The following is a 288,358-nucleotide window of genomic DNA, read 5'->3' on the forward strand; positions in this document are numbered from 1 at the left end:
TTTATGTTCTATCTTGGGAACAGATAAAATCTGCTTTTTTTCTAGACATTAATGTTCGCTATAAAGTGTAATGAGAAAGTTAGCTGGATGTAACAGAGGACGTGTCCTCATGCTTATTAAAAAAAAAAAATGTTCTGAGCAGCAGACTAGCTTCCTGGTTAAAGAGCTGCTGGGCAGATAATGCCACAGCAACTGAGGGGAAGCAAGTGCATGGAAACTGAGCCTCAGGATCCAGTGAGGGAAAGAAGCAATCCCTTTGCTACATAAAGCCTTGAGTTGTGCAGCATTCCTGGGGATACCATCTCTGCCTGTGGTGCTGCTCACCAATGCCAGGAGTGCACAAGGGCAAACACAGAGCACGTGGGAAGCGAGGGGCCACTTACCAAGAGCAAACATGGCATATCATGCCAGGGTGCTGCCTCTGCCTGGTCTAAGTGCCTGGTAAAGCTGCATCAGGCACACAAGCTGTAGCTGCGAAGTGAGTCTGAGGAAAGGAGTAGGTGGGAACTAGGTGAATGGAGAACCGGAAAAGAAATTAAGAAGGTATTTGTGCCACCTGAATTCTGTGATCTGAATGGATTTCAGATAGTGCCCTGTCCATCCTTTGACTCCAGAGGTAACATCCACTGCTAACCGTAACTGCACCAAACTGTACTTCAGTTAGCTGTCTAAAGCTAATACTGTAAACACCTTCTTCATCTCACTCCTACCCCAAGTGGCCTAAATTATGCTGCTACAACAGACAACTGCAATGCAATCACATCCTCACTCCTCAGAGTTCTGCAGATCTATGCCTTTGCTCTTCACCAACTAATTCCTGCCCTTGTTCAGCCAACAAGTTCTTTTTTCCACTCAGGAAAAGTTTACAACATCCATGTCTTAGTCACCTGAACTGAGTTACTTTGGACAGCTAATAGGACAACTGGGAAAGTCCAAGCTCCATGCCATGAAATATATTCCATCTGTTTCAGGGAAGACAGCCCATTCATTGGATCTTGGTCTCAGTGATTTTATTAGTCAGACTCTGGGGGGCACTAGGATCTCATGATGAAAGACACAGGATAGAATCACTGCTGTTTCTCACACTCATATTTGCAGCTCTTTGGATTTTGAATGTAAAATCAGGGCCAACGGTGATTAGGTTTCAGATGAGCCTCATCATACTTCAGAATTCCCCTACTTCCACTTTCACAAACTCTCTCTGGACCTCTTCAGCTAGGAAACTAGCACAGACATCTCAGGAGAAAATGCTTGTCTTCAGTTCTGAAACTGAATATGCAACATGAAACTGCAATACTTAAAAAGTCCTACACCCTCGGCTGGCTGCACAGGAGTATGGGCTGATGTACTGAATCTCAGAGTGGCTCCCTCTGTACTGCTTTCCCCTTCCCTTTTCAGAATATTAGTTCAGCTCTTGATCCCAAATAAACCTAGAGAACACTGGGACATGAGCAGGTTGCTGTTTTTTTCCCCCATGGCTTCTGCTCATCAGTGACTTGGCTTTTCTCAGAAGCACAGGGTGGAGTTCATATTATATTATAATCATTGCCTTGCTCTTCTCTGTAATCATCTCAGCTTACGAGGACAAACCAAGTTCCAAAACAATTAACTGCAATAAGAAAATTGCTCCTAAAGAGAAGTTAAGATGATAATGGCAGGAAAAGTATGATTTGAATTAGTGCAGGGAAGCCTTCTAGGATGTCAGTTGCCTGGAACACCCACATAGTCATTCAACCTGTTCATAACAGTAACTAGGGACCACTGCCATAAAAATAGCGATAACAAATAATTACAAAATTCATATTTCAGCCTGCTACTTATATGAATTATATGGTATCATCTCCTCTCCCTGACCATCTAATATGGTTAGCCAAAATGACAAGAATGGTAAATATTACCATCAAACATGTGACTTGCAATTTAAGCAATAAAACCATCTCCATGTAACTCCCTATCATGTAAGAGAAAATATCACAGAATTTGTGGAATCTGTCTATACACCGAATATTTCAAATGACAGTTGCCTGCTAGCAGTCTCAAGACCAAACAATTATGCTGAAATATGTTTAAATGAACCATACTTCTGCTTAAATGTACGTATTTTCAAAGAACACTGAAAACTAGGAAAATATCTTTAAATTAATCACTGCGAATTATTCAGTCAGTTACAATTCTAGTCATCCATGCTTCGGAGAATAAAAAGCATGCAATTTATTTGTCTGACTCTCACAAAATGTCCACCCATTCCTTTAAATTCTATTTTCACCATGCTTTATGGGGACTGTTAGACAGCTCTGCAAAAGCATATTAACAACAAACTGAGCTTCCCAAAGTACACTAAGCAGGAATCAGAACTTCTAGGTGAAATCCCCAAGAGGGAATATTTTTTTGCGTCTTTGATAATTGCAGTCCCTACTGTCTTTAATTTTTAGATTAAAAACAGAAGGAGGTGGGGAAAGAAAATCCTTTATCACAGATTGATATTGTCATCTGAGGATATTATCTAACTATAATTTATGCTTTAAAGTACTTCAAAAGGAACTGATATTTTTATAGATGCCTGAACTCACAATCTGTAAAGCTGCCAGCTGTGCATATAGAATGGTTTGGGTTGGAAGGGACCTTAAAGATCATCTACTTATAACCCCCTGTAATACTCAGAAATAGAGATTGTTATTTAAGACCACAAAGAAACAAAACCAAAAATCAAACACACAAAGCATACAAAGAGAATTTTAATTCGATCTTCGTCAGAAACTGTTTGCCTGAAAACGTGGTAATCGCAAGATTCAATTCAATCCCATTCAGAGGCTGAGAAAGATGATGTGTATCTGAACCTAAGCTAAGTACAGACAAACCCAGTGTACAAACACCTACCTTCACATACCTTATAATAACCTTTAGTTCAGAAAAAGAATCAATAGCCTGTACTTCTATCACAACAGTGCGAATGAACCAGCTGGAGCATATGTATGCTCATGCACATCTATACACGCACTGTCACCATGAAAGGCTTCAATGCACATTATCCAATCTTTGCTTTTTATACACAAGAAGCTGTCACTCTTACTATCAATTTTGCAGGGCCCTCTCTAGAGCTGTTTTGATGGACCTTGAAGTAAATAATGTTAGAAGGTCCATCAAGAGCCAGATTTTGCTGCCCTTTGCTTTCCTGGATAGTACTGCTTGCCTCAAGTTATCATGCAAACAAAAGGGGTTTCTTAGGGTGTAATGTATTAGTCCATATGGGAAAGAATGACAGAGCATTGTCTACAGAGGGAATCCAACACAGCACCTTGCAGCTGTCACTGTAAGAAGAAAGAAGGCTTTATCAAGCACTATCAGGTGTCCAGATGCAACTGGCTTTTTCAAGACACTGTCTTAAAATTTATCCCATTGCTGTCATCCTTTTCGTGAGAGCAGCCTAAACTCAGCTGGTCTTGAAGGATCTACCCACTAAAGGAACAAGAGCAAGTGAGCTCCTCCACCCGCAGGCCACTTCACAACTATTCCTTACCTGGTCCACATTTTTTTGAGCCTTCCTGTTTCTTTCCCCAAGGATGACAGCAAGGTTCAAGTACCATACCTGTCTTGAAACCCCTCAGCTTGATACCTCTTTTCTTTCAAGGATATTAGAAAAAAAAAAATATTTCTTACACCCAAACAATACCACTCTTTAGTAAGTCCAAGCAGTAACTGGAGAGAAACAACATTCTCACAGCAACTGCCCTTCCCTGTACTACACCCACAGTTCAGGCATCCAGTGCCAATCAATTCAGCAAGAAACCTGACTGAAACAAAGTGCTCCTGCTTTCCATGTCCAAGCACCTGCCATCCAAAAGCACCTCACCTGAGGGGCTGTTCCACTCAGCTCGCCTACTCCTCCTCAGAGTAAGTAGTGGGAACAGTGAATCCAGAAGCCTTGATCTGATTTCCCAGGTTACCCTCTGCTTCCCACTACAAGAGTATCAATTTCCTCATGGACATGATATTTTAGAGGTAATCTGCACATGAGCAAACAGCGAGTAGGTCCTGGGCACAAAGCATTGGAGGGCCCTGTCAGATAAACTTCTCCCCACCTTCCCCTGCTGCAGCTGCTGAGAAACAGCAGTCACAGAACTCCAGTTTTAATCATAGTTTTGTTCACTCTCCACAGAGCAGTAATAAAAGGTTCAACCTGGGGGGGTAGAAATACCGCAACTAGTCATTCCCACCAGCTATACATCTGGCCCTTAATTACCCTATGGTATTTATATAATAAAAAAAATATTCAACTTGTATGACTGATCGTGTTGAAGTAGTGGAACGCATTAGCAAATAAATAGGAAAACACACAAATTTGTCAACAGATGGATTACAACCCAATGTAATTAAATGCAAAATAGTTCTGCTTTTAAAGCAATTGCTCATAAATTAGCCTGTCAGCAAATGTATGCAACTAATTGCATGAAAAAAATCAGGCCATAAGACAATATTATCTGCACATAGTCTTTCCAAACAATGTAGAAATGATTGGGTACATTATTAATTGAAAAGAAGTCAAACTGCATTAGTTTAATTGCTCTTTTTTGTGCAAACCTATTAAAATAATTTATACCATATTTACTCCTTTCTACATTTGATGATAGGTATTTAACTCTTGTTTGGAGACTAACAATAATAATTTCACCTTTTTCTCAGCTTAATAAATGCAATAACAATGCTATGTTTGTCCATGGCAATGCTGAACTAAGACTGTGTCCCAAGAGGGTTTAAGCAGAATGACAACTGAAGCTGTCCTTGGACATACGCTCTTCTCTAAACAAACCAGAGGCTGTTGTGGAAATCAAAGGTTGCAAGAAAAGCTTGCTTACAGAAAGGAAAGACTAAACAACTGTAAAACATGTTCTTAAAAAAGTATATCCACAGTGACACTGACAGCCCTGACCAAAGCCAATTCAGAGCTGTCAGCTTTCACATCCAGATCCTGGCTCTGAGACACCCAATTAAAGGTTTAATCCTGTGATTTTCAGCCCAGGATCTACCAAGGCTCTATGGGCTATTGATCAAGAAGCTATGAAAGAACATGCAGAAAAGCAAGCCTGTTCCATCATACCTGCTGTGCAGGATTTGGCATTTTTTTGGGGGTTTGTAAATCCCTGCTATTTTCTTGAAATGGCTTTTCAGCCACTCATGTTCATGACTGTCAGCCTTGGGCCACAAAGATTGCACTGATTTCAGGAAACTCCGCCTAAGTTCTGTAATCAAAAGAGATATATATTGAGCTTAATTCAGGTCTACCACTGGTATAAATAGGGAGAGCCTCTGCTGATGTCAGAGAAACTACCCTGAAACAAAAATCACAGCTGTGATGCATTTATTGTACCTAATCAAAGCATCTGCAATTTGAGTATGGATAATGAACTGCTCACAGACAATTGGTGAACTAGGAACCACCCATGTAAATTATTCAGTGACTAATTTTGACTAATGAATACATTTGAGAAAAAATGAAAGCTATTTACTTTATATATCTTAAGCTTCCCCCCCACCTGCCGCCCCCTTTCTCTACATGAATTAAAACTAACAGGGAAGTAAGAAGAAACAGAATTGCATGTAGAAATTATCAGTTTGGTGGCAGAAACACACATCCTCCAAAAAGCTCACAAGTGAGCAAAAACGGTCACTGAACCAAAATTAAAATACTGATGATCCAACAGCGGTTCCCACCTGCCTGTGTTGGACATTTTTCCCAAAGCAGTAGACACAAGGGGCTCCTGAAGCAGAGCCTTGCCCATCAGCAGGCAGCCTGGCAGTCACAGAACTGCCTGGGGACGTGGAGGTTCTGAATTCAATTTCATCACCTTGTTCTGTATTGAGAAAGAAGCCTTAATCATTGGGCCACAGAATATTCACAGTAGAGTTCATAATCTCTTATTGATGGTATTTCCTCTCATATGGAGTAACTGTAAGTGTGTTGGATGAGAAAAGAAGAGAAAGTGAGAGTGGTTCTGTTGTAACCTTGCGTTCAGTCACCTGGGACATGCACGCTGCAGTCTCCAGACCAGTGGATATTTAATAACAGTACATGAAGTAGAATAGCTTCTTTGCATCAGCCTGAGAGCTCCTCCAGCCTGAGCCCCTGGCCCACAGCGTGGGTTTTAGCTCCCGAGGGCAGTGCGTTGTTACTTAAAAAGGCAGGATGACACCCTTTATCATAATATCTCACTCTGAAAAATAAATATAAAATACCTTCTTTGGTCAGTATTTGCAGGTAGCTTCAGAGCACAGCAAGCCACATTCTGGATGCAGGGTTGAATCTTCCCAAACTCCATAGAATAAGGTTTGGTTATTGATTGAGTGTTTTAGGAGATGATCCAACTAAGTTGGTAATGAAGAAGTTCCTCTATCGTATATTGAAAAGCTGACATCTATGATAAAATAATCACAGGGGCAAGAGGCTTCTCATTCTTTGTGTTTCTGGTCTGGGACTCTTCTTTGAGATCTGTTTTTGCCTTCAAGAAAGGAGATTACACAAGAAATGAGGAAGCTTACTGGTGTCTCCACTATAGGGTTTGGTACATGAGCACAAAAGTATTTGAGCTTATGTGCAAATGAGCAACAGCATGGCTTGTGAAATGTGTGGAAGAGGACATGCCATTTCATCCATAATAAGGTGAACGTCCTGTTTTTAAAATTGGAAGTCATTTATCATCAGAGAATGAAGTTGCACCAATCTCTACATCTAGGGCTCGCAACTCTCTTGTACATGGATCTGAAGCTGTATATCTTTACCACTAATGGCACCGCTAAGATGGGGAAAAAAATAAAATGCACTAGAGAAAAGCTTCTGTGACCACTTATACATAACAGGATATGGCCTAAGCAAAAACTTTGTAAATGTTGTGAAGTATTAAGGGTTCCTAATGTCCTGAAGGAGGCACTGGGGACCTTTCCAGAAATCTCCCAATACCCACCCAGGTGCTGCTGAGCAAAGGAGCCACCCTCATTGAACCTGAGCCTTCTGAAAGCCTTTGCAGGGAGTTTTCCCAAAACAGAAAGAGGATTTTTTTTTTCCTTTTCACATTAGATCCAACAAAATGGTCAGACATAAACACAGACTTGCTTCCCAGCTGGCAACTTTTCAATTAAGCTAGCAAGATCTTAGGATGCCTGTTGATTAGGGAAAGCAAGGAGCAGAACAGCAGAGACCCCAACAGCCTTGGTAAACGCCTGCATCTGACATAGAGGACTTTCACAACATAAGGTATCTGCTGAGGCAAAGTTAGGCCCTACTTGAAGAATTCTAATGTATTCAGCTCGTCAAAAAGAAATGAACACTCAACATAGGACAGTGTTGTATTATTCCTGGATTGATAATCAACTCGGCTTTCTTCCCCAATTGCAAGATTTGCTTTACAAGGCTTGCTAAACTTTTACAGGAAATGCCAAAGCTGACAAATATTTACAGATGATGGTGAGAAGAACTGCTAGTAATTATTTGTATTCCTGTAGGGCCCAGGAGCCATGGTGATAGACCAGGAACACAGAGCCACACCCTGCACAGACAGAGCAGAGACAACCTCTCCCCCCATGTTCTTACAGGCCAACAGAACACCAGTGCCTGAAGGCAAAAAGGCATCCAAGGAAGCAAGGAGATAACACAGCGGTGGTCTTAACAGAAGTCAGAAATTCCATAAAAATTTTAGCAAAAGAAGGTTTAAGTAGGGATGGCAGAAAGGAGAATGGCACAGCCTGTGGGAAGGTCCTTTCTACAGTGTTAACAGCATAAGAGATGTGATGAAGGGGACATGAAGAGATCAAGCAGGGCCTTTAAAGTAATGGCAAACAGTTAATGCTGGTGGTTTTAAAAAAACAAGGAACCAGAAAAGGACACAGAGAGGTTACGCAGCTGAACTGGCTGGCAAATTATGCTGGAGGAAGCACTTTAGCTAGCTGCAAGTAGGAATTCAGTTGGTGAAGCCCGTATGAGAGCCAGAGGTATAGTGGAAAGATGCTCTACTTCAGGCTGGGGTATCATGAATCATCTGTAGCATGGACATTGAGATTTAGAGAAGAGACGGTCAGAGACAGTGCCCAAATTATGGAACTAAGTGTCAGGGAGAACACTGGGACTTTCCACATTGCTAAAGGACAGACAGGAGAGTTCTTGTGTTATTCTTAGCATGACACTTCCTTCCTGTGCCTCAAGACAAGTAATCTGGATGTATGCACTCAAAAAAAACAAAAAAAAACCCAAAACAAAACAAAAAATCAAGATTTGCCAATGTGGGCAGATAAACCTGACATTATTAAAATGAATCCATTAACTAAGATGCTTTATAAACTCCAGATGATCTCTCTCCTATTATCCTGTAAGGAGATTAAAATTTTTCATTGTTGCTTTTATGCAATTTCTTTGTAAAGGGAAATCGCTCAAGGTTAAATTGAAAAGCCTTTTACATCCAATAAAGAGGCCATATTAATTCTCCTTCATCTTAGAGAAAATATATGGCCTTGTGAGATATAAAGGCTGTAAGTGTGCTTCTTTCTAGGCTCCTTGCTGATCTGTTTAATAATGGAACAGTGCCTCGGCCAGCCATCTGCTTTACTGCACTGCTCTGGCAGGGAGCAAGACTGCCCACGTCACTTCCAATCAGTTAAGTTCATTTCAAACAGGATAAAAGTTTGCAAAATACATTTTAAATCCTGGGAACCAGCAGTTAAGCCCTCTCTTGCAAATTAGGTGTTCAGTGACTCTGATCTTTCTTTTAATTTACTGCCTCCAATAAAGGAAATAGAAAATAAGAACAAAGTTTCATTCCTGGCACCAGTTTACAGTAAGAACATGGGGATTTAGGGCCACATAGTACATTTAGCAACCATTCCAGAAAGTTAAATTTTGTTCTGTTGTGCACAAACTCTGCATTGGATTTAAGCAAATATACGTTACTTACACATTTGCATATATACACACACCCATATATAACTTCTCACCTGATGTTACAGCTGCAATAGAAATCCTTACAAGTTCCTCTGTATTAGCTAACTGGTATGGCTCTACACTGGCCTGGACAGATAAACTCCAGGGCTTCCCAGATTCTTTAATTAACATTTCCCTTTGGCCTTCCCAAGAGTTGATTTAAGACCAGCTTTTTTCCTGGTGCACACTGCTACACTCCGTTACTATCATTTATGTGCCTCGCAACTTCCTCTGCTGCCCACTGGCTCAGCTCCGTGCCTGCCCAGCTCATGCCCTCTCTTCAAAGGGTATGGGCACCTCCACTACCCTGGCTAATGCTTGGTGCTACAAGACTCTTCCACAAGAGAACTGATCAGTATCGAATGATCTGTATGATCAGAGTACTGATTTTCATATCAGAAATGTAGCCGAAAATCAGCTTGGAGAACATGCAGTAGGCTTTTTGAGTGAAGCAGCCATGGTGCCGGCAGAGACCAGCTGTACAGCACAAGCACAGTCAAAGAGACTCACCCCAGAGGTACTGCATCTCCCATCTTTCCATGGAAAGATGGAGTCTTGGAAAATCTGTATGCATGGCAGCCCTCAGCATTGGTGAGCTCAGCAGCTAAGGTATTACCTGGTCGCCAGCCCTTTGCACTGAACTCTACTGGCACATTTCAGTATGATTTGTTATACGGATGAAAGCAAATACCCCAGGAGCAGGCATGGCCTCCAAGGTAATTTGTCTGTTTTAACTTATTGATGGGCTTACCTGTCTCCGTAGGTAAGAGCACACTGCTCCAGCCCCACGGTACTATTCGTGCTGCACTGCTCTTGATAGCTTTGAAGTGCATGAACAGAAGGGGAGAGTACCTCCACTGTGCAAAGTGCATTAATGGTCCATGGCTGTCACCAGGGACAAATCTTTTCTGCTGCTTTCAGTGGGATGATTAGAGTTGATGTTGGAATGCAAGTTTCCATTAACGGCCAAGGTAAGTGAACGTCAGCAAATTATACGAAGCATCAGCTTCATGAGCTGAGAGATTTGTTACTTCCACCCACACAACTAAAGGCATTATTTTAAGGAAGTGTTTAAATTCTTTTTAAGCCTTATTCTTGATACATCAAAAGAAAGAATCCACTAGAAACTCTCCCCTCCCCCCAGTTCTAGTATCAACTCAACTCCCTGGGGTGCTTTGTAGAGGTTTTTGATGGATAGCTTAGCTCCGAATTATCTGTTCAAAGCCTCTGCTGTTTCTATTTACTCTATCAGAGCTGTAGCCAGGCACGGCGCTGTCTGGGGTAAAGGCCTGTCCCCAGGACTCTCAGGATACCAAGTCTCTAGGCCAGGCAGACAGAGCAGTCAACCATCAGCCCAGACCTGGCACCTCCCACCTGCCCACCACCACTCCCAGGACCTCGGCTCCAGCTCCTGCCATCACGCTCCACCTGAAGGGAGCAGAAACAGTCCAAGAGAGTTGCTCATGTTTTACAGGGGATGGTCACTTCTGATAGAGGGTATGGAGGAACTGACCAGGCAGAATATGAGGGCAAAAAGGAAGAGAAACACAGCCCTTCCCAATCTTCCTCTTTCACTAGCACCTGAGAACTCTCCATCCTTCCCTGTGCCTCTATCACTCATATTGGTTTAGATCAGGTTTGCTATTTATCCACACCACCACAAAGAGTCCATACTTGCTCTGCTCAGTTACAAAAATGTATTTTAATTTAAAAAACACAAAATCCCAAAACAAAACTTCTAAGGTCACGAAGTGAAATAACAGTTACATATCAAATGTTTTATAAACATCAGACTCTGAAAACCAAAACTGGTTAAAAAGATTCTGATGCTTTCCATGACTCTCTGCTGAAGGGCAGAGTTATTTTACTGAACTATTTTTGGAAGTATTTGATCTGAAGATGTACTGATTTGGGCAACATGAAAGAGTAAACTTGCCATCTGAACTAGTGGGAAAAGCATTAGAGAAAAACTAAGCCGAAAGCCTTTGCATGAATTGCCAAATGTCACAGAATTATTCTTTTTCACCTACAGAACAAATAGATATGGGAATCTTCTGCCTAAAGATGTCTTCCAAGACTCCTATCTCTTCAACACAGGAGCTGCCTACTCAGAAGATTCAGAGTCCAACTCCTCCTGCCTATGAATCAAACAACTTCTCTGAAATTAGCAGGAATTATTTGCCACTTGGCTCTACTTCTTGGTGGGGATCACTAGCATGCTTCTGATTTCCGTGTGCATTGGTCTTGCACATATATTGTCAACCAGAAGTTGGTCTAGAAGGATCTAGTATGACACACGACTTCTCTAGGCAGATACTTGCTGGTTTTCGATTTTCACAGAATATCACCTCTGAGTGCTGTTCCTCCTTACTGTCCATCAGTGAAAAGGGAGTAGGTAACTCTCTGTGACAGAGGGATCTGTTTTTAAAAAAGCTGAGAAGGTCTAAAAAAAATGTCCCTTGACTTGAATCTCTTATTCATTCAAAGGTGCTCATATAAACTGACCAACTATTTACACAAATAATGGTAAATTGTTTAAATAATTCCTAACCAATGTCTATTGATTTAGAAGCCATTTCTCCATGATCTCACAGAGCTGTGGAGCAAACCTTCATAAACAAGTAAGGTAAGAACATACTGCACCTAATTTAAGGATTAAAACTTCACCCCAAATAAAACCTAAGTCTGACTTGAATCTTTGGGATTTGAAAGAGCTTGGATAGTCCCCTTCACCTCCTGTATCTCACCTGCATGCATCTCCAGATCTCAGGGTTTCAAAATACAAATGCAGCAAAAAGCTGGTGTGTTGGAAAAGAAGGAACTTTGTCAATCTAGAAAAAGAACCTAATTCTGCAACATAGGCAACACGTCCTTTCCTCTCAGTAAAGTTTCAGTAAGTATTCAAATGTCTGGTGTTTTTTTGAATCCTATCTTTTGATATAGCATTCTGCAATTTCTTCCTCTTGGGTCCAAGGGAGGGGAAGGAAGCTGCGCCTGGCCCAGCAGCCTGCCTGAGCACACAAAGTTGCAGAAGCAGGGGGTTGATGTTTGTCTGCCACAAGTGAAATTAAGTCTTCAATCTTTTTTCGCAATTCGAAACTGAAAGACCCAATCAATAATGCTCACAGTCTTCCTTGAGCTACAACCAAAGAGCACTGGCCAAAAACTCTGTTACTTGTTTTTTTTAAATCTTCCCCATAGCAATTCTTCTAAAAATTCAATCTAGCAGTTCAAGCTTAATTGCTCACTTTGAGACAAGCCAAACCTCTAGGAGCCCTGTCTGACTGAAGGCTTTGAAGTAACTCTGTTCTTTTTGTAGCATCAGTGCTCAGAGGCACGTTTTCAAAAATTTATCCAGACTCTGTCTCTTCATATGCAAACAACTGGACATTAATAATCAGTATTTAATAATAATAATAATAATAAGCAGTAAAATATAAGACATTTGCATAGTTTGGAAAATAAATAAGCCTCCTACTATTTAAGATACCTGTTCCTATATGTTATTGGACTCCAAGGATCCATACATAAAAATCAATCTTAGTTGTCCAGAACCGACTATCAGTTGGATTTAGGAATGCATCATTCTAATTTATTGCAAGTAACAGACACACAGCAAGTGAGAAATACCCCTACCAAAAGCACATATTATGTTCTGCTCCCAAGCTGTTGTTTTTCTAGGTTCAGACACATTCTTTTAATGAGATACTCTGCACATGGGTTATCAGAATGTCTGCCTGACCCTAACTCAGCAAAGGACTTACTATCAGCCCAATTAATGTCTGTGCTTAAGAGCAACCTTGAACCTGGAGAAGATACAGAAGTCCCACTGATTTCAACAGACAGGAAAGCCATAGTGTGCAGAAGTATCTCAGAGCTCACAAAGCCTAGTAAGGGAAGCACGGCTCTGCATTAACCTATCTCAGATGCCTCTAGTGTGGACCCATATGCACAGTGGTTTGTTCAAAGGTGCTATAGCTGCCCTTGTCCCCCTAGGACAGCAACTCCCCAACTTCCTTCCTGGCTGTCCACTTTTGGGCTTACAGTTCCCTTTCTAAGTCCAATTTCTGCAGTGAATATTTGACACCACTTCCTAGCGCCATGACCCCGTTCAGGCTCACAGTCCTTGCCGGTGGGAACCGCTGCCCAGATCCACAAGAGGACAAAAGTGACCAAGCCTCATGTGCTGGTAAATGTTCAAGCCAGAACCACAGCCTTTAAAAAACACTACCAAGCTGCAGCTGACTCCTGAGCTAACAACATCACTATCTCCTAAATACCAGCAGTGCAGACATGTCTCTGGATGATGTAGCAAGGCAATTAGGAGTGCCCTGTAGGTCTAGAGCTACTTTTATTTCACCTGATGTGTTCAGACCACTGATCTGGGATAGAGAGGAAGTTCCAGTGCTATCACCAGACATATATAAAAGAAAGCACTGACCTATTTTTTCGCCACTCTAGTTTCATAAGTAAGTCCATAAGGAATTAATTCCAGGAAAAGTCACAAGTCTGTAACTTTTTGTGCAGAAGAAGATGCCTCAGTTCCTGGAAAAAAAAAAAGGCAATTACTCAACATTTTCTACAATTGGCTTTATCAACTCCTCCTTTGTTTCTGTGGTACCTGTGCCTTCACTGTCTAGAGACCCTAAAGTCAGGACTGGGGATTCCTCTGTGGCAGCAAGGGTCCTTAAGGCAGATCATATAATACTAATCACCGGCTTATATCTTTTGTATATTTAGCCCAAAGTGTTTTCACAAGCAGAAAAGAATCTTAAACATATACTGAAAACCAAGCACAGGCTTCAGTGTGTTACAAATAGAGCTATTTAAGTTTGAAGTAACACATTTTGTAAAGCTCTAATCCACAAAACATGCTTCAAGGTCTTGCGCACAAACAGTGCACAGATCACCAGTAGCTCTAACATTTCCCATATGCTCCTGTGCACGTTTCATTAATTTCCTCTGCTATTGGTCATTTATATGGTGGCACTTCCACCTTGCAAAATCATGTGCAGAGGTTTTCATCAGCCCCCGTTCTTGGCTTTAGACAGTGGGCTCAGAGAGTTGAACCAGTGGATAATGAAAGGCTTCAGGATTTTAATTTTTTTTAAAATGGCTGAAGCTCCAAAACCTATGAAAAGAGATTTCCCCTTTGGAAAACATAAGCACAGGTGGTTGCTTTTACCCTGACACATCAACACCTTGTAGAGGACTACTTCTTGTTGTAAATGGTACAATCTCAGATAATTTATACTTCTACTTGCTCCTGAAAAGACCTTATGTATCTGTCTGAATACTGTTTCCTAGAAATACATGCGACCTCACAAAACCCTGCTTTGATGCAGAGATTAATTGTATCAGCTTTCTTAGAAGAGTGGTCAGGTTGATTTTTGAACATTTCTGATGAAAACTGCTTTTTTCCCTCTGCTTTTTTCATAGTTCATTAATTAAAAAAAATTTTTTTTTAAAAGTCTGATCCAAGGCTTTGCTGAAATGAACAGGAGCAACAGTATTTGAGATTGCAGACATGGTTAATGCCAGCATCAGCTTATGCTTAACTTCTTTTCATTTTTAACAGTCCTTGCCCTGCAGGTATAAAAAGGGAATTAAAGCCATAAGGCACTGCATCAGATTTGTTCTCTTAATTAGCTCCTGCCATGGTGGATTAATTCCATCTGCAATGTGTTGCCATCTCTGCAGAAGTTTATTGTAGTGGAATGGGGGATTAATGAGGAGAGTGGATGCCTAGACATCCCAGCTGTCTGTAAGCTGGTTGTAATGGGATCAGTGCAGATGGTACCAATGCTCTCCTTAAGCATCACTGTAGGTGCGGAATTCTTTTTTCTATAAACCTGCCACATGCAATTACTCATCCACTGCAGAAAATAAAGTGTCAGATCTGCAGATCTGACTTAAAAATGGTAGGGAGAGGATCTGATCATCTCAAAAAACTCTCTTTCCTGAAGAAATAGTGGGTTTATTAGCTTTAGCATTTTAAGATGAATGAGAGAATCTAACTGTATTTTCTTCTCTTGTATTTTGACTACAGCAAATAAATGTAAATACATTTAAAAACTGGAGGTTTTATTTCTTTTAAAGCTGGGAAAGCTGCTGCTGGGAACCAGGCAATCCAGCAGTAAACTCTGCACTGGGGTCTTATTCGCAAAAGAATGAGTCTCTGGGATGAACTGTTAGGGCAACATGCTTCTTTCCCTTAGTGTAGTTTAAAACTGAAGCAACTCCCGTCAGGCCAGAGTACACCAGAGGCATGAAAGTGGTAAAAGGACGATTGAGGCCCTTCTTATTTTAGTTGTATGTTATACTTTTTTACCTGTTTTAAAAGTCTTAATTTGCTTCTTAATGGTCTGTTCCGATGGAAATAAAATGGCAACATCCCCATGAAGTAATATCAGAACATACTACCTTTCTGTCTCAATACCTTCATTTTACATCTTGATTATTAACAGAGTTAAACTGTTTCCAAGAAAGCAGCAGTTACTCTGTTTTAAAAACACTAGCCTGGGACTCTAGAGATAGGAGTTCAAAGACTATGACTATTATAGACTTTGTATAACCATAGAAGTCTTATTTTATCCTGTGGCCTTACCTATAAATGGAGATAATAGGACTTCCAGTGCCTGTTTTGTCTATTTTAGACAGTCAGTTACTTGGGGCAGGTGCTGCCATTCCCCATGTTAATTTAGTGCCTCACATAATAGAGTTCCAATCTCTGTTGATGCTTCTGTGTGTTATTAAAATACAAAGGATGTCAAACACAAAAAGACATATAAGTGCTCAAGTGCCAGAGTAACAATACAGGTATGCAGGCATTTTTCTGCATTGTTATAAACCTGCTGCTAAATATAAGAAGGTGGCTGTAGCTGTTCTGCTACTGATACATAAAGCAGAGGCACATCAGACGAAGTTACGATACCAGTGAATGCATGCTGGGTGCCTTCCAGAAGAGCTATCATGAAATGACAGCAGTAAGCCTAACTTCTGGTTACTAAAGGACAATAGTGATTTGAAACATTACTATTTTCTTATATAGCATCTAATATGTTTTTTTGGTACACAATGAAGTTCTGTTCCACTCCTATGGATTCATTGTTTCTTATCCCCTACCAATGTCTCTTTTTTGAGCCTCAGAATCTACAAGGTTGTGTAAAACTCTCTCCTTTAGTACCACAACTGAAATGAGGGAGAGAGGAATCCAGGGATGCTGGAATTTTAGATGAAAACACTTCAAAAGAAAACTCTGAGGTCCTATTACTCAACTGCTTTGTGAAAAAGAGCTGGAGAGACAAAGTGGAGGTGACAGCTAATAATTTCAAGGAAAGTAACCTAAGCCAAGGGGATGTAAGATGAGCACAAGGAGGACAAACAGCACCAGGTCATATTCAAGACTGCAGAAATAATGGGAGGAAGGTTTTCCAGCAAAGGAGACATGGCTACAGATAAATCCTTTTTGCCGCACGATCTTCTGCAGGAGGGGAGGACAGAAGGAGGAACCCAGAAAGAGCCCATAGGAAACAGCAGCTGAAGGCTGTTCTGGCTTTTTGGAAAGCTGTCAGGTCTCCATCCTGTATTGAATTTCCATCCTCTATTGGACATGGAGGGGAACATTGCCACTGAGGATGAGGAAAAGGCTGAGGTACTGAATGCCTTCTTTGCCTCAGTCTTTAACTGTCAGACCAGTTATCCCCAGGGTATTCGTATGAGCTGGAAGGCAGGGATAGGGAGCAGAATAAACACCCCATAATCCAGGAGGAAGCAGTTTATGACCTGCTGAGCCACCAGGACACTCACAAGTCTATGGGGCTGGATGGGATGCACCTGAGAGTACTGAGGGAGCTGGCAGAGGAGTTTGCCAAGCCACTCTCCATCATCTATCAGCAGTCCTGGTTAACAGGGGAGGTCCCAGATGACTGGAGGCTTGCCAATGCGATGCCCATCTACAAGAAGGGCCAGAAGGAGGATCCATGGAACTACAGGTCTGTCAGCCTGACCTCACTACCAGGAAAGGTTAGGGAGCGGTTCATCTTGAGTGAGCTCACCAAGCCTGTGCTGGACAACCAGGGGATCAGGCCCAGTCAGCATGGCTTCATGAGAGGCAGGTCCTGCTTGACCAACCTGATCTCCTTCTATGACCAGGTGACCCTCCTAGTGGATAAAGGAAAGGCTGTGGATGTTGTCTACTTGGACTTTAGTAAGGCCTTTGACACTGTCTCCCACAGTATTCTCCTAGAGAAGCTGACTGCTCATGACTTGGACAGGTGTACTCTTCGCTGGGTAAAAAAAAATGGCTGGATGGTTGAGCCCAGAGAGTTGTGGTGAATGGAGCTAAGTCCAATTAGCAGCCAGTCACAAGTGGGGTTCCCCAGAGTTAAGTGGTGGGGTCAGTCTTGTTTAATATCTTTACCAACGATCTGAATGAGTGGATCGAGTGCACCATCAGTAAGTTTGCAGATGACACCAAGTTGGGTGGGAGTGTTGATCTGCTTGAGGGTAGGAAGGTTCTACAGAGGGACCTGGACACACTGGATCAATGGGCCAAGGTCAAGGTCAAGGTCAAGGTATGAGGTTTAACAAGTCCAAGTGCTGGGTCCTGCACTTGGGTCACAATAACCCTATGTAACACTCCAGGCCTGGGGAAGAGTGGCTGGAAAGCTGCCTGGCAGAGAAGGATTTGAGAGTGTTGGTTGGCAGCCAGCTGAACATGAGCCAGCAGTGTGCCCAGGTGGCCAAGAAGGCCAACAGCATCCTGGCTTGTATCAGGAATAGTGTGGCCAGCAGGAGTAGGGAGGTGATTGTGCCCCTGTACTGGGCACTGGCGAGGCCGCACCTTGAATATTGCGTGCAGTTTTGTGCCCCTCAGTACAAGAAGGACATTGAAGTGCCGAAGGGTGTGCAGAGAAGGGCAGCAAAGCTGATGAAGGGTCTGGAGCACAAGTCTTATGAGGAGCATCTGAGGGAACTGAGGTTGTTTAGTCTGGAGAAGAGGAGGCTGAGGGGAGACCTTATCGCTCTCTACAACTATCTGAAAGGAGTTTGTAGTGAGGTGGGTGTTGGTCTCTTCTACTAAGTTACTAGCAATAGAACGAGAGGAAACGGCTTCAAGCTGCATCAGGTGAGGTTTAGATTGGATATTAGGAGAAATTTCTTTACTGAAAGAGTGGTCAGGCATTGGAACAGGCTGCCCAGAGAGGTGGTGGTGTCGCCATCCCTGGAGGTATTTAAAAGACACGTAGATGCAGCACTTCAGGGCATGGTTTAGGAGACATGGTAGTGATGGGTTGACAGTTGGACTTGATCCTAGAGGTCTTTTCCAGCCTTAATGATTCTGTGATTCCCTGGTTACTTGTGGAACTGCAGGCAGCAACTGTGGCCCAACACAACTCCCTCATGTCATAGATTGTCACTACACTGTCACAGCCTCTCCCCTGCTTGAGGACACCAGGAGGTCCCAGCAAAGCGCTCTGGCACATAAGCCCTGGAATATGTCTGGGGCTTTACGGGCTGCTAGGGCAGCCATGAAAGCCTGTATCTTAAGGAGTTGAACAGCAAAGGACCATACATAAGATGCAACCTCCCACCACTTGCTCCATGTCTCACAAACCAGAGTGGCACAGAATAGGTTAAAGAAACTCTGTGGCACTCTGCATGTTTGCGCACTCAAACCACAACAGGTAGTTGTGTTTTGTGTGATGCAAGGTTTTGGTATACTGCTCTGGGGTCTGTTTAGGGCAGAACAACAGTAGATGGTCACATTTTCTTTAAAATATAGGTAGCTGAAGAAGCCTCTCCAGGCTATGGTTATGTCTTGTTTGGTGATATCACAAAAAATGTCATCTCTGTTCCAGGCTTCACTGTGAGATGCTCAGACAGCTGGGGATACTGTGCTGCTGTCTGTGGGGCCACGTAGGTACAAGGTATGTTCCAGTATATACAGATGTACCTTCACACCTGGGACCGGGCCCTGGAGGGGTGAGGCATGAGGGAAGTGCTGAGCTGCTTTCACATGGCATTTTCCTCCATGCTTCGTCTGTGACAAAGGAGCCAAACTGCTGCAGAGGGGCATGTTCATGAGTCAGGCTGCAGCTGCCTGTTCCCAGGGAGCCAGGGGTGACAAGGACTTGGTGTCTGGGACGGCCACCTGCCCTCTGCACAGCCCCTCCCTGAGCCACCCACTGTCCACGTTACACCTCTGCTGTGCATCACTGCAAGGGGGTAAGGACACAGTAGGGTTTTTTCCCATGGTACAGAGAATGTCTAAAGTTATTTATCACAACACCCTTTTAAGTCAAACTTGCTCTTTAACTTCCTGAATTTTTTCTCATTTCCAACATAAAAGGCAACAGTTAAACAAGACAGTGGTATTCAACAAGTCTGAGACAAGGAAGATTTTAAGAAAGGGTGTCATTGTTTAGCCCCAGTCATAACCAAGCACCACACAGCTGCTTGCTCACTCCCCCACCCTGGTGGGATGGGGGAGAGAACTGGAAGAATAAAAGTGAGACAATTCATAAATTGAGATAAGAACAGTTTAGTAATTGAAATAAAATAATAATAATAACAACAACAACAAAAGAGAGAGAGAAACAAAACCCAGGAGAAACAAGTGATGCAACCACTCATCATCTGCCAACTGATGCCCAGACAGTCCCTGAGCTGCAATCGGTGCCCCCTGGCCAACTCCTCCCAGCTTCATATGCTGAGCATGACATCACGTGGTATGGAATATCTCTTTGGCCAGTTTGGATCAGCTGTCTTGGCTGTATCCCCTCTCCTCCCGGCTTCTTGTGCCCCTGGCAGAGCATGGGCAGCTGGAAAAGTCCTTGACTAGTATAAGCATTACTTAGCAACAACTAAAACATCAGTGTGTTATCAATATTATTCTCATACTAAATGCAAAATGCATCACTATACCAGCTACTAGGAGGAAAATTAACTCTATCCCAGCCAAAACCAGGACAAAGGGTTATAGCCATAGTAGTGATGAAGTCCAATTCTGTCAGCCTTTTACTTTTTACTGTGACTTACTTTGCCAACATTCCCTTTTCTTCATTGAATAAAGGCAGTAAAATCTGGCCCTTGAGAACTTGCTCCTTCAGGGCTTAAACCCAAAGGGGGAAGCTGAGCTGAGCTTCCACAGGAGTACCCCACATTTAAAAAAGGATGCCAGCCCAAAGCTCACTGAAGTCAGAGAAGATAGTTTAGACCCATATTAGTCAAGTCAAGGTAAGCAGACCAAAGCAACAAGGATCCCACCACAGAAGTATTCCTGCCTGAGAAACAGATACCAGATTTTATTCTGTATACTGTGCTGTATGTTTTGTACAGCACAATGTTTTATAATTAAAAAGATAATGTTCACAGCAGAGGAATGTGCACGGCAATAAACATTTTCTCTAGGTGATTAAGTACCAAAGCAAAGTTGAGTTGTTTGAGAACCACCAAGCTGTTTATTGTGCATGTGTCTTCCAATGCCACGAACGTTACTCCTACCTTATGACAAAGAGAGGAAGAAACAATAAACCATAATACAAACAAAAGATTCTATTCATTGCCTCACAAAATCCTCTTTCTGATATTGTGTCATGCCCCAGTAAAGGCAGGATTTTGCAGCATAAATATTTTGAAGAGATCTCTGAATGTACAAAATTTGAGATTTCAATAGCAGCACTCAGCCCAAGAATTGCTGCTTTGCTGAGGGCGGCCTCTGTTTTTCAAAGGGAAAGCTCTCAGGGTGGTGTCAGATTTTTCCTTTTTTTTCTCCCCTTCAAAGAAGACAGCAATAGAAAGGAAGAAGATTAAAATGTGAAAAATTTCAATTGAGTGAAATAAACATGCTAAAATTCTAAAAGATCCCACAGCCAATGTCACTCTAACTTCTCTGTAGGGACAGCCAAATTCAGAGAGCCTTGCCCAACAGTTCACAAGAATGGTAAAAACCATTCCCCAGATGTCTCATTCAGGACATCCAATGAGTTAGTCATAATTTACTGTCATTAAATTATGATGTAGAAGCATTAAGGGTAAAATCCTGCTCTCAGCCTAAAAACTGGGTCCAATTGCACATTGTGTTCAGTACTTCCCGCAGCAAGGTCACAGGAGACTGTAGAAAATATCATGCGCTATAATATAAGAGCGTTCGTGTGCAGCACTGTGGCAACAACTAGCTCTGCAAATGCTAGGGTAAGAGGTCTTTATCCTGCTCCCATTCCTCCCCATCCGTATCTCCGGCTCTTAACTGCTCCCTTTCTTGTGCCAAAGCAACAATTTTGGGGCTCAGAGTAAAGTCCCAGCCTGCACCCATGCTCCACAACTGAGGGACTCCTGAACTAATATCATATGGGGTCAGGAATGAACAACTGGAAGAAATATGTAAACAGCTTTGAGAAAAGGTGAGATGTTGTTCATCCAGCCATACCCTAAGAATTTGAGAGTTATTTAATTTTAGTGAAATTAAGATTTCCATGTCAGTATAGGGACGTTTTGGGATGGCTTCTTTTTAACATTTAATACATACTGTAATAATGTAGGGAATTAAAAGGAATAGTTTAAATCAAGTCCTGTCATTAAGGTGAAGAATAATAGTTTTCAAGTTGAGAGAGGTTAAATTCAATTTGGTCATTTAGAAAACTGACAGAAAAGTTTGATCAAGAGCAGTCTCCTTAATGAGGTGGCTGTAGCTAATTCATTAGAGAAAATGAAGTTGGCAATAAGGATTCTGTGCTTTTCTGACACTTAACTGTTTCCTGTGAGCAGTTCTGTAGCTGACCCTCCTCCATACGGTTTTGAGAATCCAAGACCAATATAAAGGTGCATGTTCTTATATGATTTTATATGCTAGATCTCTTCCTTAATATAACAGGCTGTTTTAAAGATTAGACCAACTATTTATCCACTTCTATAGCAATATATGACTATGGCTTTGGGGAAACCTAAGCCTGCTGCCTTGATTGATAGAGTCCAGAGCTGCTGGTCTGAAGCATGTGTGAGTATCCCACTGCTCTGGGGAAATTCCAAGAGTAGCTTCAGCACTTTATTTACTCTTATTTTATGAAACAAAAGCCAAAACTAAAGAACAAAAAAAACCCAAAAGAAAATCCCCGAGCTACAGAACAATAAATTTGTTTGAATGTTATAATCTCTCTTTCACTCAGTTCTACAAATTACATGACAACAAGCTCTGCAATAACAAATTGTGTGGTTTCCTATTGTACATAAATCTTTGCTAGAAGTAATAAACAAACTTTAAGTCAACAAGAGTGAGTTTAATTAAAAATTTTCCAACTCTGTACTATTTTACTACCCTTTCCTAGATTATACAATGGAGTTTATACAATTTTATGTGAAGCAATTTTATTTTTTCCCCCTTAAATGGCTCATGTGAAGGGTAACTTCCTCGAAGCAATTGTGTTTTCCTGTAGTTATCCATTTGTCAGTGCACTGCTTGAACCATTTTCTACCCCTTAAGGTAAAAAGAAAAGGCTGGATTTGATCAGAGTTGGGAGAGGGAGAAGCAAATAAAAGTATCTGCTTGAGGCATTATTTAAATTGTGTTTAGTTCGGTGGTTCTTAATCTATGGTTTTCAGATCCATGGAGGGCTGTTTCTAATGGTCTTGAACGGACTCAAAGAACAGCTGTGCCAATTGTCAGTGGGCTTAAAACAATTTTTCAAGATCCTAACAGACTAAGGGAATCCTCAAGCCTGAACTGAGGTGTACAAACTGAAATCCAATGAAGGTGTCAGAGACATTAACAGGCTTTGGATCAAGCCATTGCAATAAATGTTGTTCAATGTCAAAGTTGCTCAATGTCATAAAGAAGGATGAGGACAGTGAAGAAGAGACCTGAAACCCAGGGGCAGCCTGTTAAACACAAGCATGAAGTCCTGGAAAAAACAACCACATATCTATGACCAGAATTGGTTTCAAAATATTTATCAGTTCCTCGAGCTCAGAAAGAAGTTGGAAAGGATGTCTCTAGCAAAAGCACATAAAAGCATTTATGTCATATTTACCTCAACTGGTAGTTGATAACCAGAATAGCTAATTTTGGTGCACTTTTCACCTTAGCTCAAGCTGTGCCTTCAGCCCAGTGACTCAATGAATTTAGTTTATTCAAAGTGAGCTCTGCATTTGCTTTTGAAAACCTGCAACACCAGCTGCTCAATAACTAATCAGAAAACAGACAAGTTTAAATTCTACAGAGCATGTGCTGCCTTGGGCAACTGCATTCTTGCACATGGACCCTTCTCACAGTGCAAATCCCCTGGTAGTGAAGCAGACGTACCATTGCGGCCTCCCATAACCTTTCTGACAGGACTGCCTCTGTTCCTTCCTCCTTGTTCTACAGTCCTGCCCATCCCTGATTGTGGCATGTCTTCTGCAACATCCAACTAAAGCCTCTATTTTTCAGGCAACCAAACGAACACATGCCAAGGAAACAGGTTCTTTTTCAGAGCCCCACAGTAGTTCAGGCTTTGGCTGCTGCTATGTGTGGAAACACAGCAGCATGTGAACATGAACGGGCCAGCAGAAAAGGATGCAAATCCAAAATATGACAGTGAGGAACTTCTGATTATTGTGTTTTCTGGCCAGTAGACACCAGAATTTTGACTCTGCTCTTACATAAGTCCTTTGTTCCTGAAGAACTGCTTTTCCTTTTAGGGTAATATAGTATCAAAACAGGCACTGTGATCACTGCTGAGAAAGGACTTTTCTAGAACTGGGGAAATAATTCTACTTGATCAGCATAAAACACAATGGTTTTTTGTTTTGGGCTTGGTTTTACTGACTCAACACAGGGCATAAAAATGAATGAGTAACAGGTTTTACCCATAGAGAAAAAAAGTGCCCACCTTTCGGGTCTGCAAGAGAGTCCCCTTTCAATTGCCCACTTCTTTCCTGTGCTTTCTGTGGGAGAAATCCCTGTTACCTATGGGATGGCTGCATTTACATTTAAATAGGGATTTTTTCAGGTGACTCTTAAGAGACAAACTGTAGCTATTCATGGGTCCTAATAAGAGTGTTAATTTATATAGTTTCTGATGTGCAGCCATGATTACATCTTGGATAAGGAACATCTTTAAAATAACTTGTGAACTTGCGGTCTTCTGGGACTACATTATAAAGCAAGCAACTCTCCCCAGGAGAATCATCCACAGCTGAGTGGCACTTCCTTGGGACGCTGCCAGTAATGGCCTTCTTCCTTACCTTCTTGGAATAGCAAGCATCACACTTATTTATTGTCTTCTCTTCGTCCTCCCCCCCCCCCCTTTTCCCTTGCATAAAGCTAGGAGCTAAAAAATGGATGACAAAGGCAACAAGGTTTATGACATTTTTTCAAACATGAACAAAAAAGTCATCTCCAGAGAAATGCTGGTAATAGTCACACCTGCAGTCTAATAACTGTCACCCTCAAGAGAGAGACATGCTGTAATTGAGTGGCATTGAAATGCCAGTGCTGCTTCATTATTTTTAATATATGTCTCCCTTCTGTAAACTAACATATCAAAATCATAAGCATTAAGAGCAATACTTAATTTCCAAATGAGTTTTCTTTCCACTAAGAGTGCAGAAAGTCATAGTTGTGTCTTTCATGTATTTTTGAAATACAACTGGGCTCAAACCCAGAGTAAGAGTCCAGCTGTGAAGGGCCCTTTTTTGTTTTTTCACTTTAATTTTAAGCTGCTATTGCACTGTATGACTTTGGTTTCCTATCCCTTGCCTGCATCCTCTAAAATTTAACAGCAGCACTTCACTCACTTGCCTAACTGTGCTTCTGAAGCAATAAGCAGTCAGATATGTGCTGCAAACCTTTGGAGAAGTGGTTCCCCCAACTCCCAGACTCCAGACGTACCCCACAGTATGACAGAAGCTTCTCCTGCCTGCCTGGACATTGAGAACTTCCCTTTTCTGTGCTTCAGCCTTGCTTACTTATATGTAACATAACGTGCATATAAAATGTGTCACCAGAAGTCCCCTTAACTTGTTTATTATAATACATGCACAAGATTTCTTCAGGCCCTCAGAACATCTTTGGTGCAGAGGGTAAAGCTGTCTTACAGAAGCTACTGTACAACTTAGGGCCCTCCATTTGGTCACCATCAATGTGAGGTGCAATAAGAAAAATTCACTGAAGTAATTCACATCATCAGATATTCTTGAAAGTTGCTAAAATACACCTCAGTGGTGTTCTCTTTCTCTCTCTTTTCTTCCTCCCTGGCACATAAGCATGATTTGCAGGAAAGTGCCTACTGGACCTTTCCCTGCCCTCCATCCCCATGTGCATTTCCTCACCTGAGTTGCTGAATTAACTCAGTAAGTGTGTAAAGATAAGGCAACAAGCAGGACAGTCCTTTCTAAATTACTGGTGATTTCAAACCCTTCAACTCTCAGGCTGTCCCTGTAAGGCACCAGAGATGAGCACCGTGATGCTCATATGCCAAAAAAGCAAAGACACTGAACACTGACAGCAAAAGTTAAGGTGAAATAAGGAATGCCTGCAGCACACTGCAGTTGCAGACCCCTTTTTGTAAGGTGTTTACTTCTGTCTGTGCAGGGATGATGTTTGCAGAATCAAAACACGTGCCAGTCCTGTAAACACAGGGAGCCCATCAGGTCCACCACCCTCAATACAGATGCACTTTTCTGCCATCACTAGTGGGGAACTGTCAGCTCCTGGACAGTTGACTGTCCTTGAGCAACACATTTGCTTTATCTTGCCAGCCTTATTAAAGCCATCATTTTTTAAATGCTGTGGACATGACAGAACCGGGCCTTTTGACCTCAAGCCTTCACCTGAACTTTGGCTGAATATGCAAACCACAGGGTAATTACAGCCTCCCATGCATTACGCTGTACAACAGATGTCTGGTTTGCAACAAAGAAACTCGATACAGAAGACAGCTATAAGCCTATTTAATAAAACAGCAGAGGCAAATGGGCTTTTATTTCAGACCAGCAAATGGTGTAAATCCAGAATATTAAAAGCACAAATGTGCTATTAAAGAGAATAAGAGGCAAAAGTCACAGGACCACAAAGTTCTGGCAAGATAGCCTGTAAGAACAGAAAAGGAAGTAAAAGCACTTCCTCCTGCATCCTCCAGGCCCATTTGTCATGAGAAGCTATAAAGGTAAGGCCTGTAGGAGAGTCAAGGATCAAAACTCTGATGAGCCTTTCCTTAGGGAAGGTACCTGCATTGAAGCTCCCCTTCCATCACATCTTTCCATCTATGCAACACAAAGACCTGACAGCCTAAACCTAAATGCTCTAAGGAAGTTCCATCCATAAAGTTGTTTTTACAAAAAGATCTTTCCTGCAGAAAAGAGTAAGACCAACGCTGCTTAATGAGCAAGTGATCCCTTTCATTTAGCACTGACATTATGGACGAAGCAAAAGGTCCAATGACAATCAGCTGCAAGCTGTGGTAAGCCTTCCTCACGGGGACAACAGGGTTGCTCAGTCTTGCTTGCCTGCCTCAAGCTTCTGTGTCATTGCCAGTGTGATAGCTAAGACATATCACATCAGTATGTACAGCCAGAACTGGCTGCAATGCATCAAAAGGGAAAATGTTTCTATCATAAAATATAGTTTCGATAGAACCCAACTGTTTTGCAGGAATGTGGCAAGGCTGGTCATGTTTTCAGCAGGGAATTGTTAAAGTATATAGCTCGACTCTCTCTTACTGCTTTAGTAAAATGGAAACATTTTGTTTAGATAAATCAAAATCAAATGAAGTCTTTCTATATTTGTGAGCAGAATTTTGGCTGAATTTTTGCTTTATGGAAAAGGTCCATATTCTGACTCCAAGAAGTCAGAATTCCTCCTGCATGTTGACTGTTATAACAAGAAACGACCAAGAAATCTCCTTAGGTTCCTCTTAAAACATGCACCTCATAACAGGGAAGTAAATACTTTCCTGTCTACTACCTATCTTCAATATTTCATTCTGATAATCATGTGAGGTATTTTTACATCTGCCTTTACCAAAAGAACTATTTAATGAGTGTTCCAACTGCATCAAAGTTAAATATCCTAGTGCCTCCTCCAAAGCCTTTCTTTCCCTAACTGCCATGAACTTACTTACCCAACCTCCATGCCAGCCTGTCTGTCCCATCCCTGTGAGCTAAAATGGAGTACTAACCCACCTGCTGCAAAAGGAAAGGAAGGGAAGGTGGGCATTTAGCTCTGCAGAGGAACTGAAGGGGTACGTCTACATTAGCATTTCATTTGGAATGAGGAGACCACTGTTGAAGCGAACCTCTCAGGATCCCTGTTTACTCTGGTCTGCACCACACAGCTGCCTCAGACTGTACTAAGGGGACCACTTTAGGTGACAGTAAACTCTAAGTTGTGCTCCAGGTGTGCTTTTAATGTGCTGCAACCTCCAGTGAATATTCAGTCCATAAAAACTCTGAGAAAATACACAGAAACTTTCCCCACCCCCAGAAGAAACATGGATGGCTGCTCTCCAGTTCCGGTTTCTTCCTTGTACAGATCCACTCCTCCTGCACTGTACTGCTTGCTGATGCAGAGCCAGTCACAGAAGAGAGGCCAGGGGTCCCTTAGAGCACAAGTATTCCAATTGTGCTTTCTGTCAATAACACCAGTGATGGAGCACCTGAAAGACACAGGAGAAACTTTATGACACAAGAGACAGCAAAATAATTTCTGGGTTCTACACTGTCATCCAGAGAAAGAGCAAAGGAGTTGGTTCTGTCTGTGAGTCTACCAGCCAACACAATGGGTTGACTTCAGGAAGCACAAGGCAAATGGAGCACGCCATTTTAGGAAACAAGAGAGAGCTCTGATGGATTCCCAAGCAGGAATGGGGAAAAAAATAAACAAAACAAACCAACAAACCCAACCCATGGTGTTTGAAGAACAAATGGACAAAAGTGCAGTCAGGAAGAGATTTGGTTTTAGGGGAATTAAAAGGTTCCTTTCAGACTGCACAGTGTTTGCTGAGCAGATGCCTCAGCGTGTGTTGTCAGGAGTCATGTTCTCTCACTTATCCCTTCCATTTAACTTTATCTAGAAATAGAGTTAAATGCTAAGGACTGGTGCTCTTCACTTTGCACTCATTGTCAGAAAACAAAACAAAACAAAACCCCCACCCAAAAAAACCCCAAAACCAAAACAAACATGCTCTATTTTATCTACACTGTATAGCACAGGCAAAAGTTTTCTAAGTCCAAGCTCTCACTGTTACAATCTACAGACTGTTCTATTGGGAGAAGACCAGTGGTCCTTTAAAACCAGATTTTTGCTTTCCCTGTTTAAATACCATTTCAGAACTGGAATATTAAAAACTCCGCTCAGGGCCACACTGCAATATTGAGCTAAGGTAGGATAACACCAGTCTTATGTTGTTTCCAGCTCCTTTTATGAGGGATGTGCACTCCTAGTTCATGGGCGTAGCATGTACTATCTCACAGTCTAGTTTTTTTCAGCAGCATTGTTTATCACACAGAAGTTGAAGAACCTGCATAATCTGAAGCTGTGATGTTGTTTTAGGGAATTAGCTGCCATTTTGTATTACATTAAAATTACTTAAAATGTCAGTTGGCTTCTAAAACCATAAAAAGTAATTTTACTTTTCATTTCCTTATAGAATTGTTTGATTCCTAGAGTCATGGGATATGTCCTAGCCACTGCTACCTGCAGACTCTTCAAGAGACAATCCTGACAAGCTCAAGGCTGTTTCTACCTGGTGGCACAGCAGTATTGTTATTTTAGGATCAGATGGCTTTGAATATTTTATAAGCTCTATTCAGATGGCAAAATTCACATAAAAGAAATCCATTTAACTTGAGACCTACATTAACAGAAATGACAATATGAATAAGTAGTAAATAGTTCTTCAAGGAGAAAGGGGAATAGTGGGCTTATGGTTAGTAACCTGGAAGCCCTGGGACTTATCCATCATGAGACTGGACTCCAGAGTATCAGGGATGGCTATTCAGCTAGCAGTACGTTTACATCTGCCAAAAGCCAGACGTAAAAGAAAAAAACCTCAACTCTTTGTGGATGAGGCCCTGAAAAGAATTGGGGTTCAGTTACTGTCCCCCAATATATTCCTCGTGCCAAGAAAGAGGAATTCCAGGACTCAGGTGAGAACAACTTTTTTGTATTCAAAACTTTTGATGGAAAAGTTGGCTTATAAAGTTTTGACTTTTAAATTAAATAGAATAGTGCTCATAAATACATAACCTTTTGCCATTTTTACTACCAAGAAGGTAGGAAGGGACAGAAGGGAGAACTGATGTTTCACAGTTTGGATTTTCAGTGAAAAACCTAAAAAAACTTTATAGGAGAGACATCAGAAGAAAAAGCACTGTTAAAAATCTATTAACAGCCATTTTGAAGCCAGTTTTGTCAATGGATGCTTAATTACAGAGAGATAAACCATACCAAAGAATCTATCTAGCTGGTTTGTTCAGCCTAGAGAAGATGAGACTGAGGGGAGAGCTCATCATGGTCTGCAGCTTCCTTACAAGGGAAGGAGGAGGAACAGGAGCTGATCTCTTCTCTCTGGTGACCTGGACCCGAGGGAATGGCAGGAAGGTGTGCCAGGGGAGGTTTAGGTTGGATATTAGGAAAAGGTTCTTCACCCAGAGAGTGGTGGAGCACTGGAACAGGCTCCCCAGGGAGGCAGTCATGGCACCAAGCCTGACACTATTCAACAAGCACTTGGACAACACCCTCAGAAACATGGTGTGAATTTGGGGTTGTCTTGTGCAGGGACAGGAGTTGGACTTGATGATCCTTGTGGGTCCCTTCCAACTCAGGACATTCTATGATTCTATGAAACCTATATTAGGAGGAATCCTGCATTAACCCTGAAGAAGGAAGAAAGAAAATGCATAGCTGTGAAGGACTGGTTGCAGATCTACTTCCTTCCAAATTTGCTGCTGAAACTTCAAGACCAAAGAGAGACTTAGTAAAACTAGGGATAAGTCTAATTGGTTTTTAAGCACATGAGCTGCCTAGGCTTTGCCCAGAGGTTGTTAATGAATAAATTGTCCTGCTGAAAGACCAAATGAGAGTTTATTGCTTAACCTTGTTAACCATAGTAAATGTAATTGAGTGGTAGCTTGGGAGAGAGTCCATTAGCAGCATCCTGCTAAGGCAAAGCAGAAACTTAATGTTTAAACAGATGATTAAACTGTCATAACTTTCTTATCTTGCACTCAGAGTGGTAATTTTAAAGAGTACTCAAGACATTTTGCCAACTTGTTTATGTTGATTATTGGCACAGCACAATTGCTATGCACAGCACTGAATGCACTATCGTATTATTTATGCTATGGAAGCACCTTGAGAGTCTAGCCAAGGTAAGACACTACACAAATTCACAGGTCTGACAAATATCCAGTCTGAAAACACCAGAAAAGGTGGAACGAATGACTTTTTAGGCCACACAGAACATCTTGAGTAAGTATCCTACTAACTACATGACACAGCCTGTCTATTTCAAGCATCGTGTTCTGCCCTGTGCTGATGAGTCACTGACAGGCAGGAGGATTCCCATCTTCCCACTTGTGTTATTGTTTTCTTACAAACAAATCTCTATTTAGAACAGAGTAGTCACACTATTAGATAACAAACAGTCCCTGTAGTGTACTTTTGCTTCCTTGCCTTTCTGAAACATTTTGTTTGGTTTCTATGTCTTTTCAGAATTTGCCACAGAGCATTTCTCACCTATATGACGGCTCCTTTTCAGCATAGGTGCTGACTTCCACCTGCCAAATGCAGCTTGTTGCCTGACATGGCACCAGAAATTACCCACCTGTCGTGGTTTAGCCCCAGTCAGCCACCAAGCACCACGCAGCCTCTCACTCACTCCCCCCTGGTGGGACGGGGGAGAGAATCGGAAGAGTAAAAGTGAGGCAACTCATGGGTTGAGATAAAGACAGGTTAATAGGTAAAGCAAAAGCCACATGTGCAAGCAAAGCAAAACAAGGAATTCATTCACTCCTTCCCATGGGAAGGCAGGTCTCCAGGAAAAGCAGGGCTCCATCACGTGCAATGGTTACTTGGGAAGACAAACGCCATCACTCAGAATGTGTGTCCCCGCCCTTTCCTTCTTCTTCCCCCAGCTCTATATACTGAGCATGACGCCATATGGTATGGAATATCCCGTTGGTCAGTTTGGGTCAGCTGTCCCGGCTGTGCCCCCTCCCAGCTTCTTGTGCACCCGTCAGAGCATGGGGAGCTGAAAAAGTCCTTGACCGGTGTAAGCGCTACTTAGAAACAACTAAAACATCTCCACATTATCACCACTGTTTCCAGCAAAAATCCAAAACACAGCCCCATACTAGCTGCTACGAAGAAATTTAACTCTATCCCAGCTGAAACCAGGATACCACCTCACCTCCTGTTAGTGGTCTGGCAGAATCAACTCCCAGATCTTCATCACAACTTGGATCAAACTTAGTGTTAGGGTTCAGAGCCACGGGATGACTCAGCTGTACCTACACAGAACTACCATGCCATGGTTAGACATGTTACTTTCAAGGGCTGGATTGCTGTTTTTATTTTGGGCTTGGTTGCCTTTCCCAAAGTTTTAAACGTGCTGCAGGGTCAATCTAGAAGGACTAACACACACCGGTTGGAACTAGGTCTACAAGAAAGAACTGTTTGGTGTAAATTTAAGGTTAGTGCAGAGTACTAGCTTTTAGGGGTCAGTAGATATCAGATAAGCACTCTCTCAGAATTAGAAGCAAACCCCAGGGTTTTACATATGGCACTTGATGTCCCAGTCCTAAAAGGAAAGAATATAAATTACACACATTTTTGGCCAGACAGACCAGATTCAAGTATGCCTTAGATCCTACTCTACTCAGCATGATTCTTGAAAAATGATGCAGTTAAATAAATTTGTGTCTTCAACAAGGAAAAACAAAGCAAAACCAAACAAAAAACCCACATCACAAAACAGATAACTCATCATGGCTATGTATAAGGACATTTACCCAAGCTAGCAAAGCTGCACAGGTATAAACCAATACAAGACAAAAAAACGGTTTGGCACAGAAACAATTCAAATGTTCTTTGTGATCATCCTTATTAATCAGTATATGCATAAGAGGACTTAAGCTCCCTATCCTACAGCTACACATGTCCAATTCCATGCTTATTCACACTACCGTGCCCTGGAAGTATCCACTGGCATGTTTCATAAAAGCGGAATGTAAGAAAAATAAGAAATTAATTCACTGTGCAACATTTCTGTTAAAGAAAAAAGAAACCAACAAACCAGCTAGTAGATCAGCTAGGGTACAAAAAAGTTAATTTGTAAAAAGAAGGCAGAGAGAAAACAATAAAAGAATAATCCTTTTAAATAATAAAGGTTGTGTAATGCTTAATTTTAATCAATACATGGGACTAGACAAAGATCACCCTCGCAAAGGATAACAAAAAGATTAGTGACTTCCAACCAGCACAAAGCTGCACAGAGACATGTTTATTACTGTTTAGAATTGTTTCTTCTCAAAGTAAGATTTTAAAATTCAAATGAGTTGAATAAAGAGAGGGACAGGTAGAAAAGGGGGTGGATTTTATTTTTTCCACTATTTAAGATGGAAAGTTAAGATGCAAATTAAGAGATTTAATTTAATAATGTGAATCCAGAGCTATAGAAAGGGTAAGATCCCACAAAAGGTACAAAATTGTTTCTTTTTCAATTGTTCAACGTAAATAATGGGATCAGCCTTTATTAAGAAAATTTCAAGTATTTTCCTTTTCCTTTCAGGTTTGAGTCATTAGGGTCCACTTTTCAAGCTTCCAACGAGGCAATGCCAGCTAGACCCTTTAAAATGAAAGCTGAGACTCATGTGATTATATGGTCCTGTGAATGGGGACTGTACGGAAAAAGTAATCAAAAAATGCAACTGAAATGATGATATTGTTCAATATACAGGCTGCATAGCAATGAAGAAGCAACCTATAAGTTTATTGGAGGCAGACAGTAACAAACCAGATGGAGACGCTTTTGAACTTGCTATGACTAGGAAAAATAGGATTTGTTTCTCTTTTTGGATTTAAAATAAATAAAAAACAACTGATTTTGCTCTCAAATCTGCATTGTCATTTTCAAACAAAACCACATTAATTGATTACCTGCTTAAGGATGCCAGCTTGTCATGTCTCTCTAGGACCACTTTCACCAAGTTCTTTTCTTTTCAGATTTCTGTCCCTGGAACTCCTTTATCCAATGCTAATTCCCCTGAGTTAACAGGCATTAATAGGTAACAGCCAATAGCCAAGAGATTATGCTGGACACTGAATCTTTCTGGAGAGAAAGAGGAAAATTCAACAACTTTCAGCAATCTAAAAAACCTTCCAGAGCCCATCTTTCACATATACCTGGAATCAGTGAGCAAGCTAAGAAATCTCAGAAGAGTAAGGTGGACCAAATCCTTGACTTTGAACAGGTGGCTGCTTCTGCACACAGTCAGAGATATTGTCCTGTGACAAGTAGCTTGAAGAAAAGTTAGTCTCCACAGAGATTTCATGTCAAAACAGGAGGTGTCCATAGTTTTTTTTACCTTCTGAGAGACTAAAAGAATAAGCTATTAGCATCAAGAAGTACACAAATAAGCCTCAGCTATTATGTCTAGACTTAATTACAAGAAAGGTGGATTACAATACTTTCCTAACACACCAGCTCTCCCTGTTGCCTTTGGTGGTGATAATGCAGGTTCAGTACATGGGAATAGGCTTATAAGGCATTTGTAGCACTTTGGGTTTTCTGGTGGGGAACCTACCAACACAACACTCGCACAGTTAGCCTGTAATCTGCCCTACTGAGCAAGCCAGAGGGATGAGAGCAATATACTGCAGCAGTAGCGTATCAATATATTGTGTTCATCCATTTTGTGAATTTCAACTTCTGCATACGCACCAGGGCTCAGACTGGATTCCCTTCTTCTCAGGCAGTACCAAAATACTTTCTCCACCCACAGGTCCTCACCTGGACCACACAGATGTGCCCAACTCTGCTAGCCCTCTCCATCATCTATTACCTTCTGTAGCCCTCAGAATGAATCTGTCCTAATACATTTTCCATTCTTTCCCTCTGTGGAAAGTAAAATACTATCCTTACTTATTTCATAATTTTCTCTTTCTTCATGGAAAGCGGCTTCCCCAGCCTCTCGTGTGCTGTAATCACTTCTCTTGTTCCAATATACTGTTGCTGATCTTCCCATCTCCTTACTTCTTTTCAGTATTTTGATCCTCTCCCTTTCTTTCTCATTCTATCTTTCTGCTTCTTAACGTCTTTGTTCCCAAGCTCTACTCCCAGTCTCAAGCAGAAGGGTATAATTTCTCAGTTTCCTGTTCTCCTATTAGTTATGCCACTGGTGAATCATCCTAATTGCAAAGAAGAACATACTCCCCATCATTTGTGAATTTGGTTTACAAATCTGATTGAGTGATAGGAATATATATTACATAAAATGAATATGTAGAAATTAGCTAGCCACTAAGCACAATGCTAGGGCTGTTCATACAGATAGAGAATATCCGGTAGGAAATCATAGGGTTGATATCCCAGTGTACCATTTCATTGCATCAGCCACAGTTTACAGTCAAAATGTAATTTGTTTCTGCAGATAACTATTAAAATTATCTGCTATTTCTACAAATGGAGAGATGAAAATCTTAACAAATCTGTTGGGTATTAACAGAAATGGCAATCATAATAAATAAGACAGAACTGCTGTGTGCAAGTGAGATCCTTTCACAGTCGCAAGTAAGGCTTGGCTAAGAAGGACAGCTTTCTCATATACCTAGTTAGTAAATATGTATCAAAGAAGCAATACATTAGATGATAAATATGGATATCCAATATATATCAATGTGTAAAAGTCCCCAGTAAGTTGAAGATGGTAACACAGGTGATTTAGATTTCAACATTAGAGCCCGGAGTCCCACATCCCACAGGGCAACCTCCATTCACTCACTGGTAAAATGGGGAAAATGCCATTTGCTGTTCCTTCCAGGGATATTGTCAATTAATTAATTCTTAATTAAGTTTGCAAAATACAAATAGCCTTGATTGAAAGACACTGTAAGAGGGAAATTATTGTTAGGAGGATCAGAATTCTTGCCTGGGGAAAACCTTTGGGTGTATTTTCTCATTAATGCTAACGGAAATTAACAGCTTAATGCAAGCCAAGCTGAAAATAAGATACTTTACATTTGCATCTTAAATGCATTTACTTCATCATTTATTTAGGATCACTGGTACATGTAGGAAGGTGAGTCTCAGCACTTTGAGCTATATTTTTTAACTGGTTCTACATGCAGAAATACATTTGAGTGAAAAAAAATATATGCAATGTTACGACAGTACTTTCCTTAGAGCAACACACATGGTAGTATGCAGGAACGTGCCTTTGTAAAAGGACTTGCCAACCCAGCAGAGAACAAGAGAAAATAGTCTGGGAAGGCCAAAGACTACATCCAAGAAAAACAACTGGCGACTGTTAAAAAAAGAAGAAAATAGTCACATGTGGCACCTACATTTAAATCCTGTCCAAAATTGCAATTCTGAGAGCCTTTGTTATACCTGGATATGACTTTTCCCAAACACTATGAATTTTTGCTTTGGTCATGTCCAATTGCCTGTTCTGTCTTGACAGCCGTTTGGCATCTGGCCTATGACCTATCAGGTGCAGAGTTGACACCTCCTGCCTTACATTCCTGTGACACCAGCCCTGGTGGAGAGGGTCTCACTCACACACGGGGACACAGAAAGAAGTTGCACAAACCATGCCAAAGCACAAGCAGAAAAGGAGGGCCAGTTTTTGCAGTCTCACGTGGAGGGAGCTATGTTACCTGATGGGAGCTGCTCAGGAGAGATGTCAAGCCCACTCCTTGCAGGGGATGAGACACGTCACCCTGCAAACGTGCAGGTTCAACCTATCACTTCCCACACCAAGCAGATGAAATGGGGCACGGGGAACCTTCCCACCCCAAATCTCAAGTAAGCTTCCTAATACTAATCTATTGCAGCAGTTTCTGTCTTGGCCTTTCCTACAGCCTGAAGAATATATAATGGCATCATATAGAAAAGCATCAAGACAGAGAAGTGAAATAGCCCCATCGCAGGGCACCACACAGCCCTACGTGCCCCTTTCAACTCCTACCTGACTACATGAGATCATATGGTATGCAGATGTCTACTAGACAGGCAGGTGGGTAACCATATCAACACCTGAAAGTCTGTATTCTTTGTGCCTGTCTGAGCTCTCCATTTACATTTCATACATCAAGTTACTCTTATCTTTGCTAGCTAACTTCCTTTTGCTCCCTGGTCAGGGGCATTTCTAGTTCCTGTACCATGGCAATTAAATACAACTACACCAACTGAAGAGGAGAAATGATCTTTAAACATAAAGATACTTGTTTCCCCTATTCTAAGATGTTGCTTGTGTATGATAAGACCATGACCACTAAGAAAACTATGAAGTTTACATGAGCATTGCACTGAACACTACGAATAAACCACGAGTCTCAAGAGAAGCCTCCAGAGCTTCCCTTCCACAAATCACACTGTCATGGTTTTAGCTGGGATAGAGTTAATTTTCTTCACTGCAGCTGGCACAGTGCTGTGCTTTAGACTTAGTATGAAAACAATGTTGATAAAGCACCGATGTTTTGGTGGTTGCTGGGTAGTGCTTGTGCTAGTCAAGGACTTTTCCAGCTCCCCATGCTCTGCCGGGTGCACAGGAATCCGGGAGGGGAGGGGGCACAGCTAAGAGAGCGGATTCAAACTGACCAAAAGGATATTCCATATCATGTAACGTCATGCCCAGTATGTTACCTGGGAGGAGCTGGCTGGGGGGTAGGAGAGAAGCAATTGTGGCTCGGGGATGGGCAGCGTCAATCAGCGGGTGGTGAGCGGTTGTATCGTTTGTGTTTCTTGGTTTTTTTTCCTACCCCCCTTCCATTTTATTATATTATCATTATTGTTATTATCATAATTGTTATAATTATTATTTTTATTGTAATTATTAAACTGTGCTTATCTCAACCCACAAGCTCTTTTGCTCTTCCGATTCTCTCCGCCATCCCACAGGGGTGGGGGGAAGTGAGTGAGTGGCTGCGTGGTGTTTAGTTGCCAACTGAGGCTGAACCATGACACACACACTTTTAGAGTTAGTAAAAACACTTGAGCAGGATTAGCTCAACCACTGACAGGGACTTTTATTTTCCCTTCTAAAATGCAGTAGTTCACAATATATATTTTTAGTTTAGTTCTCTGTAGTGTATTTTCCATTCTATTTTCATTCCAAAGAATGGAGGGCCAAAATTGTGCATAATAGGAATCAGGGGAATTTAGAATAATTTGTCTCCTCTTTACTTAATACCTTCTGAGGGTATTCAAGGGTTAATGTCTTCTGCATTTTTAATTATGGTAATGATAAAAGCTGCATAAGTCAGAGCAATATGTACGTTTTACTAAGGTATAATTGAAGGAAAGTTATATTTTTGTAAGAGTGATTTACCACACCAACATATGCCTTTCCCCTTAACTAATCTCCAGAAAAAAAATGTCATTAATGTCCAAAAAAAAGATGTTGTTTGTTTTGATGATTATGATAATCACCAGATTTTGCAGGCTAAGATAGACACTGATAATTGCAAAAAAGAATCACTTTTGCAGCCTCACCCAAATGCAGAGCTCTCTCTCCTTTGCCAAGAAAATACATGTGAAACAAGCTATGTACAAAATGGCGGAACAGAGACACTGTCAAGCACAAACTTCTTCCATTAGCAATCCTCTGAAACCCCTGTACACCATGCTGGGTCACAATAGCTGCTGAGGCAGACCCCAGGTGCTGTAGGTTGACATGGATCACTGACCCTAAAGGAACAATGACAATGATTTCTTCTAAAGCATGGCAGAGCTTGGGACAAATCTGGAGGGGACCTCCACAGGACACAGAACAGGCTGAAGCATGGCCTTGCGCAAAGAATTAAGAGCCCATCCCTCCTGGCCTCATCTTTTTTGTGCCTTCCTAAATCTTGGACCAGGTATAAAGACATGGTGTGCAGGACAATACACTTGCTTCTTGCCTCCCCAAAATAAAAAAGCTGGTTGGTAACAGGTAAAGCTGGGGCTCTTCCCCCTCTTGTCAGCTGCTGGGAGGGAGTCCCTGATTACTCCCACTATCAGCCAGCTCTGTATGCCTTGTACCTCTTCCACCATACAGCTACAGTTGCAATAAAGGGCTGCAAGATGTCTCCTCCATCATACAGCCTGGGGATTTTAAACAATGGTAAAGGAGGGAGGAAGATGACTTTTAGCCTGCTTTTGGCTTCCCCACCTCTCCATAAATCCACACTATACTACCTGCAGCTTAGGAGTTCATAAATCTATTGATTCCCCAGGGTTGCAGAGCCAGCAGAAGCATTCCTGCAAGCATCGTTAGGTGCCAGGTGGACAACCCCATAAGTAAGCACTTCTACATGCCATACTGACACAGTCTCTTGATATACCACTACTGGGATTTGTCCTTCCCCACCATCACCCTCCTGCAACAGCAAACAGCTGCAGAACCGAGAGTAAAATATCATCTGTCATCATGCTGACCTTTCAGTGCCTGCCCTCTTTCTTGCATTAAATCATGCTCTGCAATTTTCTACAGATTCTTTTGGGAAGCATTTTTGTTCATAAGCCAGTTCACAAGTTCACTTCCCACACTGGGACAGAGGCTCATATCCTGTGATGACATAGCAGTGAAACAAAGAACAAATTTTCAAGTGAGATTTTTCAAACTCAGTTGTCCATCTATGTGCCCAAACAGGTGGAAAATATAAGCTGGATTGTGCAAATTGACTTCCACGATGTCATACTGACTTCTGTCACTTTAAAATTTGTCTCTCCTTTCTGAGGAGCACAAGAGTTGGCAGTATCCTGGTAAGGCTTCCCCCTCTTAGTTAAATAAGCCAAAAGTCTATTCAGACAGCTATTACTGCTTTCCTGCTTATACCATTCTTCATCAAAAATGTGGTTTTATAAACTGGTGTGGTGCAGGTATAAAAAGGCTACATTCAAAACAAATACTCCCTGCTATACTAAATCTGCACAAGATGCCCTTATCAACTATTATTATTTTTGAATTCTTTGGCACATTAAGCCTAGAATTGGTCTCAAGAAAATATTTGGAGACAAGAAGAAATTTACCATATCAGATTACGGGGGTTAAAAGACTTATAAGTATGAAGCCACTCAGTATCATAAAAACAAACAAACAAACAAAAAAACCCACAAAGAAACAGCCCAAGGAAAGACTACATAAATAGAAGGTTAGCGTTTTATAGGGATGTACTTTGCCAAGCTACAGTTTCATTTTACCTGTAAAAACAACTGTTCCTGCTATATATTAAAAACAAACACACACACACACACACCCCCCCCCCAACAAAAAACAAACCCCAACTCTCCAATGCCAAGGATTAGCTACCTGCCTACAATCACTCTTGAGTCTAAATCACGTGAGCTAATCTGGAGAAATCTCTTTCCTGAAAATCTGCTTAACAATGAAGTCACTTTCCAAAACAGCATCTGGAATTAAGATTGGTGCTTGACTTGTTTCCATGTAATACCAGCCACAAAATGCAGTCCTCTCCACTGAACCTTCCAAGTGGAAAGCTGTTGAGACTGTGGAGAACAGCAGATGAGAAGAAGAAGTAGGCAAAACCCTATGCCCTATAAGAGGTGCACTGCAGAGTTATCAGGACAGAGGATGAAAGCCAGGGACAGATGAAGTCGCCGCTCCACCCACCAGTAGTCCCTCCTCATTGAATATGTATTGCCTGCAGTGAAAAAGAGGCTGCAAAACCCTCTACCTTTCCCTTCCTTCCTATCACCATTATAAGTGCCCCCAGCTAGCGCTGAGCCTCTTCAGGACACACTGGCTGTAGCTCACCTCTCTTTACAACAACCCCCAGGGAAATTGGATGGATTTCTCTCTTGGGTAGAGCCTGGTGCCCAGCCTGGAAAGCACTGCATTGAATCCCAAACTTACAGCTGAGAAACACCAGCCCACACAGACCAGGATCAAGCCAGAGAAACTGGGATTTGAAGCAACGACCAGGCGTTAACAAAGCCAGTCACCTTTATTACAACTGACTGCACACACACTTGCTATCAACCAACTGAGGACGAAGGGAGAAACATCTACTCAAAAGCGAGTGAGGAACAGACTCATGAGTCTCCTCCTGCAGAGCACAGAGCTGAGGTGCTTAAGTAAGAACAGCTAATTGCTTGACAGATGGTGGGACTGTCTGCTGGTGCACATAAGACTGTTTGTTCTACAAGACTGATCCAAAAATATCTCAATCTTTCTCTTTTGGGAAAGAAGGAAATAAATTCAGAACAATTAGGGAGATGAAGTCCGCAACTGGCACGCTTTTTAAAAAGAGAATCACTGAGGATGCAAACAGGAAGAAAAGTCATCCCACACTGCAGAAGAGTCTCAAAATACAACCAAGAAAATACACAGGTAGCCTCTCCATTTCCCAGTATTTTATCACAAAACAAAAAAACCCTCTCAGGATTACGAATATTAAAAAAGAGAGGCTTTTCCTACCTGGAACATCTCCAAGAGCACCATGTGTGGGCTGCTCAGCAAGGGGAGATGAGCTGAAGATGATGACAAGGCAAGTACAGGGCAGTATCCACTGCAGCCCAGGGACCAGTCCCACACCACTGAAGGGAGCAGAGTAGGCCCAGCAGTAGCAGTCAGCCTGCAGGGAGGAGGCAGATCCAAGGTCAAGCTAGGAAGTTAATTTAACAAGACAAAGCTGGGATCAGTAAGGTGTGAGGCTGAGCACAAGCAAGGACCTAGCCTGAGGGCCTGAGCTTAAATGCAGCTCCTGAGCCCCTACCAAGGCATGTCCCAGATCAGTCTGGGCAGTCTGACCCCAGGTTACAGCTGCACTAAACCGGAGCTGGCCTTGATTAGAGGCAGCCAAAGCCCTGTAGGTGGGAAGAGTTTGTGGCTCTGCTAAAACATTAAGACAGCTAAGAAGAGAACATGGGCCTGATGTGCACGCTGCTCAGGAAGACAAAAGAGAACACAGGCTGGTGGAAGTCAGTGAAACCCACATGAAGTGTTTTCATCCTGAAAAGAATGAGAAGCAACCTCCTTCCCTCTTCCTACTCCTTTGGGAGCCAGATTTCTGAGGAGAGATAATGAAAAAGTGAGTTTTATCCATGTAAACCTTTTTGCATATTTTCTTTGTTTGACAGAAAACTGCTAGTAGGAACAGTGGTGGAGAAGCTGCAGTGTGCCCAGACAAGCACTATCGGTCTTCAAGCATGCTGACAGCCCCTCAAAGTGTAAGTTGCAAATATGGTATTTTGGCTAATGAATCAGTGTACCTTACTCTTGTCTCTCTTTCCCCTGCCAGCACTCAAAATCCCCACACTGCTACTGCAAAACAAAAGCCACCCCATCCCCAGTCTTCTTCTAGCAGTAACTCCACTTGGCAGGAACCAGGGGCACGGCAGGCTGCAGCATACAAGAACCAGCAGCAAGTGGCATGTCTATGCCTCACTCAATATTTAGTCTTATTTCATGTGAAGGTTCTGCACAGGGTTTGTAAAGGATTCAGAAAAGGAACAGATGTTTAAAAAATGATCAGTTGTTAAGAGTGACACAGCTTGATCATAACCTCAGCAGGTAACCATCTATAATGCTTTTTGCTGATAATTTTATAACAGTCTATAAAGGTACACTAGTCATGTTATAAAACCATTAGACATTTTTTTCTCATTTATTAACTTCTTATAAATGGAAATCTTGCATAAAAAGGAACTTAGTACTTATTCAAGTCTGCAAGTTTGATTTTTCATTTCGCTTTTTTAACTACCACTTATTTTAATAAAAGGGACATTATCTATTTTGCCTCATTTCTTTTGCGCATTGAGAAATGTTCAGCTATATCCTTCTTCCTTCCTGTGCAGCAGGATATACCACAGCACATTAGGGATGGCACTTGCTGAGTGAATCATTCTTTCTTGATGCTCTTCTTGTGGAGAGAAAACAGCTGGTCCCAGAGGCCTGTCTTGGAAGACAGCTGGAAAAAGCAGGCAGAGGGCTGCAGGCAAGGGTGAGAATCTGCTGAAAAGGTAATAAAATCCAAGGCTGTGCCTTGCAGGCTACAAAACGTCCACTCAGTAGGGATTTGGGGGCAGGTGGTAACAGCTGAAGTAGTAGAGTAGAGGCACAGAGAGCAGCAGACTAGCATTAGTGATCCTGGTTTCTTGTAGATTCTCAGAGTTTCCGTATTTGCTGGAGGATCAATATAGCCTGAAATACTGCTATACCATGAGAACAGAGGACAACTCTGAGTGTCCCTGATGATGTTCCGTGGTGAAATACCCTCCCTCACTCTCTTCACTCAATTTCTACCCTTCTAACCTGCTTAAACACTAATTTTCCTGCTCAACAAAGGTGCCTTCCTTTGCCACTATTAACAGTAAAAGGACTTCTATAACAAAGAGATTCCTCTTCACAGGCCCTAGATCTGACTGCTCCCAAGTGGAATTTTTGGACAATAGTTCTTTCAATCACTTTCATCCCAGCCTTTTCACATTTCCTCACATCTACCTTTTAGAAATCCAATAATTCTGTGCTGCTGCGTTTGAATGTTTCTTCACAAGTACCTCAAAAAAACCCAATGGTATAATGACCATTTTCCCTCAGATGAAGGCTCTATCTTTTGTCACTTAGTCTTCACTTCCAACCACTACAGCTGCTGATCTTATTGATTGTTTAAGAAAAAGCAGCAAGAAAGCAGTCCTGAAATAACCACCAGAAACATTCATCCTTCCCCATTCATTCTGCAATTCTTATTCTAGTCAATAGCAGGGTCGTTAAAACCCTCCCATGATGACTGTGCTAGGCTCTTTATGAACCTGCAAAAACACTGGGTGCTCTGCCCTCACTTTCCATCCTGCAGGTCTATTATAAGCTCCCTTTATCTTTTCCCATCATTTTTATTTTTCTCTTCCAGTTCTCTGTTAGAGCAGCCAAGTCTGCCTAATCTGTTTTTACTGCAGACCTACTCCCGGGCTCATGCATTGCTATCACCCCTCCTTTCCTATTGAACCTTCTCTATTCCACAGGCTCTGGTTTATCGCAGTGGAAGTGCAGGAACACCTACTGTGATAAATGTGACCTCCACGCATGTGAACGTGCGTGTAACGCAATGGAAGTGCGTATTTGCTGGGCTGTTTTCCCTCCAGTTGCAAACATTGAAATTACTGCTGTGACCATAACAAATCCTTTATCACAGTAGGAAAGAAAATATTTTAAATGCTTTAAGAAGTAGTGTACACTGTATAGAAGTCTAATCATGCTCTGAAGAAAGGTCTGCTGCTCTTCCACAGTGTGATTACTCATGCAAAGCATCTAAGGAATATGCTGGGACCTATTCTCATACATGGCCAAAGGGAACTCGGCATGACCTAAATGATTTCAAGTGTATTAAGTCATTTGTATTTGAAGTCTGATACTTTTATACATATCAAGTAGTATCCTTCCAGGAAAAGAAACTCCACTGATATCATGGAGACACTTGAAGAGTAAATTGCTACTTCAAGACAGTAGGGGCATCAAATTTTGGCTCACTGATCAATTTCTGAAAATAAGCATTGCTTTTTCTTTTGTTTAAAATACAAAATAAGAAGAATAGCAAACCTTGAATATTTTTTACTCTTTGTGAGAATGATGCATGTAAACTTATAATTTCAGGTTAATTATTAAGATTCATAATTATTCTCTATCATAGAAATCAGACTTTATTTTCTTATCTATAGAGATGAAATTAAAATTGCTTTAATAATGAAATCCACTTTTCATTTCTATGCTGTTTCTTCTGCACTCATTAACAATTCATAATTTAATAATTGTGAGTGATTAATGGCTGGCTACACCACATAATGCTGTTATGAAACACTGGTGCAATTCAGAAGGTTTAGGGGCTCTCCTCGTTCCACGTTACGCATGTTAACCTGCACTGAAACTAATCCGTTTCATCCAAATTCAGGAGGCAGCAGGATGTGGTCCAAAAACCCCACTGGAAGTTTTTCAAACTTACTAGAGGAAAAGCTCAGCAAATATCATAAAACAAAAATCAAAAAGAAAAGCAGACACAGTGTCAAGATTCAATGGCAAGCTTAAGAATCCAGCCCAGGACCACAGCAAGGAGTAATATGCTGCTGCACTCCTGCCCAGGAAGGATTGGCATCTCCACTGTCATGGCTTTTACCTGCCCCAGAAGGAGGAGCAGCAGCAATTGGTGCCTGCCAAATAGGGAATTCCCCCGTACTTTCAGCTAACCTGTGTGGGCTGAGTGAGATAGTGTAAGAGCTCAAATGCTCATCTCCTGCTTGCCTTGTCTGCCACAGCGCTTTGCTGTCCACTTCTCTGACAAGGAAGCAGTGGACTTGGGGGCTAATCTCTCTTCCCCTGTCACCCTTGTGATAAGGCCACTCCATGTGGATGAGTGTCCCAGGGAAGCAAAGGAATGTCTTCTTTTCCTGATTGTCTGACTCTGCTGACTGGATAACCTATGTTTTTGCTTTCAGTTATGCACCCTTGATGAATAAAGCTTGATGGAAAGCTGGGGTTTCAGTTTCTTAACCTGTATTTTCTCAAAAGGGCAAATTAAAGGGTTCTAATACTGTTCTATCCACTCTGCAAATAGGCCTAATCTGGTGTAAGCTCTCAATATATGGTGTTTAGCATTGTACATGGAAACTCAGCTATTGATTTTCCCCTCTTCCCAGCCCTCACTTCCTAATGGAGGGATGGGATGACAGAAGTGCTTTGTTAATGACATACAGAGCAAACGTACAGCAGCTGCCATATCTGACAGGCAGCACCTAAAGCTTTCGTCGCACGGTTGCCAAGTCTAGTTGAGCTCATGTCTCTTTGCATGGTGTCTTAACAGAGATATAAACTAGAAGAGAGCAAGGAGTGCTGTGAAACACTAAGTACACAGCTGGAGAGCTCCTTATCTCTTAAGCATAACAGTACCCCATACTCAGCACAGCATCCTAGAGCATACAGGAAGGACCCTCTCCCAGCAGAATCCAAGATGTACAGAAGTAGCTACAATAACCTTTCCTGTTCTTCAAGGTTATTTTGATAATGCCTTATCATTTGACCTTGGGATCAAATTATAGCAATTTATAATGCATATTACAGATGCAGACTGTAAAATGGAGCATCAGCACAGTCAAGCCTGTCCTGCTGAGGGTCTTTCTGGGTTCCTCCAACGCTGCAAAAAGTCATGCATATGCTCAGCAGGTAGGGCTCACCCTACCTGCTGCAAAACCAGCCTTAAGCCCAAGCCCACTGAATTTGCAGAAGTGACACCTATGACTCTGAAGACTGAATATAATGATCATTTCTGACAAATCTGTATGACAGACACTGACCACTGAAACCACTGATCAGGGTAAGATTTTGCTGCAGTATTTTATTAAAGCTTGATGGCTTGAAGGAGGGGCCAGGTTATTATATACATATTTATCATGCAACCAAACATACTACAGGTGTTACTAGTTACACTGCACCCAGCTGTGTATAAGCAGTTTGAGATTCTTGTGCTTCTCACTATATACTTTATTTCTACTTGCTGCCATCCTAAAAAAACTACAGATGACTTATCTCTCTTTCCAACACCAGTAGAAGAGTCCTCCCCCCTCCCTAATACCCAGGCTATATATAAACTTTCCATGAGCAAACACCAAGCTCAAGCATTTTCCAGACATCCTTCCTGTTAAAAGCTTGCCCACATGGAGGGTGGAAGAAGGCAGGCCAGAGCTGAATCCAGTGCTGCATAATGCACTGAAGAAGCTAACTTTGATTTGCAAAATAGTGGTGGTGGTAGCTGACAAAAATTAGATATTTACCTTTTTAGGGATTTACATAGCCAAGAAACACAAGCAGATTGGTAACAGCTGACTGCAGGAGGAATATTGCCTCACTGTTTTGGCTCTCCAAACAATAAGCAATGACTAGATCCTTTGCTCAGGAGACATTTGGTTCAGTTTTTGTTAATTTCATTTTCTGACAGTTAAGAAAAGGATAAATTTCTTATTTATTTTTCATTTAGCTCCCATAGGAGTTGTCATTCTACTACTACTTTTACCGCAATAGGGAAGACAACTGTCTTCAGATCTACTGCTATGTACTAAATGGTGGCTTAAAGCGTCCCACATCACCTCCCCCAAAAAATGAAGAGAAATGTTGTGCTGAAGTATTGCTTTAGTGCCTCCTTTAAAGTGCTGCTAGCTAAGAGATGAAACGACAACTTGATTAGCACCCCTGAGATTCTACAAATAGGCACGCAGTACATCAGACACACTGATGAGGATGAGCCAAGTTTGAGTGTCATCACAGTGAGAAGCATCCTATCCTTATAATTCAAGTGGATAAAGGGGATTCATTCAGATGATCAGCTCATTTACTCCTCACTGATAGTGCAGCCAAGAAGGACTGCTGCAATCACTGAGATGTTCTCCTGCGTAACACAGGCCTTATTGTTTGCTCAAGTCTTGTCTGGAGCAGTTCATACCTTGGACTACAACAGTCAGCTTTAGTCTTCAAAATACCAGCAGTGAAGAGTCCAAGAACACTTGTAGAAAGAATTTTCTGGGTATTAACTATCTCTACTGCTAAGTATTTATCAGCCATTTTTAACATGTCCAGCTACATACACTAAATCTTGCATCTTCTCGTACATTTACTAGTTGAAATGAAGTCTCTTACCAAGACCGGATCCTCACACAGCCACTCAAAAAGGGACATCATCCTCCTTTTTCTCATTTCACTCAAAAGCTCCAGTTTACAGAGTCATAATATAATGGCACGATTTTCAGTCCTTTGAGTGATGTTTCAATGCTGCCTCCCCCATCCTACCTTTCCCTGCCAGAACTAAGCCCCGGAAGCAGCAGAGGAGCGACCCCTGCTCATTGCAGCTGCCCCTGTAAAAAAGTGCCTGCAAATGCCATGATGGTGAGCAAGGAGGTGGTGTTGGCCTGAGAGAGGTGTCCAAAGAGAAGTGAGGCATCCAACGCTCCCAAAAATATCACTGTGACTCTGACCCACTCAACATAGTGCCACATCTGGTGTTCCTCCCCAAGAGCTATGTCAGCCCAACAATCCAGATTTACCCCAGTTCATACTCTTCCTCATGCAGGTCCTAAGGGCTGTGCACAGCATGTCCTGCCTACACAGGCCCATAGCCCAGCAGAGGGCTGGCTCTGGAGGCTGTGCCTGCCTGCTCCAGCCAGCCAAGGAAGCTCCTGGGACTTGAACAGGGAAGAAAACTTTCTTAGCATTTCTAAATATTGAGCAATTACGTTTAACTTTTAAACAGGGGTGGGGGGTGGGGAACAAACAGAAAGCCTCTGTCCACCTTCAAAGGCGCATTAGTATGCTGCTTTGTTCCAGGCATAGAAATTTAGTTTGCCATGTTACAATGCGCGTGTCTTTCTCCCTTACACCTGCAACAGCGATCTGGCCTTTTAATTATTTATAACTCCAGAGCTGCCGTGACATCTGCAAGCTTTGCTCAATAACTTCAGTTTGTCTCTCAGGTCACTGAAAAAATATTGCAGGACCTCCCTACGAGCCCTCCAGCATAGTAATGACTTAGCTGCTCTTAGAGTTCAACACCTATAAGCCAGAAATAAAAATTAATAGAAATAAAGGTCATCTTGTATTGTTTCTCAGTCAAAATATTCCAAGGTACTGAGCAAAAGTATGTTACATAAACACTATTAATTCCATCAAATAAGTTTATAATACTATCAAAAATCTAGTCTAACAGGATCCATTTTTCCACAGGCCAATACCAAGCAGCATTAATTAAAGAACTTACATATTTTAACTGTTTATTACATTCATGTATGTGTCCTCCTTTTGTTTTGTCCAAGTCCGATATCAAGTTGAATTTTATCTGAATTTTATTTACATGGATCAATCCATTTCTGCTTTTCAAATTCTGAAACATCAGTTTTGCTATAGTGTCTTGAAACTTTTCCAGAATTGTAGGAGATTTGAAAAACAGAACAGTAACAACAAAAAATAACCAAACAAAATACCCCATAATATCAGTCTTTAGCCAGCTCTTTTACAACTACAGGATGCAAGTTAATCTACATTTGCCAAACGCAAGAACTATAACTTCTGTACCTGAGGTTTAACACACTCTTCATCGTGAGATGAAAACGTCGCATTCTCACATGAAAAGGATATATCATCTTGCCTTTCCTCAACTAGAAGATAGAAACGCCTGCTGAAAATTGCCTCTTCTATGCTTTCACTGGCAGAGTTACCATTTCCTGGGAATGGACTGTTGCAATTGCTACATATTTCTTGTGTTTTAATATACCTTCAGTGCCCGCCCCAGGTCTTCCAATTGTCTTGCTGATGACTTAGATTTCAACTTCTATTACTCCTCTTCTCCCTGAATTTCCAGTTACTGCTTTACAGCCTACCATCTTCCCATATTCTTCCATATGTTATGTGTCAGACACTTAAAAACTTTTTTCCTTTCTAGCTGCCTTACACTCCCCCTAAATCAACCTCCTCGTTTCTCAATGACAGTGACCTTCTTTTTGACTGTGATGTTTTGGGGAGCTCATAAGAGGAACTAAAACAGTGCCAAACCCCTTATGAGCTCTGCAATTTTACTTCCAGCTTCTTACCACTCTGCCTCAAAATTATCTGCAATGCCATGAAACTGGCAATGTTAAACCATGCAGGGAATATCCTCTGGTTTCAGACTTGCAGATAAGAAGCATGATCCAACCACAGTTACTTACACTGAAAATACCTGTTTTACAATTGCCTCATTTTGTGGCTCCCCACTAGATGCCAGACTTTCTGATTTTTTTTTTCTCTCAGTAAGAATAGTCAGAAGTGGCAAAAGCGTCTTAGCACCAGCAGCACGAGCAGCACTCAGACTGATGTCTGCTAGGTGTACAGTCATTTTCACCACCAAAATTACAGATGGCTTCTTGAGAATTCAGCCAACGTGTTTTCTAATGCCAGTGGGTGGGCTGTAGCAGCCATCAAGTAGTACTCTGTCTTATGCTCCCTCTGCCCAGACATTGATTTACCAGCATTCAGGATAATTTCTTTTGAGGTCTTGATGACTCACTAACAGGGAGGGTAATTTCCTTATTGAGCACTGCTCCTCCTTCCCTTTTACCTATTAAGTCCTTTCTAAACAGGAAAAGGGTAGGAGATTCAGCAGCCAAAGTCACCTAGGGGTAATGTGGTTTGTGTAGCAACACACAGGCATTACTGCCTGCATGCCACTCCACAGTCATGAATTCAAGTATATATCAGCTAAGCAATTGTATTAAAGGGAGACTTGAGCAACAGGGAATTTTCAATAAGCCCAAAGGAACCTATTTCAATTACATGGGGTATCTAAGTCACTCAGCCTCTCTTAAAAGTCTCAAACTTATTGCATAGTGAAGGAGCACAGTATCTGTTTCCAGAGGAGTATGTGCAACAGAGAAGGAAAACCCCACTCCAACAGCAGAGCAGGCAGAAACCCTGCACAGCTACGGTTGCTTGCCTCTTAGTGCTAGCATCCTGTAAGCCCCTGATCCATAGCAGGGATTCCTCCTGGTCCCGCTGCATTGACCATGTTCTTTAGGGTACAGGTCAACTCTCTCCTCTGTGAACCTCAGTAATTTTGCAGTCTGGCTAAAGGTGGGACACCCGGATCTGTCTTAGCACCCCTTCCTCCTTTCTGGTGGTAATGTTTCCATGCCACAAATGGGCTGGGCAGATTTACAGAGGGACAGGGAGCACATTGTAACAGGTGTTCCCATAGTGAGCCTGTGCTTCCTCTGCATGTTACAGCAGGGTTTGCTCAGCATGCACACAGAAACAGGAAGATCTGCTCAGCTCTCATGCAAAGACAAGGCTGATGGACAAGGGACAGGTTAGTTGGGCTGTTAACAGTTCTCAGAGGAGAAACTCCATATCCAGTATCCTTCTAAGGGGATTCCCCATCCTATGTTACCTTGCACTTCTTTTGCTGGTTACCTTTGGTTTCATAGCCTGCAGTAAAATCTTTACACCTGTGACCAGAATGACCATGTACAGTCCCTCTGAGCAACAGAAACCTCTGGCCTAACCCCTCCTAAGAGCCACTTCAACCTCTGAGGCAGGGAAGGGTTTAGAGTCACACAGTAACACAGACTGGAAGAACCTCCTGCTTCAAAGCAAGGTCCACAATGAGATCAGATGAGGTTGCTCAGTGCTTTACACAAACTGGGCTTGAGAACCTCCAAAAATGGAAATGGTACACCCTCCTTGGACAACGGGTCCCAATACCTGACTGTCCTTGTGGAGGAAAAAGTTTCTCCTTATATGCAGCCAGACCGCCTCTTATCTCAGTTGATGTCTGTTGTCTCTTGCCTGCCATGCTCAGCTATGAATTGATCTGTGTGTGTGTGTGTGGCTATAAAATGGGGAATGGAGACGGGATGGCAGAACCAGAACACAAGATTCAGGAGACTGCTCAAAGTCTCCATGACAGCAAACCCTCCCCACAGTTAGTCCCCTTCAGTACCCTGTGATTGCACTCAAAGTCTGCAGGGGGTCTGGTATCACTGCACTGCTCTTATGGCAAGGATAAAAGAGAAAGTCACACACAGAGGCACAGCCTTGATAAAGTCTATCTCAGGGGGGAACCATATTCTTATGCTACAAGCAGCCTGTTAAACATATCTGCTTCTTCATTTACTTCACGCATATCGACAAATACATTTTCACAATTCACTTTGAAAAGACATGAATCTTTCTCCACGTAAACGCTAAGCACCATTTTAGAGCCTCTCCCACTGAGCATCATTTTCGTATAAATGCATTAGCTGCTATGGATTGCAGTGAAGCAGCAGAAGCTGACGATATGAAGAAGCGACGGTGAAAGGATAGAAAGGGGGTTGCTACCTCTTCAGAGATGTCCCAGTGTTAGATTTTTCACTTTGACATTGCACTTCATAATCTTCTTCAAAGATTACTATACACGTGTACTCACTTATTTATAACTGCATCCATTAATCACTGCTAACTGCAGCATGCAGCTCACATCCCCAGCACACACAGCACGCTCTGTGCTACCCCAATGGCTGTGAAGCAGCAGGAAGCAGCCTTTCAGTTAAACAAGCGATGGCTGTAAGACGTAACATGACAAAGTGGTGGTAGACAGGCCATTTAAAGTCACATTTAACATTTTAGTTAGCCTTACCCCAGGTGGCAAACGTTCATTTACATTATTCATAGTAATGGTCAAATTTAAAAAAGAATAACAAAACTAGGAAGAAAAATAGGCTTTGTTCTATAAAGCTTTGTGCAAAGACAGCTAAAAGTAGGTTTTTCAGGTGTGCATGTTTCTCCCCTCTTATATAATTGACATCTTGGGGGTACAGCTCTGGTGTGAGGTAACGCCACGGCCTGAGCTAAAGGCAGGGAGCAGCTCAGAGCCAGACCTTCCTGTACTTCTGAATTTCTCACTGATCCACCTCTAGCCTCTGAATATCTTTAAGAGGATGTAAGGGCTCTGGTATCCAACAGGGGCAACCAGAAATGGTGGCTGCTGGTTCTTTAGGAAGCTCAGTTTACTTCACAGGGTCCTCTGCCTCCTGGCCCACCCCAGGCTTCATTGGTGTTCTGTGGTCACCACTCCCATCATGTTTGTGGCATTGCCCAGGAGAACTGGGGACACTGAACATGGTACTTAGCACTACAATCCGCAACACAGTCCCTAGTGGTAATTACTCATCCAACACATATTGGTGGCATTACCAGCACAGCAGTGGCAGAGGCGTGTCACCTGGGGAACACCACTGCCAGAGGATGGCTGGGCAGCATTCAGGGGACCTCACAGCCACAGTGCCCTGTGCAGATTCATAGGCCCTCAGAAGAGAGCCACCGTCTCTCATCAACATGCTTTTTGCAAAATTTTAATCCCAAAGAAAGTCTGAAATTATGGTTTTATAGAGAGCAGCTCAAGGGACTTAAGAAACCTTAGAAAGCCAGCACCCTAGTATTTCTGTTGCTGCCACCAGGATCTGTAATCTCCTCTTTTCAGTCAGCAAAAGAAGAATTTAAAACCTCATGTCCAGCCTGTTCTTAGAAATCTCCATTGACTAAGAGTCCATGGCTTTCTTATGCGATCTATGTTTCAGCACACAGCTCTCCTGCTCGATGCTTTGTCCTAGCTCTCCCCTGCTCTAAGCCTAGGACCTTTTATCCCTAGCACAGTCAATATGCAGGGCAGGTTTTTTAGCTTTTGTATTAAGTATCTTTACATACACGAAGATTAGTAGCTTCCTTCAGTTTTACCTTTCCTGGTTTTTAAAATCCCAAATCTACCCTCATCAGTTTAGAGCATCTTTGCATTGTTCGCTCTATCCAAAATAATTTTTATGGCTACAGGCTGATCTGCAACAGAAAGAAATGTCTACTCCCAAACCATTGTATCATCAAGTTCAGCAGAGGCAAGTGGCATTTTGCCACTTCCTCTTTCTGAGCTGGAGAATATGCAGAGTACTGAAAGAGGTTGCCACATGTAGGTAATGGGAAATTACCCAAAAATTCAATTCCTACTGTGTGCCGCGGCACTTTTTAGACCTGCTGGCTAAGCACCTTATCAGCAGTAAGGATGAAATAGGTCTGGTGACATGATTCATTGACATTATACTGAGTTTTGGATCCAGAAATATATTAATCACATGCCAGTTTATAAGCATAATTCATAATAACAGACCATCTTCATGATGTCTTCCCCTTTCTTAGTTAGGTTCTTCTGTTGTCCCAGAAGTACTGAGCCGAGCCTTCTGTAATTAGTAAGAAGCATGGTACATGTATAGGGTTTACTCTCCTAAACATTACCTAAGCTACGCCATAAATTTTATTACAATGGAACAGCGAACATCAGACATTGCAATGTTTTTAAAAAAGTTATTTTGGAAAAGAGCAAACAAGATCTAAGAGAACAATATTCTGTAGATTATGAAAATGTGTTTGACTGTACAAACCCTGTTGAAAGCTATCAAGCACTGCCAACATACCCAAAGCAATTACTGATAAAACTACTATGAAGTATGGATTAGTAAGAACTTGGAGAGACCATCTTGGCATGAAAGCTCTCCTCATTCTTTCTCTTTCAAAGCTTGCCAAGGAAATGAACTCATGGAGATGTATTTAAAGAAAAAAATCTTCTAGGAAAAAAAACAACCATCCAACCAAACAAGAAGCCATATTTAAATCTGTTTTGTCAAACTTTTTACAAAGTAATTTTTCCCTCTTCTCTTCTCCAGGCCAGTCTCACAGATAAAAAATTGACATTAATGTAGCAATGTCAGCAGTTTTTCAGACTTTTATTTTATTTCAGGTCCAAAAGACAAAAGGGTTCAGAGTTTCTGCACCAAAAGATACTCATTTGCCAATTTGCATCCTTGACAAAGAGCCTCTCTGTAACAATTTCCATGCATTTAAAAGCACAGAAAATATAATTCTGCATTACCAGGTGACAACAGAGAAGACCTTAAAACCTCTTGATATTAGAAATCTAGATGTTCCTTTGGCCAGATATGAGTGTCGTGGTTGTTCTCATAATACCTGCTAAGGATAGACACAAGTATTTTGGAGCATCTGAAACATTAAGACCCTGGACTAACATAAAAGCCTTTCGACCTAGCAATATACGATTTACTAGCTGATAAATTCTTAGGAAAATCATAGTAGGGCAAAAGTTGGAGAGTAATCATAATGTTCTGGTGATCGGATTTTATCTCTTTTTTACAGACAGCTGGAGAAATATCTACAGATTTGTACAAAAATTTCAGGGCTATTGTACTGTATAAGCTGCTGATCCTGAAATATTTCCCCTCTGGGAGAACTACAGTTGGATAGTCAAAATGGATTCATATATAATTCTTTAATCTAGATTTTCTACAAGGGGGGTGAGTAGAAGTTGCTGAGAAATAATTACAGCTCCTCATGCCTTTTATCAAAACATGTATATTATGTATATTACGTATCAAAGGTGATACCCCGCTGAAATTGCATGGCTGAAGATTTCCATTCAGTACCAGACAAGCCCTTTTTTTTTGGTATGTATCAGTATATCAGTGACACAATTCTGTGCAACTGAGTGTCTTGACTAGTGGGACCAAGTTAGTCCGTTTCAAATGGTCCAGAACTGAAGCTTTTCCATTTACTGAGATGGAGAAACTCAATTTAAATTGTCATACTGCATTGAATTTGCCTTGAAATTAGGGAAACATTTTCTCTTTCAGAAGACACAGGAAAAATAGGGTTTCTGGATGGCTGGGGTTGCTGCAAGTTATTCGGTCTGCAACACTTACCTGGAATATTAGACTAAACAGCTAGGAGATGATTAATAAGGGCAGGAGGGAAGAGAGAGGTAGGCAACAAAACCAAAAATGTGGTTTCCATGCCAATAGGACAAGTTGAGAGTGAAAAAGGAGGTCAAGCTAGAAGAAGGACTAATTTGGTACCTGTGATTTTTTTAACTGCTTCTGTTAGAGTATAAAGGCCTAACTGCCTAATCTCTCTTATCTCTGAATACACGATAGTATTAAAAGACATGCTGCAAAGTACAACAAATTACTTAAAACGCTGCCAGCAATCAGGTCAATATGACCTTTGTGGCACTTGCCCCTAGCTTCACAGCAATCCCCAAAAATCAAAAACCTACGGACCCAGCATGGCCAAGCACGCTCTTCTCTGCAAGAATGAGCACTTTGTTCTGTTCAATACAGCTCAGGGACTCCCAGCATCCATGCTCAGGAGCAGCTTTCCCATCCAAACTCACTCAGGTGCAACTTCCATAACATTTTTGCATGCACTGGTATCAGCAACGGGAAGAGAGGCTGGTTCACAGGCACCAGGGAAAGGACAGCTCAGAACCAGGCAGAGACTGGTTCTTTGTAATCAAGGGACATGGTGCTCCATATGACTGCTGGCAGTAAAGTGCTGGCTGTAGGACTGCTGTCCTGTTTTACCTGAAAATGGACTATGTAAGTTTCCTCAGCAGGGGCCATTAGAGCAAGCTTAGTTGGCTATTGAACATCAGTGTTGGATACCTCACCTGCTGTGTGCCTATCGGATAGCAGTCAAAATCTGCTAATTATTACAAACACCTGTCTGCTGAATACTTTATACACAGCATGGTGCCTCTGGAACAGATGCAAATTCTGTCTAGAGCAGGCAAATGCAAATAAAGTGCTGGAGAGGATACCTACGGTGAACAACTGTGCTGCTGCTTGGCTGCCTTCTCCTCCAGCAAAACAGCACACATGCCTTGCTTGCACTCACAAAAGTTAGACCTTTGCTGTAGAACAGTAGGGAGCATCACGCAGAGGTGGCACGCATGGATGTAACTGCAGGCATTACAAGGAGGTGGCAGAGTTAGGAGGCAAGTGACTTTTTCTTTAACAAGTCCACACCCACCTATGGGTTTTTTTCCTCATGTTTGTTCACTAAGGAAACACAAAGGTGAAATGATACTGCGCCATGTCAATCTGCAGGTTGGTGTGTGAGCCCATCTCAAGTATTTTTGGCAGAAAGTGCTCCCCTGATGAACACACTAAACTGTAAATTATGGGTTAGGAGAATAGATGTATTCTGGATCGGGCTAGAGCTTCTCGCTGCAGGCAGCTTAGTTCATATTGTGTCACTGTGATCTGGGAGGTCTCTTCAGGCATGAACTGTCATTCTTTTCTGCATTTACAGTCACAGAATCATTTCCAGAACTCTAAATGAGTACTGATCCTTTAAAAAAACAAGGGGAAAAGCAATTATATTTACCGCCTTCTTACTGTAAACATTTCTTAACTAGAAATGTTTAAAGTTCTACAAAGTGAATGCACAAATGTCATAAGCAAAACTAAATGCAATTGCTTTGTTCTGTTTTTAATACAGTGAACCAGAAAAACATTAATTGCCTGCTCTCATTTCAAAACAGTTTTGTGATATATCAGCATTAGAGTCAAGTAGACCTTTCCCAGTAAAGCACTTATCTAGCTGAAAAAGGTTTCAATGAGTATAAATTTTCCAAAGAAATAAATTTATTTTGATTTTGTGTTGTGCTTTGGATTTGCTATTTAATAAAATTTGGATTTCTGATAAAATTAACTTTTAAAATTCAATTTCAATATTTTGCCTCAAGCTTACATTTAATTTTTAAAATTCTTTTCATTATAAACAAAAAATTGTTAGTAGAAGTGAAATTCAAAATGAATAGATTTTGTTAAAATGTATTAACTCTTGTGACCCTGCTCTTTTAAATTGTCACTGCCTTACAGCCCCCATGAAGACTGAAAATAAAAATTGACATTTCGGCATTTTACACAAAACAGATTCACATGTGGATGCAACCGAGGCGACAGCATTAGACAGATAGCGTTAGCTAAAAGGGGTGGTGCTTTGGTCTTTCTTCAGTGAATACTTCAGACAGCTAATCAAATACTCAAATTTAAGCAAGTGCTTACGTGCTTGGTTGAGGAGAGTGATTTGAGCACATTCTGAAGGTTAATCATGTACTTCACGTGCTTTGCTGAATTTATTCGTGTGGGTCTGATCCAAAGCCCTTGAAGTCAATAGGATTTTTGTTTCTGTGAATTTTTGTATCAAACTTTAGAAGCAGCAGCTAATTTTTCTCTCTTCAAAAATCTTTTCCTCTGTAAAGAATATTTTAAAACAGTCTAGTATGAACTATTAAGATCGTACAAAACATTAGCATAGCAATTATTATGTTTAAAAAGGAATACAATATCATTCCTTCATATTTTTCATGTTAGGCAACAGTTGGCTTTTTTTAATTAAAATTATCTGCACTCAGAATGTCCATAGAGGATAAGGAGCAATAGAGTCAAAATGATAAGTGATGGAACGCAAATTTTAATTAAAAAAATCACTCTGTTCACAAAACCAGAAAAGTAATTATGTAAGAAAATCTATCTGCTATTTAACCAGCCTGTTACGTGTTGGTTCCCTGTAGGCCTCACAACTACACAGAAATCATCACTTCCTCAAAGTAACAAATGGCTATTTCAGCAGGACGGGCAGGTACTCAAAGCAGAGAGAGATGAAGAGTGGCTGGTTCTTGGTGTTAATGGTGCCGACGTTAATGACAATGTACTATGCACGAGAAATGTGGAGGAGCCAGCTTTCAATTTACCAAACAGGTTAGTGTACCCCATTAATCTGCGATGGGGAGCTGGTGACACTAACAGTAGAAGCGTCACCTGGAGAAGAGTAATAGCAGGTATTATGGTAGGGTGAGAGTCATCTTAGTCAGAAAAGGACTCTGATGGTAACATTTTGTGATCTGTGTTCTCGATACCATATCACTACATCTGACAGATGTAACAGATCCTCTTCATTATTAAGCGAGTACAGGCAATTAACCATAAGTACCCGCCTTTTATACAGAAAACGTATCTGGTCAACAGGTATGGCAGTGACATACCTATAGTCATGAGTGCTCATCAAGCTATTGTACCTGGTAAATTCTGGTGCAGAAAGAACATAGGAACCCTACCAGCAGTGAGTGTTTTATACACTTCAAGATGCTATAGGAAAAGCCTTTTTAATGGACTTCCACAGTGTGGAAACTGCAGAGCACGTACTCTTAGTCCACTAATGATGACTGACTGGTATCTTTAATAGCTTAGAAACTTTCACAAATGCGTATGAGCAAGTTTGAGGAATGCTGCCAAGACTACATGATCAATGCAAGGATGTATGAGCAAGCTGCTAGAAGAACAGAGTTTCTGTGCAGTCCTCTTCACTCTGCAGGTGATGCCGTTTTCTCAGGCAGGAAAGTAAAGATGCTCAATTCCTTCCAAAACACATTCAAGCAGGCACCTCAGCATGCTTAGCATTGGTTTGTCTCTGTGCTCCCAAAAGACAGTTGCTGATCTAATTCTGTTCCCATTTAAGTCAACATGGAGAGCTTGGAAAATACGAGGTACAAGGAATAAGCCTCCTGGAAGTCTAGTTCAGGTAACAAATCAATCTAAAATGCAGAATAAAATACCTACAAGTGCAGTAGTTACCGTGATAGTGCAACACAAATTGCCAGGCTTATTTCTGCAGTTGCACTGGGAATGGCAAAACTAAGATAATTCCCTGCTGCAAAAACCAGAACTGAATGCAGATACAGAGAACAAGGCAAGATTTTGTGGCTCAGGAATCCAGGAAGTACCAGGTAATACCATAAGGACACTAAATTGAATAGATTTGAAATCCAAAGAAGGACCTATATGATATCTAACCTGTTCTTCAACAGCATAACTTATAAAGATTTATCTAGTGAGATTTTAACAGTAACAAATGAAATATTCCCACGTTTACACTTTGTACAGATGACCACTCAGAGACTTCTGATTTGATATCCAAGTGTCAAATGGATTTTACAGCAAGTGATCCTTGGTCCCTGGGAGGATACAAACAGGTACAGAAGAGAGGCAGGGCACTGTAGGTGTAACCTGTGTCAATTCTTCAGGGGACAAAAGTAGAAAGGTATTGTTATTGAATGGTACATTAGAAAAATCAAAAGCGCCCCTTCGCCCCCAAACCACTGTCAGTCGCTCTTCACTAGCAATGAGAACAGAATAAATGCAGAACCTTACAGTACGAGGCTCCTTTGAAATGCTTTTGACAGACACAGTCTGGTTTCCCGTAGGAAAGATCAGAATCTTTTTACCTGTGCTTTTTTGGGTGCTCCTGGGCACTTCAGTGCACACACCTGCTTCCTACAGCTTTTTTCCCTACCTGCCTGAGAGTACACAGGGCAAAATACTATAACTCGTCTTCCAACCCGTCCACCACTGCTGTATCTGAGTACTACCCAGCAGCAGCCAGAAAGCAGTGCAAGCTCAAACCATCACTGTATTGTCAAATTTCAAATTCTTTGAAATTTCTTAATAGCCATTTGATAAACATCAGTGGACCTTTAAAGTGCACTATGATAATGATTGCTGGACATGCAACCTAATTACTGCTGCAAAGACCTATATTTCGTGAATATTACCACAAATTTCTAGCCAGTTGCCCTAATGACTGATAGAGGATGCCTAGTTCCTATTTGAATGAACTCATATTTTACCTGAGCTTAAGAAGTCTAAATCAGCCATGTGATAACATTTTTGAATGGTGTCACAGACCTGTCTGTACTGGAAGCTTTTAGAATATATTTCTGATGTTTTTTCCCTACATATACAATATAAATGCACAGGAAAAAACAGAACTTCATAGACACTAAACCACTATCTTGCTGCTTGCTTCTTCTCTCTCCACCACAGCCAAAATTAACACAATAGTAATGAACAATGTAGTAGTATCTCCTTCAAGACTGCATACTCTCATACACAAAAACAGATTTTTAAGAGTATATGCAACATACAGCTGGTGACTTTTGCCAAAGCAGTATCAAATATCCGCTACAATGGGCACAGTGGACAGCTGTAAAATATGGCATTTGCAAAACCTGTAATTTGCTTTTTATTGTGGCATTTCGAGTTGCCTTTAATTTCGAACTGAAATACTACCACACGGAGATTAGAGCCGCCAATACTGTCAACTTACTCTGAGTGGTAAATTATTGTTTTATGCTAGAAAGTGAAAGTTGTTCTTCATTAACTGCTTCCTTCCCCTCCCTTAAAACAATGGTTTTATTTTTTTCAGACATGCATATCATCATTTAATGAACTAAGGGCCACTCAAAGATGAAAGGCAAAAAGGAAGAGGAAATGAAAAATGCCTTTCTTTAATACTTGATAACTCACGTACATCTAAAAGCCCTAATGTGCAACTCTGATCTCTTGACTCCCTGTCTAGCCCATTGCCTCGCAGCTGAGGGATGAGAGGACATGTTCTCAGCTGCCTCTGAAATATCCAATACAGACCAGTGCAAAAGACTCTAAAAGAAAGGACAAGTAGACCATGGGTTTTATTATGTGTTCCTATCTGATTCTGCCTCAAAGGCAGATAAGCTGCAATCATAGCTACGTTCCAGTGAACTTCTTGTGGTGGGAAGGAAAACTTATTTCAGCACCAGAAAATCCAGAACTGCCCCACAGATACTAATTCAAAACCATTGCCAGCCCAGATGAATGCTTAGGAGAAACAAAATTAAGCTCTGAGCTTGCAGATAATCATATTACACATTACCAGAAAGCTGTTGCTTGCTTGGATTTCATTCAGACATACCAGCTTCATTCTCATGATTTATGGAACTGCAGAAATCTCCACAGATTTTTTTCCCCTCTTAGCCCTCTGGTTTAAATACAATGGAGTAAGTTAAGCTGAGAAACTGGGAAGGCAATTTACTTTGCTAATATTAAACCAAAGAAAAAAAAAAAAATCAATATTTTGTACCTTAGAAGGAAAAAGAAAATCAAACTGTTCTTCTGTCTTAAATGCTAACTGAAACCATCCCTTCTAGGTAGAAACTATCAGTAAGACGAGCCTAAGTTTGTAATCTGACTTTGGCAAAACAGGATCATTGTCATTCAGAGGGATCCTGGCAGAAATCACAAAATGCAGAAGCACAAAGATATTCTAGGAAAAGTCTAACATGTCAGACTGTTTAACTGAATAAGTAAAGCCCACAGAAAGAAATCTCAGCCAAGAGAAAAGTACCCAGTTATGGGGAAGAAAACGCAATTAACTCTTTAGGGAAGTTCCTCCTGCCTCACCCATAAGGGGTTTGCCTTACAAGGCACCCTACCACAGTAAGAGTGGAACAAAGGGTTAGTAGAACAAATGCAAGTATTTCATCAGTGCTTACTGTAAATTTCAAAGCAGCACAAGACATCCCAGCATGAAGATACTTACTGAGTCACTACACAACCACAACTTGGAAAGGTCGTTCATTTATCAAAGAATCAAAAACTGGGACCATAAATTACCTCTTGCTTTTTATCTCCTAAGTGAAATTTAGTTGTGACTAGACACAACATTGCATAAACTTCAGATATGCCAAAGTGCCCTAAGGCCCTGGGTACATTACACACTTGCCGTTGCCATGGAAATAATGATTCTGATTTAAGAAGTGATAGGCAGCAACCTGTCATGGTGCCATTCTGGAACATCCCAAGGGAACCTTGGCAATGAATGCTAGGCTGAAACGCCTCATTGAGACTCCGGAGAAATCCTTATCTCCAGGAAGACTTTGCTGGTATTTTAAGGCACCATCACAGAATTCTGATGCAGCTGTGACTCCACTATTATGTTTTCTGGTGTTTTTTGTACTATCATTCTATGCAATTTACTGTTGGATTTACTACTGCTGTTGACTGGAAAACAAAACTTGCATTATATACTTGATAAAACCTGTATCCCTTGGCCTGGAAGGTGCAGCCACAGAACAAACCTACCTAGAATAGAAATGGTTGATCTCCACTTTGAAGTGTAAAACACTGCTCAACAGTGACTGTATGGTTAAGACAAGAAACTCCACAGTTCAAAAAAATTGGAAACAGAGTGACTGTGGTGGGTTTCTTCTGTTGTCCTGTGTTCAGATGCTCATTTTTTCATAGCCCAGACTACTACCTTCCTACATTCAGATGTGAAATTGTGAACATATGGGCTTTGCTATAGTAAAAGAATGCAACTTCACCAGCTGTCAAAGTTTTGTCCAATAGCATAAGAAGTTTTGCTTACTACAAAGGCAGTACAAGTTACATGCAAGCCCTATTTGTGAAAATGTTGTTGTCACTTCTTGAAAATCTTTTCTTTCTCATTTTCCTATTGTTGTCTCCTGTATCCTTGCCAGAATCATTAATTGCTCCCCAGTTATTTCTGCCATAAAACGTTTCACCTCATGCAAGGCTCACTACAGGAAGTGCTGACCACATTATACAGGGAGTCAAAAAACTCCCATTCAGGAGCAACACCATTCATTGACAGTCCAGAATCTGTGCTACAGGGGCTATCCTTCCTTCCCAAGCTTATGGCATGTTACATGTAAAAATTTCAGGCCTCATCAGCAGAAAACACAAGCAAGATTTGTTCCTGTTATACCTCTAATAATGGCCTCATTTCTAACTCCTTGAAAAATACGTAAAGCACTATGAATGGTTATGCTTTATGGCCTGTTTAATTTCTCTTTCACTGGACTCTATTCATGAGTTCTGCTGATGTTATTGTAACTGAAATCGCATCAATGCGTTCCAGGAATACATTAGACTATGACAGGCCAGATTCTCAGCTAACAAAAAAATCTGCCTTCATATTTCTGTTTCATTCTATTTTACAAAAGATTGCTTTAATGATACAGGAAAGAATAGACACATGCATGAACCATTTTTCCAGGCTCCGAACACCAATATGAGCGACACCTCCAGCTTTCACTGAATTCCCCCCGAGAGGCAAAGGTACCCAGCAACTCCTCTTGACCATTTCATCTTGAGCTAAGCAGTTTTCTTTGTACCAGAAACTCTGTTTGACCTTCCTTGAGCCAGCATCTTGTCTGCAACGGGACACCACATTCCATCACCTATGCAACATTTCCTTTACAGCCTTCAGGGTCTTTCAGAAAGAGGTTTGATGTTAAGGTTTCCAATTCAGCATTATGCCAGTTGGTTAGTTCCTCTATCTTTATTCCTGGATGTTTCTTGGAAGAACTCAACTGCTCTAAAACTGTAGAACACCATGGCTTCAATGGAACTTTGCCATTTTGTATCCATTGAAGATCTGACCTCTCTGGAAAAGATAAATTTTTTCCCCTTAAGTTGATTTAAAAGGACAGCACTGGTGAAGTATTTCTCCTTTTATCCAACCTCATACACTCTGGAGGAAAAACCTTTGAGTACTGAATTATAGCACACTGTTAAAATATCTTATCTGACCAGCAATTCAATAGCCTGTAAAATTACCAGGGCTTGTTCAGACAGTGAACAGAAGAAAATACTGAAAGCACAATTCCAACCAGGTTTTCCCACTACTCCAGTCTTTCCAATTAACATCCAATCTGCTGTTTACGTGCATGGAAGACAGAAGTCCATTTCATGTGCTTAACTCAAATAATAGCCTCAATGGCAGGCTACAGTGGTACTTGATTCCAGTGTTTTCATCTTCAGTCGTTCATTGTCCCCTCTGCAAAGAACACAATTTGGCTCAACCCTCTTACTTGGGGAAAAAGAACAACCACCACCTGCTGGTGTATTTTATAGCAAGCACTATTTTCTGTTGATATCAGGGATGTTTAATGTCATGTTTACTTTTTTATTTTTAATAAGAATTGCCTTCATTTTTCATTTAACTTTTCTTTGGTGTATGCATGAAATTGTGATTCACTTTCCTTGCACTCTTGTGGCATCTTTCCAAAACACATATGGTTTAAGAACTTTGCACAGAGCTATTTATTTGCTGCAGAAACCCAGGGAATGGACAATGCAATATTTTTCCAACCTGAGAACAAACAGGGAACTAAACATTGAAGAAAATCTCCACTATTTACCTTCTAATCCACTGCACTTCCCACCCCAGGTAAGGGAATATTCTTGCCCCAGCTCCTTAAGGGCACAGCCTGCTTACCCCAGGACACTGTTCCAGCTGCTCTGGCCTATGCATTAGAGGAGGAAGAACCATGGACATCTCCAGCGGATGCACAAGGATGCACAATGGAACAGCCATTATGTGGCAACAGAAAGGATGAAAGACTGTCATTTTTTCCCCCTTCTACTGCAAATAGGCTCACTAAAATCAATAAGGATAACCACAAACTGAGCTACCAGTTAAGATGAGTAAGAGACAGAATCCAACTTCTTTAATTTTATTGCATGTTTTGTAACCAAAGTGTCATTTTGATGATTGCTACTGTGCACTGCAAGTCACTTATTTCAGCAGAGCATATTCTCTTTGCAAATGGCATGCTGCTCCTTTTTGTGTGACTTGGTACTTTCCCCTTTCTAACCTGTGGCTTTTATTGTATGGTGATGGATAGTTCAGACCAATGGGGCTGAGGGACTTCTGGCCAGATTGTGGTTTTATGCACCATTTCTACAGCAAGCAACCATGATCTGCTCTACTCTTCTCATACCAGCATTACATTTCTTCCCCACAGTGTCAAACACCTCTTTGCTCCGAAGAGGATGTGTCACGCTCTGGTCAGGGATAGTGAACCATAACACTCATAAGGGCAGTAAAGGAGAAAAGAGGTGTCAAACATGCATTAGGGATGCAGGTTGTTGGTCATGTAAACTCCCAGCAGAAGCCTGAGAATCTGTATTGCCAGATTCCAGGAGCAGCTTCCTCAGCAACAGTCATTCCTTTATAAGTAGAATAGGCATCCTTTTCTTATCACAGCAACCTTTGAAATTAATTAAAACCCCAATTATCAGGTCTTAAGAAAATAGTAAATTCCTAATACAAGCTTCTGAGATGAGTTTGATTCCTAAACTAGAACAAGGACACAAGACACACAGCTGTGAGGTAATAGGTGCTCAAATCACTAACTAAAGTCAAAAACTAGTACATTCTTTCCATGAGACTGCAGGCTTTGAAGAAGGCTTTTAAAATCTGTTAACTGTACGTTCAAAAAGATAATAGCACATTCCATTTTAACCCTTCGAAAAGTCAGTGCCCTAAGCTGTTACGCTCCCTAGCGCAGCACATTATTAAGGTGAGATCCACTCCTCTGCACGACATACTGGGCACTGCTTGCAGTAAACTTCCTTTTAATGAGGCTCGCCAGCACTGGAAAGACCAAGCCATGAAACACATTTAGCGTGCCATCTGTACAGTATCACACAATCCCACGTGGAGGCAAAAATTCATAAAGAGCTCTGGGGGGAAAAAAAAGCATTACCTTGAAAATTTGGCAGCTCTACTGCAAGATCCTGGTTTTCTCTGTCTTTTAACCCATCATTGGGCAACGATAAATTTGGGTTTTTTGCTGAATACATTTGATACGAATCTTAAAGTAAGAGAGTTTAAAACAGTATTTAAGATTGGTGTTAAGAGGGGAACAAAATATAATGCCTAAAAGCATAAAAGAATGAAGTACTACTTTTTTAACTAATTTATAATACTTAAGACCATTCTTACTCTTTCTTCAGGGTGAAAAATATTACACGATTAAGAACATTTTGAAAAAGAAGCAAGTTTGTAAATTCTGATTGTAAATTTCTATTTGTGACCCCCCTCATAAATAAATGTAAGATAAACATTTAATTTAGTTTTTATTCATTTGTAGTTATTTAATAATGAAACTTAATGCATTTATTTTGCTTAAATCATCAACCCAGACACTCCAAGTTATAAGAGAAAGACCAAGTAAGAAACTCAGTACTGACAGTATAGTAATTGGATTCTTTCCTGAATGAAAAACATTTGTAGAGTATCTGTCTGAAGATTTCAATTTGTCATGCAAGTGTGAGGATTGTTATATATGATACGCTGTATTTTTTAGCCTTTGGTGTGCATGCTGATGAGATAGTTTAAGAGTGGACATAAAATGTATTTTAGTTCTATGAACTCTGACAGCCTACTGAATTATTAATATGATGTCATTTACTTAGTACATTTGAGTTTGACAATTCCAGATTTAGTATCACGCATAAACCTTCCTTTCTGATACAACACTAACTTCATGGATTTGCTACACTTCTAAGAACTCCAAATGGAATAAATGTGCTTCAGCTTTGGATTTGCTGACTACATGCTGGCTACAGCCCCATGGTATTCCACATCTGGTTAGTTTACTGAAAAGCATACACACATTTAAAAAAAAAAAAAAAAAGATCTTAGTTGATAAAAGTGTGGCACAGATCAGAGCTTGCACTATTTTCTGATCTTCAGGAACATTTCTTTGTTCTGATTTTTTCACACACCTAATACTTATGAGACTCTGGTGTGTCCTGGTCTGTGTTGCAGTTGTTCAGCTGCTGCATCCAGGAGACTTGGGCAAAGTTCCAGCCCTCACCTTTGGCCAACTTAGCAAAAAACCACGCAATCTTCATAATTTCCTTAGTGAGGATAGTCTGATGAAATAGAACTGATATTCCTTGGACACACAGGAGGTGAGAAAAAGACCAACAGAAGGAGTCTAGCCCTGACTTCAAATGTTGATTGCAGTCTCAAACACAACATGCATCTGGGAAAAAGAATACTCATAAACCATTACTTTTAATGCTCAGCCTAACATAGAATTGAAAATAATGTGTTAACACCAGAATGCCAAGCTTGCTGCCTTGAAAAAAAAAAGGGTATCTGCTGCTCCTGTGCTAAAAACTTTCACTATTACAGATGAAGCAGCTCTGTATTTCCAGCATTATTGCAGGCTTAAAAAAACCTCAGACATTCATCGTCTAGCAGGGCTTAATTGGTACCAGCAGACAGACACACAACTTGTAAATTTGGTCTCCAATTCAAAGAAAGCAAACATAGACATGCTGAATTTAGACGTATTTTTAAGTGCAATTCTGGAGTGCCTTTACTCTCATATAACAGTAGGAATAAGGAAGGACATTCCACCAGCGTTGGATCTAAATGACTCTATTAAATGTAAGCACATATATATTACCAAGGTGTCACTCAGCTAGATTTTGTGGATTATCACAAAAGAGGAAAAGGAGCTCCATAAGGGCTCACAAGACACTGAAAATAATATAATTTAATCCTATGAGCGACACAGATGATTTCTCAAATGCAGCCTTAAACACAGAACAGGTTCAAAATCAAAGTTAAATAAGATAATTATTAACCATATTTCTAGCTCAACTTCCTGACACCACTGGCCTCCAATGGTTTTTTCATACAGTCTGTATCGTCTTACTTCTTTTTTCTGGTGAGAGGGCACATGTAACTAACCAACAATAGAGACAATTTCATATGACCTTTTCAGACTGAGTCCATCATTCAAAGAATGTACAATCGCTCACCAATGGAATTCAGAAATACTAAAATAATATGTCTTATACAGGGCTACCACTCTCCATAATTCTGAAGAATTTCATTTTAAGCATTATGTAAATCTTGTAATATCCATTATCCATTTGGTTCATTTATCCACCTAATCTGTTTGTTTTTAGGGAGCGTTTTCACTGTGGAGCTAATTACCACTGGGCTCTGAGAACTTGGATTAGTTTAGTGGTTTAGCCCCAGTCAGCCACCAAGCACCACGCAGCCGCTCGCTCACTCCCCCCTGGTGGGACGGGGAAGAGAATCGGAAGAGTAAAAGTGAGGCAACTCATGGGTTGAGATAAAGACAGGTTAATAGGTAAAGCAAAAGCCACACGTGCAAGCAAAGCAAAACAAGGAATTCATTCACTCCTTCCCATGGGAAGGCAGGTGCTCAGCCGTCTCCAGGAAAGCAGGGCTCCATCACGCGCAATGGTTACTTGGGAAGACAAACGCCATCACTCCAAACGTGTGTGTCCCCCCCTTTCCTTCTTCTTCCCCCAGCTCTATATACTGAGCATGACGCCATATGGTGTGGAATATCCCGTTGGTCAGTTTGGGTCAGCTGTCCCGGCTGTGCCCCCTCCCAGCTTCTTGTGCACCCGTCAGAGCACGGGGAGCTGAAAGAGTCCTTGACCAGTGTAAGCGCTACTTAGCAACAACTAAAACATCTCCACATTATCACCACTGTTTCCAGCAAAACTCCAAAACACAGCCCCATACTAGCTACTACGAAGAAATTTAACTCTATCCCAGATGAAACCAGGACACATATACAGCCACACAGAAAAGCTAGATGAGAGTACCAGTGCTGGAATGAACAGCATATATCCTACCTGCAAAAAGGCTTGAAAGGAGTAACCAAAGTCTAGTGCACACCTGCAGCCTTAACAGCTGTTTTGGACTTAAAGATCAAAATCATTTAAGAAAGTGTTGCTGCATTTATGTATAGACAGGAACAACAACCACTAAAGAGCCTATATTAATTATGCAGAGCAAACACATAGTTCATAAATATCTCAGCTTAAAAACTATATCACATGTAGTTGCATTTCTTGGGTAATAATTAGAACACAATTAAATAGGGTTTCAAAGGAATCTGTAATTTTATTTATGATAGAAACTTGGAGGATTATTTTCCCCAGCTCTGTAAGAGACATTAAGGCTATTTATCATCCTGGTAGCAATATGGTAGTTTTCTACAGGGACATATGGAACTAAACTGAGCTTCCATTTTCTAGATATGACTTTTAAAAATGAATCTATTCAGATTTGTTTTCATTTCTATCAAAAATTTTCAGCCATCAAATCCATCACTTCTTTCTTGAATGAGCTAAAATTCTAAATTCACTCAGAGTTGGAAGTACTATTTAATTCAGAAGAAGCACTAGTGTGTAACAATACAGAGATCTGAAAAGAGTATAAGTACATGAAACCGTCCCTAAATGCAGTCAAGTTTTTACAGCCTGAATTTCTATTAGGCTTTCTTTCTTCTTGCATTTTACTTTTTTAAAAATCAGGCTCTGAATTAGCTCTTTCACTTACCTTTTCTGTTCAGAACAAAGAGATTGAATTTATGTCATAAAGTTCTTTTGAAAACACTTCCCTGGTCTCAGGTTTAGAACATATAGCTCAGTGTATTTACTGGAGTGACCGCAATAATACTTAATATATGCATGGAGCTTATACTTTCAAACCCAAACATTTGGAATAATCTGCTAGAAAACTGTTCTAAATCAACAGAAATATTTTCTCAGCAACAGGGGTTTGGTCTAAAGAACAAACATAAATTAATCAAGTCCAATTTGGAAATGGTGACTAGGGGACAATATGCAGGCATTCTGGTGAATCAGAGACTGACCTTATGTATTATCACAGCTCTTAATCTACCTTTAATTTATGTTTCTCTTCTTTAGTTTCTCTGTTACTATTTCAAAATCAACAATCCATTTTTGGCATAACATATCTTAAAAATTTTATACTTCAGTTAAAACTCTGAGAACTCAAACCAATTCAGATCTGCATGTAGTAGTGAGAGGTTGATGCAGTAAGTGATACCCATAACAGCACTAGCTCTGCTGATCAGCTGCTGTGAAGAAAACCTTTGCCCCATTTTCTAACACTATAGGGGTGGAAAGAGCAGCACTGTTTCACATTTAAGTATGTAGGACACGACAACCAGTCCAAAGTAGTTAAGTTCACACTTCAAAAATGCCCTCACAGAGCTCTCACTACATTTGTTAAGTTATCCTCACTGGTTTTCCCAGTAGTGTGCAGCTGAAAGAAAAAAAATTGTTTTCAAGTCTGAAAGGCTTTAGCCTTGACGCTTCCTGCCTCAAGCAGACGCATCAAGATTTTACCATCTAGGCAGTACAATGCTTAGAGTACCATTGAAGATTCTACAAGATTTAAATGCATAGTTTTGTTAAAACACATGCCATCAACACAACAAAGAAAAAAATAATATGCCATTATGTTGCATTCTTTCCACAATGATTTAATCCTTTGATGGCCATCAATTTTTAACCTGCCAATGGTTACACTCTAAACAAGCAGAATGAAGCTGAAAGACGTGTCAAAAGAAAGGAAACATTATGAACAAAGAAGAAATGTGGATGTGTCTTTGGGGACAGAGATCTCTGTGGTACTACTTACGGTTGGAAAGGGAGTACTGAACCAAAGACCAAAAGGTCATTTGTTAAACAAGATTATGTTTTTCCGCATCTGCATCAAGATGCCTAAGTATGTGGGTGTTTAGCACGAACATTTCTAAAATTTTAGAGTTACTAGGAACAAATAAAAAGGCATATGAAAAGCTGATATATTTCTTGCATCCCACAGACTTGCAAAACACACTGTTAATCTTAGAAACTTAAGTACAGACATATATTTCTTCCTAAAGACTATTTTTAAGCCAAGCTTTTCAGGACATTACACAAATCCTTGAAATCAGAGGTTTATAATGAAAACACCATCAGACTTTCAACTAAAGCACTGTGATTCGTGCAGCTACAAGGAAGAAATTTTATCTATATTCCTCTCAGAATGAAATAACCATCTCAACAAATCCATGTAGAAAAGGTTGTAAAATAAATTCTGTGAAAAATATTCCAAAGGGTGGGATGAAGAATTAAAGATAAAATGAAGGGATTCCTGTAGGAAAGATCAGAGTTTCTAATGGAAAGATCAAAGTGCTGAAGAGCTTACCTCTACCTCTGCAATGAGGTGTATCACTTGTGCTTCCTTGCTTTTGGATCCAACAACACCACCACAGCAAGCAGTTTTATTCTGGATTGTCTGTGAATGAATCAAAAGCAAAGATGCTTTGAAGAAGCTGTGCAGGTTAAAAGATGCTGTATGGGTTATACAAAGCAATGGAATAAGGGACACACGAAGGGCTGGGTCCTGGCTTTCACTGCCTTCCCTCCTAAGTACCTCTGAAGAAAGGCTTAGTGAGGTCTCCCTCCTCCATGTTTCTAGAGATAAAGGCAGCCAGATAAGGTTGAGATCCCTGCTCTAATGTGTAGGATACAGTCACACTCTTTGGCTGACCTAATCTCCTGAAGGACACTACACTCTTCATCCTGCAATCCACATTTCACGGGGCTTCAGGTGAGCAAAGCCAACATGCTGATCAGGCAGCCAAAAAAAACAGTGAATAGCTTCTGCAGGACCAGCAAGGTGAGTTATTCCACGGTGGATTCAACACAGCAGCAGAACTTGTGGCCACAAACACACAAGGAAGAAGGGAGGGTTGGGACTGCCCCCTTAGGCAGCACAAGCCATTTTATCACATTGTATCAAGCTTTGCTGTAGCACCTAAATGTACCAAGAAGGACTTGCAGAAGATGTGAACTGGTGACTAACCACAGAACATGTATACACTGTAGTGAGAAACGGCAGATTTGCTCCTTCGTGCAGAACCACTAACTGAGCTTTGACAGGGACTGTGGCAATGAGATGTATCATCTACAAGTTAGGCCTGCCTTTAAGGCAGCAGGAACCTACAATTAACAGGGAGTTGATTTGTAGACCCAGTCCTGATATTTCAGAGAAATCTTGAGACCTGGAGAAACTGCCTACCAAAGATGGGCAAAATTAGGCTGAACTGTAGAATCAAGCAAGAAAAGGGGGCAACCACACCTTCCAAAATGGACCAGAAAAGCCATCGGGTTCCCTGAAAACATGGGCAGCCCCTCCATGCAGTCTCCATATCATTTTGCTAGCAGCAGAGATTACTAACAGAGCTGGGTTAGTTATGGATGGAACAGGTTGCAGGGAATGAGCGAATGGGAAGAAGCAGCCTGAAAATTTTCTGGTAGGAAGTCAAAAGCCAGGCAAACATGGGTGTAAATCAAGGCAGAACTACAAACTTGGAGAGGCACAACAACATCTCAGATGGGCCTGCTGGTATGTTGTCATTGTTGGTACCCAGAATCTTCCCTTAGACTAGTTTTCAGGTGCAAACTGGCTAACATCAAAGTTGTATTCCAAATTCTTTATTGCTTTCAATATTAACATGTTAATGCCCTGCAGCAGAGTTTGTTCCTCTTTTTCGAGGCTGAGGGTGACGTAGCTTGTTTCTTCATTAAAGAATCTGTAAAAACTGGAGATGTACACAAGGTAAAGCAGGCTCCCTGCCCAGTTTGTCCCTAGCATGTTTCCTTTTCTCTGCTCTGGTATTTATTTTAGCAACATTGTTGAACTCACTACCAGATTTTGCAATCTAATGCTGAGACAGCTGAAAAGGTCAATTAGAAGAACATATCCTAATATCAAAATCCATTCCATAAAATCACTCATTCATAAAACAGTATGAAAGAGGCTGATCATTATTATAAATTGTGCATTCATCTAATTGTAAATTCCCAGTTGTCAGCTACGTTTGTGGCTTTGCCAAAAGATCTGTGTAGGAAGAGCTGAAGAAGTGCCAGAAGGCAACGTACTGCTTGGAACACAAATTCCTTCTTGCCCTTCCTGTTTGGCAGAGAAGTCCTTGTTTGCCATGGCATACAGCTCAAAAAGCCCTGCTCAAAAATCTCTGCTTTGCTGGAACACATAGTCCTGTATGACCCACCTCTAACTGGTGAGACTATCCAGATCAATTGAGTCATAGCAATATCAATTTGAGGACATCTGATTCTTTAGTAGTTTTGAGACAGGATGTTCTTTCAAGTAGTGTAATCACCTACTCCCATTTTAGACATTTTCTTTTTTAAGCACTTATGAAATCCCAGCATCCAAGTCTTCCAAAGACTTGTGGATGGAAGCTAAAGCCAAATCTGGCAATCCTTTAGCCTTTTGTACCTGGTACTTCCTGATAACTAGCCCGAGTTCAATTGTATTTGTATTAAAAAAATAACACCAACATGAGAAGGATAGAGTGTAACACAATTAAAAAAGACCTGGAGATAGAAGAAAAGAGAGTGATCAGAAAGAACTGGGAATTTCAGAGTAACGTGAGAGACTGCCCAAGCCAACTGTGAGGGTCAGTACAAGGCATATAAGTCAAAGACCCAACCACTCTGGAAAGCAGCTTTTGTTAAGTCAGAGCTTCAACAAGCAGAGACAATTTTTTTTTCCTAGATTGATACTTAACTTCTGCACCCAAGGAAAATAAATATGTAGCACAGATGCACACTTTGAAGGGAATATAATTAAGCAGCCCAAGCCAAGCCACTGTTGTCACTGTAAGAAAGGTGAAGGATAAGGCCTCAAGGGGAGCCCTGTCATGTAAAGTGGCCCTTGTGGGAGTAGGTCTGAGCTCTGATAGATCCTTGGGGAAACAGACTCATCAGACAAAAAGAATACACTCTCTACATTAAAAATGGTCTCAAAGTTACACTGGCTTTCATTTAATTGTGGTGTGGGTGTTTTGGGGTTTTTTTATGATAAAATTGATGGATTGTCTTTCTTCCTGAGACAAATTGTTTAGGATATTAATTTAACTGATTAAGTTAACTAAAGATTCATATAATCAGAGAATAAGGTAATTCTGGCTGCATTTGCACTTTATAAATAGTTGGTAATTTGTTAAACTATGAAAATTGTTTAAAATGCTTTCTACATTTCCTTACCTTTTCATTCTCCAATAAACTGGTTACATATTGAAATTACAAAAAGAATGGTACAGTTCAAATAAGATTTATTATACTGCCCTATGAAATATGTCCAAGAAGTTTACAAATATCACTTACCCATACAGAATCTAATCCTGCACACACACTTCCATCTTAAACATGTAACAGATCCAATCCATGTCAACAGATGAGCTTCCATTAAAGAGAAACACGTGGGCAAGTGCTTGTAGGAATGGACCAAATATTTCCCAGGCAAAAAATGCCTTTAAGCTACAACTGGAATGTATGTGATTTATCCTTACTTCCAAGGCAAACTAAGGTACAGGTTTGTTGTCACTGTCCTGAACTTCCGCTGAAGAATAGACAGCAACCCTGCTTACGTTCTGATTTCTATTGCCTATTGTCTGCAGTTACTTTTCCATCTTCCTGTAGACCAGCCAGATATTCCTTTTTTGACCCAAGAACTGCAGACTACAGGCCTCCTCTGCACTCACCTAGTCTAGGGGAGAAAGGACAATAAAGCAGGTGTTATAATCACACATCAAGTTGTGTATGCCAGTCCTGCAGTTTTGTTTTTCAGCAACGACATTGCTTTCTCTGAGGGTGGTTATGTCCTACCTTTGCTCCAGCAGTGGAGGGGGTTTTCTTCTCCCTCTCTGTGCCTGCTCTATCTCCGTTAGCAGGAGGCTGAAGAACCATGACAGTCAGCCTTTGTTGTTTTGGCCACCTGTAGCTTCTTTTATGGCCCAGACCCTGAAGGATCTAGCACAAAGATTTAATGGTTGTACATGGCACAGTGGTAAATATTTTCTCCACCTTACCTGGCCAAGTGCTGAAATAAAGGTGGTCAGAAAAATTATTTTGTCAAGAAAAAACTCAGAAAAATTGGAAGTCTGTTTCATCTCATGTTTTCTGTGGAATCCTTATAGATGGTAAAGCTTAAAAATCTCAGAAATATTCTTCTTTGTCAGCATTTGCACAGGATCTTAAGGATTTTTGTAGTTTGAAAGGCTTAGGGTGTATCCAACTTAGTAACTGAGGTTACTAGACTGTGCAGAAAAAAATAGCTAATTTTTTTTTTTTTTTGGCACAGCTAGAGTTTATCATGATTGCAATTGGGGGACAATAAAGGATGATGTTCATTCAGGCAGTATCAACAGTTAACCTGACACCAAAACTGCTGAACATACTAACAGGAACTGACTCAGAGTCAGCAGGAACAATATTTCTCTCCAAAGACTTCCTCACAGTGCAACTTGAATAGCCATACACACTTATTCAGGTGTGAAATCCATAGTTTCTGGCTTTTAACATGCTTTCCTCCATCCAGTGAGCATAAAAGAAATAAATATTGCTGCAGCAAACTTCAGGGGGAAAAAAGAAATAACACCTTTAAAGAGCGTATGGATGATAAAATGCATGCGTATACACACAAGGGGAATGGAAAGAGGTCTAATGAGTAAGTGTTTACGCTCATCACTGCAAAGCTACAAGAAGTGTTTGTTCGTTCATTTTTTAATAGAAGGATTACATATTACAGAGTATATGTGTAGGACTATTTGAGTACACCACTACATCCTGGGGGGCCTTCTGTTTACTTAGAAAAAACTACATGAATCATTAGCGTTGTACAACACTTGTAGTAGTAAATTTCTTCACTTTATTGGTATAGAGCTCCAGTTTCAGAACTACTGGATGCAGCTATCTCCCTTTCTCTCCGCGCCAGACAATGGTATTTTTTACAGACCAGCTCCCAAAACAGCTGCACAGCTCTCAAGAAACAAAACACTTCATAGATAAGGCTTGATCTTTAGCAAAGATGGGGAAACAAAACATGGTATCAGACAGAGTAATATGTTGACACAGTATAGAAAAACAACATTGCCCTCTATGGCCTACAACATCAATACAGGCATAAACTAAGAGAGTTCTCTTGCAGCTCCAGCAAGAGACCTCAGGTGTGAGTCTGGATGATGTCTAACTCCTGCTGTCTTTCATTAACAACCGTCTGCTTGCAGCTCACTTGGTTGATCCTCACAGATCAGACAAAGCCCCACATCTGTTTGTACAAGTACAGATGAGCTTTTCTGAGCATACATTTTCTGCATGCAGATAGCTCTTGGCATGCTCATATTTTGCATGCATAATTTGAATCCTCTTTCTTAGTGTTTTGTGCACTCAAAAGTCAGATCATAGAGCAAGGACAGAAAGTGAGCCTACCACTGATTGCCACAAGGCAGTCCTCCCACTTGTCAGGGTCAGTTTTTACCCCTAATGAGCCTTGGGCTTTTAACACATCACTCCCTTTACTACTGTTTCCCCATCACAAAGGCCGGTTCTGAGTCTTCCCTCCCTTACCTTTTCACAGACTCCCACCCACTTCAAACCAAAACTGCCTACCAGTCAGAGTGGGAAATGCATTTTCTTTAAGAGTCCCTCTACAGTAAAAAAGCTTAGCTCTTATTTCTCCTGATTTGAGTATAGATTTTTATAGCCACACTTCATGAGACAGCCAGACCTTTCAGAAGTTTGGCTGCCAGATTAATTGTGTACCTGGTAGCTCTTTCCTATTAGATAATGAGGGGAGGTCTGACCCTCAGCAGAACCCTTAAAGCAGGCTTTCATTTCGAAGAAAGGTTGTAAGAAAGCAGAGATGGTCCATACTTAGTGCTGCTAACTTCCCAGATGAAGTGTGGACAGAGACATTACAGCTTCATCACCAGAACAGAAAAGGTCTTTGCTGCAGCTGAGCAAAGAGATGGGGTTTCCCTGTACGTAGCAAAATCATAATGCAAAAAGGGGTGAAGATTAAAATAAGCATTCAGTGCAGCCTAAGAGTTTTTAGTGAGTTTGACTGGAGTAAGTTACTCACAGCAAGCAATTTCCAGAATGTTTCTATATGTTTATATAAAAATAAATGGAAAGCAGAGTAAAACAAATAAAAAGCAGAAGACATCAGAATTTCCAGTTCATTGAATTTACCTTTGAGTAAGTGCTTGCTCTCCAACTTCCTATGGTAGAAAAACTCCTTCAACAACAGGGTTTTTTCCCCCTGTTTCTCTTAACTGCCATCCTTAAATATTTGTGGCTCTAGATATTCTCCCTCTCTTCAGAGGATGTATCAGTTCAGATTCCACACTTTTTCCTCTCTGTTCATGTGTCAGAATATTAAAGCCATTCATGACTTTCCAATAAAAAGTCGCGCACACCAGGAAACAAGAGAGAATTTAGTTGAAAGGGCATCATATTTCACCTCCTGTGCTCCAATAGAAGCTCAGCCATCCTACACCGTCCCTAAACAACGTGCTTAACCTGTCCTTAGTAATATCTGGTGATTCTGAGCCTGCATTATATTCCACTGCTTAAACATATTTACTATTAAAAACCTGCTTTTCTTCCAGTTTTTTAAACTTCTTTCTACATCGAAAGAACACTGAAAACAATTTTTTTAAAAAAAGCCCTATTCATGTTTCTGTTAGGTTTCCCCTTAGCCTTTAACTAGCTGAGTTCATTTATTCTTTTCTCATAGATCCCATTTTCTCACTTAGATTTAGAAATTACTGTCATTCATGAATCAAGTTAACCCTCTACCAAGTACCTTTAAAACCAGCCGCACGCTGGTAGTTCAGAACAGCAAGAAGTTCAGGAGTTCAGATAATTCTATTTTCTTCCAAAACACAAGGGTAACATGACAGCACAAACTGCAATATATACATTGTGCACGTATTAGGGAACATTGGGACATCCAGACTACAAGCTAATGAGTAGGAAAACTTCTCTGTGCTATCCTTCCCTCAGCCTCTGAAATTAAAGTGTTTATATTTCCATCCAAGATCTCTGTTGCTCCAGGATTCAGGCCTGCTCACATTATTCCAGTCTACAGAAAAAACAGCCTCAGGCTATTTAGTACTCTGCTCTGGTATTGAAGTAGAAGCCCTGCAGATCAGTTTACTTTCCTACTCTCAGTAAATTGTAACCTGGAAATGACTAACCATTTATTCTGAGTGCCAAGAAAGTAGCTTCAGTAAAAAAATAGCTCAATTCACTCTGTCAAACTGAATTTGAAATCCAGCTGCCCTGCTGGTGCCTGTTCAGATTCTAGGAGGCTATGCTGTCTGCACATTTTGCGTTTTGTGGCACTTGGCATTCCTTGCCTTTTCCTATTCTGCTTCTTCTGAGTCCACCCCAAGAAAATCCATTGACTCGTGCTAACAGAATGGACACATTTATATAGCCACTGCTTTAATAACAACAGAGCATCTCATGAAAAAGGTGAACAGTTATATCCTTATCTTTACCCTCCACTTCAATTTTTGGAAAAGCCATGAATCTACCTACTCTTTTAGGTGTATAGGGCTTGACTCTTTATAAAAACCTTGCTCTAGAATATGCTGAAAATTGATTCCCTGGATGAATAGGAAGTGCTTGCCAGAAAATGTTTTATTTAATAAATCAGATGTTTGACAGCAGGAAATTCACCAAAAAGCAATTTTAAAAAAATTATTCTCTGGTAAGAGCAACACAAATCTAATAAAAAGTCTACAGTTACACCAACTTATCTACAATAAAAAATTACTGTTGTCATCTGACATGATGTAGTAGTTATAACTATTGTCTTTTCTATAGTGATGGCTGAAGTTAATGTTTGCACTTTGACTCCCAGCTCAACTTCTGTCATATAAAACAGGCAAACTCTTTGGGAACTTCCCTTGCTTGATTATATGAAGCTAGAAATAAACAGTCTAGGAAAAGGTTGAGCTGACAGCATGACTCTGCAACACTAAAATTATGGAGTGAAAAGCAGATGTCTCCTTTCAAAGCAGGAGGGAAAGGTCGACAGATGGAAGCTAAATAGTTGGTATCAACATCAATGGTATTTCTGCTGGTCTTAGAGTGCCTTTTTCTGAACCTAGTGAGAACAATTCTTGCCTCAAGCAGGCAGTCACACCTCTAGTTTTGCTGTGACTGCTTATAATAACAGTAGTTCTACTGCAGTCATTTAAGGGGAGAACACTGCAATTATTAGAGACAGCATTAGTACTGGACCTTTGAAATGACTGATGCTTAAACACAGCTCAGAGAACTACCAGCAATTACAACAGTGGCCATCAACATCTCCAAAGGAAAGAGTACTTAGGGGCAAAGATGGTGTGGTAAAAGGAAAAGTCCAGAGAAAGAGCAGTCTAGGCTACATGGTGTGAATGGAACTCAGTGCTGTCATGCTGTACATGATTCATTCAAGACACTAAATTTTAACTAAAAATTTGACAAATAGACAAAGTTTTTGAAGGCTTCTGGAAAACCACATTCATAACATTTTCAGATGCCTATTCTGGCTACTGAAGACCTGAGAGAGGACTGCACAGCATTTATAGCATTAATACATGACATGAATAATATAACCATCAAATGCACATCAGAGAGATTTATGGAAATGGAATATTTAAGACAAAGATATTTGGCTGAGAAAATGTAAGACTGCTTGGAACAGAGGAATATTTTATTGGAATAGATTGAATTAGCTATTTAAGTTAACGTACAAACAACATTAGCAAGGACTCCCAGTGAATCCAGCAGGTGTTGAGCAAGTTTTGCATTTCAGAAAGGTCACTCTGACATCTAATTCTAGACAAACAGGACAGTCAGAAAAAATCACCATATCAAAATTAAGAAAGAATCCAAGTTCTAGAAGAACTGAATGCACAGCTCCTAAAGCCTCCAGAGTAGGGAACTGCATAGTTTTCACAGAAAATAAACTTCCTGCAGAGGTAGTTTAAACAAGCGAAGAAAGATTAAGAAGAAAGATTTCACCTCACAATACTGGCATCCATCTCTTCATTCTGGAGTCTCTGAGATAGCCAGTCTTCTTCAGTATTTAATGCAAGATCCTATGTCCAGTCTAGGTTCTTTGTAAAATGCCAGTGTGCCTTTGGCACAGTCTTGGGGGATGACAGACCCAAGTCTGTTTTCAAAGACCCCACTCCAAGCCATGAATATATTGGGGTTATATGCAGATACGAGAAATCACAGTGGCTATGCCAGGCAGCTATGGAAAAACAGATCCTCAAGGTGGTCTAAAGACATCAGAGACAGATAAAAGGTCATTATTAGGTAACACAAAAATGGTTTAATATCTTCCTATTTTCCTGATTCCTGATGGTTGAAAGATCCATGTATGCCTTTTAGAAGTGCCTTACATAATCTCACCCGTAATTCTCTGGACAATTTATTACCAGGGTCCTGAACATACAGCCTGACAGGTTAGTACAAAGGAAACTGTACTGAATCCTCCCCAAGCTGGCTATCTTAGCCATCGTTGTAAGCAGTGTGAAATTTGAAATCCATTTGCTTTTCTAGATGGAAAATACCCGCTATTCCTACATTGCTTTTAATACTGAAAACAGTAATCTGCTCTAGTTGATGAAAGCAGACAAATCAGTAATTTTAGGGCCTTGGCAGAAATACTCTGACAAGTGTTTCTGTCAGAACTCAAGTTAGTGTTAGCATATAATCCATATGAATGGCCTTTATGGTAAAGATTAATTGGTGTGGTTTCTTTGGAAAGATGGCACTGTACAAAGTGTATTCAAAATATTCCTTAATGGATTGAAACATAGGTGCCTAGTAACCCATAGTAGCAAGGCAAACCACACAATAAAGAAGGGAAACCCAGAAAACTCAGTTTTGGATAAATAAAGCAGGGCCCATAAAGAGAAAGGATTACAATGCACCAAGTCACACCTCTGCTACATCTGTTTCCCTGGGAATGAATACTCTCCAGTCTGCTTCACACTACTATCAACTTCATTCCTCAGCTGGGAAGTCTGCTGGTGAAATCCCACACACTGACAATTAACAGTTCTCTTCTTTGAGCAGAGGAAATAACTCTAAGCCTCAAAGAGTTAGGTAGATCCATAAACCACCTTTAAAATTTCTGTTGTTCGCGCAAAGAGATTTTTATCCCCCTTAGGCACTTGTGACCACATTCACAGAATCCCACTTCTGTCCTAAGTCACCCCTTGCACAGGGCACTGGACCAGGACGGAGCCAGAGCTCTGCGCCCAGCTCTGCAAGTACTGCTAAAACATCTTAAGCAGGTTGCTGGAATGTCGGTTTCATGTCTCTGCACAATGATGGGATATTCATCTTCCTGGTTAAGTGTTTTAAGAGCTGATGAAAAGTGATGTGTAAGAGCATGGTGTATCTAATGCTTGTGCACAATTAAGAACTAAAACTGGTGAAGAGCAGAACTGCACAGCCTTCTTCCCACCATGAGACTTTCTTCAGCTACACTCTTCACAATACAAAAAAAACCACAACACCCCAAAACAACTAAAAGCACCTCCCATGAGCATCTGTGCAGAGGTAACCACCAACTCTACAGATGAGGTCCCAGCATAACAGAAACCCTAGTCAGTTAATTCTAAAGCCACATACAACATTGAAACAGATTTTCTTTTCTGGTATGTTATTCATTAGTGCTGTAATCCTTCTGAGAAGCATGACTGATTCTTGGAAGTGTACCTAATACTACCTTCCTTAAGATGTTATTGGAGGTATAGTTACTGAGCAGGACTGGGGCTGCCTTAGGATCAATTCCTGAAAGCACACCTATTATTGTAACAGCCTCTGAATGCCTAGCTACTAACAGGCTGGATGTTCTCATGGGAAAGCACATTGATTAATTATCTTAGAAAAGGCAAAACAATGGAAATTTGATTTCACTCTCCCCCATGCTCAGACTGCAACAGGCTATAAGAATTTTCTAAAATGATCCTGCAGTGTGCCATTCTTTAATCTCCCTCCATGCTCCAATTCCATCCATCCTTAGATTATACTTTTTTTCTTTTTTAAGATGGCTGAAAATAATGATGTTAAGAAAATATAACAGACAGTGAAACTGTCCCCACTGCAAACAGTAGTACACCATTTCCCCATTATTTCAATTTGTAGCTTGTTAGGTTGTTATTGTGTTTAGGGATATTTTCCAATATAATATTCTTAATCTTCCAAAACTGGTTAATTCTCCTCATGAAGAAGAGAACTCTTACAGTCTCCTACCCTGAGAAAATGTTGGAAAAAAAGGGTGATGGTAGGGAATAATTTAGTTCTATTCTTTGGCATCATTTTCTCTCCTGAAGTATATAAGAAAATCAGCCCAGCTGCCTAAATACTTTGAAATACATAAATACATATTTAGATGCGTAGCAAAAGTATTACAGAAGGTGTCCAGATGCCAAGCCTTCCAACAAAAGTGTGGTCCCACAGGTACAGATGAAGGAGGATTACACAGGGCTGTATTTTGCTTGATATTGTATCGGTTCAAACACATGGAGATTCTTTCATCGATAGGGCACTGTCATATTGGTCTGAATATATGTCTGGTTCCTATTGCCTACATGATGGCTTTGCACTTTCTCAGTCCTCTACTCTGGCAGACTTATGTTGCACAGAACATCATGGGAGAGGTTAGAGATATCGTCAAATATCTGCATCTTCTGTTCAACCTGTCCTTGAATCTCACAAACTGCTTAATTACCTTTACCAGGCAAAAAAAATAGGAGTTTAATTTAAAGTACCTTATCATCTGCAAAGGGCTATGTTCTGTCAGATGAGACTGTATAGGAATAGCGTTGATGGGTTTTAGCAGACGAATCCATAGCCACAGGAGAATGATATATAGAGCAGTTTCATAAAAATATTAACAAATAAATAGAACTGTCAAAACACAGTAGGAGGATCAGCAGAGAGAAACCATCTAGAGAAGCTATGCCTGGCCTGATATTTTACGTTGTCAAGAAACTCAGAGCTACTATTTTCTGACAGCTCTGTTACAGAAAGGTGCAGAGCAGGTGTAACAAAGGAGCAAAACCATCTTATTGTAACCATCTCTCCATCCACTGAGCTGATGAAAAAGTAAACTGAGTCAATTCTGGGGGTGACAATACAATCAGAGGAATTCCACTTCCAGTAAAAAAAAAAAAAAAAGAAAAAAAGAAAAAGGAAAAATCCCTGCACTGTCTAACTTCATCAACAGTTTCCCACTCAATAATCCCCCTGGGGTATTAGCTCAGCAGCTTTTCTTGGAAATAAGTTTCTCAGTCTTACAGAATGACCTGGTTTAACTCTTGTTTTCAAGAGGATCAGCTGCAATATTTAAAGTGGTGTGAGTGACACACATTGTACCCAAGATAAAAGTGTGATGCATTACTATTACAAAGGCCATGCTCCGTGTGAAGTACTGATCAGCTGGGATCTACTGGCAATCTCTTAGTACAGTGAATCTTCTGTCCTGGCAGAAAATTGTAAGAGTTTCTCATGAAAGGATTCGCACTGCCATTCTCATGACTGATAAGTGCCACGAACCATCCAGTGAGGAGCAAAGAACTTGTTCTCCCATAGAACAAGGAAGGAAGAGAAAGACTGCTTTCCTCCTCTTCCACTGGAAAGGGCTCCCTACCTACTAGCAAGAATGCTGTTTCCAGTAGCAATTCATTACTGGAAAACATGACAATTATGCACTATGTTGGCACAAGTTGACTTACATGTGCTGAACCAATGTGACACACGATGTGGTTTCACCAGGGCTTTATATCATCATGTCACATCACTGATGGGTTTCACAGAGAATGGGAGGGACCTCTCATAGTTGAGATTCTCCACACAAAGTTCTTTAAAAAAATAAATTATGGACGAAGACTCCAAGCCTCAGTTTTACTAAGAAACCTCTAAAGGAATGGGAAATCATTTTCAGACATCCACCTCCCTCCTCGACACCTCCATGTGAAAATATTAAATGCTGAAGTGCTGCTTGAAACCCTGGAAAACAAAAAAGAATTTAGTAATTTGAGGGAGATTTGGCTTTTTTCCCATTAAGAATAAAGGATGTCCTATTTGTACAGAAGGTATCAACCCACAAGGGTACCAAGATCTCTCCAAGATTATAAAGATTTTACAGAATAAATAATTTCTGCATCAAACTGAAAACAGTCTCTGAAATTTAGAACAAATTACTCCCAAATGTAACAGAACACAGGTGTGTCATGCTTCTCCCAAGTAAACCTTACTGAAATTCAGGTATAGTTAAAAATTAATACAGTTTAGAATTACTGCTATTTCTGCTGCAATTATTTAGAAGTGGGCATTACTTCATAGTAGGAACTGATAAAAAGTGTTTTACTGTACAGTATTTCATGTTGAATTTTTCTCTTTTATAATGCAATTTCTTACAGTTTATAATGGTAATGTGGTCACAGCCCTCCTCTGCACTGATAGAAGGAGTGATAGAGTAAAGGAGGAAGGAAGGAAGGAAGGAAGGAAGGCATAAAAAGTATTTTATAACAGTTTGATGGAAGATCACAAGTACTAAGTAACTGGAATTCAAACTTCAGTGGCAGGGAAGTACTGAACTGACTGAGTGTAGGAAATCTGAGTACTCCAACTCTGCATTTAAAAAAATCAGTATGTGTGGATCTTTTAAATTTAGTATTTAAAAGTCCAGCACAAGAATGAGAACTTGGAGGAAAACTGCATCATATCTCCATAAAAAGACACTGAAATGTCACATTATGCACAGTTGTCCTAAGAAGCCGATAAAATCTTTCATATCTTTGAGCCAATGCAGAAACTCCCTACAATTAATATGAAGAACTGACAGTGTCCTTATACTGTGCTGTACTTTGAATTTTTTAGGAGAAAGGTTTAGGGACTTTGAGGCTGCATTGGCAGAATATGTTTCTAAAAATCTCCCCTTGCACTTGTACTGTGGAGTTATTTGAAAGCTGGTACCTTGCCCACACCAGTATGCTTTACACTAATGTAAATGGCAGAGACATTGCTAGTACAACTGGACTGAGTGCACAAAGGTGAAAAATTAGCAGCGCTGCAAGATCCACCCCTGCTCTGAAACAATCCTACTCCTGCAACACTGTATTGTCTGTACTCACAATAGGAAATGTTGAACTTGTGTCAGGTGAAATCCCACAGCAATTCTTTTGTGAAATGTACATACAAATTACTGCTTGTCTGAACACTATTAACGTCCTTCCATACTTGGATCCCTAACCAGAGGCCTGGCTACAGAACCACACAGCAGTGGAGATGCTAAATAGCTGCCAAGGAGGGGAGAAGAAAAAAAAGAGAGTAAGCTGGAATACTTTTGCACTTTATCTCTTTTTCCTGTGGATTCCCAAGAGGTAGTTACGTACCACTATGCTTTCAAAAGCAATTGATGCAACTTGAAGTTTTCTTCTCCCACCAGTCCTTTCCAACAGAGAACTGCAGGAAGGTAGGATACTGCTGTACGTCAAGATAGAAATCAGTGTATCCAAATTAAGGCAGTCCTGTCCTGACTGATGCAAGAATGTAAATCCAGATCCCATGAATGACTGAAACAGACTCATTCCAGGGCACAGCTCTTCATCATTTCTAAATCCTAACTAATACAATATTAATCCTGCTGTGGTATCTTGCAATGTATTGTTTATGTTGTCTGAAATATGGTGAGTAGGATTATCTGACTGTTTTCCTGGGTCTCTCACAAAACTGATGTTTCTCAAGAGGCTCTTTCAAATAATCACTTTTCCAATAACGCACAAAAGATGAAGCTACAAGGTTTTTCCCTCAAATGGTTATCAGGATATCTGTGCTTCTCCATCAGACATCAGTGCAAAGGATGTATGAACAAATGCTGTTTGATCTGATCCCCCTCCTTGCCTCGCTTCAATCAGGAGAAAACAGAGAGAGTTAAATTTGGACTCTGTTCCAAAGTCTTATATCTTTGTGCTTCACAGTGGCACTATTGCTTCCTCAGCAGCATCCTCTTTCCTCCACCTATCCTGCCAGAAAATTCTAGATGTTCCCAGTTAAAGGGACCAGAAGCTCTGCAGGAAACTACTAGAACACTTGGCATTGCCCTGAGTCAGAAGGTGGGAAAGGCAAATTTACAATGGGGTGGCAGCCAAACAAGAAACTACAAATGAAAGCTGAAGAAAATGTCATTTCAAATGAAATGTCATCTGTTGTTAATATCCACCCCCCTCCCGCAAGTACCTCCTCTTAGTACCATAGCTCAAACAGCACAGCCATGAAACAGGTAGGTTACGGTCCAGGCCCCAAAAGCTTTGTCCGTCTGAGGATGGCAACAGCTGCTTTCCAGCTAGTGCTAACCACCAGAAGTAATAACTACACCAAACGGTTTTCTGAAAGTAACTTTGCCAATTACCGTACCTTTCACAAGATGAGAGAAATGTGAGGCAGCAGTGAGGCAGGCTACCTGGTCACATTTAAAGAGTGCCTACAATAGACGACCACCCTATTACTATACACACTGAAAAAGACTCTTTTTCCTACCAGAAACTTGTATCCCTCAGTCACTTCCATATCTTGTTTTACCTTAAAAACTGGGTATTTCCCTATAAGGGGAAACTGGAAAATTAATGAATACAACATGATCAGCTTGTGATCTCTCTAGATTAAAACCAAAGTTATTCCTACTACACTGACTCCTTTTTGCTGGACTCTAATTGCCTGCCATTCCTTCAGTCATACTCATGTCATTTACAAGCATCTTCAACAACTGGGCATAGGTTTGATTTCTCATTCTGCTATACAGCTGATTTACATATTCCTTTCTTCTGTTAAATCCTTACTGCAAAAGAACTTTAGATGGCACGTATAAACACCCTGTGATTATCATGGAGACTCAAATAACAATCTCTGAATTATATTTCAGTGCCTTGAAAAAAAATCCCTACTAATGAGTAACTTCACTGTTTTCTCTAATACAGTTCAAAAAGCGCATGAACATGGTGCAATAAGACACAAAGTCACAGGCAGGTTTCAGTGGTAACTGACACAAACCAAATTCTCCCATCAGCTGCAACCTCTGACTGCAGCTGCAGAGTAAAAAGGATGACTAACATTGCTGAAAGGCTTTAATCTGTGACACAGATTATTAACATTCATTAACATACATGCATAATTATAAATGTTCAAATAGCTGCAACACAAGCAGATACATACAAATGTGACCATAACAAAGCCAAAATGTATATTTCTGTTTATTTGGATTTGGCAAATTTGTATAAGGCATACTGAGTTTGCAGGGTGTTTGTGCAATAGTCCCCTGCAGATTCTACTTCTGATTTCTGAAATTAGTAACAAGCCACTATTGCTAAATTTAGGAGCAGGGACATATTTTGTTAATAACCCAGAGAAGAGAGGTATTTATAGCTATTTCAGGCAAGTTCATAATTTAAACAAAATTGACAAAAACACAGACTAACACTTTATCAACAAAGAACAATGTCATTTTTGAGCAAGGAAGATAGAGACATGTACAAAGAAAGCCATCTTTAGGTATCTGCAGGCACACTGTTCTTCTATCACAAGAAAAGCAGAATCGAAGTATTTGTCCTCAGGACATTTTCTGATGTTATATTCAGGTCCTATTCTACAAGTTATCCAACCTGGTGCTGTTTGGAGGCCTCCCAGAAGTCAATGGCATATTACAAGTGAAAGACTGACAGCAGTGAACACATGCATTGGTTAACTATTCCCCTGCAGAACCTCCGCTGGAAAAAGACATGACTTTCTCCTATTCTGATCAGAAAGCAAAATCGGTTATACAATAGTGTCCTGCATTTGAAGGTTAGAGGAGAACTTATTCAAAGTGTGTGGAAGGTAATTTAGGGAAAAGAGCTGCTGTGTACAAACATCTATCTTCTGTCACTAGCATTTAAAGATGAAGATTTTGGTAGGTACAAAAACCATAAATTGCCTGAGGTCCAAATAATCTGCTTCTGAAGTCTAGTTGTGCATGGCAACAGTTCATCCATAAGCAGCATTTGTGTTCAAGATTTTTTTCTTATTCACAAAATGACATATTGACGCAGGCTGCATTTCAGTTCTGATTGTATCTAATCTGGAAGTATATTAGAAACAATTTTGGGTTGTGCTTCTGAAGTTTCTATTACTTCTGGTAATAAATCTCATTGTCCTTGTCTTTACTACAACGCCCACACATGACAAATGAACACAGATTGTTCAGAGAGATTTGTGAGCCCTGAGTTTCACACCTGCTCACCTCTCAGTTCCCTAATCTGCTGCACATATTGTGAAAAGCTGTTTGGGTTAGGTGAGGATATAGGGGAGAAGGTTGTCAAGCAGGAGCTCTGAACAAGGGAGCAATGATACAGCAAACTCAGATGGTGACTACTTCCACTGCGCCAGCACAGGCAGCTCTCTTATCTCTGGGTAAGAGAGGAGATGTACTGCCCCAACATACTGGTCACCTATCTGGGGGTAATGGCAGTGCTCCAAGCAAAAGAAAAGCTACAGTTCTTACCTTGAAAGCAGACAATGAGGCAACAAAACATCTTTCAATATCATCACCAACACCTCAAAACACGTGCAACCTCATTAATATTGCAGCCTCTGGTTGGGTAACTTTTCTCTTAAGGTACTTGAGACAAGGGACTTGCTTGGCATTTGCTGCTGGTTTGGAAGAGAGGCGGAGGGCCATGAAGACACTCTCTTGAGCCATTCCCATAGCCACCTCTATCTCACCATTAGAGTTGCTGGCACCGACAAGGTCCCATGTCACAGGTACCCAGGCTCTATGTTGCTTTTACTATCCTGCTTTGCACCCACCAAGTCCTCCTTGATTACAATGGCTATTTAGTGTCCATTGCTTTTACGGCTTGGTTCTCTTCAGGATACTGTGTACTGTCAACCTTCAGTGCACAGTGTTCAGCATACTCATAAGTGATTTGAAAACCAAGTGAGTAATGGTAAAATCTGGAAATGATACAAAGCTCTCTGGGATATTAAAGATAAAGACCAAATGTTGCAAAAGGACTTTCCAAGACTGAACAAATATGGAAACATTTAAGAAATTAAATTATATTAATGAAACGGGAAGTCATACACATGGCAGGAAGCAATCCTAACTCTGCATACACGATTAAGAACTCAGAATCACTACCACCTCTTAGTACCTTTAAGTAATCAAAATAATTTAGCAAAAAACCTCAAAACCAAACAAACCAGGCTTCCCTCCTTGAACACTGTCAAGTATGGAATTCCCTCCTACAGGACACTGCAAATGCTGTAAAGCTAACAGGGGTTCAAAGCTACTGGAGTAGAACAGAAAAACAGTACGAACAGAAAAACAATTTAATGTGGATTACAAAAAACAGAAATATAATCCCTGAGGTCCCATCCAACCTGTGATTCTGTGATCTCTGGTTCAGGAAGACCCTGAGCTTCAAACTGTGGAAGACTGGGGGACAGTGAAAGTCTGGATTGTGCATCACTGGCGTGTTCTCACATTATCTTATAGACTTCAACCTCTGGCCATAGCAAGAGATAAAGTGTTGGGTGAGACAGACTTTGGCCCAACCTCCTACAGCCACTTATGTCTTTACCCTGCATAATCCTGCTGAACAAACCTAACACTCTTCCCTCCTGTCTGTCTCCCCTCTACCTTTCTGCAGTTTAAGCCTCACTGTACAAGGCACGTGTCCAACAGGTTCTGGCCAAGGAAGTTTCCAAATGATTTATAAAACCTAACCAATAAAAACCATAAGTATATAAAGCTCTTTCACAGCCACTCCTCTCCTTGCATGAGGTTTTGTAAATGTGTCTGTAAAGCCACCTTTCCTATTTTGCTTAGTTACACAAAGAAGGTATAGCAATCTTTAATTTTCATTTCCCAATTATCTATTTTCTGTGGCCTTTTAAAAACTATAATAAGACACACTCAGTAGAGAACATCTAGTTAATACATGGATGCAAGTTTTAAAACCGGCATTGCTGTAAGTGGGATTTCACAGGCATTGCTCATCCAAGCGGAGGCATACAAAAAGAGCAGGCGTACCCTTTTCTTAACAAAGCAGCTATAGTTTAAAGAAAGTAATTTGAACACTTATTTTTAAGTGTTATTTTTCAAAAGATAACCCTGGGATAGTAAAAGGCAAGTTCCTTAAAGGAGAAGGTGGAGATTTAGCTGTGCATTTCCTGCTGTTACTATCACAAGTCATATGGTTGAATCCCCGAATAATGCTTTGAAAATACAGCCGATAACATGCTTTCTATAGAAAGATGTAATGATGGAAGGGGATCTCATAGCCAGCTGTCACATTTCTCAAAGACTGAAGGAATCGCTTAGTGATCAAACTCCACCCTGAGCTGCAAAAAAAAAAGAAAATTCTGACTCTTATCATAGTAGGTCTAGACCAATTTTTGAGACCAATCTTTCAGTTCTACATTTAACAGCCAAATCAGACTTACAGATTGTGAGACGAGTTTGTCAGACTAATGAAACAGTGTTCATTAGGGCTAAATAATGTCTTTTATGTTCCATTGCTACGGAGAGGTCACTGCAGAGGCAATACATAACTTTGAGGTACACATTCTCTAACTCTGTTTCACTCTGCACAAAGATCATCCCATGGCTCCATGATTTGAATCAAGAGGAGTTACTCTGCTTCATGGCAGCCCGCTTTAGCAGGCCAGTAAGGAACAGCAGGACTGCAATCACTTGTTGTTAGCCCTGTCCTTTGGTGAGGAAGTTAATAAGAAATGGAGAAAAGAGCTTGTGGCAAGCAATGAAAAGGTAATATTTTTGAAGCAACCCTTGAATTTCTCTTGCATCTGCTGCAGGAATAACCAGCCCTGTGACATGAATGGGACATGCCTACTATGCTCCAAGCCATTACTCTGGCATGGAAAGGCACGACAATCCCTTCCAAAGCATAATAATGCAGAACAAGAGTGTAGCAGCCACATTTGACAGAATACTGCTGCCCATTCTCCAATGGTCAGTCACCTTTTAAGTGAAGAGGCAATATAAAGTAACAAATATCATGGAGTAGCTTTGAAACCAGTGTAACTGTGTTTAACAGGATAACCTAAGTTAGTGTACAGTCATTATCTTAATTAATACTACCAGAAATTCAAAACAAACATAAATAAATGTACCTAGTTAAGCTCTGTCCTGCTACAAGCCCAGCAAGCCTAGCGCAGGTATACAAAGGATGCAGCAAACACAAGAACAGGTACTCAGGGTCTGACTATGGATTTATCTGACCTTCACTTTTCAGTGGCAAATTTTTACTTACTCTTTCCTTAAGGAAAACTCCTTATAGGATGATAATTTCCCTGCTATACACTCCAGGAGTCAGCAGCAGACGGATTTCTAGAAGCTGTATCTGGACCCTCAGGCTTCTTGTCACTGATGGAAACTCTCAGCCCTGAACTTGTCAGTTATTTTTCTAAATCCATTTCCAGTCTCCTATAGCCTCTGACAACACTCCACAACTATTACTATGCAATATATGAAGAAATACCTCCTCTTGGTTTGTTTCAAACATATTATTTTATCAGAGGCACTTTCTTGTTTCTGTACTGTAAGAAACAATCTCCCCATTAATCTTCTCCACAGCAGTTGTGACAATGAAGACATCTGTCCTAACTTCATCCTCAAACTTCTTCAGCTGTCACCGTCTATGTAAACTCTCCTAAAACATACCGTGGTCCACGTTGCTGATGAGGCCTTTGCACTACTCTGACCTCTAACTGCACTGTATCCACCCCTCTAATATTCATGTTGTAGAAGGGACTAAGCATTGCAGTTCTTGCATTCAAACACCTCAACTTCTCTAATCTCACAATATCAAACCACCCCTGACAGACAGCTAAGAGGAGAGATCTTACCCGCAAACTGTCCTCCAGAGTAGCACTGACACACATTTTGGGCCACAGTTCATTCCAGAAAGGGGAGTGGAGGAAATCTGTTTCCTGCTTAGCTCCAAATGAGAGAAGGGAAGCTCCCCTAGGAGGGTCATGCCACAGTGCTACAGAACGGTCCGATTTCAGCAGAGCTGTGCTTCAATTGTACAGGCTATCACCAGCAATTGGAGGTCTATACACTTATAAAACATCCAAGGTAGGTAATTTTTTTAGCTCAGCAATTCTCAGAAGATCAGTGTTTTACCTGTGAGAGGTCAGTGACGCCAGGAGGCAACATTGCTCCCACACACATATAAGTTTAGGCTGTATTTGTTTCCCAAGGCTAGACAACGCGTATTAGACAAGATTAGATACCACAATTAGACAAGCTTGTTTTAGTGAATGAGTGAACATTAACCCACCTGAAGGCACCAGCCACCATTCAGATGGCAGACAATGGGAGCAGTTAAGCTGCTGACCACCACTAATATTAAGTGCGATTGCTTCCTGTTATTGGATTAACTGTGTCCTTGGAATGGTGCAGCTCTATTAAAGGCAAACACGCTGCTGGAACAGGGCCAGGTTCAGGTTTTTACTTAGGAAAAGGTATGGTATTTTAAACATGGTATTTAGAAACAACTTTGCTTCTAAGTTTAGCCTGAGTCAGTAGCAGCTCTTTCAAAATTAACATGTAGACTGCTTAAAGGGCTGTACAGTTTCCAGTAATGGAAGTTTTTAAGAGCAGTCTAGAAATTAAGTCCCTGCATTGAAGCAAACACCTCAGCTTCTCTGTCCCTAATCTCCCAGTATCAGATAGAGGCTACTTGAACACAGGCATCTTACAGAGGAAGGGAGAAGATTTCTTCTAGCTCTGTGATTCTGCAACACAGGGAAATTATAGGCAACTATAATGAGGAGTGAACTCATGACAGTTCTGGCACCAGACTTAAAGAGTGTTGTTTGAACAGGATCATGTTTCTTGAACAGTTTGCATCTAACACATTGCAGATGTAAAAAAATTAAACACCAATAATATGCAATCAAGTCAGGTCTGCAAGAAAAACTTGTTATTTGCAGAGTGACTGGAAAGCCAGTATTTTTACCACATCAGTGATTCCTATGCATTATGCAAAAATATAGAAATACAAAATGAAGTAAATAGTATAGTAGTAACGAAGTGGTAAACCAGTGCCTTAATTGTAATGTAAAACCATAAAATGATTTTTCATATTTAATGGTAGAATTTCTTACATCACAATTCATTGAAATAAAAGTGCAGAAAAAAGGAAAAAGAAAAATTTCACCTGGCATCTCAACTCAGCTTGGGTTGTACCACTGATTTAAACAGAAGGCTGTCATGACCAGGTAGAATTTTATGGAAAACTGACCCAGTGTTATTTCTTCAAGAGCAGGACCCTCAAAGAAAATAACTAAAGGCATCATATTCGAGTGTGATAGCCATAAATTCTCTCCCGCAAAAAAGCGCTCAAACAAATATGAACATGAGCTGCATTGTTTCAGATGCATCCATAGTAAGAACATGGTATATGAACTCTGTTTACATAAGTGTACTAAAGACTGCATGCAATTTGCATATAAGGCGTATAATTTTACAAATACAATCCAACTTTAATATTTATCAGTGCAAATAGCTCAACAAAAATTATGTGTATCTGTAAAGCAGCTACTTCACTGAAACAATAATGGGAATTTACATGTTCTTTTCAAATTAAAATATAAACTCACACAGAATAAGTATTACTTCAATGGTTAGCCTAATCTGCATGCACTGGGTTTCTGCTGAAACTTTGATATATTCATGGGCATAAGTACTCAAGCTGAACTACTCTGACAATGACTGGAGGAAAACCACACCTACCATATGCATTCACTGATGGTGATTACTTGGGATCTATTACTGCACCCACATTGGCAGTATTCCTTTAAGCAGTTTATGACAGCAGAAGAGTAATCCAAACCTATCAAGCTCCAAACACCCAAACTCTGTGAAACATAGCAGAGTTTATAGCGACAGTGTCTGAAGACCTTCTTGACTTGGTAACAGGCCTTTCTGCCACGGCAGGTCATTGCAGTTGAAATTAAGTCCCTTCCGTCCCGCCTGTTCACAGAGAATCCGGACGACCTTTTGTTAACAGACATGAACAGACCCCACTTGGAGGCCAAGTATTCTCTATAGCACGAAAAAAATATTTAAATTTAAAGCAAGCAAACTAGCTGAATTGGGCACAGTACATTTTGTGCTTTTAAAAGATGATTTTATAAAATCCAGATTTGGTACTACAGTTACTTCAGTTGTGATTCTGGTCTATTTTATCTGGTTTTGTCTCCAAATTTATTTATTTTTCTATCTATTGAGCAACAGGCAGTTTTCAGAGTATTGGTCTGAATCAAGAAATCCAAAAACATTTTAATCAAGAAGATTATAATCCCAGCTCTGGCCAAGACACTCTCATTAAATGCCAGGACAGAAATGGCTTTATTGTACATGCAAGTTTTTTCTGAAACATCAGCTCTGACCTCTCCCAAAGTCACCCAGCTTCACGTTAATAAAAATTAGTAATTTTATCTTTATCGTCCCCATTTTGTGTAGTCAAGATAGGGAGAGATTTTAAAGCAGCACACGTGGCATGCTGGCAGAGGTCAACAGCTTGTGCCCAACACCGCAATCCTGGACCTCAGCTAGTCAGCTGAGATGGGCACTGTGCTCCACCAAATGGACTGACTAGCAGGATTGATGTTAGCTCAGGGGCCTGGGCATCAAGCTCCACTGCACCCCACGGACATGCCCAGCAGGATTTCGTCCTCTGTTATGCTGACATGACATCTGGAGTGACTTCAGTCCTGGAAGTAGAAGTGCTCTTGAGTTAGCTTGCACCTCTCCCACCAGATTTAGGTCAACATAATTTAAAGAATGGTTGAGGAAATGGCATTGAACTAAGGTGTATTAGGACTGGATTTCCATCTGGCTCCCACACAGACCTCCTAAGTGTTTTTGGGCAACTCATAGAATCTCACAGGGTGGGATCCAAAGTCCATTGAAGTTGGAAGGAGTTCCTCTATTAGCTTGAAGTAAGTTTTATAGGGGACATTTTGGCTTCTGTTCTTTCCCCACGTGCCTACAACTGCACAACAAAGAAAACAATCCAGTAATTTTAAGTTTCTCACACATTGTAAGAGTGAATAAGTCAAAAGACCTAAACAAAACACTATTAAACATTTATTGTACTTTGTTCTGATTCTCTGCCTTTATAAAATGGTGGTTATATCTGCCTGATCGATTAGGCATTTAGCTCCCATAAATGTAGTATTTGAGCATCTCACAAATATCAATGCTTCCCTAAAACTACTTTTTTTTTTTTTTAGGGCTTCTGAAAGTATTAGATTGACAGCATGGACTAGTAACTGTCTTAGTACAGACAGATGCACTGCACATATCTCTTCCAATACACCTCGCATCAGATGCTCCAGGCATGAATTTCTTAAATAAAAAACAGCAACTGCGATGATCTGTCTAAAAAACTTCAGGTGACATTGTGATAAAAAACTGCCCACAACAGCCTAACTGCCAAGCCAGCAATCTCAGCTTGAACTCTAATCATATATAAATTCTTTAACCCACTGAACTTTATAAAGAGGTTTCACAGATCTCTGTTCTTGCCTTCACTTAGGCATGTAATTTGTCTTTACACATTGGTGTTTCCTAATAATCTAGCCTGATATTTTGAAAACCTTCTGAACGTTTGTCATTGGAGACAATAAACCCCACATTCCCTAAGAATGTTTGAAAACTTCTGGTTAAGTTACAAACTTGTCATGATATATAGAACTCTTGATGAGAACTGTTTAATATTTTCTAAAGAAAAAGGTGCCAAAAGTTAAGCCCACGAGAATGCTAAAGAACAGAATCAGATGAGAAAGAGGAATAACATATTAGAAAACAGAAACTAGGACTATCTTTGCAAGGTAGCAGGAGGGAGTCCTTTGTGGGAATGATACAAATTTAGTGTGGAGGAAAGATCAGAAGGAAGTCACAGATGATCATGCTTTCTGTACCTCCCCATTTGTGAAGTGATTTTGGGAGGAAGCACAGACAGAGACTAATAAAAAAGCCCCCAGAAAACTCCTGTTGGCACATCGCAAGCCACAATGATAAAAAAAAATCCCCAGACATGCTTAATTTCAGTTTCAGGAGGAAATCAAAAGATACATCCCTGAGCCAATCGTTAATCCCTACCAGATTTCAATTTCCTGCCTTGAAGAGTCAGAGCATTAGGCCTCTTCAAAGGAAAAGTCACCAGAATTTTAGCAGAGGTGAATGTGTTGTGTCCCAGCTTCGTTCTTGACAACGGCGAAGCTTTTCTGGCTTTGTGCCACAAACCTTACCCCCACCACCACCCCCACCCCCCCAAAAAAACCCAAACCAAACCCAACCAACCAACCAGAAACTGCCCAGCCTTTAGGAAATATCTTACACTCTGAAAATTTCAGTCTCCTGACATTCAAAGTTGCAGATCATGGACAGTAAGACCTTATTATGGGAAGTGTCTGGCAACTTTATTAGGCAATGTTGTCAATTGCCCTAGAGTAAGCCCCAGGCTGAAGTATCAGGATGCATTTTATATGCAGACACACACATGTAACTTATAGTAACTCTAAGCCCTCTGAAAGATCAAGAATAATACTAAGCTCTTTGCATATTGAAAAGACTTATTAAGTATTGTGGCACTGATTAATAGACTCCAATGAGAAAGTATTTCAAAATCTTGAAGTCACTGAGGAGCCTAAATTTTAAACAGAATAAGGCTGTTTGAACATCTACACCTCTATCAGTCAGCCTTTTAGCAAGTTATATTGACAAAGAAGCTGAAAACAAAAAAGAGCTTCTCCTGATTAAAAGAAGGGACTGAAATACTTTTCAGTTTGATCCTTTGAGAATTATTTTAGATACCATTCTCCATGCCTTTTGGTGAAATCCCAGACTTTAAAGGAATGCTATGACAATTCATCACTAAATGACAATGGAATTCTTCTGTAATTGCACATTACATGCATCCACATTAATACAAGATAATTTCATTAGGGCTGTTACTATAATGAATACCAAATACAAAATGTGGGTCCAGAGATCATTTTCCTAATCAGAAGTATCAGACCCCAGGAACTTTCAGAGAATAGGGCTATTAAAATTTAAATAGTTTCTTTGAAATTTAAATTGCTATTTTCAAAAACAGATGTTCTTCTTGATCATTCCCTGCATAGAGTTCCAAAAATTGTACTTGCAATTGCTAACTGAAAATCAGCTGGATATTAGCCTTGGAAACTCTTCCTAATTTACATGAACGGTTTTCATTAGAATACACTGCTACATTTTATCAGCTTGCAAATGGTAACACTACACATTGGTCACTTTTGATGAGGTGGTTTAAAACTAAGAAATAAGAAATCAGATTATAACGCATGCACATGTTTCTCAAGGACCCTAAAACCACATGCTGTGATAGGATAGGAAAACATCTGATATAACCTAAAAGCACTGGACAAATTGGACAGAATACTATGTGTACCACATAGTTTAACACATCTTTCTAAAACCATGGAGGTGAAAGTTGCACAATATCAACATTATTCTTCATTTCTTCAGCAAGATGCTAGAAGTTAGGAAGAAAACTTCCTATTGCCACAAAAGAGAGAAGGTTCAAGTTAAGGTTACTGCGGTTAGCAATAAGGGCTAACAGCAAAAATTGCATCATATATGAATAAGACACATGTAATGCACCTAGCCCATTTATTTAAGCAGGTGTACTTCAGCTGAAGAGGACTGTAGATGGGAAGACTGTGCCACATACTCTGTGTATGAACAGCTGAGGCTAAAAATCCAGTCCAAGGAGCTTTCTTTTTATGAAGGGCCCTGAGACACAAAAATCTGGCACAATAATTTTGTAGGCCACACTAAGACATGATTCTGGCTCCCTGTTGCTTTTAGTCCATTATGTGTGTTACTTAATATCATCTGCAGAGCAATATTTCTTTCAAGTTTTGCTTCTGTTAAGTGCTGCTTTTCCTCAGCATCAGTAATTACAACCTTCTGAGGCACTTCATCAAAAGTGACTTTTTATTGCTTAGCTTCCCCATCAGTGGAAGAACTGAGATCCCAGTGACCTTTGGTCTGATATTTAACATTCCTGCTTCTTACAGCATGGGTACTTCTGCAAATCAGAGTCTTTAACTGTGCCTATACACAATATTTACTTTAAAGGATAAAGGTTTGTTATGGGTCCACAATCACCAGTTTTCTGTGCCCTAAAAATAACTTGAACCCCAGTCCCCATGGTAACAGATACCACCAGTGAACCCCAGCAAGTCTTGGTTATTTTTACTGACAAGACAAACAGAAAACCTCAAGGCTTCTATGAAATCTCTCTACTGCCAGAGTCTTACATTCCTTTAATCCTCAGTTAATGGTGTGCAGTGAAGGGTGCTATGCCTACACACAGACACATTTAAATACCAAAATCCTTTCATATTATAATGTTGAAAATGCTAAGAACAATTATCTTAAATCTTTCATGCCATTAAAAACTGACCAAGGCATGCATCTGACTCTCCTCTGCATACACACTGACTTTACAATGTAGAATAAAGGTCTCTGTAACTTGTTAGACTTGATGGCAACTTGCTCTTCCATGTGTTCCCACTTCATGAGATGCATTCAGTAAAAGAAAAAAGGTAATGTGATGAGTCTTCTCACTTGCATAAGAAACAGTAAGGCTAACCCCCAAAAATGCCCTTCTGATTTTTTTTTAAACTGATATTGACTGTCCCATGGCTGAATCATTCCCCAAATTCATGATTTCCTTAGCACCTTTGCTTATCACAAAAGCAATGTGATTTCAGAGAGGTGAGGTTATGCTCTAACTGCCCTTTAACCAAGTTCATGAACTTCCCAGCCCTCCTTTATTAACACTCCACATTAGGTCTTTTTTCTGACAGGTAGGGCAACAGCTCATCTCTCAGATCAGACGGTGCTTCAGGATGCTAAAGATTAAGTGCTTTCATCCATTCATGGCAATTGTCCAGGGCACCAGATTGTCCTCTGAAGCCTTGCTTTAGCATAAACCATGTTCAGGTCTATTCTGCTACCCCCTTTCCTTGCTTCCCCTCCAGCAATGTCCCTTCACACTGCTGGCTAGTCTTGGAGCCAGCATACTAACTCATGGTCAGAGAGGGATTCCTTCCCCTTCCCCGACCTGGGCTGCAGTTCACAGCAGTTACTTTGTGTCACTAGGCATGAAAGGGAGCAACCCCAGCAAAGGTCATGTTCAGGTCTTAGCTCTCACAACACTCTCCTTTCCTGGAGGAAAAAAGCAGTTATGAGCATGTTTTCCAAATTGTACTGTAGAGCCTTTCTACCACCGCAGCTTTCCACCTGGAAGAGACCTAGCACCAGGTCAGCCTCTCATCAGTCAGAGGAGCTGCAGTACAAGGCACAGTCTGTCCAGATTTCAGGTTATGATTAAGCAAGTTGCTGAGCTGCAGTCCAAACCTTTTACTTAGCCAGACAAAATTCTAACAGAATGCACTAGCAGTTTCCTTTGTTTTCTGGACAAAATCTTGATAGCCTTTAAAAAGGCACATACGTTTTCACTGCTTTGAAAAACCCCAGACTACAAAGAAAAGTTTTAGAAGAATATATGTGCTCATTTGTTTTTAACTGTATATACTATCAGTAGTTGCAGGTTAAAATTTAAACAAAATTGTATTGCTAAGTCTAACATCTCACAATCCTGCTTAATTCCAGCCAAACAGACTAAATGTTAAACAGCCACTATGCACCGTGAAGTCTTGTCCAACTCAGTGGCACCTCAGCAATTTCTCCGGAATCAGTAGATACTGGGAACAGCATTTTGCTTGCCACTGCAGTATTTCCTGCTGTTGTCTAAAGCATATGCCTTTTAGAAAGCAGCATGGATGTGCATCAGGTATTCAGTTACATGTCTCCCAGGCAGGGATCCTTGTAATACTAGTCTTCTTTCAAGACATCTCCCCACAGAACGGCCTGTGGTTATACTGCCAAAGGCAGAGGAAGACATAGGATGAATCTAGAAATATGTTTGCCCTCAGGAAGAAATACAATAATCCAAGCTCTAAGAAGCCATTAATTCCCAATTTCAGAACTCCAGCTCAAGTTTAATAAAAGCTCTCAGACGATGCTACATAATTTATTTGGCATTCACAGGCAGGAGCCCCTGCATAAAGTTCTTTTTGGCTTTAAAGGTACAGGAACAAAACCTAAGGAAATAAACTTTAAATTGAGAGGCACTGGGCATAAAAACTTGGGGGGCCTTTCTGGACTTCCTGAGGCATTGAACTCAAAGATCTTTGAACAGTTGTTTAAGAAAGAAAACTAGGAAAAAACAAAACAAAACACAACAAAAACCACAAACCAAACCCCAAACCCAAAAATCTCAAAACCAAAAAAACCCCTAAAAAACACCCCAAAAAACACCCACCCAAAACCCACCCAAAACCAAACCAAACAACAAAACAAAGCCAAAAAATCAAAAAGAAAACCAACCTTTTCTTTTTTAACTGACTCACTTTTGCATGGAAAGAGGAGCTAAACCAAACGAGAACTCGCAAACCGCATAAAGTGACCTAAAAGATTTAAGCAGACTCTCTTGTCATTTGTCTGTTGCATTCATTTAGACTATAAATTCCAAAAGGTAAATCCCTTCTCCTACCATGCATCTGTGCAGCACTCAACACTGCAGGAGCTCCATCCCACTGGTAGCCAACAGGCTTGGGTGCAGCACAACGGAATAATGGCAGTCTCCAGCTTCTTCTGCCTCTCTTGGACTAAATTAAAAAAAGCACAAGAAAGAGACAATATCTTCAAATTCCCACTCTTGATGAAAAATACAGGACCTGGAATCACTTCTATGAAATTTCTTGCATGTAATGTTACTCACCCTTATAGCTGCACAATTCTATCTCAAAAAAATTAAGAAATCAGAACACAAAAAAAAAAACCCAAACCAAAAAACCAAACTCACCCAGAGCATTTACTGCTATCTTTTGCTTCCATGTCAACCAACAGGTTCTATTGTTTCTTACTGTCTTTGAAAAAGCTTAAAACTCAGCACCAAGTATATAGCAAGAAAGACGCATTGATCAATGTCTTTCAGACTGGCAGCCAGAGGAGAGAAGATAGAGTATACACTGTTTAAATAAATACTTATTAAAAAAACCCTTCTGTTGGTAAATGGAAATGCTTGGGTGAGGGCTGCCATATCTGCTGTAAGTCCATTTCTATGATAAGCAATGCTAGTCTTTCTGATTTGAATTCAGTTAACGATAATCCACAAGGTTTTTAATCTAAGTGCCTCATTCATCATTTCTACGTTACCTGAAGGTGCAGTCAAAATCAGGGAAGAGATGCCATTAAAGCAGATGTGTTCCGTATTGTCCTTTTAATGTACACTCAGCTCATTAACTTTGATTGGTGTCGTAGTGTGGGTCAGCTTCAAAACGATTAATATTGCAACCCTTTTCCTAACACGCACCAGACCCATCATTCACTTTATGCCACTTGTTATAAAATACAGATTTATGTCTTGGCATGTATTGTTTGTTTTTAAAACCCTTCTTTTGCTATGCTCACTTATTATGTGCACAGAAGAATCTGCCAAGGCTTGGCACAGTTAAGCAGAGAGTATCCTCCTGCAGCAACTACAAGAAAGAATGAGTGCTTATTTCACCCATGTTTTAACAGGCAATTTTTTCTGTGACTTTCCAGAAAAATCATAAGAGTGAAACTGCACCAAGAAGTCACCAGCTTGCTGACTTATTGGATGGACTACACTGATCTGCTTGCATAGCTCCAGTGACTGTGAGTCTGGAAAGCCTCCCTCACATACATTTAAACTATCTGGGCTGTCAATTCTGCCATCTTCTAATAACATTGCCCAAAACATTTCAATATAACCTTTCATCTTCATCCAGATAAACATGATTCAATTTGTGCCTGCCTTTCAGGTGAGTACTTCAGCTGAGTTTCTTTGTGATGGGCATTAAACCTAAGTATATAAGTAGTTAAGACCAATGTATAGCAGAATCATACTATTTTCTACTCACTGACTTGGACAACTGGCTGTTTGCTTCTGCTTTTCCTTTTGCCATTGTGCTTCTAGTCTTCATTTCTATGTATTTATCACATTTAGAGCACACATTTTCTCATACTTTGTCTGATGTCAATGAACTCATTTTCAGGGAAACACCTCGGCAGCTTATCTGAAGAGCTTGTATGTGTACAAACAACAGACATATTGCAGAAATGTGAACTTTCAATAATCCAGAATATTGATATGGTCCCAACCCCTTTAGATAATTAAGGGCCCACTGTACTTTCAACCGTATATGTTCAAAAGCGGTTGCATAGAGAGCAGTTCAGAAGCCTGAAATATGAACCTCAGGACTGGTAAGTTGCTTCTGTTGAAGATACTGAAGAACCTTCTGTGAGGCCCAGACAAATCCAGCTAAGGTTTATTAAGCCACAGGACATTCCAGAGTCACCATTTGTACATGTGTGGAAAGCTCCCTCTGCTTCATTAAAGCCACTCTTAAGATGAATCGTGTGCTCCTACTTCCCTGCATATTATTTCTCCAAAGGCTGCAATTTGTACTACTATAGCAGAAGTGTCTCAAAATACACTACCAATTTTTAAAAGCAATTTATTTCATATTCTACCATGTTAAACAATCCTTTCTCATGGCCCAAGCCAAGAATTAGGAACAGTAAACCAAAACATTTTCAGCTCATCCTAAAATCTCCATTTTTTCAGATTAAGTTTTTAAGAATCAGGTGGACATTTAGAGATAATAAGGCACTTCATTGCACCTAGAACCAAAGACACCTAAAGTACTTAGCTTATGCCCAGGGAATTACAGGTTGCAGAAAATTTGCAGATGGTCATGTCTCAGTCTCGCCCTGGCCGCTCCAGTTTTAATTGTGTAAAGCGTCATTACACAATTAGAAACACATAGATGTGGTGTTTCACCTCACCTGACAGGTATATATTTAAGCAAGGGCAAAGCAAGGTCAATAAGGACAGAGATATTGAGAAGAGATAACAGGGAAGGCTAAATTTTTGCTGTAAAGGGTGACATAAGCATCCCAGATTTCTGAGACTGAAAGGACACACACTAGCCACATTCCCTGCCAACTGCGCATAACAACACAGAGAAAACGAGGCCAGGAGTCAGTATACGTGACGACATCATCTTTTAATGCCTCAAAGAAGAAGGCTGGTTTTTTACTTCCCTTTTACAGGAATTGTTGTGCCAGAGACTAACTTTATAATGATAGTGCATTCACATTTTTTTTCTCCTCTCTGACTACACAGAGAAAACTGGCTGTCGATTAGAGCTTTATTCAAGCATCCCTTGGTATCCAACTCATCTGAAGCTTGAGAAGGTAATTTAATTTTCACTCTTCCAGTCCCACAAGCTACACTCTGGGGGAGAATAGGAAAGGAAGCAGCCTGTGGGTCTCAGCTATTCTCCTTATTAGCTTAGCAACACAAAAAATAGAGATGAACTATGAACGAATGCTGCCTTTCCTGAGCCGATTCTCATCAGCTTATGCTTCCTTTACACCCAGAAGACTGCTATATTTCAGTAAGTTATGAGTTTCTTACATTGAATATGTCACCTTATAATGCAAAAGTAGCAGTAGAACACAGCTAATCACTAAAATATCCCAGTCTTTCTTTATCCAACACTTGGTTAAAGGGGTCATAAACCCCCTTGTTTTCACCAAAAAGAAAGTAGCTCATTTGGTGGTGAGGTGGAAGGAAATAACACTGAAAAGAGACCCTATGAAACACTAGATCAAACTCATTTTGCAGTGAGAGAATCTGACACAAGAAGTCCCAGATTCACACAGAAAACTGAGAGCAGATATCTCAATTCACTAAATACCTGGAGGTAATGGTGAAAGAGGTAATGTCCCCCAGCAACAAGGCTACAAAACTTCTGCTTTTACTTATACTTGACAGGGAGTGAAGAACATTTTATCTCTGGAAGTTTTTCAGCAAATCCACTTCATGTAGACACACAAAAGAGAATTGGCTTTGCTGTCAATGGAATAAAAAAGGTGTTTGCTAAAAAAGAAACTCGTGTAGGGCTATGCATTGTGTAAGCCTTTGCCTTTGTGTTAAACAATTCCAGTGTCCATGTTTCCTGCTAAATCATGCTATATTCCAATTCTGCACTTAAACTATTTTTTTTCTGTTCTCAAAAAGATTGAAAGATGTTTGTTCAAACCATGGAGTCAAGCCTCAGACACGGGCATACTGTAGGGAAGAGATCACAATTCTCTTTTTTCTTTTTAAGAGTGTTCTTATAATTTGCCAAAACTCTGTCAGAAAGGCATGTATAAGGTCACTGCTCACTGCTTGATTTATGCAAATTGTGTTAATCTTTTTCTATAAAATTGCTGCAATAACTTCAGAATGGTGCATTATCATCTATGATTACAGAAACTGAACTCTGTTTTGGTGCCTTCTGGGTTTCAAGTACTAACTGACAAGACCATGCAAGTAAATATTAATCAGCAGAAAGCAAATGCTGAGGAAGTTGAAGTGCTCTTGACTTAAGATGTAGATAACAACTGAGGTGACAAATCTGATGCTTACTGGAAATTAGAATTGTGCATGTTTATAAAAGTGTCAGAGACAACTTCATAATTCCACTGGCTTGATATGGAGTTTACATTTGTTTCAGCTTTCAGAATTGAACTTAGGAATGTCAGCATACAAAGCAGAAGTATCAATAAAGAGAATAAACTGAGACCTTCTAAAAGGATCTGCAGGATGAACTCATATAATTGCATTATGATTTTTAAGACAGACCTTCAACTGACAGAATGTTGCCCAAGACTAATGAAATCAATAGTATTATTTTTGGTTCACCTTACCTCAAAATTTGTCCCTCTGTTTTGCAAAAGAAACCTTGACAAATTATTCGATATGCATAGTTATTGAATAATCAGCTAATTAGCATGAAAGCAGTTATCCAGTGATGTATGCCTGTACCTGTATGCTCATTAGGAGTGAGCATTTCCTGATACAAGTGACTGAAAGAAATCCCAACTTGATAAGTAAAATAAAAGCAACTTTCTTCTCCCTTTCAATATACTGAACCTTTTTTCTGAAAAAAAAAAAAAAAAAAAAAAAATTAATTAAAATATCGGCTGTAATTAACCTAAAAGATGCCTGTTCAAAAAGACTAGCTTGAACATGTGATTATGAGGAATTTAATTTCCTGAAATTTATAGGCTCTTGTAAAACTTATAGATACACATCATGGTTCAGATTAACTTTATTTTAAAGTGATTTTGTGCAGAATGAAGGAGTTGTAGCTCTCTACTATCTTTTGGGCTTGGAGCTTAGTGTTAAACAGGTTTTATGGACAGAACAAATAGTCCACTAATCTAATGTCCAGTCACTCACCTCGTCTTTGATGACTGCTTAATACAAAGTGAATTAATAACATTATTAAAAACATCAAATGACAAAGAAGTGGACCCACATGTGTTTTAATTTCCCTTTCTACCTACAAATTATGGCAGTTTCCAAATGACTGGCCCTCCGAAAGCTAACATAATCTATTATTCATACATGCTCCCCCAGAAAACATACTGCTTTAATTTATGTTTAAACTTTGATCAACTCCCCACAAGGTTTGATGTTGTTTGTAAAATACGCAAAGCACAACTTCGAACCGAGACAGTCCCACCTTGCCCAACAACTCACCCCCTTCTCTGCAGTGACCGCTGTTTCAAAATTCTATGAACTGTGACACATTTCTTTTCAAATGTACATTTAAGACATATTTTGTTCCTTTTTTCTTCACTGCTGGATCCTGTCCTGTCACAGCCCTGATGTACTTACTGAGCACTGGATGCAAATCTTAGACAGTGAACACCTGTAAAACCTTAATGACATAACTAAGAACACTTGGCAAAAAACTTGGCAGCTTTTTTAGAGTATGTATCATTTCTGCTTACCCTCTTAAATGGCATTTATTCTTTAAAGGCATGACATGCCATAAAACACCTCAGTTTCCAAGTGTCTGGAATGAAAATTTGAACTCCAGTACTTGGCAATCCTTTAGACTAGGTATGAATTTCTGATAAAATCAGCTGACACTGGCTTCTGATTTCAATGAGATCAATATTTCATTCTACCCCCTCTGGCTAACATGATTTAAAATGTGGGAAGGATTATTACAATGATGTGCTATCATGTGGCTTAACAAGTTATCTTGCTATAAGGTCACCACAGAAATTCCTCAGCTGGAGCTAGATGGATTAAGATTCTCTTTCCCCCTAGGGCAGTTAGGGAGTCCTTTTTTCACCATGTGCTGCTGCTGTTCTGAGCGTGGAGCAGCCTAACAACAGTCAAGAAAGCCTGCAGCCTAAGGCACTGATCACAACTGCACTTATACTCAGGTCACATTCTTTAGTTTTGCTGTGCCCATGAGGACTGGATATTTTTGATAAGGAGGACTAGCGTAAGGTTGATAAAATCAATTGATTCCATTGCCCTGTGATTTATGCAAAGTCCCTCGAAGTCTGTATCTTAATTCCCACACCAGAATGCCTTTTGTGCTTGGCACTGTATATGCAAAAATAATCTAAGCCTTGGGAAGTTTGCAAGCTGGAAAGATGAGACAACGGACAGGAAGAGAAATAACCGCAGAGAGGTAAAGGCATTTGTCAAGGTCACACAATCCCTCAGTGCAGATGTGGAAAGAAAACAAATTACGCCAGGCACTCCCAATACTAATCTTCAGGCTAGGCCAGAAGTCCATGGAAGACATGGTCTCAGTGCTAGGGGAGGCCACTCCTTCTTAAGGAGGGAGTGGTCTTGGACCACTAAGAGTGCTTGAAGACTGTTGAAGAGACCACTTGAAGACACTAACTTCAGGAATTTAGGAAATATTAGCCTTTATACACAAAACCCTGTAAGATAATTCTTCAAGGTTTAAAAAAATCCTCTAAGAGGGAAACGTGTAAAGATCTACCATAGCAGAAAACCTTGCCAGATTAATGAGAAACTGGTCTGTAATACAGTAAGGGATTTCAGCTGAATTACACTGATTGCCAGTAAATGAAATCATCAGCTTGCTCCTCTAGCCTGTATGGCAAGCCTGATAAATATATTCCCACTGAAGAACAAATGACAATATGAGGACAGAATTTAACAGAGTAATTTCCATTGCAAAAACTATTTACTAGCCTATGAAATCACCAACTCTCTACTAAACAGAGCTGATGGCCAAATGGAGTGCGTGCTTGCTTATATTAGGAGTTCCAATCATTTTCACCATCTACAGACATGATATGAAAAGATTTATTTTATCTGAACATGGCAGCAGCACAGAGTGACAATGACAGAGGCATTTTAAGAATTCTTGGAATTACTTTATCCCATTTCCCCCTAATTTTGGCTATTAACCTGGCATGCCTTAGTATACAGCCACAAAGGACTAGGTCCCCTGTTAGTACAGAACAGCAAAGCTCTACTAAGCTCTACTAAAGACACACATGTGACACCTATAGTTTGGCATGGGCCAATATATACACAGAGGATATACCACCAGTTGGAAGGGCCTTAGCAGTGCTGTTCTTTCATCTATTTGCCAGGAGAAAACTGTAGCCGCACATGCCTGCCAGGCACAGACAGGCAGAAAAACGTGTCTCAACAATCTGTTAAGACTTTACCTTTCGAGCATCTCAATTAGAGTTGCATATGATTTATATGTGCCCTTTGGTAAGCTTTCATTCAATAATGAAGAAAATTTACAAAATTGTGTGTAATTATATCAGTTAAACCTGTTTTATTTTAAGTTTATTGGTCATTTCATATTTCCCTACATGTACCGAATATTCAGTGGAATTTTATGAAGAAAAGATTCAACATTTGGACAGAATATGCAATATCTGACATCACAGTAAACTGCACATTCAAGATGCAAGTTTTCTAATAATATTCCTTGCCTTTCTGATCCACACACTTCATAACATTCCCATTCAGCACTTCATATGGCAGTTTGTATTCATGCTAACTGAAGGTACAGTGAAAACATCAGTAAAGACAAATGAGGACAATCTTTTAACTACAGAGCAAATTTTGGTCCAAATTGAGCCTGAGTCAAATGAAGACCACAGAAATTCAGCCTTAAGAACTTTCTTAACAGGCTTAATCAGATGCAACTTGCCTCAGCTTTACCACTAATCTACTTTGGCTCTTGGCAGCTGACAGCAAGTCATGTCAATCTGGATTTTCAGAAGAATTTGATTGTCTGAAAGGAACCTGAGGCAGAGACTTTCATGCTTCATTTATGGTGTAATTCTCAAAAATCACACATAAAGTCCAGAAAAAGTCTATTAACAAAATATTTTGTACCCCAGCTGCCAAATTTTACTTCTGTATCTCTTTAGAGCCACCCAGACTTGACTAGATCCCACAGGACAGATGTATCTCCATGCAATTTCTTGTAGACCCAGTGAACCTCTAATACCAATTAGAGCAGCAGACTTGGCATAAATATTACAGCAGTCAATATTTTTTACTTTAGTAAAATACAAAGGAAAAAGAATATGTGGCTATAGAACTAGGTGTCTCAACCCTTTTTGTATGAACAAAATGTGAGCTAGGGCACTCTTCTACAATTTGGCAGTCACAGATGCTTCCTATGTTTCCAAAGAGCCAGATCACCACGAGTAAAATGTTAACATGAATTCAGGACAACTATGCTAGAAACTGTTCCATTTGGCGTAAAACAGAGATTCTACAGACAAATTGTACACCTGACTGTCCAACCCTTCTGGACTGAAAAACTATCTCACTTAAGCAACCAATAGTCTCCAGAGACAGGGAATGGATTGAGGCCTGGAGCAGCTGAACTGATTAACAGGGGCAGAATCAATCTATCCTTTGATTATTTGTGCTAGTTTATAACGGAAGCTGTAGATTCAAACAAAGTGCATGCTAAACCAGCCTGGAAAAAACCCCAAGACACTCAGGTGAAGAGATCACTAATGCAGCCTGAGTGCTTGCCAGCACTGCTCTGGTACCACTACCAGCTTTGGAGCAGAGCCACAGCCTGTTGCCAACGGCAGCTATTCCATAACTCTCAGCTTTCAGTGGGCTTTCATCAAAACAAACCTGATGTTTGTTGCACTTACCCTCAGGGAAATACTTCAGCCTAGATGCACACGGTGCTTGAGAGAATTCAAAATCTGCCTTGCACAACCAAGAACAGTCTCAGTGTCTAATTTAACTTTGGGTAACTGCTTGTGAGCTGACTGGGAGGTGCAAGTCCTCAGAGACCTGAGCACTGTAGCTCCTGCTATTCTGTCCAACTCCCTCTGTGCCAGTATGACAGAGGGTCAGATATGGAGCAGCAGGGACAGCACATGTGTACTGCCATTTGTACCTAACACAAACAAGAAGGAATTAATCTCCCTGAACTGTAACTAGCAGTGTTCTCCAGGGGTCTATGCTGGATCCAGTCCTGTTCAATATATTCCTCAATGACCTGGATGAAGGGACAGAGCATAATCTCAGCAAGTTTGCTGATGATACCAAGCTGGGAGGAGTGGCTGATACACAGGAAGGCTGTGCTGCCATCCAACAAAACCTGGACAGGCTGGAGAGCTGGGCCGAGGGGAATCGCATGAAATTTAGCAAAAGCAAGTACAAGGTCCTGCCCCTGGGGGGAACAACCCCATGTACCAGTACAGGTGACGTGTTGACCTGCTGGAAAGCAACTCTGTTGAGAAGGACCTGGGAGTGCTGGTGGACAGCAGGCTGACCATGATCCAGCAATGTGCCCTTGTGGCCAAGAAAGCCAACAGTACCCTGGGCTGCGTTAAAAGGAATGTGGCCAGCAGGTCAAGAGAGGTTATCCTCCCCCTCTACTCTGCCCAAGTGAGGCCTCATCTGGAGTGCTGTGTCCAGATCTGGGGCCCCCAGTTCAAGAAAGAAAGGGAACTGCTTGAGAAATTCCAGCGGAGAGCTACAAAGATGATTGGGACTGGAGCATCTCTCTTATGAGGAAAAGCTGAGAGACTTGGCTTTGTTCAGCCTGGACAAGGGAAGACTGAGGGGGGGGATCTCATCAGTGCTTGTAGATATCTGAAGGGTAGGTGTCAGGATGATGGGACTAGACTCTTCAGTGGTGACCAACAACAGGACAAGGGGCAATGGGCACAAGCTGGAACACAGGAAGTTCCACCTGAATATGAGGGAAAACTTCTTTCCTGTGAGGGTGACAGAGCAGTGGAACAGGCTGCCCAGGGAGGCTGTGGAGTCTCCTTCCCTGGAGACATTCAGAACCTGCCTGGATGCGTTCCTGTGCACCCTGCTCTAGGTGTGCCTGCTCAAGAAGGAGGGTTGGATGAGATGATCTCCAGAGCTTCCTTCCAGCCCCTGACATTCTGTGATTCTGTGAACAAGAGATGCTTAGCTTGTGCAGCTATTTAATGGTAATCTGGACTTAGACTACTGGTATTATATATTTTTTTTCTCTTGGAAGGAATATATACACAAGTCTCCAAGACCTATGAATATGATAGAACCTACTTCATCTATTCTGGATGCTCTAAAGTATTTACATGCTCTAGACAAACATTTGATTAGCTCCAGCTGCAGGCTGGATCAGTAAGCCAGTTCACTTGGAGCAATTCGACTAAAAAGTAGGCTACCTTTGCCAACAGGTAACTTTATGATTGTTTATGTAGTATTCCTTTTATTCCATTCATTGCATTAATATTAAATCATTGTTCTTCAGTACAGTAAAAGCTTTAATGGCAGGCAGTGCCGAAAGATTTTGAGAAACAGCAAGGGGTTTTGTTTGCACAGTTTACTATTTCATATTTCAGTCTGACAGTCTGGAGAGATAAGAAAACAGAAAAGAAGGTAAATGTGAACAGAAAGCTCAGAAGAAAGTTAACTTCCATCTTTCTTTCCATGAGACTGACACCCAGCAAGAAGGAAAGTTAAATATCCTTTCTCAGAAGAGGTATTTGTAACTTGCTGCAGGAAAGTAGTCAACATCAATGGGAATGGGATAATTTGCAAGATTAGGGATTGTTTGGCTTTAGGGCTTTCTACGCTTTGTTAGCCTTCTCCTGTGTCAGTCTGCTGTGGCCACAAAACTCATTCTGAGCCCTTGTGACATACTTTTTTTTTTTTTTAATATATATTCTCTTTTCTGTCCACTGTTCACCAAGAGTATCAGCAGTTCAAGCCTAAGTAATGTCACAGACCTTCCATTTCCTATGAAATACATGAGCTATAAGATTTCATACACTGTGTAGTTGGTGGCATTCAGTGTAGCGTGTCATATGTAAACACAAGGAAACATTCCAAATAAAATCAGAAAGTGCACTGTTAATGCAAAGCGAACATAAACATCTTTAAGGACCAATTTGCTATTCATAAAGCTGAGGGGCATCAGAACGGTCAGAATATTCAAGCCAAAACAGCTGCAGTAAAAATTGTGAGGTCTTATTTTGGTCCAACTATTTGGACTGTGAAATTCCTGACTTTAAATGAACGATTGCATGCTGTTATGCTTCTAAAAAATTAAAAATCAATGAAGTGGATCAAATGCTTTTTACCAAAAATAAATATAAAACCCCTTGTGATATTTGGTAACTCATCAGAAAAGGCCAAGTGTTTCATGCAAATCAAACAATTATAAAGAAACCTTCTGCCAGTCCTTAAGCTATTCAAATTTAAAGATAATCCAGCAAGGCAGGTTTTTCCCTTCCTTATCGATGTTCAGTTTTGCTAAAACCTTTGTGTTGTCCTGGTTACTGCAGCTTTAGGCTTCAGTCTGGCTTCTTGCAGCTGTCCCCATTAAAATATAAAACAAAAACCCTGGCTGCTTTGATTTATAGCTTGTTCTAAGCTGAGTGAACTAAACATGTTATCTTTTGTATCAGCTGACAAATTCTAGAGGTCTCATTTTATATTGTCTTTAAGCTGAATGTATAAGCATGGTTTTCTTCTATAGCTGAATTTTCAGCCAGAAAAATCCAAGTACCTACTTTGCAGTCAATATAGCTCAACCTATTCATCTTTGCCGTCTAAAGCCACCTCACTACACACACACAAAATAGCAATGGTTCTCCCCCTATGTACTATCCCACCCCTGCACTTGACATTTGACAGGAGCTCAGTAAGGACAGGGTTAACAGCAACTTCAAGGCATTAGCAGATTCAGTGACTCTTCAGGAAAGACACACTTCCAAAGTGCCCTCACAGCTGAATTACTATAAACTAGGCATACAGCAAGTGTTTCTGTCCATACTACCGAGCCAAACACCAACAACGTCCCAACTAGAAAAATCAAAAGCTGAACATGTTCCGTATGTCATATTCAATGCCGTTCCTATCCAGTAATATGGGAACACCATAATAAATATTCTGCTACACATGACTTCAGGATTGTCTAGGAAGAACACAAGCCTGATTTGTCTGCCAAATGCTGCCAATGTGCTGTCTCAGCAAGCCACAGTGGAAGTGTGGCTCAGCAAGAATGGTGGACTCAAGACAAGTGTGCACCCCAGGCAGAGGTGTCTCTCAGAGATTGCTGAGACACCTGCCCTCTCCCTCCTGCTATGCTTCTGAGCTCATCCAGTACAAACACCTAGCTAGGCCTGTTTGCAAACCTTTTGTATCAAGAGCAAGCTTGTGTTTAAATGTAGGCATTGGCACAGGCTTCAGCCCAGAGCACGCTGAAGCTACAGCAACAACAAGCAGTCAATACCACTTCCAGCCCCTCCACAACCACACATACACCAAGCAAACGGACCTGCAGGAGGTAATGCCTGCCTGGTTGCTCTGGGGTTGAGCATCCATAGGTCCCCCTGGAAACTCATAAAGGAAATTTTGGGTTTGACCTGCAGCAGCAAAAAGGAATTTAATCAGTCTGAATGGAGTCCACTGTACTGGCATTTCCATGTGCCATACGTACAAAAGAATAGCTGTAAAATACGTCAGTGACATTCTCAGAGTTCAGAAGTTTGAGTCACCAGTTATTCCTCCACTCCCTTGTTTATTGCCTCAATAACCCATGAAGGAAAGGTGAAAGGCCAATCAGTGAAAACACTGAATATTAGAAAGATTAAATGTATAGGATTAAAAATGCATTACAGATTTTTAGTTTTGCTGCTGACTACACTGGGGATATAAATGATGCTGTCTTGTTCTCATGACAACAAAGAGAAAGTGGGACAAAGAAACCTGGTCTTGTGGTAAAAACTCTAATGGAAATCAAGTGTTGCAAATTTAACTCTCTCTGTTTTCAATGTGCAGGGTGTACATCTCTTGAGATAAACCAAATGTATAGAATCATAGAATAGAATCATACAATCATTAAGGTTGGAAAAGACCTCTAGGATCATCAAGTCCAACCATCAGCCCAACACTACCATGTCTCCTAAACCATGCCCTGATGTGCTACAGCTACACGTCTTTTAAATACCTCCAGGGATGGCAACCCCACCAACTCTATGGGCAGCCTGTTCCAATGCCTGACCACTCTTTCAGTAAAGATATTTTTCCTAATATCCAATCTAAACCTCCCCTGATGCAGCTTGAAGCCATTTCCTCTCATTCTATCACTAGTGACCTGAGAGAAGAGACCAACACCCACCTCACTACAACCTCCTTTCAGGTAGCTGTAGAAAGTGATAAGGTCTCCCCTCAGCCTCCTCTTCTCCAGACTAAACAACCCCAGTTCCCTCAACCTCTCCTCAGAAGACCTGCTCTCCAGAGCCTTCATCAGCTTTGCTGCCCTTCTTTGGACACACTTTAGCACTTCAATGTCCTTCTTGTACTGAGGGGCACAAAACTGCACGCAATATTCAAGGTATGACCTCACCAGTGTCCAGTACAGGGGCACGATCACCTCCCTGCTCCTGCTGGCCACACTATTCCTGATATAAGCCAGGATGCCATTGGCCTTCTTGGCCACCTGGGCACACTGCTGGCTCATGTTCAGCTGGCTGTCAACCAACACTCTCAAATCCTTCTCTGCCAGGCAGCTTTCCAGCCACTCTTCCCCAAGCCTGTAGCATTGCATGGGGTTGTTGTGACCCAAGTGCTGGACCCAGCACTTGGACTTGTTAAACCTCATAGAACTGATCTTGGCCCATCAATCCAACCTGCCTATGTCCCTCTGTAGGGCCTTCCTTCACTCAAACAGATCAACACTCCCACCCGACTTGGTGTCATCTGCAAACTTACTGAGGGTGCACTTGGTCCCCTTGTCCAGATTGTTGAGAAAAATATTAGACATGACTGGCCCCAAGTCTGAGCCCTGTGGAGCCCCATTCATGGCTGGCTGCCAACTGGATTTAACTCAGTTCACCACAATTCTCTGGGCTTGGCCATCCAGCAAGTTTTTAACCCAGTGAAGAGTACACCCATCCAAGCAATGAGCTGCCAGCTTCTCTAGGAGGATACCGTGGGAGACAGTGTCAAAGGCGTTGCGAAAGTCCAGGTAGACAACATCCACAGCCTTTCCTTTATCCACTAGGAGGGTCACCTGGTCATAGAAGGAGATCAGGTTGGTCAGGCAGGACCTGCCTCTCATGAAGCCATGCTGACTGGGCCTGATCCCCTGGTTGTCCAGCACGTGCTTGGTGAGCTCACTCAAGATGAACCGCTCCCTAACCTTTCCTGGTAGTGAGGTCAGGCTGACAGGCCTGTAGTTCCATGGATCCTCCTTCTGGCCCTTCTTGTACATGGGCGTCGCATCAGCAAGTCTCAGATGCTTGCCTCCGAGCCTATCCTCTTGTAGTCAGCCTGACAGGATTAAATAGCCTTTAGTGACTATTCAGATGACTGATCTTCATATTAATTGCAGTTCTCATATACAATAATATTTAAAATTAAAATTACATATATCTGAAGGCCATATTATCTATTCACGGTGGTTAATAGGCTTGAAAAACAGCCTTTCTGATACAGTGGATAGTGCATTCCAATATGACTGTGGTAATTTTATTTTTGTTTCAAAGGTGGCACAGAACAGTTGTGTAAGGTACAGAGCTCAAAAGGCACTCTAAATCTAAGTGACTCACACCTGATGAGGCACAAAGCCTGCAGGAAGTGCTCCCTAAAAGGACACAGAAAGCTCACGACTGTGGGGTTTTTGCTATTATTAATCACTCACCTAAGAAAGTATATTGAAGTGAATTATCTCAACTACCTCTTAAAAAAAATTACCTTTAGCGATCTTATCTGCCGAGGGCAGAAAAACCAGTTAATTAATATGAGAGTCATGTTGAACATTAAAGTAGACTGAAACAGGCATTGTTAAGTTTTGCAGGAATTCAGGTTAGATCACACCCACTAGTACTTTTTCGTGTCAAAGAAATCAGAAACAAAAAAAAATCCTAACAGGAGCATAAGGTTATTAGTTATGGTTTTACTATCTCCATTTAATTACACATTTAAGATAAAATATTTAATAACTATTTCATTCATATTCTGAGTAGTAACACAATGTACACCTACCAATTTAGCTGAAAACGTTAAAACCCTGTAATCTCAGGTTTTGGTAATGTACTTGAATGCATCTTAACATTCTGACTCTACCAGTCTTATACAATACCAGCGTTAAATGGATTACAGATAATAAAAAGAAATAAAGAATTCATTTTCAGTGACAAATCATATTGAAGTGTGAGAGCTGTAATGACCAACTGATGTTGATCAATGTATTTTATTCCATCCACTGAAAGGTTAGCAGGTGACCGACAAATGAAAAGATGTGAATAAAATTCTGGGTAGTTTTTCAGAGCACTTAGCTTATTTAGTATGATAGGTGCAAATAAAGATACTAATTAAAACAAAACAAAACAAAACAAAACAAATCAAAACAAACAAACAAAAAAGCCAAACAAAGCATTTTAGCCTGAAACTGTATTTTAGCCCTACTTTGTATTTAACATCTCAGGGCATAGAAGGGATTCCATGTACTAGAGAGCTGTAAGTTGATTCTAAAATACAGTCCTAAGAGCGAATAGCAGTTGAACATTATCACCCTTAAATGCTGCTAGAGGACTAGTACAATTATAGATATACAAAACAGCAGCAGAGAGGAACCAACAGATATTTTTAGGCTCATATACAGCAAAGCTGGAACAGCTATCAAAATATTGCATCCAATTCTCATGCCCACATTTTCAAAACAGATTTTTTAAATACATCAAAAAAAGTTCACAGAAAACTTAATTCAAAGGCTGGGTTAAAGTCTTTGGAGAGAAAAGTAATTTTAACAAGATAGGGAGATAGATCAGCTTGGGGGAGAAAAATATCTAGTACTAAAGAAATTTTTAATTTGGTTAAAGGCAGCATAACAAGAAACTGCAGGAGGAAGTTATGCCTGACAAATCCAAACTCTCCTTCAATACTGAGGGTAATTAACTAGTTAAAAAAAATACAGAAAAAATATAGAAAACCACTTGATTCATGTCTTCTCATCAGGATTCTGGAAGCGGGGCAGAGGAGAGACAGATCATACAGTCTTATCATGACTAGAAAATGTATTATACAAAAGAGCCTCTTCTGGTGTTCAACTCTCTAAATTAGAAAATTCATTCAGTGAAAACAGAGGTTATATAAGGGATCCTGTAACTTTATGAACCCCAAAGTAAGCAAGCTAGTCTCTGCTTCCTGACAAGCACAAACCTGCCTTGCCAGGAGGACTGTAAGTCCATCTTTCTGAGGCATCAGTCAAGGATCCAGGTGGAGAAGACTAAGGCTGCTGAGTTTTTTCCTCATCTCTTCTCCAGAGTTCTGCTATGTGGGGCAGCGTTCTGCTAAGTCAGGAGCTGGAGAGACAACCCCACATCAACTTCTTACCTCCCCAACAAAAAAATCAACTACACAATGCGCCAACTCCCGGCACACAGACAGTTCTCATTTTCAACCCAAACTAATGGCAGCAGAAGGTTCAAACTATTTTAGTCAAACATTAGACAAGAGGTGTGAATATCTGGAGCACGTAACCAAGAGAACAAGACCTCTTAACTGTCTACTGATCATAAAACTTCTAAATCTGTAGTAGTTAAAACTGTGACTATTCTTTTGGCTCTTACACAATCCCTCCCCACCATTAAACCAAGGTTACGTTACACAAACCTGTTTTAAAAGGCAAGTCCTATGCTGTGTCTTGAAAAGCAATGGCCAGCAGCTCAGTGGATGTGGGCCACTTATGTGGAGCACCATGGCCGCAGCCCCTGAGGGAAAGGCGTCTCCTCAGGAGAACGGATCCAGACTGCTTACAGACTTACAAAGATACATCAGTACACACCACAGTTTTCAAATGCTGTCATATAATTTTTCATGATGTTTTTAAATGCCTCTAAGAGCCTTGCATGATAACCTTACAGACTTTGTCCCTGGGAGCTGCACAGACTATCGTTCCTCCTTGAACAAAATGGCAGGTACCTCACAAAGCTACCACACCCCAAGCAATATTAAGCTCAAGTTCACATCCAGGATAAGCGAACTTTTCAAGAGCTACCGAGAAGGCTCATTTGCACCAGATTTGACCGAAGTTCCCCCTCCAAACGGGCATATTTTTTATTTATAGCATCAAAGACCACAGCCTTACTGCTGTCTCAGACTGCCTCCTCTCCAAGCTGCTCCAGCCCCTGCTCCTCCCTCTTCATAGAATCATATCATAGAATCATAGAATCGTTAAGGTTGGAAAAGACTCTTAAGATCATTGAGTCCAACTGCTAACCTATCACTGCCAAGTCCACCACTAAACCATATCCTCAAGCACCACATCTACCCTTCTTTTAAATACCTCCAGGGATGGACACTCAACCACCTCTATGGGCAGCCTATTCCAATGTTTGACAACCCTTTTGGTGAAGAAGTTTTTCCTAATATCCAACCTAAACCTCCCCTGGCACAGCTTGAGGCCATTTCCTCTCATCCTATCCCTTGTTACTGGGGAGAAGAGACCGACCCCCACCTTGCTACAACCTCCTTTCAGGTAGTTGTAGAGAGCGATAAGGTCTCACCTCAGCCTCCTCTTCTCCAGACTAGAAAACCACAGCTCCCTCAGCTGCTTCTCATAAGACTTGTGCTCCACACACTTCACCATCTTTGTTGCCCTTCTCTGGACATGCTCCAGCACCTCGATGTCTTTCTTGTAGTGAGGGGCCCAAAACTGCACACAGTACTCGAGGTGCGGCCTCACCAGTGCCCAGTACAGGGGCACCATCACCTCCCTGCTCCTGCTGGCCACACTATTCCTGATACAAGCCAGGATGCCATTGGCCTTCTTGGCCGCCTGAGCACACTGCTGGCTCATGTTCAGCTGGCTGTCAACCAGCACCCCCAGGTCTTTTTCCTCCACACAGCTCTCCAGCCACTCCTCCCCAAGCCTGTAGCTTTGCATGGGGTTGTTGTGACCGAAGTGCAGGACCCGGCACTTAGCGTTGTTGAATCTCATACCGTTGGCTCTGGCCCAATGATCCAACCTGTCCAGGTCCCTCTGTAGAGCCTTCCTGCCCTCCAGCAGATCAACACTTCCACCCAGCTTGGTGTCATCTGCAAACTCACTGAAGGTGCACTCAATCCCCTCATCCAGATCATCAATGAAGATATTGAACAGGACCAGCCCCAACACTGAGCCCTGGGGAACACCACTCGTGACTGGCCGCCAACTGGATTTGACTCCATTCACCACCACTCTCTGGGCTCAGCCGTCCAGCAAGTTTTTAACCCAGCGCAGGGTGCACTTGTCTAAGCCGTGAGCAGCCAGCTTCTCCAGAAGAATGCTGTGGGAGACAGCGTCAAAGGCCTTACTAAAGTCCAAGTAGATGATGCCCACAGCCTTCCCCTCATCAACTAAGCAGGTCACCTTATCATAGAAGGAGACCAGGTTAGTGAGGCAGGACCTCCCTTTCATAAACCCATGATGGCTGAGCCCGATCCCCTGGTTGTCCTGCATGTGCTGCGTAATGGCATTCATGATGGTCTGCTCCATGACCTTTCCTGGCACCGAGGTCAGGCTGACAGGCCTGTAGTTCCCTGGATCCTCCTTCCAACCCTTCTTGTAGAGGGGCATCACATTTGCTAGTTTCCAGTCATCTGGGACCTCCCTGGTTGACCAGGACTGCTGATAAATGATGGACAGTGGCTTGGCGAGCTCCTCTGCCAGCTCCTTCAGTATCCTCGGGTGGATCCCATCTGGTCCCATGGACTTGTGAACATCCAGGTGAAGGAGCAGGTCGGTGACTGCCACTTCTTCAACAACTGGAACTTCATTCTGCATACTAGCTCCATCTCCCAGCACAGGGGCCTGACAACCCCAAGGATGACCAGTCTGACTATTAAAGACTGAGGCAAAGAAAGCATTAAGTACCTCAGCCTTCTCCTCATCTTTCCTGGCAAGGTTACCTTCCGCATCCAACAAAGGAGGGAGATTCTCCCTGGCCCTCCTTTTGTCACTGATGTATTTATAAAAATATTTCTTGTTAACTTTAACAGTGGCAGCCAGTGTAAGTTCCAGCTGGGCCTTTGCCTTCCTAATCTTTTCCCTGCATACCCTCACAACATCCTTGTAGTCTTCCTGAGTCACCTGCCCCTTCTTCCAAAGGCAGTAAGCTCTCCTTTTTTTCTTGAGTTCCAGCCAAAGCTCCCTATTCAGCCAAGCTAGTCTTCTCCCCTGCCTGCTTGACTTACAGCACACAGGGACGGCCTGCTCCTGCGCCTTTGAGACTTCCTTCTTTAATAACATCCAGCCTTCCTGGACTCCTTTGCCCTTCAGGACTGCGTCCCAAGGGACTCTGTTAGCCAGACTCCTTAACAATCCAAAGTCTGCCCTTCTGAAGTTTAGGGTAGCAGTTTTGCTGACCCTCTTCCTTACTTCTCCAAGAATCGGAAACTCTATCATGTCATGGTCGCTGAGCCCAAGACAGCCTGTGACCACCACATCACCCACCAGGCCTTCTCTGTTCGTAAACAGTGGGTCCAGTGGGGCACCTCCCCTGGTTGGCTCACTTACCAGCTGCGTCAGGAAGTTATCTCCCACACACTCCAGGAACCTCCGAGACTGCTTTCTCTCTGCTGTGTTGTACTTCCAGCAGATATCTGGTAAGGTGAAGTCTCCCACGGCAACTAGGGCTAGAGATTGTGAGACTTCAGCCAACTGCTTGTAGAGTACTTCATCTGTCTCCTCATCCTGGTTGGGTGGTCTATAACAGACTCCCACCAGGATGTCTCCCTTATTGGCCTTCCCCCGATCCTTACCCCCAAGCACTCAACCTTATAATTACCATTTTTGAGTTCTAGACAGTCAAAACACACTCTAACATACAAGGCTACCCCATAACCTCTCCTTCTTCGCCTGTCCCTTCTAAAGAGCTTGTAGCCATCCATTGCAGTGCTCCAATTGTGCGAGTCATCCCACCATGTTTCCGTGATGGTGACCACATCACAGTTTCCTGATGTGCGATGGCTTCCAGCTCCTCCTGTTTATTGCCCATGCTGCGTGCATTGGTATAAACGCACTTCAGTTGATCTATTGATCTCTTTTCCAACACAGGCATGCCACCCCCAGGCTCATTCCTAGCAAGCCTGGTTTTATCCCCTTCCCCCTTCGTATCTAGTTTAAAGCCCTCTCAACGAGGCCTGCTAACTCCTGAGCCGGAATCCTTTTCCCCCTTTGCGACAGGTGAACCCCATCTGTCTCCAGCAGGCCTGGGGCCATGCAAACTGCCCCATGATCAAAACACCCCAAATTCCACCGCTGGCACCAGCCTCTGAGCCACGTGTGAATGAGATGGGACTTCCTGTTCCTTTCTGTATGTCTCCCGGCTACCGATGGGATGGAGAAAAACACTACCTGTGCTCCTGATCCTTCAAGCAATTGCCCCAGTTCTCTAAAGCCCTCTTGCCCAGGGCCCCTGCCTCCTTCCCACTGCCACTAACAGTGCACCAGCATGGCCTCCTTACTGGTTGGGCTGCCAAATCTGAGGCCCTGGGCACCACCACGCAACTTCCCAATATACCCAACTGATATACAGGGTACAGGAGATGCCTGCTCTGACTTGAGTATCCACCACTACGTGTGCCAAGCAGATATACAGTGATTTCTTCAGGAGTTTTTCTTCCCCCTTCAAGAAACCAATCATTCAGGCACTGACCCAAAGGTCTTTGCAGCCTCACCACCCCATGGCAAACTAACGTTTCCCAGATGACCTTCCTGCACCAGAGTTGTGGAATAAGGAACCAGGTCCTATAAACAAGACAGACCTTTTCAAAGTCATGAAGGCAACTTACATATTCAACTCTAACATCCTCACTGCAAGTTATTAATGAATCTCATTTTCAAACATAATGCAAGATGCTGATTTTTTTCCTTCAAAGGAAATGACACCAGTATCTAATATTACATAAATTAGAAGTACACAATTGTATCCTGTCACAATACTTCTCTAGCATGCACAAATAATTCTATTGTCATAGTGAATGTATGTTGTGATACTCTGCTTTTTAATCAAACTGGTTTAAAGAGTCCTATTTCTGTTATATGACATTATAGTCACAACCACAAAGCTGAAGCCAGTAATAGTAAAGAATGTAAGACTTTGTTTTTACTGACCAACATGGAGAACTAAACATGTTTCCAGAATCACAGGAATGCAGCAGCTCTTGGCCAAACGACGTCTGCTTCAATGCAAGTAGAGACAAGAACAGGTAATAATGCATTGGCTATGCACACTTAATGCCACTCTTGCATTGCTTTTCAGAAGAGTTGGTTTATTTTGTTTTTTGAATTCCTTTCCATAAATTTTCTTTTACTGCTGTAGAATTGTACCCAAGTCTTGTTTGTAAGCTTGCTTTTTTGCTTGGTTTTTAAGGTGACCGTCACATAAAATGATCTATTTGTGTCCTTTAGCATGGCTGCTGATCTCTCTGTGAATGAGTCCTGGAAATGAACAGCAAGAGCCACTGACAGAAGTGAGAAAGAGACAAAGAGGGGAAAGGTGGCAGGATTAATGGGGAAAGAATATAATGCGTACTTTTCACTGACAGACTGATAAATTTACTTTAGCAGCTCTTCACTACTAAAGTAGTACTTAAAGTACATGCATGGTTACTACCAGAAATCAACAGTTTGAATTATTTTATTCAGTTAGTTTATACTTATTCCTTTCCACATCAGTTTGCTATAGCATAGAAAGTTTCTTTCTCCCCTACATGTAAATCTATGTACGTATGTACACGTTTGAGTCTACTCAACATATCAAGCAGATATATCTACTTAGCCAAGATCCAACACTGCCAACACTAGCATGTGGAGAACTTCACTCACATAGCTACTTTCACAGATTTCAAAAATTTCAGATTTTTTTGAAGAAGGGAAAGTATAGACTTTTTTACTTACTTTAAGTGTATCATGGAACTGGGTTTGAATTGTGAATACTCAAAACAGAAATTGAGACTTGATACTCGCAAGAGCATCTAAACTATACTGTGTCTACAGAGAGTCCGTTTTCTACCTGCAAAAAACCTGAAATGATTTTTTGCTTTTCAATTATAGACTGACCAGCTCAACAGACATGCCATAGAAATGGAGCATTTCCTTCTGCAAGAATATGCTTAGTCATTTTTTCTGTGCGCCTGTATGGCATATTCCCTGATTATAGTTCATAGTAAGAAATTAAGAAGTGTAAAGCTTTAGGCCATTTTCTTAAAGGTATTGAGCCACTTTACACTCAGCACTGAAATTCCCAATTAATTAGACACTTTGAAAGCAGAGATTTAAATTCCCAAACACCTTAGAAATCTTGATATAGGCTCCAAAATCAGTTAAATGTGACTATGTTGAATGGTGCAGTATCTTTAAATATTGATTATATCATTGCCATTTGTGCCAAACTAAGCTGAGTGCTTAACAATAATTTAAGGCTAAGCACACTCTTTTATAGCATATCAACAGAGGGCTGGGAATTTAGGAATATTCCACAAAGCTCTCTCCATGTCTCTTATACTCTACTTTAAAACAAGAAGTACCTCACCATATAAGGCACCCACTAATCACTGGCTGTGACTGACAAAGAAGTCTCTGAGGAGTCTAAACCGGATAACCTAGTGATTCACTGCAAGCTCAGTGTGACACAGGGAGGATCCATATATAGATTTCCAAGACAGAAGCAGACCTACTTTGTTTAGAGGCATGTAGTTGCGTAAAAGGCATTAAATGCTTAAGGCTGATTGGAAAAGCATAGAAATGATGCAGGTTTAAGGAGGCTAAGAAGGAAGCTTTCAAGGGTAAAAATCACAAGATCACAGGTTTTCTTCAATTGTGTCACTGGCACAGCACCTGCTGCTAAACAAGTGCTAGTTTTTGTAACCAATTGTTTGGTATGCTGTACCAGTGATAGGTGAGCACTTATCATCAGCATTTTAAGCTGTTCATTATAGGAACCTGTCCTATTCCATGCTGTACTGTGTTATTTTAATTGGAGGGTCCTGCTGCGTTGTCATGCATATTAAAACACTAGCTATATGTTTTCTCATTTACTCTTCAACCAAAGTTATACTGTGCACATAACACATATACTGTGCATACCCATCTGAATGGATATCCAGATACAATCTACAGTTTGTATGGTGGGAGGGAAGATAGTGTATAGTGGATAGTTCATCTCTGAAGAGATAATTCACAAGTGATGAATAGATATCAAGTCTTTCCTTACCAATGAAGAAACATGTACAAGTTAATGTAGTCCAGCTGTTGGTATAGTTAAGAAAATGTTTTCTTTTATTTTTTTCTTTCCTGTTAATTCTGATTTAGGATTGCAAAGGCTCTACATGAGAGGGGTGGAAAGGATAGAAAACAGTGACTACTGATAAACTCATGCAAGCAATTTTTGTTTGAACATCAAGACTTTCTCCTGCTCGTTTTGGAATTATGTTTCCACAAATCAGCCGAGAGACCATCTGAGAAAACAGTAATAACTATGGGCTGGGGAAGAACTTTCCAAAGCTCAAGATATAAGCTGTGCTTCTATAAACCTTGCCCTTTCTTGCTCAAACATTACCATATTGTCCTGTATTTCTAGTGGCTGGTTGAAATCAAACCAAAAGCAGCTTCTAGATTTTCTTTGTCAACACTATACCCTTGATAATTCAGGCTCTTAGCAGAATATCAGTCTGAAAGTTCCCCTTTCCCAACATACTTCTGTGGCAAAACCAAGAAGTGTTTGCAAGTCTGAAACAGAATACAGCATTTTCTATTCTGACAAATGGCTTCTTAGTGATGTTATTAACTAGAGGTTTGAAAGACCATTATTACAAAATGCTTTACAAGTGTTATTGCTGTCAGACTAGAGGAAAAAGGTGAACTAGAAGGAAATCCCTAAGAGATATTTTACACAGTACTGTCACTGTTAATCTGCAGCTAAATTTCTGAACACAAAATACTTGGGACCCTGGCTTCTTTACCATTGTCTCGTTAAAGTTAGGAATCTAAACCCATGTGGCTTCTTTACAGGCTTTCATCCTTCATAGCACAGTCACCTGATCCATAGCCAACCCTACAAGTAACTGAGCATGCTTAGCCATCTCAAGTGTCATTCTGGACAGCAGTTACCTGGCATGAACGTACCACACGAAGATCGGTGACTGCTGCTCCTTTAGAAGTTTACTTTTAAACTAGCAGGCTGAAGAACAGCTCAGGACTGCCCATCTGGGAAGTTGGTGTGTACCTGCTCCTCCATCACTACACAGCACTGGACACCCATGTTTCCTGTGAGCAGAGAGCAGATTCCATGTTTCTGTGGTGCTTCTTGGCAAAACAGGCACGTTCACACAAAGTCATGGGCTGCCATGGTTCAGCTGCTTTCAGTGCCAATGCCAGGTCATTAAAGTTAACCATAAAAACCAGCAGCTTTGAAGTGTTGAGATACTAACATACTAGATACCTTGCTCTATTTTCAGAATGGAATAAGCTACCCAACACAAAGTCACACTTAGGCATTCTTAAATGTGTCAGTGTATAGACTTAGCATGGAATGAATTCATGTTCTGGCTCACACATTGGGTGCTGGTAAGCAGAGTCATGAGACATGATTGGGATTTCTATTTACCACCTACCTTGTATGAAAAATCAAAGGCAGAGCAAATGATTGAATATGTCATATAAAATAGGGCTTTATTGCATCCTGACCCATAACTTTGCCTAGCACCTTGTAACCCCACTACTGTGGGTTATATCCCCTTCTGTGTTGTCCACTCCCTCATCACAGGTTTTTACAGCTTCTGTGACACTCAGCACAGATGAAAATATTAAATATTGAAAACTGAGCTTATCACATAGATGGAATTTTAAAAACTCACCTGTGTTACCCCATGCAATGCATAGATCTATTGGAACACTGAGGTATACCTATATATAACCCCAAAATCTTTCCCTCCCCTGTGCAGTATATTTGAAAATTTCAACAGAAGAAATATTAAAAGAGCAATGAAGCACCCAGTGCTATGCATATGGTTTAATTTCAGCCAGGAATACCCCTAGACTATCTCCAGCAGCCCATACATGGAAACATCAGCTGCAAAAGCAAGTTCATCACTATCACTCTGAAATCAGACAGCTGCAGCTACTGGAACTCATCTATACAACTAACCAGGGCAAATTTTGTGGAAACATAACTCTACAGGAAATGAAAAATTAAAATAAAAGATTCAGCAGATTACAGCTTTAATTGAAAAATATTTTTGTGATAGTAGTCTAACTGGTAAAGCTCCGGACTAGGCATCAGTAAGGATTTAATTTCCAGTTCTAAAGCTAGTTTGTCTGTGTCTCTTAAATAAAAGTCACCTTAATGTGAAGCTACTGAAGTTTCACACACATATCCTGCAGGGTATGCTACATAAAAACCAAGAAAAAGAATGAATCTAACCTGATAGATTTGTAGCAAAGATTTACATGATAATCCATCAAACAAAGCATGAGAACCACCGTATAGGTCATTATATAGGTTATTAGAAGGTTTTTCTGCACAACATTCAAGAATTTGGACCCCACAGGAGTAAATCTGATACCTAGTGTGTTACAGACTTTTTTACCTCTCAGGTCTTTGCCTGCTGAAAATGTTTGCTCACACAGAACCCAAGGACAGTCTTCCAGATCACTGGCCCCCTTCTTACTGCAACCGGCAGCCAGAGGAAAGCTCTTTGAGCTCTGTTTCTCCTCATTCCTTTCCCTTGCTTTGTCCATTCAAGCTGGAGGATTCTCAAGAAAGGACTGTGCTCTAAAGCAGTTTTTATACTCCCTAACTGCAGTCTTTGGTAAATATGTTCTTTAAATATAACTGATAAATATACTCTATTATCCTTTCACTTTGTACCTTGACTTAGCAGCAAAGCATAACATTTCAGTGTGTATCTTCTGCTAACTTAAATTCTGGTTCACAAGGCAAACTTTCAACTTACTATTTCCTATTTGTACAACTCAAAGACAGACATATTTTAGTGATGTGTAAATTGATGAATGATACAAGCTGTAAGGGCAGTTCACCAGCAGGCCCACTGAAAGATTCACCTCACAGTCAACTTAAAATTGAGAAGAATTAATGTATGCTTGTGAAAGGCCTACAGTTACTACACTTGGAAACCTTCTTTGACAGCAGCTAGAAAGTTGATATCTATGTACCAACAGATTTTACTGTACCCACACTTGTGCTATACTCTGGCACTGGAGATTTTCCCCTTGCTCTTTTTTAGTAAGAGAGGAACACAGGCTGAAAAGAAAACAAAAAAATAAAGAAAGAAATACTATATGTGTTGTACACCTGACATAATGAAAGTTCTTATTTATAATATTCTGGACTGCAAACCAGAGTTGTAGGGCAAAAATGTGCACTGCAGTGAAGGGTACCATATATTTTGCAATGTACGCATGGAACAAATGCTGACTGCCCACTAATGGGTCATGCCACAATCCATGTAAAGCAATGATTTGAAAAGAAAGCTGATTTTCTAAATACAATATTCTGGAGCTGAAGGTTTCAAGTTGAATTTCAGGAAGCCAAGTATATGGCTTGGGTATTAGCTTTCTCCATTTGTATTGTAAATCAATTTCTTACACATTAACTTTACTACATTGTTAAGATGTTGCTAAAAGCAACTGAATGCAATGAATTCTCATAGTCATTGATACTATTACTATGTATGATACAAAAGAGGATTTTAAACTAGCTTAATTAAAAAGCACAAGTCAAGGCTTTGAGTGCATCTCTAACAGGACTAAACTTATGGTAAGGCAAATCAAGACTAGCAAATTAAGAGAGAACCAAATACCAACCACTGGAGTCATAAGCTAGCATTTTTAACATTACAGAACCTAGCTCTTGCAAATCAGAAAAGCTTGAAAACATGAACCAAATGCAATTAGGATGATTTTTACATGGCTTACAGTACTGTGAAACAGCAAATAGTGCTGCATATAGGAGATCCGGCCTCTCCCCATTACAGCAGCAGGGCTACCTGGCACTGTCATGAGGGTTTCCCTGTTCAAAGACAGGGCTTCATACGAGTTGGGTCCACTTCTGCCCTTTGTTTTACACCAGGTTGTTCCTCCAGGGAAGTGAAGTTCCAGTAAGTTTTATCAATTGCAAAGATCCCACCAGTCTTATCCCATACAGGGATGAACAAGCCCATAGCAGATGAGTGTGTCAGGAGAACAGATAGCAGCAAACAAAGATGGAGGCTTTTAATGCCTAAAGTTGACTTCAACAGAACTGGTGCTTTTACATGTCCATGTTTCACTTTGAAAGGCTATTTTTCTGGGTGACAATGATCAACGGAGCTTCAGGTTTGATATTTCTTTCCCAGCAAGTATTTGTGTCTTGCAACAAACACAAGGACTGACAAAAGGCAGATTTGTTTGTTTGTTTGTTTGGATTTGGTTTTGGTTTGTCTTGTGGTTTGGGTTGTGGTTTTTTGTTGGTTTTTTTTTTTTTCTTTAATCTTCTTTACGTGGAAGCAATGAACATCCAGCTGGCTTCTGAAGACTCTGGACGGTGCCTCTAAACCCTTAGCATTTTAAATGCAGTGCCAGGTTCTCCAGGTTGACTGTGCAAATCCCATCATTACTAGCACCAGGTTTGCTTGTGCAAAGAATGAGTACAGAACAAAAGCAGAAGCCATCTCATAGCCTCAAAGGTGAGACTGCGAATCTGAAATATATTATTCTACTGGGAAGAAGGGAGAAGAGAGATTATTGTATGAAAACACTAAATTATAATGACACATTTATTTAGTTATTTGTGCACATACAATAAGAAAAGAAAGGAAGGGAAATAGTGTATACGCTCACAGTAGAAAACCCTCCTATCCCCCAGGGCATCACAGCAAGGGTACCACAGATAACGAGGCACCTGCTGATCAATGTGATGCTCTCAGCCTGCTCATTTATGCATTAATGAAATGTGTGCAGCAGTTCATCCAGCTGATAAAGGTTCCCACAGGGGACTATGTCCAGGGGAAAACAAATGATCAAAATGAACAAAAGTGATTAGAGGAAGAAAAAAGACGAAGTGCAGCTAGGGTAGAACTCAGGCCCAACAGTCAGACTGTACCTTTCATCTCTGTGTGCCACTCGTCCTCTCCACCAACTCACAGGTGATAGCAAAGAAATATTCCAACACACAGACTTCAGTTCTAGCAGTTACTGAAACAATGTCGAAAGCCTGGCTCTAGCTTTAGAAACCACAAGTCCATCGAAGGCATCCTTAGCATTAAGGCCACTTGGGAAGAAGTCAGACAGATCCAGTGGCTAATATCATTATCCATGACCTCTGCTGACAGCATGAGGCCAAACCCCTGCAGCCAGACGCAGTTGCTGTGCAAAGCCCTACACTCAGTCCAGCAATAAGCACACCATCCCCTAAACCTCAGTAACTACAGCTCCCGCACTGGTCCATGTTGAGTGCTGCATGGCTTCAGCCTGCTTTCTATTCTCACCTCCTCAGATAAACCCTCAAACAAACCATCTTACTGCTTCCCCCAGCCTCTGGAGAGAAAAGCAGCCTTCTGTGTGTTCAGAGAAGCAGATGATGTTTCAGTTGGTAGCACATATCCTGACTTCACTATGGCACAAATACCTTTTGTGCAGCATGTGAATCATGTTGCTGCATGTGCTGGCTTTTTAAAAAAATAATTAGGTACTGAGTGAGGAAGATACCATATGCTGTTAAAGATCTCATGGCTTCTCACAAATGAGGTCAAGGTCAGTAATACTGATCACTATCTACATTCCAGCTAGGTTTCTGCTTGGTTAATTTCGTCCTTTAGCTACTTTCTGTGACAATCAGGCAACTGTGCTGCAAAATAACACCATTTTACCAGAAAAACAACTGCTCCAGCGGTAACTGGACTAGCAATATACCAAAATAGTTTGTAAAAAGTACATGGCAATGAAAAGCTCTTTAGAAGCAGATGACCTTATTATAATAGAACTTGATTCTCAATATCAAGGTGTCCTGAGGCTGTGCCCCTAAACAGCAGTGTAAAGTCTCACTGATATACCCACAGCCCCACATAAAACGTATGTGATGCAGAATCATTTTCAGCAGGGCACAGAGATAACTAATCTACATGTGCAGGTTGTCGAAAGCAGTACAATTCATTTCTCAATAAAAAGAAGAGCAATGTTCCCCATCTCTTCCTGACAAAGCATTTTACAGCACTGTAGGTATACACATTATACATGGAACTGTGCGGCTTGTCTTCCCTTTTAGAGAGCTATGCTTAGAAATAAATAAAGTATATTGAATGAAGGGCGATAGAACTGATTTCTGAGTTGTATCATTAATGAGTTTGTGTAGCTTCCCAAATGAGAGAAGCAAATCTAAGGACAGTGGAAACCAGAACGGCTAAAGTTACAAGGAAGGCACTATTGGGACCAGCAAAGGGAGAATTTGCCTGCAGCTTCCCATCACTGAGTCTTTCCCAGCTGACTGAAAGCTAAAGCAGCAGCTCCATTAGTGTTTTATAGAGTTCAAATCAATGTGAATTTCCATATGCTTTGCTGAGACATCAGCACAAATATGTTTGGGGATATTTATGCACCTATATAGAGTGTATGTAAGGATACAGAGAGATAAGGGCCCCTCCACTCCAACCAGATATGCATGAAGTCAAGCTAAATTGATGTGGTATTTGGCAGGGAATGTAGGAGGATTCACAGAGCCATGCCACTGAACTTGTCAGCTAAAATATTTCATTCTGTTATTGGAAATCATTATTCTCACTCTCTAGAAATCTCCTTGTATTTTGAGTGATTTGTGAAGCAAATGAAACTGCACCACTAAAGCCATTCAGAATATAAAGTGTCATGGCAAAAATGTAACATCTCTTGAGAATTGAACATTGGTATTGAGTTCCTTACTAGGTTAATCACTCTTCTGCCACTCTTTCCAGACTCTCCTAACATGTTTTTGTTATCACCTTTCTTCAATGATCAAACATGGAGAACACATTCTGTTTCAGTTGAGGGGAACTCATTCCTTTCAGTATTTAGGAGTAGCTTTTGGTGACCACAGAAAGGGAAATTCTTTTTGCTTCACTCTTCCAATAGTGCCTGCCTTGTACCTTTAGCCATTCTGATTTCCACTCTCTGCTAAGACTGTACACTTTTGTGTATATTTTTGTCTTCTTTTTAAATAAATACTGCCTTAGGATGAGGGAGATACATAAAGGCAGCATGGACAGATAGTGAAATTTACACAGCTGTTTTCTGAGTTTGGGCTGCCTTTACCTACTACACTGAGACACAAGATGAAAACATACCTTTTTGCTTTAAAGAAAGGTCCTCGGTGTTCCAAACCTAGTAGCTATTATAAGGATGCCTACTCAGATGTTTCCCCAAATCTGATAAATAGCACCCATGTGACTTCAAAAGATGGATTCGGTTCCACTTCTGAGGTAGCATTTCCATAAGCAACACACCGATCTATATGGCTGTGCTGCTTCTCGGAGGGGACTGGATACATACAGCAGAACATATCTCCGTCATCACAGGCAGTGACCCAGATCAAGCTGGTTGCTGATAAGCATTCAGCATCTCACTGTAATCATAACACAATAAATCAGAACACCAGGGCTTGGGATGTTGAAAATAACTGCCAAGCAGCAACTTGATCTGGGGTAGCTGGTGCTCCATCTCTCTTAAATTTAGGCCCCCAGTTCAGAATGACCACAGTGCAGCTGGAGCTGTGATTATTTCCATAGCCACCTGATGTGGGCTGGTGTTCTTGCTGAGATACAAGTGCAGCAGGGTTTAGATAAGAACAGAACATGGTAATGACTAGTATTGCCACTTCAGACCACACAACCTTCATTAATTTAATCACTACTGAAAGCAGCATCAGTACATCTAAAAATAAGTCACTTGAACAAGGGGAAAGTTTCCAAATTCTATGTTTCTATTTCTTTTTAATAAAGCTGAAGCTTGCCAACAATATGCTGCAGCACAATGGAAAATTCTCATTTATAAAATAATTTAAAATCTATCTGGTGTGTGGGAAGAAGATAAGGGCTGTGTATCAACAGGAATAAAATGATTGAAATTGGAAATAAGATGCTGGATATCCTTCATTTGCAGACTGCACAGCTGCAATTAGCAACACAAAGAAAGTATTCACCATTTCAAAAACCTTAGTGCACTGATGCATCTTGCTAAAGCTATCTGCAATGAAAGGCTCTGCCTCAGAAAATAATTAATTTTAAACACAGAAAATTTAAAATTCATCTAAAGTATTTGCATTCTAAGTAATATGCATCCATTTAAATGATGTATATATTCTGGATACTTGCACAAAGTATGTATGCGCATACTTCCCTGTGATAAGACTTCTGTCATTTTTATTTTCTATTAAATATCTATAAAATTGACACAGAATTTTTTTAATCTAATTTCATTCAGCATGCATGCTCATTTATAGATCTAGACGCAAACACCATCTGAAGTAAGAATACAAAATAAAGCTTTTTTCCTTAATGAGCAAATTTTAAAACTCTTTCTATAATTTATTTTACAATTCCTTTCTACCACATTGTACTTGCATTTAATATCACTTCAGCTGAAGTACAATGTAAATTTCTCACCAAAAGACTCCATCTTCAGGAGAAATATCTGTGTTTCCAGTCTTTGTGTCTTCTATTTAGCATTTTTCAAATTAAATCTCTCCTAGATGAATCCAGTATATTGCTCAGCAGTTATTGAAATTTATGAACATGTTTAAGCTTTTTCATACCGCTGTTAACCATTATGATTGCCTTCTTTAAATCTTTCCTTTTATAGCTATCACTTCAGCAGACTGTATTGGTGACATTCATTAATTTCTCAGATCGCAACCATGCCAGTACTTAACATCTCAGGGCAGAGTTATGCTTCCAAAACCATTCCTTGGTTGTCTGCTTTAACCTCCTGCTCCACTGAATCCCCAAATGTTCTGTCATCAAATTGGCAGAAGGCTACTGTTTTGGGTAATTACAATCATTGTCTGTGGGTCATACTGTCACCTCTGCTTCCACTGTATAGAAAACCCAGCAGCAGTTGCTCTCAACAACTCCAAATCCCATCAGCCACCACTGATACAACGGTACCAGCTCAGAGTCAAGGGAGAGGCATTTTTGTTGCATGAGGAATGACACCAGGGGAGAGGCACACAGGACCACAGTGAGTGTAACTGTGAAGCAGAAAGCTTCAGTGAACAGATATAATCTTTTCTGAGGGGATATGTAGGTAGGCCTGGCTACTGGCCAGCATCAGTGGTCTAACCCAGCTCACAAAGCTTTTTTACTCTTTCCCCTGTTACAGTATCCTCTCTCTTTCCTTGATCATTTCCTAATACATAGAGCAAAACAGTGAGATCAAGGGTGGTAGACTTTGAGGAAAGCCTGTCTACAGGTACACCTTGTAGCACTGACCACAGTAACAAGCACTATAAAAGCTCTACCAGCAGTCTGACTGACGAGAAGCACCAAAGTTTCCTCTCAGTATCCTGCTCCCGCCAGCCAGCTGGCCTGTCCTGGGATGTCCCTGAGGCAGCTGCTTCGCTAGCTCTGCTACAGCGGTGGCCAGTGTTTCACACGGGAGAGAAGCTGAGTGGCTGCTAGGCTGCACTTCTTGGTGCAAAGCACAGGCCACGCTGATGGGCAGGCACTATCCCTCATGAATAATGTAGTTTATTAATAACATGCACTAACAACAACACACATCTAGCTCAAACCCATGCATTTAAGACTAGGGTCAGCTTACTGCAGCATTACGACAACAGCGCTGGATCTAACCTCAGACAGCTTTAGAGGCTAAGACATGTCTACCCCTCATTTTCTTCTGCTAAGATTTAGAAATCGGTATTTCTTTTTGAAAACAATAAATTTTTATCAGTGTTGTTCACAGTACCAGTGTTTTTCAAACTATGGTCTAAAAATCCCAAAGGACTGGAAAAGGTATGTGAGGAGAGTCAAGTCTGTGATCAGGATACTCACATTCACTTCTCAGACACCTGCATTACTTTCCTGACAAACTTTTGACGACTTGACACATACCCCTCCCCAAACATAACACACATGCATGTATACACACAGAGGCAGATATTGTGGAAAAAATTAGAGAGGACTTGCCTACTAGGTGAAAATGTCTTAATTTCTCTCACTATTAAGTTGGTATTTTTTTTGCAGCTGCAGCAAGTTTTCTCAAACAAGAACAGAAGAAAAGAAACTGAGCTGAGAATAATTCTGCGATCAAGCATGCAAGCAAGCTTGCCCAAACGTCAGGGCTGGAAGAGGAAGGCTGACCTTTCTGAAACACACAAAATCCTAGTTCTATTCTCACTCATGAAACCAAATCCACAGCTGATGAAGACACAAACTATACAATGAACATAAATGCTTCCTTTCCTCCTCCCCACCACCCCATATCTTTTAAACTATATGTCCTCAGGGCAGGGATCACCCCAGCACACAAACATATGCTTTTAGCTAATCCTGCAGTGCAAGCCCTTAGTCAGCATCTCTCCATCTTTAAAATACAGGCACTCTTAGCTCCTGGTAAGAAAAACCAGAAATTCTATGCAAAAACTACAGAGAATTTAGTAGTGACTATTAGTAAATTTTATATTTTTCTAAATACTAAGGACATTCTACACTAGGGATATACCATGTGAATTCACACCCAGCTAAACCAGGTGATGCCGCACTCTGTGGCTGACAGTGCCATATTCTCCAGGAGCTGTGCTTCAAAGCACTTAACCCTTTTGTATTTGTACACACCTGTATGCAGACGCATACTGTACTTTCCTAAAGACTCATTTAAATTCTGAGATGATGCATCTAAACTGGTAATCACACATCTCAGCAGTAACCGACCAGACAAAGAACTCATTACCATGTCACCTGTTTGCTTATAGCATAAATAACTGGAAGTTAAACAGGTGGGGGTAAAGCAAAGCTTACTAGGGAGAGGACAGCAGCGTTTTCAGATGCAGCCTCTGCCTTCTGCTAACCCTTTAGCCGTTGACCGGCTGTTGTGCCGGCAGTGCTGCCCCTCTGCATTAGCAGACCAGCACACGGGCCGGTGCAGGACATGTTCTCTGGCTCTCCAGAGCCCAGTGGTGGAGCTGAGTAGATCTGTTTTTACAGACCGCAGGATCAGTTACACTTCCTTGCAGCTTCAAGAAGGCATGACTTAAATACAGCTTCAATCATACAGAGAAAAGTCAGAACCTCAGAACTTGAATAAACAGCTCATTGCCAGAGAAGACTACTTATTTGCAGGGTAACACAAAAGTCATGCTAGAAATGCCAACAACTCTGAACACACTCCTTTTAGACATGATTCATACATTTCTCCCAGGTTTGCTTCCCAGTATCTTACTAGCCCTTATTTTTCTGTTTTATAAACGGTGGTAAACCAGAAATAAAAGAAAAATTAAGTTTTAAAAAGGTAAATTAACTACTAACATCACTGTCACATTAATTGTTAGAGATATTAGAACTGTACTATTTTTCACAAGAACATTCTCCATTTTTTCATGTTATGCCGCAGATACCTGGTAAAAATATTTGGTAAGTCCTGATGTTTAATTAAAATAAGTTTTAATAAGCTAAACATTTTTTTCCAGGTTTCTTGCTAGCGTGAGTATTATCTACTGTAGCTCATTTAACCACAGTTCAGTGGAAAGCAGTAGCAAGGACCCTGCAGTGAAAGGATGGAGTATAGCTGCTCTGTTCTGCCCAGACTCAGAGTGAAGCTCATTCTGTTGCTCTTCAGAAGCATGAAGATTTAGGGAAATATAAACTGGCATAAGCATTTGTTGAACTAAAAGATTCTCACATTTTTAATAGGTTGGATTTTTTTTTGGTTGGTTTGGTTTTTCTAGGTGCGGCTATTCTCTGAGTGACCATTTCACAAAAGTAAATAATTTAGGAATTTAATACCAGAACCATTTGAGGTTTTACTGGACAGTCACCCTATGCTCTATGCCCAGAGGATCATACAGATGTATAATTACAGGTTTGCATGCACCAGGCACAACATTTGTGTTGTGTAAGCTACACTAAGATTTCCTAACTCACCAACTTGTCCGCTCAGGAAAATATTCTTTACAGTTCTGGGCAATTTTGCCTCAGACATTACCTTCATCACAAGGTGGTGACTGATCATCAACACCCAGAGTATGCTGGGAAAGGACAGCCCCCAGAAATCTCCGTGTGCTGTGGCTGTAGTTAGGTACATGCGAATTCTCATAGTCAGCGTCTGTTGCAAACGTAATCAAACTGACTGGAGAAAGTCTAGAAGGACAGAAAAGGAGGCTGAGGGGCGACCTCACTGCTCTTTACAGCTTCCTGAGGAGGGGACATAGAGAGGGGGGTACCGATCTTTTCTCCCTGGTATCCAGCAAGAGGACAAGCGGGAATGGTTCAAAGCTGTGTCAGGGGAGGTTTAGACTGGACACGAAGAAGCACTTCTTTAGTGAGAGGCTGGTCAAACACTGGAACGGGCTTCCTAGAGAGGTGCTCAGTGCCCCAGGCCTGTCAGTGTTTAGGAAGCATTTGGACAATACTCTTAATAACATGCTTTAACTTGGTCAGCCCTGAATTGGTCAGGCAGTTGGACTAGATGATCATTGTAGGTCCCTTCCAACCGAAATAGTCTATTCCATTCTATTTAAAAAAAAAAAAAAAAAAAGGCAACAAACCCAATGCCACCAAAACAAGATAACCAGTGAGCTATTGCTGACGTAAGGGCTGCTTGCTTTATAGCTACTGTAATGGGAAATCAGAAAGGCAGGAAGACCTGCGTATTGTTCACATTGCAACTTTGAGTTCACTGGAAGTTAAGTTCTAAGAACAAGCAGAGAACTGTCAGACATAATAAGTATTGTTACAGGCTGCATATTTTCGAGGAATCTTTAGTGGTCATTCAGTTCTCAGATGTCCTAAATATAAAAAAAAAATTGTCAGCTAGATAGGTGGCATACTACTTTCTTGAAAGTGAATGCCACACTTCAGCTTCCAGCAACAATCACAATGAAAAAACATGTTATAGAACTTTCTAACAAAATGCTAATACTATATCTAGTACAGGATAGGTTAAACAGCTTTAATTGAAAAGTGCAGATCACTTAACTTTGAGAAAACATCCATTTGGGGTCTTTTCCCACAGAATCTGAAGGCTGATAAACATCATCATTCTGGAAAAATATTGCCTTCTGGTAACCAGTTAAAAGGTTTCCTAAGCTGCGATTTATTATTAAAGATTGTTAAATACGAGTATACCGACAAGCACCTGGGGCCCAAATCTATACTAAATACATATTTAAATTGAGATTTTGCTTAAATAAATTTGTATATCAATGACTAAGGGTAGAGTATACTTACTAGAATAGTCACATTTCTGAATATGAAATCTCTTGTAGAAAACCTCTAGCCTACTTGTTTGTCAATTAGTCAGGAGCTATAATCAACATTTGTAATTCTGCTTCACAAAAACCATATGTTTTGTGAGACTCTGGTCACGTGCATTTCCTAGTCATCAAGTTCATGTACCCAGCACAAGATCACTGATTACAAGATACGCTCTTCCATGATTTTGACAGAAAGCTGCTTTTTGTTGGCAGCCACGGATCACAAGGTAGTTCTACTGTTTATGGGTTCTCCAGCACCATTATTGCAATCAGATTAACATCCTCCTGTATCAAACAATACAGGATATTTCACTGCCTTCAGATGCTTAAACAGAATTACAGTCCCTACACACAGGTAGAGCTAAGGTTCTGATTCAGTCAGGTGCAGCAGTGCTCTCCTATATCTGACATGGGGATTTTAGCAGCTTCAGGGTGCTTCAGCTGGCACTGACAGACCTCCTGAATAAAAACCTTTGACACCCGTGTGACAGAAGGAGGATAATAGTATGAGTGACAAAAACATGCAGTCGCAGAGCTGTGAGCATTACTAGAAGCCAAACATCCCTTATGGACATGAGTAACAGGCTTAACACATCAGTAATCTCACAGCCATCTTCCTGACTATGTCCACTTGTCCAAGCTCACATTTTGTGAAACAGATTCAAATTGACCAAAATAGACATGTCTTGTTTACTAAAAAACAGTGTTGATTCATCAGCCATGTAATGAATTAAATGACTGCAGGAGAATTCTCACATTATAAAAAGTGAAAATGTTTTTTTATTAATAATACTAATAGTAGCACAAAAGTCTAAGTCTTTCCTGTTTAAAATAGCTTGCTTACTCAACATCAGGAAAGAAAAGAGACCTACTTCACCGTGCCAATCACCAACCATAATTTATTACATGCCTGTTTGATTTTCCAAGTTAGCACAATTACACGCTGTTGCTTCTAAATAAAATTTAAGTAAAGGCAGGTATCAAAAAATGCCCACACATTCTGATTCATTGGTATGCCATGCAGCCAAAGACCTGTAGAAGCTGTTAATGATACATGAATTATGTATGCTACAGCTCAATATAACATTTGGTGTGATTTAAACAGCATGAACTTTTAGTGAAAGTCATTTTGATTCTGTGATGTATTACACTTCGAAAAGCCTTAGCAGGAGGTAGGAACTGAGTGATGTTCTCTGAAAGCTTTTATTTGTTAAGCATACACAATGCAGCTGCAACTAGATCCTAAATAATGGCAAGGAGTGAAATAAAAGACCTGATATAAAATTAGGCTGCTGCACAACTCGATTCTGAGTGTGTCAGTGAGGGAATGGGAAGTAACAGACAGAAATAAAACAGACAGAAATCAGCAATTCCCCTTTTCTTCTGTAGCAGCTGAACTTCACGTTACCGTAGTAATATTTCTCATTTTAAACATCACTGTGCAACTGATGATTTCACTCTGCAACACCAAACAGTTGGCTTTCAGTCCTGTGATTAGGCTGCCGTTTCAATAATGAAGTTATGGATCACTTGCAGAAAGAGCCATCCAGTTGCTTATGAAAGGTCAAAAAGGAATTTGCCTAAGTACATAACTCATAAAGTACATAAAGTTAAGTTAAATGCAAGAAGGGGAAGAAAGATTAAAGCACAGGTGGATAATGTGACACTTATTTTTATTTTCTTTTTAAGATGCCCAAATTGTTTGGAAAGAATTTAAATACATCTGAACGTGACACCACCGATTTTCCCTGGTGCCCAGGGAAAGCCTGAAGCAATGACACATTTCCTACTTCATCCTTATCTACAGGAATGATTCAAAGGAAAGTATTATTAAGATTTACAAAATCTGTCCATGGACAAAGATGCTTCTTTACTAGCTCGATTATTGCAAAATGTGGGTTTATTAGCCTTTTCAATGCACAAACAAAATCAGGGACTCATCTTATTAAACACTAAATGTTTGTAAGTACCGGAATTTCTCTCTTTACTGTAATATTTTGGGTTTTTTTCAAGAGCTTTTAGCACTGACCTATCTCCTCTATTAATTATAAAAGAGAAAGCTGCTATTGGCATGGTAGTAGGTACAGGAATAGCCCAACAAACCATACTTCTCAAAACCTTGTCTTGAAACCAGCAGGCAATGGCAGAAAACAAGTATTGCCCCTGTTTTATGGATAGAAAGAGAGGTGGTGTCCCTCACCATCATTTTAAAATCTTGCAATCTAGCAGAGAAATAACCGAGATCGCAAACACTCAGTCCAATGGCTTTGAAAAAATAAGATATTCCACTGCACAGAAGCTTAAACTTACACATAGAATAGGATCATCATATGGAGGTGTTTTTTTTGACTGAATCTATCCCTTCTTCTGAAATTTGAGACAGAAGCATAAATGTTGTGATATTCTTGCCAGATATTTAGAAACTGCCACAAAGCATGATGCCAAAGACTATCAGTTATCTTTTCACACCAGCCCCCAGCAAGGGCAGCCTCTTTTAATCCTGAAGACAAGCTAGCCAGAGAACTACTGAAGTTTTTGTGTGAGGGATAACACTGCTTCAGCATAACCTACTGGGAGTTGGCCACTGAATACCATCTGGCATAAATAACACCTACAATTATCTGTCTACTAGAAATATGGTAAGAGTCCCAAAAGACAGAAGGGCACAGAACCTTTACTCAATAAAATGAAATGAAAAAACATTTCAAATCTAAAGGCCCCAGTCCTAGAAATGTTTGAGATACTCTCTGGAAAGAACAGTTCTCTAATGCTTTAGATACATGCTTCTAGAAAATCTTCCACCATTTTTACCAGACACAGCATCCACTGAAGGATTAAAATGTGCATACTTACTCTACACACAGGAAGAATTTATAATTATAGAGAAGGCTTATAAAATCAAATCAATATGAATACAAGTAGATGTCAAAAAGAATCAGAGTAGTTGCTTGCACTGTTCAAAGAAAATAGAAATTCACTTAAGTGTGCTTATTCTTACAACACACTGTAAAGGTTTCAGGTTTTGTATGGTACAAATGCTTGGGGAATATTTGCAAAAAGTGGTATTTTCAGCAAAGACATGATGACACTTGGTCTAGTAGCAGGTAATGAACAAAATTATTTCCTATAGTAAAGGTTCCGCTTTGCCACAATATCATTATCACAAAACACGGTTTATCCGATACAAAGCTCACATGCTTACAGAATGCAAGAAAAACAACTCCTTTCAGAAGAATTTTCAAGATTTCAAAAATATTCTTGTTCTGTATCCCCTGTGACACTATTTAGGGGCTCTGAATTGAGGAAGCTTCTTCTGTTTCAACGGTGCACATTTTTAACAGAACTCATTAAAAGAAAATAAAAATTAGCATTGCTGATATTTTTGTGCTCTTCAGAAGAAAAACAATTGAATAGTAATCCTCAGTTGCAGTACATCATTATAGACTAGTATACTCTACCTTCTACCCTGAAAGTATATGCTATTTGGACTCCTGGCTTGTTAAATTAATACATTTTTACTCTGACCATGGAGAAACACGAAGTAATATATATTCCAGAGAAAACAAAGATTAGAGTAATACAATTGATTAGCAATAGCATCACACCATTTTCCAGAGTGATTCATGCCATAGATGCAATGTACACATTTATAACTGGAAGTAGTCTTGTATTACCACTGGATCCTGTTGACATTGGTCAATATTTTTCAAAATTGTCGTGGTTCAGCCTCAGTCGGCAACTAAACACCACGCAGCCATTCGCTCACTCCCCCCAGCCCTGTGGGATGGCGGAGAGAATCGGAAGAGCAAAAGCACAAAAAAAACCTTGTGGGTTGAGGTAAGAACAGTTTAATAATTACAATAAAATAATAATAATAATAAATAACAATTAAATAAATAAAATTATAATAATAACAATAATGATAATATAATGAAAAGGAAAAGGGAAAAAGGGTGGAAAAAAACCCCAGAAACACGAACAATACAGCCGCTCGCCAGCTGCAGACTGACACTGCTGGTCCCCAAGCTGCGATTGCTGCCTCCCTCCCCTGGCCAGACCCTCCCAGGTAACATACTGGGCATGACGTTATATGATACGGAATATCCCTTCGGCCAGTTTGAATCCGCTCTCTCAGCTGTGCCCCCTCCCCTCCCGGGTTCTTGTGCGCCCGGCAGGGCATGGGAAGCTGGAAAAGTCCTTGACTAGCACAAGCACTACCCAGCAACCACCAAAACATCGGTGTGTTATCAACATTGTTTTCATACTAAGTCCAAAGCACAGCACTGTGCCAGCTGCAGTGAAGAAAATTAACTCTATCCCAGCTAAAACCATGACAAAAATCTACCCAAGTTTATATTGAAAAACCTGAACTTAGACAGATGTATGTCTCTAGATATATGAAATGACTAAGTTATTCAGGATAGTCCATTAAAATTAGCATGTTGAGTTAGAATCTCATTATCCTGAAAAATATTGGCCCTATATTTAATTTTACAGATTCTGTTGTTCACCATTGTTCTATCAAAACTAAAACAAGATGGCAAATGCAACTATAATAATTATTCTCATGTTTCAGCCACTGAATTAATATAATCTTTGATTTGAAAAGTGTAGAATTCTGCATTTGGGAACTCAAAGGAAAAAGAAAACCAGATATAGATCAGCCTGGGACCCAGGAAAAGAGATACAATAATATACACACATAAACCAAGATTAGACTGTTTGAGGGGGAAATGTAGAAATACAGTACATGTCACAGGCAAAATGCTAGGCAGTACATGGGTCAAGCACCTCACTTAAACTGACAGGGAAAAAGGTGTCTTTATGCAAAACAGTGTCTATTTATGTGCATTATTTTATCCTCCCTCTTTACAGTGATCCTGCATTAAGTGAAGTATTTGATTTTTATGAAAGGTGTCCTAATGCACATTAGAACAGTCCTAAAGCATTTTCTCAGTGTTTGGGGTCTTTCAGGAAAGACCACGTAGCAGAGGCAAAAGATAGCTGGACAGGGCAAGAGAAGGCAGTGGTAATACATGGTGGTCCATCCAGTTTCTACAAGATGCAGACTCCAATCCTGTACCCGGGAAAGCAAAAGTCCAGCACTGTTACCCTAAAAACAGGATGAAAGTGTCCTTCACCCTTGAACTGCACTGCTTGATGTACAAATTCCTGTGAGCATAGTTGCCAATACCAGGGACATGCTTCAAACTAGTGGGTTGAATGTTATCGCCACAGAATACATTCAGACAGCTGCAGTGCCAGCATTATGATTCACTCAATTATTCAAGTTATTTCTGCCCAGTATGCAAGTTAGACTGAATTAGAAATTACTTTTGTTGAAGTGTTGATGCTCTTAGTTCCCTCCAGACTACGACCGTGTTTGTCAAGGTATCCAACACATAAAGAAACTCACAAGAGAGATTAATAATATTGAGTATGGCAACATTCCCCACCGGACTGCATAAAAGGATGGGTTTCTTCTTTGTTTTGATAAGTCACTGTGTTCTATAACAAACACGCTCAGTCACATGACTTGAGATGCAGTAGAGGAAGGTGCCAAAACTGTTAAAAATACATACATCTTATATGCTGCAACATACAAATACAGCTGCTGCCACGCTATGCTGTTTACACGACAGCAGTCACAAATAGGCAAAGAAGAAAAATTTTATTGAATTTTTCTTCTAGAAACATTTTTGCAAAATCACTTCCAAAACTGAAAAGCAAAAGGAATGACATTTCCACTTGTTTATTTAATAACTAACAATTAGAGTTTTGATAGGTTTTCTCCTGCATTTTCTCCTTCCTTGTCTCAGTGCAATAAAAATTCTGCGGAAACTGTTTCATGTCCTCCTTCCTGTTCTCCTCCTTCTGCCTCACATTTTCTATTTTCAAAGTTTTGCCAACTTCAATAAGTTAGTGGCAGAAGGTGGCATTTCATTTTCCTTTTGTCCCTTACTTTTCCGAAGCTGGAGGGGTTTTGCAAAGTACGTAAGAGAGCAGGGAGAAAAGCTTGTCTAAATCCATTTTTTTTAATGCTTTGAAATTCTCTGCTTGTTTCTTACTTCTCTAAAACTGAAGTTGAAAACACCTGTTAACTCAGAAACACATGTGTTGAGCTTTGGGTGGAGGAGAAACACAATGAAACCAGCAGCAGCACTTTTACTAGAGTACAAAACCAGGAAGAAACCTCATCCAGAGAAGATCATGAAAAGATATTTCTTTTTCCTCTTATCCTGTAACCAGAGGAAAAAATGAATATCACCAGTGTTCTTTCAGAGGGATTCTTGATACATTGACAACAACCTGGAAGAGTTACCGAATGTGAGAAAAGTATCTGAAATTAGGCAAGATATAAGTTTTTGAAAGACAGCCAAAGCTGTCCCTTCTACTGTTTCCTCTACAGTCGGTGGGGAAAGAAAAGATTTTCCTAAGGGCAAATCCAACTCCTCCAAACATCTCTTTATCTGTTTTAGGAGAGGATAAATCAGTTTTTAAACATGACCCTCTTCTTGCTGGTAACTAAGGCTAAATATTTAAGTTTTGATCGCTGAAGTTACGCAGGGTAAATCCTATACTGAGTGACAAGAGAATGCAATATGGCAGCTATCTTCCTGCCAGTGACAGCTGGCAGTATTGCCCCTAGAAAAAAAGAGCAAAGTGAATTGAGCTTGCCCACAGCCCTGTTCTGCATTTCACTACTGGCTGCTAAGAGGAGGACAGTGCTTTCAAATAGTAGTTCCACACTCTGAGATCATCTCAATGGAAAGGGTGGGGGAAGTTTTTCTTCTGAAGCTTCAGAAACAATGACCTTTAAAAAAAGAAATATATTGGAGATATTTGAAATACAAAGAGAGCTGATAGACACTTCAAGGAGAAAAAGTTTGCTCTTCCTTTCCCCTCAACACTCTTTCTGTGTTTTCCCTTCCCTACTTTGTCCTTTCAACAGGACAGAAAATGATATAGACCCTGTAAACCTTTAAATACATGTGATTTTTTTTTAATTTTTGAAAAAGAAGAGTTATCAGAATCAAATCCACGATTTTCAATGCTGTGGAAAAAATCTTACTCTGTCACTTTGTTCTCATCCAAAGCTTGGGCACAACATGCATCCCACTCCTTGGAGCAGGGCTATAAGCTGGCAGGAGCAACAGTCCACCAGCCTGGGAGCAACAAGAAAATACACTCAAAACAGGCATTCATTTACGAGCACTCGTACAGTCCAGGTGACTGGAACCACCCTTAAAATGTTGACCCAAAGCTGCCAAACAGAACAGCAGGTCACAGGAAAAAAATTAAAGACTGAAAGCTGGAGAAACAAGCCTAACAAGTCTACAGATATAAATTGCTCACATGCTGTGCCTGGGGCTGAATTATATGGAGAAAAAGGGCTGCAAAGTACCTGGAAAGCAAGGAGGAAAAAGAAAAACCAAACAGCTACTCATCCAATTGTAATATGATATATCTTCTGCAAAGACATCTCAAAGCTTCTTACACAGACTGCTTTCATAAATAAAAAAAGCAAGTTCAAACATCCCACACACTGTAACGCTGCAGCTAATCTAATGACATTTTAAAACATTGCACCAAATAAAGATATCCATAAATGGATCAACAAGAGGGAGGGCAGGAGAACACAACCAGGTGTCTCACTTGACACAAACTGGCCTCAAATGCTAGGGCAGGCCGAGCACCCAAGCTCAGCATTTCTGCAACGAATGCACACACGCTGTGTCAGTGCAGTCACGGCTCGCCTGGGACCCCAGCGCAGAGCTCGCCTGTGGGTAATTGGCCTCAATGGCAAAGCTTACAGAGTTGGGTCACACAGTTTTATGTTATTGAGTGCTACAGAGCTTCCCTTGTGGCTTCAAGAGAATATCGTTTCCCACAGAATTTTAAGCTCTTGTCTAATAACCCATCTGGAAAATCCCAACCGTTTCCCACCCCCTTTCTTGGTATTTACATGGAAGGGCAGGAAACATTATGGGAAAACTAAACACACACCAGAGTTTGACGCTGTGGGAAAGCATGGGGATTTTTTGATATAGTGTCAAGGAACTTGATATGTTGCAGATGCTCCCAGAAACAAATTTATGTATACTGAAACCATACAAAGAAGTCCCATCAGGTACTTACAGCTAGATACAGAGTTGTACAGTCACAGCAAGGAAATGTTTCCCTTCCCCCAAAGCATTATGTCTGAGTAATACCAGCTCTGTGCTGTAACCAGACTGGCTCCCACCCGCCACCATTGCCTCTTTGGTGAGGGCAAGGCTGCAATATGAAATGTGTTTTGAAAAATTTTGTGTCTCTCAGAGTAAAGGGTTTCACACCTGTTACATGGACAGCACTAACCAGCGCCCCATATAGGTGGGAAGAGCTTGTACACTGTTCTAGAGACACTGCTTCCACTAAACTCTTAAGAAGAGCCAAATAAAAACCAAGGTCACACCAACCCCCCACCAAGCTGCCCTCAACTTATTCCATAAAGCAGCACAGCTTCAGCCCCTGTGAAAAGCCTAGCAGTGCTGCACCCACCTCCCTCCTCCTATCACTCAGGTCACGTTCCCCAGGAAGAGATAACAGACCTATCCCAAAGACCCAATAGACCCCAGGCACTCCTACCCTGCTGCAGATCATAGCCAGCCAGAAGTAACAGATTTTCATTTCCACAAATACAAGTGTGCAACTTTGGCCCCTGGTCTTCTAGCAGATGGCCAATTTATAGTTCTCCCAAATAAAGAAGCAGATATCCTTGTACCAAAATACCAGAGAAGTGACAGGCTGCACAGAGCCTCATTTATTTTTTCTTTACTATACTCACTTTTCTGTCCACAGTTGCTGCACAGCTGAAAAAAGCACATGTGAGGAAGGAAAAGGAAGGGCATTACTGCATGCCGTAGCAATTAAAAGCTACCAATAGAGCTGACCTTTCCTACTGAGACACACATGCAGAGCATGGGCCAATTTTTTGGAAATCAAGACATCAGCCTCCATTGGTAAGAACTACCTGTTTTTAATGTCAGAAATTCTGCAACCTGCAGTTGCTAAATAAAGGCTTCTTTATTTACCCTTTATTCATATCAAAAGATGCCAGACCTAGGGCTTGCTAGTTAGGAAGAAAAGAGCCACTGTAAAAATCCAAGAAAAGTTTTGGTTTGTTTTCATTTAAACAGACACAATAAATCTAAGCCTCAGATGATTCTTCTCAATTAATTTTGAAGTAAATGTTCAAGAAATACAGGAACAAACAGCCTTTAGCAAAAGCTAGTTATAAAAAGCAAGGGGAGCAGCAAGCCTCTTCACACTGCCCTCCTGCCACCAATGTGCCTTAAAATCCTTATCCACAGCACCCCCTGCTATTTTAAAGTGCTATTTTCACAGCTTGCCACATGCAGCAAACTGCACAGTAGTTTCATGATGAGCACAACTGGCTAGCGGGATGAGACCAGCAAACCTGCTCCTTTGTCCAAGTAAGGGGTGGGGGATGGCTTTTTAAACAGACATGCAGCACCTTTCTGTGCTGCTTGCCAATATCCCTGAAACCACTACAAGGGGTGAATGCAGCAACTGCCTGCAAAAATAGCTGGGCTGAATAAAGTTTGTTTGTTTGTAAGGGCTGCACTGGCTTCTTATAGGGTATACCTTATTTACAGCCTCATTTTTATTGCCTTTTTGAAGTATCAACATAATAAAAAAGCTATGCAAATTCAGTTCATGGGGAAAAAAAAAGGCACATTGATAATAACTACCTTGCTCCTGAAATTATGTATTTTGTATGTATTCGCAGCATATTTCAGCAGGAAGTTGATGCTGGATTAGGTTTGCATTGCAGTAATTCTGGGGTGACGGCAAGGATACACACAACATAGACAACACTCAACTTGGATTCAGGAAACGAGATTTGTACTCCCATCTCTACCCAAGGCCCAGTACATGGCTTTACATTTTAAGCTTTACTATTGTTACCTCTAAAAGTACAGACAGAATGCATTGCTTTGTAGAAACCTAGCAACAAGTTCTAATGATAAGGACAATTGCTATGAGTTGAAATTAATTATGTTACTCAGGAAATTTGGGAAAGAAGTATGGTTGCTACCAGTGGAAGAGGGAAGGTTTTCAGGATCTATGGAACAGGTCCATATCACATGTCAGGAGACTTGACCGTGGGACATGAGGGGTTCACTGGAGCTGTGAAGAGCAAGAAGCAATGAAAGAAAGGACTTTCTCAGGGTTAAGGCAAGCCCCCTTGTCCCAGAGAGCACTGATTATTATTGCCACTCTATATGAGTTCCTACAGAACAAATGCATAGTTTTAACCAAATTTCCCACAGGGACCACTAATCACATTGCTCATTTTGGGGTATTCTGAGACCCTGGAGTCTGAAACACAGGAGCCCTACATGCTTACAGCTGCAGCTGGGGTCACAGGAGTGCAGGCTGTCAGTGTCTGACTTGTTACATGATCTGGACTGCTGTGAGGAGCCAAGGCAGTGTCATATCAAATTAGGCAAACAGAAATGATCTGCCTTTCTTTTGGCTTAGTCTGAGTCTCAGCTCTTCATCTGGAGAATGAGAATACCCACCGTCCTGTCACCTAATGGACAAGCTGAGGATCAATTAGCATTTGTGAAACACTTATCTCAAAATGATGAGTACCACAGAAAAGCCCATAATGAAATCAATACTCCTCTACCCAGAACAAGGTGTGAATAGCATGCAATAAATAAAGCATAGTACCAGATATCTCACAGCAAGGCTTAGATAAAGAGAGACAGGCAGTCCCCTGATTGGAGTAACATTTAGAGGCAGGAGAGGCAACCAGATAAAGGTAGGAAGCACACTCCAACTCTTGCAAGTATTGCTTTTTGCACCCTTGATAATGTTCATTTGTGGATGCGATATTGCCTACAAAACCTGTAAAGCAGATGGCTGAACTGACCACTGTTGTGTCTCATCCCAGACAGGACCTGATTAAATGTCCCCAGCACTGGTGTGTTTCTGTCAGGGCCTCACTACTAAATATCAAAGGGTACAGAAAGCAATACATTCCAGCTGCTTAAGAGCAGCTGGAAGAAGTCTTAGTTTAAAAGTAACAAAAGGATGCGGTCAGTGAGAGAAGGGACCACAGCTTCCGAAGTAACATTAGCAGCCTTCAGGGACACTTGCTCTGTAATCAGGAGTTGCTCTGCAGTCAGAGGAAATGGAGGAATGAAAAACTAGGAAGTCACACAAGACTGATGGCATGGATGCAGAGCCTGAGACAGAGCAAAGCAATTACGGCACCAGCTTTTTACTTATGTCCTCCTCCCTGCTGAATTCAAAGTCAGATTCATACATGAGAATCTGAAGTTCAAACCTGATGAAAGTTATTTCTAGAGAAACTTTATTGTTTCAGTCCACAGGCACACTCAGATGCAACTTGATCCACTAAAGATCTATGTGTGCTGTGCTGGCAATAACTGCATTTTGATAAGTTTTATATGCTTTTAGCACTAGTTTCATCAGAGAGCATTGGCCAAAATGCTCCAGGAATTACAGCGAAGCTCAGGCTCACAGAACCCACTGGTTTTTCCAGGATCAGAACACAATTCCAAGCCCACAGCTATGAAGAGACACGGTTCAGCCAGAGAGCATTGAGGCGATAGTAACTTACTTTTGCAGATGCATGCACTTCCCCAAGAGAGATGCTCAGAGCCCACAGGGATTTTTTTTTTGTTTGTGATAATCTTAGGAAAGAAGTAGAAGCATAAGAATGGAGCAGCAGAGACAACCCCAGTTACCTCACTGCACAAGAATTATCATGTTACTGTCACTGGTTTCCATTTGGACTCAAAAACTGCATTTCATGTTTGCCTAAAACCAGAATTGTTAGCTAAAGCCAGGTCACGTGGTAATCATGTTAAACAAGTCTTGATTTGTTGTACCTTTGGGCTTAGCCTTTCCTGCAGCCCAAGCCTAAAAACGCACCCTCCTCAAGTCCATGTGTCTTGTGTTATCTTGGGTCTACGTAAAAATCCATATGGATACCACTAATTAAAAACATATGCTATGTGGGCATGCACAAAGCTAATTATGACATGGAACACATTTCAAAGAATGAAGCTTTAGAATAACCTTCACAGGGTCTGCCTTAAGAATTTGTTACCTTAAAAAAAAATAGAATAGGCTTTTAATATTTCTGGTATTTATGTGTTTGCATCCTAGGCAAACTCATACTGCAATTTAAAAGAGCATTCACACACAGAGTTCAGCTCAGCTTTGACTGTCAATGGTAACTCACTGAAGTCACCCCCACAACACCAAACAAACACAAGAGGTTTAGAAAAGACTCTTTGCTTTAGGCAACCCCTATCAACACCGGGAGAACTGAACAGAGTATGTTGAGCATCAGAATGGAAACCCCAAAGTATTGCATTTATATACTTCTGAGGCTCTCAGTTCATCTCTGGGCATTTCACAGCTACACTCTCACAGCAAAAACAGAAAATGGCATTTCATGTTTTACAGGTGAAGGAGAAAGTTCCATCCGCAGTGAGATGAAGTACTTAATCTTTTAGAATCAGCTGTGCTACACCTCAGAAGTCTGTCCAACTTTCGGGTATGTACTTTCACATTAAAAGTACACCAATGCTCTGCACAAAACTAGTAGTCTTCAAGTCCAAGTAGTCACTAACTTCTCATACAACTATTACAAACACTCTGGCTCTTCAGAAGATGAATGGCTGCACAGCCATTGGGTTCTATACAAGCTGGTATTATCTTCAGGGATGCTGATTTATGAGGAACAAAATAATTAAATTTTGATTTAAATCCTGGAGTACTTCAGGTATTGCAATTCAAGCAAAGCATTTTGGGATGTCACAGAGCTGACACCATAGTATAGATTTGTGTGCATTTGAGAATCAATTATCATTAATATAACAATGAGTGTGAAGTGCTGTTCAAGTGTATTTAACTCTAAAGTTCTGTTGGGGATGTTATAAAGCAACTCATCTTCAGAAAAACAAATCCTGTAACTCCTGCAATTACTTTCCAGTATTCCACTTTAGTGGATTTTTTAAGCTGTGGGCTTTTGTGTGGTTTATTTGTTTTTTAAAGGGAAAAAACACACAGCCTTGCTAAAAGAAAAAAAACCACAACATATAAAACATGTAAGACGTTAGAAAATCAAATCTAATAATCCAACTATTATTTTCAAAGGAACTTCAGCAAATGGGATGATACATTTCCAGTGAAATTCTGTAAAAGACTATATCTCTTGCCCTTTAACATTTTAAAAATCTCTGACCTTTGGTTCCCACAGACACTCAGGCAAAGCAAAGCATTACTTACACTTTTGGAAGTGCATATTCTGGTAAATGGTGTCTGTTGGTTGATACCACGCCAAGGCTTGCAGGATCTCTATTCACCTCGCCACTCTGCTAGAATTCTTGGATAACAAGTTTTTACACTCCATTTCAGTCTACAGACTTAAGACTTTAAGAAAAGAAAGCAATATGTTTCTGGTTTAAGTGATCTAATTTGAACTATAGCAACTTTAGCACAAATGTGATAAGAGCTCTAGTGGTTTCCTTATTCAACCTGTCTCTACAACTTCATAACATGTGTGCTTATCTCACAAGTAATAAGCTCTGTTTTCTAAAAGTAAACTCCACTTAACATTGGAAAAATCAAGCCAGATTCATTTTGGTGCCTGAATAAATGATTCCGCCCAAGTCACATAGCGATCAAAGCCAGACCAATTTCCTTAATGCTGGACTGCTACAACACAAGACCAGTTTATATCAAAATGGTAGATTTCCTGATATAATTCAATTATTTTGTCCTGCTTTGATAGTTCAAATTAGTCCAAAATAAAGCAGGTGTGGCCAAAATTAAAAGGAACACTTTGGACACCCTAATCCCAACTTGACTCTGTTAGTCAAACCCTTATTTATTTACAAATAACTCTGCGTGTCACAGGTAAGAGGTCCACAAATTCAATGATGAGATACAAAAGCCTGTTTGCTTGCTTGCAGCTAGGTTGGAATCTGCAGTGCCAACAAACACTACAAATGCGGTCATCACTGAAGTGATATTTCTTACTATACAACAGGGACCAAACTCTTCTTCCATTCATGACAATATAAATCTGAGGAGTGCTCTTTCTGTGATTTGTTTGCATTACATTGCTCAGAGAGCAGGGCAGAGCATCTGGAGCAAATCTATTTTCTGAAATTTTCTGGTCTATGACTAGCATGTGTTTATACATCTTGAGAATGACTGCACCTGAGGAGGGGTCCAGGTCCTGCTATTAGCTGTTTCACCCAATTTCATCATCGTTTTAGGAGATCAGAGTAGTATCAGGAAGCCAGAGTTGATCCATTAACTTGATCCTCCTACCCTTTAATATATAATTAAAAATATTTCCTGACACACCCTGCATCTTTGTTTTAATTAAAAATGTATATTCTTCTGTTGGTTCTAACCTTTATTTGTTTTCATGTCAGCCCTGTAGGAGAGAGAAAGTAAATGATCTGTGAATGTGCCTCCTCACTGCTGCTACAGTTGATGCCAATTCCTCCCTTCTTACGACTCAACTAAGTGCCCAGCTGGCTCTCCTTCTCAGAGAGCATTTCACAAGCTGTTTGACAGAGAGGTCATAATGTGCAAGTCTGAATTTATGCAGTCTCTGTCCTGAAGGAAATTAAGGATTCCAAACTGAGAGAAGTCCTGCTTATCTCAAGGTCCTGTTCTGGCAGCACAAAAACACGCCCTAGGTGATATCTACTGCTTCAAATTGCCTCTAAAAGTTATAGGCATCTAAAAATAGCCAACTACCTAATCCCTGTGATGTTAACAATCCCCATCAGAAAAACAGTTTCTGAGCAATAGCTATGTTCTAATGGTTTTTTCCTGCCTCCCACTTCTAGTATGTCTGACATATGAGTCAGAAAGCTCTCGCCTTCCATCTTGAGTACAAGTACTGAAATTAATGCTCAACTGTCCTACGTATTTATAGGTATTATATGGGGTTACAAGCTAAGTTACCAAAGATCTAATTCCCTTTATCACTACTGCCAAATAAGAAAGAAGTCTCCAAATTTCTTAAATACTATTTGTCCTCCATGCAAAAACACAACTGTCCTAAAGAGGAGGACATCTGTGTAGATGTACCTAAGAACACTTTTAACATTCAGTAACAAGGCACGGTTCTATACCATAGTTCAACCTAGAGCTCCACAAAGGCAGCTGTTAAAGATGTCAGAGGATTCCTTTACTCTTCCAATGTCTTGGTGCAGAAGAAGATATACTCATATGAAGCAATTTAGAAATTCAAAATGGTTGCAACTTCAAGTCAGTCTTCCTCAGAAAGGACCTGCTGTAGGACATGGGATTACAGAATATGGGAGAATAGCTTATGGCACCCCAATATAAGCTATTCTACCATTTAAAACTCAGCCAGTGGTTTGACTGGAGCAACCTTCAGATCTATTCTCTGCCTAGAATTACTTGCCATGCAGCAAGCATCCAATACAAGTACTGGGAATACCTTCTGTTGGGTCGCACCTGAAGCTGTAAGATGAAGTACTCTATTCTGCTTGTATTGTAGCTTCTCTTCGCTGTACTATACCTCATTGCAAATTCCCTGAAAATCTATTTCAGTGTGATAGACTTAGGACCCTTTAAGGCACTACGATGTTAGCTGCAAATGAAAGCCATTCTTTTCTTCTCTTCCCCATCCCCAGCCACTCTGATCCCAAGAGGGCTAGTCTTCATGCCGCTTGTCTGTAAATTTCAACAAAAAATAATTCACTGTATGAACTATTATACCTTGAAACCTGGATTGAATCCTAAGGACAAAGTCTATCACCAATAAATGACACATCAGGATGCCTGTCCCAAAAAGATTAAAAACTATTCTACAGCTTTAATCACACCTATGTATAAAAGTAACTTTTTAATTTCCTTTTTCTGCATAACTGATCTTTGCATTTTTATATTCCTCGCTAAGGAAGCTTCCAGTGTTTCATTTGCGAAAGTGACATCCACTGCATATCAAATTGAGTGCTGGCTGCTTTTTAGAGTACATGTGATTATACTAGTGTTCCAGGATTTTCTTACTCTTTTATTGGCCCCCTGTAATAATATCCTTTCCATACCATACCAACTAAGCATGGTTCCTGAATTATTGATGAATCTCCTTCTATTATGAACCCATATTAAACAGTTGTCTAGAAATGATCAGAATACTGTAAATAAGTATTTTTATACCCAATAGCCAAAACATCTTGAGTAAAGTTATTACACTAGTCAATTAACACTTGTGAGACAGATTAACAAAAGAATGCATTATATTCAACTTACCACAACACGAAACGCCTTTACAACACATAAATTTGTACTTAGTTTTTTTTAATACGATACCTACACTTTGTTAAGCTTTCAGTTAGGTTTATATGGCAGCATTCTCCCTCTCCCCACCACTAGAAAAATATGTTCAAAAGAAAGAGATAAGCTTAATATTTCTGGCAAAAGAAGGGTCATATTCAGTTTCTGCAAAATCTGCACTCAGATGGCGAGAATAAGACACCATAAGAAGAAACATCATCCATCACCAATGTAGATTAATGTTTTATATTATGATTCCTTTGCTCTTCTGGGCATTGAGAAAAATGTGCATATTTCTCTGCTCTACAAAACTGCTGATAGACTAATTGAGCAAGTTTAATCTTAAACAAAAGACCACCTATGATAAATTTGAAAGCAGCAGCCCACTCTTATGGTATCTACTTTTATTTAAGAATAAAAATACACAAGCATAATTGATAACTGATGAGCAGATATCTCATAATCATTAATGGGGCCATTAAAAGTTGGACTATTTAAAAAAATATTATGTAGTCAAAACTGTCCCATACATGGAAGAGTTTCTTTTCACATATGAAATTCAGTTAAACAAATACCCATGTTTGAAAGGCAGAAAAATATCCCAGAGAAATAGAACATGACCGCGTCCTCCCCCCTCCCAAAAAAAACCCTCACAACAATTAAACAAATAGATAACTGCCAAAGGCATACACAAAGGGGGACAACAGAGTAAAAGATAAAAGATGATAGAACCAGATAGTTTTTAATAGTATTGGGAGGAAAATATTGCCTCTCAAGAGAGTATCTTCACTCACCAACCTAGCCTTTGCATTAACAGCCTCCCCAGAAAAAGCTAGAGGCTAAGAACAGGAACGAAGTACAAGTTGTTGGTAGAGCTATTTTGTTCACAATAGTCTCCTTAAAATAAAATTCTCTGATTTAAATGAATCAAGCAACAATAGCATAACAGTCAAAAGTACTTCTAACAGAAGAATAAAATGGTATTACAACCTTAGGATGAAATGCAAGTACAGCCGAGATGCTTTGAAGTAGTAGATGGGAGCAAAACCAGCCACCTGTCCAAGAGCCCTACTGTAAAGCTGTGTTCCTCAGCCTCATTTTGAAGGGTAAATCTGCAACAATGCACACCGGGAACAGATTCTCCTCTAAAAACAACCCTGGTTTATCTGTTTCCTGGCAATCTAGTAAAGTCACGATATCCAGATCATGATTCCTGATTGAAGAGACTAGTTCAGTCAAGTCACTGATCAAATCTGCTACAGTAATTCCCATATTTCCCACAAAGCAGCTGTATGTCCACCACCTGCAAGAGCAATAAAGCACTGAACAGAGAGGCAAGTGAATTTTTTTTTACTTGATTTTAAGAGATGTTTGGCAAAATCATCAGCATCTTGCAGAATTAAACTTGTGTATCTTCCAACTCTATTCAGATAAAAGCCACATCTTACTTTTAAAGGGTCATTTCCAATCTTTGCATTACTTCAGTAGTCATTTACACTTCAAACCTCAAAACTGTTTTGAGAATACTAATCACACTGGTTCTGCTGCTATTGGCCTTAATAAGATGTTCTTTTTTCTGTGTGTTATTATCCTGTATTACTGTTTTATAAACCCAGCCTTATCACAGGCTTCCACTGGTGGATGAACAAAGAAAAGCAGTGATTCCGGGAAAGCCGTTTTACAAGAATGCGTTCTTGTCTTGACTGAAACAACTGCAGAACATAAAAAGCAGTGCATCTGGAACCATTCCTGCATTAGGTAGCCAGGTATCACTCACTAAAATGTTGACACTCTTGCATTGTGCAAAAAGACATGCCTTAAAATACAGTGTCCAAACTCCATTTTAAAACACATAAACCCACTACTGAGGAATGAAAATGCAGCCTGCAGCTCCTTAAGTGTGTGTCCTTGTTTAGGGTTTCTTATCCTTTCAAACTATTTGAAATTCTGTGTCAGAAGAGCAAACAAAATGAAGCATATTTTCTTCTTTATTTTGATCAATTCTCGCAGCATTTGAAGCAAATCTAAACTTAGCAGATGCAATAGCCCTTATGTACAGCATATGGTTCATCATCTGAATCAAATACTATCAGCCGTGTCTTTTTCCCGTATCCTTAGGTACCTTTCACTGCGTGTAGAGAATTAAAAGTGAATGATAAAAGAGAAAAGAACCTGACTTTTAACTAACACTAACCTTAAGATACATAGACTGGTCATTATTCTAGAATAATTTTACGCTTATTTGTTAGATAATTTTATATTTGGTCACAGTGGGCTTAAAACATGCCTACTGCTTCATCCTTGATTTAGTCTCCATTAGTGCCCAGCTAGGCTTGCTCTGCCAGGGTAATACTGACTGGTCAAACAACCAGTGTCTGAGTTGCAAGAGACCCATCTTAGAATACCTTCTCTCAGTTCTGCCAATGAAATACACATTACTAACCTGTAGAACTATTTGATGTTCAACTACTCCAGTGCAGATTATTCTCAAAAACTTATTTTCCACCTGACCTCAGCATTTTTCTTGAGAAAAAAAAACCATGACGATTACTTTCACTTCCTCTACTTGATACTGACATTGACAAAACAAAAGCAAAGCATACCTTACAGTTTTGATATGCCACATCTTAAGTGTATGCCACTTAAGGCCTGGATTCTTCTGCCTTTGTGTTATATTAAGGTCCAATCCTGCCACTAGACAGGTTGAAGATGTAACCCCAAGCACCACAAGAACCACAGGAATTGTAATTTCCATGAAAGAACAGCCATCCCTACAAAATACAAATAACAGTGATTGCAGGGTTTGGTTTCTATCTGCAAATGTTTTCCTCACTGGTACTAGAGTAAGACTCGAGTCTATGTATACTTTTACTCAGCTGTAGTCATTAAGAAATTAAATGGCCCACTCAGAAGCAAAAAGCTAATTTTGATGCTATGGCCTATAGCATTCCTGATACACACATGGCAACCTGAAGCTAAGGGAGATGGACGTGTTTTTGTTTCAAGCATTCTACCTCATTTAATCTCAGCTGTTAAATACACCGGCTACTCCAACTGACTTTTCATAAGCACACCTAGACAAAGATTTGATTATGTGATTCTTAGGACTGAGCTGTGAATAGAGGAGATACCTTAAGCATGGTGGATTAAAAGGAAACACATTTCAGCAGCTATCTTGACCCATTTGTTTCTGCAGACACAACAGAAGAAACACTCCTTGAGAGTAATCTGCAATAATTGTGGTATTTGTTTGCATCTCTATTAAAGGTTTTTTTTTTTCAAAAAAAACCACAACAAAAATGCCGAGATGAGAGGTGTAAAACTAGAGGAGATAGCCAATAAATCTAAAGGGAATCCATTCTCCAGAGAGTGTAAGCAATGTTGTAAGGAAGGGTCTGTGGTTTGACTGGAAACATACCTACATTAGCATAGGATTTACACAGCCTCATTAGAGATAAGTGACAAAAAGGCTTTTCATATTCACAAAACCTTCAGTCTTATTACAACTCAAGCAGACCTGAGGTGAGCCAGGTCGTATTACGGCACACTTCCATTAAAAGCTGAAGCCATTTTCAGAGAGTTGCTTAGTTCTTCCTTCAACTTCACAGAAAGTGGGTAGGTGAAAATGACTTTTTGTTTAAAATGCCCAAACTGAATTTACTTCACAATTCTAAATGTTAAAAGATACTCGCACCGATTTTTATCTAACACATCTTTAAAAACGCGAGGAAAAACACAGCGATTTTCTACCATGCCTTTATAGGAGCTTAAAAAAAATAGCCATTGAATTCTTCCATCTCAGCAGCAATTCTGACTAAGTGTCTGTCAGCAGGGAAACCTGGCAGCACTCAGGGCAACTGCTTTACTTCTGATAGAGGGTCTTTCTTGAGTGTAAGATCAGACTGACACATGAGCTTCAGAGATGCAAATCTGCAGTTTGTACATTCAAAATAACACTTGTATACACATGATTTGTATATATAAGGGCAAATTTGCCATGCACAGCTGAGTCCAAACATTTTGCTTTTAGTCTGAACACTTTCCAGAAATAAGGATGAGTAATGTCTAAGATGAGATGTTGGTATTTCAACTAAATATTGATTACCTATCATAGTGTATTTCCAACTAATGAGAAGGTCAATCCCCTTGCAGGAATGAGGATTTGGAAGCCTGTTTTGCATCCAAATTATACATGATGCATGATGACAGAACAACAGAGTTGTGGTATAAGTAATCATAGAAGAGCAAATGTCAAAGTTAAAAATGAGTATATTTGGTCCGGATTTTGAATAAAGGAAGATTAGAAAAATCTAAAATCTACCCTAGTGTCTCACAAAAGGACCACTACCTCTAATACTTGCCTTATGGCATTCAAAAATGAGTGTTCCTTCTCACCATCCTGCTTACATTAACCTCTCATGCCCTTGAGTATTCTCAAGGATATTAATTTTTACAAATAAATCAGAAATATTTATTTGTTATAATAGATCCACACAGCATTCATTCAAGACATATATCCTCAATACATGTGCATTAAAAAAAACCAGTTCATCCCAATCAGTTAGCGCTCCCAGCAGCAGCAGTTAATAGGCCGGCTACCTGCAATTACCCACCGCACTGTGCCTCAACAGACTTATGGACAAATATGAACAAGATCCACTTGGGCACTTATCCAGCTGGAAACCACCAATACTGAAGTCAAGCTACAATAACCTTTTCATTAACTCAGACTCATCTTAAACTCACTAAGTCACACAGACCCCAATTTGGGGTTAATTTCCTAATGATTCACAGGACAAACAGTTTTCCATTCAGTTGGAAATGTAGATAGCATTTATATCTTTAATAATTCTAACTCAGTTGTTCCTGATTCTCGGGATGGAAAACAGGTATGGAACCTCTGTGGTTACATTTCAAAGAAGCTCAGTCACAGAAAAGTCAGAAGGTCAAGAAGGTGACTTCAGGTCAAAATCAGATGGGTCAAGCAGCCATCTACACAGCTTCCACTCTGTGTTTGTTTTCACTGTAGGCATTCAAATAGAGAAACTCACTGAACCATGGCTTTACCAAAGGGTCTAACATATACACTGTGAACTTGCACTAATTCATAATGTGGGGTAAACTGACTCTCAGTGAGCTGCCCCACATCTCCATGGCATGTGGCCAAAAGCATTAACTCTCAGATCAACAAATAAAGAAGGAGAACCATGTACCCAGCTAAATCTTCACACTAGGATCTTTCAAACACCATGCTGGGAGAGGAAATAGCCCCTCAACTCCCCACCCCAGGTCCAATTTTTCTTTTAAGAACACAGACTAGAACATCACTGTTCACCAGCTTAAAAGGAATACCAGACCTGAAGGACCAGGAGAGGTCCCTCTCTAGTGTACTTAACAACATGAGATAACCCAATGATGGTACGATTCTAGCACAAGTTTAGGTAACTAGAGCGGCTGGTCAGGCTATTTTACTCTAGTACTCCAGGAAAGGAGCTACAGATGCTTAGTCTATGAATGCTCCATGATGCCCACTCTGTACTGCTCAGAGCCAAAACTAAAAAAAATTAAGATAAAATTTATCCATAGCAAAGGACAAATACACAATCAGTGTTTGCTGATATTGGGGCACTGCCAAAAGGTATAGTGCTGGTGGAAGTGGAGTCTTTATGAGATAAACAGGCAAGTCTTCCATTTGAGTTTCCTCTCCCAGACTGAAAAAAACACAGCAACAGGGCTGAATGACAGGTCCTGGAAGGGCGAGCCAATGGAGGAGAATTCTCAGCTAGACAGTGCTAGAGATGGAGCAAATCTCCAAAGCTGCTGGATCTCCTCCTTGGCAGGGAATACCTCTTAGGTATTTCAAACAGAGCTCAAGCTCTTTTTCTAGAGGAGGGTGTATTTTGCCTGTTCCAAAGTGGAACGTCCTGAACAGCCAGTAGCTCAGATACAGCTTGCAGACAAATTTCCAGGAAAATGTACTGAATAAAGTGATTTTAATCATAGAAACAAGGAAAATTTTTTACTTTTCCCTCCTCCCACAGAGGCTAACACAGTAAGTCCCAGTTTTTGTTTGGGCAACATATTCACACGATATCTGTGTTCCAGCACATTATACTGCAGCTGGGGGACAGGCAGAACCACACACAAACTTTGCTTTTGTATTTCTCCACCAACCTGACAGTCAACACAAAATCTCACACAGCCAAGCACTGGACAACTTTAAGGAAAATTTCATGTTCATTTATGCATAGATGGCAGAATATTTGGCACACCTCATTGATTGCTACACTTACAGTATGTAGCTAGACAGTGATTTTATCAATTTCGTATTGTTTTGTAACACTGAAATTTAGACACATCTGTGGGACAGTTTGTACTAACTTAAGGAAGAAACTAATAGAAATAATAATAGTCCTTTGGACAGTAAATCAGCCTTTAATGGAAAACTATGATGTGCTGAACTCAAATGAAACACTAGGCTTGGCTGTCACCGCTAAATTCAAGGATGACTTGCAATTTGCTTTTATTATAATAGCAAAATTATATACATTTCTGAAGTGATTGTTGGCGACTGAAGGCAATAACCCTGTGCTCCAAATGCCTGAGGTAAGTGCCATGATGACTGAGATGGGAAATGACAGAATGGAAGTGCCCTGCTTACACATGGCAAAGCTATGTTAGATTTAGCTACTACAGCAGTATTACTAGAAAAACACTATGCCTAACCGTTCTTTAGGGTAACTACGTTCTGTACCTCAGTAACTTTGGAAAGACAATGCAAGCTATTCTGGCAAGAGGTTGAATAAGGAAAAATCGTATCGTGTAAACATGTATCCAGCCTAATAATTTACTGCCAACACTGTATATAGCCTTCCCATCTGTAGAAGGTGCGATTGTATAATGTTACCTATATAAGGACTTCACATTTGTATCCATATCTATATATACATATCTATATATACATACCTCTCTAATCTATACTATATTTTGATTGAGAACATGCTCATGTACTTTGGAAAACAGACCCGATAATTACCTATTTTTGTTCTTAATAATCTAGAAGGGAGGTTTGTAGAAGCAGATATACAACGTGAATGTTGCTCATCTCACAAAAATTATCCTATTCATGCCAGTTAGACAATCTTCTAAAAACAGACACGGTGCTCTGCTTTAATACATAATTTCAAAGTCAGAATTTCAAATGAGGGGTCTTTGTTAAAAACAAACCAACCAACCCATAATCAGTTTATTGAACCTTTTTTTGCCCATCACTGATACATTCCTCCATCTTCACTGACTTGAGATGGTAGTATGTTGATATGGCAAGTCAGAGATTGGACAGCCTTGTTTAATCCATCTGCCCCAATTAAATTACTCTCCAAGGAAGGCATTTACAATCATCTTAGATAATAACAAATTATGCTGAGCTTAGAACCAGTTTAAATATTTTGATTCAGATTAAATAGTATCTCACTCTGCCCAATCAAAATTATTTCTTTCCTAATGACTAATCAAAAAAGTCCTCAAAGAAAGATAGATAGTGTTTAATAATCTTATGTTCTCAGTCATTTTTACAAAAAGGACCCAGCACTTGGACTTGTTAAACCTCATAGAACTGATCTCGGTCCATTTATCCAACCTGTCCAGGTCCCTCCGCACAGCCTTCCCTCCCTCAAGCAGATCAACACTCCCGCTCAAATGGGTGTCATCTGCAAACTGACTGAGGGTGCACTCAACCCCCTCATCCAGATCATTGATAAAAATATTAAACAGAACTGGCCCCAACACTGAGCCCTGGGGAACCCCACTTGTGACCGGCCACCAACTGGATCTAACTCCATTCACCACAACTCTTTGGGCCCAGCCATCCAGTCTGTTTTTTTTGCTCAGCAAAGAGTACACCCATCCAAGCCATGAGCTGCCAGTTTCTCCAAGAGAAGGCTGTGGGAAACGGTGTCAAAGGCTTTACTAAAGTCTAGGTAGGAAACATCCCCAGCCTCTCCGTCATCCGCCAAGCAGGTCACCTTGTCATAGAAGATCAGGTTAGTCATCTAGGGCCTGGCTTTCATGAAGCCACTTTGACTGGGCCTGATCGCCTGGTTGTCCTGTCTGTGCCACGTGATGGTGCTTATTCACATAGTCTTCCATACAAGATCTAGTTAACTTGAAAATCTGTAAATTGAATACAGATTTGAAAAAGCACTAATACAGATGCTGCCAGCAGGCAGGTCAATGCATATTACACTGAATCCTGAATAGCTTTTATCTTTCAAGACTCACTTCTGGCCACAGTCTGTAAAATTAGATGTGAACAGCCCAATATCCCTGCTGTGGACCATACTGGAGGAGACCAGATATGCAGGACATGTTCCAGATCCTCTATTTCATCACCACTTATGAACAGAACAAAGCAATATGAATTATTTTAATCAATAAGGATGTTGTCATCAGCAGAGTTTTGATAGAAAGAGTATCTTTAAAATATTCTGTGTATATGTCTACTTATATGTACGTGCTCTAGAGACACCCAAACTGCTTTTAGGTAATTATCAAGGATTTCAGCTATTTGCAGAACAGTTTTGCAATACGAAGTGCTGTCTCTACATTTTTTCTTGGCTAAACATTTGTCATATCATCCTAAATTAGTACAGGAACCCTGATAATGAAACTATCCTAACTGCCATTGTAGATCTTGTTACACATGTGTATCTAATTACATCTATGCATCGGAGCTGTGTTACTTTATCCATTTCTGTTTTTTCAACTAACACACTTATGACAGGCATAGAAACTGCAGGAGGGGCTTTAGATGCTGAGAAGTTGAAGAAAAACCAGGAATCAAAGCTTTTCAAGAAACTGCAGCTCTGAAAGCACTGCAGTATTTCAGGGGCCAAACAGGAACTGGATTGTAAGTCTGAGCCCTTGCTACCACTTACAAATTGCACTTTTACAGCTGAAGTATCTTGATGGACATTTACATAAATGCTAGTTTGTTCTCAGGCTAACTAGCAGTCAATTAACAAGAGGAAAGGGTTCTGTCTGGCCAAACCCCAAAGCACAATACTGACCCAATGTGTAAAGAGCACAAATTTATTCCAATGGGAAACAGTTTTACTACTTGAAATATGTCAAGAGTCTACCTTGATCAGTAGCTGAAAAGTTGACAATTACCAGAGAATAACCGAGTATGTGAATCAGCTGCCTTTGGGGGTGTTCCCTACCATTTCATCCTAAGAAGTCCAAACTGAACAAACCTTTCTTTGAAACTCCTATAAAACCTGTGAGATTTTTGTGCAGACTGGGATCATCATACCCACAGTACAAGTCAAATCCATACAAGCATTTGTGGGTAACTGAATACAGAGAACAGAGCTAAGCACAGCCACAGAGATAACACGAATCCCATCCAAGTCTGATGGATTTTCCAAAGAAGTATTGGACAGAGGTATAAAGCAGGTGTCCATATTCACTAAGTTTTCATCACCTGGACCTCAGTGTTGCAGAACTGTCAAGCATACTATCTGACAGCTTGCCTCCCATCAAAACCGTCTCTCCAGCGTAATGTCACAGTGAAATAATTCTACGCACACTATTTTAATTGGATAACTACCTTTTTTACATAATGCTTCCTCTGCATACTTTTATGCTAAAGTAGTTTTTTTTCTTTGCATTCTGCCTTACTATTTAATTGATTTAGTTTCCTGTTCTGTTGCTCTAGTAGGTAACATCCTGATTTTTTTTTTTAAAGTCTCCAGACCACTGAAGCATCTTCAGGACATTGAATGAATTTATTCTGCTCCAGAAGCAGGGGTTAAGAGACTTCCCATTGATCAGAGAGTGCTTTATATTAACCACTAAAGAATCATCTGTTTCAGCACATCCCTGTTAGTGGCAATACTCTGAACAAAAACCTTTCTAAAGACTAGGTAGGCAGACAGACTGGGAAAATCAGCCAAGGCTGATAAGCAGAGCTGTCCTAAAGAAAAGAAACCTTACTAATAGCTGCTACACAACCGTGGCACCTCTACTTAAGAATAGTTAGTGGGAAACCACTGCCTTTCTACTAACTCCTCATGACAATCCAATGTACTGAATACTTTTGAGTCCACTTAAAAATAGCTTACAGGGTTTGAAGGGAGTAAACAGTTCAGCATAGGACTTTATATTTTATAGCAATAATATACTATCACTTATCATTTTATGACAATTTGGATAAATTATTTTCTTTTGTTGAACTCAGACCTCAAGCCGTAATTTTAGAAGATCTAAGGTTATATAAAATAATTAGTACAGAATGCTGACAATGTGAAATAAATCTTTTGGTAACTTCGGAAAAAAACTTTCACCAATAAGTTCCTTTGTGTGGGTGTTCTTTTTTTGTGGTGTTTTAAATTTTTTTAATAAAAAAAAGACAGGTTGCATTTAAAAAAGAAATCACCACCACATGTCTTGGCAAATGATAAATGAACAGCTATGAAGGGAGGAAAAACTGACAGCCAAAACAAGCTGCTCTTTAGGGAAATTACTTCACTGGGTAATTGTTTTGATTAGCCCCATCAGATAGGTCCCTCTGAATCCTGGGCATACTTAAAAACATCCCTGAAAATTAATCTAAACTCTGAATTTCTTATAAGAGAGTGAGTCATGACAGCACTACAACTGTGTTTAACTGACAGACATACAGTCGTGTTCTCCATCAAGAATTCCAGAGCTCAGGGCTTTTGGGCATGCAATGGGAACACAAAATGTACACCTCTCTTCACTACATTTTTAAGTTGCCTTTCTATAGAAAGCCTCAAATAACCTGTGTTATGAAATTAGAAGGGAATAATTTTCTATTTTCTAATAAAAATTCTCAACTTTGGAAGACATTCTGGGAAATGACTGCAACTTGACAGGAGAGACCTTCATGTGATGATATATGTTACTTCCTATGGATGTAAAAATTAACACAACTACTGATCTTCATACAATTTTATCTAGGGAAAAATGGTATGATCTTTCCATGAATTTGAATACTTGAAGATATTTCACTTAAGACTTTCTAGAGGTGCACACATGTTGCATTTGTTTAATTGTGTACCTACAAAATGTCAGACTTTTTAATAGTCAAAATTTGATCTAAACAACTTCAAAACCTGAGAGATGTTGGCTCATTTTAATTTAGCTTCTAAGCTAATACTGAGGACAGGAGAGAAAAAAATATCCCTGAAAGTATTAATCTTTGAAATGCCAGAGATTTAAAATTAATTTCTTCTAGCTTCCCGATCTATAATTTAAACTACAATATTGTACTTCTAAATGCTAGTCAAATTTTAAGACAATTATTTTTAAACCTTCTTTGTTATGCAAATGGACCTACACAGACTCAGCTCAGCTAGGCATCTTTGCTATTAAAGAACTAACAATTTTTGGGTTATATTTCCTTCCCTGTTTTCCTGATGTTTCAGTCATGGAATTGCACTGTCCCTCTGCAGGAGTCAGGCTAGAAGGAACAGAAGTCATTTACCTGAACTGAACTCCAAATTAGGATTGTATGTGGCTTCCACCGTTTCCATAACAGAATTATTTCTTACTAGCACGCTAGCATTTTAAAGAAAGGCAAGCATACCTTTTAAGCACATACTCTGCATGTCCCTCAGGCCACCATTATCTGTGAAAAGTGCACCTGAAGTGCTGCTGCTCAAGCTTTGTAACCCCTACCCACCATCTGCAAAGTTGGCACTCCATCCACAGCACCAAGACTATGGAAAAGTAGACACTACCTTTCCACTGGTCTTGCCATAACTTATGAGGCACCAAGTTAATAATCTTAAATTCTTTTCTTCTTTAGCCTATTAATTTTAATTTCTTTAATTACAGAGTTAATAAATACATACTGAAGTAATTGCAGTTACTGGTGGGTTGTTTTGGTTTTTTTTTTAGGTTATTTAATAGCTGGGTTTTTTGTAGATTCTCCCACATATCCAGATGGTATGTGCTACTTCCACTGAGCAAAGCAATCACAAACATAGGGCTAAGAGAGGCTTGAATTAATTCCATTGGCCCATAATCAATTCCATTATTGAATTAATTTCATGACATTCAACAACAAAAGCTGCAAATCTTCACTGCCTTCAGGCAACCACCTGATAACTGTGCCAATTCTACAATGCAAGAAACTATCAGAGCTCCTCACTTACTGCACCCCTATTGTTTACCCTCTATCCCATTTTCTACTGGGGGACTGGACTGCACAGAGGGACCAAGGCAGAACACATCAGGCCCACTATATTCAAGTGTAAGATCAAGCCATTCTTACCACAGATTACAAACCAGAGTCACTGATCACACCAAAGAGAGCTGCAGTAGATCTTGTCTGAACGGAATAAGGCACCCTATACCATATTTTTATTGTACCATATACAAACCTGATCTCATGAGGTTTGGAGAAAGCTACAGCTTGACTAAATGATTGCAGCCTCTTGTTGCTGGAAGAGAAATGAAAGTAGGTTGAAGGAAGACATGGACCAGCATTAACATTGTCCTGCATACTGCGATGTTATCTGTGCAAAATACCAAGACAAAAAAAAGAACTTCTCTCGGTTGGTAAATGATTCCCTCATAGCAGGTAAAACCAAGTCTTTTCACTTCCGAAATGAGGGGCTGAGGTTTGGCAAGAGTTGGCTTTCTCCTGCAGCAGGACAAGCAGTTGGCAGGTGTAGAGCAGGAGGATGATGAGGCCTGGGCTCACAGCTTCTCCTAAGTGAAGGGGTATAGAGGCACAGAGAGAGGGAAGAAGTTGCAATAATGGCTTCTGCCAGCAACACTCCCTGTCCTACATAATCCAGCCCCTTCTGTGGCAATCCCAAAAAAGCAATCTCTACAGCCTTTCTGACTCTGGCATAATACATGCAGAGAACAACTATTTTCTTTACCTTTCCTAGTAAAAACCCTAGGCTTTTACTTTGCCTAGGGTCACCCTTAATACCAAGACCAGGGCAGATACTGCTGCCTTAGTTATTTGGGGGGTTACAGGAAGTGCCCATTACACACCAGATACTATCTTCTAGTCTTGTCCTCCACCTTCCTTTTGCACCATTTTACCTGTTTCTCTTTTTTTTGATGTGTAGTATTGCAGTGATGCTAAGGACGCTATAGTGACATAATCCCACATATACAAAGCACTAGTATAGAATGACCTTGTATCAGTGAAATACCTCCCATAGAGGTATTTGCACTGATAAGTCAACATTATTGTAACTAGTCTAGACTGAGGGAAGACCTAAGAAATGAAAATCATGCTGATACCCACAGGCATACATCAGGATTTGGGCATCCACCATCCTGCACTTGATACAATCAAATATATCCACAAATATATTCACAAATACCAATTCAGAAAGAGTGTACCAAACAGCAGCCAGCACTTGGCTCCACCTACTCAGAATATGCCAGTTAGTATTGCAGAGGGCTAGTATTTTCAAAACACCTGGTACACAATTAAGTAAACTCCCCACAGAAAGGCTGAGAAGGTTTTTTTTTTTTTGGGGGGGGGGGGGGGGGGGGGCGGGATTCTCCTTTTTAATACCACAGTCACAGACAGCTCCCTATATTTCAGAATGAATCACTTCCGAAGCTCCTTGAGGGCAGGTATATTAGTTATGAGCTTCAGTATATTAACTGTGAGGTCCTGGGATAAAGAACATATGAAGCAAGTTTATTTTAAGTGGCCTGTCATCTGTTTGAAGTGTATTCAGACCACTGCTCCTTTCACTTAAAATAAAATAATAATAAAAAAAAAATTTAACAGATGTTAGTGCACTTACAATATCAAGTGCATTTTCAATTCAGGTAATGAATATTTAATTGGCATGAATAATAGTCACTAAGCACAGAAAACTAAGAAAGAAATAAATGTTGTTTATCAAAACTGCTTTCCATGACATCATTTGCGTTGCTTGACAGTGCGAAAAAAAACCTGTCAATTTATCCCTGTGACCAATTCTTTGCTATTCTTAAACAACTGCGGACAAAGTTTTGCCTTTATCTTTTAGCTCAAATCAAAGCATTTCATGGTTATTTTGAAGTGCACATTTTGACTCATCTTATATTTGAGATTAAAAAAATAGGATCCTTGAGTATTTCACCCCATTTCCACCATTTCTGATGAACAAAAGTGATCCATAGTAAGGGAGAATGTTATGAAATGCTCAATGCTGACCTGTCTCTGTCCCACTCACAGTCCATGACAATGTTCACTCTCTCCTGTGGTCCAGGCCAGGGTGAACCTCTGCATAGAGACACCTAAAAATCCCATTCCAAAGAACTACAATTCGTATTAGGAAACTGCAGTCTAAACCTACAGACAGTGTTTTGTACAAAAGTCTGAAAGCAAAGGACACAACTGAGCACAGAAGCTTTAGGTTTTTTAGCATAAAATTTTATTACCTTTAACTAGGCTAAGGGAAACAAGGAACAGCACACACAGGGAAGGTGTCTCTGCTACCAAGAGCTTCTGAAACCCAAATAAAAATCAGATGGAAACTGTTCTTCCTTGTGTAAGTAACCTACAGATTTTTGCCTGGATTTGTAACAATAACTTTATTTGAAGTATGGCCAGTAATTTTTGTAGCGACTATTCCCCATTACCTGACAAAAATGCAAACCACACCCTCGCAGGCATGGGGGTTGGTGGGGGGCAGGTGTCACAGTTTAACCCAGCAGACAGCTAAACACCATAAAGATGTTCACTCACTCCCCTCACCGTGGGCTGAAAGGCAGAATGAGAAAAAAATGTAAGACTCATAGGCTGAGATAAAGAGAATTTAATAGTACAGAAAGGGAAGGAAGAATAATAACAATAATGATTAAAAAAATACAGAAAACAAGCAATGCAGAATGCAGTTGCTCACCACCTGCTGACTGATGCCCAGACAGATCCTGAACAGGGGCTCCCTCCCGCCCCGATTTTTGTTCAGCATGACATCATATGATATGCAATATCCCTTTGGATCAGCTGTCTTAGCTGTGTCCCCTCCCCTCCTGGCTTCTTGTGCACCTGGCAGAGCATGGGAAGCTGGAAAACTCTTTGACTAGTGTAAGAACTGCTCAGCAACAACTAAAACATCAGTGTGTTATCAACATCATTCTCATCCTAAATCCAAAACACAGCACTATACCAGCCACTAGGAAGAAAATTAACTATCCCAGCCAAAACCAGGACAATGTCCCACCCCTTATTCTATACCATCTATGTCATGCCTAGGTTCCACACTTTCCGATACATCCCAATTAATCACCATCACCTTTCCTGTCTTTTGATATAGACATACAGATATCATTCCCTAAGTCTGTGGGCCCTCTAAATTGTCTATTGAGTTCATTTAGTCCATGACTTTGGGCTCCATCTGTCGTAACAGTCTTTTAGGGCAGGAGAGATGGTGTGTGGTATTGGATTGCTGCACGCTGAAGCCCATTCTGGTTCCATCACCACTGTGCTTGTCTGGTTCTATCACAGCTGCATTTTGCTCAGTTTCACCAAAAATCGTTATTCATTAATCAGGGTGATTCTTACTGTGATATCATTGACATGGCATATAGTAACCATAGAAGAGACATCCAACATTATATAGCAATAAACAACACACAATTTCAAATCATTGGCTATTCTCACCCAAAATCAAATCTCCTTGAGGTACACTTCCCCATCCTTCTGCTGTCTGCCAAGTGCGCCCAGGTTCTTGAGCAAAGGCAATCCCATGGGTGGGTTTACCAAAGGCAGGAATAACCCATACTGTCTTCCCCAGCATATCTTTTTACATGCACTACAGGGACTTTATCCCCTTCCACAGTACGTAAGAGTTCTGGCTGGGCAGGGCCAGATCGACTGGCAGATCCCCTCGTGTTGACTAACCAGGTGGCTTTTGCTAAATGTGTATCCCAATGTTTAAATGTCCCCCACACCCTGCAATTGCTCTCATTGTAGTCTTTAACAGTCCATTGTATAATTCGATTTTCCCACAGGCTGGTGCATGATAGGGGATGTGAAACACCCACTCAATGCCGTGCTCTTTGGCCCAGGTGTCTGTGAGGTTGTTTTGGAAGCAGGTCCCGTTGTTGGACTCAATTCTCTCTGGGGTGCCATGTCCCCACAGGACGTTTTTCCAGGCCCAGGATAGTGTTCCAGGCAGTGGCGTGGGGCATGGGATATGTTTCCAGCCACGTGGTGGTTGCTTCCACCATTGTAAGCACATGGTGTTTGTCTTGGTGGGTTTGTGGAAGTGTGAAATCATCAGTCTGCCAGGCCTCCCCCGTATTTATATTTCAACCATCCTCCTCCATGCCAGAGAGGCTTTACCTGCTTCGCTTGCTTGATTGTAGCGCATGTTTCACATTCATGAATAACCTGTGCAATAGCATCCATGGTCAAGTCCACCCCTCAGTCACGAGCCCATCAGTATGTTGTGTCTCTCCCTTGATGGCCTGAGGTGTCATGGGCCCACCGAGCTAGAAATAATTCACCCTCATGTTGCCAGTCCAGATCTCAGCAGTCTGATCTACCTGCTGGTTGTTCCAATGTCCTTCACTGGCCCCACTCTTGGGGATGTGAGCATCCACATGATTTACTTTTACAACCATGTTCTCTACCTGGGCAGCAATATCTTGCCACAATGCAGCAGCCCAGCTGGGTTTGCCTCTGCGCTGCCAGTTGTTCTGCTTCCATTGCTGTAACCACCCCCCCAGGGCATTTGCCACCATCCATGAGTTAGTATAGAGATAGAGCACTGGCCACTTTTCCCGTTCAGTGATGTCTAAGGCCAGCTGGATGGTCTTTACTTCTGCAAATTAACTTGATTCACCTTCTCCTTCAGCAGTTTCTGCTACTTGTCGTATAGGTCTCCATACAGAGGCCTTCGATCTACGATGTTTTCCCACAAGACAACAGGATTAACAAGACATCAGTGAACAGGGTGTATTGCTTCTCATTTTCTGGTAGTTTATAATACAGTGGGGCCTCTTCAGCATTTGTCATCTCCTCCTCTGGCAGTATTCTGAAGTCTTTGCCATCTGGCCAGTCCATGATCACTTCCAAGATTCCTGGGTGACTGGGGTTTCCTATTTGAGCCCACTGTGTAACCAGTGCAGCCCATTTATTCCAAACAGCATCAGTTGCATCATGTGTAAAGGGGACCCTCCCTTTGAACATCCAGCCCAGCACTGGCTGTTGAGGTGCCAGGAGGAGCTGCGCTTCAGTACCAACCATTTCCAAAGCAGCTTGAACTGCTTCATATGCTGCCAATATCCCTTTTTCAGTGACAGCGGGTCTCAGACCCTCTGTATCCCCAACTCTAAAACCCCAGGGGTTGACCTTGGGTCTCCCCTGGCGCTTTCTGCCAGAGGCTCCAGGTAGGGCCATTCTCCTCGGCTGTGGTGTAGAGCACAGTCTTTACATCTTGTCCTGCCCAGACTGGCCCAAGGGCTACTGCATGAACTATTTCCTGTTTAATTTGTTCAAAGGCTTGTCATTGCTCAGGGGCCCAGTTGAAATCATTCTTCTGGGTCACTTGATAGAGAGGACTTATGACCAGACTCTAATTTGGTATATGTATTCACCAAAAACCCACAACGCCCAAGAAAGCGTATGTTTCCTTTTTGCTAGTTGGTGGAGACATGGCTGCTATTTTGGTGATCACATCAATTGGGATGCGATGACATACATCTTGCCATTTTATTCATTAAATCTGCATCTTCTGTGCAGGCTTCTTGACCTTACTTTTTTTTAAATGGCAAAACCAGCCTTCAGAAGGATTTGGGCTGTTTTCTCCCCTTTCTCAAAAACTTCTTCTGCTGTGTTGCCCCATACAATGAAATCTGTCACAAAACTGATGAATATATATTTTAAACAGCTTTTTAATACAGGTCAGAAAGGTAGCTTGCCAAAAAAGCATGCATACCACACAGCGCTAGTATTTATTTAGTAAATTTAAAGCACCGTCTGTCTTCAAATAAACTGGATTTCAAGTTGTGCAGCATAGGATGTCTGTTCCAGAACAAACTTCATTTAAAGACAGCAGTTAACACACCACATGAGATCAAAGGTTAGTGATATATCTACACAATAGGGCACAACTCTAGAATGAAAGGCAACTTAGAAAAGGCAGGGATTGGGGAGGGGTCAATCTAGCAATACAGTAGGAGATCAAGACAAATTTCTGGGATTTTCTTCCCCCCCCCCCCCCCCCTTCAACTAAAGTAACAGTCCTTAGTTTTAACTCAGTGATACTAGACATTCTCAAGTCTGAATATTCAGCTTATCTGAGAAAGTAGCTATAAATAGAGCTTTATCAATTTACATTAGCAAAAATGCATCTTTCTCTAATGAACCCACAAAAGCGTAGCTTCAGCCTTTTTAATTGCCAGAATAAACTCTTTGGGACTCCTCATTACTAGCAATGATAATTTTTAATACATAATTAACCACATCCATTCCAACTCAACCTCCTCCAACACTGCACTTTAGCATCCTGTACTCAGGAAGAGACCTGGGCGTGTCTGACCAGACCATCATGGCTGGAAAATTAAACTGCAAAGTCACAAGGACATAAACAGCTGAAATAGGTGACTCAACTGTTCTGCTCTGCTCCTTCCTGCAAGAAGTCGTCCATAAGCTTATAATTTGCTATCCTTCTTAAATCATTCTCCTCATGCTTATTTAATCAGTTTTCTGTACAGGGGGAACACATTTGTAAATGTTCCCCACCATTCCTTGCAAATGAAGAATACACACTTGCATCTAATTAAGATCTAATCACTTAAAGACATAAACCAGAAATTAATTTCACTGGCATATGCATTTCAACAGCAACAAGAGCCTCTGAGTAACACTTGGGATCCCCTGTATTCATCTGTATGCAAACATGGTCACAAAAACTTGCCATCTAAAAAAGCAGAACAGATAGGAAACATCCAGATTAAGTGATTTCAAGGAATACTGGTGCTGAGCTAAGAACTAAGCACAGATCTTGCAAGTCCCAAGTGCACATCTTTTCCACAAGATCATTTATTCTCTGTCAACATAAATCTTTGTGTGAGCCAAAACCAAAAAACAGAAGACAAATTAGGTTTCAGGCTGTAACTCAGGTCCTGGACAACAAATACAAGGTGTGATTTCATTTCTTAATATAAAATATTGATTACACTTAAGAATTTCCATCCTTCCTTTTTTTAGTTTATTTAAAGCTAAACTAAACTCTTATGAGAACTATTAGAACAATTACTTGATTATAGAAAAAGCCAGTTAACTTTTACTGCAATAACTGTTGTTAAATCACTCCTGTACAATTTCTCTCTAGAACATTTTCTACCCTGAGCTGATGTTTTAACAAAAATTTCTTAAGTTTTGCTGAGTTTAATATCTCAGCTTAAATTCCACAGTACCATTCTTATAAAATCCACATCTCTCCTGTATTTGGATCCAGATTAATTTTATAGGTAACCTTATTCAGTAAGCTCAGGCTACCTAGATATGCCATCTTTTTTATGTTAGAAAACATCAAGGTATGACAAGTCAACCCATAGATGGTCTCTCCCAGCCATCTGCATAAGGTGAGATGAGCAGACAGCTGACAGACAGAAGCAGGGCATGTGCACAAGCAGGATTTATAGATGGAAATACCTCAGCTGTTCCAGCTGGTAAACAATGTGGTTGATTAGCAAATTTGATCTTGAGACCACTAACAGGTATTTTTCATTTCTAGTATCTTCTTCATCTAGTTCAGAGTCTGCCAGTCTGGGTCTGCCATTCTCACTCCAACTTTTTTTTTTCTGTGAAACAGTCCCATTGATTTCAGTGAGACTATCTGCAGAATAAAATATTACTCAGTGAGAAGAAGGTCAAAACATATCTGAACACATAGAGGCTCTTCTATCTGTCAATATACTTTCAAACAATTTCTTCATGAGGAACATAAGCTTTGGGAGTTATGTTCGCCATTGGCATGTTGACCACCAGATAACAAATCGTTCCCTACTATTTATTACTAGGCAAGTCTACTTCCAGCAACAGAAATACAATGCCGCAGAACACTAGGCCATGAGAAAATAAGGTCAGCTCTTTAAAACATTTCAAATTCAACTAATACTTCCACTGAAGTCTTTCCTAAAGGCATCTTTTCCACTAAATACATTTCAACTGTAGAAAAAAAGAAATTAATCTAGGGAAAATGTCTAGGTTAATGTTAAGCCCTTTTTTTCTGCTATTATTCTGCCTTTCTTCCATACTTTTGCAAGCAGTCTTGCAAATTTTTGCCCATGCAGTCTTATTACAGAGCTTCTTTAGTTCTCCTCGTGGCACTTAGCAATGTACACACGGCATCCACCCAGGGCAGTACCAGCACACTTAAATGAAACAAAGTGTCTCCTTCATCCAGATGCTGATGTATGTTTGCACACGCTTTATTTATGTCATCAACGTACTGTGCACTTAATCACCATCTTGATTCTGTATGCCAAGGTGTAATAAGGAAAGCAGCAGGATACAGGCCGTTTGAGAGATGAATTACAAATATTCACTAGCTTAAGTACTCCCCTCTCTTAAGATACAAACTTTCAACTTTGACTGATAAGAATATGTTAGACAATTGGTGTGGTTTGATAGCAGAACTTGAATGATTTTACAATATGTGTCTATGGCCCCATAAAGTCTTCCTGAAGTTTTTATAACGTTTATTTGAATATTTAACATTCAGCAATGCAACACTGTTTTACAACTTTCCTACTTGACTTAGTGCTTGTGGTTTTATTTTGGGTACTATATTGCTGGTAGTTTTTATTTGCATAAAATTGCTTCACTAAAGAAATAAAGATGTATTGCAATTGCAACATCCTGGAGTAGGAATAATTTTTCTCTTTCCTCTACCTTGTACCCACTTAAAAAAATAATAATCTTGAGGTGCTTGAAAACAGAAGGGAATAAAAAGACAGATCACTGGTAAGAAACAAGCCTTGAAAGAAGCGTTTCAGGTAAACAAACTTAAGGTTTACCTTTCGTATTGAAGGTTAAACTTGTTATCATGTTTAAATCTAATGCAATAAATTACTAGATATCCAAAATGTTTCTTAACTTTGGTGACAACCTTCTACAGCTAGGATGCTAATAAGTATCTGTGCAAAACTATTCTTATCTATTGCATCTTTATACCTCTTTACTAGCCTCAAGAATAAGGCAGCCACCAGACTGGCATGACTGGCATCTTCCTGAATCATATAATCTTAAGATGGCAAAAGACCATTAGAATCATGAAGTCCAACCATCAACCCAACACTACCATGTCTCCTAAACCATGCCCTGATGTGCTGCGTCTACATGTCTTCTAAATACCTCCAGGGATGGCAACCCCACCACCTCTCTGGGCAGCCTGTTCCAATGCCTGACCACTCTTTCAGTAAAGACATTTTTCCTAACATCCAACCTAAACCTCCCCTGGTGCAATTTGATGCTTTCTCCTCTCATCCTATCACTTGTTACGTGGGAGAAGAGACCAACACCCACCTCACTACAACCTCCTTTCAGGTAGTTGTACAAAGTGATAAGGTCTCCCCTCGGCCTCCTCTTCTCCAGGTTAAACAACCCCAGTTCCCTCAACCTCTCCTCAGAAGACTTGTTCTCCAGACCCTTCACCAGCTTTGCTACCCTTCTCTGGGCACCCTTCAGCACTTCAATGTCCTTCCTGTACTGAGGGGAACAAAACTGCATGCAATATTCAAGGTGTGGCCAGTGTCCAGTACAGGGGCACAATAACTTCCCTACTCCTGCTGGCCACACTATTCCTGATACAAGCCAGGATGCCGTTGGCCTTCTTGGCCACCTGGGCACACTGCTGGCTCATGTTCAGCTGGCTGTCAACCAACACTCTCAAATCCTTCTCTGCCAGGCAGCTTTCCAGCCACTCTTCCCCAAGCCTGTAGCATTGCATGGGGTTGTTGTGACCCAAGTGCTGGACCCAGCACTTGGACTTGTTAAACCTCATAGGACTGATCTCGGCCCATCGATCCAACCTGTCCATGTCCCTCTGTAGAGCCTTCCTTCACTCAAACAGATCGACACTCCCACCTGACTTGGTGTCATCTGCAAACTTACTGAGGGTGCACTCAATCCCCTCATCCAGATCATCAATGAAGATATTGAACAGGACCGGCCCCAACACTGAGCCCTGGGGAACACCACTCGTGACTGGCCGCCAACTGGATTTGACTCCATTCACCACCACTCTCTGGGCTCGGCCGTCCAGCCAGTTTTTAACCCAGTGCAGGGTGCACTTGTCCAAGCCGTGAGCAGCCAGCTTCTCTAGGAGAATACTGTGGGAGACAGTGTCAAAGGCCTTACTAAAGTCCAAGTAGACAACATCCACAGCCTTTCCTTTATCCACTAGGAGGGTCACCTGGTCATAGAAGGAGATCAGGTTGGTCAGGCAGGACCTGCCTCTCATGAAGCCATGCTGACTGGGCCTGATCCCCTGGTTGTCCAGCACAGGCTTGGTGAGCTCACTCAAGATGAACCGCTCCCTAACCTTTCCTGGTAGTGAGGTCAGGCTGACAGGCCTGTAGTTCCATGGATCCTCCTTCTGGCCCTTCTTGTAGATGGCCATCACATTGTCAAGCCTGCAGTCATCTGGGACCTCCCCTGTTAACCAGGACTGCTGATAGATGATGGAGAGTGGCTTGGCGAGCTCCTCTGCCAGCTCCCTCAGTACTCTCAGGTGCATCCCATCCAGCCCCATAGACTTGTGAGTGTCCAGGTGGCTCAGCAGGTCATAAACTGCTTCCTCCTGGATTATGGGGTGTTTATTCTGCTCTACGTCCCTGCCTTTCAGCTCATGGGGCTGAATATGAATACCCTGGGGATAACTAGTTAAAGACTGAGGCAAAGAAGGCATTCAGTACCTCAGCCTTTTCCTCATCCCCAGTAGCAATGTTCCCTCCCATATCCAATAGAGGATAGAGATTCTCTTTGGTTCTCTTTATGTTGTTGATGTATTTGTAAGGACATTTTTTGTTTTCCCTTACAACACTGGCCAGGTTGAGTTCTAGCTTGGCTTTTGCTTAAGGGGCAAGGACAGGTACAAAACTGATTTAGTAAGTTCTAGTACTTATGACTTGGACTGAAATGAACCCTCTATTTACAATACAAATTAAATCCTTCATAAGTTTAATTCTAAGGGGAAGACAAGATTAAACTCACACTAGCACTTACTGCATAACCACAACATGGAAGATTTTAAACCTCCAGACCAAAAGTTTCCCCAAATCTATTGGCTATCATTCACAAGCGGTTCTGTACCAACTGCACGCAATGGCACATGTGCTCCAGCAAGAGGGGGCTGAACTATTATCCTTCTAGCACTGTTGCAAGCAAGAGTAACATTAAATAATCCTAAATCATCTCTACACAGCACCTCTTGCTTGGTCATGCCAGTAGGCATGGGTTAAGGAAAAAGGAAGCAACCACTATCATCATCTTCTTCCCCCCTGCTCTCAGTACAAGAGTTATCTCTGAGGATTTGTAGTCTCTCTATATTCAGGTAAATAACTGACTTAAAGATGTAAATAATTTACTTTAATACTTTTCTTGTAGAGGATTTTACTGAGTCCAAGAGTATTCATTCAAACACTGGCTTGAAATCCATCCTCCTTGATTAACTTGGTCCATAAATAAATACTGTAAGTGTAGTTTAGTTATTATTCTTTATATACATCATTACCAACTTCAGAACAAAATTCTGGTCCTGTCTTTGAGGCTCGGTGATCTTGCCCTCATTTCACCTGTGTCACAGTCTCCCTTTCAAAGGCTGGTCTCATCTTTTGTGAAGGGGCTGGTAGAAGAGAAGTACCACCTTCTCTACACCACAGTAATCTGATACACCTGATTCTTCCCAACATCAAATATGCACCGCAGAGAGAACTATGAGGGAGAAGTGTGGGAAACATAAACCTACTATGCAATAATACTAACAAGAATGTATTTAAATATGCAAGAAACTACATCTTGTTGCTGTAGCACGAGCCCAATTTTTCTTTTGTTGTTACCTCTTTTACCTCAGACAAGACAGCCGCTTTCTGAGAGTAGTGATGAGGTGTTCCCAGAGAGCAGCTCTCCAGTCACCTTTACCTTCTTTCAACATCAACAGTTACAAAAAACTCAAGGAAGCCGAATCTGTACAAAAGATGGAAAGGGAGAGTTCAGTTTAGCAGCATTACTCTCTTGTACTTCGGAAATGATTAATGGATTTCCTGGAACTGTTCACAGAAAATCTTAAATAAGCAAGTATTAAAGTATCTTAAAGAGCTAAAATCAAACTGAATTGGAAATCCAAATATTAATCCTGTAGTAAGGACAGAAGCAATGCTATGGAATTCAGTGGGCTTAATTTTAACCCAGTGATTTCTAAAGCATGAAATACACCACCAGCCAAGAGGACCTAGGACATCACTGTCCTAAGAGGGTAGTATTTTTAAATAGCTGTAGCAGGGGTGAAGGGCGAGAACATGGATGATGCAGGGCAGGACTTGAACAAAGCACTAGGCAATGGAGAACCCACCCTCCAAGAGTATTCAGAGTATCACATGCTGAACAGTCCCAAGTAGCAGCTATAAATATTCCAAAGCTTTTTTGAAGGCAAACTACAAGCAAAACACAGGTTATTAGACTAGTCACTGCGCCATGCATTAGGCCATCAGGTACATAAGACTACTGTCAGAGAAACTTTCCTTCTCCTGCTCATTAACAACATAACCCTAAACAGAAGAGGGTTGACAGACTTGTTAGTATCAATTACACATGAAAAATATATCTTTGCAACTCTTTCTCCTTATGTAATGCATTATCAACACTACTAGCACTGTTCATTGCCTTCATCTGGTGACACAATGAAAAAAGTCATTTAATTAGACTGAGGCATAAAATAATCAGTCTTACAAGCAGAAGTTAAAGGTTGATGCTCTGCTTCACTGCTCAAAGTATTTGAAAGATGCCACATGAGCCCTTGATTTTGAGCATAACTGTTTTGCCTCTGCAGAACCCAGTGCACAATTCATTATTTGGTATATATTTAGCTTCGGGTATGTACTGAAGGATACAGTATTTCAGACTGTGATCATCATATAATACAAAATAAAACAAAATAAAAAGGTGGCCCAATGCATTTTTAATATTTATGTGTAATGATAAAGTACCCATGGAATTAAGCAAGGAGCTCTATTGGTAAAAGTCTAGAAAAAAAATCCAGATTTGTTGGAAGCTAGGTCCCTCAGCAACTAATCATCACTAATGATTACTACAGTAGTACTTAAAGCCGAAGAGAACCTGTTTTCTATTTGCACTACAGTAATGCATTCATACTTCAGCGCTTACGACAACAGCAATGAAAAGCAACAACTTCACCAGCTGATAAACAGAAGGTGGTAGAGACAACTCACAAAGGTAATAGTTAAATATGGCACACTGTAACAGACCTTACCCAAAGACCTTCAGGTTGGTCATTTGGTAGAGGAGTATGGTAGTATTCACGAGGTATGCAGGAGGCACCAAACCAACCCCAAGCAACTGGGATGACACAGCATTCCCGTACTGGAGCCCCACTCTGATATGTCACTGTCTTTCAGCATCTGGAAGACTGAAATGTCACTGGATACTCTTTGTTCTCATACAGTATTTATGTCCTCATTTACTCCCTCTCAACAGTCCAGAATTTTATAGACATCTGCCATGCCCTCCTCATTTGTCCCTTCTGTGAAGCAAACTGACCTTGGCATTTCCTCCCTCCTCTACGTAACCTGTTAAACACTTCTGAACTCCCCTATCTGCACCTTTAGCTCTAATACACCCTTGAGATTAATTCTGTGCATTCTTCTGTTCCTTTCGAGGTATGCAATCAAGGAGTGGCATATCGCATTCTCTAGTCTTTTCACAGTAATTCCTAAACTTCTATTATTCTTTTGCATGCTACTTAACCATTAGGCTGATATTTTAAGAGTTACCCAAAATTATTCAAAAGTCTCTCTCATAAGCAATACTAACTAATTTAAACCCCATCAACACATACGGATAACTAGGACTGGTTTTTCCTCAACATATTTCTTTACATCTATCAACATTGAGTTTCATCTGGCATTGTGTTGCTCATTCATGATATTTTCTGCAACTCTATATGCACAGCATCAGTGTCATTTCAACACTATGGAATAACTCAAGCTGTTTCCTCCCTAATACAGTGCTTTTTCCAGGTCAGTTAAGAACATAGTGAATGCTACAAGTCTTAGTTAGACTACTAGCAATGAAATCTGGTCAATAATACCTCCATCTGGTTTTTTTTAACCTGTTTATTTACAATGGATATCTAGCTGACACTGATCTACAAATGCTTATTCCCTAACAGCTTGGATACATTAGAGGCCTTCAGTGAAAGACTTTTTCCAAGCTTTTGGAAATACAAACACCACATCAAGCCGATTGTTGTTATCAACCTGATTCTTCAAAGAGCTGTAACAGAACAACAATACTTCATTTTCCTCTATAAAGGCATGCTGAGTTTTTCCTACTGAAATCATGTTCAGACATAACCGAGAAATCTTATCATTTTCCCATTTCATAAAAATAGGTCTCTGCTTAATATAAACTGCCAAACGTGGCAACCTCTGAGGAAGGATGCAATAACATCTATCACCGGAATACCACAATGAAAGCTCTATAGTAAGCACAGAGCGACTCTCCTATTTGAATAATCTAACAAATGGAGCTTGTTCCTTGAAATAAAGTGAAACTTCTTAGAAAACAGAAAGTGTAATGAAGAAGGTTCTTGATGCAGTACACCTGGATTTCGTAATGCACTTGGTTCTGCAATGCAACCCATCCATGGGTTGCTAAAGTAAAGTGATGAAGCATTGCCCAAGGTGTAGGTCATGGTCCCAGCTTTTACAATATCTCATTGAGCCTTCTTTGGGCTGATCAGCAGCACTTCCTCTGCAACCCTTGCAGCTGCTGTGATTCACACAGCTCCATCTCTGTCAAATGAAATGCACCTAAATCACATTCTCATTATACAGGAAAATTCTGCGTGATTTCCAGTTGCTCATCGTAACATGATACACTTCAGATAAAGCCACCAGATAAACCTGGAACACAACTGTCACATGAGCTTCTCCTAGTTAGTCATCAATTTTCCTAGCATTTTGCCACAGGTAAAATTTGTCACTGCTGGTGTTACCATTTATCACAGAAACATGTTGCCTTCCCTCCTAAAAAAGCTACTGTGCAGCTCTTTGGTTAACATTTATGAGTAATACCACTATGCATTACACTATAACTTTCAGGTACTGTATAGCTTAGAACCTGCACTAATGCATCATACTAGTTCACTTTAATCAATGCTTACTGCCTAAAGGAACAGAAATATGGTTTCTTATTGTGACAGACATGCTTTTAGAGGGCTTCCAATAATTTTATTTAAAAATAAAAAGTTCCAGCCATTTGCTCTAAATAATTGCCTGCAATCCTAAAACAAGACCGGAGTACACTTAATTGTGTCCAGGACACTGGTAGGAGAAATGACAATAATATGAAGAAATTAGCACACAGATCAGATCAATCATTACTTAATTTGCAGAGCTTGGTGTTCTCTGCACACCATGTGCTGAGTAACAAGCACCTTCGCTAAGATAAAATGCATCTTTAGTAAAGCAACTATTTACAGAGCAGCTGCAGCCTGGTGTTCCTGACATGCACATGGGTTGATTTTCAGATAACCCTTTATTCTTTAACTTCTGTTCCTCCTCAAACTTATCACACGCAAAATGTGAAAGTGCTAGAAGAGGATTCTCCAGAGCATCTCTTCCAACTTCTACCATGAAAAATACATCTAAATCCTTTTTATCATCAACTCTTCACTTGATACTTGTTCTGTCCTTAAAGAAAGGGTATTTAATACCCTCACTCCTCCAGTAATTAGAAACCCCATTCCAGCTTTAATATTTCTTATCTGATTTGCAGCTGGTTGTTTTTACCCAGCAGCTGAAATATAGAACATCAGAACAAGAGTGATTTGTAATTGATGTTTTTCTTCCTGTTGAATCAAAGTTCAGTTCAATGCTTCTTGGAAAGCCTTAACACCACAACAGGCCTTAGCTTCTGCTTTTGATCTCCCTGTAAAAAGTGACCGCTACCAGATTCATTTAAAAAAACTTGATGATTTCCCCCTGCTCATGTTTTTTTGACATGCTGTATACACAGCAAGATAACTTTAATTCTACCATTCCTCCCATTGTGCAAGCAGCTTTATCCGCTGGGAATGTGCTAATAAGGCCCTGTAGGCCCGACTCGCACCATAAACACGTTACAACAGCAGGCTGCATTTACCAATTTGCTTTCAATTCCTGCTGTTCTCTTCCTCCTCCAACTTCCAACTCCTCTTTCCATTTGAAATAAAACAAACAGGTTTTCCAGCAGGAACAGCTATGTCTTATGAACAAAACAAAACAAAAGCCTACCTCAAAACCAAAAAGAAAACCTAACTGAGCTGATTATTTACTAGGCTTTTGCTGTTCTTGTCCTTGAAAAACTTGCATGAACCAAACATTCCCAAAATTAGTCACAGTCCAGAAGTCCTAATATTACCTTCCTCCTGCCTACCATTGAGGAAAATGTTAGTAGTTTATTGAAGTACACCAACTTTCACAATACTGAAGTTATTCCAGACCTCAGTGACATTGTCTGGCCTCTAGGCCTTTCATTTTCTAGCTCTGGTGATCTTTAGTTAGCACTGGCACATGCAGTTTATTCAACATCCTCTGACCACCCTGCCTCCTTGTCTGCTAAGCACAGACTCAAACCTTGAATTCACTGCAAACCCCATTACCAATTACAATCACTTAGTTTTTGTGCTGCATCCAGTGTGAATATTGACATCTACTCTCTTGATCATCACTGTGGGGGGAGCAAAAAAAGAAAGAAGAAAAAAAAAAAAATCAGAGGCTTACCTCAAAACCAAGCTAAATCTTTGAAGGACAGGATCCTATTCCGCCTGTCTCCTATAAGAGAGGAAAAAAGCCATAGGCTCCAAGTTATGTCATTAGTAACTTCCCCAGCCATATGAAACCTTATTGCCTCAAGCTCATTACAACCTACAAACGTTCAAGGAAATACAAGCATAATGGTATGAAATGGTATTTATTCAGGCAAGCCCAAGGTTAACCACCGCAAGTAATTCTCTTTTAAAAATCAATTGCATTAATGGGTGCACAGGGCAGTTGTTTTTAATTTGACAAACTACCGTATATAACTTCACTGGCGCTCCATATCTACGGAACAATATTAAGTGCCTGAAGGAACCAAAATGTTTGGAGAATTTAGCTTCAAAAGGAGCAAACCTAAGCAGGCAGGACATCCAGTCTCCCTGGGAATTCTGCTGCAGCCATGTTTTTGTGGACAGTCATGGGGAGCCTTCCTGCGCTGCTCCTCCCACAACAGCCACATCCCCATGATCCTCCACCAGCTGCTTCCCAGGCAGGTGCCATGAAGGAAGCACCATGCTCTGCCAGGATGACAGCCTCCTGCTAGCCCAAGCTTTCCCTGAATCTCTCAGAGGTTCAGCTGAGGATGCCATCCAGCAAGAAAAATTTCAGCTCTTGACTGTTCATAATGGACAAACATTCAAATATTGGACAATTTTAAATAAACTTTGCTACTAAGCCTGTATTCAGGTCAAGTAGATTGTACAGTCAAGAGAGAGAGAGAGAAGAGAAGTAGTCCCCACCTGAAAAGCTCCTGCATTGAGCATAACCAGCAGCTCTTGGAGAGCAGGGGGCTGCTGGGGCTGGTGCAGGGACCACCAGAACTGCCCCATGCTTGTCACGGTCAGTTCCAGCCAGCTCAGTAAGAGCCCAAACCCTCTCCCAAGAAAAGAAGGGGCAGGGGCTCACATGTAGGAAGGGGGATATGTTTCCGTATACTACAGACAGTATAGCTGGAGTATAAAGGCTGAGAGCACCACAGGTCAGTTGTGTGAGTTTCCTGAAAAGGGTCCACTATCAATTCAATACTGAATTCTGCTAAGGACATACACTAAACCCTAGAAAAGGAGGTTTTTTTTTTTTGCAGTGTCCTACTCCTTTTAATAAAAGTAACCAGTATAAATCAGAAAAATATCTTGCAAACAAATTAAACAGTACAGCCTTCCTCCATTGTGCTTTTTAAGTCAGTTTATTGTTGTCTTAAATTAGGCAAATGTTATCACATTTTACAGTAGCACCTTCGCTGGCATTGCTTATCATTAACAAGCATATGTATGGCTTACTAAGGATTCCTCTAGTCTAGCCCACAGATCACAATATCCACTGAAAAACAGGAGGTTTTTATGTAAAAAAAGAGCAACACGTATTTTCCATCCTCTTTACGTCAACAAGAGTTTGGGTATTTTCTGCTTTCTGTATTGCAGACTTGCCCGAACACTTTCCTCAGAGACAAGTGGGGGGGGGGGGAGGGGCGACGACAGGGATGGAAAAAAACAAACTGAAAAAAACCAAAACACAATTCCCAGAAAAAACTAGTTCTTTACAACAATAAACATATTTGGATAATAGACTTTAAAATATTCTATATACCTACCAAAGAGCATGGGCCATCTATTGCCACCCATCTTTAAGGAAACCCACATAAGCACAAAGCATGATCAAATTTCTACTGTTTACAAGCATACTCCTGTTCCTGCATTTGCAGGTCATTAGTTCTACAGTTTGACAAAAAACCATTGAGACTGATGAGGAGGACTGACAGACATCTACAACAGCAACATTCACTTCCCGCATTTCAAAGTCAACTGCAGTTTAGCAAGCATTTCAAAAGATACAGCTTTGTCACACAAATGATTGACACATTTTCACCATAGGAGTTGAGGAAAGCAATGTCAAGACAGAAGCATGAATATCTGACTTTTCAAAGACTGTGTATATTTTTGTTAGCAAAACTAAAACAGGGATGAATTATCCATTTTGCAAAGAAACATACTGACGGAGGGGGCAAGATTTTAGCAACACGTTTCAATTATTAGAGAAAAGTTGATGTTTAAGTTTCTTCCATCTGGGAGACTGAAACCTCAGTGAGCATTTTGTTAAGAACTCTGTTGATTTTTCTGCCACCAGGCTTAAACTAAAAAGCAGACAAATCCAGATCTTTCTAACAACCGTGCTCATAACAGTCAGCATTTAAAACGTCATACAGCCCTACTCTATCAATTTCAAATGTACACAGGTAAGTGTTACATATAGAAAATGCAATAGACAAATTTCTTGGAATAAATAGCATTACTTGGAGATTCAAGGTAAAATTTTAGAGTTCCTCAAAAGCACCAAGTTGGAAACTTTCCCCTGCCTGGAAAAAACCCATACCTTGATAAATGGCGCTGTCTGGTAGCCTTGCTGATACCTATCTCCTTAAGCTGAGGTCTGAGGCATCTAGGTAGTACAGAAGCTACAACCCTTCCCATGCCTTTTTCATTTCCAGCTGAGTCTGGTAGTATGAAATACAAATAAAACCCACCTCTGCTAGAAATTATAACTGGACTGCCAGCTCACTTCACAGACTAGAAGAGCCTTCTGATAGGGCAAATTGCTCTGGGATGGAATGACCTGAATAAATTCCTATTTAGGCAGAAAACTAGTTTATTAAGAATCAGAAATAAGCCTTGATTTGATTACATGTACTTCTTCATACATTACAAATCCAAAAGTGTTAAAAGCACAGACATTCACAGATAACATGATGCTAGACAGCCTCCAGGACTGGAAATCACTCTGTCTATGTTTAACTGCATGCCCTGCTGCTGAGCTGCTACCAGCCTGTAGCCAGTCACTTAGCCTCCTTGCCCTTCTCACAAACTTTGAAATTCCTACCTCCAAAAAGAGCTCACTCTCCTTCACAAGTGTGCAAATGCTTGACAGGAAGGGAACCTGGTCTTGGCTGTAGCTGGTTACTGATAGAAACTGAAAACAGAACTTGCCTGGAGTCACTGAAGTATACAGTACTGTAAAATTAATGCTTTAAAACCAACTGAAATAATCCAATCAAGGAGTAAATAGTATTATGGGAATTATGTAATCAAACAATAGCGAGGGAACTGTAACTATTTTAAATCCAAGTTTATTTACTACACACTGCAGATTTTAACATGGTAAGCTTCAGTTACAAACCCGAGATGTATCCCTAAGATACATCTGGAAAGATTCATAATGCATTTGATTCTCTACCTGTCAGTTCCTGAAAGCTGAAGATAACAGGGTGTGCCAATCATTTATTTAAATAAAGGTTTAGTCAGTTTAGACAAAGCCCCCTGATCTGACAAGCAAGACATCTCTCGAGGCTGATCTGGAAGGGAACACTTCTGTGAGCTGCGGTATGATTTTACAATTGCTATCTACTTTGGGGCTCACCTGCTTTGGCTGTCTTTTCCTTCTGGACACTTTAGAATAATAAGTCCAAGCGGGTTATGAACAACTTGGACTGTAAAAGCCATCTTCATGTAACAGAACCAGATACTGAAAAGATGAACAAGGGACTTCTTACCACAGTGGCCTATTTTACTGGCAACCAGACTTTGGCCTCTCAGACACAGCTTGATCCAACAGCAGAACTGTCACTTGGTTTCCTCAAGTTCAGAAAGCTGAGCAAGTATCACAGAGTAGTATATTAATGGCAAAACAAAAACCCTGATAGCACTGCTGTGCCACAGCTAGGAATCCAGAAACTTTAAACTCTAGCTTCCCTAAATACAATGCTCAATATGCTGTACTATAATTAATTGCTTCATCTGCTTACAAATGTCACAAAACTATTTTTGCAACTACTCTCTCAAATCCAAGGAAAATAGATGTTCTGTACATACAGACACTCTGCTTAGTATCTTTGAATCCACAAGCATAATGGACATGCCATCTGTATCAGTTGAGCTTCAAGTACTAGATCTGCATATTTAGCTGAACAATTTCTCTCTTTTAGAGGTTCTTACCAGATGCTGCACATATACTTGCAAGCAGATAAGTCCAAATTAACAATAAGGGTGCTTAGTAAAAACACCAACTAAGTACCTCCTTCAAGGGGTCTGCTCCAAAGCTCAGACCTGCCTTGCCTGCTGCAGGAAATTAAGAACCAAAAGCAAGAGAGGATCTCTTGAGAACAGTGACTGGGGTCTGTGCACACTTGATGAGGCCACAGCATCACAAACAGCATACATAGAAAATTCAGGTTTGACCAAGTGAGTTTTGTTTTATTTTATTCTGAACCCCAGGGGGGAGACCCTCAACACATGATGAGAATAACAAGTAGTTCAGAGAACAGAGTAAGAATTGAGCTGTTTCTGGCGTGTCCTTCCTTTAGCTTTTCTCTGGGGGCCAAGAGTCATACACAGAGAGCTCAAAGCATAGGGAAATGTAAATCCCAGGGGACTGCACATCTCTGGCTACGCATCTGTGGAGTGGCTTGAGCAGGTCACTTGTTCCCCTGATGCAGACACTTACAGATTTTTTTTTTTTCTGGAGAGTAATAATTATGCTCCTAATAGTGATACACACTGATTCTGCTCTTGATAATCTCATCATGCTTTCTGGTCCTCTTCTTTCTTCCAAGACATATCCTGTATCCATGTTGCATTTATGCTTGTGTGCGCTTTCCTTTGAGGAGGTATTATGGGTATAAATGTATCTTAGCAAAGCAAATCTTTGAAACACATACCTTAAGAGTGTATCGGAGTTCAGAGCAACACTAAGCACAACACACCTATAGTATTCCTAGTTCAATCACCAATCACTCTGTAGTCTTGCAGAATGTCTGAGCTACAACCTACTCCAAGCTAGGCTGAGAAGCCTGAAATCCTTAGTGGATTACTGGATATTCCATCAAGCAGGAGGTATGGGAAATGAATGAGAACCTTTCTCTGATAATACCATGCATTTGTTCCAAAGGATTAGCTTCATTTCAGTAGCTCCCCAGTTGAACTGCCACAAGGGAACACTTACTTCCTGCACTTTGAATCAAGGACATTTATCTAGCATTCTATATGACTGAACAAAAGCAAGTTGAAAAAACATGAACTCCTCAAATTTTGCTAATCTGAGTTGCTGCTCTAGCAAAGAAAATTATAGAAACATGTCAGCATACTCCCTAGTGTTATTACCATAGATAAACATGAATTCCTGGCCGTACTGTGAGCTACACATGTGCTACAGACATGGACTTTTTAAAAGACAGGGTAGGAAGTCATGGATCTGTTACAGACAAACATCCGATCATCTACAGCAGCTTTCTAGACTTCAGCCCCTTGCTATAGTGTTAAAATGCTGACAATAGGAAAATGGAAAAAAAATGCCTACTTTTAACACTCTTATTGTGTGTCAAAGATGGTCTCTCCTCAGAGATTAATTTGTGTATGCTTCACACATGGCAGACCTTTCTTCATAATGACAAACTGGAAAAGAAAATTTTCCCTTTACTGAGTAAAGTAGCTTGGACAGAAAAAAAAAGGTACCGTTTGGTACTATTCCATGTGCACATACATACACACACAGTCAGGCCTGAGCATACACAGTCATGGCTAAGCTTCCCACAGAACCTAGATATCCATGGGAGAGACATACAATCTTCAGGAACAGAGAAATCACCTGCAAAAACACCTCTTGATGCGCTTACACCTTGATTGCTCCTTGGAGAGAACAAGTCAGGAGTTAAAATTCCACATGCCATTTTCAGTAAAAGTGCAGCTAAATCAACAGTTGCTTTTGCTCTATGTCCCATCTCTTTGTGTTACTATGCCTTTACAGAGCCTTTGGGAAAATAAGAATCACCTTTTAAAGGGAGCTCAAGGCCAAGCTTTCAAGCATAGAGACTGGACTTCAGGCTAGGCCTACTATAGCTATGAAATGAGATTTACCTGAACTTCCCCCCCACCCTAATATTTGAGGGGAAAATGTTACTTCCACCACTATAAGATAGTATGCACATTTTGTATTTTTATAAAATACAATATGTAATTATATACACTCAAGTTTAGAGCAATGCCTCCTAGAAAAAAAAACAAACATTCATGCCAAGCACACAGATCCATCTTCTTCCTTTAGTATGGGCACAGTTACATAAATATAACCATAAAGGGATGTATATAATTAGAAATGGAATTACTTGTATTAATGTAATTGTGCTGCCATAGCTGCAATTTTTACCTGTAACCGCATCAGAATTTGTTTTTGATCATTACTAAAGTCAAACCCTCAAAAAAACTAGACAAAAACGCTAAAATAAAAAATAATCGAAAACCTGAACAAGTTGTGCTAAAACTGCTAAATAGAAGCATAACCAGTGGAGTAACTAATGCTTTAATTTAGCACCTTCTACAGCATTCTGGAAGAGGTCTATGAAGTATGACAAAACAAACTAAACCAGCATTTACAGTAAAATTATTTCTGCTGAAAATGAAAGTTAAGTTTCAAACAGACTACAGGAATACAAGCAAAAATTACAGAAACATACTGTTGAAGGAAAAAAAAATATCAAATTTAAGTATCACCAGGCAAACGTGAAACCCGCAGAAGACAAAACTTCAGATGCAGTTACATTTACAGCAAAAGGTAAAGCAAAACTACCCTCTTCTGTTCCTGATTTCTATTTCTCTGAAGCACTGCATCAAGACCTTGAACTAATATTGTGTGCGTTCATTTGAGGCTGGAAATTTTCTGCTTTGCTGCTGCACTTCTTACAGCTTTCAGTATAAATTCCCAGTTCCCTGCACTTGAGAACCGAGACCTGTTCCATATTAGCACTGGAAAGGACTGAAACATTCTGTCTCCTACTGAAGGGAAAATGCTGTACCACCACCCCTTGACTTGTCACAGCTCAACAAGTCACAAGCTGTAAGTTTACAACTCAAGAATTTTAGGCTTCAAAACATTTGCTGGATTTCACCTGTGTAAAATCCCAGCCTGTTGCTACAGAATCAAAGTGCCAGAAGGACTCTTGTGCTCCATAAAGACAATAGCAAATCTTCCATTGACTGAAAGTCCCAGAAAAGATTTTACTGTTCAGTTTCTACAAGTAATATGTACAAATAAACATATTTTTAAGTAATAAAGAGCCCCAACCAACACAATCAAGTGGATTGTGGCACATAAGCACGTCCAGCACATTTTGCCAACAATGAGATAAATGTTTCATAAAACAATACCTTGGTTTAGAGTGCAAGCTTTATTCCTACCTAACCACCACAACATGAGAATGTACACAGCGCAACAGGCATACCCGTGCTGGCACCCACCCAGATAACAGAGTTAACATAGTGGTACAGGCTCCACAGCAAGCAACTGATGTTGCCTATGCCAGTCCTGTATACATTTAGGGTGAGCCCACACCAAGGCTTTACAGCCACATGCCCATTTACTGTTAATTGTGCTACTAGATTTAGTATACTGCTAGCAAACCTACTTGAATTACACAGCTGGCTTCCCTTCGATGCACTGACATATTTTAGCATCTTTTCTTGTCTGTTTCTCAACCTTGCTGCCTGAGTCTGCATGATAACAGATTTTCAGGGAAGTGGAATAGTAGATACCAGCTGAAATTAACCCTATTGCTTAATCAAGAGGCCTATAACAGCTCCTTGGACAAGAAGCTGTAATTTGAGATTTTGCTGTAGAAATATTATCTCAGGAACCATACATTGCCATGGAAGATATGTCATTAAAGTAACAAAAATGAAAGTCCAAATTAAAATTCAAGCATGTGCCACCTTCTCTGCTTACATTAACTAAGTTATCATCTGTTGGTTCAAACAGCTAATTCTGAACTCCCTGCTAAATATGTAAAATGTCCTCTTTGGTGGAGGAGGATAAAGTAACAGTGACATGGTAAAGAATTTCAGAACTGGAAACAATTCAAAACAGTCAAGAGCCTCTCTTACCTCTAGTTTCTTTCTTTAATAGTTAGAGAACTAAACCAAATATTTCTTGATTAAACTTGAGGCTGAGATACATAGGTCCCAAATTTAATAACTTAAAGCAATTAAATAATTTTCCTAATGTGTATAATAAAATCCCAATTCTTTCCAATGAGCCTAATTTAAATCTTCATACTTGATGTGTTTAAAAAAATAAATCAAGAAATATTGTAAAAATTGTGGCAGATGTATCAACCCAAAAGGTTATCAGTATTGAAACTCTTCAAAAAGCAGTTTAATACCATTTGCCACCATGACAAACATGACAGGTTTACAAATGAGCACATTGGATACTTAACATTAACATCCATGTTCCGTCAGGTCCTCCTGTGACTAATCAAAATGTAGCTTTGATTGCTGTGACTAATAAATAATCCTGGTTAATAAAATCACTTTATCTTGTAATAATGGCAGTGTGAACAGTATCTTAATTATAGCTGTTTCAGAACCTCCTCTATCAGTGATAAGCAATACTTCTAAAGGTTCACAACAGGAAGAAAAAAGACTTGGTGCCCACCCAATGGACTAAAATAGTCCATTGCCTCATCCCTCCAAGAAAGATGCGTTGAGCCTAGACCCAAACTCAGACCTGCAAAGATGATCAGCAAAGCTCAGGAACACTCACTTCACTTCATAGAATGTATTACTGCGGTAATAAATCAGAATCAGATTTTGAAGTGTAATGTGGGAACATGGACCTGACTTCCAGTTGTCCATGGTGGGAGCTACTGTACTGCATTTGTTGGGAAAAATGCAGCAATTTTCCGAAGTCTTTGGAAAGAAAGAAAACAGTTACTGGTAATCCAGTTTGAGACTTTTAGCATCAGGGGTATGACTACAAGGCCTGTGTTATTCTGAACACAGAATGAATGGTACCAACAATCACTTCTTCCAGTTGCCGTCCAAAATAAGAACATTAGTGACACTAAACTGAGAGATTCTGACACAAACTAATACTGGAAAAATCTCACAACCTATTAAGAAGTTAGTTGTGGGGGAAGGGATTAAAATTACATGCAATTGTTCTGAAAATCCAAACATATTTGTGCTGTTTTCAACCAATTCTAATACTCTTGGAATTCAGTAAAACTTTTACATTCATAAAAAGGTAGTTACAGGCAAATAAACTGGCTTCTTTTGGTGTGGGGTATAATAACTAACCAGTATACTTTCTCTTTTATTACTGTGGCTAGCATGTTTCTTAGGTCACACGTCTTAATATTGCAATGCAATAGCCAGCTGTCCTGGTTTTGGCTGGGAAAGAGTTAATTTTCTTCCTAGTAGCTGGTAAAGTGCTGTGTTTTCCATTTAGTATGATAATAATGTTGCTAACACACTGACGTTTTAGTTGTTGCTAAGTAATGCTTATACTAGGCAAGGACTTTTTCTGCTCCCCATGCTCTGCCGGGTGCACAAGAAGCTGGGAGGGGGCACAGCTGGGACAGCTGACCCTGACTAACCCAAGGGATGTCCCACACCCTGTGACATCATGCTTAGCATACAGAGCTGGGAGAAGAAGGAAGGGGGGCCGTTCTGAGTGATGGCATTTGTCTTCCCAAGTAACTGTTACGTGTGATGGAGCCCTGCTTTCCTGGAGATGGCTGAACATCTGCCTGCTGAAGGGAAGCAGTGAATTAATTCCTTGTTTTGCTTTGCTTGCACGTGCAGCTTTTGCTTTACCTTTTAAACTGTCTTTATCTCAGACCAAGAGTTTTCTCACTTTTACTCTTCCGATTCGCTCCCCCGTCCCACCAGGGGGGAGCGAGCAAGCAGCTGTGTGGTGCTTGGTTGCTGACTGGGGCTAAACGAAAACACCAGCACAGACTTCAGGCACCATTTCCTTCCCCTAACTTTAAGAGTTGGAAAAGGGAAAGAAGGTCTCTCTCCCCAGTTTCCTAGCCATATATAGGTGACCAAGTGTTCATCAGGCCAGTGCCAGCATTGTACGTTATTGTTAGTTTTAAAACTGCTGCTGTTACAGAGCTAATATTAAGCACTGTTCCAAAAGACTTTGGAGTTTCTAATAATAAAGTTTCTAATAATAAAGACAATTAAAAGGAGTCTCTACTTCTGCAGAAAGCACAGACGGCAGGAAACTTTCAACCTTTTAAGTTCTAAAAATCAGGATAGATTTACTATGCAAACAAATACACAGCAAAAGCTCCTAAGTGTGAGGGCAATACAGAAAGCAAAACTACTTCATTACCTGCTTGTCAAAACTAGAAGCCAGGACAAAGAGACTGGGGATTTGAAGACACAGGCACAGGGACACCAGCCCCAGCAGGAGCCTGAATGGCAGGAAAGCATCAAGACTGCAGAGAACTAAGGCTGGACATGCAAAAAGCTTCACTTTGATTATCATCCAAGGAGGAAAAGCAGAATGAAAGCAGCTAAAAAATTGCAATGCATGCCAGCAGGGTAGTGAAGGTCAAATTCAGCAAAAGACAATGCATTTTAATGAATAATTCCTCAACTCCAAGAAGACTAGATTAAGCACACCTTTAAATCCCACCAATATATTAAACTGCTTCAGAAAAATAATTTATCAGACATGCAAACTATAGAAACATCTTATTTCATCCTGGCAGAGCTTCTCAAGTGCAAGTCTCCAAAAAGTCTTAGGAGAGGTATCTATACTCAGAAAAAAATATTTATCCTGTGTAGCAGGAACCACCGCTGCAAGGAAACGAACACAACAATCAATACTATTCCTATAAGAAATAAAAACTTCTTCAAATTTGTGTTGATACTCAAGTAGAAAGTCTTCTGCTAATGATCAGACCTGTTCATTTAAAAGCTAACATAGTGCGATGGAATAGGTCCCAGTGCCGATGGATTAGAAGGCCCACTGAAACTAAAATGGACTAAGGCTTACATGCATTTATTCAATAGAATCACAGAATGGTTTGGGTTGGAAGGGACCTTAAAGAACATCCTGTTCCAACCCCTCCACCATGGGCTGGTCCACTAGACCAGCTTGCTCAAAGCCCCATCCAACCTGGCCTTGAACAATTCCAAGGATGGGGCATCCACAACTTCTCTGGGCAACCTGTTTCAGTGCCTCAGCATCCTCATAGTGAAGAATTTCTTCCTTGTATCTAATCTAAATCTACCTGATTTCAGCTTAAAGCCATTACCCCTTGTCCTGTTACTACATGCCCTTGTAAAAAGTCCCTCTCCAGCTTTCTTGTAGGCCCCCTTCAGCTAAGGAAGGCTGCTATAAGGTCTCCCTGGAGCCTTCTTTTCTCCAGGTTGAACAATCCCAACTCTCTCAAGCCTGTCTTCATAGAAGAGGCAGCTCCAGCCCTCTGATCATCTTCATAGCCTTCCTCTGGAATCTCTCCAACAGGTCCACATCCTTCTTATGTTGGGGGCCCCAGAGCTGAATGCCGGACTGGAGGTGGGGTGTCATGAGAGCAGACTAGAGGAGCAAAATCACCTCCCTTGAACTGCTGGTCACGGTTCTTTTGATGCAGCCCAGGACCCTATTGGCTTTCTGGGCTGCAAGTGCACATTGCCAGGTCATGGTGAGCTTCTCATCAACTAACATCCCCAAGTCCTTTCTCTCAGGGCTGCTCTCAATCCATTCTCTACCCAGCCTGTGTTTGTGCTTGGGATTGCCCTGAATCACATACAGGGCCTTGCACTCTGCCTTGTTGAACCTCATGAGGTTCACATGGCACACCTCTCAAGCTTGTCAAGGTCCCTCTGGATGGCATCCCTTCCCTCTGATGTGTCAACCACGCCACACAGCGTCATTGGCAAACTTGCTGAGGGTGCACTCAATCCCACTGTCCCTGTCATCAACAAAAACGTTAAACAGCATCGGTCTCAACACCAACTCCTGAGGAACACCACTCATCACTGGTCTCCGCTTGAACATCAAGCCATCGACTGCAACTATTTCAGTGGGACAATCCACCCAATTCCTTATCCACTGAGTGGTCCATCCACCATGGTCCATGAAAGACATGGTCCATCCACATCTTTCAAATTTAGAGACCAAAATATCATGCAAGACAGTGTCAAATGCTTTGCACAAGTCCAGGCAGATGATGTCAATATCTCCTTCCTTATCCACAAATGCTGTAACCCTCTTGTAGAAGGCAACCAAAATTGTCAAGCACAATTTGCCCTTAGTGAAGCCATGCTGTCTGTCACCAATTACCTCCTTATTTTCCACGTGCCTTAGCATGGTTTCCAGGAGGATCTGCTCCATGAACTTTCCAGTCACAGAGGTAGGACTGACTGGCCTGTACTTCTGCACGTCTTCCTTTTTTCCCCCTTTTTAAAAATGAGGGTTATGTTTCCCATACATAGGTTTAGACCAGTACAAAATTCCCACTGTATAGACCACTTCATCAGAAAGGGCACAAGAGGGAACCTCAAGCTCATCTACAACCATGTCTACCTTACAGCTAACGTTCTTCCTTGACACACACTCCAACCACACACTGTTAATGGGAAGTTAATAAACTAAAGAACCTATATTGACAGCCAACTGTCTGAAACTCTTCTGAGGACGGCAAAAAACCACGCAGGTTAAAGGAAGATATATTAAATGGAATTAAAACCAAGACCACCTTACAGACACCTTTGAACAATAACCAGCTCTAGAGTAGCAAATGCTTTAGTGTCTGAGTCATTTCTGCAACCGCAGCTGGTTAACTGCTTACATTGCTTTTCTAAGGTCAATGCTCGGCACCTTGCAAGACCAGATCCAGAACACCACCAGAGAGGTAAATCCACTTGAAATAAAAAGTCAAGAGTTAAAAACAGCATCAAACAAGCATGCAATACAAAAAAAGCTCAACCAACCAACCAACAAACCTCCCAACCTCATAACCCTACAGGCACGAAAATGAATCCTAATGTACTAACGTCTGTATTGCTATTGCCTTTGCCCCATTTCACATGAGGCAGGGTGATGAGATGGAGAGTGGGGTGGAGGGAGAGTAATGGGATAGATGAGGTTAAACCAGCAGCAACCGAGCTTCACTTTAAACAAGATGGAGCATGCCAGAAAGTAGTTTCTTCCTGTCCCAGCTATGCTTCCTGCAACTTGCGTCGTAACGCAAACCTTAACAGCGATCTCAGCATTAAAGAAGGGCAACTTCCTAAACGCATGGCATGTATGACTGGCATGCTATATTTGTAGTAGCCTACAGTCACAGGCTTTACACAGGGACATGCATCCACTATACTATTGCGTATAACACTTCATACCGTAAACTTACTGACGCTGGACCTAACACGTTTCTGAATGAGAAGGTAAACAACTGAGGCTCAATTCACTGGTACATTGTCCTAGTTTCAAGTGTTTTTAAGTAATACATACAGACTGAACCTTTTTCAGGCCTTTCTGCTATAAAGACCTAGCTGTCTGCTTAGGACACCACAGAAAATAAAAGACTGAAACCCATGTTTGTCAATTACTAAGCCAATTAACATTCAAATAGTTCCTTTTTATGATGTTAGAATAGACAGTACTCTTGTGCAGGAAATGTCTCCTGTTTTTTTCAGCTGCTAGTTTTTCCCCATTTAAAGCACTCAGACATATTTTACCTTCAGGTATAACATAGTGTTACTAAAGCAGAGTTTAATGAGCTTGTGAAATGAACATTTCCACTTCTCAAATGAAACAGGAAAATTTTGCAGATTATATTCCAGTAAAATTTATGCTTTCCAAGCGTATGTCTGCAGAAGAGGATATATGAATGATTAATGGATGAGAACGCATTGTGGGAACAGCAGCTGATAATGCCTCTTCACTACAAAAAACAAAACAAAAAACACAGAAAAAAAAGCCCAAAACAATAATGTAAGTTGCATGCACTACACACAGTGCTCCCAACTGTTAATCTAGCTACAAAATATGTTTTAGGTCTCCCAAATCACAGACTGTGATGATGTAAGGATAGAAGATGTGAGGTAACAGTGTAGAGGACCACACTATATTGGGGTTTTTTAAATTTCTCTTTGACCATGTCCAACCAACTTGAACCTAGAGAGACTTGCATAGAGGAAAATTCACTCAAAAAATTCATAGGCAGACAGCTATCTACTATTATCCATATGCTAAGCATATTCTGCCATTTCAGCAAGCTAGATATATATGGTTATTTTTATCTTCTTTTAAGTTAATATTTTCAGCCTTTACCACAACCTGCCTTCGGGGTGGGACAATCTTCAGAACAGCTATGAAACAAACAGTTCTTTTCATATTGAACTGTTTTAATATCTTTTAATTTTTTCTTCTTTATTACAACACAGGTCTTCAACTGTTCGTTCTTGGTTTAAAAGCAGGCAGCCATGTCAGCTAATTAACAGAAGGTCTACCTGAGGGCTTTCCTGGGTAATTTGCAGCTTGACTGACCTATAAAAAAAAATTATACAGAAATAAGTCTGTGGTACCTAAAAGTAATGGGTGTTTGTTCAGTTCAGCATTACTTAATTACGTTTCCTTTAGTTCAAAGTAAAAAGGAAATACTTTATTCTTCAAAATATTTCATGAGCTAATTTAAAATAATTGGCTTCAAAAGGAAGTATGAAGAAGAAAAATGTGAAATTCATAGTATGTTAAAATGCAATAGCAGCAGAAAAACCCACCCCTTTTCTGCTTTATAGACATAGGACAGTTTCCCCTTTAAGTAGGGTACGGGAGTATAGTGAGTACACTGTGAGTATACTCATCACAGTTCAGGAAGCATACTGCAAGAAAAAAAGACATTACAGCTTAAAAGACTGATTGGTTTGTACTTAACATGTAGCTGTCTGGGACAGCCATCCTCATTGGATTCCGTTATATAGTTACTAACAGTCATAAAGGAGGCCTCAAACAGATTCAGGCGACCACATACTTCTACAAGCATCTATTTGTAGAAGAGTTTCTTAGTGTACAGGGAGGACAAGCATAAATCCAATTATACTAATAGATAGCTGTACACAGAAACATTTGACTGTATCCTCATTTTATTCTTCATGGTTCTGAAATGATCAAGTGTAAGAAATTAATTGTTCCTATATAATTTATTTTAAATCTGCAGATTTCAGATTTTGAAGAGAGGCTAAACAGAACAAGAAACAAGTAACAGATATTTAAGTAGACTATTTAATTTAGGCACATCTGTAAGTTTCTTCTGAAACCAGCACTCAAGTGTCTCTGATCTAGTTTCCCTCTGTTCTGAACTAGAAGAAAGCGAGAGCTGTTTCCTGGCATGCCCATGCTCCCATCCAAAACCAATACTACCTTTGCCATTGTCATGGGCAACCTCATTAGAAAAGCAAAGACTCGGCAGGATGGAGGCCTAAAACTCCCTTAAATCCAACAGGCACCTTCTCCCATTTCTACCAATTAAGCAGCAAATAAAATATATAGATACTGACCTTTGGCCTGTGTGCATTAAAAATTAATTATTTTGTCTTCTGGTTTCTGGACCTTAAGAGACTGTATGGGGGAGAGGGCTTATAGGGAGCCATTGAGCACTACCCAGTGTGCTGAGGGTTTTTTTCCTTTTATTGTTGGCTAAGAGATACTGTTTTCAGACCACAGAACAAAACTGCAGCTTCAATGGAAATAGGTGTGTGTAAATATATATAGATATATAGAGAGATATATACTTGCGCACACATCAGGCTAGTGAGGAATGCTCAAAATGTAAATTTTAAAATGTGAATTTACGCAACATGAAATTGGAAGATGGCATTCTTCAGCCCACATAATGAAAATTGTATTGCAAAGAAGAATTTTATATAAAGGCCTTTGAGATAATTTCAGAGTATTTTAAATACTGCATCTAACCCCATCAGTAACATGCTACATAGTAACTATGAATGACTCTGTCCAGAGTAAAAGGTAGACTAATACAACCAAAAGCTTATAATAAGTAAATCCAGAAGAAATAGATACCTATCAGGGATAAGATCTAGCCTTTAATTAGCAAGCTATACTAACCTAACAATTGCTCTAGTTTTGAAACACAGTTTATGTCCCCAGAAGCAAAGCAGTTGTGGTGCATACCAGGGAAACAAAAATACTATTTATTCAAGCTGAATGATTGAGCTGAGATACCATCTGGACAGAGAGATGCCTCTGCCCAGACTCAATTTCCTAACAAATTCATTTTGCCCATTTCGTCAACATACTTTTCTTGTTTTCTGCCATTTGAATGACCTAGTTTACCCAGGAACATTTTCTCAAAGTGAATTTCTGATTGAAACTAATCTGTGCAGGGAATACCTGTATGCTTTTCTGACACAGAAACTAAAAACCACCATATCACAACTTCTGGATTCTCCATGACAGTACCAAACTGAGAGTTTGCTGGCAGCAAACTACAAAATCTACAGAAGGATATTTACTGGATATATGTGAAGAGAAGGTGAAGGGAACTAAATAACTCACTGATATTCCTCAGGCAGAAAGAGGATTAATCTGTTTAATAAATTACTGAGCTACCAAATTACACCTGGTGCATTTTCTTCACCAACTATTGATCAGCCAAGAACTGCCTATATCTACCGCTTGCTCTAGCTGTAATTACTGGCTTTTATTAGTTTGCGGTTTGGTTTTTTTTTTAAAGTTGGTTTTATTGATACTTAAAGATGGAAGTCAGTTGAGATAAATATCTCTCAGATTTCACTCTAAAATGAAATGGAATCTAAAATAAATTTTAGTAAGAATGATGTCCTCAAACATATCTACATCTCTTAAAACTACATCTCTTCTGTAGTATTTTTTTGCTTTGTCAATACAAATTCTGCATTTATGGAGAATTAACAGGCGGCGGAGGGCATTTGGAAAAAGAACAATAGCCAACTTCAGACCATGGATAATATCTTTACAGCTGTTAGTTAGCTTTGGTTTTCTGTTTAAAGAAACTTATGCAAAACCTGTGCCCTCTCTCCCCCTTGACCCTACCCACAGTTTTTCAAGACTTACTTGAATAGCATCATACGATTCTCAAATATAACTTGGTTCCTGCGAGTTTTATCAAGACTGATAGTCAGGTAGAGAAAGCAAGCACGTAAGTGTTCAGGCTGGAGAAACCTTCCCAATGCAGAATTTCATAAAATACCCAGAAAGAAAACTTTAACTTTGGAGGAAGCGTCATAAAAGTGATCAGAACCAGCAGGTGTCAAGCCCACGACATATCTTTAAGGAAAATGGTCTTCAGATATGTTCTTGCACTTGCAGAAATACTTTTTCCTACCAACTCCACATGACGTCAAAAGGATCTGTAACACATGCTTGCACATCTTAGCTACTTCCATTGAAATGTCATCTAATAGATGTTGAACTGATGATTTCACAAACAGAAGTCTTGAACACAGAAACAGTATGCAAGTACAGCAGTGTCACAAGCACACTGCAGATATCCCTTAACTTTCTGCTCAAAACAACTGTAATTGGTAGAGATTTGTGAAAAACAGGGTATAAAACTTTAAAAGGTTGAAGCCAGTAGCCCCCTTTACACTGGTGAAGACTGAAGCCATCAGAATACGTGGAAAATAAAACTGTTCAAATACCAGTTAGCAGGACCAATATTAAAAAGAAAACTACAAAAAAGCCAAACCAAAATTAAGAAAGAAAAAAAAAAAAACAAAAACAAAAAAAGCCCACACAAACAACTGGATCAAATCTATATGCTTGCTTACTTCAGGTTTCATCTCAAGACAAGCCTGAGGAACAGCAGCAGACTGTGATGGTAGATCATATCTATTTTGGAACACATACAGCAACCTTCCTCCTCTTGCACCAAGGAAAACAGGGCAGCCAGTTAAATGGTTAATACTAGGAAACTCAGTCTGACCTTAGCCCTGATCTCCTACCACTCCATAAGCCATCAAGGCAATCACAACCCTTCAGAAGTCAAACTGCTACTATGCAAGACGTGACACACTGAGAATCTGGCAAGTAAGGAGCTCACGGAAGCAAATTGATCTTACTCTCCTATTCAGCAAACATGTTACTGGTGATCAGAAAGGCAGTATATATAGGTGGTTACACATAGTATTAGTTCCTTAAATGCTTTAAGGCATTTTTAAACATGATCAAGTTCCTGAATGTAAAACTATGGGTACATTTAGTCTGGTATTTGAGCAATCAAGAATTTCATTCATTACTGCTGATTCAATGATCTTACACACATAATCAATGGCTAAACTGATAAATGGGAAGAATTCTTAAAAATCTATTTCTTGGCTGCTGGAACTAAATGTTTTATTCTCGACAGCTGTAATTTATAATTTAGTGACAAGAACATTTGTTCCAGCTGTTCAGACCTATTTCACACAGCAGAGAGGGAGCATGCTTTATTTCCAAAGTCAGACACTACATTTGGATTGGGAACTGCTTGATTTATTTAGCATATCAAGTTATTAGCTAACTCAAAACAATCAGAAGATATTCTTAATGTTCATAATTAGAACACCCATCATGGGAGATACGAGGCTGGAGTTCTTTAAAGCTTCAGGAATAATAAAGTGCCAGCAAAAAGTAAAACAAACTAGTAGCTTTTAATGTCAGGGCATAATTTTTTCATGTGGCTAAGTAATTTCCTCCATTTGATTGGGATGATTCATACCACGTATGCTCTATGCCAGTATTTTAGCACTCAGTTCACAAGTTTCTGAATCTGATCTTTCTGGGTCTAATAATCAACATGTCTAGTGTTTCTTATTTTCATTTCCACTTACAGCTAGCAAAACCTGGCTATATCTTTTCCTCAGAAAACTTGGGCCAAAAAGCTGACAACTTTTTGTGAAACATGGGAGGGAGAAGGGCAATTTCATATTTTCACTAAAGGTAGTTTTCAAACACTCAAGAAACAATGGCTAGGCTTCAGTTATCCAGAATTTCTTGCAATTCTTTTACTTTCCCATCAGAAAATGGTACTTTGGGCCAAAGTACCAAAAATTTACCTTGTAATATCATGTACCTGACCCATTTAACTTTATACATAAAAATACGTGTTAACATTTGACTAATATAGTTCACGATTAAAATCTTCTTTCAAATATTTCAAGGTGTATGAATACTGTACTTGCTCACCCTTGTTCCTGTAACTCCCAACCAGCTTCTACATTATCTGGGGAAACTAGCATTAAACTTCTCAGTGAGAAAAATAATTAGAAAAATAATAATTTGCGTTGATTTACCTTTTAATATCTGTATTTCTGTATTTGTTTCCTGCTTGCAAATTCAGCTATCTGATGAAATTGGTATGTGCCAAAATTGAACGCACATTTGTCCACTGCTTTGGAAATTACTGTCAAGAGATTATTATGCATATTTAAGAAATATACTGTGCAATGACATGAACAAGAATTTTCAAGGCTACTAAAGATTTTTTTAAAGTTCTATGATCTGGGAAGGAAAAGAAAAAAATTACTCTGCACTGGAAAGAAGCCCATTATTAATCAACAGGAACTCAGAAAAAGCATGCAACTATTCCTGGTAGACAAATTATTCTATTTTTAACATTTCTTCATCTGAATTAAGGTGGCATAGTAACAAGAGGATTGGACTAAATAGACCTCAGCTCATATCTCATCTCCAATGCGGCAAGAGAAGTCATGACCTTTAGTAGGGATCTGCTCTCTTCATCTACACTTCTAGGTGTAGCAGGAAAGTACATCAAAACCATCATTATGATAAAATCCCAATTTTCTTTTTACATATAGAAGAATTCTTGTGGGTGTTTTTAATATTAAACTCAAAGCTCGAGTTTAACAATTCTCAGTTTCTGTTTGTGAGAGTTCAGCCAGGACTAATCAACTCTCCACATCTTTGGCCTTAAAGCCTAAACCACTCATATAGGACCAACAGGTTCTTGAAATCACACCGAGCACAGTGGTGATTGAACAGGGTCTTTTGATGCTAAATCCCATGTTTATTCATGTTGAATCTCAATATAAAGACAGTATCTTCAGTTGAAAATATCTGCAGATTTCCTCCTGAATTTGCAACACATACAGGGTCCCAGGAGGCTGTTACTCTGAAGGAAAGGAGTTTAAAAATAAGTTCAGGGTATGGCAAGGTGCTACAGGGCGACTAGATACCTCCTGCCAAGAACAATAAAAGGAGTTTTTACTGGCACAGTAAGGAGCCACCCCTTCTCACAAAAAACCTGCAGATTTCCTCACATTTCTCAGGTTAGGGACTCTCACCTACTTGAACTAAAATAAAATGAGACCTTAAGGATATGTAGGGGTACCTTTCTAGATGTCCCAGCAGAAAAACAAACCATTCCTAGCAACTTTCATGTGTGGACATGTACTTTCAACTATTCCTTTAACCTGTTTGGTCTGTATCTGTACCATGTTCTTACCTTTCGTGTCTGAAAGTAACATGAAAAGACTCTTCAAAGAAAAATTTCAATACTTTGAGATTTTTCTTCCCCTCTACAGCTGTATATAAAGGGTCAGTATGTTCTTTGTCATTTAGTCCTTTGTTACTTCAAATGCAAAAGCACAGCCTTTTGATAAAGGCTGGCAGTGCTGCAGCTTTAGTTGCAGTTGTTTTAATATTGTAAAAACATATGGGACTCTCTTTCTTTTATCTTTTGGCTTCTGTAGTCTTCTAGAATTACACACAACGTTTCGATTTTCAAAATACTGCTGAAACCAAAACACAAATCACTGTAAACCCAAACAGAACATTCCCATTGCATTGCCTAAGGCTACAATTTCCTGCCTCTCTGTCACTGTGCCTCATCGAGACTGCAGAAGCAGTCTGCATCTCTGCCTTGGGGGGCTGGGGTCCTGCTATTCACAGGCGGCTGTGGAGATGCTGTTCAGACCTTCCCCCCGTTCCACGTGCATGGAGCGCCTCTGTATTAAAGACAAAACAAATTTACTGCAAGAATCTTAGCACAAGGTGCTTGGTCAGGATAAGCATCTGTCAACTCTCAGCTGCTTGACTTCTGACCCTGAATTAGCACTAAGGATGACAAGCTGACATACTGACGGAAGGCCAGTACTGCTGTTAAAAGTTGCAGCAGTGGTTTCCCAAACTACCTTAAGCCAGACATAAGACAACTATAGCAGGAGATACAAAGGTCCACACGGCCCACTATACTGCCTCTAATAGTGGCATGTGTAGGTACCAGGTAGCTAGGAAGAAACATAAGAACGGGTCACACAGATAGTGACACTTACCCTGAACCAGTCTCCTGCCAGCTTAATGTGTCCCTGTCTCTGCTGAGTTAGGGATCAATCTCTACCCTCTCTCTCCATGCCACGACTTTATATCCCTCTATCACCATTGCCCTTAGTAGTCTCTTTCCCATGCTGAAGAGCCCTAGCCTCATAATTGATTTCTTTTATAGAGCCCATTCCAACCTTTTAAAGAGCCTTGCTGTTCTCTCATCAATTCATTTAGTTTTAGCATATTTGAGGCAGGGTGGGGAGTAAAGGAACCACAACCACATACAGTATTCAGGATGCAGGAGTTCTGTGCATTCATATTAGCATACAAAGGATTTAATGCTGCTTCAATTTTGCTCTCTATTAGTGTCCTAACAACTCTAGTACTTGACATACCTGTTGGAACACTCCTGAATGTTGAGATGGCATTTCTATCATAATCCATGATCTTGCTCAAGAACCAGCTCAGAACCCACCTATCTCTCCCCCGTTCAGGCTCCCACCTCCCCCATATAACTCACTTCGTTCATCTACACTGCATTTCTTTTGTATTTCACTGCCCAGTCACTCAGTTTCAATAGATTCTTATAAAATTCTTCAGTCATCATTAATAATTTAAAATTATTCAGGACAGTAATGAACATCAAGTATTCAACTCTTACTGCATCATTTATGCATATGCTGAACACCATGGATTCCAGAACAGATACATTTACTAACTCATTAGAAACACTCCAACATTTTGCACAGTCTGACTTCTCCTTACAAAAAGCCAGGCTGACTCCTGACTTTGCAAGAAGTTTATCCCTGTATTCAGTAATTCCATTCTTAATATACAATGAACTAGCAATTTTTTTCATGTACATATCTCAAGCTCATCAGCCTGTGGTTTCCTGCATTTCAGAAAGTCCTATCACATTTGTCATCTTTCAGTCCTCAGGAACCAGAGTGCTTGTATGCAACACCACAGTTAGTCTTTATCTCGTTCTTGAATTCCTACAGAAAGCTCGGATTAATAACAAATTACTTGGCAACTTCTTTATTTGATTCAAAAATTCCCCTACCAACTCTTCAATTTGAAAGAGATTTTCTGATTCATTCTTCTTTCAGAAGTGTTCCAGCACAAGGAACTACCTTTCATTCACAATGAACAACAGATGCAAAGAACTCATTTGTCATTCCTGAGCATCTACTAGCCCTAGAGATTTTTCTGGCAAGCTCCCTGATGTTGATGTTTTTGAAGATGTATTTCTTACTAGTTTTGATGCCTTTTGCAAGTTGTCCTTTAACCCTTTTTTTCAGTCTGCCTTACTGCATTTCTACATTTAACCTGTCAGGTTTTTTAATCCTTTATATTTTCCTCATTTAGATAAAGCTTTAAGCTTTTAGAGGACTCTTGCTTTCAAGAGCAACCATCATGCTGCTATTAAGTGATGATGCTTCTTTTCTGCCCTTTCTGAAGTGTTTCTCAATACGTGGGAACCATTTGTTCTCCGTCTTCAGTATCACATCCATGCCATCTGTAACTTTCTGTTTCCTTTTTAACAAGCTGGCATGAGCTATTTCCCCATTTCCACATATCTCTTGAAGTTGAATATGGCTGCAGTAGGTTGTCTTCTGCTTCTCCTGCACGGATCCTGGAACTAATTATACTATTTCTGCTCTTGAACTGACATTCTGAACCAGGTTTGTGCACAATCTGGCACGAAGTCAAAGGTAGCCTTCTGACTTAGAAAAGTAGAACTTATGCCACTATGGTAGGGCCAAAAGCAAGGAGAGGGCAGCTCTGAATGCTAATACACTGACAGCATCACCCTTAAACTATACAGGACAAACATAGCTTCCTGACTCCAATGGCCAAAGTATGCTCAGCTCTGCACATGTCCTACCCGTCACCAGTTACTGAAGAAGGTTATAGAGGGTCCCTGGCATAAGTGCTTGCCAGTTTCTTCATCAAGACTAAGAATCCAAGAATCTTTTAACCACTGTTTATGTAAGCATCAGTAAAAATCAAGGTCATATAAAATTAACAGAGTTATGCCAATTTGAAGAAGCAAAACCAAATTTTTATACCCAGTATGTACTGCCAAGCTTACTTCTGGGTATACCTCCTTCTTTCTTCATAGCCTTGCCACATCATACAGCACAACAGTGCTTGTAACACCCAGTGTCTAAATAAATGGAAGCCTGTGAATATGATACTGTTCTGACTCTTAAGATGCAATTTCTGTCTCTGCCACAAACTAACTATGTGACCTTGAGCAAGTCATCAGATCTCACTGACTCATATGAATATCTCTGAAAAAGGGTACTGCAAAGCTTTAATATCTGCAGATGATTATTATAAGCATAAATCCTCATCATAATTTTCATTACTATTTTCATCACTTGCTATTTCACTTTCATTCCAGATATGAAGCAGGAAGTTCAATGGAAATATACAAAATCGACACCATTTCTGTGGTAAAAACTACAGACTACATTTGCTATGCCTCTAAGTTCTGCTAGAGAAGGGTACCTTCCAAGTTGCTGTAAATAGACGACACTCAACTGCAGTCATCACAGGTGGGGGCATCTGCTGAGGACGCAGTTCATTATGCTCACTACAGTATCAGGCCACACAAACTAAGAAAGAGACTGAAAACCACCCCTGTATTATCAGGAGCTCACGACTCAGACAGCATGGGGAGGGCAGGAATAGGCACAGAGGAAATAAGAGTCAGTGACTTGGCCAGTCATGCCTATTAGCCCCAGTTAGCTACAGAGCACACATCTTTTGAGACAGCAAGGCCAGCACCTTGCTACCTACTACACCAAACTGCTTCCTGCAGTCTTTTAATTTGGTCTTTCCAGTACAAATTGCAAATGGATTCTTTTTGGTGGTTGTTTTTTGTTTTTTTTTTTTTTTTTAAAGTAATCTACATTTCTTAGCAATAACAACCAGCGGTTGCAAACACTTGAACTTCATATTTTCCAGGTCATCTTTATTTCCTGTTACCAACCAGAGGACATAACAAATGGAAGGCATAGAAAGCTCTTCTCTGGAAAGGGTTCTGTCCCAGCAGCTGTGAGCAGACCTCTTTACAAATCGTCAAGCAAAAGTTCTGCTTCTAATCAGTGAAGCCAGTACTAAGCTGTTGATGCCAAGGCTTGCTGTACACAACCATAATTGCCAGAGGGATCACCTAACACTGAGGGAATTGGATTTTCTAGATAGAACAGAGACTAAAACATAAGCCAGAGCTCCATACTGAATCATCAGCTGTTATTACAATGAGAAAAAAAGCTCTAAGTCTGTGTGGCCTTACGCTTAATGCCACTCATATATCAGTCATGTAATGTAAAGTAGCACACTGTTGGATACCAGCTGGGGGAGGGAAGGAGAAGCAGGATACTTTGCCCACCTACAAATTCTTGTGCAGGAACTCTAGTGGCGTTTCTATGGCCATCACCCATCAGCTTCAGAAACTGTTCATCGGTACTGTGTTCTTCACAAAGGCTTGTGACAGAAATTCTCTCTTTGGTTGTGTTTCAAAGCTTCACTGGCTGAGCATGGATTGTCTTTCTGCCCACTCCTTCCCCGCTGTGATATCAACCTTCTCTGTTTGCTGAGACTGAATAAATCAAAATGAAAGTTCACAATCCTAAACCCTCAATATATTTTAAATTCCCCGTGCTGTTCAGACGGATGTTCTTCCAATCAGTGACTTCATTGATCTCTCCTGACTCTACATACATGTAAGGAGATTAGAAGCAAGCATAAAATAATCTTTAATAGAAGAATTTGTATGGTAAGTAGGAGTCTTTAAACATAGTACAGGAATTAGAAAATATCCCTCTTCTAGTATTTAAATATTTATGCAAGTTAAATATTTATGCACATATAACCCTGGAGTTCTGCACTGGTTTACCCCACATACTCAGAATGTGTGGGAGTTCGGCAACATGCTTTTGTCAAGGTCTATATTTTTATGCCTTATTTACCCATACAGAATCCACTTGCCTCTTCTGGTATTCATAATAAAACAACCCAAACATTTCATATCCTGGAATATGGTAAAACACAGTTCTAGCCATGATTAAGGTTAACATTACCTGAAAGCCACCAGATGGTGCTGTTAAAGATGGTATGTAAACTTATTTCAAACTGATCATTTGATGAAATAAGATTCAAAAACTGGTCTTAAATGCTGTGCTTTTAATTCTATGTTTATTAAACCAGCTAGGCTGCTACTGTGAGTTTCTTTTTAAAAAGGAGAAAAGTTAGTTTTGAGGGCAACATAGCTCATTAAAACAGAAAAATTTCCTGTTAAAGTCTCTAGGAGTTAGACTGTGCATAAGCTAGCTTTTAGGCGTCTGACCACAGAAAAGAAAGAGAGACCCTGAGAGACATCCCTACACTCCTGACACACTTCCTGGGCAAAGACAGCAAGCAGATTGCTTCCAGCCCAGTTCAAGATGTTCAAGTGAAGTGCTACCAGGCATCAGAATATTTGCTATTCAATGTCTTCAGCTCTCTGCAAAGGAAGATGGTAAGAACCATTTTGAAACTTACAGTTTATTCTTCCAACACCCACATTCAAGGGGGAAACAAAACTTCTTTGCACTGGGAACAGACAGCCCAACTCTCTCTCGAAGATAGGAAAGGAGGCCCTTTCCTCAACCCTTTCAAAACAGTAGCTTTCAAGGTAGTTCCTCTCCTTGTGCACAACACCATGCTCCTCCGAGACAGAAGGTCAAGGTTCAGAACTCCCCAGGTCTGCAGGGATGGGGAGGGGGGCAAGAATTTTAACCAAAAGTCCTTTCAGAGGCTATATAAATTACTCTCAAGTGATGACTGGAACACCTGTCAGGCATTTGCCCTCATTCCTTTCGTACATTTGACCACTAATCCCCAAATCCTTCAATAGGGGCAGGTAGGGCATGCCTCCAGCCCCAACTGCCAGTAGTCCAGTGGCTTCAGAACTGCAGAGGACAACAAGGACAACAGGGGACATGAATCCACATACTCGGGTAGGGGAGAGGGGATCAAATTCAGGTCCCTCTGCTTCCCTCAGCCAAAAAACCAAACCAAACCAAACCCCACCAACAGCAAAAAAACCCACCACAAAACACCAAACCAAAACAGCAAATTGTAGAAACAGGAGCCACAGCAGTGCTGAGTGGCTTCCCTCCACCAGCACAGCCATCCACACCACTGAGTCCCTCAGGGTGCTAACAGGGACAAGTACACAGCTTCCACACTGGAGGCAGACTTGGATGAAGCCCTTCAGGCCTGCCAAGGCTGGGCACCAGCACAATTCCAGGTAGCTAAGATTTTTATTTTTTAAATCCCTTCCAGGGTTTTGACAGCAGCTACATAGTCTTCTTCAGGACAGCAATATTAGGCACCTAAATTCTAGCTAGATCTCACATCAACACTTATTTTGGGTTGTGTTTTTGTCACTTTAGAATAGAAAGCTTTGTATTAAAGGACAGCAAAAGGACAGCTTTGGAAAACCAAAGCCTGGAATTCATTGGCCCTCGCCCAGTTATTTAAAAGTGACTTCATTTCTACCTTTTTGCCCCCTTGACTAACAAAATAACAGATGTGAGCATTTCATGAAAAACAACTAGGTCATCCCCTTTTGCACCAGTGTTATCAGATGACCACAAGCTGCATCAGATGACTACAAGCTGTGTATGTGAACAGAAACAACCCCCCTATTAGCAAGCCCTATGCCAAGGAAATCTAAAGCGCATGAATACAAAATAAATGCAAGATTGGGAAACTACTTTTGTTAGCATGATAGGTTTTAAAATTATGTAAGAGACATAATCGTCTCAGCTTCCAAACAGATTACATGAGATACAAAGTTGTGCAGTAGTTTAGCCAACTACTAACAACACATGGCAGTTATGAGAACCAGAGATGCCAGGTTAGTTAATACTCCAAGAAATCTTTGACAGTTTACTGTAACCCTTCTCTAACTTGTGATGGGAAGCCTACAAACAGCTCATGACTACGTGGTCAAAAGAACTTGTGTGGACTCTAATGCATGTTGCTCACCAACTGAAATGCTTTACTGATTGTGTGAGATGTTATGTACTTGAATGAATTGCAGTCCTGACTATTAACAGTTTAATAATGGTTCTATGAATTAGCATTAAATTACAGTGAATGTTACAGAAGAGGTTCTAATATTTACATTAGTGCCTAATGAGTTCCCCATAATTAATATAATTGCACTGAGCCACAGAAATTAATATTCAACCAATTACTTTAAAGATCTATCCAATCTATGTAGAAATTTTTTGAAGACACCTTTGCAGTAACAACAAAGAGGATTTTATAAAAGCCCAGGTCCTGATGCTGCCATGGGCTCTATAGGGGTGAATTTCATCGCAGGATCAAAGCCTGGGTCCCCACTGAAATTTTAGACTGAACTACTTTACCCCATTTCCTAAGCATTCACATTATGTTTACTCTAGAAATATTGCAACACAAAGCAGAAAATGTATTAAGTTCTATGCTCCACCTTAAGCATGACTTCTAAGGCTGTAACAAATATGACTGAGATAAAACAGTCAGGGACAAGTGACGCAGGTACATGAACAGCTTCAGTGGTGACTACAAAGATCCCACCAGGTGCGGCAAAACACACTGCTTATAATTCCAGATAGCATGTTTTATAAGGCAGGATGATTGAAAAAAAAAAAAAAACAAACCCAAAACCTTTTCACCTGCAAGGAATCTGCAACACTTTGTCCTAATTTCTGAAAGGCATGCTTTAGGGAGAGACATAAATGTGGAGCCACTTTGAAAGTCTTCAGAACCCCTCTGGTGATACTCTAGGGATCATTACACTGAGTATGCCTTTTCAAACATGAGCCTAATGCCTTACTTCCCATTTTTCCAAATATTTTCTATTTGAAGATAGCTGACCCAATTTTCTATTTGTTTGTTTAGAAGCTGTTTCAACTCCAGAAGACAGATACCTAAATATGACATAGCAAGAGAGGAAAGTTATGTACTGCACTGCTATTTCACAAAGCCTGTACAGGAACTTCAGAGATACTATTCTTCAGGGTAACTGATAGCACTAAGGGTAAAAGGTTAAGTATGTAAGTCTTATGTATTAAAGGATAATTAATATTCTTGCATCCTCAGCCGTCTCTGCTATGTCTTCAGACGTTAGATCCAGTTCTGCTTACACCAGAGAGCAATTTGATGTTTTAAATAGTGCTGGAGAAGACAAGCACAGAACCATCTTTATTCCTCCCTAACCCCCCCCTCTAAAAATCTACTCAGAGTTATTTTCAGAGTAAACAAAAAGCAAATAAAATTTGTCAGCCAACCCACCCAAAATCACGTTATAGTTCACAAAAGCCTGCCTTGTGGTGAAAGAGCAAACATGAAGACTTCAAGCTAAGACTCCAAGAGAAGAAGGTCTCAACTTGAAAGATACTTATACCATACTGTAAAATACTGCCCCTGTTGCACCAAAGCTAAATTGTACCTTTGTGAAAGGTACTGACCCACTAAAGCATTGCTGGAATAGACTCTTCCCCTTTCTACATAGCTCCAGCACAGCTCTGCAGCATTGCTTACAAGCACCAACACAAAAAAACAGGGAAGGGAGCTCAGCAGTTAATGATTTTCAAAGCCAAACGGCCCTTTGCTACCCATCTCCTTTGAACTTGCTATCAAGTATTTCTCTACAGAAAGTCCATCAGGAGCCTGGGAAGTGTTTGTCAGAGAAACAGGTAGTAAAACCACTGACTGCCAGTTGATAGTACTTTCTTTCCATTATCCCTCCACATCCACTGGGGGAAAAAAAAGTAGCTGGAACAAGCGGGGAACGTAAGTATTTTCAGCTTCTTATGCCAAACAAAAAATTTTTACATTTTATTTCTTGTCAATTGTCAGTTCCAAGTACAAAATATAAATTATCCATCCTAGACTACCGAAGGATGTCCTTCAAAACAGTTTTGCCAGTTCTGCCACTGGTATTCTTTCCGCAGTAACATTTGATTTTTCTGCTGCAGGTATAAATGTTACATTATTCTACTGCTATTAGTACCTAAGACACAGAGTCCTGCCACGCTGTTTGCCTTAATGATACCCCATGACAGCAAATGTTCCACACCGTTTACCTGTCATGATAAGTGTTTCCCAAACTTTCCGAGCGTGTTTCTTCTCATCAGCAAGCATTCCTTTATTCTTGTGCTGTAAGACAAGGTGAATAGGAGCACTATACTGTTTCATGTGCCTCGTGTTATGTGTTTTCTTACTCAGGTGCGTACAAGAAAATAGGCAAACCATTAAAAGAAAATGTGATGCTTGCAAAAACAGCCAATTTAAAACTTTGTTGCAAACCTGAGGCTGCACGATATTTTAAAAATGGGATTAGCAGCATTAAAAACAGCACTGAGGCTAATAAATAGTTAATAGCTAATCAAAATTACAACATTAGACATTCTTAAAGTCATCCCACAGTTTACATGTGGATGTAGACAGAGTCTGGAGGAAAAAAGAAAAAGCTGAGCAGGAAATCCATTCTCTTCAGCCACTGAATAAGGTCAGTATGTGTGCGTGTTGAGGGGGGTGGGACACAGGACACCTTGATTGTAAAAAGCACCAATTTAGGAGTTCATTCTGCCTCAGACAAGGTCTGAAACAAAGCAGGGGGCATTAGGTGCATTAAGGAACACAAATGGATACAAGTATAGGCGTACACCACACAATCCAACGTTGCAGAGGCACACAAGTTTACACACCTAAATAGAGCAACAGAAGAAACAGAATTTTCCTAACTGCCCCACCTCACTCCCCACACACCGATCAGCAGATCTCACACTCAGCACAAGTAGCTGAGGTATGACTGCTTCAATCAGAAACAATCACTTAAGCCCAAAACACAACCAATGCCTGTTACCATGTGCAAGGAGCAAAATCACAGTGCTCTTTCTGCCCAGGTCCACGTCTCTTCAGCATAAGCATACAGCTCAGCAAGTGTGGGAAATGATGGAAACAGGTTCAACTTGCTCCACGTGCAGTTTTACCCACATTTAAAGCATGAAAGGTAAATTCCCCTCATGGTAAATTCATTATAAGTAATAAAGGTTAAACATATGCTGCAGACTAAGTTTATAAAAGTATAAGGTAGTATCTCCTCTCTCTACCCAGACAGTAACTTTCACAAAAACTTGCAGGAAGTTAATTATCTTTTCAGACCTTTACCTCTGTCACATTTGATTGATATCACCCAACAGTTCAAAATTACTAGGGAGATGGACAGACACACACAGCAGAGAATCATAAATCTGTTTCCATAGTGAATTGCATTACAAATAGAAAGAACATGACACTGATGTTTCTTTTCAGGTATTGGCACAGGGATTCTTCAAGACACTGTATTCTGAAGCTCAAATCTCTAGTGAAATCTGACTATTTAAAAAAGAGTAGTAGGGTCCTTCATAATTCTTGTGCTGGAGAAATCAATTTGACCAAACTCCTCTGCATTTTGAGGACAGATAAGATGACAAAAAGACAGGTTTAAAAGTCTAAAAATGGCCTCATGGCTCAGGAACCCCCCTGCATATTTAGAACAAACACCAACTTTCTGATGATGATATCAAAGATGCACTGTGATGGCAGAGACAGCCAAGCTCCACTGAGGAGCCACTGTCTATCCAAAAAGTGACTGTCATATTGTAAGGAGCACCAAGAAAAGTGCAAAGACCTAATTCCTGCGTACTATCTTGAGAGTTTGCACAGGTATTTTCCAAATACTCTGGTCCAGACATGTAGCAACAAAGACAAGGTTGCCCTTTCCCACACACTTTACAGTAGTAGCAAAGGCTTCCTAATGCTGTAGTCAGTGGATCAGGCTGGAAAACCTTAAAAATATAAAATCTTTTCCTTTCCCTGATAACGGCTGTCATTTTTGCCTGCAAAAGTAAGCCAGTTCTTTTGCCCCATGTCTGTTACTTAAAAGTATGAATTCTACTCCTTCTTTGTGTGTAGGAGTCCAGAAAAATATATTAAATACCTTCAGCTGAAGGTTCCGGGCAGAACAGCAAAGCAGCAGAGCCTCAGAAGACCCATTTCAGAGTGGCTTTAACAATCAGCTAAAAAGCTATGGGACTGACTAGCTCAGTGGGAGCAATACACAGAAACACATCTGTAAAAGCTCGCCCTCTGCTTAAGTTTTAATCTTGTAATGCAAAGCATTTTAGTAAAGTGTAGGAAACATGCTGGCCGAAGCTAAAGCAGAAGCAATCGTTTTAAGTTGCACTTTACCTGAAGTGGTCTTTTGCCTACTTTCAACAAAGTAGTAATTTGTCTGGCCACTAGTTGATGAGGCATTGAATATACGGAATACTAGAACAGAAAGCAACAACACATCCTTTTAGCTTAGTGAACATAGGTAATGGGAGAAAGATGGCAGTCTTCCTGCATCACCTCAATGGTGATGATTTTTTCTTTCAATCTTATCCTCTTGCAGCAAATAGCCTGCACATATCCTCTGACAAACAGTCACAGACAAGCTGTTGACTTCATTCAAATCCTGGAACACCATCTGAATCAGCCAGATATCATTAGCTGAAGTTGTTTTATAAATAAAGGCAAGGTGTCTGTGAAGGACTTTTTCTAAGGAATAGCGGTGCAGGGAATCTATATTCAGTCTTTTTAAAGCTGTAACCCAGACTTGGTACTTAACAACAACCTAATTGCCTAGGCAGTTTTGAAGGGCTTGTGTCTTTTTCAGACATACAGGTTGATGTAGTCATAGCAGCACTTGCATCCCCATAGGGATTCTGCCTCTTGAAGCTTCTCATCCCCATGTAAGAGAACAACCCCCACCCCTTGGAAAGAACAGATATTGTATATGTTTAATTAGCATGAATCTAGACTCCTTTCTTTTTGATCAAACACTGTTTCATGTTTTAATATTTAACCTAAGCTTAGCAATGGGATATCTTAGCCATCAGTGATTATCCATTTAATCAAGGACAAGCATTCCTTTTAGAATAAAAGTATGGAAAGTTGGCAAGAAAAAATAGCCTTAAATTGTCCTTGTGTAACATGTGACCATATATGGATGGAAAGGGTTAGGGTACTTTATCTGTGAAGACCACCAAAGACCCCTGAAGAGAGGAAGGCATGCACAAAATCTGAAGCTGAGCCAAGAGGAGCAACTTAACACCATTATGCAGCCGATGTAGATTAGAATGTATATGTATTAAATAGGCAGAATATGACTGGATTTATTGTATAAATATAATGAGGTAGCTGTCTTTGGTGTGCTTGATTTGTGGAAAACCACCAACCATCCAGGCTTGTGCAACCCTGAAATAAATTAGCAATGTCTCTCCTGAGCGTGTGATTATTGATTCATTGCCCAACAGGCGACAAATCCGCTTTTCAGACAACACCCATGACTAGCATTACTACTGGCTTGAAAATAATCACTGCCAGAAAGCTGTGGTCAGTTCCAGTCTCAAGTGTGATCAGAACCAGTCACCAGCATAGACTTTGGTTTTGGAAAACTTGATGCTTATCACTTTTCACAATTACAGTTACTAACATCTTTCACTAACACTAGAAGATTTTCCACCAGCTCATTGAAGAACAGTCTGTAAAGGGTAGATGCTAGCAGCAATTCAATGGAAGCATCGCACCTGTGCTGAATGGATGCTGCTGAATAGACACAGAAAAGAGTGTTTGCTAAAAAGACCTAATCTATCGGTATTGTTTGTATTGGGTAATGCTTATTTATAGAATCAAACCTCTTGAACAGGATGGTCACTTGCTATCCAGCTAGTGATTAGTGTCTCCACTGCAGGTGTCCTTTCAAAGGTGCCTTCAGCTGGATGAGATAATACTCCCCAAACCATTCTGGAGAACTCTCACCCACTGGCACACCTCTGAATACTCCAGCATAGGCAGGATCCATTTCTATTCATTACCTTAAATTACGTACAAACCACCTCTTAGCTATCTTAACCATGAACAAAGACTGCTCTACAAGACCAGTCCTACTGAGCAGTTCTGTCCATACAGTTTGGTCAACACCTTTGTCTACAGCAAATGCCAACAGGAAGAACCCCCAGGAGCTCCTGGTTTCTCTGCCCAGGAAGTTAACCACCATACCCCAGGACACAAGCAGTGTCTACCAGTTAGTCTGTGCACAACAGGAGCCACCTAAGAAGATCTCTGGGACTGTCCAAAATTCCTGTCTGCAGAGCTCCTGTCTGTTGTTTTGCTGAGAGGCTGGCTAGGAGCTCAGTCAACTGTCTTCAGGCAGTCAGACATGTCCTCTCTGCAGAGATTAGCTCCAGAGCTCCTGGACCTCCCTGGGAACTGCACATTAAGCGTGCTGGGTATCCATACAGGCACAACCCTGATATTCAGCTGCATTAAAATTGCAGCAGGATAAACTTGAGTTTCATCCTTATAACACAATTACAACCTCCATAAATTTTTACTACAGTATCCACTGAGTTATTTTAATAGCAGCCCCTTTGTAATCCCTCTGATACAAGCCGTGTACCATTCCTAAGGCAGACATGCTGACCGTGCAAGGCATCCTCCTGATCCCTGCTGTATGTGCATCTGAAAACGGAAGCACAAGAGAAAAGAGTAGATATAAATGGTTTTGAATTTTGTAGCCATTAGGCTGAGAGGCTGGAGCACTGTTGGGCAGCCAACTTCCCCTCCTCACTCTGTCTCAAGCTGCCCAAGGCCCTTTACAAATTCCTTTGTCACTTCCGAAACCATTTAAGTGCTGAACCAGAAAGCTAACAGTTTTTCTGACAAAAATGGTTTTTCTGAACCTCCTATGGGAGTAATGAGCCTCTCCTATTACGAAGGGACAAGTCAGCTGAAAGAAGCAATAAAAGAACTAATGTCATTTGCTAAGATGGATTGCTATTATTTGAGCTGTCCATCCACACATATTTGTCCAGAGTGTATTTTTAGTACTAGAAGCAATGTAGTTACAGATCACAGAACAGCCAAACTGCCAGAAAACATGGACTGACTTACCTTCATCAAAATAAATCACAGCAGGTTTTGGGACTCCCAGAGCTCAGAAGCCAAGGGTGACCTTGAGGGAGAAGTTGATTAAAACTGTCACACAAAGCCCAGTGTTATACTTTATACCTAATGATGCCAAGTTGCCAGCTGAATCATGTCTGCTTGTGTCTGCACTGTAGAGTTCAGAGCTGAGATGTGCTCCTAAAGAGCAACTGATAGAAAGAAATTCATCAGTCTGACCTCCTCCCTAAATTACAACCCCTTCAACATGAGGCTGTTAAACTACTACTTTTTCAGATAGGAGTAGGAAGGAACCCAAAAGCAATGGGCAATATTAAAAAAAAACAAAACCAAAAAAATCCCAAGAAAACCACCACACCTCAATCGAGTTTGCTTTCCCCTCCCACCAGTTTACTTGACTGTGTACACCACAAAACATACCAAACTTTTGGGTACAAAGGTCTAAATCCTCACCTGGGGCAGACATCAATGTAATAACTTTGACTTCAGCAGAGCACTACTACATAAGCCTGCACAGTGCCTGCAGCTTGCAGGGTCCAAGGCCAAGGGTTTAGACCCCAGCAGCACCATGCCTGCTCACAGTCAAGAGGAACAGCAGCAACCAGAGAGAAGCAGACTGGCTTGAAGGTCTTCACTATGAGAAACTCCAACAACTCATTCATACAAAAGAAAAGGACTTGTAGGAGTTTCTATTAGTGTGTTCTGATAATTTTGCGGGAAGTAAGCACTGGTACACCAGGTCTGGGGATCCTGGTCAGATGCCAAAAACTCAGTAGTTGGAAAAGCATGAGAAGACCCAGCATTACAGTATTGGGGCCCCTCAGTACTACAGCACAGACTATGGCAGCCCCGAGGGCTCCAGCCAGGACTTAACCCTCTGCAGCAGGGCCAGGACCAGCAGCACGGGAAGCAGGCAAGCCCTCCCTGGTGCTTGCCCTTCCAGCTTCCCAAGCTGCTACTAGAGAGGAGGTGCCCCAAGGTCCTTCCCTTCAAGGCAGCCTGTGCAGTAGGGATTCAATTTCCAAGCACAGGCTCTTTCCACCTAGGAGGAGGCAGAGCTTTTCAGGGGAAACATGCCTGTATTCCTCTAAAAGTCATGTACATTTAAGTAAATGACTTCAACTTTGACAGTTTCACATTTTTCAGATAAAAACCTGTTAAAGCCGCATATCCCCATGTAGGCTGAGTTACTGTTTCATGAGTGTTTTCCCTATGAATGCCAAGTTCCATTAATGCATATTCCCAGACTTTAAACCATACAGAAATTTGCTGAGGTTGGCCTTTGCAGAGGCAAGTATTTTTGCTGAAAGTTTTGATCTAAAACAGCTCAGTCATATTTATGCAGGCCCAGCCTTGATAGAAGGAGGAACATTGTTTCCATCATGAAAGAGGCTTTATTTTTTTTAACAATCTGTGGAAAAAGATTTAAAAATATATATATCAGAAGATTCTTACCGAGGAGACATGCTGAAAAATGCACAAGTAAAACTGGGTATGATACAGAAATAGGAGACTGAAGAAGTATCTTCAATGTTTTGTACAGTTTTGCTCCTGATTGTTTTGTGCCCATAAAAGCATGATCTTTCTTATTTTCAATGAGATTGTACAATGTTCAGAATCTTCTGAGGCAAGTGGCAAACGGCTCCTCTGCCCTGAAAAATGCCAGGATGACTAGATTCATCCCACCCAGGGAAGACATCCAATTTCAACCATAATTGCCTGAACTACCTAAGCAGCCAAAACAAAGACAGGCTTCTCCAAGCAGCAATTCAAACTTTGGGCGATCATCCTCTTCCTCAAACCTCCTCCCACCCCAAAGGCAACTATGCTTTTTATTTAGGCATTTCAGCTTGTAATGGGGGAGAATCAGATCACAGCCTCTAGTTACCCTGCTGTGACATTACCCCACTTCTAAAATGACCAAAACATTTGAAGAAAGAAAAAAGAAAGGATTAAAAAAAACCAGGAAAACAAAGAGACACTAGATAGAGGCCAGAAGTGACAGTCAAGACTGCAGGACTATTTACATTCAGTACAAACAGCAGCAACAAGATCAAAACACTGTAATTAACACTTCCTTGAATTTTGCTTAAAAATATCTAGGGAATATTCTTATGTCAGTACATTAAGAAAACACATTGGCCAACTTCTGACAACAGAGCACAGAAGTTGCCAAATTCTCCATTTATTTTAAGTTTCCTTTTCATAATTCATATATGCAGAGACCCAAGAGCAGAGATTACCTCCAGATAATTTAGCCACTGCAGTCAATTTTCACTTTCCATTAGGATAAAGCCTGACATTTACACAGTGTTCAAGTAGGATGCCAGTGACTGCCACCAGTGAACAACATTCACTTTATTGGTGGCAGTTATTTAGCTGACCTTGGCTTAGTAGAAATTAAGAAGAAAAAAAACCCCAGAAGACAACAAAACAAAACTTAAAAAACCACCCAAAAAAACCAAACCAGGCCTATTTACTTTCCCACTTGTTTTTGGGTAACAGCCTGACCTCTTAAAAAGGCAAACTGCAGGAGGTATGTGAACTGTATTTAACCCCAGGGATATTTCCTAAATTGTTCACAGCAAACAGCCGAGCTAGCTCTGCTCCTGAACTTTGACAGTGCCCTCAGCATAGAACCGTTACAGAAATGCAGAAGGTGTTCAAAACTACCTTGCTGCTGTCTTGTTTCTGGAGTCAAGCAAGGACCAAGTACAAACTTATTCAGATATATACTTATCATGCAATTTATCTATATTATGCCTAGTGAAAATGGTCGCATCTTCCACCTATTACTGATCCTCTTTGACATCCCTAATGCTAATGGTGTCAACCAGTTACTCCCCTACGCTAGGTAGAGTTCATTATTGCACTGTTCAAGCTGATTATACGTTCAAACACTACAAAATAGCCAGACAAGATAATGGAGTATTAGCATCTTCCTCCTAATTTGAGAAAAGTCCTTTCCTTAACAAGCTTTTCTCTGCTGTCAACAAGCTTTTTCTCAGGAAAGAATGTTGGAATATTGTAGCAAAGCTCAACGCATGATCTTATTTTCTTTTAAAATAATTGACTTATAATTTAATATTTATTTTAGTTTAAAATAAATCCTAGTTCAATCACTTTCTCACAAGTGCTAGGATTTATGTGTCCAAGTGGGGTGGCCAGCACCCAGGCATGTTTACTCATGTGGTCTGGAGACAACGCAGAGGAGCGGGCCATCAAGTCCTTGTCATGTCCTCTGTGTCCTCCAAAGCCTGCTGAGTATGTGCTGGGTTTGGATGTGCCTTTCATACCCTTTGGAACTGACAGTGATTGGGATCTTTTCTCTCTCTATTTTGCCTCACTTTGCCTGGGTGTGGACTGCTCCTTGTTTAGGCTGCCCCTTGTTTTCCTGATCAGGGTGTCCTGAAAAGCTCTAGCTCCATGTGCCAGGATCTTGATAACCTACTAATGCAGAGATCATCAACACCTGCCATTCTGATATCCCTTCCTTCTGGAACTTCCACACCTCAACCCACCCATTCTTAAGGTTTTGGGTTTCTTTTTTGAATTAGCTTCCTGCAATGCAACTGCAGGAAACACAAGGAATTCAGTTACAATTACCATCATGACTGCATCCCCAGTTGGATTAAAAAAATATAAAATTGTATATTAAATAAACAGAATACCAGATTTTCTGTCTTTCCACCAGTGTGGAAGTTTTACTCCGTGCTGTACTTCTGTGCAAATCTTTTCCGAGTTTAACTCAGGTGGCAGAGTGTAGGTAAATGCTTTAACAATTGTACTAAGCACTGTCAACTGTACTAATATCAAACCATAACAGCCGCAGTCACCTTTCAGTTGCACAATGCTGTGCATTCTGCCTTGCTGTTGGAACAGCCTGACAAAACACATTCAAAGTTTGATTTAGAGACTTAACCTACACTTTATTTACTAAAGCTATCAGTTCTCATTTTGTATTTGTTGGCCAACATGAATAATAAGGCTCTGCCTTCCCCAGAGTCTCTCCCCATACCTTAACTACTGTGGATGTAAGTTATACTTATTTTCTTTCCCTGACTGAAGATATCCCATTGTTTTGTCTAGTTGTTTTTTTTTTTTTTTTGCAGGCCTCCTCAGATTTTGGAAAGCAAACTCGAACATGCTTTGGTTGGCATAGCTCTAAACAAGAAGGGACCAGTACCTGCATCCCTGCCTGTGTGCCTGGAGAAAAGGCATACAGCCTTTGCCAACTATAGAGTGAGGCTGCCAAGACAATTTTTCTTTCAGTTAGCACGTACAGAAATTGCTGCATCTCCTCTCCTCCTCCCTAGCCCAAGGGGAGCACGCTCACGTCCAATACAGATTTTACAAAAAGAGAATTCTAGCATGAAATGTCACATGACTGTAACCCAAGAGACGAATCTGTCAGTTTACTTCTCTGTCACTCAGGCATATTGCCAAAAAATATCTTTGACTCCCTCCATCTCAGTACCTAGCCCAAGACACTGAGACTGTATCCAGACCCTACTGAGCTCCGGGTCCCTAACAGGCATCTCAATCCAGGCCCATGCTATTTCACAATTTCATTGTTTTGAATTAGCTATCATCAGCTTCAAAAACACCCGGCTGCCTCACATTTTTTATATACTCAGAAAAGAAAATTATCTCAAATGTTTTGAAAAAGATCCCCAAATTCAGATTCTTGGGCCTGATTTACACAGCTCTTCAAGACTCCCACCTAGAAGCTGAACTAGAAGGGGAAATTGAGCAACTCAGTATAGTCAAGGGATACTCCAAAAAAAAAAAAAAAAAAAGGTCAAACTGGGAATCCAAAATTGAACTTCTTTTGCTCAAACTCAGCACTCATATAATCAAAATGATGCTACAGCAGCACAAGCAGTATTAGAAAAAAAGGTTGTATTTAGAAAGCAGTCAGATGTTGAGGTTTGAAGTGTTAAAGAACCAGTAAGAAAAGCTGCAGTCTTATCTTCAAAGCAATAGCTGATAGTAGGTTTGGGAAAGAGAAGATCATACGAAGTGTAACAAAATTATGAATGGCTGCTCCTTGATTACTCATTGTGTGCGTACCTGCTATAGCCTAAGATTACATAAATGTTTACTACTACCACATTTCCTCCCAAATCTCAGTCTCTGCCTGATTGGGCTTTCTGCTGCATTTCATTCAAAGCAGGGCAGTATCTCTGTGAAGATGTGTTTTTATTCTGTGATAAGTAATAAAAGTCATAGGACTGTTCTAATTATACAGGCATGGAAACACATATAAAGGTATCACAGAGCAAGTAGGAGAGTGAGCTTGCAGTGCACAAGCTCTGAATACCTCTGGTTATATGTTTCTGAGTGTGACCCGAAACAAACCCAGGATTTTGTGCTGCCTACGGAGGCTTCAGCCCCCCATCTCTCCATCTCAGCCATGGCAACCATAGCTCACTCAGGACTGCTGTTTAGGAGGGTCTCTTTCCAATAAAAGCTTCATAAGAAAATACATACAATCCTTTAACAGACAGCTATCTGAGGGTCTGCTCTTTCTAATAGGAATGCTTTGGAAATAGAAGGATTTTAGCACCTTCCAATACCCTTGAATTTTAACATGATAAATCAACCTACACTTCTGATCAGCATTAAAAAAAATAATCAGTATCTCACAGGGAAAAAATAACTATGGTCACTAAGACCCAAAATGCAGTCTGAGACACTCCAACCACACTTTGCAGCAGGCTGACCATCTTGGTGGCATCTTCAAACAGGTACATTTATTTTCACATTGATTTAACTCCCTGCTGGGGTTTGTTCTTGTGCCCTTGATTTCCCCAGCAGAATCTGGGGCTACAGCTCCTCCACAGCTGGAGTTCATGCTGACCAGAATTAGTCACCCCAGGAAGCAGATGGTTTGGATCATATCAGACTGACAGTTTTTCAAAGCTATTGGATGCCAGCAGTCTCCAGCCTCATTGTTCTAAGAACTGGCAAAAAAAGCCAACAAGAAAACAATCTAAAAATAAGACAATTGCAAAGGATGAGAGTTAAAGGTAAATTATTTCCTGTACAGGGTAATTTCCATACAGAATAAGTTCCTGAAGAGGGACATTAAGCAAAGAATGCAACTGTGTTTGGGAGATAAATAAGCCATTTTCTAAAGATGAAAATGGTAGGCACAAGGAGAAAAGAAAATAAAGCAAAGGAAAAAGGACACACTTATCACCCAACAGCCTCTTTTCTTTTCATGAGTGTTTCACAGAAGTGTGAAAGTAGTACTAGAAGAAAGATAGTAACAATAAATGTAGCAGGATTTCATCAAGCAGAAACAGCCTCTCCTATGGGCAATTCTGCTGAAGATAATCAACTACACAGTTTCTGAAGAAAACTGAACACCCTGTAGAGAAAGATAGGAGGAGGCATAAAAGACAAGAACACAAGCCCCAGCACACCCTGCTGTGGCTCAGCATGGCCCACCATTTGCCAAAAAGGATCTGCCAGCCCTTCTGGTTGGGCACCTTGCAGATGGGTGACAAGTAGCAAATCGAGGGCAGACCCTTCCTGACGACACCTGCACCACAGCACCTCAGCCCTGATGCCTTCAGACAACTCAATCCCAGGAAAGAAGAGTTACAAGTATATTATCAATAAAGCAGCCTACTTACCAGGTACCCAACCATTGCTGCCAGTCACGAAGAATGAGACCTCCTCCTCTTTTGGTTTAGCAGACCATGTAGTTGACACTTTGAAACACTGCATTACTGTCCAGGAGAAGCGAGGGCCAGCTGCTCCCCTAGGGAAGCCAGGAGTGACCCCAGTGCTGACAGAGTCTTCACCAACAGGGCCATGGCCCTCAGAGTCTGATCCCAGCATCCAGGCGTCCACCAACGGTCCTGGACACAGCGAGAAAAAGTCCAGGTCTAGGGTCCATCCAGACAGTCCAGCCCAGAGCAAAAAGAGCCAGAGATGGCTACAGCACAGTCCCAGCAGCCACCAGGAGCATGGGGGACTGGAAGTCAGCACACTGATACTGAAGCTGGGGCAGGAGGGACAACTGCACCTGAGGTGTTGGGGTGGGAGGATGCCCCAGGTGAGGCTCCTTGAGACAATCAAGGCTTGTTAGTGCCCCCAGAGCTAGCACAGCTGCCTTTCCTCCCAGTGAGGTGTCCCCTCATTCCCTATATACACCTGGACACACTGAAACTTGGGTTCCTATAGGGACCCCTGGTGAGGCAGGTCAGGGCAGTTATGGCCTGGTAGCGTAGTCATAGCACTGACAGCTAATGTCTGTACCCAGTCCATGAGAAAAACGAGGAAAAAAAGAGAAAAAAAAGCCAGCAAGGAAGCTGATGGAGGGAGTAGAGGCTGGTGGATCAGAGCATTCCAAGGATCTACCAGTCTAACCTGCTGAATGGAAAGATGGTGCCGGAGAAGGAGGTACCATGCAGGGCCTTCAGTCTGGCTTGGTGTTGTGGTTTAGCCCCAGTCAGCAACCAAGCACCACGCAGCCACTTGCTCACTCCTCCCTGGTGGGACGGGGAAGAGAATCGGAAGAGTAAAAGTGAGGCAACTCATGGGTTGAGATAAAGACAGTTTAATAGATAAAGCAAAAGCTGCACGTGGAAGCAAAGCAAAAGAAGGAATTCATTCACTACTTCCCATGGGAAGGCAGGTGTTCAGCCATCTCCAGGAAAAGCAGGGCTCCACCACACGTAACAGTTACTTGGGAAGACAAACTCCATCACTCCAAACGCACCCCCCCTTCCTTCTTCTTCCCCCAGCTCTATATACTGAGCATGACGCCATATGGTATGGAATATCCCGTTGGTCAGTTTGGATCAGCTGTCCCGGCTGTGCCCCTTCCCAGCTTCTTGTGCACCTGGCAAAGCATGGAGAGCTGAAAAAGTCCTTGACCAGTGTAATCACTACTTAGCAACGACTAAAACATCTCGACCTTATCACCACTGTTTCCAGCAAAAAATCCAAAACACAGCCCCATACTAGCTGCTACGAAGAAATTTAACTCTATCCCAGCTGAAACCAGGACACTTGGTAACAATGATAAACAGTCAAATAAGCTTAATCCTAGCAGCTGAGCACCCACCAGTGTGAGATCCAGATGCAATAACATTCACTTACGGAGAAAACGGGCAAAATGCAGAATCTGGATTAGGCAAGTCAGTATTCTTGCAAAAACAAGCACTCTGCTTCGAGGAGTTTAAGCATCCTTCCCATGCCTGCTTGAGAAAACAATGACTTGTCTGCAGCAGGACTTCATGCACCATGGCACAGCAATGGGGAAGCACCGATATAAACAGGCAGGATTTTTGGGGCACTAGTCCCATCTCGCCAGTGGCATGATAGTCTGCAAATCTGCAGCATCCTCTCCATCTGTGAAGCAAGAATGAAGGTACATGTTGTTTTTCTGCAGTTTGAAAGTCCCTTTTGTCTATTTGAAAGATTTGTTCAAAACTAGATTGTTGGCTGGCGTAACCGCAGCACCTTAAGCTTCCCTGTTGGGAATGAAAATACAATTTGGATTTCAAACTGCTCTGCTAAACTCCTGAGAAACATCTGTCATTAGCTAGATCTAATTTAATGCTCAAAGACATTTCTGTAGCCAGAACATTTAGTGCCGAAGGAGCACCAACAGTTAATAGGAGTCTTTACCTTGCAGTAGGTGAACAATGTTCAGGATCTACCAGCCTATTGAAGAGAAAGCTTCCCTCTCTTGCACAGGCAGACAAAAGGTCACATTTGTGTGCAACTCGATGTGGGTGAGAGTCCCACAGTGTACTTGTGCTCAGTCTCATACACTGTATTTTGCAGTGGATTGCTACACAGGTAAGAAATTCACTAGCTTGTAGGATAACTGCTCTTCCCAAAGTTTCCAGTTAATAAAAAAAGTCTGGTTAATGTATTAAGCAGAGATAAAAGAAAGTGGGAGTTATTTGGTAGGGAAGAATTTAACTACAGAGATTTGCATCAGTTAAATATGCAATTGATCCTCTTTACAGGCCACTATGTATCTGGCATTATCAATAAATCATACTCTGTTTCTTCCCCTTAATTGCACTGACTGTGTTAACAAAATTAAGAGAAAAGCCTAACAAAACAGAAATAACAGGTTATTTTGAAAACAAAATTAGCAGCCTGAGGTACTGTGGCATATTGCTGAGAGAAAGCGTGTGGTCACAGGTGGCTCTGAGCCTCAAAAGGTAATGACTATCTATACACTGTGCTATAGGGCTTGGTTGCACTTTGATAAAATACTCTGTCTACAAGCTGGCACAACACATTTATTTTCAGAGCAATTAAAATCTACAGTATATCGGAAAACACCATTTTCATGAAAACCAACGGCAAGACAATAATTTACAGGCCTATTGTACGAGCATAAGGATTTTGTCCTTTGGGCTAAAACCTCATTATTTTTCATCTCATCCCATTTGGACTTCTTTTTTTCCTTAACAAAAAGAGGTGTAAAAATGTAAGTACCACTATTCAGTTGCATCTAACAAACTGCATATTGCATAGACAGGTGCTGTGAAGGTGTTATCATCTATTATTGAAGGTGTTATTATCTGACTTTCACGGTAACAGATTGTCCTGGAGCTGTGCTTGTGCAGTTACCAATTTTTAGTGAGCCACTGCAGTACAGTGAACGATTTCTTAATTGGTATCAAGGATAAGGTAAAGTTAAGCCTCATCTGAGGGCACAAAGATATGCTGAGATAACCACATTCCACAGAGAGATTTTCTGAAAATTACAATATGATGTCTAAAAAGCTTACTGATCAACACTGAAATTCTTCACTTAGGAAAGAATTCAACTTTAAAATTTATCTGCATGATTTCTCAAATACTCTACGACTCATTTTCTGTGATATTTGGACATTTTCCTAGAGGTCAGGGAAACGGTGCTTCAGTCTCCCCATAGATCTTGTTGTCATTTTTGTGCAGCAGAACAATTTTTTTGTAGTGCTGCAGTACCTCATCCATACGTACCATTACAACGTTAAAAAAGCCCCTTTGTGTCTGCAGGTTTACAATTTACATCTCTTCAACAAACCATTCCCTCTAGGATCCCCTTGTTGCAGGAAATGAAAGGGCCTTCCTGTGGCCTTTGAAAGCTTCCGTCATAATGCCCCAAAAAAAGAACCCCAATAAGACAACTCCAGGGCACTCTATTTTATGAGATCCCCCAAAAGATAACTTCTTTACTATACCTCCTGGGTGCTATACACTGGTGTCAAACAACCAATCTCATTTGTTTTCCAAAGAAATAAGATGTATAAGTTTTAATGTTAGGCCACAGCTCTTCAGAGCCCTGGAAGCTTCTTGTCTTCCTCCCTGGATGGCTACCCTTCTCTCTTTTTCTGCATCTGCCAGCCCTGTATTTTTGTCATGCTCACTAATATGCTTAGGAAAAAATATAGTTTTAGCTACTGTTTCTAAATAGCTGACAAGGGGCAGAGGTGTAAACAAGATCATGTTCCCCACAGTAACAGGAAGAACTAGATAAGCTATTCCTAGACCAGTAGAAATAGCTACTAGGGCAAAAATTCAATGAATTTCTTTAAGTTCAGTCTCCACCTCCCCTAAACCAGAAATATTTAAATATAACCATTTAAAGAAAGAGCATGCAAGTATTACGCAAAATCAAAAAATGAAATTTGTCCATAACTGGAAAAAAACAACTTGGGTGTAGTTCTAGGCACCTAAAGAGGAGCAACTGAGGCAGGTCATTCTGCTATATCTTGATACAGTCACTCTGGCAAACAGGTTAAAAAAATACAGACTCCAAGGAGTATGAAGCATTTTCATATTGTGTATCTCTAACAAAAAAGTGCTCTGCTGTGTTAATTAGTTCTTTCAGATGTCCCCTTCCTCCTCAATTCTGTGCACAGAGGAACAGCAAGACTGATCTTTGCCTCTTGGGTAAAGAGGGCAGAAATCACAGGACCTGAAAAGAATATCCAGTGCTCAGAGAATACATCTGGCAAAGTCAAGAATCAGCAATACTACCAGCATTTTCTTTTACTCTGTATTTATTCCAGTTCTGTCAATACAGACCAAATAGGTATTTATTATCATTTCACCTGCTCCAGAGATAGAACTGCAACTGCATTTAAAAATGGCTTGAAAAGCCACCTAATTCTACTAAAATGCCCATTAAACCTCAGCTTAAATTTAATCCGTACCTTCTTAAAGAAATTTCTTCCAAAAAGTTTCAGTGAGGTAACACTGCACCCTAACTGTATGCTAATTTTTTTAACACTGGGAACTAAATTTCCTACTTTCTTCAATGCTGACAAAGGTCAGCTGAACAAATGGCCAGATTTCAAGAAGCACTGGAAACTTTAGGTACCCACTGTACTCAAAAATGATTCATCACTTCTTCAATGCATGTTATTCAATGCCATCAACATCTCTGTAATGAATTCTGTATAATTTAAAAAGCAAGATTTGTTTTGCAGAACTACCAAAAATACACTTGTTTCAATGAGGAAAATTCAGTAAGACAGGTGCATCTTCTCCATTGCTGTGGTTCCTTTAGCACCTTAGCTTTTGTAAAACTGAGACTGGGGACCCTAATTCAGCAAAGCGTTTTGTCAGACATTGAAGTTCCACTGGAATCAAAATACTTCATTAAATGAGGGTGTCTGTGGTTAATAATCTCTGCACGGCTGAGAGGAAAGCTGGACAAAACAGTTATTTTTCAGATTCAGGCAAATATTTGAACATCGTTCAACAAAAAAGCAGCCGTGCAGAGCAAGATCTTACACTGAAAGAATTATCACTAGCCTGAAATCAAACTGACAACCTTTAAATCAGACTTCAGTTGATCTTCAGACCATAAAAAATACTTTTTCCTTCATTCAATTCATGTACAGCAATGAAAGGCTAGTAGCCCAGAGATTTTACTTAGCCTGGTGGAGAACGCAACTGAGGTCAAGCGGTGACACAAGTGTGTCTTCATTGCATTTACTGAAGTTCAATAAACTCATGTAGATACAACTGTCAAAGGCAAGGTTGCTGTTGACAATTTCATGAAGGCAGAGCACTCTGTGAAATGAAAGGCAGCTGCCAGCTTGCAGCCACAGGACTATACTGTTACAAACAATGAATGGAGACAAAATTTATCATTAGTGCTTGTCATCCAACTGCTTTGTCTGAATTTAGCAGATTTTAAGAATTACACTTAACAGAAAGAGGTAACCTCCTCTCCTCCCCGTGCTGCTCTCTAGATTATAATATATGAAATTTACTGAATAATCAGAGGAAGCTTACAAATTTTGGGGGGACTTGGAAGCAATTTTCAATTTAACTGCATGAAACGTGTTTGAATTGATCCAGCCCATTTAAATGAGCTCAACAGGGGAGTCAGCTGGTATAAAATAATTTGCTTGGGAATGAAATCTGTCCCTGTCTTTCAGCAGTCCTGTCCCTCTCCATACCCATGTACACTTTCTCAGCTGTGTACAGAGTTGCTTTAAATAACAGAATAAAATCTATCACAAAATCCATTAAAACCACAATACATTAAAATGAATTTGCATATGCCAGACCCTCTCCAATATCTCAAATAACAGATATTCACTAGTTTCCATGCGAAGGCAGGTAAAACTGAAATTCAAAATAACAAATTCTTGCTGGTTTAAATATTCAAAAGCTCTTTGTGAGCACTTGTGCAGACGCTGTAAATGAGAAGTGGTTTTGCTTTGTTTTAAGAGGAAGACATTACTGTTACGATTCCAAGGCAGGGGAACAGTTGACATCTATGTAAATAAGAAGCCCATTTGGGCTGCTAATATTTAATCCATCTATTAACTAAGTAAGTGACTAAGTAAGTACTCATCAAACTCACTTGAGACTTCAAGTAGCAGTATCAAAGATACATCAGAACAGTTTGCTTCCTATTATTCTTCAGAGCCTCACTCTTGCCCCCACAGACATCAGGAAGAAAGAGGACTAACAGGAAGGTATTAAAGCTATTGTATTAAAAAAACCCAAGCTGCAGAGCATCCAGCATCCCATCTCATTGTAGCAAGGCCAGCCATCAGCAATTTCAGCATCAGCCAGCTCTGTATCTCCTGTATGAATGGCACAGTGCTGAGAGCAATTAAAGACCAGTGTAAGTGCATTTATCCCAGGAAGGAAGAATGACAATTCAATGCAATAATAAAAACATGTCCAGACATTTAATAATAACCAGGTAGTGGGGCAAAAATAACTGTAAGCTATGGAGAATTTTGTATCTGGGATTCATTTTTACTCTGCTAAAAGTAATGCTGGGGCAATAAATTTCATTTTATATCCAGTAGTAAATACCACTATGATTTGCTATAATTTCAAACAAAAGTAAGCAACTGACGCACAGCGATATGTACCATCATCTGAGCATAAATTCATAATAACATTTAATCAGCCATTTACTATAGAAGGATATTTGCCTGATGGATTGCCTTTAATCAGTACTAACAGGATTAAAATGAAACATATTTTGAAATGGAGAGAAAATCAGATGTGCCATTAACCTGGTTCTCTCTCATGCCTGAGACCGTGACTGCAGTCACAACATCTGATGCGCATAAGGGTCCAACTCCATTTTCTTTTCTGTTAGTGGGAGACTTTGCTTCAAGAATACTGGATCAGCCAGGCACTGGGTTTTGTTTTTTGTTGTTGTTGTTGTTGTTGTTTTCTTCTTTTTGTTTGGCTGGAGTTTTTTCTTTGTTTGTTTTTAACTTTGAAGCTCAGCATGCGGTCACACTGCTGTGCCCCGATGTAGATGGCACTGCACACTTTCCCATCATTAACTCTGTGTGTTCCTTTTATCCTTCACTTTTGGGGCTTTGCAATTCGAAAAGAATGCAAAAAATGTAAAGGGATGTTTTCTTTCACCAGCATAAGATTTATTTACTTTTAATTTAAAAAAGAGATTGAAATTAGACAAAAGGTAAAATAAAAGATTTTCAAGTGGTATCTTAGAATATTTTCAGACTTGTTAAAACATTGTGGAAAAGCTGACAGGTTTCTTTATGTCCAACAAAGCGCACAAGATATGAAAGAATACTATTCCTAACCCTTGAGAGTGTAACCAGGGTCATGGAATTAACCAACTGTGGATGTAGTTATAATCCTTGTACAGCCCTATCCAACTGGACATTAAGTCTGGGGACATGGAGTATACAAGTCAGTGTATTCGTTGATCTGTATTTTAGTCTCTAGGTACTCAGTAATGTGAACGAGACAATAGATAATGTGTTTCTGTCAGAAGAGGATGACAAAATGTGGTTTCATGCAGTGGACTCAGAAAACTGGTCAGGACTGCCAAGATTAAGAACTAAGTAGGTAAAAGGTAATTCCGGCAGGGGGAGATCATGACCACCGACTCATGGACCACCTACTCAAGAGAGAACAATCGGAAAGGACAACTGAGTTTGCACAATAGTTTACATGTGAAGCGAGAAAGTTTGTACCAATCACCAAAGAGAATAATATTGAATATGTATGGATAAAATGAATATGTATATTTTTGGTCTATATAAATCACATGAGAAAGGTGTGTATGGTATGCATGTTAGGTGGAGACATCCCCTGTGCATCTGGTGCCATGAATAAAGAATGCCTGCCTTTTAACGCTACATTGGTTTTACGAGGTTTATTCCCAATTTTGGTGACAAGAGAGGTACAGAACAAAAAGTCCTTGGACGTAGGAAGATCAATCCCCTTTATTTGTTCTCATAGTTCATGCTCTGGCCTTCCCAACAACACAAACTTATGTGTTGATAAAATCAAAACTCTAAATTATATATAGATACAAACACAGTTTAATGCCAGTAAAAAAAGTTTAAAATATTCCATTCTTTTCTGTCCCAGCAAACAAATCTCAGGGATAAAAACTGAGCCAAAATAGCAAGGGATTAATAGTCACACAACTCCGATGTTGGGGTTTTTTATGCAGTGGTAACCTACTAAATTATTCACAAAATCTTTTTTGCTGGATAAAGAGTTTATTTTTAAAAATATGTTTTTGACATATGCAATACACCTCTGCATTACCCTTACCCTTACATTACTTGAACTTGTATATAAGTAAGGTTCCAAGTAATGCCAAAGTCCAAAGCATAAAATAATCATAGAATCACAGAATGCCCTGAGTTGGAAGGGACCCACAAGGATCATTGAGTCCAACTCCTGTCCCTGCACAAGACAACCCCAAATTCACACCGTGTGTCTGAGGGCGTTGTCCAAGTGCTTGTTGAATAGTGTCAGGCTTGGTGCCGTGACTGCCTCCCTGGGGAGCCTGTTCCAGTGCTCCACAACCTTTCCCTAATATCCAACCTAAACCTCCCCTGGCACATCTTCCTGCCATTCCCTCAGGTCCTATCACTGGTCACCAGAGAGAAGAGATCAGTGCCTGCCCCTCCTCCTCCCCTTGTGAGGAAGCTCTAGACCGCAATGGGGTCTCCCTTCTGTCTCCTCTTCTCCAGGCTGAACAAACCAAGTGACTTTAGCTGTTCCTCATACAGCTTCACCTCTGAACTCTTCACCTGCTTTGTGGCCCTCCTCTGGACACTCTCTAGTAGCTTTATATCCTTAATGTACTGTGGCACCCAAAGCTGCACACTGTAATCGAGGTGAAACTGCAGCAGGGCAGAGTAGAGCGGGACAAGCACCTCCCTTGATGGGCTGTAATACAGTGCTTGATGCACTCTAGGACATGGTTGGCCCTCTTGGCTGCCAGGGCACATTGTTGGCTCATGTTCAACTTGCCGTTGACCAGAACCCCCAGGTCCCTTTCTATGATTCTCTATAATTTTTTAATTAATCCTCTCCATAATTTTTTAATCTACAGTGATTTATAGCTTAACTGACTTGATATAGCCTTTTGGCAGCAGAACATCTACTGTATTTGTATTTTAGTTCACATGCCACTTTCAAGGCTCCAATATTTCAGCACAATTACAAATTCATAGGATAGGTAGTGTCTGTTACAGAGATAGCAGCAATCCATAAAAGGGTATTAAGAAAAGGAGTAATTTATTGTCTCATGAAGGTTCCAAGTGAGCAGTTGCATTAGCATGACAGCAGGAGGTCAAGAGACTCATTAGCCATCAGTTCTAAGATATGCAACCCAGTATTTTTATAGTAGCAGGATGTACATGCAACATACACTTTAGGAAATGCAATTACTGGGGCACTTACTTTGGCATTAACTTTATATTTCCCAACTCACCTGAATGAAGCCTGCGGGGACCCATTGTAGGGGTGGCTTATTGCTGTGTGCCTACAATAGGAAATCTGTTCCAAATATCCATCTTTGTTTCACACACTGCTATATTTCCAAAAAAACCCCCAAACCCAAAAACTTGTCTAGTAACACGTGGGACAGAAACAGTGAAAACAGTGGAGAGATGACTGTCTGATGTCCCCCTTACCTGGGAAAATGATCCTAACAACAGCAGCAACTACATCCCTTGCATCATCAGAACAGTAACCTTAACTTGGCTGATGCAACTGTCAGAGATGTATCTTGTTAATATCTCAGCTTAATGTTTTCAGTTTGAACAACAAAGGAAGCATGGCCTGGGTTTGAAATGTGGGGAAAATTGGAAAGGAAGGCAGATGATGGATGAAAAGAGGAAAAAATAATGTTTGTGCGTGGGGCTGAAGGAGAGATACAGCAGCAAGGCAGCATTTACAAAATGCTCGTTCTCAGACTGAGAAGAGAGAGTGTTGAAAGCCTTCACCTTGGATAAAAATCTAAATGTATGCAGTGCAAAACTGCATAAATTAACAAAAATGAAGGTGTTAGATCCTGACAAAATAAAGTGGCATGGCTCCACTGATTGTAGTGGTAGTCTGCCATTTTACACCCACTGAGGATGGCTCTAGGTCATTTTAAAAAAAGACCTTCACTTTCAAAGGAATGACATTTACAGACAGACTAAAGCTTCCTACTGTGATTCATTCACACAGTGGGGAAAAAAAGACTCAAATAACCTTGCAGAAATACACAGTTCTTGTATGAAACAGCAATGCCAACAGGGTGACCAGGTACCTTGTTTAAATTGGCCTAAGATTTGGCTGGTATTTCTCATCTCTCCCACCCCTCCGACTCTGATCAGACACCCCGCATCCTTTGTCTGTGGAACAAGGGATTAAAGCAGAGACATACAAGTGTTTTTGTCTAAATCAGATATGTAGAATGCAGTAATTGCCTCTGAACGTGCTTCACAACTGATATCAGCAAACACCATAATTATTAATTGAAGTGCTTCAAACTAACTGTATCAAAGCCTAATGCATCAACTCTTATCACAACTGCAGCACTCCAAGACTTCAACATTATTTCTAATTAAACACATAGGTACCAATATGAAAGGGAAAGAACATGAGCTTGGTTATTTTCACAGATTTTGGATGTTTCTTACATTTTGCAAGAAGCCACCTCTCTTAAGCATTGGGTTATTTCTCATTAAGAATTTTTTTTTAATCAGAAACATCAGATCTTGCCTTCCCTTAGCAGTATTTTGGCCTAATTTTGGTCTCACCTAAAAATGGCAATGCCAAACTAGCATAAAAATCAGAGTGAGAGCAGAATCACAATCCAATCTGGAGTCCAATACTAAGCAGACCTACAAAGGTTTCGTTCAGCTGATACCTGTACTATTCAGGCTTTTTATCAATCTCAACTTTTGATGCTCCTTCCCCTCAGACATGTTGTTTTCACATAGCACATCATTACTCTGTGGAGTTAATTGCCACAGGATGTTTGGAAGCCAAGAGCATGTATGAGTCAACAAAGAGATTACCAAATAGATTAACAGGAAACAGATTCATTGGGGAATATTGTCAAGGGTCCAATGCCATCTTTACGTCAAGGTCCTTAAACTGAAGGTCACTGGAAAGACCTACGTTTCCTCGTAGCCTGGCTCCTTATGCAGCCAAAGCGCCTTCCTCCTGTAGAAAGCCACTACTAGACAAAGTACTGAGCTACATAGCCCTGTGGTGTGACCCCACCCAGCTGTCCCATGTTCGTTAACTCTATGAAGAAATCATACTGCTGCTTCCTTTCATAAATGTGTAGGGAGGCAGGCTCGGAAAACTGAAGTGACAGATGTTCAGCAGCTGTGATTTATAGGGATGATATATAACCCGTAAGAAAACATTAACTAGAGGAAGTTACATTAAAAGAAAAATAAAATAAAAAGAGAGCACTGCACAGTAACAGTAAAAATAAGTTTAACTCTTTACTAAAATCCTAGTGAAAAACAGACAACTAAGATGGAATATAGGTCGATCTAAAATAGCTGTTCACACTTCAGTGGAAAGCACCATCCAGGTCCAGGCTTCTACCTTCTCTGATCAAAGCCCCTCACTGTTTGCACAGAGTTTGCAGTTTGAATGCAGACTTTTCATGAGAAGCGGTGCTTCACCACAGTGGTAATTTTTAAAAATTCTTACTCCACTGCTTCCAAAACCCCGTTTGTTCTGGGAGAGGAATGAGTCTGTTGCTCATTTGTCTGAAGGGCAGAGAAAGCTGAGAGTGGCCTCAGTGGGTTCTGCTCCACATGCCCCAGCACCATGGCACAGATGACACCGCCCTGGGAATTGAAAGTTTCAACAACAAGCAGAAATGTCATAAACCTGGTTTCTCATCCTTAGTGACCAGTGGGTCTGAAATAGCTGCTTCATCTGCTCCTGAAAATCTCACACACATTGGCAGCGCTGCATGGCCAGCTACACCAACACACGTACAGAATAAGCAAGTTCTAACGCTGCATCTTATTAATAATCTAAATTAAGACAGTGATATGATAATGTAATCAGATCAAGTTTAACTACAATCCCTTCAGTTATAAGCTAGTGACGGGTGGACTTCAAATGCTCAGACATTCAATAATACCATTTCCGGCCAAGACAAGCATTCTGTCAGGAATCTCCTCCCCACGTCCAGTGCTAATGCCCTTTTTCTCCTCCTCCCATTCCATGCATATCCTTACACCTACTCCTCTCTCTGACTTTTGTCATCACATTACTTGACTTTCTTTCACCTTCTTTTGTACCATGTCCCCCTTCCTCCACATTTTAATAGAGGGATATCCTTCCAGTGTCTGGAAGGGGCAGCAGTAAAACCTCCCTTCTTAAGGGGTTATGCTGTTTGACTATACCAAATTGCACAAAAAGATTATGCCTTTCACAAAGTTTAAAGAACCAGACCTGCAGCCCAGCATGGGAATTGAATATCCACTTCCTGGAGATAACAGTACTCCTGGAAGACTCTAGTAGGTCCCTCTGCCCTTAACCTGACACACTGATGCTGACCGCGGCTTCCCACCAAAATAAAAATGAAGGTGTCCTGCAGAAGAGTCTAGGCTTTGCACCATACAGTTGGCTCACACGTTTCTTTTAAAAGCCAATGAAGTGAACACGTGAGAAATTTGAGATAACTTCTGGCAAGCCTTGCTCAGGCAGTGTGTTAAGCACTCACCCTCCTTTAAATGTTGGCCAAATGACCCTGAGGTATAAATCACTCTCTCACTCAGCTGTGTCATCTGGAAGGATGACAAAAGACATCATACTGAAGTAATTCCCTTTCTCATTTTTTATTCGTCACTGCATCTGAAAGGAGTAAGTTGAATCCCAAATTAAGGCTGCACATACATAAACATTTTGTCAGACCAAAAAGAGCCTTCCACATGTATTAATATTTTGTGATAATGTTTGTATTCAGGGATGCCAGGTAAATCAGAATTCACTGTCCTGCAAGCCATACAAACACATATATATGCTGCCCTGTCCTAGACAGCAACTGTACCTTGGCTGTTTTCATGCTCAACACAAAGTGTACATATGCTGCAGCCATCTCTGCCTACATACATTGTATAGATTTCTGTTTTATTCCATTTTCATGGAAATTCAGTTCAGTGCTCAATTTGCACTTATTTAAATGCTAATTTCAGTGAAGTGGTTTAACAAAACAATTATGAAAAAAAGGCTCTACTCTTCCACTGACTGAGTAGGGAAAAACTCAGAATGCAGTAGACAGATTAACCATGTAAAGCAGTATAAGCGATCTGTTTCATACTTGATGCATTTGTTTGATAAGTGATTTGGTTACAAAGGTGACAGTTCAGCCTTCTTTTCTAAATATATAACACCGAAGAATGAACAAAACAGTAACACCTCATGCAAGCTTTAGTAATTATACTTAGCAATCGCTCTTGTTTTCTGTACTTAACACTCACTCTTGTTTTCCTTCTTAATGTATGTTTATCCATTTTATTTAGAACTTCTTATTGTAAGATATAATCAGATACTTTAGAAAGCATTTTGCTATAATTGTAGCTAGTGAAGTTAAGTGTCACAATTTAAAATGTTTTAATGTTAATTCCGTCTCCCCCTTCCACCAGCGCTGCAACTGAAGCTGACAGTGCCAAGTAGTTCAGGATGCCTCCACCTACTAAAAGCAAAATGCACTAGTTCTACCAGTTTTCAAAGCCTCTTCAGGTAGAAATTAAACATGAACAACCAACCTACAGTAATACATTTCTCAGGGCAAAGGTAGACAGAAAAGTTTTAGGCCTGATACTAATTTCTTGGATAATCTGCAGTACCATTAGAATTTTCAATATCTTTCTGCTCTTGAGAACAGGTAATGTGACTGACAGAAATCTGTGAGATACTGTCAAATGCTCAATCTTCTACTTCTGAATCTGTGGAATTTTATATAGGTTGAATACACAAAGGATTTAATGTCACTGTTGATTTATGAGTTTCAAACACTAGATTTTTTTTCTAAAATTTAATCATCTCATTTCTCTTCTTTGAGAGACCTGTTACCTCTCTTTGAGAACTTTCTCACCGACTTCCTATCATGCTTCCAACTGTCTCCCCAGTACTCTCCTGATGTGCCCCATCTCCTCCCAAGTATGTTGCCGCAAGGTTGTACAATCTATAGGGGCAGGGCAATGAGGAAGGAGAACAAAATAAAGGCAGCTGCTCACCACAGACAGAATCCAAGGGCTGAAGGAGCAGGGGGTAGTCTAGGACAAGTGGCCAGGAAAGATTTTTGTCCATGGAGTTAAGGCATTCACCTTGTGGACTTATTTTTCATCTGAAGGGTGCCCCTTAGTAACAAAAAAGAAAATTATAGCAGATGATACATAATTTTAATGAGATAATTATAACAAGAGCAAATTAATTGGTAGTAATATCAAAGCTCAGATTAACCCTCCTTCTATTTGTTGCTCCCCAGTGTATCACGAGACATCTGCATTGTGTGATGTTCACAAAAGATTTGTGTTCCATGGTTGAGTATTTTGCTGTAGCATAGAGAATTTAATTCTTGTGAAGCCAATGGAATGACTCCTGTCTAAGTATACTGCACATACTGTCCATGTGCAGTATAACTCTGTAGCAACTGTGTTTAACACCAGAGAGGCAGTGGTATACAGTGAAAAGAGTCAGTGAGGACATGGATACCTTTTTCATAAGTCATCAAAAGAAAAAAATTCTACACTGGAAATGTTGAGCCATATAACCAGATATGCTGGTTTTGGCTGGGATAGAGTTTATTTTCTTCACAGTAGCTAGTGTGGGTCTACGTTTTGGATTTGTCCTGAAAAGTGTTGATAATACAGGGAAGTTTTCATTAGCGCTGAGCAGGGCTTACACAGAATCAGGCCTTTTCTGCCTCTCACCCCACCCCACCAGCAAGTGAGCTGACCCCAACTGACCCAAGGGATACTCCGCACCATATGACATCATGCTTAGCATGTAAAGCTAGCAGAAGAAGAATGAAGGGTGATGTTTGGAGTGATGGCATTTCTCTTCCCAAGTAACTGTTACACGTGATGGAGCCCCACTTTCCTGTGGACGGCTGAACACCTGCCTGTTGATGGCAAGGAGTGAATTAATTCCTTGTTTTGCTTGGCTTGTGGACGTGGCTTTTGCTTTACCTATTAAACTGTCTTTATCTCAACCCATGAGTTTTCTCACTTCTGATTCTCTCCCCCATCCCACCAGGGGGGAGTGAGTGAGCAGATATGTGGTGCCTAGTTGCCAGCTGGGGTTTAACCACAACACAAGATATGGATGTATTTTGTATGGATTCCCTAACCTCCATGGTTTACTCAAGAAAGCAATTGCTTGAGTAGCAGTGTCAAGGGGGAACAAGCTAGATTTTGATCATCCAGCTAATGCAAATAGTACAGCATTCAAGTAGGATACATATTTTTAACTTCTCTAAATCAGTGGTCAGCTATGTTGGACTTCCCTGTTGCTAAAATACACAAGCCAGTGCAGCACTGCGCCAGCTCATTGGACTAGGAGGGTGATGTCTACTTAGGATAGAAATGCACTGTAATTCCCAGAATATAGGAAAAAAATGCAGCTCCAAGATCCATAACATTCTTTTGCTACCCAGGGTTTTATCTTAAGGAAACAGATCTATGATGTTCAGAGTTTATGAAATGTACTCAGTAATTCTGGTTACTGCATATCTCTGAAAAAGACTGTCACTCCCTTTTCCTGAATCCACCTGAGGTTTTTAACAGGAAAATGTTCTTCCTGTAACAATATGATGATACAATGTTGGAAAGGAAGAGCATTTGAGAGAGAAGTGATGACAACAATTCAGTGTGAACACAGTGACACACCACCCGCCACTCCTTCAACTTATACAACCTCATTTAAATTTTTTTTGTCTGTTAACTCTTTTTATCTGTCTGGACTAGCTTTCTAAGCACACTGGAGTGAAATATGCATAGCATATCTGCAAATTAGCAAGAGGTTGTATCTCTAAAGCCAGAAAGGAATTTTCTTTGGTGCAAGATAAACATTGATTGTTTCCCTTCTCCTTACAGTCTACTGTAGTCTCCCAGGGGTCTTGGTGAGTATATTTGCTTATTTCTTCATGAATATGTGTAAAGAATGAAGGAGAAGGACTGCAGAAGAGAATGGGGAGGAAAGATGAGTCAAAAGACAGTCTTTCTAAACTTAAAATCTCATTTTTGAAACAGAAAAGGGTCAGGGAACGTGCCTACTTTCATTATCCAAACAGTGAACAGTTTAGCTCTGCTTCGTAAGCAAAGCAGCACCCTGCTCAGTACTCAGCCCGCTGTGGGGTGGAGATACAAGTATTCCCAATATCAGCACTAGGCAAAAGGCTCATTGATACTTACTCATGTGGAAACATTCATTTTGGCAGTCAACAGTGTTCTTCTGACATTACTTCCATGCATTATCTCTTCTGCTGCCTGAAGGTATGAACCCCCCCCCCAAGCCTAAGCAGCTCCAGAAAGCCACAAAAGTATCTGCACAAAATCTACATGTGTTGGGGTACTGCCTACAGCTGTGGGGTACTGCACCAAAGAGGGACCACACCAGACAAATTCACACTGCGCAGGGCTGGCTAACGAAGAAAGCTCTTCATTATTTCAGTCTAGTGCAATCACAGTCTTGCTGGAAAAAGCACTGCGTTCCCACAAACGCAGTTAAGATTTTGAATGTTTGAACTGTTCAGAACTAATATTTTTTCTCCACTGTGCCATGAACAGTGCATGTCCTTACCAGGAACTTGTTAAGCATGTTCTGTCTGAGAGCTGACAGCCACTGTTAAACACAGCCAAGACAAGATTTCCTTGTGGCATTTAATGCAAGCAGTTAACAGGTGAACATACTTAGGAATTAATCAGGAGCATTTCCTGCATACCAAAATATGACCATGAAGCAAGCAGTTTATGTTAGCAACGTCTCAACTCAGTCTAGTACTGAACAACAAAGCACCTTTTGGAAAAAAACATCATTAGTGAAAAGTGAGAGAGAAGAGCAATGACAGCAGGAGCTCGCTCCAGCCTTCCAGTAGCAATGTGGTATATGAACTGAGTATGAGTAAATACAAGTAAATAAACACAAATCTTTTGGACATGACTCAAGGTCAAAAGTGGACCAAAATGCCAGTTTCAAATTCCTGATCTCAGCCCAGGTCCATGTTTTATAAGTTGTTCTACTCTAAAAAGTAGAGTTACGATTCTGAAGCTGGGAACATTCAGTTCTGATTTAACTCACTAATCCATTTTTCTGGTGTTGACTTGCACAGATTTTAAAGCAATTCAATCTTAGCATTAAATTCAATTTGAACTTATTCAGCATGGTTTTTATCTTACACAGTCTTCATTAAAATAAGACTGCTATTTTTGTTTAAAGAAAACATGACAGCTATCCCTTTCTGAATTTTCATAAATCAAAAGTTTCATTCAATATATTGACCTTTTATAATGCTGCCCTTGATTTCAAGAGGAATATCTAAACATAAGCAGTAGGGAGAGAAGAGCTGAGTTAATACTCAAACCCACCAAATACTAGAATATGAGTCTGACTAAAATCCAAAAAGCTTTCAATGAATCAGAACAAAACTTCAAGTTTTATTTGAAATATAACAAAAACACATTTCACACTAATTTTCCTTGAGAGAAATAATACCTAATTTTGATTTCATATGATTTTATATCTATTACAGAAAAAAAAAAGTTTTCACTTTTTAATATGATTTGTTTGCATTTGAGTTCTCATGTTACTAGAATTCAGATCCCAAAAAGAAGAGAGACTACATAAGTAAGACAAAAAGCATTGTGAAAAACAAAAGCTTGTCAGGAGTTTTACTGGGTCTGAAGCGCATAGCTGTGCCAGATAAACAGCCCAAGTCCTGCAATTGTGTAACGACACTGATAAACCCAGAATGAGTAGGTACACACACTCAAAAGAAACAAGGTTTAATGCTTTAGAACTTAAATGAAAATAAAAGATTGTTGAGGTGAGTCCTGATGGCAGGGTTCTGTATAAGGAGAGATGTGTCAGATGAGAAAACCCAAATTCCCAGCACTTCAATATTCAGCGCTATTTGAATCAACAGTTACCCACAAAGAGATTCCACACAACACATGCAACAAATTTAAGTTACAAATCCATATGCATTTGATTAAAATAAGTACCTTGGGACAGCAGAGCAGCCTCCTTTGACAGAATTTGTTTCATTAGGCTTTTCCTAAACTTTACACAGCACAGTAGGCACAGTAATTTTATTTCGAAATGAGTTAAACAGCGTTTGATCTGGTAGAGGCACTTAATTACGATCAGAAGGGCAAGAAACTAAAATATATGTAAGTGCATTGGGCAATTCATATCATTTCAGCATAATTATCCTACCTCAGGGTCAGATCAAGTTGCTCTCACAAAAGCTAACTTCCTCTGAAGGGCTATTTGTCATGGATGTTTGATTCTTAATCACCTCATCAGATCAACTGCTGCTCTATCCCTGTGATCATTTCGAAGGTTTCAGGCCCCTTCCACTATAGTTAGTTATTAGTCGGCCACATTCCAGCTGCTACGTTGAAAACTTCCTAAAAAGCAAGAACATTTAACAGTGTTTCAGCTGGTGCAGAAAAGTTCTGTTGAGCTAAAGTACTTGGAAAAAAAACCAAAAACAACAAAACAAAAAAACCCAAAACCACCAAGCACCCAACCCAAATAATATTAAAAGGCAAACCCTCTTTTGATGTTACATTACTAAATTCTGCAACACTACAGACTACAGAGAAGCTTTTGGACCTAAGCTCTGCATCTGTACACTGCAGACAATAATAATGTTGCTGTACTTTTGTATATTGCAGATCATATATTCACAGCAAGGCTCCTGGTCCTTTCATATACCTGGTCAAGGGAACTACCTTCTCTCCCATTTCTGTAAGACCAATTCCCATCCTATCGCACCTCTGGAGTAACTACAGCCACTGCACACACAAAAGCTGTTGGACAGGATTTCTGAAAGTGACTTTGGACATACCCAGTGGAGAAATTTCCAGCAGGGATTGGCTTGTCAGGGGCTGAAGAGTTAACACACTCAGGGCAGCGCCCGTAAGGTGGTTCTAAAAGTGGGCTCATAAACTGACAGACCCAAAGATTGTGCACCACAAATAGAAGTGTATTTTTAGAGGAAAGAGAGCAAACTTTCTGCTAACATCTCTGCACTTTTAAAAGGTCATATTTCTAAGACATTTGAAAACAGCTGGGGAGACAGCAATATGAAGCACATGGTCCTCTATAACCAGCCCACCATTACATCAAGAAGTACAAAGTTTAGTTTGTTAGCAATCTTTAGAAGGTAGAAGCAAGACTTCTGAGAATTTCCCTGGGCAGTCTGGAGTCTCTGTACTGAAACACTAGTGCAGGGAAGGGACTGCACTGAGGTACCATACCTCGGTAATAATATATGGCTCAGTTTCAGTTTTCCAGCTTTACAAGTAGGACATAATTTTCAATTACAGTATTTATATTTAAGCTACGCACACAGCAACTACATTTCAGCCTGCAGTGTGTGCCAGACTACCTATCAGCAGCACTGAAAAAAAAAAGGAAAAATCCCATCAACCAGCTGCCTACTTGTTCCCAGAAACAAGAAAACATCTATCAAGTCTTGGCATAAACAATTCTTATTTCTGTTTTATCTATTTATTCTCCTAAAAGCATCACTGAAACAATTCACAAGATTTATAATCCACAAGAAAAACAATTTAAACACACATCTGTAGAAAAATATTAATTTACAGAAAACAGTAATTTACCTGAAACCTACTTAGAAAAACTTCTGCCCCAAAAGAACTGAAAAACATATAATTCAGTTGTTTGTGCTTTCTAGGTATAGAACTGTCCCTCAGAGGCAAATACCAAATGAAAAATCTTCCATGGGTTAGCTGTAAATAACATGGCCCTGAGCCCCTCAGGTACATCCCATGCTGTTAAATTGCCCTGATCTTACAATCGAAGAGGCATGGCAGAGGAGGCTAACACCACATTTGTTGAGTAAATCCAAGAGCTTAGAACATCTTCAGAAGTTCTGTTTGCTTTAGGGGTAAAGGCTTTGTTTGCTTTAATTCCTTTACCCTGCGTCCCTGGGGACAGACTGCCCAAGTATGAGCAACATCAGCACAACCCCTTGGTGCCTGCACAGAGCCAGAGCAATCCCAGCAGTTCAAAACAGCCTTCCATCCTTGTAGGGCTCTTTGGCACAAAGAGTGAACAGAATCTGACCTTCAGGTCAACCCTTCAGAAACTCTTAAATCCCAGTGTTCTACCTGGATGTCTGCTTTTCTCTTTCTATTATTCAAACACTAGACTGCTGAGCAGAATGCGAGTTTGCTGAGCCGGCTTAGCCCACCTCAGTGCTCTGTGAGCAGCATACAGATGCAACTCCTTCAGGTTAAGTACTGGCTTGCTCTTTAATTTGCGTCCATTCAGATCTTTCTTATACAATTACTCCAACCCCCTTCATGCATGCACAGAGCTTTTTGCATACTGCACTCGCCTTTGAGAAAATCCCAAAGCCTCCTTGGTTCTTCCACTCTGTTCAGGTAAAAATATACTTTAAACTTGACCGGAGACATTACACCCCTGGAACCCCTTAGTCCCACTTGCTACGAGGATCATTCAGAGACTCCTCCCGAGGAGACCAGTCTCCAGAAGAACAGGCAATAAAAGAACTCATAGATATTCAAAGGCATCCCAGGTGTTCCCTCATTCATAGGCTGTTACAAACACCAACTTCCTTTGTGTGCTTTTGAATGTGACAGGAATGCAAATCGAATAATCCTGACTTTGAAGATGACTATACTTACAAAACTTATCTGAGGTGGACACTACTGTATGACAAATAATTTAACTTAGCAGAACATTCTCACATCCCTTTCTATTTCAGCTGTTACAAAGTTTTTAGTGGTGGGGAGATGAAATTTGCATGTGTGAAGGGCATGGAGAGAGGGGATTGACTCTTTTCAGGAAGACCTGTATTCACTGCTCTCACTCCAGATTCACTCCAGGTTTCTCGACAATTCTCAGGAAAAATGTAATCACAGGGAAATATTTTAGTTGAATGGCTCTTCCAGGTATGTGTGGTCTGGAATGGTGAGTAAAATATTATGGACAGAAAGAGGGACAGGACAAGAACAGGATCCTTGGGTATACTTGCAGTTCCATAGGCAACAGATCTAAAATTTTATGTTTTCATTAATAAAATGAAGGAACAGTACTTTGTACACCTGTGTTCTCTTGCTCATAACTTTCTTTCTTCTACACTTGCCAGTACAACATTAGCAGTAAGCCAAAGGGGCACACACCGGTGAAATATCAATACAAATATATGCAAATAGTTCATGGAAATGGTCAGCCTAACGTATTGCCATTTCACAGGCTGACATGGTGAACAACTGACATAGAAAAAAACTATTTCAGGCCAAAGACTCAATGCAACAGTCACTGGCAGTAACTGTTCTTGTCCCGGGGGAAACACAGAGCCTCCCCTTAGCCAAATATTACACGCAAACACAAGTGCCCTAGAAAGGTAGAGTGCACACTGCTGCCAGGGAAGAGCACACACACCATCCAGCACAGAAAGTGCTAACCAACTTCATGATTTCTTTCTCTTTTCAAATTATTAGATTGTAACTTATCTTACATGTTTCAGCTGGAACCTGCAGATAATTTTTCAAAAGTTTTTAGTGCTGAAGTGATTTTAAAGCACCAATATGATACAAAAATAAAAACAATCTTTAAATAACCCATTAATGCTAAATTAAACCTTTTTATAGTAAGAGGAAGTTAAATTACATAAATGAAAATATAGCAATTAGACAATGCAAGCAATGAACAGATAAAGATGGAAGCCAACAGGATACCAAGTAGCATCCAGGCTTAAATATGAAAGACCCCTTTCCTCTACCTATCATGAAGGCTACTCAGGCTATTTCAAACAACAATTTCAATGTATTAATATACAAAATTAGGCACTAACAGATGAAACAGTTTGAAAAACACCACTTGAGGTGGCCTTCTCCCTTTGCAGGCTACCACCTGTATTTTTCTTACTAAGGATGCTTGCATCATTTTCAGTCCTGTGTTTCTAGAAATCCCTCTAACTACCAATGCTTTGCTTTACTACATTCCCATTCTAGAAGAAAGCAAGTTTCCCCTCAAAATGTTCCTAGACAACATATTCAGTAATCCAGACCAGTACGGCAGATACCTTTTGGTCATTAGAGAAGTGACTGTTCAGAGTTCCCTAGCTATGCCTTTGATCATTTCCTGAGTTCAGTGATAAAGTCAGTCTGCCCACATCTACATGTTCTACCAAAAGTCTCTGTTTAAAGCACGTTTTCCTTACTGTTTCCTGAATAAGATTCTCCAACTTTTCATTGCTTTAATTACCCAATCACTGTGCAGTAATACTGCTTCCAATATTTCCCTTTCTCTGTCCAAAACATACATTGCAGCCACCTTTCTTAATTAGATGCACATGCAGTGAGCCATGTGTCTTCCTTATTAACTTATCTTTCCCAGTTATGGATGGCAAGACTTTGCTCATCTCTGTCATTCATAAAGTGGCAACACATTAGACATGGCAATAAGCATGAACTATGGGAAATGCCTCACTCTTTTCAGCCATCTTTCATAATATTCTCTTTTTAATCTTTTATGTGATCTTCTTTTCCTTAATTATGTCCATTATAATTATACTCGTCCCCCTACTGTCAATTCCTTAAATTGCAGCCTACAATGTCTGAAGAAAATGACATGTCTTCTAGGAAGAGGAAAGAAGACTGAACCAGATTTTGTAAACTGCAGTTTGGCACTGTTCGGAAAGTCTGGAATGACAAACCACATGCAACCAGGGCCAATGCACCAACGTCCCACTCAGTGTTAGCAAGCCCCTTTGAAAGATGAGGCCTCCTCTCCACTCCTCTCCAATCTATTTCACTGAAAAGCTTCCTTTCATGCCTTTGATTTCAGGTTCTTGTGATTTCTCCTGCTTCCTCCCGCTTTCCAGTGCATTTAGACCTCAGGTCTCTGCTGTTCTCCCATCTCCAGCAATCCTTTCACGTAAGGAATTTCTCGACCCAAACCTCATTATCAACCTTTCTGAAACTCAAATTAATCTCCAAGGGCTGTGTCTGAGCAAATTAATTGAAACAGGTTCCTGCTCCAGCCCCATTCAAACCTAGCTCAGCATTCAATGAAACTGCACTCAAACCGGGCTTTATTTACAGGCTGTAGGCTGATATTTACACTCTTCAGTGTCTCAAACCCCAGTTAAATCAAAAGTAGCTGATACAGCCCCTCTCCCACTGCTTCCACCAGAGAAGGGAAGAAATCTCCCACAGAGTCACTGAGGAAGTCACTGGATTCCCACCTCCCACCTCCTCTTGCTCTTCTGAAAGGCCCGACCCAGCAAGCAGCCTCTGCACGCCCCTCTAAACACTCCCTAAATGCCTACCTTAGACCATGGCCCTTTGACTTCAGGCCTTTGTGTAAATGAGACCCAGAAACTTCTATGCTGCCATCCTGATTTGGGAAGTTTTGTGATGTAGCCGAGTCCCCTACAAGAATTTTCTCCTCTACAAATCTGCAGCTCACATCCTTGCTTGGTCTACTCACTCAAGTGCCATAAGATGACCATCACCCACCACAGACTGCTCAAATTAGTCATAAGATATAAGCCTGGGGCAGCACACCAATGTTTGAGGGACGGGGTGCTAGCGAGGTCCTTCAGTCTGCTGTCTCAGTGGAGGCAGAGGAGGTACGTCCATCCATGAAATCATTCATGGAATGAAGGCCCCATAATCCAAGGGGAAATGGTTAGTGACCTACACAGTCAGACACACACAAGCCTATGGGGTCAAATGGCATCCATCCAAGGGTACTGAGGGAACTGGCGGAAGTGCATACCAAGCCCCTTTCAATGATTTATCAGCAGTCCTGGCTAACTGGGGAGGTCCCAATTGACTGGAAGTTAGCAAATGTGATGCCCGTCTAGAAGTAGGGCTGGAAGGAGGATCTGGGACACTACAGGCCTGCCAGTCTGACCTCAGTGCCAGGGAAGTTTACGGAGGAGATCATCTTGAGTGCCATCACATGGCACATACAGGACAACCAGGTGATCAGGCTCACTCAGCAGGGGTTTAGGAAAGGCAGGTCCTGCTTGACTAACCTGATCTCCTTCTATGACCAGGTGACGCACTTAGTGGATGAGATAAAGGTTGTGGATGTTGTCTACCTAGAATTTAGCAAAGCCTTTGACACCGTTTCCCACATCATTCTCCTGGAGAAACTGGCTGTTCATAACTTGGATGGGTATACTTTTTGCTGGGTAAAAAACAGGCTGGATGGCCAGGCCCAAAGAGTTGTGGTGAATGGAGTTAAATCCACTTGGCGGTCAGTCACAAGCGGTGTTCCCCAGGGCTCAGTGTTGGGGCCAGTTCTGTTTAATATCTTTATCAACAATCTGGACAAGGGGATCGAGTGCACCCTCAGTAAGTTTGCAGATGACACCAATTTGAGGGGGAGTGTTGACCTGCTTGAAGATAGGAAGGTTCTACAGAGGGATCTGGACAGGCTGGATCGATGGGCCAAGGCGAACTGTATGGCATTCAAAAAAGGCTCAGTGTCAGGCCTTGCACTTGGGTCACAACAACCCCATGCACTGCTACAGGCTTGGGGAAGAGCGGCTGGAGAGCTGCCTGGTGGAAAAGGACCTGGGGATATGTCCTGGTTTCAGCTGGGATAGAGTTAAATTTCTTCGTAGTAGCTAGTATGGGGCTGTGTTTTGGAGTTTTGCTGGGAACAGTGGTGATAAGGTCGAGATGTTTTAGTTGTTGCTAAGTAGTGATTACACTGGTCAAGGACTTTTTCAGCTCTCCATGCTCTGCCAGGTGCACAAGAAGCTGGGAGGGGGCACAGCCAGGACAGCTGACCCAAACTGACCAACGGGATATTCCATACCATATGGCGTCATGCTCAGTATATAGAGCTGGGGGAAGAAGAAGGAAGGGAGGGTGCGTTTGGAGTGATGGCGTTTGTCTTCCCAAGTAACCGTTATGTGTGGTGGAGCCCTGCTTTTCCTGGAGATGGCTGAGCACCTGCCTTCCCATGGGAAGTAGTGAATGAATTCCTTCTTTTGCTTTGCTTCCACGTGCAGCTTTTGCTTTACCTATTAAACTGTCTTTATCTCAACCCATGAGCTGCCTCACTTTTACTCTTCCGATTCTCTCCCCCGTCCCACCAGGGGGGAGTGAGCAAGTGGCTGTGTGGTGCTTTGTTGCTGACTGGGGCTAAACCAGGACAGGGTGTTATTCAACAGCCAGCTGAACACGAGCCAGCAGTATGCCCAGGTGGCCAAGGCAGCCAACACCATCCTGGTTTGTATCAGGAGTACTCTGGCCAGCAGGAGCAGGGAAGCAATCATGCGTCTTTACTCAGCACTGGTGAAGCTGCACCTTGAATACTGTGTGCAGTCTTGTGCCCCTCAGTACAAGAGGTGCTGGAACGTGTCCAGAGAAGAGCAACGAATGTGGTGAGGGGTCTAGAGAACAAGTCTTATGAGGAGCAGCTGAGGGAATTGGGGTTGTTTAGTGTGGAGAAAAGGAGGCTGAGGGGAGACCTTATCACTCTCTCCAACTACCTGAAAGGAGGTTGCAGCAAGGTGGGTGTCGGTCTCTTTTCCCAAGTAACAAGTGATAGGATGAGAGGAAATGGTCTCAAGCTGTGCCAGGGGAGGTTTAGATTGGATATCAGGAAAGATTTCTTCACCAAAATGGTTGTCAAGCATTGGAACAGGCTGTCCAGGGCAGTGGTTGAGTCACCATCCCTGGAGGTATTTAAAAGGTGTGTAGATGTGGTGCTTAGGGACATGGTTTAGTGGTAGACTTGGCAGTTTTAGGTTAACGAATGGACTTGATCTTAGAGTTCTTTTCCAACCTAAACAACTCTATGTCTATGATCAGGCAGCTATATCATAACAGCTAATTGGCCCGATTAGCTATTCTCAGTTGAGACCGTTATCTGAATAATATTTGCTTGTTCTTGTGTGTTTATGATTTTTCATTGAACTAGCATAGCTATTCCCCAAAATACTTTTTTGTTCTTGCTGATTCTGTATTCCAAAAGCATCTAGAGCAGCTCACATTAATAGAATCTGCAGATTTTCTGATTTCTTTAACATTTCAGGAGCTGGCTCACAATGTAATTTAGCTGAACTGACCTTGTTTACCTTCAAACAGGAATCCGGCACCAATTCCTAGTCTGTACTTTATACTAAAATAACTTATTCCATTAGCAAAGGAAAAGTGTTCTTTTTTGTCTCAGATCTGGGATGTGTCCTGTGCTCAGCAACGTGCCTGAAACTAAACAGAAATGGCAGGAGTATAAGGCTTTTGTGCAACATACGCAGTTTTCTTTTTATCTCCAGTCACACAGATAATTAAGTAGAGTCCATATATGGAAATACCAAGGAGTGTCCAGAGTCACCAGTCATGGCCAGAGTTGTGAATTATCAGAATAAAAAGCTCAAAAGTTTAACTCCACTGATTGAACATGATATCCCCAAATCAGATCTGGATTGTGTGGTCTATGATGGCACGGTGCCCTACTATTCCCCTGTGATGTTTCACATCCCAGGCATTACCATGTGGCTGGAGGAGATATTAGCACACTTGGTCCTTCCATCAGTAAATTCATCCCTGTTCCAACACACTGGTGCTTCTCATGAGCAAGGCAACAGGATAAGACACCACTGTTTGTGGTAAAGTCAAGTGCAATACAGGAGCTCCTTTCATAATTGTGGATACTTATAAGAAGTTACAAAATATGGCTTTTAATTTCTCACCCAAGGTTTGTGAAACAGTCACAGACAGAGCTTTCCTGAAGAATTAATAGCACTTCAGACCTTGCAGTGTGCACTTCTGTGCTAAGAATCCAAAGTGACCACCAGGAAAGGTGTTCTTCACATGCAGAATGAGAACACAGACACTACAGTGTGGGTTTAAGGCCACCTCTGATGTAAAGATCAGGCCAACAGCAACATTCTTGTATCTGTTAGCTACTAGGTATCATGAACTTAATTTCCTGAAGTGTCTTGTAGGTGCATAGATCCATTTGAGAGCACACAAATACAGATATTCAGGGCAAGATCTTCAGCAGCGTTCTGCACCTAGAATGACTCTTACTATTAAAAAAAATTGCTTACTGCTTCAGAAGAAAAGCTGGGGGACTCAGACTTAAGCATAAGTGAACAAATATTTGTCACAAGTTGACTCATGGTCCAACACTCAGGGTCACCAACTGGTCTCCTTCCAAAGCCAATCTTGTTTACATCACTTCCTGAGGTGGCCAATGGCCAGTTCAAGCCCAACACCCATACAAACAGAAACTCTTCCTCCCACCAGCCGCAAATCCTTCCCCAACACCAGGTTCACAATTTGGACATTTGTGCTGGTTTTGGCTGAGAAGGGGTTAATTCTCCTCACCGTGGGGGGTCTGCTACCTTTCCAGCTTCCCGCGCTCTTCTGCATGGCGGGGGGCTGGGAGGGGCAGGGCCACGGCCAGGGCGGCTGACCCCGACTGGTCCAGGGCATGTTAATTCCATACCATGTGACACCATGACCAGTATATTAACGGGGGGCAGTCTGCGGCTCGAGGGAGGCGGTGCGGCGTCGGGTCATGAGGGCTGCATCGCGTGCAGTTTGTTCGGCGGTTCATTCCCCTTCCTTCCCCCCCCCCCCGGGTTTCGTGCCTCTCGTTGTTCTCCTTCACATTGCATTTTTGTTGTTGTTTCTTTTAATTTTAATTATTAAATTGTTCTTATCCCAACCCACGAGCGTTACCCTTCTGATTCTCTCCCCCATCTACCAGTGGGGGAGTGAGCGAGGGACTGTGTGGGGCTGAGCTGCTGGCTAAACCATGACAACATTGCAATTCCTTGACTTGAAAGGAGGTATCTGCCAGTCTGGGAGGAAAAGTCTTAACTGAGAACTTCCAGCTTGGCATCTTTCACCTTTTCAGATAAAACATCTCTAGCTGTCTGCCAGGTTGCCACTTACACAGGGAAGCAAGCTTCCCCAAAAAGCTAGCCAATCTCCTTTATGTGCTAATGATCTCCTTGCCCTTGATATCTACACAAAATTTCAGGGATGGGTCCCTATTGCCCTGCATGTCAAATGCCTAACAGCAAAGTCCTGTGGCACCTCAGGTTCAGGCACTGATGCAGGGCAAAACCACTTTACTTCTGGGTTTATATAAACCCTACTGATGCATGCAATAGCCTAGAGGGAAGAGAGGCAACATAAAGCAAGGAAATAGTTACATACCCCTAACAAACAGAACTAATTATTCCATGGAGAGGTTCCCAAAGTTGTCAGGCTGCACATCCAGGGGACAAGGTATTGATCAATGGAAATGATCAAAAAAGAAGAAAAAAATTGTGCGCTGAAAAGCCAGAAGAGAGAAAGCCATGGATACCAAGCAACCATTAGCAACATGGCCCAGGAAAAGCCAAAGACAACAGCTTTTAAGTGAGATTTGTTAAGTCCTGCTGTGTTCAGGGACACAGGCCTTTGTAAATTCTTTGAAAATATATAAGACTGTATCAAAGAAATCCTTACCTTAACAATTTCTCATCTTAAGTGGAAAAACTGACAGAAAACCTTCCTCCCAGCCTTTTTTATTACCTTCTTGGGTCAAGAGAGGCCACAGTAATAATTATAGCCTCAGCAAGGGGATGATACCTTGTGCTAGAAAACATTATTTGAATGAGGACTGAAGGGACAATGTTTTTCTAGCAGCAGCTAGGTATAAGAGGATCTGAATTTTTTCTTATGATGTATGAGAAGTTTCATCCTCTTTTGCTGTTAAAGGACTGATATGTGTTCTGGTCCTGCATTTGTAACACACATACGCATATCTTGTCTGGCTGGCTGATTTACTCAGGATTTAAATTGTTCATGACAACCACTTCTTTTAATCTCATTTATAATGCCTACAAAGTAAGTACCATGATACTAACAGAGAGATAACTGCAGGATTGTGCTATAGTAAGGCTTGCCTTCTTTAGTCAGAAAGCATTGACTGAAGGCACATTGCTCCAGTTCTTCAGGGCCAGAGAAGAAAAAAGGGGAACTGGGGACTAAAAGAAGCATTTTGCACAGCATCACAGAGTAGATCAGTGGCAAAAAATCTTGCCACATATTAATCTTAATTCTTTGTAGCTTAGCCCTATTCTTTGAGCTCAGGACTGGGGGCAGTTCATTGCCTGTGACCCCTGCATGGTGGGAGGATCCCCTACTTGCTTTAGAGGTGACCCCATACAGCAGGGACAGTCCTGTCATCCCACTCCTGCCCATGGAGTCAGCTGGTGGTCAAAGGCCAGCTGCCCTGGAGTAGAAAGCACGATTCCCACCGCCTCCCTCACTGCCCAATAGCTACTCCAGCTACCTCAGGAGAGCCTAAAAGATGATAGCTGCTTCAGTTAACTGGGTAATACAATTCATTATCTTCATTAGAAACACAGAGTCCCTGTGAGCTGGGAGACATCGCATCCTGAAGTAGCATATTAATGGTGAAGATGTAGTCAGTTAGAAAAGAGCGCCATACAACACAAATGCTCTTCCCAGGCTGAGGTATACTCCTAAATTCATGTTCCCTTCAGGTAGAGAGTCATGGGTGGGACTGAGCCCTCTAAACTCAATTCAACTGGCATGTCTGTGGAAAAGGACACCAAATGGGGAACAGAACCTGCCTCCCATTTTTTGTTAAAAGAAACAAAAATATTTCAACATCCAGAGCCAAAAGCCTTTTTTTAAAAGATCAGATACTAACAAAATAAAGAAGATGGTGATTTAACTGTGAGAAGTTTTCTTTTTTCCAAAGCCTTCCCCAATTAAAAAAAAAAAAATATTCTCTTGCAGTTTTCCTAAACTTTGAAAGGAAGAAGCTACACTATACAAAACAAATACGCTATACTCTGATGGACTGGAGGGACAGATGGGCACAAGAGACAGTCCATTTAGCAAAAGAACTGAAACACAATTGAATGTTACTGCATAAAAGAAGAGAAGAGAATGGAGTGCATATGTCTGTGTGCATATCACAAAAAAACCCCAAACAACCCCAAAAAACCCCCGAAAAGCACCCACACCACACCCTTATAAGAACTACACATACAGGATTAAATGAAAGCAATCACAGGGAAACCCACAGCATTACTAATACTGCTTTGGTTCAAAGCTTACCAACTCTGCCACTACGGAAGAAGTTTCCAATGGTGGTGTTCTGTTTACAGCAAGATTCTCAGTACTCCTGATGATTTCTATTTTCCTCACCTAGTTGCCCTAGGTAACCCTAGGGTAGATTTTGTGATTCTTACTCAAGACAAACACAAATGAATTCCTCAAAGATAAAGGTATTAGGCCCCTTCACTCATCCTCATCCAAGAGAAGCATTTCATTCTGCAAAAATCATGCACAGCAAAAAAAGAAAAGGCTGATTCATCTGCAATGCAGCTAACCCTTAATTGATTACTTGCACTGTCAAGCTCTGTGCTCACAGTGCCAACTTGCCGTTTGCTATTTTGGCTAATTATATGACTTTCAAAGGAAAGACTGTTCTTACAAAGCACTGAAAGAAGGGTAGGAGGCATTATATCAGTCTCCCACACATTTCATATTACATATAATTAGCCTCCAAATTCAGAGATGTCTGAGGTAATGACATCCACTTGTGGCAAGGCTGAATCTGGCCCCAGAACGCAACCAGATTTGCAGAGAAGGCAAACCTTGCCATCTTTGCTTTCTGCCCTCTGTTGCTAGTGTCCAAATGAAAATTAACAAAGGAGCAAGATCTATTGGCAGGACTGAAAAGTACATGTATTCAAACTGTCCAACATTATTAAACATATGAATAAAACCATTCAAAATAGAATCAAATTCCCTGGTAGGCAGAAAGGCTATTCACAGGCATCCATGGAGAATTTGCACTGTAACTCCAGAATCATACAGCTTCAGATTGGCTCATTTGAGATGTTTAGATAATGGAGTCCCATGAGTTTTTCTATTCTGCTCAGTGTGCATCAGTGTGATAGCCAAAGAAAAACTCAACACAAAGGATTAAGATATGCTATTTCTTCACAAATATATGGGAACATGGAAAATGCCTGAAGGTGAGAATGCCTTGCCCTTGTCCTTACAGCTTGTGAATAATCATCATGGATGTTGATATTCAATACTGAGTTTCATAAAAAGCACAAAGTATGATCAAGCCACCAAAAAAAGGCTGGAGAGTATCCAGGGTTTAATTACCATCATATCAGATTTTTAAATGCTGATGAGAGCAAGTGTCAAACAAAAAGAACTGCACGCAATACAGCACACTTCAGGGACTGCCTATTCAGGAGGTTGATGAATGCCCAGCAAACTGACTACAAGCAGGAATTACAGAGATTTAATATACTGAAGAAAAACAGAGCCATTAATTTACATGGATCCCAAACAACTTGAACACAAACAATAAAGTCAGTGGAGTCCTGTGAAAACATGATACAAGAGCAGATAGAATGAGAATCAGAGAACAAAGGTCACCTGGACTAAGCATAACCCAAACTACTTCTTTCATCTGAAGGACAAGATCTGCCAGATACCCTTTAAAAAATGCTCCCCCAATTACATCTGCATTTGGATTCAACTCTACCTAGAAGATGTAAGCAAATTCCAGTCCACACTGTTTTCAGGTTTACACATACAGAAAGACAGTCTTCAATCTGAAAGGAACCAAGAAGGAAGAGACAAACAGTACAGAAAAAGTAAGTGTCCATATCTTTTTGCATTTGGGCAACAAAAGCATGGAGATAGGGTGCATGTGTATGTCAAATGGAGACAGTTGCATAGCTGGACCTTGTTGCACACTGTTTCAAAAACATGTCTGTGTCACAGCCACAAAACCCAACCCTACACCTTGTAGGAAGGTCATATACAGGAGATCAAAAACAAATACAAGAAGTATACATAGGTGTTCCCGAGAGCAAACCCAGTATCTTTAACTGAAAATATTTTCACAGCCAATTCAGAAGTCTGATATCAAGTTACCCTATATTTTTAAGTCATTCTGCTTGAAATGTAATCAGCAAACTTTCACTGTCCATACATTGGGACATCCCTCAACAAGACATTCAGAAAGATGGGGTTTGCAAGACAATTTGGGCTAACTTTTGCAGAACACCATTACTCCCAACCTTCAGTCTGATATTATGTGTTTCCCTCTCCACTGCCACAAACACCTAAGAATACTGTGCAAACCAGCCCAAAGAAAACAAACTTGGTGGAGTAAAAAAATAAGTTTCTCTGAGGTGTGCAGAATGCAGGATTGGCAATTCAGCATAAAGGACCCGTAAATGTCTAGAGCTGGAAGAGATTATTCTTGGATCTCAGTAAGTGTGCAGAAGTTGCAAACGGCAGTTTGCTCCTGTGTGCATTCAATCATCCAAAACTCTGTATTCTTATAGGAATAGCTGCACTGGAGTGATTTTGGTCAGGCACAGCATCAAAATCCATTTTGTTTTTTACTAGCTTGATCGATGCTTGGAGGAGACTTTGCAACACCTCACTATATCCTCCTTCTCTAGAGCTACCAAATGCCTGACCAAATGTGGCACTTGAGGATTCAGTAGACGGATGACTGCAGTATCGCTCTAGTATTTCTTAATAGTAAACAGCGTGATCTCTCACTAGAGGAAAAATACTAGACCAACTTCTCTTCCATGATACAACACAACACAGAAACTAAAGGTCCTGTGGGTCAGCAAGCCCCCACTGCACTGTAACTCCCACCTTTTTGTTTTCAGACAAGATAAGGTCTAAACATATAAAAGCACTCTTAAAGCTACTTTACAGAAAGAGAACAGAAGTATTCAGAGGTCACAAGGCCTGCCCTTTGGCCTTCCAAAGTCTGTAACTAAGGCCAAAGCAAATCAATAGCATCGACAATTCATTTAATCAACATTTAATCCAAATTTTGCTTCCTCTAGGTTGTTCTGAACAACTGAAGAACTCGACTAGGTCAGCAAAGCCAGCAAAGCTCCTGGCTATCCCATGAGCATGGATTTTAGTACAGGGCTATTTACCTCTTGTCAAGGTGATTTATTTTCCCCCCCTGTGAAGTGCTGATATAAATACTCATGGATGAAATATGGGAAGGGGTCCCATACTCCTCTTTAGCATCTTTGTAGAGTTTTGTTTTTTAATTTACTATTCTCTACACAGAGTCTAGGAGCATTTTGCCTGCAAACACTAGCTTTCCCTAAACAGCACTCCTCACCTCCTGCACTGCAAACACCCCAACAAAGCTGTTCTTGGTACCCGTGAAAGCTAAATTGTTTCCAAACACAGCAAACCATAGCAAAACCTGCCAATCTCCTGTTAAGGGGTTTTGATGGCACAAATTTTGGTCATACCTCTTGATACTCTACCCATACAATTTCCTGGTGTAATCCTAAAATAGTAGAGAGTTGGGGAATGTGGGGAACCCTCATCTCAGTGGGTGGAGTGGCTTGTCCCATGTTACGGGATAAATAACGGGCATGAAGAGCTCCATGTCCGGAGAAGAATGCCTACCAACAGCTATCAAACGTGTTTGGTTTTACTGGTTTAAATTCAACACATCTACTTCATGTGTTGATTTAATACCTTATTTATCCCTTTCATTAAACTACAGGTAAATCTCAGTCATACTTGCTTCTTCCTTGGGTTAGATGAGAGGACAGTGAGGTGAACTGAGAACTTGCTCAGCGACAGAGCTCAGAGGGTTGTGATCAACAGGACAGAGTCTGGTTGGAGGCCTGTAACTAGCAGCGTTCCCCAGGGGTCTGTGCTGGGTCCAGTCCTGTTCAGTATATTCATCAGTGACGTGGATGATGGGAGAGAGTGTAACCTCAGCAAGTTTGCTGATGACACCACACTGGGAGGAGTGGCTGATACACAGGAAGACTGTGCTGCCATCCAGTGAGACCTGGACAGGCTGGAGAGCTGGGCCGAGGGGAACCGCATGAAATTCAACAGAAGCAAGTGCAAGGTCCTGCACCTGGGGAGGAACAACCCCATGTACCAGTACAGGCTGGGGGCTGAACTACTGTAAAGTGGCTCTGTTGAGAAGGACCTGGGAGTGCTGGTGGGCAGCAGGCTGACCATGATCCAGCAATGTGCCCTTGTGGCCAAGAAGGCCAACCGTACCCTGGGCTGCATTAAAAGGAGTGTGGCCAGCAGGTCGAGGGAGGTTATCCTCCCCCTCTACTCTGCCCTGGTGAGGCCACATCTGGAGTACTCTGTCTAGTTTTGTGCACCTCAGCTCAAGAAGGACAGGGAACTGCTTGAGCAAGTCCAGCGGAGACCTACCAAGGCGATCAGGGGACAGGAGCATATCCCTTATAAGGAAAGGCTGAGAGACTTGAGTTTGTTCAGCCTGGAGAAGAGAAGACTGAGGGGGGATCTTGTCAATACTTATAAATATCTGAAGGGCGGGTGTCAAGAGGATGGGGCCCTTTTCAGAGGTGCCCAATGACAGGACAAGGGGCAATGGGCGCAAATTAGAACATAGGAAGTTCCACCTGAATATGAGAAAAAACTTCTTTCCTGTGAGGGTGACAGAGCAGTGGAACAGGTTGCCCAGAAAGGTTGTGCAGTCTCCTTCCCTGGAGACATTCAAAACCCTCCTGGATGCGTTCCTGTGCCCCCCTGCTGTAGGTGTACCTGCTCATCAGGGGAGTTGGACAAGATGATCTCCAGAGGTCCCTTCCAACCCCTACCATTCTGTGATCCTGTGATTCCTTGGTACTGATTAAAAGACCCTCCAGGATTCAGTTTCTCATGTACAAATTTCTATGAACTTGAAATAGTTGTGCCTCCACATCTGTCTTTTTGGATAATTATAAAGCAGGAATACGTCATCCTTCTCTTTTGTGCACTGCTGATCCCTATCCAGGAATGTTCTCCTTCCCCATATGGCCAGAATCCAGTCATTTGTCATGTCACAGTGTTCAGGGAATTCTTCCTCTCCTGCTAGGAAATGATCAGTCTGTTTTCATTTCCCTTGAGCCTTTAGGAAGAGATGATGAGTTAAACTTCAAACTTCTGTAATGTCACTTCTTTCAATGCAATGTACAAAAACATGGGAAAAATAATAAGTCAACAATAAAGGACAGGCTTTATCAATTATTTAAACATTATTCACACATAAAAGATTCAAAGAGACTCAATATCTTTTTTGCCCCAATGGAATATGCTGTTATGAAAGTATCAGAACTGTAAATCAAGTCTCTACCTGCTCCATGAAGTGATTTAATTTTTGATTTTTTGAATCACAGAGAATTATGGCCAAGTATTACTAAAATGTGGTCTCAGTTGCCATAGGTTAATGGTAATAGGAGGTTATCAAAGGCTGAATTGTGTATTCAGAGCATCTGTTCACATTAGTTTGATATTCTTGCCCCTCTTATACCTGCAGAGAGATGCACGCGTGCTTTGTTCATATAATGCAGCATATGTATAGGAATTGGACCAAATCTAGGACTGAAAGGAGCAGCTTACTCAGGTGATTGTCAGTTCCATTACACCACATACCACTCCCCGGGGAACTGCAGAAGCACCCACTATTAAACCTGCAAGTATTGTCCAGAGTTGCTATTGCCTACCTGTCTATGGTAGGCGTAAGACAGAACAGCTGCATACATCAGAAGTTCCTAGGCCAGAACCTTTTTTAGGGCATCTCAGGATCTTTCTGAGAATTAATTGTGAATAAAAGATGTTATAAAGGCAGACAAAGTGAAAACCAACAAATCATCAGACAAGAGGATATTAGGCAGGAGTTCTAAAAGAACCAAAGGATGAAACAGCTCAGACTCTCGGATGTGATACGTGGCCTCTTGATCAAAATCACCCTGGTGCTGGAGATGGCAATATGATACTGGGAGAAACCAGGGGAACTATAGACTAATAAGCCAAATGACTCTGCAAAGCAAATAAATAGAAGCTACTGTAAAGAAATAATTTGTGACATATCAGCAAATGTAGCATTTTTGGAAAAACCAGACATAGCTTCCTAAAAGGAAGTCAAGGTTCACAGACCTACTGAAATTCCCTGAACAAGTCAGGAAGACAAGGGAAATCATGTTCTTATGGTACACTTGGACGTCCTGAAAGTGTTCCGCAAGGTCCCCCAGCAGTAGCTTTTAAGGAAACTAAGCAGCTGTAATCAGAAACAAGGGTCTCACACGGATAAATATTTGATCAAGAGACAGAAAACTGAGCAGGAACTGGTCAGCTCTTGCAGCAGGGAGGTCATTAGGAGTCCCCCAAAGGATTCATACTGATATCTGTGTCCATCAAAATTTTCATAAATGATCTGGAAAAGACTGTGAACAACATAATTTGCTGATACAAGGTTGCTCTAGGTAGTAAATAAGGGGTCATTGTGAACAACTGTGGAATAGCATTGTGGAGCAGACTTGACTGGGCTATAAAATGGTAGATGAAATTCAGTGTAATAAATGCAAAATTAACTGAGTGCAGGTTACAACTTCCACAATGTTTGGAAGCCAGATGACTTTAGCCTTGGCATAAACCAGAAACCAGACTGGCAGAAAAATCCAGAGCTGAAGTAGTCACCCTCCCCTAAATGCCATCTTCTAGAAAGACAGATACTGTTGAATACTTGGAAACTGCTGGAAATACTCCTTGGATCTCAGATACTGCTAGAACTGGAGGGATCTAAACTGTATGTTGGACATCAGGCAATCTCCACGACAGCGGCCAGGAATGGACACAGTTCCCTCCTGCCTTTTATTAACAATTAGGGAACTGAGGATGAACTCAGGGAACTGAACCTAGCTGGATGGTTCAAGGTCATGCTCATGTGAGTCATGGCAGGCCTGAAGAAATCAGTTCTCAAGGTGTTTGATTCACAACATACCATCTCCTTCCACTACTCACATGAAGAAAGAGCTGCAGGATTAAACTCTACAGGAAAAAAAACCCCGAAATTGGCCTGTCAGTTACCTCACATTTTCCACATTACCTCTCTAAGGCACCAAGGGGCAATTCCCCTCACTGTTACACAGCTGCTGCTTTCACACAGTCAAATTCTGTATAACTGACCAGAATCTGACCCTGAAATACTCTTCCCCATTTGCAGTCTCAATTGCAAACACCTGGTGGGCATCTACTTTTGTTTTTAATTAGTTTCTAACTTTTTGGAGGTCATTTGTGTCTTCTTAACTTGAAATACTATGCATATCATTACCTCATAGGGTAGCCTGGTATGAAGTGTGGTGGTATATTAAATCTAAGTCCTGCAACACAATAGGACAGATCCACACACAGCAGTATTTTCAGAAACAAGAATTGCTGAGCAGAATGCACCAAATATGCATTTGATGTTACCTTCTAATGAAAAACTGATGTTTTTTTCCCTCCTATCACCTCTGTAACTGTTGCAATTAAAGCAACAGAAGTGCAAAATTTCAGGACTGAAGCTATGGTTAAGTGTTTGTGTTAAATTGCATCAACTTACTGCAGTAGGAATTGACTGTGTGTGCTCATGCACTTACAGGCTCCGCTGCAAGGCACATGCATAATGAGACAATAAAGAACGTCTTTAACTTTGCTTTTTCCCAGTTCCTGGTGATTCTGCTTTGCCGGGCTAGGCTCCTATCATATTTCAACACCACCCCCCCCCCCCCCAAAAAAAAAAAAACAAACCAAAACAAACCCAAAAACCCCCAAAACCAAAACTCACTTAGTTAGAAGCAGCTTTTCTTGTAATTTATTTGGGTGCAAGCTAGGCATATGATGGAGTAACACACCTCTGGAACTTGGTATGAGTTGATGGAAGTGTAAGTTTCTACACGAAGTTCTACCACTACTGGGCTTTCGAAGGGGAAACGTTCTCACATCAAGATTTCCAGCTGGTTGCAAATAGGTGGTTTAGGAGGAGCAGTTTGCTAAGGTAATCTATCCCAAATTGTCTGCTTCAGAACGCCAGACATCAGCACTTGTGCAGGCCACCTAGAAGGGATGCTAAGATCCAGCCTTTTTCCTTCTGCACAGAAGGATAAGCACTTTGAAGATTCAAGGCTGAAAACTCAGCTTGAACTGTCTGCAAAGTTTGTTACAAGCATGCAATAGTGTCCAGAATGCCCTGCACTCCTGTGGACCAGTCCTCGGCATAACACTCAGCAGAGCATTTTGCTGCTGAGATGGGGATAGGAAACACAGCCCTGTCCTCAGATGTGGGTTCAGATATTCCAAGGCTACTTCTTACCAGGTTTTTCTTTTTCTCTATATTTACCCTTCTCATTTTTTGAGCAAACATTCCCAATCAGTTCTTTTTACACTGGCTTTACATCTTTGTTACAGGGTGATGATGAATCAAATGAGCTTCCTGCTTCTGAGCTGCCAAGAAATAGATGTTACATCTCCGTCTCCCCCTTGTGCTGCCACATGTATACATTTGAGAATCATGCCAGAGAGAGGAAATAAAGCTCAGGGGCATTTCAACAGAAATGTATTTCAACAATCATTAGAGAAGACAAAGGGGTAACAAGATTATTATATTACCTTTATAGACAGAGTTCTAATACCAGGCCCATTGGTAGAGTTATTAGCAGAGTTGCTAACTGCCAAATGAGCCTGTGCTACATGAAAAAATACAACATAAAAAAACCCACCCAAACCACTATAGTTTATGCAAATGTATAATGGTCCTGAAGATACTGGAAAAGGGAGACACTTTACAGAGTATTAGGAAATAGTTCCCAGGGCCTCTGGCAAATATTTAGCCTTGAATTTCAAAGCCTTTGCTCTCTTCATGAAGAAATTACTCAGAGTTAATACATCAAATAAATTGATAAATAGAGTTCAACAGCTGACCTTAAATTCAGATGTCTATAATGTACAAAAATGTTTAAACTCCATTAGTCTCTACCCCTGTATATTTGGATACACTGCTCCTCTGTATTTTAGGCCCAGATCATGTGTGCCCCCCACTTCCCAGCTAACATCTAGGCTCAGTTCTGCCCTTATATTTCCCAGCTCACTGTAGTCTCTGACTCATAGCTCACTCATTTTATAATCAACACTCCCACAAGTTCTGTGGTATATTAAATCTAAGTCATGCAATGGAATAAGACAGAGAAGGGAATGGACCTAGTATACCCAGAGAGAGTATTTAAACTAAAATTAATTTTATTTAAACCACATAAGCAGCCAGAGCCATTGTAATTAAACTAAGGTTGCTTTTGCACATTAAAAAACCTGCTCTTTATTTTCATTGCAGGAAACTGTCTACTCTGAACGTTAATAATGCCTTTCAGCTACTGACCTGGCTAGAAATGAATGTACAGCCAATGTCCACAAGCACTGAGCACTTGGCTTAAGATTTTTCACCAGGGTTACTTGCGGTACTTCTGCTACCCAGTAGACAGTGAACCTGAAGACAGACAGGGGATTATCATAAGAAGCAGGGCCTCCAAACCAAGCAAGTATTGGATTCTGGGAACATATTAGAAGTTGTAGCAGTACAATAGGTCATTACCTACCTGTATGCATTACTTGGACAGTACTGCTGCACACAGAAAATACCTAAGGAAAAGAGTGAAAAGTGTTAAAAGTCCTTTAAGAGTAGAATTAGTCACAGAAGGAAGGCAACAGATTTTCTTTTTAAATGCTTATAAGACAACCAGATTCTATGCTGTTCAGACACACACACCTACCTAAGCAGAGAGAAAGAACAGGTTTGGTTTTATAATTTCTGTTGTTCAGGTAATGAGAAATGGTAAATAGGAAAAAAAAATGTAGAAGCATTGTGTCAGGTTGATTTTGAAGCATTCAAAAATAAGCACCCAAAAAGATGTTATGCCCTAATTTAAGACAAAGTTGGGCATATTTACAGCATCACTGAACAGCTGCATCTCCTCTAGAAAAAGCAAGAGGTTAGTTTCCCAAGACTGTCTTTAGGCTATCATATCAACAGCTAAACTGCTGTTCTATCTTCTATCAATTTTCCAGGCAACAAGGTCCAAGCAACCCTATTCACTATTTGTGACGAACTTTAAGAAACATGTCACGGAATCAAATCTGAGTTCTGCAGCTAACTTTCAAGGGTACAAGAAAAGCTGCACAGCCAGCAGCCTCCCTCCAGGATTTAACTGCTACGGCATGCAGTGCCTTCTAATGGTCCTCTGTGTGACTTGAGATACCACTGGGACTTCCTTGCACCCACAACCCAGGCAACTGCTTGCCTTTGAATGTGTGCAGCCACAGCACTTCTCCCATCTTCATCACATCCTCCTCCCCTTTACTGCCCCTTTGAAAAGGCAGTCATTCTAGCCCCGCAAAAGAGAGGGAGGCACCCACAGCTGCTACAGACACTGTGCAGCCAGTTACCTACCTCTAACCCCTCTACCTCCCATTGTTAAAGTGCCTGGAGACACTGGGCACGCAGCTTGCAGAGGACAGCTTCTCACCAGCTTTACCCCTAGGACACACTGCCTCCTGGGTGTGCCGGTGGGAATAATATGCAAGCTTCCTCAGCTTGTTGCCTTAAGGCTGGCAAATACAAAGCAACAGTACAAAAGCCACAAGGCAGTTTTCATGTGGCCCCAGCAGAAGTGGCATGTATTCTCAGTGGGAGAGCAGCCTGACCAAGCATTCACCACCACCTCGCTGCTTTCCTTGAAATTAGCATTTGCCTGTCTTGTACTGCCTTGCAAATCTTGGCAGATACTGTGCAGTACTAAACCCAGAAGGCCTGAATTGGATCAAAACAGCTTTGACATATCTGCCTAAGCCTGATGAATGCCATTTCAACTCATTTCCATAAGATTAGTATCTTGCTCTATAAACGACTTTTCAACATAGGAAAAATAGTTTCTCCCAACAGCGTGTAGTGCTACAGATAACTAAAATGAAAAATGTCATGCAACGCAGGCACCGAATAACAAAATAATCATTTTTTCCACTCAGATGCTTTCTAATATTGCTTATACTTTTTTGTGAGATGTGGTGTTCATAATAAATAATTTAGAGACTTAATGTTCACTGCTCCTTTGTCATCAGCAACTCTTGAATTGCCAGATGAATATATTTCATTTTTTTGGTTTTCTGTAAAGAGACCGTATATTTGTCAACAATTTCATAACTCTTAGCAGTGCTCCATGAATATCATCAGCACTGGATCCTCTCTCAAAGGCCTACTATTTAAAAAAAAAAAAAAAAGTCTGATGATTCCCTTTTTCTCTTTATTACAGCAGCAGTATTCGTGCTGCTATCATTAAGGATCTGTCAGCATTTTTATTAGAAACCACTACTCCAGGGGTTTATAACTCAGCAGTAAAAATTCACTCCAGAATGAAACTTGTCATGCAAGGGAGCTCTTATTTAAGCCAAAATGTCAGAAAATTGTATTTATACATTTTTAAAGCTGTTTTGAAGCACTTTCAACTGTTTAGACAATTGGACTGCATCATTGACTGATAATTTGAGCCCCAACATTGCAAAAGGAACTTGTTGAACATGACATTCTATAATATTTTCCTAAAGCTTTTGGCCACCATGTGACTACGAGGCCAAAATCTATGTATGTCCATTTTTAAGGAGTGCTTTAAAACAAACGGTACTTAAATTTCTCACCAACTTCAGTTGCTGTCTACTCAGAGCTAAAGCCAATCCTTCATATCATTCTGGTTATATCAAAGACAACCATTCAACACAGTTTCACGTTGCTCAGAATTTCAGAGCCTCTTAGGGAATTCAGCACTCGGGTCCTACTGCATTTCAGTGCATTCTTCAGCAGACGCCCAACCTTTTAGCTCCTTTGCAATCCCTAGCCTAAGCTATCGAAATAAATATTTTCAGAGTGCTACAGAAAGCAGGGCTAAATCTTGCATGACCTTAAATCATTCCATGTTTTCTTTATTCTTCTTGGCAAGACAGGTAAAATAAAGCAAGCAACTAATTGTGACAAATACAATAAGCTATATCTTGAGTGCTCCAAGTGGTCAGATGAAAATGACCCAAGTGTATAAGTTTTGAACAGCAATAAAATCCCACTGCCTGTAACATCTGTCACCCGAGGAGGTCTGTAGAATAAAAATTTCTATAATGTGGTGGCCATCTTCTGATCCATAATATACATACAGTCTTTCAAGCTGTGCAAGTACAGTTCAGGCAATGGTACACTCCACAACTCTGGTCTTCTTCCTTGATGTGTCTTTGACATACCATGTTCTGTGATGAGGAGGGGACACGATGCTAGGCTGAGGTCCAGCACAAAATACGGTCAAGTACCTACAACATTCCCAGCATCAGCTAAACCCTCAAGCCACTCACACCTTCCTCCACAGCCCCAACTGCTTGGCATAGCCTGCAAAGGGTGATGGAGCAAGGAATTACTGCAGGCAGAAAAGACTGAAGCATTGCAAACGTGCAAGTCATGGCCAAAAGTGCAGAGAACAGACCTGACTCCCAGGCCAAGTTTGGAAACTGCTATACCCAGCTAAAACTCTAGTAACACTGATGTGGGTGTACTTGGAGCTGAATGAATTCAGGGTAAGAATGAATGAATCAGGGTGAGAGCAGGAAATACAGCAAGATATGAGATGAGATGAGATGAGATGGAGAGGAGAGGAGAGGAGAGGAGAGGAGAGGAGAGGAGAGGAGAGGAGAGGAGAGGAGAGGAGAGGAGAGGAGAGGAGAGGAGAGGAGAGGAGAGGAGAGGAGAGGAGAGGAGAGGAGAGGAGAGGAGAGGAGAGGAGAGACCTGGGACCCAGCTATTTGCAAGTGTGCTGTACAAAGATGCAGGGGAATCCTGGAGATACAGGAGCAAAGCAACTTTTCAGAAAATAAGGACTGAAGAACTTAAAACAGAAAAGTTGGAAAATGGGGATGGGTCCTTTGTTTGGGAAAATTTAGGGGTGGAGTAAGAGGGAGACTCCTTGCCATATTGTGGTTTGACACAAGGCTCCTCCATTACAGAAGTGTATACCATACTTTGTATGGTATATAGAATACACTATGGGCAGACAGACATTTTGCTGGACAGAACAGTCAAACAAGAGAAACAGAATGACAGGGCAACACTGAAATACTCCTGCTAGTCAAAGAGGCACATAACTTCCTCAAGATCAAACTGGAGACTACATCCCCTAACCTTCACTCTGAAGGCAGCAGGACGCATTTGACAAAATCTTCAGATGGCTCCCATTTTGTGCAATAACATCTATTTGATGAGCTCATATTACACACTAAGCTCTGTATTATCCCCAGTGTGCCCTATGCAACTGAATCATCCCAGCTGGACTGCTAGAAGAGAGATTGCAATTATGGAGCACCTGTGTTTAATACAAAATGCCAGTTCAGCCAAGGTTGGGTTTTGGAGGCTAATGGGAGAATTTACTTCTTAAAAGACACCTGATTTTGAAATGTGGCCAATGACATTCATTTCCACAAATCCTCCAGAAAAGCTTTTTTGCTCTTTTTGAGACCACCAGTTAATAGAGTTGCACCACCTGTGACTTAATTAATTCTTTTTATTGCTCATTACCCTAAAATCTGGTCATTTTAAGTGGAAGGGAGCTTTGAGCAAATGATCACCTTTTTAGAGTAATTCCTGATTTGTCTTTGACCAAGACTGTTTCTTATGCCTCTGTAATCTACAGTAACTGTTGTCTGACAAGAGCCTTTTAACTGAAATTGCTTCTATTATAGCGGTAGTAAAATCAGTTTAGAAGATGAAGAGGCTGGCTTTATGGGTTCATCCTTCACTCCCCCCTCTTTAGGTGAGATTTCTATCATTTATCGCACCTTGTAACACATTCAAATATTCAAAATCATCAGAGGTTTTCATGTCAGCTACCACAGAGTCAGACAAAACCTCTGAAAGCAGGCAATGTGGGTGAAGAAGCAGCCTTGCTGCTGCAGAACAAAAATGGCTCAGAGACATAACACCCAGAACATACAAGGTGGGAAGACTGGAAGCAGCATTTACCTGAGGGAACACTGGCAAAGTGAAACACTCATTTTTAAAAATCAGACCTAGGAAATAATTCAGGAGAAGCAAGCATTCCAGCATCTTCCATTTGTCTTCTTACTTTTTTAACACAAACTAAAACATGGGCTTGAAGGGCAGTACCCTGGAGCACTACCATCTGAGAACTGAGAAGGATCCTTTGATCCAAGCTGGCTATGTTCAGAGGAAGACTCCAGAGCACAACTGGGATGGTCAGGCTGAATTTTTAAGTTACTGAATCTTATTTAAGTTATTGGCATTCATTTTATTATTATTAACATTGATTATAATTATTTTCGTACCTCTACTATTACCTAACAGTTTAGCATTTTTGTAACTTCAACAAGCCTGCTCATGGTATGCTTATGAGCATCATTAAGGCCCTCGCATTTCTTCTCAGAATCAGTTTTGTGGCCTTCTAGTTCCAGCATTTATGCCCAACAGAGAAGCATAGATGTAGTTTTTTTCACTTCTAGAGTACATTCATGCAGCATCTACTACATGGTGGAATTTACACCATAGCGCACACAATCTCTTCTGGCAGGGTGGATGGTCTTAAGGCTCTAGAACAGCATCTTGCTCTTCTCCGACCAAGCCCATTCAGATGAAATAATCTGAACCATAGTTCTGTTCTTAAGACCAACTAAATCTTTAAAATAGTGAAACACTTACACCACAAAGAAACTACGCACATGCTTTAACTTTAGGTACATGGCCAAAACTCACTGGCATTGGTTTAATTGCTGGGTTTAACAGGATTGACTTCAGTATGTACTTAAATATTTTACTGAACTGGGTATTTTACGGATCTCATTTAACATGAAAAGGTTTTAGAAATGAGCCAGGTCTGCAGTAGTTATGAGCTTCTGAAACTTTTACCTACTGATGTGGAATTTACAAAAACAAGTTTCAGATTGCTATGACCCTAAGCCCCCTTCGACTTCCACTGAAAATTCAACTCTTAATAAACTCACTCACCCAACTCACCACTTTGACAACAACTTCCATGATCCAGAGCTTGGCAAATGAAAACAGGTTCTAGAGATCTTCCACCTCCCTACAGCTCTGCAAAGCTTATTAAATCTGTGGATGGTATACTAACATCTTACAAAGAAGAACATTCTTAAAACATCTTGAAAAAAATGACTTGCAGCAAATGCTACAGATTAAGAACAAGTCTTAGACAAATGTTCAAATCTACAGTGTTCTTACTGAAACAACTAAGTCTTCTGAAAATTATCCATCCCAGGTGGTCTACATCTTTCCACAAACTGTCAAATACCTAACTATTTGGGTACGTATTTGAGGATCTGCCTTTTAATCCATTAAGTAGCCCTGTGTTTTTACAATGTTGAGACATAATAGCTGTCCCTGTCCCACAAGTCCAACAAATGCTTCGCAGGCATCCACTTAACAAGAGTCTTCCCTCAGTAAACCCCTCCACTATACCAGTTTAGCTCCACCTAGTAAATAGCAGTGCTGCTGATTTGCCATTTCAGGTGCCTTAAAGCATTACAATAAAAAGGAGGAAAACAATACAACCCCCCAAGTTCTTACAGTCACAGGTCTGGGAGGGCACTGCTATTTCTCTGTAACTCCTCCGCAGGGGCTTGCCAGCAGCAACACAAGATACAGTTTTTCACTGGCCCCTTTACAATGGAATGGGCTGTGCCTGACTGGGTCACTTTAGGCAGTCCAATTGCCAGTGGTTTAGGTATTTATTCAGTCGTGCCTGTGGCTCTGTCTCAACAAAGGAATGGCTACCTGCTTTTTTTGCAGTAAGATGGTGATAGGAAAAAGTTAGCTAAGAAGAAACTCCAAAGGCAGAGTAGTTAAAAATCATTGGTGCTGGCAACATTCTCCTAGAGGTTATATTCCTTCAGCCTTTCCGTGCGCAGGATTAGTGTTTTGGAAGAGTGTAAAACGTACACAGGCTGCCAACACTGAGTGATTTCAACAGGCCCACAGAATGTTCTTGGGCTGGAACAGAGAGAAATCCCCCAGTGCTCATGAGTCCTAATAAGGACAAAACTCCCTCTCACGTCACTGGGAAGACAGCCAGGGGGAAGGCTGAAATCCACTACTGCAGTGGTTAGGGTCCCAAAGGAGCTTGTCCATTGCTGTTAGTGATTTCCCTTGGCTCTGGATTGGATCCTGAACGCAGTGAAAGCTCTGCAGTTCTGCATATCATGCAATAGCTCTTTTCATAGCAAGCCAAAAATGAAAAGCATGATGGGACGACAAGCCTCAGGGTGCCTGGCCAAAGTCTACTTGGCTACAGCCAAAGCTCCTTCGGTACCCCAGAGCACCATGAAACAGGCCTGTGCATGCCGGTTCCTAGCAGCTGTAATGATCCAGAAAACAACTTTGTCTCTCCTCACGTTTCAGATTACTTCAGTTCTGAAAAAAATACTTCACCTGAATTGATATATATGTATAAAAATATGTAGTGCATTATATTTACTATATATTATATAAATCATATACATATATGTTGTATTATGATATACAATACACTTTAAAGATTTACATATACTATATACCTATATAAAATGGTTAAAGAAATATATGTATAATAGTAACTATATATAATATCTGAATGGTTAGAGAAAACCACTTCTCACCATTTATCATACCTAATGTACAGAGGTATTCAAATGACAAGCAATTTTTTCTTCCAAAAATATTAAAAACTCTCCTTCTCCTTCACTGATCTATAAATCAGACATTTCAAAAATATCAGCAATCAAGTTCTGCCTACTTACTGGTAGAGCTAGCCACCTAATCAGATTTTAAAAAAATAATATTAGTGAGTGGGTTATCAAGTAGTTTTATTTATAGATATATTTTTAACACTCATAAGGGGCTCAGCAGATCCTCACCTATAAAAAATTCCTGACACTTCCATCCTACTGCTATCAATTAGAGACATTTTCCAAGTGCAGAAGATAATTATAATTATTAGCATTTTTAATAAAATGACTAAGTTGGAGATATTTTTGGAAGGGTGCAAACTGTGACTGATCAGTTATATCATACTACCTTTGATCACTCAAAATATGTGCAAAATGGGAACATGCAGAAGTGCTGATACTACGTGTTATAAAGATATATAATAATCTTGTTGTTTGACTGATCTACTAATGACAGTGCCAGAATGCCTGCAGATATATTTTCCTGTTACAACACAACGTCGCAGACAGTGGCTCAAGAACAGTTCTGTGATCAAACTGAAATGAGAAAGTCTGAAGTCAAAAGCCCAATTAATCTGAAATGCCAGCTTTTTCCTGTGACCTTGGAATACCAATTATTTGGTAAACCAGTAGATAATTACCTACACTAGATCTGCTTTGTCTGCGTAGGGTCTGATCCAAAGTGGATGAAGAGAGTTTGATGAAATTGGGATTAGGCCCTTTGACCAGACTGTTTGAGGTCAGTGATTTATTTTGTTGTGGCAGAGTACGTTGTACAACAAAGCCTGCACCAAAAGGTGATTTGGGCATCTAAATGCTATCTTTCTGGCATGAAAGGATGAGATGGCAATCTTCCTGCTAGTTTCTCATTCATTTGAGCCATTCCTTCCCCATGAGGTATGGTGAGAAAGATAAGAGAATAAACAAAAACCTGCAAAGAGCTGCAAGGAGAAAGTCCAAAATTCTCATACAAAGTTAGTTCTGATACCCAATACTTACTTCACTTTAACTCCCTTCCCTCAGAGACTGGGAATTCCACACATGTAGCCCTCTACTAACTACCTGAGCACCAAGTATTTAGGATGCTTATTCAGAATAAAACAAAACACCATAAACATTTTGATTAACCAGTTCTGCAGAGTCCTATATTAAGCACATCTTCCTAAAGTTATGTCAATAGTCGGTCTTTTTATCCTTCTTCATACATACTTCTGTTGATGGTGGTACTTTTTATTAACAGCACGCAGAGCAGTCAGCTATCCACCCCACTCCCCCCATCCCATTCCCTATACAGGCATATCCAAAGAACTAGGCTTGGGATTTGGAAGGGAGGTACATTTTCTTTGTGCTGCATATTTTTCCATTATTCATTTTTCCTAACTGCTTCCTCTTTTTAGAACATGCTAGACAGTGTCAAGAAAATGCAGTGCTCCCATAGTTTGTGGTAACAAGCAGATGGAGCATTAGTAGGCTAAAACCTCAAAATGTAAAACTCTGAAGAGATACATCTGTTCTTATTTTTCACTTTTATAAAACATGAAGAGAATGGGAGGAATTCGGAGGATGAGAACCAGAATCATATGGCATTCATCAAAATGCATATGGTTTCTCTCTTATCTTTGTTTCTACAGTACATAAATAAATGAAATTGATCCCAGTACTGTTGCATATAAATAACTGTAGGATGACATTATTAGGCCAATTACTACGTCCAGTTACAATACCTTCTTCTTTTAAGAAGGCATTTTTCTTATGTCCCTCAGCTCTCTAGTAATTCTGGCTTATATCCAGTCTTTTTCAGCTACAATTATATCAGCATGCTAGATGTTCGGTGGTATGCACAACTTGCTTCATTCTTCTCACAACATGATCTTGATCTTCCTATTTCAACACAATCAGCTCTGCTCCTAAGCCTACTAGTTGGTCATTGATCCCATTTTTCCTTCAAGTTTTGTGTGCCTGCTCAATCTCATACCACAGGAAGGACTGAATACATTGCAAGTTTAAATGGATTGCCCAGTTATACTGGGCCTGTCCAACTGAACTGCCATTTTCATTCCTAATGGTCACTTTTATAACTAGAAACAACAAGCAAGTTGTTATTAGAGGTACTCTATCACAAAGGGAGATGGCCTGAACTCCTACATTGAGTTACTCTGCACTGAGTTTCATTTGCAAATTTGGTGCATTCATTCACCTCCTTCTTGTGCTTTAGCTCACTCCACTCTAGGAAATGCTAAAATCAAAGGGATAATAAAACACTACATAATCTTGATACTTTCTTCTTTTCCCACCCCCAAAGTTTGTAATGAGTTGAATGTAAACTCAAATCTTTTCCTCTAATGTAGTCCAATGTAATTAGACATAAGAGCTCAGGGTGGTGCAAAGGATTTCTACACATCTCTGGGAAATCCTTTACTGAACTAGAATTCACTGCTTGGTTTCCTTTGTGACTCCAGCCTGTGTCCTCCTGTTGCAATTGCTTCCCTAGCCAACGTAGATTTGATTTAGTTTTGAGTTACTGAGAAAAATCCAATTGCCTAAGTTAGGAAATTGCATCCCACAATGCTCCTGAAAGAGCTGATCATACTAAAACCACCAAGTTCCTAAAGATATTTCTACTAAATATTTTCAGTAACTTGAAAATATCTGAGAGGGGAGTTCAAGAGTGTCAGGGAAGCACTGCTAAGCAATGTGAACCTACAGTAAGTGCTTAGGACTGAGGAGGGGAGAAAAACCAATCAGAATCCATTACCCAACTTTGCCATGCGACTAGCTTCTGCTTCTCCATTTCTAAAGCAATCCTGAGGTGCTTTTACAGAGCTTACACTCATCACCACAATGGCACGGGTTAATGAAGACATCCCCAACATCAGCTGTCAGAACAACATTTTTCTTGTACATATAACACCAGTTTTTGGCGCTGGCCTCCAAAGAACCCTTAACTGTGGAACAAGCCTGCAGGATTAAAGAAAAAAAGATTGCTGCAGTTTTAATCTCTCTTCTCCCTCATCCAACCCCAAATATGACTTGTTTATGCACAACTTTAATTTCTTCCAGTATATTCTTGTGGGAACACTAGTTGAAAACTGGAAATTCCAGCTAACAACTCAGTTTTGGATCAAAGCTCTGTTTTTGTTTCTTACTCTGCTCAACCGTCATAGTCCAACAGATGAGCTGATGTAACCAGTCTTCCCTGGAACTGTGTGAGGGTGAGGACTGCAGGATTTTCACTACAGAAGCCTGCACTCCTGGCAGTGTGACACCCTTGAAATTAGTTCTCCATCTGAAAGTTTCCAGTAAATTTCCCTCCACTAAGCAGCTTGGAGACTACTAGAAAATTCCCCAGAGAAGTGAAAAGTCCTTAGGGGAAGGCTTTATTCACAGAATATCTGTCTTGAATCAGTGGCATCCTCCTCCCAACTTCATCCTCCAATAGTCTTACTTATCACAGAGGGGGCCTTTTTACAGGTTAATTAGTAGAGTTGTAATAGGGAAGGAGTTTGGACTCTGTATATCATTCAAATATTTAGCATTTCAATATTCTACTATCACACTTTTAAGTCATACTTTACAATCGTTCATTGTCAGAAAATTCTGTACCTACTAAATTCACTCCCACTGCTAAAATTAAGTATAGGTTTTAGGGTAAGAGTGGGGATTTGCACAGGCTGTATATGTTTAATTATTCCAAAAGGCAAATTAGAAGACTCCAAGAGATTCCTAACTTTTTTTCATACACAAACATTTGGGTGCCCAAATAGGAATCCAGGGTCCCCCTGTGATGAAGGCTGCACATATTCAATATTCTGGCAGTGTCTCAGTGTAAGTGTACTACAGCAGAGAATCTAATACCTCATGTTTCACAGCTCTCCACATAATAAAAATGTTCATGTAAGACAATACAGAAATCAAAAAGACTTAAAATATTCAGCATATTCATACACACGCTTTACCTATCTCTGCTAATCAACAGTAAAACAGAGGTCAGTACATTGGCCCAGGCAGGACTATATCAATTATTGCCTTATTAGCACTTACAAAGAAAGGATAAGGCCAAGATGAAAGAACATAAACCACAAGGAGGAAAACTGTAAAGGAGAACTTCAGTGAGAGGCTCATACTCCACTAGATGCGGAGCTAGCTATTGAGCTATATTCAGCAGCTTTGGTGAATCCCATTAAATTGACTACACTTTCCTGGGACAGAATGTAATGAATATATTTGTGATTTGTTTGGTAAACCTGAAATATAGTTTCATAATGCCTAAAATACTTGGCCCATCATCCATGAACTATATTTCTGACTTATATGAACACGCCTAAGTCTAATAACTAAACACGCAAAATGTCAGTATCTTTAGACTGATAAAATCAGGGCAATCTGTTATACCAAAAACTGAGGGAAGTCATCCCCATTACATCAAGGGTGTCCCACAGGCCAGGCTCTCCACCCCGTTACATTAGTGTTACTGCATTTGACTTGCAGGCAACGTAAAATTAATGGCACTGCAACAGGGAAACTGGGATTCACTTGGGCTCCTCTCAGAGAAGAATTTGTTTCTGCTAATTTGCTTATACCGCAGTAAAGCTTTTGAAGTAATTCAAAATGTCTTCAGATTTTCTTAACAGCAAAAATTAAAAAGTACTAGATTCTTTGACACACAGTCTTTTAGATTCGCTTTTAGCAAACAAGTGATTTAAAGCAGTACTTGCAAAACTTGTGGCCCAGCACTTGGGGTCCCATACCTACACTGCTGTGTGATAGGCACTATCAGACCCTGCCCTGGCGTGCCCTTGCTCCTGTTCTTAATTCATGCAGTTTAATCCAGGGTCATTGCCATATATGTCAAATAATTTGCTGAAGAATTTCCTGTACAAGTTATTGACACTCACTTTTATGGATTAAGAAAGTACAGGAGGCCCTTCAAGGGCACAGCATTAAAGTCTCTCCTAATCACCTCACCGCAAGTGTGCCTAGAATACTGAGAGTATTGCCATGCCCTCACCCTTTTAAAAGAAAATTAAAAAATGAAAAGAAAAAAAAAAACATTCGTAAGGGCAGCTTCTAACAAAACATATATGAGAAGGCACGAGGCCCTCATAAGTGCTTTTAGCACCCTCAGTATAAGACAGCAACTAAATGCTCTGCCATCACGTAGCATAATTACAACATGACAGCTAATGTTTATTTTAATCGGCACTGCAGAATATGCAGACAATTCTCTACAAGCACGCATACAGAGCCATAAATTAATGCCACAATTAAAGCAAAATCAAAACAAGAGTATTCAGAGAATTCAATCAACCGCACTGAAGGAATTAAACCCTCTTCTCAGTCTTTTTACAAAGCAAAAAGCCTTAATTTAAAAAAAAACACACCATGTAACATGGTTGAATGGCCAAGAAGGCCACTACAAGCAAAACCAAAAGGAGAAATTAATTCTGCAGGCAACCAATCTCCACTGAATGTGCTAAGTCCAAGTTGGGTATTCAGTGCCAGTTTCCTTCTTGCACCTCGTAGATGCAAGAAATGGGTTCATATGTAAACCAGACAAAATCTATAAGCTAGCTATTGCCCAATAAAATCGAGGCTACTATAAAGTGATGCATGAAGCATATAACTGTGCACCCTGTGAAAGGAGTAGTTCAGTAGATGCTCACATTTGACATCAAGGAGCCTTAGGAAGAAAGCAACATATAAGCAAGCATTACTAAGCCACTTTAAGAGACCCAGTAATAGCTAGATTTGTTCAAACGAAACGCCTTGAGGTACAGGAAATACACTTACCAGTAGGAAAAACAGAGAAGGTCATAAAGTATCAAATTCAACAAGACCTTCCACCCAGGCTTAATCCTGAGACTGTTCTAGGGTTTTCATTGATGCCCTAGTGTTACTGAAGCTCAGAGCAGAATTTTCAGCTCTACAGTTGTGATTATTAGTGTTTGGAGAAAAACAAGACAACAGTTTTTTGCTGGGGAAGCCACTGGTCTAGATCTCCTGATACAAATTGTATTTCGCTTGTACAATGCATCTTAGTTCAGAAGTTTGTATCAAGAAAAAAACTCAGCTTGTTTTCAGACAAAATGTAGGGTGACCAAAGTGTTATTTGAAAAATAGATTTTTACTTGTAAAGCAGTATGGAAAAAAATACATCAGTGAATGAAAACAGGAAAAGTCTGGAATTCCATTATGACACTTTTATACTCATTCAAATTACAGCTGCACTGATTAATATTTATGATCAGATTATCTTTCCTCTCCAAAACAGTATATTTCATAATAATTCCAGAAGACAATATGCAGATACCATATGGTCCCATGAACATCTGCAGCCCATAGCCATCTCTGTCAGAAGCACAAAATATCAGTATGAGATTGCCCAGGAGTTTCCATCTGATCTGCTGCCTCAGGGATTGAAAGAGCAATAACAATAAAGGGAACCGTGAGTGTTGTTTAATGTTTTCCAATGGATTGTGCACATTAGAAACAGTAATTAATGATTTGGTTTATAATGCTCCAGGGAATTACTGTCCAACAAAATAATGTAAGTAATTTAAATTTGCAATAAAGTTTAAGTGTGCAGGCATTTCATGGCAGCGTACAGCACTGATTTGCCAGAGGTAAAAAACACTGTTATCGCAGCCACATCCAGATAATCCACAGAAAAAGCCATATCAACCCTTAAGTGATTTGATTATACTCTCTTACTGAGCAACAGTCCTCAAAGGCATATTCAAAACCAAATACACCTCAGTAAAAGACCACAGGAGCAAAAAACCAGCACAGAATTGAAGAACTCTTTTTTTACTCTTTTAAGACATAACTGCAGTCTTCTACTCCAAAATATATCTCCCAACACTTGCAATTGTCATTATTATTCTATTTTTACAAATGCCTGTATCACTTAACCCCTAGCACGGTAAGAAAGTAAAAATCAGATCCATGAAATAATCTATATAAGAAATAGTCACCTTCACCCAAGCTTCATCTGGCCATTTCCTATAAGGATAAGAATACTTGAGAGCTGCAAGTAAAAATTTCATGTTAGTACCTCTCTGTCTGCAGCCCTAAAACTCTTAACCTTTCCCTCCTACAAATGCTTGTGAAGATAATGCGCACAACATGGCCCATGAGTCAATACACCCAGGCTTCATCAAGGCCAGAGAATAAATGAATTCTGGGGGAAAATATATCTAAGACAGACCTCCTCTACTAAGGCAGAACTAATCCAGGTTGGCCCAAGTAGCTGCAGCTGCCAATTAATAAGCTGAAGGGAAGGCATATGTAGGGAGCATCCCTTATTCAGACTTGTACTTTGGCTCAACCGGTTAAATATATCCTTACAGATTCCATTGACACTGATCTCAAACCTGTGGAGATACCAGAGGATGATAGGACTTCACTGTTCTAATGATGCCTTCCCAAGCAAGCATCTTCATCCTGAACGTTCAGACTTCTGAGACACATGTCTATGGCACGTTATCCTTTCAGGTAAGGAAAGTCACTACCATTAAGTGAGAAGTTGCACTGTCAAAAGAAGCAGCCTGGCATAATTGCCACTGAAATCCCAGCCACTAGTGCCTCTAGCCCATGGCAGAGGCACCCAAGCACCACAGCAATCTGTGCCAGCCCATTTACTATTGCTTCTTCAGCAAAGCACATCTGCTTTCTTCTGATAATACACTGGTAACTTCAAGAGATTTCTCTGAATGAAATTACCCTAGTGTCTCCAAAAGCTGACAAAAATCTGCTGATGCATTAAAAAACCTAAATATTTTTCTCTTGCAGAGTAATCAACAGGGAAGTTATTCTTCCCAGCATGCCTCATCTGCAGCAAAAGAGCTTTCATCTGGCTCAGTTTTGTTGGAAGAGACCTCATCATCCTGCAATGTGAAGCCAGTCCCATATTTCATGTGTTTCTTCTCCTGTCTCAAGCAATTTCCTCAAAGCCAATTCATCGAGCTGCACTATTGCAGTGATGGTTATCTAGACAACTGCACTTTATATGCCAAGAGGGACCACATGCTTCTCTAGGGTCTCGTCTTCCCAATGCTCACACGCGTAACATCATTCTCTTCAACAGCCCCAGGTAGGACTTGGCCACACTCCCCTGAGCAGGAACATCTGCCCCGTGAAAGAGGTAACGTGATTCCACAACTGAAATGCAAAAAGATAGATAACTGAAAAACACTGTTGACAAAAAACAAACTACTTTTTTATTGTCCTCTATGGCAAACAACTTTAAAAGAGAATTACTACTTCTTCATTGCCATATCTTATGACTAATCTTGGGAGCTGGAGTGAAATCAAGCAAACAAGTTGTTACTCTAACTTCTGGCACTCCTGAAAAATTAATATCCCTTAGTTTAATGCATAAACTAGGACCCTGAACACAGACTGAAATAGACTTTGCTCACGCCCCTCGTTCCAACTGCAGTGACTTGCATCCTGCTCCAGAACAGCAAAAACTAGCTACATTAACACACATCAGCTGTGCATGTGCCTGCAGTCTTCACTCGACTCCTAGATTTCTGCTGTGATGGGCATCAAGATATTAGCCTGATTCAACACATTTTATACACCAGGTCCTACTAGGAGAGCAGGATCTACCCCAACTTCAAATCAAGTCAAAGAGACTTTTGCCATTTCTGTAAGCAGGACAACAACTCTGCTGGTTAAGACATTAACATTACCGGGATTGTTGGTCTATTTTACAGCACAGAAACTCAGCCACATGTAAGAACAACATAACTACTATTATATACAACAGACACCTATGGACAGGAGATCAAGGATATCTTAACCTTTAATGACACAAGGAAGTTTAGTCAATTAAAAAACTGTACTAGTGGGAGGCAGCACTGGCATAAGGGCAACCTTATCACAAAGTGCCGAAGAATCATTAGTGGCCTAGTTCTTGTTTTAAAAAGTGTCCACTGCAGAAGTTGGGGGACAGGATTCGCTCCTCCTTAATTCTAGAGAGAAAATCACTCATCACAAATCAAGAAATACAGTACTCCCTGGAGATCCCTATTTTAGTGCACGGAGGAAGTGTCTGTCTGCATCATCCCATACATTCAATATCTCCTTTGTTGAATTTGGGTTAGCAAACCAGTGCGCAGTGGCTTGCCATGAATGCAAAAAATAGACAGCTAAACTTTGCTGCCTCACATGTGTCTTGCTGTGCCTATAAATCTGATGTTGCAGGAGATGTATTTCTGGAGACTTCTCGCGAACCACTGCAGAGGATCCTGTTGCTTTCTTGTGTTGATGAATAATCGTGAACATCCATCAAAAAATTAAATAGTATGGGAGCTAATCAGGCATTACTATCATTCAGATAGTAGCAATTCATGTTTGTTTCATTAAAATTATGCTCTATAAAGCATTTATATTTTTGTGCTTTATGTCTGCAAGCAATATGCACATGAATTATTAATGTGCTATAAAATGAGTATATTTTGGGGGCAAAAATGAAATACCTAAGGCATTTTCATCTAAATGACTGCAATTTAGCTTTCAAAAACATTTCATTTTTCAACACTCTGCTCAGTTCAAATTGAAGTCTGTACATTGGATTTGGCCAAGCATGGCACAAGAAACCTCACACTTATAAATGATTAACCCATGGAGGTCCAGCATGGATTAAATATAAAAGAAGCAGCTATGCAACACCAGGCAGATATCACTCACCCTCCCAAGTTTTTAACAAGTTTTTGCATGAGTAGCTCCAGAAGCTGAAGCAAATTCCTGTAATGCTTGGATGGTCTGTTTAGCACGAGTACATCACTGCTCTTCCATACCACTGCCCTAAGCTGAGCACTAAGAAAACTGTCCAACACAATGTCTGTACACATTGCACACGTGCTGTTGCTATGGGAAGGCAAGGGTGGCTTAACTGGGCTGACGAGTGCAATTCCCTCTGTTCTGTTGCACTCAGCTCCCAGCACAGTTTACCTTGGTTTGGAGGAAAGGAGTTCAGTATCTAAAGCATCCTTACATTCCTGAGAGACTATTGTAGGTGACAAGTTTTTCTTCCAACCCTGCTTATGTCCATCCAGGTTCAGCAACCCCACAATTCTTAGAGGAAGAGGAATATAATCTTTCCTCAAAAAAAGCCCAAAATAATCAACACTGTTTAATACTACTGCATATGTAATATGAAGACTCTTGTTGGATAGTAGATAAATTAATTCTATTCCTCATCTTGCCTTGCTTCCTTCAGCTGAAGGCTGGACTGGGTATCTGATGACAAAGTCTCACAGAACGCTGCCAGAAAGCAAGCACAATAGAAAAAAAGTCTCAATAAATAATTATGGGTTTGTCTATACAGAAATAATGAAAATGGATTAAACTAACTGATCCAAATTCATACACTAAACTTGCAGGTGAACGCTTTAATGCAGAATTGAAGTCAATCAAAGTGAAGTGAAACTATGCCTGCAACAGCAGGAGCTGGGCTGGCTAACCTTTGAGGTTCTTCAAATTCTTTCAGACAGAAGGTGCAGAAGTACTCCAAACACCTCCACTTCACTCAGGATTTCCTGCAGATTATTCTACTCAGTTCCCACAACAGGCTTCCTCATTCAGCTATCTGTTATTCCTGAAGATGCCACTCCTAAGATCAAAAGATGTGATGCACATCTGGTCACAGCTGTGTCAGATGGAAGCATCCTCTTTTAAGTCTTTAGCATACTTCTCTGGTAGGGGAAGCATGCAAAACTACACAGGCAGAATTTATTTCAAGCAAATTCCTGCCACCAGAATGAGTATTCAACAGGTAGGAAGCACTTCAGCTTCCTACAGCTTTTCCTTTCAGCTTCTACAACACAGCTGGGTGGGAAAAGAAAAGAAAAATAAATAAAGGAAAACTCATTTGGAATGTCTAGTTGTTAGAAAATTCATTGAATATAATTTAGCGCTTTTAAAAAAATGACTAGATATAGTGTACACTTCAAGAGATGATACAGTAATAATGGTGACATAAAATTTTTATAGGCAGCTTTAGCTGTCAGAAGAGTTCCTATATTATAAAAATCAATGTTCAGTGGGATTTTCAGCAGATAGGGTAACACGCCTGCTATCTATAGGGAAAAATGTCCAGTTTCATTTTTTATTTTAACTAGTTCATCTTACAGCTCTCACTGTATTTCTTTTCTGCCCTCCAGCCTCCAATACAGAACTACTAAGTACATATAAATGATCTTTCCCCCAACCCAAAACTATGACTGTTTTAAAAAGGTAAAGCCCATTTCTACATTAGCTTCTAAAGCATTAGGGCTTCTGTTTCCTGAGAAGAACATATACACAAAGTCAACCCATGAATTTAGAAGATTAAACAAATTCAGAGAAACTGTCATCCTATGGCTAAAAATATGCAAAACTACCAGTCTTCGCTCTGCTGAATTTTACACATTAAATCAAAAGACCATAATATGTGAGCTGCTTCTGGCTCAATGTTCATCACCAAATACAGAACTTTGCACCAATATAAAATGCGATTAATTCCTTATCAGAAAAAGAAACCCTCAACGCAGTCAGGAACATGCCAGTAAGCACCCGGCTTTTGCAGAAAATAAGTATTACCAAGTCAAAAGAACTACTTTCAGAGGTTGAAGAAAGCACATTTTCTGTTTGCATGTTCTCTTTTCTCCACACTTCAAAGCAGCTTTTTCTTTTGCTGTTTGACCTTCACAGCCACAAGGACAGGGATCATTTTACATGTTCAGTACAACTGAACCTGATTCAATCAAGATTGTACTCAAAAATGATACGCAAGTTATCATATATAAAATATGTCAATTTTTTCCAGAAAAAAAAAAAAGTTAGGGGACAATTCACTATTGCAATTTACGTGCTCAAGGAAGAGGAAAAGAGGAAAAAGTGGGTTTCATTATTTCCACTGCCTGGGGCATGTGGGGGCACAAGAGGAGTCATATTGGCATTTCCCCACAAAAGACAGCAGTGGTCTAATTTACTGCTGCACAGCTCAGCAGAGTACAGAAGCCAAGGCTATCTGTACTCCTGGCAAAGGGCTGGTGATCATTCATCTAATCCTCAAAGGGTGACAAATCTGCAGATTTCCACTTGAAAGGAAATGAACTGTTTGAGGAGCAACTTCTAAGAGATAGGTATGGGAATACTTTGATTTCTGCAGGTGAGAAAGAGAAATCAAGCATTGTTAGATTGAAATTACCTTGTGGCTCACCAGTAAACCAATAAGGGTGTGATATTTCTGACTGAGGCTTGCCAAAGGAATGAGTAATACCATCTGCTGAGGAGAGGCAAATTCAGCCAAAAGAGGTGTGCTGAAAGCAACCAGAACTCCCAGGGTCACAAAGGAGCTGAAAATCTGTTTGCTTTCTGCTTTGTGTGTCAACTTGAACGGTCTTTGGTCCGTTTTGAATGCTTCGATAGTTTTTAAATCTGCTGTCTTATCAACAAAGCTTTCTCCTCTCAGCTGTCAAAAATGAACTTCTCAAGGGAACTTGCAGTTTTGACAGCAAATCAGCTCTTCAGTTCTGCTAAGGAGCCACGAGGATCTACACTGCTTTCTTACTTCTAGTGATAAAAAACCCAAGGGTTTTCGCTGTTCACAGCATGGATTTTGAGAGGGCTTCATGATGGGTCAGCAATGCATTTAATTCAGCCAAAGTAGATAACACCTCCTTACCATGGGAAGATAAAATCACATGCAGAATGCCAGCAGCTAGCACTGAACCATGGCCACTGGGACAAGGAACCTGTGAGCACACAGAGGTAGCAGAGGCACTCAGCCAGATCCTGCTCTGAGAAGGGCGGATGGTGCAAGACATGTATTATCAATTTGAAGTTTTCCTTTGGGTGACATTAACAGTATGCATGGCATGCTTGGTCACCCCCAGTAAGCTGAGTTTAATTTAATGAAATAATCTCTCATTTTAATTTAATGCAGCAGCCTGTGATCAATAAAGGGAAGTGTTATCTTAACCGCTGATCACTAATTCATAAAGACGCTAGTCTTCTACCAATAATACTGATGGCTGGTTTGATTGTTTTTAATGTATGCTAAAAAATGGAAATTAAACAAATCTTTCTCCATACCTTGAAATAAGCTGTTAGATGACTTCCATTCGTATTGCTGCACCATTGTACATCCTGATCTATTTGAAGATTGCGCAACTGTGTAAGAAGTCTCCACACAGAGAACAGCTCCCACAGAGGCAGAGGATAAAAAGTGTGATAAGACCTGCAAAACTCTGTATTAGATCTTCATCTAGCAATCTCTGAGTTTGATTCAGAACACAAAGTTTGATAGGACCACGGTATCAAATGGTCATTCTAGGAGAGGGTAAATGCGGTTACAGATACCTACTATGAAATCAAAAAGAACTGGTGTCACAGATGCAAAGCACTGAATTGGTAAGGTTCCATTCTGCCAGTTCACATAAAAAAGAGAATAAATTATTTAAAAAGTAACTTTATGCCAGCTTTATATCCAGTCCAGCACAACATGTTTTAACAGAAACTCTGTCAGAAGAAACACTATCAGGTGCTTTGAATAATCCTACAGAAATATTATAATATATCTATACCTAATGTAGACAAAGTAAGTACTGCTGAGTAAACTGCTGTCACACAAATTCAGTAATAACAGCAGAATTATAGTTTCAGAAAAGCAAAATAATGTGCTAATTATTAACGCCACTAGATAAGGATTACTAGGCAAAATGCACGGAAGACTCAGGACACAATGAAACTGTACAGCAATACCTAAGCTAGCTTCTAACTGGCTACTTCTAGCTAGTGACTCTTCTAGTGAAGCTGATGTAGCACAGAGCTCAGTTCTGCCCACAGAGCCCAAACACAAAGTAAATGCTAGCAAGACTGGCACACACTGAATCTTGCATGCATGGTGATTGGATTTAACGGGCACCACTCATAGATCTGTTAAGCATGTTTTCTCTCAGATAGCCTCCCTTAGGGGCTTTTCTTCTTGTGTGTGGTTCAGAGAAAGTTTTCTGAATGCATTTGAGAAATATTGATTAGAAGAGTATTTACAAATATAGGACCAAATCCTTCAGGAAACAAAGTCAAAAGTTTTCAGTGAGCACTAGATTTAACTAGTCCTTGTCAACAATAACATTTCCTATCTCCTTTTCCTCATTTGTCATAAATTTTAATTCATGGGAAGATTTGGAATTAAGATGATGACATAAAATACCATATTTTAAACATGCAATATTGCGTTTATAGGTTTTTTTTCCTCCAGCATCTTGTCAACATAAAATAAAAAGGCTCAGGAAATCTAAATAAGAAAAGACTCAATCATATATTTTATCAGTGAAGAATTTCCATGGTAATATTGCTTTGAAGCTAAATGGTTTTATTTATAGATGAAGCAGTTTTCATAGTTAATTTGCATTTTCTCCAGATTACCATAACCATACATGATCGGTCGTTATGATCTACAGATAGGATCAGTGCAGTGCCAGCAATTCACTTAAATATTTAAAATAGCAATTGATAAATAAATTAAGTGCTCATGCAACTTGCCATATCCACAATGGACTGCAAGGGAATGCAGTCATCTCCACAGCAGAGAACAGCGCTGTGTAATAGCACAGAATGAACCAATATGGTCACTTGGTAGAAATAAGTAAGAGAAACATTGAGAGCAGTATGCATGGGAGTGAAAGGGAAGGCATGGTGTGGAAGCACCAGAAGGAACAGCAGAAGAAGAAATATAAGGGTGGTGGGTGCTGATGGCAGGTCATGATCCAACAAATCTACGGTCAATTTCTAAGGGACTCCCAGATGAGAAAAATAAAGGATACTAAGTCGGGACTAAACCCATGAAGAGAAGGTGGTGGTAAGACACAGAATAGGGGAAGAACCAAGACAACACCCAGATAAGAAAAGTAAATAAATCCTAATAATGGAGAGAAGTGAGACACAAGGGACTAAAGAATCATAATTACCATGAGCTCCTAAAGGGTACAACAGGCACATTCAAAACCAGCACATATTCATCCAAGCTTGGGAAGGTGCAGGATACATAACAAGAACTAGATAGCCAGCATACCTCTGTCTCCAGGAATCCTGGCCAGGCCACATGGGAAACATGCCTTGGTGCCTAGATGCTGGCCTGCCCACCTGGACATACGCATCTTGGTGCTTATGAGAGTGTGAATGAACTAGCATTTGTTTTAAAAGAAAATCTTAATTTATTTAAAATTTAAAAAATAAAAATTACTTATTAAATATATTATATTAAATATATAAAAATTTTTTAAAAATTCATAATTTATTCAATACAAAATTCTTCTCCCATTGATAATGATCACATCATTGTAACATTAATTGCTACACTTTCCCTTGGATAACTATAAAAGGTAATTCCAATTTTTTCCTTGAACCTTGATGCAGGGGAAGGCAGGAAAGAAGGAAGAACTGCCCACAGGTACTCCCTCCCATTGAAAATAAAAGCAATAAAGATGTGGAAATATAGCAAGAAACGTGCTTTCAGTGTTTATTTCTTGGCAGAACCACTGTCAGTTGCTCTAGCAGAGGCAGAGAACACATAGTATTTTATTTGCAGAAACCTGTAATTTAGTTCAGATATTTAAGAGTGTTGCCTGCAGCTTTGCAGGAAAGTTCTTTGCTAGTACTCCTAATAAATATTCACACAGTTAATCTCTCATCAAGATAACTGTCACTGAAGCCCCAAAATAGGCAACTTATTTCAGGAACAATATGCCCCAAAAAGCTGGAGAAGGCTCAAGAGTAAAAAGCCTCAGCTTCCACTGAGCTGGACCACAGACTGGGCCACCCAGGAGGGGTGGAAGCACAGCCTACTCAGACCTTTATTTCATAAAAGCCAAGCCTTCAAACCACAGCAGCCAGAATAGAAAGGCAATTGTCACGAGGAATACATACTCCAAGTAGGACACAGCTGCGCCATCTGAGTTACAAATGTTACAGCTAGCATCAAGCAAACAGGGATGCCTCACGGAGGCTCCCACTCCCACCCAGAGATACTCAGTGCAGATCCCAAATGCAGGAGAGCTGTTGGCTCAGCAAGCACCAGAGCAGCCTGCTTTAAATTATCAGGCAGTCATACTCCATTAACATTAGTTTCTCTTTGCTTGCTGCTGTCCCCCAGATAGCAAACGCTGGAGTCATCCAAGTGCAAAAATTAACATTTTGCCCCAGCCAGCCAGCAGCACAGCTGGCCAATAGCTCTTCAAACAAGGTAGAAAACTAAGAAAAATTCTTGGGCAACCTCTTGTTTGCTACTGGCATAGATACCACTTATGACAACTCCTGATCAAGTGTTTCCTCTTTTACAGGAACAGTAAGACACTTCAAGTTTTTGCTTATGCAAGTTTAAAACCGTGGCTGCCCTGTATTTGCCATGAACAATGGGCAACAAGAGAGCAAGAATAAAAGTATTCTTCTGTGTATCACAAAATACCAGGACAGCCATATGAGAGTGTTGCCTGCAGAGTGTTGCTCTTAGCCCCCATCCGATCAGAACACACACCTTTGCTTTCAAATCCATGGTGTTTTAATCCTTGATTTGTTGATGGAGGAAAGGTTGCTGCTGTTGACTTAGTGAGATGAATGACTCTCCCTCTGATATTAGACATGGCAGAAGAGGAAACTTTAACCGTGACTCTTGATGGGCACGACAAACACAACTGCCTTTCTTACAGCCAGCATAAGGGACCATTCAGGGTATTGACAGCTACTCTGTTTACTGCATTTAAAGTGTCCAAGAACCAAGGAGCTGCCTTCAGCTTTACAGAAAAGCCACCGGTTCATATACCTAAAGAATAAGTGAAAACCGTCAACTGCAGAATTCTTACAATAATTTAATGCACACCACAGGGACATCCAAAATCTCAAGAAAACAACACATACTCTTTAGCTCCAGTAACCATATTACTGGAAATAGATTTTGCACAATCCTCCTTCAAACAGCCATTTAAACCCCAGGCTTAAAGGAGATTATGCTGTTTGCTGATTTAAGCTGAAAGGGAAGCTTGTTCCAGTCATCTGGGGGCTCCAGAGGCAAAAGCTCATCTGCCAAATTCCCTCTTTATCCCAGTACAATGTACAGCATCTAAATTTTGATGATAATCTTAAAGCAAAATGACTTTCCTTTCAAAGATAATGGTTAAGTCAGTTTCTGAGGATTTTCAGGCTTTTCTAGGGATTGTTTCAACTTTGGTCTAACAGTAATATGATGTTTCCTGATCTGCTTGATCTATGAAAGGCAATTTACTTCAGTATCAGTAGAGATAGCCCTTCTGGAAACCATCATCTTGTACCCAAAATGCAGAGGCCAGTCAGCTTCTTACAGGTATAAACTGCAGACACGTGAAAAACTGAAAGCACAGACTAACGAGGTATTGCTGTGGGACATAACTTCAGCATTATCTCCGGTTGTGCTGCCTACTCCCTGCACTTCCCTGGTCACATCTATCCCCACCACTTGCAGAGAAGTGGCTGGGCCCAGGCATTGCTGCTCCCTGTGATGGATTTCGGTACTTATGCAGCCATTGTGGTCCAGTTGCTGATGTTCCCTCCAGAAAAGCTGAGAAAACAGCCATGTTCCCATGCAGTAGCACTGGCCAAGCCAGCTGGAGCTGCCCTTGTCATATCTCTGCAAGCACCAGCCTAGCAGCACAAGGCACAGTGTTGTTTTCTGCCTACACCCTTTCTATTTATTAGAATTTGGAAACAAAACCTTTTGCTTCCAGGCAAATTAAGGTAGCTCCATACTGCCGAGTGTAGCAGAGCCCAGGTCTCATGCAAGTTCTCCTCCTGCTAGTGTGACAGGAAGGAAATGTGACAAATCCCACATGAATTTCCAGGGCTGATAGGCACCAAGGGCTCTTCAGACAGACTGAAGTAGGAACTACAACCTATGTTGTTCCTCACACCACTTCTTTGTAATTTCCTCTGTTATTTTTGCTATTTTATACTGTGAAAATGAAAAAGCTAAGGGGAGACTGTATAATGAATCTTAACAAGTCACTTCTCCAAACATTTCCGATACCATATATTTCTCAGATCCTGCAATACCAGCTGGGGTCTCCAGTGACACACATCATTTTTCTTCCTGCTATCGCAGTTGGGAAAATTCCCTTTCCAGACTCTAACCTTTATTTTCCACAATTATTAACACTTGATGAAAAGGCAACAAGAATGTATAATAAGTTACATGAGAATTTAAAAGGCAATGCAGTGGAAAACTGTTAATGGTTAAATGCATCATTATGTCTAGCAATATTACACAATTAACAAATTTAATCATTTAACACTCTAACACTTCAAACTTCCATTAAACGTGTAATTTCATATATGAAATAATTATTCATTTATCAATAGGAGATGACTCTACTTCGGTACAGAAGTAAAAAAAATACAATTAGATGCAGCAGGGCAGAACGAATTTCTGATAGTAAGATGGGATGGAGCTGTGCGTGCAACTCTTTCATAAGGCCTCACAGTCTAACCCATAATTCTCACAGGACACAATGCCTCTAAATATCTTGGGTCATTAGCAAAATTACATAGCTAATGAAGGGGAAATTAATGGAGCTCTGGAATATTTTATAAGCCTCTAAGAACAGCTACTTGTTATACATCACCAAGAAATAATTGCATCATAGTCAATCGCATGAACTCATTAAGTTTTAACAATACAAACTGGGCAAGCTATTTCCCCAAGGAGAATCTCCTCTGACTGTGTGGCTGGTATGTCCCCAGGCTTGGTAGGTGACTGGAAGAGGGGGTTAGGAAGATGAGATTTCAGGTTTCCAGTACAGGCCAACTTTGGGCTTACAATCCCCACTGTTCAGGGCAGGGAATCTGAGAAACCCAAGTTTCCTGCCTGAGGGCAAACCACATCTGGAGCCTGTCAAATGACTCCACACAAATACTGAATGAAATCTCAAGAAATCAATTTTCCAACAGAGAATGTGCAGGAGGAATCATGAGGGGATGACACCGATATAGGAGAAATAACTGGAGATACTTATGAGGCTTTGACGTATTCCCCACTAGGTCAATATTGGCAAGGCTGTTTAAGTAAAGGTCTGCAATACAGTGGCCATCCTGTGGTTGACTCAAATATGACAGACTCTTCATTTAAACATGTATTCAGGAGTAGGTAGTCTGAGTCATATTCATTCAGAAGAAGCACTGCAAGTGTCAGCAATAAGGAAGTGTGGTAAGAAGAGCAGCACATCTTAAAACTGATCAGGATGAGTTTTCACAGTACCAAAGGAGTTGACAGCTGCTGCTCTTTAATTGGTCCTGAAAT

At 40.6% G+C, this 288,358-nt stretch overlaps 1 long non-coding RNA gene across 2 annotated transcripts; it reads right to left on the reverse strand.

Moving 5' to 3' along the window:
- Positions 1-24,271: 24,271 nt before the first annotated feature.
- On the reverse strand, positions 24,272-218,129 carry LOC142059526 (uncharacterized). 2 transcript variants are annotated; one of them, XR_012661394.1, is made up of 3 exons: positions 217,675-218,129; positions 70,190-70,279; positions 24,272-27,597 (listed from the first exon to the last, which is right to left on the reverse strand). It is a non-coding gene; the product is annotated as an uncharacterized LOC142059526 (long non-coding RNA). The 2 variants fall into 2 exon arrangements; XR_012661393.1 differs by lacking the exon at positions 217,675-218,129 and adding an exon at positions 73,180-73,556.
- Between the last annotated feature and the right edge of the window lie 70,229 nt (positions 218,130-288,358).

Source organism: Phalacrocorax aristotelis, chromosome 7 (assembly GCF_949628215.1).
Source record: "Phalacrocorax aristotelis chromosome 7, bGulAri2.1, whole genome shotgun sequence".
Classification (NCBI taxonomy): Eukaryota; Metazoa; Chordata; class Aves; order Suliformes; family Phalacrocoracidae; genus Phalacrocorax; species Phalacrocorax aristotelis.